Source organism: Psittacula echo (genome assembly GCF_963264785.1).
Source record: "Psittacula echo genome assembly, chromosome: Z".
NCBI lineage: Eukaryota > Metazoa > Chordata > Aves > Psittaciformes > Psittacidae > Psittacula > Psittacula echo.
The window spans coordinates 13,298,848-13,528,458 of record NC_137742.1 but is presented as its reverse complement, the minus strand read 5'-3'; the positions used below and the strand labels follow the sequence as shown (position 1 = coordinate 13,528,458).

General features: G+C 41.2%; 3 protein-coding genes across 3 annotated transcripts; 1 reads left to right on the top strand and 2 right to left on the bottom strand.

The window, feature by feature from the left end:
* Positions 1 to 13,166: 13,166 nt before the first annotated feature.
* Positions 13,167 to 14,513, bottom strand: RXFP3 (relaxin family peptide receptor 3; the record flags this gene model as incomplete). The annotated part of the gene is made up of 1 exon (XM_080636797.1): positions 13,167 to 14,513. The coding sequence occupies one exon, from the start codon at positions 14,511 to 14,513 to the stop codon at positions 13,167 to 13,169; it is 1,347 nt and encodes a 448-aa protein (XP_080492923.1).
* A 9,734-nt stretch (positions 14,514 to 24,247) lies between these two features.
* ADAMTS12 (ADAM metallopeptidase with thrombospondin type 1 motif 12) lies at positions 24,248 to 187,192 on the top strand (the record flags this gene model as incomplete). Its single annotated transcript, XM_080638717.1, has 24 exons — positions 24,248 to 24,626; positions 29,390 to 29,751; positions 82,897 to 83,071; positions 109,434 to 109,630; positions 113,712 to 113,795; positions 115,467 to 115,591; positions 116,902 to 117,051; positions 119,786 to 119,929; positions 120,610 to 120,754; positions 124,768 to 124,860; positions 125,050 to 125,195; positions 125,997 to 126,166; positions 134,017 to 134,150; positions 143,376 to 143,496; positions 149,245 to 149,489; positions 150,945 to 151,086; positions 157,013 to 157,139; positions 164,565 to 164,775; positions 168,312 to 169,460; positions 177,690 to 177,842; positions 180,474 to 180,647; positions 182,298 to 182,444; positions 184,730 to 184,883; positions 186,960 to 187,192. Exons 1-24 carry the CDS (start codon positions 24,500 to 24,502, stop codon positions 187,190 to 187,192), a joined length of 4,908 nt encoding a protein of 1,635 aa, XP_080494843.1. The 5' UTR covers positions 24,248 to 24,499.
* Positions 187,193 to 208,423: 21,231 nt separating this feature from the next.
* Positions 208,424 to 225,443, bottom strand: TARS1 (threonyl-tRNA synthetase 1). The gene is made up of 19 exons (XM_080637932.1): positions 225,409 to 225,443; positions 224,943 to 225,023; positions 223,850 to 224,040; positions 222,524 to 222,647; positions 221,279 to 221,400; positions 220,962 to 221,079; positions 219,573 to 219,637; positions 219,416 to 219,494; positions 218,727 to 218,873; positions 217,656 to 217,754; positions 216,750 to 216,916; positions 216,049 to 216,211; positions 215,822 to 215,959; positions 214,996 to 215,073; positions 213,035 to 213,135; positions 212,811 to 212,915; positions 212,160 to 212,232; positions 211,327 to 211,441; positions 208,424 to 209,654 (listed from the first exon to the last, which is right to left on the bottom strand). Exons 1-19 carry the CDS (start codon positions 225,427 to 225,429, stop codon positions 209,506 to 209,508), a joined length of 2,136 nt encoding a protein of 711 aa, XP_080494058.1. The 5' UTR covers positions 225,430 to 225,443; the 3' UTR covers positions 208,424 to 209,505.
* Positions 225,444 to 229,611: the final 4,168 nt, after the last annotated feature.

Sequence of the window (229,611 nt, the reverse complement as noted above, 5' to 3'; positions counted from 1 at the left end):
ATACTGTGATATCTAAATACTGTAATTTGCCTTAAAGTAGCCTCTCTCTTTTTTCTATTTTCCTTCACACATCTAGCTTTGAGTGAAATGGCATTTGCTCTTTACAGAATATTGTAAATAAATTCAGTTCTGCAAAGCATTATCAGAAATTATTGTACAGTGGATACTTAAGTCCAGTTATTTGTATTTAATTGCATATGAAGCTTCATTCTTAGTTTTATAGTCTTGCCAGAGTTTTGAGAATCCTGTGTTCCTGAAGATGATACGCTGTATTTATCCTGTGCTCCCTTCATCCTCAAAACTGTCATATCCATTTGCTATGTTATATGCTAAGCCACATGAAGTCATCTGCTAATGCAATATTGCTAATGAACGGTGATGCAGAGAGACTGTTGCCAGGTACGATGTTTGTTTGGGTTTTTCAAATGTTGCACATGTATAATCAACACTGTTCAGTCAAATGCAGTGTTGAGCTGATCAGCTCTTAGAAGCCCTGCATGATACAGACTGACAACACCACAAATAAATGGTTAGGTTTGAGCATGAAATGGCTCTGCAGAGAGGCACCAACTTTGTCCTTTTTCTGTGTTTTTAAGAGTAGAGCGAGTCATTTATTCTAAGGAAAAAAAATCTCTCCTAGATAAACTCTTATTAATTATAACAAGCTTATGGAAGCTCCAGCTACCTTTTCCTGATGATGATTGTGTCTCCACTGTCAGTGCAGGCAAACCTTATGATTCTTCACAGCTCCTTTAACCTGCCTTTAATTTTCTTTAATTATTTTCTTTAATTTTAATTTTAATAATTTTCTTTAATTTTATGGCCCTTCCTGAACCCATTTAGTGTCACACTCATGGAAGAGAAAAGCTTGGAAGAGAATGAGCCTCTGCACTGTGCTTGAAACACTTTGTAGGTGCTGATATGACTGGAGCACAACCATGACAAACACAAGAAGGTCAGAAAAATCTTCTCAATTCACTTTATGCCATTATTAACTCACTAACCTCCACTAACTCAGTATCTCCTGGGAGAAGGAATTTTTAAGGGAAGAGAGAGGCTTTTGTGGAGCCATAAAAATAGGGAAAGGAGGAGGTGATCTTGTTTTATAGGACTGCAGGACTCAAAGCACCTACATTTAAATAAAATTTGTTTAATTTCAGTTTATGCCTATTCCCTCTTGTCCATTCCCTGGACAACACTGAGAAGGTCCTGGTTCCCTCTTCTTTAACCCCCACGCCCGTCAGCTATTTACACACATCGATAAGATCCTCCTGAGCCTTCTTATCTGCATGCTGAACAAACCCAGCACTGTCAGTCTATCCTTGCACAGCACATGATCCAAGCCCTCCACTGTGTAAATGCATGCTACATGTGCTGAGGTCGTAAAGCTCCAATTGTAGCGTGAGGCTGGCAAAGGAACTTTGCAATGTTTACCTATGTCTTTGTCAATATTTTCTTTGAGGTTTAACACCATCAGAACATTAATATTTGAATGGTCAGTGATATCTCTGCTTTCTCTGCTATCTTACACAGAGAAAGCTGGCATTTATTCAGGCCCACTGAGTGACTGAAGATCTGTAGCAGCATAACAAGAATTGTGAACCTGCAGAGAAAAAAGAGATGTGACCATCATATGTATCAATACTTTTATTTACAAATTTATTCAGAGAGAAATGTCTCAGGAACTCACATTATCATCTTTCTCATGATGTCTCCTTTTAAAATTCACTGCATGCTACAGAACACAGAACAGAACAGAAGTCAGTTTCGCTTTGGAAATGTCTCCATAAAAACATCCTGTACTTGTTTCTAAGACTTCAAAAGAGTATCTTTCTTAATTGGTCTTAGTCAAAAATAGCAAGCAGACAAAAAACTAGGTACAATTTAAAAAACAGTGTTTAAACCAGAAAAAATATGGTGGCGTTCATTCTGAAGTCTAAAATGTATTTCAGGTGGTCCTGAAAAAAAATCTAAAATGTTACTGATTCATGAGAAGGGATAAAGTATTTCTTTCAACAATAGAAATGTTAAAAATATTAAAGGCATTGAAGAACTGTACTATATTGCTACTAATTTAAGAAGTTCAACCTTTTCTGTCCTTTTACACTAGTTCAGGACTTATGCTATCAATATGATCAGTTATTGTGCTTAATACCAGCTTTTATTGCAGTGAGTTTTGAAGTTAAAATTAACCTGGGTCTTACCTTTCTTACCTGTTTTTTTCCAAATACATCAAGTAAATGAAGATCTTCTGTATATCATAGTTATGCAAATAATACATTGAGATGAAGACAAAACACCTTGAAATAACCAGTCCCTCCTCCCTCCACTTTAACAGAACTAGTCGTGGCTGAATGAAACAAGGCAGGAAACAAGTCTGCCACCTTATCTTAACACTTCCCTTTTTATTTCTCCTATGAATGCCTGCCACTTGTTCCCGTTTACCAAGCAGGTATATCATGCAAGCAAACCCTTCAAGAAGTTTCAGTTCTCTTGTTTAAAGGACTTGCAGTATCAGTAACATTACAATTGAGAGGAGGGTTGTAGCTTGTTCGGGGTTTTTTCAGTGTTCATTCTGTCTTTCACAGATCTCATTAAATTTCTTTGACTTCACTGAAAACAAGCAACTCATGTGGTTTGTGGGGGACACTTTTCTTCCAGGTACACTACACAAGTCAGGACGAATCACAGGTGTCTTTGCCTTGGCAGAACTCTCAGCTTTAGCACTGGTACCCATGAATCAGTACCAGCCCCTGCAGCATGACAGAAGATAGGGAGAATGGTGTAAAAGGAGAATGGTGTAAGTGGGAGATATACAGTGATGACATTTGATGTTTCTCAAGTGTAGAGGGATTGCTTCATGGAGGAAAAGGGTGGAAGTACCTGCTGTAAAATGTCTTCAAATTATTTTTGGCATGATAAAGCTATAAAAAATTATCTATAAACCAAAACTTTCCCCTCTAAGTTTCCAGCATTCATTTCTCATTCCCTAGCTGCTCCTTCTTTGTTTATTTAAACAGCAAATGTTCAGGGCCACTTGACCAAGACTAAACTGTGAAAAGCGATTTGTAATTCTGCTGTCTTCTATGGTGTATTCAGTTTCATGCATTGTTCCTTTAGGTATGTGAGGCGTGTTAGGCATTTGCATCTCCCAAAGTTTCTTCTTGGGAATTCACTTCTTACCTTCCCATATACTAGTATTTTAGCTGTGTATTAAAGATAATGACTTCACATCATGCAGAGACACCAAACCAGAGGGTATTGCCTCGTGTTGCTCCAGGTTAAGTACTCGCAGTAGTGGGAAAACAAAATTCAGCGCTTTCCACTCGGGGTTGCACTGTACACTGAGATAAGCAGGCCCTGCCTGCTATTTTCAAGGAGAGAGATCTGTGACCTTTTCTAAAAAAAGAACCTCTTTTTGAAAGGGTAATTGTCAAAGGCTATGTCTGCTCCAAGGGGGAGAGGGAATGGGGCTGCCGTCGTTCTAAAGATCAAGTACTTTTCTCCCCGCAGTCTGGGTGTTTGGTTGCCCCCCAGTGTTCAATGACATTATAGCATTTCTCCAGGGCGTAGGACCTGCCTCCCCTTGCAAGGCTTTCTAACCTCCGTCTCTCTGTTTCATCTTACTCTGAAGTTTCCTTGCAGTGATGCACATCTGCAGTTCATTTCTCCTTTTTGTGCGTAAACAATAAAGGAAATTTGCTTCTTATTGGCTGTAACCCAGCTGCGTAATGCCAGTGAAGACACTGACGTGGACACATAAGTGCTCACGGAAGACACGATTAGCACCAAACTCATGGTGGAATCCGACCTTTGAAAACTTCAGTGCTAATGCCAAGCATCAATCCTGTAGTGCTGCCATCCTCAAATTGTTTAGCAGATGAATTTTTGTTGTATTGGTTCCTAATAGATAAGGTGCACTGGGAGGCAGGGACAGTGGTAACAGCTGAGAGGACAATAGGCAGCATCAGGGTCTTTGACACCTCTGTTTTCAGGGACCCCTTGCTCATTAGGTGTTGAGGTGAGGAGGACAGGGAAAAATAGCAGAACTGTGTGGTCTAAGGAATGACATGAGGTAAAGAAAAATGTTCTGGCAAAGATGTCTTCTGTTAAAGGCTGGGAGCACCACCCTGGAGTTGTATGGCTAGCAGATCCCAATATAAGTGCAACTGTATCTGGTTTCTGGGGTGTTATAACATATTAAATATATATATATATATATATATATATAAATATATGCCATCTTGCAATACGATTTGTGAGTTATCAGTTTACAGTGATTTTCACGGCTGAAGCACTTGTTCCTGTAATACATGCTGAAATTCCAACATAGTACTCAATCCCAAAAAGAAATTTTAAGAAATATATCTCAAATATTTTTAATTGCCATAATATTGCAAAGTATGGCAATGTTAGAGCACTGGCTGCCTCTGAGAGAGATGGCACCTTATCAAAGGCTATTGGTATTTTCTGAACAGGAATTTGGGGGTTTGGAATATTTTATTCAGAACCACTTTATACCAAGTGTGTTCAAAATTCAAGTTATCAAATCTGTGTATCTGAAAATGTAATCCCAACTGTAAAATTCAAATAAGATTCTTCTTTTTGTTATTTATGATCAGCTGTATAGACTGAGCAGTTATCTAATAGACTGTTCTAGGACCCCTGTTACCTTCAGATCAGGAGCTCATGAGTAGCTCTCTATCTCTATATGCATCATTGGATTTGCCTATGAGTGAAGGACTGGAATTCAGCAGGAAATATCTTCTGATGGGCAAAAGGAAGAGTGCATTTCCTCTGAGCCCCCTCAGCTCTTTCAGTAGAAACAAGAAGCAGTCAAAACATTTTTTTTAAATCTGTTTATGACAATAAATATACAAGAAATTATTTGAAATATACAGTAGGATATGATTTGAGGGCATAAAATATTTAGAGGTTATTTTCAGAATAAATGACAAACAAGAGAGATGTGCTAATTCTACTACATGAAAACCAGTGACGTGGTTGGTGACAGCCAGCATGGCTTCACTAAGGGGAAATCCTGCCTGACCAATTTGGTGGCCTTCTATGATGGGGCTACAGAACTGATGGACAGGGGCAGAGCAGTTGATGTCATCTACCTGGACTTGTGCACAGCGTTTGACACTGTCCCGCATGACATCCTTGTCTCTAAATTGGAGAGACATCAGTTTGATGGGTGGACCACTTGGTGGATAAAGAACTGGCTGGATGGCTGCAAGCAAAGATTGTGGTCAATGGCCCAATGTCCAGCTGGAGACCAGTAACGAGTGGTGTCCCTCAGGGATCAGTGTTGGGACCGGTCTTGTTCAACATCTTTGTCAGTGACATGGACAGTGGGATTGAGTGCACCCTCAGCAAGTTTGCCGATGATACCGAGCTGTGTGGTTCGGTTGATACGCCGGAGGGAAGGGATGCCATCCAGAGGGACCTCAACACGCTTGTGAGGTGGGCTGATGCCAACCTTATGAAGTTTAACCATTCCAAGTGCAAGGTCCTACACCTGGGTTGGAGCAATCCCAGGCACAGCTACAGGTTGGGCAGAGAAGAGATTCAGAGCAGCCCTGCGGAGAAGGACTTGGGGGTGTTGGTCAATGAGAAAATGAACATGAGCCGGCTTCAGTGTGCGCTGGCAGCCCAGAAAGCCAACCGTATCCTGGGCTGCATCAAGAGGAGCGTGACCAGCAGGTTGAAGGAGGTGATCCTGCCCCTCTACTCTGCTCTCATGAGACCTCACTTGGAGTATTGTGTGCAGTTCTGGTGTCCTCAACATAAAAAGGACATGGAACTGTTGGAACAAGTCCAGAGGAGGCCGCAAGGATGATAAGGCAGCTGGAGCACCTCCCACATGAAGATGGGCTGAGAAAGTTGGGGCTGTTCAGCCTGGAGAAGAGAAGGCTGCGTGGAGACCTCAGAGCAGCCTTCCAGTATCTGAAAGGGGGCTATAGGGATGCTGGAGAGGGACTCTTCATTAGGGACTGTAGTGATAGGACAAGGGGTAATGGGTTAAAACTTAAACAAGGGAAGTTTAGATTGGATATAAGGAGGAAGTTCTTTACTGTTAAGGGTGGTGAGGCACTGGAATGGGTTGCCCGAGGAAGCTGTGAATGCTCCATCCCTGACGGTGTTCAAGGCCAGGTTGGACAGAGCCTTGGGTGGCATGGTTTAGTGTGAGATCCCTCCCCGTGGCAGAGGGGCTGGAACTAGGTGATCTTAAGGTCCTTTCCAACCCTGACTGTTCTATGATTCTATGATTCTACTGTACTGGAAACCAAAGAGGTATTCATAGCTATTTATTTGCTATCACAGAATCACACAGAAGGACAGAATACGCCTTTGGAAACGATGTAGTCCAAGCCCCTGCTGAGCACAGTCACTAACGCAGGCTGGTCAGGCTGTCTTGAGCCAGAAGCTGAGTGTCTCCAAAGATGGAGTCTGTACAACCTCTCTGGGCAAGCTGGTCCATAGAATCATAGAATTGTTATGGTTGTAAAGGACCTTAAGATCATCTGGTTCCAGTCCCCTGCCATGGGCAGGGACATCTCCTCCTTATATCTAATAAAAATTCTAAAACTTCCTCCTTATATCTAATCTAAACTTCCCCTGTTTAAGTTTGAACCCGTTACCCCTTGTCCTGTCACTACAGTCGCTAATGAAGAGTCCCTCCCCAGCATCCCTATAGCCCCCCTTCAGATACTGGAAGGCTGCTATGAGGTCTCCATGCAGCCTTCTTTTCTCCAGGCTGAACAGCCCCAACTTTCCCAGCCTATCTTCATACAGGAGGTGCTCCAGCCCCTGATCATCCTCGTGGCCCTCCTCTGGACTTGTTTCAAGAAGTGCTTGACCACACTGGCCATAAAAAAAAAAAAAAAAAAAAAAAGATTTTTTGTCTTACATTTAAATAATTGACAAGATCCCCCTGAGCCTTCTCAGCTGCAAGCTGAACAAACCCAGCTCTGTCAGCCTCTTCTCACACAGCAGATGCTCCAAGCCTTCCACCATACTGGAGCTTCTAAAGTGAGTTAACCTCCCTCTTGTACTGGGGAACCCAGAACTGGACACAGCATCCCAAGTGTGGTCTCACCAGGCTGAGCAGAGGGGAAGGATCACTTGATCTGCTGGCAATGCTCTGCTTAACGTGGCCAGGATGCTGCTGGCCTTTGCTCCAAGGGCACATTGGTGGCTCATGTTAAACCTGTCCACCAGGATCACCAGGTCCCTTTCTGCAAAGCTGGTGAGCAGTCGACTGAGCCACTTAGCCTGTAGTGGTGCTGGGGATTATCCACCCTCAGGTGCAGGAATTCACATTTCTCTTTGTTCAACTGCCTGGAGTTCCTGTCGGCCCATTTCCAGCCCATCAATGACCCTCTGAATAGTGGCACAACCCTCTGCTGTATCAGCCACTCCTCCTTCTTTTGCAGACGTGCTGAGGATGCACTCTGTCCCCTCAGCCAGTTCCCTAATGAAGATGTTGAACAGGACAGGCCACACTATTGATCTCTGGGACACACTGCTGGTCACTGCCCTTTAGCTGGACTTTGTGCTGCTAATCGTGACTCTTTAATCCTGATGGTTGTCAGTTTCAGTCCAGCTCACCTTCCACTTACCTAGTCCATACTTAATCAGTTTGTCTAAGGGGATGTCAAGGGAGAGAGCATCAAAAGCCATATTTAAATCAAAATAAACAACATTCACTGTTTTTCCCTCATCTACCAAGCCAGATATCTAGTCACAAAAGGTTATCAGCTTGGTCAGATGTGATTTCCCCATCATCTGAACTCTGAGCTAATTGCTGGTAGCTATGAATTGATAAGGACTTTATTACCTCAGCTTTAGTTTTTGGTCTGAAAAGAAAATTGAAGGTATTTGTTTTTCAGCTTTCTTGTCTAAACTTTAAGAGACTCTCCACTAGACTCCAGTTTTATCAAGCATGAGGTTAGATGTGATTCCAAACAAAAGTGGAAAGGTTCATTGAACAATGATGCTAGAAGTCAGTGTTTGATAGTTTATTTGATCATTGTTCAATAAGCATACTCATTCAGTTGGTCTGTGTAGGGAAATACACAGGCCCTTGGAGAAACAGAATCTCATCCCAGGGAACGCATAAGTGAGGGAGAGTTGATATCTGAGTGAGCTACCTTTATTTTTTTTATTCTCCGCATTGAACAGTCTGCAGCCCTCCCCAGGCAGGAAGGTCAAGGTTTCAAAAGACTTGCACAACTAAATACAGTTTCTGTCTCCAGCTCTTCCTTTGGGTTTGTTTTTTTTCTCACCCAATTTGCTTAGCCACCCTGTGAGTCTGTATTTTACATTTAAGATTTTGGGAAGGACTCTGAGGCTCTGCACAAACAGGCTGAGAAACTTGCATGTATTTGCAAATTCATATGGATTTGAAAGAGACAGTTCTACGGAGAACAACTCCCTGCAACTAAAGAACACATCTAAGACATGTTCCCAGCTACACTTCAGCAAAGGAACAAGTTAACTGGCTGCCCAGCCTTTTCTTAGAGGCTGTCTCAACTGCTGCTGCCCTTACTGATGCTGAGAATGTACCCAGAGGATTTTCTTGTAACTGCTTAATCATGATAAAAAGATATTTTTAATAGTACCCCCGAACCAATTAATCAGAATTCTCTTTTGGAGCAGGAGAGAAATAACTTTTATTAAACTGGAGAACCAAGATTTCATTTGATGTCCTGGAGCTGCATTGCACCCATAACTATGCCTGCACAGGCTCAGGGATGCTTGATTACCTCAGAGCTTCTGTGCTGGCACTCAAGTGAATAATCATGTTTTAAAGCAGACAGTAGTGAACAGGAATGAAAGGGACTGGATGAGGTTTTTTTTACTGCTAAAGCGAGTGCCAGAATAACTTAAAGAGAAAACGAAGCAATATTTCTACTCAAGAGGCATTTCAAGAGGAAACCTGGAAATGCAATTGGAGGTTGTTATTACATTAAGAGCTTGGTTAGTTATTTGAGGAGAGAGGTATTTTAAAAGTCCTCAGGCAATCAAAGCCAGCGCCAAATGAGGGCTTTAAAGGTTCTTTCAGTTTGTCACTAGATGTCAGCCTGCACCTTCGGGTCCCTATCATTCCGTCTCACCATGCACCTCTCCCCCAGCACACCACCAGGAATATGTAACAGGAGACCAGTCACAAACAAAAAAAAATCTCTTAAAGAACTCAGAGACCATTGTTTCATATGCTTCAGCAATGTTTATTTTAGTCCACGGAAAGGTGATTGTTACAAATGAAGACATGAAAAACTGGAGGAAACAGAACTGGTTTTGAAGCATGCTGCACAGGTTATTTAGGAAATGCCTGATTTCCTAAACTGTTGCTGATGTCTAGTCTCAAAGAAAGACCCTTTGTTCAGGCCCCACACCTGATGCTATGTGCACACTCAGAGCAACTGCTCTTTTCTTGCAATGCCCCAGCTGGTGCCCCTGCCCATGCAACACAGAGCCCAGATTTCATGCACTGATAGCTGGGACTCAAAATTCCCTCTGCTCATGCACAGCTAAAGCAGTGCTCTTTGGCCACATTGGTCACACACTGACTGCACAGCCAGAGATGCTGCTCTGGCCTAAACCAACTGTTGGCCAAATGTGGGTGGGTTGTGCCTCTTCAAACAGCCCATTCACAACCTACACCTGATGGACCAGTGGCTTAAGAGAGACCTGCCATCTAGAAACCCAAGGTATTTCCAATTGGGTGATTTGCAAAACGTAAAGACTTTATCTCTTTAGTGATCAGATACCTGGGCCTTCCTCCGAGCATGGTATCTTGCTAGTATTCTGGGCTAACTATGAGTGTTACTGAACATAGTCTGTTTCACTGTGTTGTTTTGCTGGCACAAAATTATGTCTACATTAACATCCACAAGAGCATATAGGCTTTGTCATGCTGAGCACCACAGAGGATGTCTTTTAGGCAGTTTACTATCTACTGAAATTCATAGTTACACTTCAGACACCTAGATAACTTTCTGTATAGTGCACGAGGACATTTAAGCATCAGGATAAGGATTAAAATTCCAGCAAGCCAAGCAAGAAACTATGCTGTTCAAAAGCAAATACAAAGAAGAGAGTCTGGCTTTGAGATTCAGCCCCTATTCTTAAATTAGATACTTTCTCCTCACCTATAAAACCATTGATAGATCTCTCTGAGCTCTGGAGTTAGGTGTTCATGGTATTCTTTTCTCACACAAGAGTGTAGCCTTCTTCATTTGCTAGCACAGGCATTAGGGCTTCCTCACAGAATATAAGAGACCCAAATGCATTCCCTGCAAATCTTTTGACACATTAGGCCACTAGACTTAGAGGTCTAGAAAGCTCTTAGGCTCCTGCATAGCATATGGAAACTTTAATGGAACCAGGACCTAGGAGAAAGTTAATTGTTGTTCTTGGAAAGGGGAGACCTAAAATCCAGACCTGGATCCACTCTTCTGCATTTATAAGGAAAAAAAATCTTGGCACTTCCTCTGTGAGGCTCACACCCTAACCACTATGCTGTAGAGTATTCAAGGGTTGGCTTTGCCTTTGTGATCCAGCAATGGTGAGCAGCTCATGCAACAGGGAACTGTTTCAAGCCAGAGGATTCAGGAACATTCATGCAGTAACCCTGATATTCAGCCATTCCCCAGGGATGTAGAATGGGAAAGCTGAGTCTCATAGCTGGTGGGCAAAAGCTCTGCCCACTTATTTAGTGTTTCAAAAGGGAAGAGGAAGGAGCACAATTTACACATGCACTGAAGGTGGGACAGGAGAAGCATATCCAGGCACAGAAGCAAAGGGATGGGGGGAATGAGTTAAGGTTACAGCTGCTTCTAACTTAGTGTGGCCTGACACAGGGTGTTCCATGTTGGCATGCAGAGATGCCTCCCTCACTTAAACACCATGGCCAGTCCCAACAGAGATCCCCATGAAGCAGAGTGAGAAATGCTACAGACTTAAGCAGATTTAGGCATGCTCAAGGACAGACTTCTAGGCACAAAATATTTTACTAGAAAGAACTTCAAATACCTACAGACTTCAACTGGCAGGACTACTTCAACAAGTCAGGACTTAGGAACTTGGTAATTGTACAGTCTTACAAGCTCAAGTTCTTCTGTTGATATATCAGATTTCTTCAGTCTTCGCATCTGTGTAAGTATGTCCATCAGCTGCCAGCTCACTTCTGCTGTTCTCCAGACACCTTGCAAATCACTATCTTCGCAGTTAGCGAAGCATCCAAGTCTCTAGTAGAAGTCTCTTCTGCCTTGAAAAAAACAGAACAACAGCTTCTCCTTTCAAATAGCAGAACCAGCTGCTTTGAGACCAAACCCAAATTTCACAACAGGACTTACTGACATGTACAGTAACAAAATCTGCAAAGCATAGTTGCCACTAATGGCACTGCAATTTTCTCTGGACAGAAACAGCAACTTTGCTCCACATCAGTACTTAGAGGTGACAAAAAACCCTCTGCAAAAGGTTTTTGCCTCCTCTGTAGAAATGCTTTTTTAGCTGGGTCAGGCAGATGTTGGCATTAAGCTGCAGGGAAATAGGCTAGAAACAGAGAGGGGTTTGAATATTGTATTTGTATATTCATCCTATATGCAGTATTGGGGATTAAGAAACTTGTATTTTGACAAATGCTGCATTTTCCTGTATTTTAAAATAAATATTTTAACCTTTCTATTTTTCTCATAATTTAAAATTTTTTAAAAAGTAAATCTATAACCTTATTATTAAAACTTTCACAGCTTAAAATTACACTTTTTTCATGCCCTTATGAAGTCCATTTCAGATCAACCTCGAATTATTTCCTAGATCTTTCTCTGGAACACAGGCTGGGACAGGCATTATCCCTGCCCTTCTACAGGGTGTGAGAGCACTGAATGGCAGGCTCCAGGGCTGCTCATACCAGAGTAATTGAAATGGAGTTAATTGAAACACTGGCAAGTATCAGTGCAGACCCTTAACAACCACTTTTGCAGAGCAAAAAGCTTTGTGCTTGCTTTAGCTGACCCAGAATTATCCCCAAGCAAGCAGCTTGAAATAGCTACAGTTTGTACCTTCTTCCTTTTTGTTTTATGCACAGTTGTGTTGATCTCCTGGAGCGGGATGCTGTGCTTCAGACTGTTTGTAAGAACAAATCCTGCAGCCTCAGTACCCTATGAGAGGTGCCTGCCTTGCTGCACGTGGTTTGGGGATGCAAGTTTGCCCCTCAGCAGCCTGGAGAGAGCTGGGCAACAGGATGTCAGGGGGCTCCCATGCTCCCCTCCAAACCCAGCCAAGCAACACCTCTCCATGAAGCTGCAAGTCCTGTCCTTGGGTTTCTCCTTGTTTTTCTGGGTTGCTCAACACTCTGGTAGCAGCAGAGGGGACGGAGGGAGCTGGAAAAGCAAATCTGACACAGCTCTAGGGGGAGCACAGTGCTCCTTGTCCCCTCTCTTTTCTAGGTCCCTAAAAGAGGTGAAAAGGTCAAGCCTAATCAATCAAGCAGGAGCTTTGTACCCACGTATCCTGACTGTTCCCTAAAAGAGGGGAAAAGGCCAAGCCTAATCAAGCAGGAGTCTTGTACCCACTTGTCCTGACTGTTCCCACCAGGGCAGGTGTTAAACAGGATGTAGACTGCCTGATCTCTGTGCCCGCACTGGAGCCCCAAGAGCTACAAGCTGGCATCATTTACAATGCCACACAGCAGTGAGAAAGCAATCCAACCCTCCCCCCTCAAACAGACACACACAGGGGCAGGAGGGCTGCTGTTCCCCTGATGCTTGCCCCTCCAGCTTGGGGGGACACAGTCAAAGCCACCCAGCCCCTCTCCTCCCTTACATGTCCTCATCCTCCCTGGATGGAGCCCTGCCACCCTCCCCAGTGCCTGTTCCCCAGAACAGGTACAAGCACTAAAAAGCTCCTAGAGACACCCCAACCCACCCTGCCTCCTTCTACTCCTGTTCCCTGCTCTGGGAAACTTTTTCAAGAAAATAATTTTCATCAAAAAGCTTCCAAGAGCAGAGACAACCTCAAAAGAGCATCTCTCAGACAGAAACCCTCCCTTACCCAACTCTCCTCCCCTTGACCCTACCACACATTCAATATCCCAGGGTCACGTCTTACACAAACCCCACAGTCCCACCCCCAAAGGCCCCCTGCCCATTTCAGCAGTGCTGCTCCACGGAGCTAGCGGGCAGCAGGTCGTGGCGGCTGCTGTACATCACCACCCCCGGTGGGTAGTAGACTACCTCCTGCTGGATGGTTGCGTGAAGGCAAGAAGCAGCGACGGGCTGGACAGGCTGGTCAGGCACCAGGGCATGCAGGACCTGCTCCTCCTGCTCAGGCTTGGTGGTGTTGGTGAAAGGGCGCATGGTGGTGAGGGAAGGTGAGGTGATTCTCCAGAGGAGGCTCTTCAGTGAGCTGCGAAACTCCCTGCGCATGAGGCAGTAGAGGATGGGATTGAGGCAGCTGTTGGAGTGTGCCAGGCACACGCTGATGGGGAAGAGGTACACTTGGGAGAGGAAATACTCAGTACTGAAGTTCACCACGTTGAGTTTGATGAGGATGCCCCATGTTGTGAGCGCTTGATTAGGCAGCCAGCACAAGAAGAAAGCCAGCACAACGATGGACACTGACCTAGTCACTTTGGCACGGCGCTTGGAACCAGGGCCACTGCACTTGCTGCCAACATGTTTCTCATTGATGAAGCGTACCAGGAGCAAGTAGCAGAGGCTGATGATTATCAGTGGCACTACAAAGCCCAGCAGCACCTTCTGGATGTGATACATACCCAGCCAGAACTGGGCATTGCTGCCTCGGCCTTCAGGGAACTTGACAAGACAGAGCACATCATCAAAGACAGTGGCAGTGGTGGAAAAAATGGCATGGGGCAGGGAAGCCAGGATAGCCAACACCCAGATGAGTACACAAAGCCACTTGGCAGAGCAGCAGCCACCCAGTGGGTCACCTCTCTGGTGATTCTTCAAGGCTGTAGACACAGAGTGGTATCGAGCTATACTCATGGCAGTGAGAAAAAACACACTGGCATACATATTCATGGCTGTCACATAGGAGACAATCTTACACATTGCCTTACCAAAGAGCCAGTTGAAATCCAGTGCATTCTCCACCGCCCAGAATGGCAATGTCAGCACGAACTGGAAGTCGGTTACTGCCAAGCTGGTCACAAAGAGGTTAATGGGAGACTTTCTCCAGCCTTGCTTGATTTTCATCAGGTAGAGGACAAGCAGGTTGCCCACCAGCCCCAGGGCACATACCACAGAGTACACCAGTGAGATGACAATCCGCACCACATCGGAGCTGTCCCCCTGCACCCCATCAGCTCGCTCCAGGTTGGTGTTCTTGAAGAACTGCAGCAAGGACACATTGCTCCCGTTGCTCATCTGGGAATCCTCCAGGAAATCCAGCGGCACGTTCCAGGACTCCCAATCTGCTACGTCCTTTACACCAACAGCTGGCGAGCAGTCACGGCTCTCACAAGGTTCTCCCATCCCATACCAGGGAGGGTGGTGGGTCCGTGGAAGGTTTTCTTCAGACCCCCGAGCTAGCAGCAGGAGGCAGTCTCTGGGGGAAGCAGCCTCTCCGGGAGGTAGCCTCTGCGGGGACACCAACTGGATCTCTTCGGCCCGGCAGACCGGCACCGATCCTGCTGCTTGCCGCGTTTATATAGGCGCCGGCGGGGCGGGGCATGCGCGGTGGCCGGGAGCTCTCCCGGGTGCTGAGCGCGGGCGGCCGTGACCCCGCCCACCTGCCCCCGAGGGACCCGTATCGGGTCCGTGCCCATTGCTCACCGCCGCCCCTTCCGCGCGTCCGCCTCCTCGGGACCAGCACCGGGGCCGCCCCCGTTGCCCGCTGCCGCCCCGTTCTGCCCGTCCGGCCCCTGGGGACCAGCACAGGGCCCGTCCCCGCCGCTCACCACCGCCCGTTCCGCCCTCCCAGAGTTCGTCCCCGTTCCCCACTGCCGCCACATTCCGCCCCCACCGAGTTCGTCCCCGTTGCCCGCCGCCGCTCCGTTCCGCCTGTCCGGCCCCGCGGAACGCGCACCAGGTGCATCACCGCTGCTCACCGCTGTCCCGTTCCGCCCGTCCAGCCCCGTGGGACCATCATCGTTTCCGTTCCCGCTGCTCACCGTCGCTCCGTTCCGCCCTCCCGGCCCAGTGAGACCCGCATTGGGTCCGTTCCTGCTGCTCACTGCCGCCCCGTCCTGTCCGTTCGGCCCCGCGGGACCCTGACCGGGTCCGTCCCCGCTGCTCCCCGCCGCCCTGGCCCTCCCACCGGGAACCGTGCATGCTAACGGAGTAAGGGGCGCGGTTCCGCGGGCACGGTCTGGCTGGTGCCCTGTCGCAGAAAGCCCGCCCGTCGAAAGAAGATCCCCTGCCATTCCCGGGCAGTGTTGGGAACATCGCGCCCAAAACACCCCTGCCTAAGAAACATCGGCACCAACCCTAGGCGTGCTTGTTTGTCCCCAAATAACCACATTCCAGACAGGGACCAACACCTTTCATTCTTTCGGGACATCGGGAGGCGGTGGCTATTCCTAATTTTAAAATGAACTGCAAGGACAACAAAGCTGTAAAGTTTTGCGAGGCGGGCAACACCGACGACGGGCAGAAGCCTCTTCCCCGGGATGCAGAAGGGCAGGCGGGAGTCCCGGCCGCCCCACGCCCGCCCGCAGAGGGCCCCGGAGCGCCAGCGAGCGGCCGGCATCTTCCTGGGGAGCTCGGCAGCGACAGCCCGCCGCGTCCCTGTCCTGCACGGCTCCCGAAACTCGCTTTCAGGCCGAGCTTGCGGCAGGCACAGAAACAGGTGGGAATAGAAACTGAGGCTTTCCTTCATCCATTCTGCTTTTAAACAAATCGACACAAGCGTGCAGTTTGAAAACTAAGTATATTCTAAATACACTTAAATCATGCACTGTGAATCAGCCATCCGGAGCAGATTGTCCACTCTGAGGGTGGTAAGACACTGGTACAGGTTGCCAAGAGAAAGCTGGGGCTGCCCCATGCCCGGCAGTGTTCAAGGCCAGGTTGGATGGGGCTTGGAGCAACCTGTTCTAGTGGAAGGTGTCCCTGCCCATGACAGGCAGTTGGAAGCAGATGACATGTAAGGTCCCTTCCAACCCAGCCAGTCTGTGATTCTATGATCCAGATTTAACAAATAAATTATTTCTCCATAGTCTTTAAACTGATTAATCTTACTGAAATTCATCCAAAGGCAACATCATGTGTGCTGTTTCTTGCCAGCAGCCTGGTCATTGCTTCAGTTTATACCTACAGAGACCCTGTGAAAGTATCACCTATATTTTGGGACAGCTAAAAGGAACAAGAGTAATTAGGAAGTTTTGTATATCATTCATATTGCATACAATGAGGGTATAACTTAACTGGAATTAGCAGTACAGTGCTCTGAGAATGCTTAGCCTCCAAATTACTTACTACACTAAATACACCGGTACTAGAACAAAACAAACCAAACAAAAAAAAAAAAAGAAATATGTGCCTTCAAAAGACTATTGCAGGACTTGATAAATGGACTCCTGGCATTTCTTCCCCACTCCCTCCAAATTACAGTTTTTTTCTAGCTTCTATATCTCTTAATCACTGACTATGGTTGCATTCAGGTGGTGTTTTCAATAGCAGGGCTTTAAGTTGCATCTGTTAGCCTGCTGGATGGCAACAGTTTCTCAAATTCGCTTGTCCAAAGTAGAACATCCTTGCAGTGAACCCTGACAACCCTATCAGCCGCATCAGTGTTTCACAGTCCCATGTGAAACAGTACATGCAGGAGAGAAAGCCAAGGATCCTTCAACACCAGTAGTGCAACAACCACATACACAAGCAAAGGGAAAATACCAAGTTTTAATCAGAGCCACACCACTGCCAAGGTTCTGCAGACGGTACAGGAGGTGAAGTGTCTCCCGGCCCTCAGCAGTGCCAGGGGCCTTAGCAGTAGTGTCAACACTTATCCAAAACTAAAGTTAGTAAAATATTTGAAATAGACAAGTTCTTGTTCAGTTTTCCTCCCTCTACTTAGTCCTTCCACTATCAGCTCACAAGAAAAAATCATCAGTAATTGAGCCTTGCAGAGACTCACTTGGTAATACTCACTTGGTAAATCATTAGCAGGATGGACACTGCAGAAGCAGAATTCTTCCAGATTGAATTCTACCCTATTCTGATCACACTGTTGCCTACATGCCCAATTTTTAGTATCTCACCTGAAAAATTGCAGAAACTCTGTCTTGCACAAAATAATTTCTTCTACCATTTGAATATTCCCCTTCTCAAGAGAACATCTTGTTGATGTACTGCAGAGGCTGAACAGTAATAAAGAATCAGAAAGGGGAGGGGGATGGAAATCATGTCTGAAGATATGTTGCTTTTTTTGGTTTGCCACTTGCAGAAAGCAATAGAGTGTGAACTGAGGTACCTCACAGGAACACTGGCAGTGGCTTCTGAGCTTGGGCTGCAAGTGTGAAACACTGGTCCAAGTTTTTTGCTCATATTCTGACTATCAGACAAATTCCTTTTCAGTCTTGGGTTTGTCTTTTTTTTTTTTTTTTCATCATTCTTCATCTCAGAGAAGACATTTTAGAGGAAGGTAAGGGCACCTTCTACACCTAGATGAATAATAAAATGAATACTTACAGAATAATTTATTCATTACACCATCAGAACTCTCCAGTAGCCAGAAAAAATGTCAAAAAAAGTAACCAGCTATTTTCAAAAAGTATTGCAAGATTCATCAGGTAACCTAAGGGTTATTATTCTGGAAAATACTGTCTTCTGTCTTTTCCTTACTTATTCCACCAATCCTACCAAAGACTTGTTGCTTTTGCCTTTTTGGAGTCTTCTATTTATCAAAGTGTCAGTGAAATTTTTGTTACTGACTCAATCTTTTTGAAAACTGAAATAGTTTGCCTTGATGGCATAGGCTTTTGGGATGTGTTCTCGTGGTAATGGGGAAATAATGACTGATTTGTTTACTTTGGAAATCTCAAATTGATCCTGTAGAGTTCCGTAATAGGCTTTTTGGGGTTTATATAGTACTATACTAAAATAATCCATGGGGCTAAGGCTGCTAGTTTGCCTTCAGATAGCATCAATCTGCACAGTAAACTTGAAAAGCTTGCATCAGTTCAGACCACCAACAGAAACTGCCCATTGATTTCAACTATACTGTACCAGAGATAAAAGTGTCCCTCCAGGTATTTCTCAGACAGCCTTTAAAGTGTTTCAGATAAATATGGCAAATAAACATTTGCTGAAAATGATAATTTTCCTAGAATTTACCCTGAAGGATTTCTTATGGTTTTTCACTTCCTTTATGGACCTCGTACACAGATGAAAGATTGATTATGATTACAACAGTGACTGAACCAGCTATATGCTGTTCTGAAATGTTTTGGCAAGCAAAACGTTCTGTTTTCAATATGAAAGTAGTTTTTGCAGCTCAGAGCAGGTTTTGGAAATACTGACTATCACTATTTTAATTACCGAAACATGGGACTATTTCTCAGGCCATTTTTGTAGCAGCAAAGTATATTTTAATCTTTTTCTATCCAATGTACTGAAACAATGAGTAGTAACAGTAAAGCTCTTGAACAGATTTCATTAAAAAGAGTTATTAACATGTGTTACTTAAATGGGCTTTATATTATTCTTAAATGTTGCATTCTTGCTCTAGAATTCTGTTTCATGAATAATTCTTTTGATGGCATTTTCTTCTCATTAAGCAGAATTCTGGAAAAGGAGAAGGAAACAGAAATAGAAAAAAAGGGTCATTGCATATTCATTTATTTCCTCACTTGTAATTTTTGGAACCTCTATGGTGTTCCTTTTGGGGTTTTATGGGCTCAGGGCTACAACCTCACGCTTTTGACTAAATTTGGACGACAACTGTTAACAGTTACATTTTGAACTGGATTTTACAAATGTATTTTCTCCATCCTGTGAGTGAAGGTTAGGTGTGACTTGGTATTCATCCAGCATGGGAAGATTTTCAAGCAATTCTTTTCTTAAAAGTGTAGAAGGAAATGTATACAAGTTTTCATATAAACTCTCAGTTAGATACCACAATCAACATAATCAGATAACGCAATGATCATACCATGATAGGTACTTAATGGACCACAAATATATTCTCCAGAAAGCATTATTTAAACACAGACAAAAATCTTTATTAAAAAAAGGAAAAAAAATACTACTTTAATCATGTTCACATCCTCTTCTCATTTGCTTTCTAGGTAGATCACTGAGAATATATTTTCCTGGAACTGATTCTTACAAGAAGTTAATTTCAAAGTGACCTGTTGCTCTAGAAATGTGCTTCAAAACAGTTAATATGGATAGTTAAGACCAAATGACTTTTCAAATTCACACAGTCCAAGCATGAAATTATAATCTGATGAATTAGCTCACCAACTACAAAAACCAATCCCTCCTTGAGGACTGATCAGGAATCTGAGCATCCCAAAAATTTTCACATAATAGAATCATTGACTACTTCAGAGTTTGTTTCTTTCTGTTACTTGAATCTACCCACAATCATACCTTAAGTGGAATGTCAGCAAATACTTTTTTTGCATGAGTAACTTAGGAGATTCCAAAATCTTCAAAGACTATAACAAAATTGAAATTGAGAGATCCAACAGTGTCTCCAATTCAGTTACCAATAGTTAGCTGTGTTAGAAGGCTGCATCTCTACCAGAAAGAGGAAAAGAAGATTTTAAAAAACATACTCATAAGCTTCCATCTAAATCTCTATAAGAAGAAAAAAAAAAAAAATCAACAAATGCACAGTAATTAACCAGCAAACTCCACAGAGTCTCTGGGATTCATCTTTCAGTTCATCTCTCTGCTGATACTTGGTACCTTTACCACAGCTCACCACATCGTATGGGATTCATCTGCTCAACATTTCTTGTTCAAGCAACTTGTTAAACTGCTTGTATAGTTAATAGATAATCAGGTCTGGACAGACTTTTACCTCATATGACAGAAAGAGATGTATTATCCTACAGAGGTTATCTTCTCTCCCTACTGACTGCAGGAACAGACAAGTAGGCATATATTAGATGCATATTAGATATTTAAACTTTGGGCAAGAGAATCTCATTCCTAGTAAAGCAAAATTTCCTGACTGCCTTCATCTGGGCTTCATTTTGTAGCAACTTCTCAATGTCAAATCAAACGATTTATGTTGCAGTTACTCACTGCTCATAACCTCTGCTTTTCTGTCCCTTTGTACATATTTATACATTCATCCAAATTCCTATACACACATTTCTTTCAATGCTGTCCTGGAAGTCTACTTAAATTTAACAGAATCTAGATATTGATTGTACCTGGATTGTCAGCCCAGGCTGGACCGTGCCTTTTGATCATGTATCTTAGTTTTTTCCACCTTCTTTCATTAAATGTACAGGCTTTTCTGTGTTGAGCTGCAGGCACTGAACTGCAATACGTTTGTGGCCAAAAGAACACAGCTGATGTGGTGGTGTATTCTTTTTATAATTGAGGTTATTAAAAAAAAAATAAAATGCTCTTATGTTCACAAAAGGCTCCGAATTCTCAGGTTATGCCTCTCTGGAACAGGAAACTACTAATTCATTCCTTATAATTAGATTTTTCCAATTTATTGTGAATGACTGAATAGCTTTTCAGGTAGGTACCTTATATTAATTCCCACAAATGCTCTACTACATCAGGCCTGTACTGGGAAGACACAGTGACATTCACTTAAATAGCTGGCCTCAGTATGTCCTCACAGCAGGAAAGTGCTTTCTGCTTGTGTCATTGCTTCCCAATTAAACTCTATGTGGCTCTGTCAGCTATAGCCACGGCATCCCTTAGGCAGGAACCCTACTGTCCCCCAGGGTATCTTCTGACACTGTGCCCACAGAATCATTTCTTCTGTGTATGTGCATGCTGGCACAAAGCCCAGGAAGTTATAGATGTTTCTGATCAGATTCCCACACTTCTCCTTCCCCATTCTGTATGACTTCCATCTACAGTTTTTGGCCATTAAAAAAAAAAAAAAAATCAAATCAAAACAAAGCAAAACACCCACATTCCCACAAACCCTCTTGAGTTCCTCAAGTTTTTATTTCTTCATCATTTCCTGATTTTTTTTTTCTTTCTTTCACATGATGTTGTCTGGAGAAGGGATAACAGGGAAGAAGAAGGCAGGAGTAACAGGTTGAAAGAGTCCAGAATGAGAAACTCTGTAATCTGAGGAAACGGCAGAAAGAAAAACATCTCATGCTTGGAAAGAATTCTAAGTAATAGGAATGAATTTTTCCTGCTGAGGATAAAACCAAGATAGAATTTTGCATGAAATACTATTTGCCTCACATCAGACATGGTGAACACCCACCCAAAAAGATTACTGGAAATTCAAGCAAATAGTTAAAAGCTTCTCACAGAAGGGCTGTTTTTCTAATTGCCTTCCAGAAGTTTGTTAAACCAATACTTTGTAAACATACACCTATACCTTGAACTTTCACCCCTTCTTTCCAACGCTCCTAACCTGTTCTGTTCATTTTACAATCCTCTTTTTTTATTCCATTTACTTTAGATACTTTCTTACTCTCCAATTTGATTATTTTAAAATATTCACTGCAAATTGTGTTGATTGTTCTATGCAACAATTGTCAAGCATTTTTAAAATGTCAGGTATTGCAGACATTACATCACTTTCAGGACACACTTAGCTTTAAATTGATTTCAGGGAAGTACTGATAAATTGCTAAGCACGCTACAGTATCTAATGTCATAAAACAGTCTAATGCTTGCTATGTGACTAGACTATTCAAAGAATCCTAACGGCAAGCACACCAGGGAACTTCTCACTGTAACAGGCAAGATAACACAATTCATATGCTTAATATATGTCAGCTATATTAAAATAAATAACTTGCAATCTTCTCTTGGCAAGTGTTGTTGGATATTGAGTATTACACAAAATCATCCTTTTTTGCATGGTCTGTGTCCTTCCATTAGCTAAAAGAGAGAACATTATGACTCATAAATCAAATATCACTCTTTTATAAATATATTCTGTTTCCAGAGTTATCATGTCTTGAGCCTGGGAGAAGCCACATTTCGATGTGATTTAGAAATCCTTGGAGTTTTAACTCTTTCTTGCACTTGTGTTCTCTGGAGTTTGAAGCTCACAGTTCTCACGCTTACAGCAGACATTCACCCTTGGGAAAGTTTGAGCAGAAGAATTAGCGTAATTAAGCGCAGATTGCCATGAAACTATCCAAGAAACCCGTGGTAGAGTCAATTTTAAGTAGAGGGCTATTGAAGTTTACAAGGAATGCACCCCACGTCTCAAGGACAGGACAGCATCAAGGCAGTGCCCTGGGTACCTGCCTGTGGTACCTGGGGAGCTGCAGCCAGGGCAACCTTAGCAGAGGCCACATGAGAATATCCTTGGTGAAAAGTACACAGCACACACTTAAAAATGCAGGTGCAGGGCTATGAGAAACCTTCCCTACAAAGGGGGGACATTCAGATGTAACCCCAATGTGGCAACACGCTGCTAAAGCACAGGAATGGCCTCTGTGCCCTGGGGAGACAATCTGGAAGCTGGGCACTGGCTGTGCAGGGACCTGAGGCCCTGTCTGGGCACTGAGGGATCCTGGTTGCCTCAGGTGGAGTGAGCTCCCACAGCCCCTTGCCATTGCAATGGGCTGCATGTTGAACACCCTCGTGCTTCAAGCACCTTCTCCTCAAGCTTGGTGCAGATGACACCAAGCTGGGTGGGAGTGCTGATCTGCTGAAGGATAGAAAGACTCTGCAGAGGGATCTGGACAGGCTGGATCCATGGGCTGTGGCCAATGGTATGAAGTTCAACAAGGCAAAGTGCCGAATCCTGCACTTGGGCCACAACAACCCCATGCAATGCTCCAGGCTTGGGGAAGAGTGGCTGGAAAGATGGTTAAGGGAGTGGAACATCTCCCTTATGAGGAGAGGCTGAGGGAGCTGGGTCTGTTGAGCTTGGAGGAGACTGAGGGGTGACCTCATCAATGTTTACAAATATGTAAAGGGTGAGTGTCAGGATGATGGAGCTAGGGTTTTTTCAGTGATTTCCAGTGATAGGACAAGGGGTAATGGGTGTAAACTGGAGCATAGGAGGTTCCATGTGAACATCAGGAAAAACTTCTTTACTGTGAGAGTGACAGAGCACTGGAACAGGTTGCCCAGGGGGGTTGTGGAGTCTCTTACATTGGAGATATTCAAGGCCTGGCTGGACAAGTTCCTGTGTGATGTACTCTAGATTACCGTGCTCTTGCAGGGGGGTTGGACTAGATGATTTTTGAGGTCCCTTCCAACCCTTGGGATTCTGGGATTCTGTGAAAGGTGCTCGTGGAAAACAGCCTGGGGGTGCTGATTGAGGGAGCTGAACATGAGCAGTTTGTGCCCAGGCAGCCAAGGTGGCCAACGGCATCCTGGCCTGTACCAGCAACAGTGTGGCAGCAGGGCCAGGGCAGTGATCATCCCCTGCACTGGGCACTGGTGAGGGTGCACCTCAAATCCTGTGTTCAGCTCTGGGCCCCTCACTACAAGAGAGACATTGAGGTGCCGGAGTGGGTCCAGAGAAAGGCAACGGAGCTGGTGCAGGGCCTGGAGCACAAATGTGATGGGGAATGGCTGAGGGAATTGGGGGGTTTAGTCTGGAGAAGGCTCAGGAGGGACTTTACTGGTCTCTACAACTGTCTGAAAGGAGGATGGAGCAAAGAGGTGGCTGGTCTCTTCTGACTAAGAAATGATAGGCCGAGGAGTAATGGCCTCAAGCTGCACATGGGGAGGTTTACATTGGATATTGGGAATTTTTTTTCACTGAAAGAGTGATCAGGCATTGGAGCAGGCTGCCCAGGGCAGTGGAGGAATCACCATTCCTGGAAGTGATAAAAACCCATGTAGATTAGGCCCTCAGTGACATGGTTTAGTGGTGGCCTTGGCAGTGCTGGGGTAGAGATTTGACTCGATGATCTTGAAGGTCTTTTCCAACCGGGTTGGTTCTGTGACTCAGCAGGAGGGAAAATCTGCCCTGATGGGTGCGGGACTGCGAGGCCCAGCTACGACCTGCTGTGTGGAGCCGGAGCAGGAAGGCTGCCTTGTGCGGCTGCCCTCTCCGGGGCTGCCGGGGCTAACGCCCCACCTTTGAGCCGTGGAGGGCGGAGTGGGGGTGCGGCAGTCCCCGCTGGCGGCCTCTCGTCCCCTCCCCTCCCACTGGCCCGGCCCGGTTCGCTCCACCGCCTTAACCCCGGCGGCTCCGAGGCGGGGGTTCCCGGAGCGGCTCCCTCCCCACAACCCTCCTTCCTCCCCGGCAGAAACCAGACACCGGGACGGCCCCGTGCAGTCCTTGTGGGGAGCGGCTCTGGGAGGCCGCTGCGCCGCTGCCCCGCCGCCTGGCTATGCCGCGGCCCGGCTAGGCGCGGCCCCGCTCGGAGCTCCCCGCCCGCACCATGCCATGTGTCCCGCGGAGCCGGGGGGCACACGTCTCCCTCTGGATCCTTGTCCTTCACGTCCAAGCGCCCTGCCTGAGCAGGACCCCGCCGGCCGGCAGCTCGCTCTTCCCCGACGAGAGGCAAGGTCAGTAGTTGGGTGCGGGGAGTTCCCCGGCACGGTGTGAGGGAGAGCGGGCTCGGCCCGGGTGTGCATCCCGCGGGTCGGGTCGTGGCTCCTTGGCACTGCTCGGGCAGGAGAGGAGAGGGGACGAGCCTCGCTCGCTGCTGCTGCGGCTCGGGATGAGCGGTGCTGGCCGGGCTGTTGCGTGTGCGAGCCCGCAGCGTACCCTCGAGCAGCTCTGGGGACCGGCTGGTCCAGCCTTTAAAGTTTTGAAGTGAGAACACAACTCTGCCTGTGCCCACCTGTTGCTGTTTGGAGATCGCCGCGTTGCACCGTGTAGATAAAGGTATTGCTAAATGCTGCTTTTTGCTCGTCTTCCTCGTTAAAAAGCATCTCTCTAAATACCAGAATAGTTTCCTACTAAGCTGAAAAAGTGTACTGCCCTGTTGTTTTGTTTTTGTTTTGTTGAGGGCTTTTTTGTTTGGGTTTTTTTTTTGTGTGTGTGGGTTTGTTTTTTTAAACAAAGAAAAATTGGGGTTATCAGGGTATATGACACACTGTGATTTATCCGTTATTTAGTGAGGATGATAAATTAAAAGTGAGGCTTTATCTGTGGGATGAATCTCTTGAGGCTGCTGCCCAGGTGGATTAATTCATTCCCTCGACTGGAACTGGCTGCACACCTCCCTGGGGGAGTGTAAGTCAGGAATTTTATCCTGTTGTCTGTTTAAAGAAAATCAGAGGCAGCTCCCAAGAGAGAAAAATTATGATTAGTTGGAAGACTCTGCCTGGCGGTAGAAGACTCGAAAGTGCGGGAGGAAATTTTGCTTCCTGAAAACCTTCCTGATGCAATCAACAGCTGTGGTGCTGTCAGTGGGAGAGCTTGAACACAGAGGAGAAAATCTGCTGTGCATCTCAGAGATCATGGACATAAAAAGTGGTTAAGCAAGCTGCTGAACAGTGAACAATTACCCTGAAGTTAGTTCTTGCTGGATGTATTTAAACTGAATGCAAACAGTCACTGCATTCCTGTGTCTCTCTAGATGGGACAGAACAGGGATGCTGTGTTAGCACATAATAGTTGTTTAACTGTCCGGCATTTGAAAGTGAATGTAGAATTAATTTAACTTTCTACGCATGAAAAACCTAGGCTTTCTTAGGTGTTTTCAAATAGTTTTGTGTAAAGGGACAGTTAAAATTTGGCTGGGTTTTTTTTTGCGATGGAAGATTGAATGCAGCACTAAGTGTAAAGAACTTAAATTTGTATCTTGCGTAGCTGAAGCGACTGTTGTGCTCCCTCCACATGCACAACAAGTGTAGCAGTCGGAACAGTTAAGGATTCTCTCACTGAATGTTGAAGGGCTGATCCTTGCTATGGGACTTTGGAGCTTGGGGTGTTCCCTGGATACAGAGCCTTTCTTTGGCTTGGGAAGATGCCTCCTCTAGAGAAGAGCAGCTCTATTTCCTATTGCAAGGAATCGTTTGAAAAGAAGCCAGAGGGTCTGAGGGGCAGATGTAGATGAACTGCAAACATGGAGATGAAACAATGTCAAATGATGATGTGTCACATTTTAAAGGAATTTTGTCAGAAAACATCTTACCTGTCTGAAAAAAATTCTGCTTTTCCTGATACATGTGACAGACTGTGTATGTTTTTCTCTGTGTCCTAGTTTATTCACTTGTGTACAGCCATCTTTATGGACAGTTCTCTGCTGTGTTTTGAATCCACAGAGGAGCAGAACAGGCAGCATTGGTTTGGAATATTATCAGATGTTTTCAGTGATGCAGAATTAGGAGGGTCTGCTGGGGAACTTTAACTACTTAAACAATTCTTAGACTTGTCAAACAAACATGAATGGCCTGTGCAAACGGTGATGCAAGTCTAAGTACTGACTTGAATGTTTGGTTCTGCTCGTGGCACTGATGCAAGCCGGCATGCCCAGGCTGCAGTTTTGGAAGGATATAGTGATCCCTGGAGCCACACAAGATGTCCAGGGAAGTCTTCCCATTCCTGGACTATGAATCCTGAGCAGTGCCACTTGGCAGGCAGAGCTTCCATTGAGTGGAGAGTGTTAGAGGTGGCTAAGGAGCATGCCATGGCATGTGAGCCCTGAGCCTTGTTAGTGGCACTGGGATAGTTTCCCTCTGTTTAGTGTTTGCTGGCACTAAGGGAACCTGTGGTGTTTTAATAAGAAAAATTACTGCTTTAGGAAAATTGGGGCAGCCAGTGTTGAAGAATTCAACCCTTATTCTTGTGCAGTCTGGGTTGCACGCATTAAGTTATTCCATTTGTTGCCTCTGCCTTCTAGTTGGGTGTTACTCTTTCCTAGAAGGGCAGAAAGGTAAAAACAAAATTGTACCTCCTATTTTTGTTTTACACTCCAACAAGAAAGATCGAGTGGTATGTTAGGCTTAATGTGGAGTTCAGTTAGTTGTTATTGGTAGGATTGCCCTTGCAAACCTCTACCCAATGGTCTAGACAAAACTGGTAATGATTATTTGCAGAGATACCCTTAGCCTCATCTTGCTAAACTTTGTTGTGTTGTAATCTTGATCCCTCTGGTCGTTTGAAAACTGCTTAATAATTCAATTCCATGATTATATTACAGTATACTGTTATTGCAGCATAATTTGCTCTCCAATGACTAGCATTCAGAAATGAGTATTTAAGGAGGGGTGGAGGAAGATAGACTTCTCTGCCTTGATAATTCTGTTGCCATCAGATGCTTAGGCATTATTTTCCCTTTTACCGATGATGATGTCTAAACTGCCTTAACCTCTAATCACTGTAATGAAATAAAAAACTTCCTTGAATAGTTTGAGGTCCAAAACCACAAGTCTTTGGTCTTGCATGGAGCTGAACAGTTAAGCCACAACAAATTAATCTCAAGATATCAAGCCAAGGCAAATCGCACAGTGACAGCAAATGAGTAAGTTTTCCTTCAGGCATTTAATTTGATTATTTAAGTGAGTTGTGCTGAAAACCATAGAAATGGGGCCTGATCTTGCTTGATCTTGCAGTGTTCTCTGTTAGCCTGCCTTTGCTAGCACAATATGGGATGTGGGTCTTCTCAGAAGTCTAATAATGAAACTTCTGCAGGTAAGCCATGTTTTTGGGAGTTTTACCTCTCTTGTCCTGCTCATTTTTTGCTTCACTCTGGAGTGTGAGGAAGGAGTGACCTATTTTCAGCTGCTAAATTGTTCAGCTGGCACCTTATGTGCTATATAGAGGCTGTGTAAACTGCAGGCGTGAAGGTGTGGATTGAATTTCCCGTGCCTCAGCCCTTTCTGTACTTATGTGGGCAGGGGCAGGAGATGTCTCAGAACTTGTGGTAGTTGTTAGTCTCTGAGGTGTCAAGACCTGCTGCTGTGGACATTTAAAAGCCCACTGCTGTGGCTTGTCCTGCAAAGGCAAAAAGTCATGATAGGCTGGTGGGAAGACTTGTGTACCAAGAATTCTGTTGTGTATGAGAATAAGTTTGCTTCTGAAATAAAGGTGCTACTGAAACAAGGCAAAATTTCTTACATAGTTTTGTATATGTGCTTTTTTTTTGTTTTGTTTTTTTGTTTTTTTTCCTGATGGCCTGATGAAAGACAAGCATCCATGTCTCATACTGCAGCTAATGAGGACAAAGAAGATACACTCCTTTCCATAGGGGATGAACCTGGACAGCTATCTGTCTCAACGTGGTTTATCCTGTGTGGCTTTGAAGATACAGGCAGTGGAGAGAATTGTCTCTAGAAGGATTGTCTTATCAGTCCTAAGGAGGAGTAAAGTGCTCTGGAAGTACCTGGAGCAGACTAATTGCTTTGTTAACCAGCTTAATTAATGAATAAGGTTTAAGTGCTTCAAGTACAAGTGGCTGGGACTTCAGGAGTGAAGAGCAAACAGCCGTAGGGAAGGAGGAACTGGAATGACATGTATCCTCACAATTTCTTTTTGATGAAATATGTTCAGACTGATTTCTTGGGCTGAAGTCAAGTGTGCTAGCAGATCTGGCACTAAGAGTGTGAGTTTGTAGGGACTGTGTTTTATGTGTATTTATGTTATTTGTTTGGGACTTTTGAGTTTTACACTAATTTAAAGAAAAATGAAATTGGAAACAGGTCATATTCTGTGTCACAGCAGGAGACGAGTGCCAGGAGCACTTTCTTCCCTTGTTAGATTCTGATAAGTGCTAATACATCCGATCTTACTCTGGTTGGAACCTCTTATAGAAAATGACACAGTTACTTCATTCCCCTTCAAACCCTTTTGTAAAATTCCATCCTGTGCTGCAACTGCTAAAGCTGATGCTACTGAGGTGCTACTGTTGTGGCCTGTCAAGCCAATTAGTGGTGCTCCCTTCACCCACGTGTCTTTTTAAGGCTCTGTCTCCTGCTTCAGGTGGTCAGCTTTTTGGATGTGTGGGGATGATCTTGATCAGAGCATTGTGTGCTGGGGACCTAGAACAGAGAGGTTTCTCAGCTCTTGTGGGGTTGGAAAGAGATGTGTGTGTGACAGTCAATCCTTCACATGAATGGTGACAAAATGTTTGAAAAGAAGAATTTTTAACTTCTAAGTTGAGTGTTATAATGGAGAGTAGAAAGCCTGGATAGGGACTGTAGTGCATGGTGGTCTGTACGCTACCTGCCTTTATGTCAGTAGGATGGTGTAGTGAATTGCAGTATTTTTTGAGTTTCCCCATTAAATCATGTGAGATTTGAACAGGCTAGGACTCACTCTAGGTTTACTTCTTTTGTTTTCTTTTTTCTTTTTTTTTTTTTCTTTTTCCCCTTCCTCTCAGAGCAATTTATCAAGACATTGCCAGAATACCATGTGGTTGATCCAGCAAGAGTAGATGCAAGCGGGCATTTTCTTTCTTTTAATTTACACCATCACATCTCAAACACGAGGAAGAAGAGAGACCTCAGCAAAAACGATGATGTGGTATACTACAAAATCAACCATGAGGATAAGGATCTGTTTTTTAACCTGACTGCCCATATGCGATTTCTTTCCCGTAACTACGTAGTAGAACGGAGACGTGGCAACCACACTGGTGCGAAGATTGCAACTCACTTGGGAGCTCCTTGCCACTTCATTGGCACAGTGTTGCAGCCAGGTGCTGGGAGCGGGACAGCAGCGATCAGCACTTGCGATGGCCTGGTAAGTGACATGTCCTTTAATGAATGTGGTTCTGGCTAATTTTTGTATTATTAGAACCAAGCTACAACAGTGGTGTATGAATATGTTTCACTGGTAAGAGACTGGATGAGCCAGTCTTACATAACACTCTGACATAATCTTACTGACATAATGCTCTGGAAGAATCGGTTTAATACTATGGATGTCATTTGAATTTTGTGGAAGAGAGAATCAGGTCGAAAGTTGATGCTAAGGCCCACCTGGGGTTTACTTTAGCCCTAGATTATTTTTTTTTTCTGGTGGTGGACTGAACATCTCTGTCATACCTGTGGCTTGAAGCCATTCAAATATCCAGTCACTACGTTGATCCCATTAGTAGTTGGAGCAACTTTGCTATGCATCTGGATATGAGCTCCTGTTTTAGTTTCCTCTAAAAGGAATGTAGGTCAGGTGCAACAAAACTGCCGTTCTTGTCAAACCTACTGATGGTAGGCTGGGAAGACTGAGAGATTTGCTTCAGAACTGCACTGCAACTTCAGAAATAAATGTTAGGGTCGATGCAACCTTAGCCAGAGCTTTACATTCACATCTGAACTACTTCTAAGCATCCCTAATTCAGAAGAGTACTTCTGAGGCTGGAGCTTGAAGTCTTAGTAGACTGTGGCAAAGACAAGGAGGTAGAAACCTTATGTTTGTTTTTACCACTACCATAGGTTAGGTTTCTGTTTCTAGAGGATAATGCTTGAACCCATGTTGTCTGGGAGGGGAAGACCACACAGACAGCTGGAATGTGAAGGGGATGCTACAGGGAGCTGTGTAAAATGTCACACATAATTGCTGAGAAGCAAACGCAAATGATATGTGAACTGTGCAGACAAAGGTGATGAAATGTGTACAGGGTGTGTGTGCTGTAGTGCCTTGACCACTGAGTGGCAAATTATAGTTTTTGAAAGTGCATAGAGCAGTGCACTGATGCCTTGCTGACAACACATCTCAATCTGGCACAGGCTAGGGACTGATGCTTCGTTTTTGGGCATGAGCTCCACGCCAAAGCGTGTATCTGTAAAGTACGTTCTTTCCCTGACAACCTGTCAGGGTCTAAGTGTGTTCCTTGCTATTGAGAAGTATGAAGCTTTCTGAAGCTTTGGAAAATCAGTGGGTTACAAAAGTGTCCTGGCAATTTATGAAAAGTAACATGAAGACAGCTCTGGGGTAGATGAAATGAGAAACTTTGGAGTCTTACACAGTGCTGATGACACTTCTGGCATGTTGCCTGAAGAAACAGACTGTTGCTTAAAGTCAGAAGCTTCAGTCCCACAGGCAGGAAGATCAGGGATTTTCTTAGTAACTCTTCCAGTATGGACCAACTTATCAAAACTTCCCTGAAACATGTTATGGTCATACAGTAAGGAAAAGGAGATAGAATGAAAAAAAGTGGTTCCTTTGGTTGTTTTGTCTTGTGCTTTACCAGAATTCTTTGTTAGTTTTCATTAGAATGAGAACTTGAAATTGAGTTCTAGGTCTTCATTATACCTTCTGAAGTCTGCAACAAGGATTTAACCCTCAAATTACATTTTAAATTCAGCTTGGTAATATCCTGTGAAGTGATCCTTTAATTTGGGCTACAAACTTTTTGAGGTTTACTTTGATTTGGAGGGTTTTTGAAACAATGTTCGCTAGAATACAGGCTTGGAGATTGTTTCTTTTTGACAGAACACTTGCATCAGAAAAATACTGTAATGGCTTGGGTTTTCCCACTACCCCAAAATGAAACCTTGAAAATATACAATCATAAATTAATTCAGGTTGAAAGTGGCTTTCAGAGAAAACCACGATGGTTTTGATGCAATGATTTTTGAAGTCCAGGAGTCACTGCTCTTAAGAGGTTTCAGTAAGAGTTGGGTCTGAATCTCTTAACTCCTCTGACTGCCACAGCTGGGGAAAGGTGGTTTAGCTTGCGTTTCACCTGGAAGTTTTCCAAAAGATCCAGTGTCATATGGAAACACTGATTAATGAGTAATTTCGCCAGTGCTGAGAAGCGCAGTCTGGTTTTCAGAATGAAACCATGTTGTTTCTGAAACTGTATGTGATAGTCTGCTGCTTCCTGAGCTAATGGTAAATTATTTCCATCCTGGAGATCCACAGTTTTTTGCTGTTCTGTACCATGTCTTTTTCTGCCTTTTTTTTTTTTTTTTCTGAGATGTATTGTGTTTCTTAATTGAAAAGAATTTTTTCTGTCTATTCTTATCAGGGATGAAAGGAGAATTGAGAATAGGTAAAACACATGGAATTAGAGCAACTTATTTGAGATACTAAAAACCTATCCCATGAGGAGAAATTGTAAGCTTATTTACTATAGGATATTAATTCTAAACTACTTGATAAAAAGAGTTATATGAACAACGAACTGCACAAGGCGAGTTGGTAAGGCTCTGTGGGGCTGAGATGGGAAGAAGAGGAAGATAACAAAACAGTGTGGTTAAAAGATGCCAGATTCCCAGAACAGGCTTTGGCAGCAGTGACTGCTGCATAGGTCTCTGTGCAGAATCAGGACCATGCTCTTGAGTGTGTGCTTTGGCAAGTAGGTCCTGATTCTGCACACCACTGCAAGCTGACAGAGAGCTGATGTGCTCCAGCCTCATAACCTGGGAGCTGGTAAGAACCAGTACCTTAGCCTTCAGATCTGGGGAATGGGAGTGTTATTGATGTTCCTTTCCTCTACACTATTTTGTCTTGACAGTTCAGCTGTGTTGTAAAGTGATAAACATACTTTGCTTTTTTTGTTGAGATGATCTTAAATAAGCTAAATGAGGTACTGATTTATGATAGTAGTGAGTGATGTAGAGAGATATTCCTTGGCGGTGTTCAAGGCCAGGTTGGATGAGGCCTTGGGTGGCACGGTTTAGTGTGAGGTGTCCCTGCCCATGGCAGGGGGGTTGGAACTAGATGATCTTAAGGTCCTTTCCAACCCTAACTATTCTATGATTCTATGACAGCAAAGTGTGTCATACCTAAACTGCTATTTTTTCTTCATGATAGGGGCTGGTAAAAAATTTATAATACTGAAAAATACTGATTTAAGTAAATAAATGTGTTTTACGGGAATATTCCATTTGTTGGCTTTTAGTGGGAAGAGGTTGAAATGTTATCTTGTAATTTTACCCAGTGAATTGCTTAAGGATATTGTCATCTTTTGCAACACCACCCACCCCCCTGCGAAAAAGATGAACAAAAATTAGAATTGGCCTGAAGTGGGGCACAATAAATTCCTAAAGATGACTGTTGGAGTGGAATCCTAGTTTTATTCTTCTTTCTGGAATGAATTCCTCTTATGGGAAGTCTACTTGGTTCATATTTGGAAGTTCCTGAATTTACAGGACAAAAGCAGTGTATAAGAACAAAACAGACGTGTGGTTTAGATTTGTATTCTGTCATAAGGGCCACTTGCATAGAGCACTGAAAGTATGGTAAACCTAGAAATGGATTTTCATCTCCCTTGAGTTTTTACTTTGAAATAAATTCCTGCTTCCGTTAGCATTTCATGGACATTGCGCACATAGCAAAGATATAACTTACTATTAATTTTTATTCATGGCACTCTTTAGAATCAGATTTCTTCTGCATAAATCAATTGGATGATGCTGAGAAGATGCGGTTTTCAAAGGGGTATCTGTTTGACTAAATCAGAATGACAAATGATTGAAAAAGAGAAGTGACACTTTCAAAATGTGGGAAACAACTTTTTGCCATCAGCAGTTCTCCAGGTTGACAGCCTGTTGCATTTCAAATAGAATGTCATCAGTCTTAGGAGTTGCAGCATTTCCTTAGTTGTTTTGAAAACAGTACGCTGATGTATTATAAATTTCATTTTCCTATGTATTTATATATTCCCCAAATGCCCTGTAAGAGGAATAATAAAGTGACAGGTTTGAGATATAAGAACGGAGAAGACAGTCATTGTATGACATTGTTCTTTTTTAAAAATGTAAATATGTCTCTGGGCAGAATGGGACAAGAGGATTAAGAGGACAAACTAGCAGAGATCTGGAGGAATTTAGCTGTAATTTCAAAATCTTCTTCTTTTTTTTTTTTTATTAACTCCTTGTGATATCCTTGTTTCCCTTTCATGCTGAATAGGTCAGGACCTTTTTAACAGGTTGAAGAACATGGTTCTGCAAGCTCTGTCTCTCCTGGATCAGTTGTCCTATAGCCCAGAGAAATGACCATGTTTTTCTATTCCTGTGTGGTATACCTGCAACCAACATTTTTTTTCTTCCAGTAAAAGTGGGGTTTTTTTTTGGCTATGTACGTGGCAGTGCAGGAATACGCTTAAAGAAGGGGAAGATGTAACCTTTTCTTCTGTTGCACTTACGATCATCTGAAACTGGATTTAGCACTCATCTCTTACATGGAATTGCACCCAAAACATATTTAAACACACGTGCTGTTTTGGTGGCTGTTATTTTAAGAGATAAATTGAAATGTATTTCTGTAATGTTAATAAAGGTACTGGGAAACAAATATGCAAGTTCTTTTTCAGGGTCTCTTTCCTTCATGCATCTTTCTTTGCTTCTTCTGAGAGAGTCTCTGACTTTGTACAGTCTCTCACTGTACAGTACTTGGTGAGTTCTGCTTGTGGTTGGAAGTATGGCAGATGGCCCTATCTGCCAGTCATGTCTTTTTATTTGTATGTCAGTGACATCTCCACAGCAGCCTCTTTTGGTTTGTCCAGCTGGTGATGATCTGCTGGAACTAAAATGTAGGAATAAGGTGTTTGGAGAATATCAGGTATGAAAGCAAGCAGCCAGCCTTTTTCTTGCGGGTGGGAATTGCTCTATGGTTGGATATAATGGAGCTTCCAAAGTCTAAATCTTCTGATTTGGCTTGTTGTGGCATGTGTAAAGAAGGAAAGACCTGCTAAGTAACTTGGTTGTGTATTTGCTGAATGTTTCTTTTTAGGCTGTAGTATGAAAAATACTGTAAGTAGAAAAATTTACACTGAAACTAAACACAGTGTTCTGTGTCATGCTTGGATGGCCTGTTCTATCTGTATAGTAATAAATACCTGGATATTCTCCTCATGTGACTAGTGTTGTTTGGTTTTTTTTTATTGTTGTTGGTTTGTTTGTTTGAAGATGATCCAGAGATAGGGGGTATTTTCTGTTTGTTTTATCGTTCAGTTTATTTTGCCCCCAACAGATTCATCATTCAAACTTTGACTAGTATTTGCTGCAGTACTTTAACATCCATCCTTTCTCTTCATCTTTGAACTTAAACTATTCATCTGCCAGCTCCCTTCCCCCAGTCTTTTGTTTGCAAAAAGACTCTAATTGACAGGTCAAATGAATCTCAGCAGTGATCTCAATACATGAGAATCTGGCTGTGCATGTGGCTTCTGGTCTTGGCCTTGTCACCTTTAGCCAATATGAAGTTGTTAGCCCATAAGGTGTGTATGGCTGGAGTTCTTATAACATAGTTGTTACTTCTCAGTGGAACAGTCATTGATGGTGTAGGTGAAAATTAGATTAGTCAGTATGAACTGATTTAAGTGGAATATCCAGGATTAGAATGCTTTAAAGTAACTGTTTTTGAGAAAAGGAAAGACAGACTGTTGTATAGTTTTCAGAAATCTAATTCTCTTTTTTAAATCTGTATGTACTGATTTCCTAATCACTTAGGAATATTGTTAGTGTACAGAGCTGTCAATCATAGTTCCAGTCTCTGGGAGTCTTTTTAATGAATCTTCTATGCATGTGTGTACTTTTTCTCCCCTTTTTTCCTGAAAGTCTTCATTCATCATTTAGTGTGTGGTGTTTTTTATAAAAAGTGTCTTGTTTACTGAGGGAAAACTGCAGAATTGTGACTTCAGTCTAACGGTTTAGAATCCAGAAATAAAAAATATCCATAACATCTCTTTTGCCTTGATTCCCAGTAATGTGAAGTTTGCAGGATGGTCTGTTTTTAGATTCTTCTAGTATGGCCTAATCTAGGCCATTGAGGCCTTATTCAGACTAATCTGAAAGAGAAACTGAGCTATCAGAGCCATTAAGTTCTCATGAGTTTTACAGGTAAAGAAGGGAACTTTTGATCAGTGGAATGATGGATGAACACATGCAGATTGACTGGTGGCTCAACACGACTCTAAGTTGGGTGCGACCCTAAGCAGGGTGCAGTGCTACCCATGGCTCAGCTGATAGTGAGGAGTGCTGGAGAATTCAGGAGACACTGACGAAAATTACTTTAAGTGAGGAGATGGAGTATGTGTGAGAAGTAGATCTGTGTGGAAACAAGGTTTTGATAGTTCTGCTGTTCAGAGAATTTTTTGTTCTTTAATCCATTTTTGTGATGGCTGAAAGGAAGGATCCAGCATGGAAGTAAATAGAATTGTTTGCACATTTTTGCCATCTCAACAAAGTGCTGTACTTGCTGCCCATCACATGGGCCCATGCTTTGTATGTAATAATTAATAATGAGCAGAGGAGAGGGGAAGAACCAAAGCTTTCCTACGTATTCTGGTAGTGATGCATGTAATGTGACATTAATAGGGACAAATCTTGCCAATTGCATGCCTTATTTTATATCTATTCAAAAAGAGAAAATTACCAAGAGGAGCCTGCCTGTTCTTAGCAGACAGACACTGGCAGGATGTTAGATTGTGAACAGCAATGGGTGATGTAAACAACAGACCCAAATAGTGTGTGTATCCTGCTTGTACTTAGAGGATAGATGGGCTAGTGGTACTTTTACAGTAGCTGTGTGAGCCTGGCTTCTGGCACCAGCTGAAAAACAGCAGCCTGAAGGTCAGGTCCTGCCTCTTCAATGCTCTTTGTCTGCCAGAGAGGAGCAGCTGCAGTCCCTGAGCAGGGTCAGCATCAGGGCATGGTTATATATACACATGTATCAAGCACACACACATATGCAAAACTACATGCATGTATCTGGTTTTGTCATTGCAGAACAGTTACACTGCAGCTAAAGCTCTCTGTTTAAGATCCATGCCGTGTGAAGCATGTGAAGGCTTCTGCACTGTTGAATGCGTTAGGTATTACCAAGCTATTTTGCTTTTTTTCCAGAAATTGGTGCTTAACAGTTGAGTTCCCCAATGCATTTTTAAGTTGCAACAGAATGTAAGTATTTAGTAATTTAGGCTGGGATATGTATGTGCCCACACTGCCTCCGGGGTGTGCTTTGGAGAAAGATTAATCTGAAATTGCAAGCTCTAAAAATAAATAAGTAAATAAATAGTGATAAAAAACCTGGTTGTCTTGGCTAAGCAGTACCTATGTATCCGTTGTGGATTCCAATACTCATGGCAAACAGCAGGTTCTTAATAAACTGCATAGGCTTGTGCATGCATGGAAATCCGAAGAATAGATCTAAATGCGTTGTGGTTGTAACTCACAGTAAAGGCTGATGCAGATACTATTTATGAGTTGAAGTTTTCTTTTGTTCAAAGTCCACTCTTCTGACTTTTAAGTATATGTATTTAAAAGAAAGATGATTCTAAATGCTCAGTCCAAACTTTAGTAGCTGTTTATTTGGATGCTGTGTTAACTCTGTTTCCTTGTCTAGAACAGTCATAGACCAAATCTGGCCAAAATTGTAAGAATGGAGACTGTGGTAGAGTGAATGTGTTTGTTTCATCCAGCATCCTCTGTTCAACGTTGATGAAGTAAATATCTAGTAAAGAATAAAAATCAGGGCAGTAGGACATTGCTACTTCATCCTTTCGTCTGTTTTCGACTCAGATCTAATTTCTTGATGTGTCTGTTTTCTTTCTTGAGAACCTTCTGATGCAATAATCATTTGCATACTTTCTTGGCCTCCTGAGTCACTAGGTGCTAGAAACATGAATCTTCAGTATGAATTTCAACACTTTACGTGGATTTAGATGTATCTTCTTTTGTTTTTCACTAGCATTTTATCAGCTTCATTTGATGCTTTCTGAAGCTGTTGCCTTGGAGGAGACAATGAAGTGTCAACATGCTGTGAAGAAAAAATTCTTTATGTTCTTTTGCAACATTGTTAATGTGGCCATAGATTTAGAGCTTAATGGAACTTAAGTTCAAGCAAATATTATTTCCTTTATTTTTTTATTCCTTCATATTTACACAAAGTTCGAGTTCATTACATAGGCAAATCAAGATCTAGTCAGGTCCACTGTCTTTGTGATTAGATCAGACCAAGCAAATAGTGGATTAGGTATTGGGGGACAAAGCATGTTGTTTTTTGGGAAAACCCCATTTGCTACATAATTTATTTACCGTTTGCAGAAACTCTTCTCTTAAGAATTAACATGCTTCTGTGTTAGCAAGAGAAATGCAAATAATTTGTATTACTTTAAATCACCTTGGTGGATATTTAGGGAGCTAGAATGACATTGTAGGTAGTATTTCATCCTTATTGAAGTCCATCACACTTCAATTCATGTGTATCACTTCAGAAAAATGTCTCTACTAGAAAGTATATTATGAATAATTATTTCAAGTAACTGCAGACCAACTACATTTAATTGGGTGAATTTTATCACTGGATGAAACATTCCCTCACCCTCCTGTTCCCAAAATTTTCACGTAGTATAATCTCAGCTGGAAGTTTAGTTGGATCCAAAGCTGTATTTTTGTTCAGGATTTTGCCTCTCCTCTCAATATGTAATTTTGGTAACTTCCTAAACAGAAAGCTAGTAAACAGTTTTTGTTTTGGAATTACGGAATTTACTGGAAAAAAATTATCCCATTTTATTCATTAAATTGTTTCAGTTGATCTCAGTCTGCAAGTTTAAAGGGGGAGTGGGAACTGGTAGAAAAAATTCTCAGCTTTATATTTCTGAATGCCAGGTAGTTTAATAACAAACAGCAAACAACTCTTTCCATCTCAAAATTTTTGTTTAATTAGTGTCTGATTAGATCCCTTTGGAGGTGGGCATAGGGGCAGCTGAACCAGTAGAATTTTCTTTTGAGCTGTATTTCCATTAGTGTTGAATAACAGCCATGATGCGGTAGTGCACCCATGCAGATATTTCTAGTGTCTTTGATGTTTTGAATGTTTAATAATTACTGTTTGTGATTTGCACAGTGGTGGCAGTCTGCTCACTGCAAGTCACTTTTTTGCAGTTTACAATGTGCAAATTTGTATGTGCAAGATTGGCAGAGCAGTATTGTTATTTGGGAATGTTTAGTGAGAAACATCATCTTAGATTGAAAACAAACAAACAAGCTTGGCACATAATCTCCTAATTTTTTTCTCTTTCCTCAGGTCCTTTCAGTGAAAGAAAATTTTATCTGTACAGTTCTCTATAATTATTGCTTTCTGGTAGTAGCATATTTTAATAAGCCAGAAATCATCGATTTTCCCATGTCATGTATACCATGGTTTACCCTAGACAATCTGGTTTTAAAAAGCCACATTTTCAGTTTGCTGTCAGTACTCTCAGGGACTTCGAGTGGCTGTATCTTGAGATGTAAATAATAATTGCATGTCGGGAAGTTGCAGACTTGAGTGCATTTAGGTTAAAATTCTGTTTGGTGCTGTATGTCTCTAAAATAATCTGAGTACTACAATTGCTCTGACACCTCACAACTCTGTCCATTTGCAGACACTTATATGAAGAATGAGTGTGAATAAGAGTACTTTGTGAATGGAAGCTTTCCCTATCCTTTGCTGCTCCTCTGTGTATTACTTCATGGAATAGGAGCCTTCCTGCTCAGGGCATGAATATGCTACTGGGCTGCAAGTGCTGAAATTTATATGAAGGCCAGAGAGTTGAGGAAATGTCTGTAGACATCACACACCTGGTTCTTGGAGTGCACTGATGTATGAGAGGGCTGCATCAAGCAGCATCTGTATCTGTTTGGACAGCTATGGGGAGGGAGCAGCAAGGGACTGTAGCGCTCCCTCGGCCTCGCACTGGTGGTAGGTGCTGCTGTTGCTGCTCTCCACGTATGCGAAGCATCAGATAGGAGGCAGGTGAGTTTAGGCAGTGTGAAGGGGCTGGTACAATGGAATTGCATGCCAGGAGACATGGCATGTTTAAAATATGCCTCAGGCAGGAGAAGTGAGGAGGCCAAAACATGGGTCATCCTGTGGTACCCACCTCTGTCTGAAGGGTCTGAAGGTAAGGTAATATGTGCCCCTTGCTCTGGACTGTATTGGAGACTTACAGTTCAGGTGTTGTATTTTATACTGGTGTGAATAAAAAAAAATAATTTGTTGTGAATAGGGCTGGAATGATTCTTTTTTTCATATGCTGTATTTTTTAATATACTTTTCTTCAGCACAGTTTCCATATAAGCATTATAAGCATATAGGCATGTAAGTTGCCATAAGAAGCACTTCAAATGCAGTGCAGTGTGCTGGCAGGTGACTGACAAGCTAGCTGAGGTGTGGTATAATGCAAAACAGTATGTCTGTCAGATGAAGCCAATGGACCCCAGCAACTGCCTCACAGAGCGTATATGAGTTAAAAAACATTTGGAGATCTCTCTGGTGAATATGTTTCCAATCTGCTGTTCCTTCAGGAAAGGGAAAATTTAATGTCTTGGAAGAAAGGAATTCCAAACTTGATTCATGAATCACGTCATAGTTAATCACGCTCACAGATGCCTGGAGTTGATAGCTTATGTGTAGCCTGTGTGTTACCTTGGCCATTAAAGTTGGCATAATAGCTTCACTTCTTTAGTGGCTGTGTACTCAAGCATCTTAAATGAAGCATGGAATCACGAATGGAATAAAACTGCTCTTCACAGCATCATTGATGTGTTGATCTTTTGGATTTGTTTTGTTTTTTGCCCTTTGCCTGCTGTGCAGCGTGGCATAATATACCAGTTGCCAAAGTAGAACTACCCTTGAGATAGCTGTATTCATATGTACTTTCTCCAGCTAAGTTTCATCAGTCAACTCTGCTATTATTGCAGTAGTTGTTAGTGAGTACGTCTTTAATCTGTGGTCCTATTCTAAAAAGGAAGATTATTTATATCTTTAAATGTTTGTACAAACAGGGATTAAGTATGTAGTATTTGCCTTCCACAGCCTTTCTGCTGTGTCAAGGTACACAAAACAGACTAAGAGGAAATTGTGCTTGTCTTGATGCGTTGTATTTAATTATTTAGAAAAAAAAAAAAGGAAAAAGCATTGTGTTACTCAGTCTTTATTATCACATCTTTTTTACACTGGGACTCTTGGGTCCTTCTGTTATGGTGAAAAAGATCTTCATGTTGTGTCATTGCTGTGCCGAATATAATATGGTACTGGATCTAAGACTAGGACTCTAAGATCTGATGCAATTACAAGCAGTATTTTGTAACCGTTAACTTGTGCTGGAGCTTCCAGCTGTAATTTCTATTTACATTGATGTAGTGTGTGTCCTCTGTGGGCGTGCTTAACTTGTAAAAGGTAAACTGCTTAAAAATGATAAAGGGTTAAAAAGAAGCAGCTGGTGGGGTAAAATACTTAAGTTGTATGGGACTTGTTTAATTATACCTTCTTGGAAGATCAAGAAAGTGATAATTCATTATTATTGTCTTAATTCTTTAAAAAAAAAAAAGACCATAAAAAGCTGGTGGAAATAAACAGTAAGAAGTTAAAGCAAGTAAGAAGAAAACCAAAATTTTTTTCTTGCAAATGCAATAATTATATTCAGGTGGGGGAAAATGAAAATTAACATACAAGCTGCTAAGATAACTGAAAAAGCTTGGTTCCTAAGCAGAAAGTTTCTTCAAGAAAAGCTTGTTAAAGGTGCAAAAATTAGGAGCTTTAATAAACACTTCAGAATCAGGAAGGCTCCCAAAGATTCTGTTAGCAAGTGTATGATTCAGAATAAACGAAGTGGCTGAAGGAGACAAGGCCATAGCAGAGAAGCTGCATTATTTAATAATTTTTTTTTTTATTTAATAAAAATATATATATATATATAACCAAGAGAAGGTGCTTTTCAAAAGGAATTAATACAAAATTGTTGAATTACTGTGACACATGATCTGTCATTTAAATTGACCTTAGAAGGTGGGTAAATATGTGGGCAGTTAGATATCTTGGATGGCACAGTAATAAATGGCTCAAATGAGCAACTGATGAAAGGAAAGCTCCAGCAAAGTATTGAGAAAGCAGCCTTTAACTCTAGAAGTCCCCAACTGAAAGATTGACAGAACATCTGGAGGCCAGTGCTTGTGTCCTTCCGTCCTCGTACTGTTCTTACTGCATTTTCATAAGAACCTACTCTTGTCTGCTGCCAGATGAAAGCTACTGGATTGAAGAGATCTTTTATTTTAATCCACATGGGTTTTCACCATCCAGGAGTATTTGTATTTTTGCTTTATCTATTTGTTGATATAGATACCCTTCTCTTGAAAGTTGTGCATGGTAAAACAATTGGCTGCTGTTGCTGCCTTGAGATGTAAGGATTTGTTTTGACAATAAGTTCTTTCTGACTTTGATTTCCATCTGGAATCTGGATGTCCTTTGTTGCTCTTTGTCCTCAAAGGGTCTCACAAGATCTTAGTCTGCATTAAACAGTCTTTGCCATGACTATAGATGACACCAAAGTGTTTGAACTGCATTGATTACACGTTCAGAGCAACTGTTGTCTTTTTCGTAATAATTCATGACCAAAGGGAGAAGCTGGATTTCTTCCCTGAACAGATTTTTACATCATGTCAGTTCACAGTGGCTTAGTACTTGCTGACAGTTTTTGATGTATCTTTATATAATCTAGTTAAATTACAGCCTGGTAGCAGACACTTGTCAAAAATGGCAGATGCATATAACCTTTTTTGCATCAAAATGCACAGAAATGCTATTTCTTCAAAGTAGGACCTCAGTCCCAACAGCCAGAAAAAAGGGTAAGTAAGGAAAGAATAGGTTTCTCTTTACATAGGGAAATGCATGTGTCTTATTTTATTGCTAGCTAAGCTACAGGGACAAAATACCACTTGTTTATCCAGTTAAGTGTTCTCTTTCAAACGAGGAAATGGATTTCACTTGGCTTTGGAGAAAAGTTCAAAAGTGTGAGAGTAGTAGCAACTCAGGAGAGAGATGCCAAAGAGAGTTATAAAGCTAAACGACCACTACTGCTCCCACTGGAGGCAATCCAAACCTAAGGAGGGAATGAAAATGGAGAGCGTAAATTAGCTATGACTAACCAAGCTCCTGCTTGCGGTACTAATCACTGTCTTCCAGGAAAAGGGATAACTGTGTATTAAAAGAGTGCAATATCAAATACTAACAGTATATTAATATTACATAATAAACATTATATTAGTTAAATATGTAATGCAAGATCATCAGCTACACTGATTAACCGAGATAAGGTTTTAGGCTGTCAGATTTGTTTTGTAGCAGTGCTCTGAATTGCTCTGATCGTTAGAAGAGAATGTGTCTCCTGCTCAGTTGTGTTACCTTTTTGGCTATTTTCTGTAAGTAGGACATGTCTTCTACTGGCAGGATAGCAGAGTAGGTTTGGCACAGTCTCTTCACATTACAGCTGTGAATGTTGCTTTATATGGTACTTTTTCTAGTTAAGTTGATTATTATAGCACTTCTAAAGAAATGTTTTATAAGGAGCTTGAGTGACAGATACTTTAAAATATAAACCAGCCAAGTTTGTTTACGTCAAGCTTCTTTATGGAGACTGGCCCTAGCCAAACCAAGTTGTGTTTTTCATCCTTTGACAAATGTTCTGTGTTTCCCCATTACTAAGAATTTATGTTCTTTTGAACTATAAAGTGCCATCTAACACTTGCGTGGGAAGTCATTATTCATCCAAAAACCTCAGTGTGAAGACACAAGATGTAGAACACAGAGATGCAGTGCTCTACTAAGCCTGTAAATGGATGTGTTGGGAGAGTTAAAAGTCTAAATCAGAAGAACACATGAAGCATTATAGCTCAGGCTCTGAGACTGGATGGATTTCTGTGAAGCGTAGGAATTTGTGAGTTGTCAGTATGACATTGGCATTTCTGACTCTTAGCCCTCATATAGGCTGTTTTTGTCACTGAGCGAATCACTTGGGTCCTGTTTCTGACCAAGACAAGAGAGCAGATTGATCTGATTTAGAAACAAAACGGAACTAAAAAGTCTGAACAGAAATCCTCTACAACCTCAAAAGAACATCCTAAACCCCAGGCATTGTGCTCAGGGCCTCTCTTTTTTAAACTTGGGTACAGGATGAGGTCTCTAGGTGTTTAACCTGATCATGGCAGTAGATTGAGCTGTTACATTAGATCTGTAGCAAGCCACAGAGAATCGAATACTGTTTTTTACTTTCATTTGTGCACTGTAGAAGTAAATCAGGACACTAATTTTTATACTTGAATGGGACCTCTACCACTGGTGAAGCACCACTGTGCTACTGACTGAGAGTTGTGTTAGCCATTTGGGAGCTGCCTTTCATCCTTTCTGCCCACCCAGTTGCATCCAGCTAAGTGAGCTAATTATGTTTATGTGGCAAGATGAGTATGTGTTCATATGTGTGTAGCGCTCGCTCTCCAGTATGTGGCACAGATCAAGTGTAATGATAGCCCTGTGTTTTAGAACACTGTGTTACTTGTGGTTGCAGGTCAGTGGTACCTGACTTTCTTTGATCTGGTGTTAAAGTTCTGCGGTAGGCTCTGCAATGCTTTTTATCCATTGACTAAGAAGGAACCTGAGCTTGGCTGACTGAGGTTGTCAAAATTGCTCATTACTGTCCTGGATGTAATATCTGACTGCTGAAATGTTGTCAGATTTGTCTAATTTGGCAGTGGTAGAGAAGAACTGGGATGCAACCCCTAGGAACAAGGGGGTAGTAATTGGGGATTGAAGAGGTTTTCTGGTTGTGGCAGCATGTGTAACAGACCCCAGCATAGAACAGATAGCAGAAACCTCCTAGTGTGCTAGAAACCTGCTTGCAGGGCTAGTGGCAGTGTTGTGAGACAGATGTACCACAGGTCCTGGACAAGAGCAACTGCTTTAATTCTGGAGAACTAGAAAAAGAAGCCTATAAAACTGTGAATGCCTCAGCAAAGATTTCAAGTCAGTCTGCTGAATTTCATGGCTTCCTAAATTGAGAGAATGCAAAGTGAGGGGAAATAAAATATCTGTTCTAGGACTACTTTTATTTAAAATTTTCATTGATACTCATGGGACAAGAAAAATCAACACGTGATCAACTTTGCTCAAGATGAAGAGCTGGGAAGTGTTGGTATAGAGAAGGACTGGGATGCAGTCTCACTAAAAGAGATAATGTTAGACTCAAGTTGTAGGAAGGAAAATTCAACTGTAGTAGTCTGGACTGTGAAGTCATAAATTTAGCAAATAATGGCAGTTTTTGCTTTTAAGAGCTCATCGGTGGAATCATAAGAGCAAGACTTTAATATCCTCTCTTTGTAGTTTGTTTTGTAGTTTATTAGTAGCAGGATGTTACCTTGGGAGGAAAAAAAAAAAAAAAGAAAGAAAGAAAGGAAATAAGATCCTGGGACTGAGCAGAGATTAGAAAAAGATGGGAAAATGTGGCTAAAGGTTCACTTAGGCAGGCATTTCTTATCACTCAGTTTTAAAAAATGTAGGGAAAGAACTAGTGGGAAGTATTACTTTACTGTTCTCCAGCTGTCTGCATTTGGCAGTTCTGGGAAATAGGATGGGGGGTAACAGATGTTGGTCTGAGCCAGTCCTGCTTTTCTCATGTGAGATTTAGTTTATGGAATGGAGAACTGGCAACTGGCTCTGTTGATGTAGGGTTTCCCTTCATGTCCTGTTTTTAGCTGCCTGAGTACTGTTTTGGATGCTCAGACCAGAATGGTTTGTGAGGATTAACAGATGTTCTTGGAACAAGCATGCTAACTTTCTCAGGAAGACCTGGAAAAAGGAAAAGTAAATAAGCTTTGAAATTGGAGCATAAGAGATCAGGTAACTGTGAGAGATGATTTAGGCATACTTGGAGACCTATATGAGACTAGGATTTCAAGTAACAAGACATGCCCTTTTAGCAGTACTCTGAAATCGGATTGATAAACATCTTATTTCCTTCACAATGGGCTTTCATTTATTTCAACCTTACCTTTCTTCCAGGGGTATAAAGGCTAAAGCAAAAGTAATTTTCTAGGGCACTGTGTGCCTGTGTTTGGTATGAGTCCAGGTAATACAATTTCTATAAATGGCTTTGTAATTCATGGCTTGCTCTGGCTTTTGTTATGCTCTCTGAATCCTGCTTTCAGGTGGGGCTGGCTGCTTACATAACCTCTTCAGTCCAAAAATGAGGAGGGTGATGGATTTGGTGGAAGGCTGGGCACTCCCTTCCGTCCCCTCCCCACAGGCAGTAGCATCCTTTTTTCTTTTTCAGCAAAGTGCTGAATGTGTTATCAGAAATGTTTGGTTATAGGAGAAGGCTGATTGAGAGCAGAGGTCTCATACACTGAGGGAATGAAAGGATGATCTAGGGGGACAAGTTTCTCTGCATACAGCCTCTGACTTTTATAATTAGATAGGCTTCAACTGCTGCCTGCTATCTTTTGTTTGTGTTTCCCAGGGCCATATCCTTGCTTGTTGGCAAGAGCGGAGTAACCTGGGAATGACTGTAGGTGCTGCCCAGAGCCTCCTAAAGCTCACTAACTCTTTGTCTAGAAGGCTTAATAGTACTACAGTTTCTAGTACTATCACGTGTCTTTTTGGTATTGGTTTCATGAAAGATTCAAATTCACTGCTTTCTGTTGCTAAGATAATGTGTCTTACACTGGCTTGTTACCATGATCGCAGTGCAACTGGAGTTGGGCATCCTGTACTTACACACTAAATTCTGCAACGTAACAGCCAGATTAACTCTTTAGAGGATTATTTTCCTACGGGTTTGCCAAGACTGGCAAGGCTTTTGGGGTCACCTTTCTCTTTAAGAAGTTACTGGGCAAGTGTGTGAGGCAGCAAACTATTTGTTTTGTGGCTTGGATTCTTGTGGCTGTGTTTTCTTGGCTACCGCTGTGGGCAGAAGCCAGTGGTGTCTTGTCAGTATCTGGCAGGTTTCCTGGCTCCCACGAACTGGCCAGATGGCTCTTCTGCCCAGTCACTGCCTGTCCAATCTGGCTGTAAAACACAAATTAAAGGCAGGGTTTAAATGCAGAGCATTTGTTTTTGCACATGGATTTACTCTGTACAAGAGCTATCTAAGCATTAGTTAAGTGGCAGTTTGGCACAGTATCTCCGGGGGTTTTTGGACTATGAGAAGAGCAGGGATTTTTGTCATAAGAAAACCAACATTTTTTGAGCCATAAAAGGTCATAAGAATATTTGCAAAAGTCAGTCACAGTTAAGGGGCAAATTCTGCTTTTGTTGCACAGCCAATAAAAGGGTAAACAGCAAAGTGTAAACACCAGAGTGTGATGCTGAATGTTTTCATATGCTCAGAGTAACTTTAGATCTTTGGCTGTATGTTGATACAGATTCCTTGCGTATAATGAAGCAAGAACATAGAGCTTTTAAATAATTGTCCCATTTTTGTAGGATTACTAGACAACATAGCTGTCACAGAAGGGCAGAATTCACAATCTGACTTCTGCTGAAGAGTGTAACATCAGAATTTTCAAAATAGCTCAGGTTAGTTGTGTGGTCTTGTAAAGAACTGTATCTAGAACTGATATCTAGTTGGCCCTATTAAATATAATTCAGTACTATTTGGAACTGGAGTTGATGCTTAGCAGAAAATTTTAAGTGAACTACTTGTCTGTGTAACTACTATTGATAGAAATAAGGGTAGAGAAGTTTTCAAGCCTGTGAGAGAAGTCAGGTGTAATAAGCTCTGTAAAGAACTAGAAGAGACAGGCAGGAGAAGGTAGGCATGGGATTAAGCAGAAAGTGGGACATTTGGGAATAGTATCGTAATGCTGTAAGCAGTAGTAGGGGGTGGAGATTACCAGCGAAGGTGGTACCTGTGAGTGCTGAACGTCTGCTCGCTGTAGTTCAGGCTGTTCTGTGTGTGCAGCTGTGGAAACTGGATGTCTGACATGAGAATGTAAGACCAGGACACTCCCCACTTCTGTTATCAGAGCAGACAGTTTGCTGTTTTAATTAATTACTGCATCCTATCCAGAACAGGGAGTTCTCATCCACAGTGTTCCTGTGTGTGTCATTCCATTTAAGGTGGAAAACAGCATCTCTTTGAATACAGAAAATGATAGCAGGCCACAGCTGATACTTATTGGAATAAGCCCATACGAAAGGCATCAGGCAATTGGGAAGAATCCTCTGGGAATCTAATCAAAGTTAATTTTCAAGCAGCTTTTTTTTTCCTTTTTTTTTTTTTCTTTAATCTGTTGTGTCTGCTTGTGTGGTGGATGCATTTGAGTTTACTGAGCAAAATAGCAAGTTCATGTCCTTAGGATTAGACTGACCTCAGCCTGATTTGAAACTCGTAGGATACTCTCGTGAGCTGCTACACGTGCCTTCCTCTTACTCTGCCCACTGTACTCTGTCCTAAAAATACTACATGCATGTCACTTCAGAAACATATGTCAATGAATAGTAATTGAAGGGCTGATAATGGGAGAGGTTTAAATAGTTTGGATCATTGATTTTTGGGAGCTGGTGTGTGCGTTTACAAAGAAAGGTAAATGCTACATTGGATTTGCCAAATTGCAAAGATTGGAGAGAAGGATGAAGCAATGGCAGTTGTTGCGCCACGGAGAAAGATGTATTTTTCTTTGGTTCTGAGGAAACATAAGCTAGACTGCTGTTTTGAGCTGACAGATGGAAGAATAACAAGGTTACAATTAAGTGTAGCTTGTATAAGTTAAGGTCTAACTGTACAGGCAGCTGAAGACAAAAAGACCATGGAGAGAAATACGAAATGTTATGCTATGATGGTAGGTAGCAACATGTAATTTTGAAGTGCATGCTTGTTATTTGGTGTGGCAGCTCTGAAAAAAGAAAGCAATAACAGCCTGGTACCTGCTTTCTAGCAAAGATTCTCTGTGCCAAGAGAAGCCTGGATATTGGTGAAAGTAAAGTAAGTGCATCACTCACATAAAGCAGAGTTGGCAGACATTTAAGCAGGCCCCTGCAGCCATAGATGGCAGCGCCAAGAGATGTTCCCATATCCTGTTGTGTATCTCCCAGGATTGTGTTTGACTGCAGAGATTTGTTAAGAGCTAGTGTTCAGCCACACTAAGGGGACACAGACTACACTCATGTTTCCCGAGGCTCAGTTTCTCTGTTGTGTGATTTTTTTTTTTTGTTTTGTTTGAACATATAGAAATATGTGCTGTTTCCTGCATCTCAGATTGGCTCTGGCTGTGTGTATGTCACCAGTTCCTCCTGATAAAGATGCATTCCCTCAATCCTTGTATTCTCTACAGAGAGCATCAGTAATGTTTTCATGTCATTCCTCAAATCTTTGTAAGAATATTCAGTGTGAGAGAGGCGAATTTGGTACCTCTGGAAGGTTTTTGTGGAAATGTACTTGCTTGATAATGACTCCTTGTTTATAATTATATCTTAAGCTCTCTCAGTTAGGCAGGTTTTGAATCAGTGGACTGTGTATAGCATAGGGTTTTTTTAAATCATTCTTCATAAAAATGTGCCAAGATAAATGCCTTATAAAGGCTATGTGTCATAAGCATACTGTATCTTTCACTGGTCAAACTTGTAATATCATTAGGAAATGTGATTAGAAAATGTAAAAATTGTAATCTTATTAGATAGGATCTGTTGTTTGTAAAGTTGGCCTTAGTCATATTTCCTGCTGTTAATTCTTTACTAGTGTGGTTAATATCAGCTGTCCTTCCTTCTTTCCCTTCCTGCCCACCCTGAATCATATCAAGCTGACATGCCTGTGATGACCTATGTTGTGCTCAGTAGATACTATGCCAGCATTGACTTTTGTCAGTTCTTGGGAAAATTTCTCTTGTTCCAAAATACATTGAACAATACCATGAAGTTCCTGCACAGTCCTGACCTTCACTTTTACAGTTCTTCGATACAAACAAAGCCTGCTGACCCTAAAAATTACTACATTGCATGACTTTGCTTTCATATACAAAGCAAGAACACTTTGACAATTCTGGGGTGGGTTGGTTTGTTTGTTTTTTCTTTTCTTTTGTGGATGTCTTTGATGTGTCAACAGTTCAGTCATCTCCATTTAGTAAGAGACCAGAAGTTATGTTTGTATTTTAATTTCCCATACCTATGTTGTAATTGTGTTTCACTGGCTTTGTGATCATGGTCTGAGGGGTAGAAGAGATGTAGGCAAGGTAGATGTCTTCCTCAACTGAATCCTTTAATTCTTCCTCTCTCCTGACCTGGGCATCTGTTCATTTTGCTAGAGGATACTCCTTGAGGAAACTTGTAAATTGCAGTCCTTGCTTTTGAGTCAGGTAGCATGACTGGCTCATGAATGTAAAGGGACACATGGTAGGTACAGTTCATTAGGATGAGATTGCAAGGGCAGCATGAGTTAAAATGGCATAGCTGTATGTGAGCAGCTTTTCAGTCAGAAAAGCCGTTGTGCTTGAACTCAGTTTGGACATGAGAGAAGCCAGGTCCTAATGGACAGAAGCAGGACCTCATCTTAGGTTTACCAGATTTACCAGCTTTTGATTGCAGTTTGAACAGCATTAAAAAGAAATAGACAAAAATCCTTTCACAAGTTATTCAGACTGTGCCATCTACATACGGTTGATCCGTTAAAAAAGCTTACAAGGAAGCTGAAGAAATTAAGACCTGCACATCTATCTCCCTGCAGGCTTTACTATATCAATTTTTCCTTTTCAAATATATAAATATATATATATAAAAAAAAATAAGTGCATCACTGTATCATGTTTTAGGATGACGTTGTTTGTTTTGGGATTTCACTTTTATTTTTAAAAACTAGTTAAGATAAAAGCACAGATGAACTATATGAACTATATGAACTATATGAACCGATGACCTATATGGATACCAAACAATACTAAGAATTTTGTTTTTCATGAAGGCCAGAAACACTCTAGTAGCGGCATTATGGCTCACGTGTCAAATTTACCCCAGTTGAGGATAGCTTATGTTCACTCTCTTGGGTCCTTTATACGTTTTGCTTCATTGTGCAGGCTTGTAAATCCCAATTATACTAATGGGTGTCATGCTTTCACATTATGTGAAAAAAGTGCTAAATACAGCCCACAGTGGGATGCCCTCATCTAGCAAGTAGCTCTTACACTATGGAGCCTTTCTCTTAGCTATCAAAAACATTTAACACTGGGGAAAAGAACATACAAATACAGCATGTATTTGAGTCCAAGGACAATGATCCGGAAAGCTGTTTGCAGTTGTGTTCTGCTAGGCTGTTGTATATTGGAAAAAGAGATAAAGCATTTCTCATATGAAAGAAAATAAGTAGCATTTGCAGTTGATGGTCAGTTAATTATTACTGAAAAATACATAGCAACTTGCTCCTATAGGTTTCAGAAATGTTATTTGATATGTTACCCTCATTTACTGAAATGTTTCATAAAATAATTCTTTGCTATGAATTAGAAAGTCAAACATTTGTGCTCCTCTGTTTCTGAGAAACTGGTTCTCAGAGGGACAGTACACATAGGTTTGCACCACCATATGGCATTTTGATGAGGGCCGATGTCCTGTCTCTGTTGTGAAAGAAATCAAGTCACAGATGTTAACTAGGCTTACCTGTGGACTGTTAAGTAGTATGAGTAACTGTCTGATGGTTTTATATTGCTGATCTGGTTGACAGCATTTTAAAGAGTGTCTGAATGAAAACAGGTAAATTTAAAGGGATGTATGGACACCAGTTTTGGTTTTATTCATGCTTCAAACTAGCGCTCTTAGAGCTGGATTCACATGGGTTTATTTTAGACACCCAAAATAAAGATCTTGAGGTGGGAACATAGTTGCTGGGGATGATCGTTCAGTCTGCTAAAGGTCAGTCTGCTAAATGTCAGAGTCATTCTGCTGAAGATCTCTAAAAGGGCCGTTTAGCTACTGGGCTCTTAACTGTGGTTGTGGTTATGGGTGCTTGGTATCTTTGTAAAGGCCTTATCTAGCAGGAGTCATGTTTGCCTTTCACTTAACAACTCCAATGAGTATTTCGAGTGCCTAAAATTGGGTGGAGGGAAACTATGGTGTCACGTCTGCATAAGCAGGGGTTAAGTGTGCACATCCAGAAAGGAAGGAAGTTACTGCAGCCAGGGTATTTCCATCTGCTAATCTGCTCTTACTTCAGGTTTATGTCATACCCAGAGGCTTTTAAAAGGGTAGTCTGAATCCTTACCCATTGACTGGCTAATGAGACATTTTATCTAGGCTACAGCTCCATAATTTAACATCTTTGGACAAAATAGTGGCTTTTTGCCTCTTTCATAATCCTGCCTGGTTTACTTTATCTCCGTCCCAGCCAAAGCGAATTATCTTGACAAATACTTGATTTCATTGAGTACACGTGAGCCATGACAGAGTTGATGGTTTTTTTTCAACTCTGTGCTCTTGGTCAATAGACAGGTCGACACGGGAGGGACTAGTGTCCCAATTCTTAGCATTTCTTGAAAGTCTCTGCTGCAAGTGATGCAGCAGTTAGGTTTTCTTTGAATTTAAAAACATGTGCAAGCAAGAGAGTAGTAATACTTATTATGTGAAGTAATGATTTAATATGAGGAAAGCTTATAACTCAGAGGGAAAACCATCTGGTTAAGAATATATGCATTTTTGTCATTTCAAGTATAACCGCAGGGCTGTTTTTTCTCATTTTATTTTTGACTGCTTTTCATTTGGTCTTAGAACTTGTTAATGATCTGTGGCAAAGTCAGCAATAGCTAACAGTGAAAATGGAAATTAATTTCGGAAAGCTGTTGTCCCTTGCTTTCCTCTGTTCTCCTATAAAATGTTATGTGAACCTGTTGTACTTCTCTGAAATTATTAAAAGTAGGCATTTTGTGGTTTTGATCTTTCCAGCAATGTCTCCTACCAGGTAGTTTAATTTGTATGGTGAGGAGATACCTGTAGACTGAAGAAATGTGTATCAAGTGTCTAGAAATACAACCATCTGCTCTTCCTGTTTATAAATGCTTTTATTTTTTAGGTGCTATTTTTATTCCTGCTTTTATGTTATAATATTGCTCTTTTTTTTTTTCTTTTCTTTTTTTTTTTTTTAACTTTTCTGAGTAACAAGTGAACTGCAACTAAATATGTAGTAGAAGATACTGATTTCATCATGGAGACCCAATTCTTGCTCTCAATATAATAGGTCTAAGTCTGCTTTGTTCAAGGATTATTTCGTATGCTTCAGTTGTAATGAAGGGAACAGACTCTGCAACGATATTTTGAGAATGAAGAGTTGAACAGGGACAGCAGGCAGAAGGGTTTAGGTGCTGCTCAGATGGACAAGAGGGCTGAGCGGCCTTCTGTTAAGTATGGGATAGTTGAAGGAGAGTACCTAAGAGGTCGTATAGCAGCTTGGCTGTCTCCAAGCTTGCCTGGGTATCCGCCTGTCTGTGCTTACATCTGCACTTTGTAATGTGGTGAAACCTGGAGGTGCATGAGCAAGGATTACACAGGCTCAGGTACTAGATAGATCAAGCTTCAGCTGGATATGTCCTGAACAAGATGAATACAGCACTGACTGTAGTGTTTTACCTGATACCTATCTCATGCAGTGCTGTAACTAAATACTGGTCTCATTACATGTCTTAAATGACAGGGAGCTTCTTGAAATGTACGAGTATATTAATTACCAAGTATCAAAAGTTATTCTTGTAACCAACAGCTGCTAAGTTATTGTCTGATGACTCTGGTTGCTTAAGTGCTACCACTTACCTGAATTTTAAAGGTGGTGTGAACCATTAGCTCTGCACAAGCCTGACTTGAATAAGCATTTCTGTTTAAAAGCTTAAGTAAAGTCAGATACAGAGCTCTCCCTCTGTGTTGTTTGCCTGTTTGGCAGCTCTGGTGTATGAAAGTAATAAATGAAATTAATTGGCCTTTCAGTGCAGCTCTCAGCTATAGGTTTTTCACACCTGGCAGTAATAGGAATGTGTTTGAAATCCTTACTCTTTTTAAAGAAAGTGGAGGGATGTGCATGGCTGACACAGGTGGCCTTCTGCGTATCATCTTCAAAGAAGCTCTTTTTTTTGTTGGGTTTTTTTTTTTTTATGATAAAAGAAAAAATAAGAATTAATCTGGTGAAACACTAATCTTTCAAGTTTTTTTATAGATTATATCTCACATTTTGGTTTCCCCCCAAGTCACAGTTGTCTTGTTTTGTGTACTGAGCTTAAGAAAAGTAGTAAATGTTCTTTCGCTTGCATGGAGAGAGTATGTATAAGAAGAGTGGATTTTCCAGCTGGAACATATTTGAAATTAATTGATTCTTTTTTTTCCTTTTTTTTTTTAATACTGTCAGATGTGAGCTTTCAAGTATCTTCTTACAGAATTGGCTTTCAGGAGTACAGACTGCCCCTGCAGTTATTAGCAATTTAATTTCCCTTTCTTTGGTATGGCAGCTCCAAACCAGCCTCTTCTCTTTTCTCCTGTGAAATTAAGTATCTAAAAAATACATATGTTTGGTGGTGCATGGTCACCCTGTCTTTGATACACTCTTATTCTGTACAGTGCCTATTGCTGGTGTATGATGTACTGAGACTGGTGACTAATGCAGAGTTCTGGACAATCCTTTTCTGCACTGATAGTGCTGCATTAGTGACAGAAGTAATTAATTTTATTTCAGAGATGTCTGTAAAATGAAATGGTTATTAGTAGTTTGCCAGGTCCAAGACAATATCTATGTTTCAAAGTGGTGACTGCTTAAAAACCCATTGTGTTCTAGCAGAAGTTATTATAATGGGTATTTCCACTCAACTGTGCTGAAGGTATAAGAAGAAGACCAGATATCTGAAGATAAGCTCCTGTCTGAATACTATTTAATTGATGAGATGGGTATGTAGACTCCTACCACAGTCCCACAAAAGGATTCAGTCTGCTTGCTTTCTGGATCTGTCTAACCCTGACAGATCCTACGTGCTAGCATCTCACCTGCAGCTCAGCTGCAGACCTAGATTTTAGAGAAGGCGATGCAAAGTTAACTGTGGTCATGGCAGTGATGTAGGGAAATAACATTCATCTTTTGTGTTATAGCCTACTTGTGGGAATATTTTGCTCAGTGAGTGACCCATTTTAAGGCTCAACTAAAGAGATTTTCATTTCTCCGTGGCACATCCAGGAAAAGCAGAGCTTACTTTAGCCTTGGATCTCTACCTTCTAGAATTAAATGCTTAAATCTGTGGTGTATCTGCATAAATAGGTGACCAAACTGGCAGTGTGATTCCATGTGAAGTATTCAAAGCTGCGGAGTTGAGAGAAGGACTTCCATTGTACAGCCGTTCCCTGGGTTAGACCACATGGGTCTTAAACTTAATCCTTTGTTTGTATTCTTCATTTTTCAAAGAAAGAAGTCCAAGCTTTCTGAATGTAAATGTGTTATTAACATTCCAGAGGTAAAGAACTTGATTTTTCAGCCTTCAGCTCCAGTTTTTTTTCTGAACCCTCAAAATCAGGAGGTGTACAAATGTAATCAAATTGGGATTAGGAAAAGAGACTGTTTCTCTAGTACTAACTCTAGGTTCCTTAGCTGGAAGTGGTGTCTGACCCTTAAAATACGCAGGGAACCAGAGCAGGGGAAAAACATGAAGGTTTTGCTCTTTCTTTTATCTGCACTCATTGTAGACAGTACCTGCTGTTTTTGGGGCAAAGTACCCTTTCCCTCTATGAATATGAAGACTGACTCATAGCCATTTAAGAGCTACTACAGCCACAACCTCCCCCCAAAAACCAACCCAAAATAACCCAGCAACCAAAACCCCAAACAAAACATCCCTGACCAAAGGTAGCTGTTGCTGTCATGCTGAGGAAAAGCAGTGTGAGACAGTACAGTAATAAAATCAAGATGAATGATGTGCAACTTCTTGTGTTTTTTTCATCTTAATGCAATTAAGTTCCTAGTGTGCTAGACCTTAGAAGGATTTTTGACATGCATGAATGGCAGCAAGAGATCAAAATCCAGTTTGAAAACAAACACTTTACAATCCTAGCTGGTGTTCCTGTCACTGAAAATCTGTCCAGGCTGTTCTGGGGACTTAATGTCACTTAATGCCATGCTGGTGAGTCTGGTATAGAATAGAGTTACATATTTGCCTTTTCTGGTATAGACAAAAGTGCTTTTGTACTATACAATTTTGAGTTAATGGAGACTTTGAATCAAAGTCCTACTTTTTTATCACTTTCATAAAGATGATATTGTTGGTGTTGGTATCATACTTAGTAATTTATGTGTATGATTAAAATGAATGTTATTTGTGGGGTTTTTTTTCCCTATCTGAAGCTTTTTAAGCAAACAGGCATAGATGCTAGCTTCATGTTTCATTTAAATTCCAGCTGTGCTATGTTTGAGTTGTGGATTGGATTGTTAGGCAAGTTACATTGGAGCAGTGCTTTTAAATGAATCCTAAAGTTTAAGCCTGGTAAGCAGATGCACTTGACTGTTTTTCGGAGTTCTTTTGTTAATTTGAGTGAGTTATTCCTTTGTTTACAGGAAAATATATTATACCTTGTTAAGTACATGACTGTGTAATTTATTGGATTTGCAAGCATGCATGTATACAGCTTGTACTGTCATGAAAACAGAGTAGTTCCTAGTGTGTCTGTGGTAAGGCAGCCTGTTTAAGCATGAAAAATTAAACTGAAGAGCTCAAAAATCCTAGATAGATCAATCCAACCTACTACTTCAGGTTTAGTAATTTCAGAATTACAGTATTAAATCCACCTATGCAACATGATGTGAATTTATTGAAATGATAGTAAAACTGCAGTGGTAGGGAGAGACTTTTTTCCAGCTAAAAGTAATACTAATCATGCCAATTCATATGCCTTAAAAAGATAATACAACATAAGTTGTCTTATCTGTTTGAGATATCAAACTCTCACCTTAAATTCTCAGGGCAACTAAGATGATTAAGGGAGTGGAGCATCTCCCTTATGAGGAAAGGCTGAGGGAGCTGGGTCTCTATAGTTTGCAGAAGAGGAGACTGAGGGGTGACCTTATTAGTGTATATAAATATATGAAGGGGGAGTGTCACGAGGATGGAGCCAGGCTCTTCTCAGTGGCAAACAATGATAGGACAAGGGGTAATGGGTACAAACTGGAACACAAGAGGTTCCACTTAAACTTGAGAAGAAACTTCTTCTCAGTGAGGGTGACGGAACACTGGAACAGGCTGCCCAGGGAGGTTGTGGAGTCTCCTTCTCTGGAGACATTCAAAACCCGCCTGGACACATTCCTGTGTAACCTCATCTAGGTGTTCCTGCTCTGGCAGGGGGATTGGACTAGATGATCTTTTGAGGTCCCTTCCAATCTCTTAACATACTGTGATACTGTGTAATTCTACTCATTCTTGTTTTGGCACTGTTTTAACATTAGGGAACTAACTTCAGTATGCTTCTAATGAAGAAGGGAGAATAAGGGCACCTTAAATGCCTGAAGTCCCGTAAGTGGCAAGAAGTTGGTGTATCCAGAGGATTCTGCTAACTAAGTTGTGCTGTGTTGCAAAAGATGGTGCTGGTTCCTTTCTGGTAGTTCCTGACAGTTTGATGTGAGGAAAATCTATCCTAATCTCACAGTTGGGGATTAGTTTAATCTTGCAGTTTACTGCAAATGTTTACTGGCACATACTACATTCATGTTCTTCATTCTTTCTTCACAGCTGTGTTATTTCTATATAGATACTCAGATTACAATCCCAAATATGTGCACGCTGTGCTTTATAAACAGACCTAGGATGGTGTTGGTCATGCAGCGGGATAGACCAAAAGATATGTCATTTCCCTGGCAAATCTGAGATTTCTCTGTGTGTGTGGTAGCTCGTTATGATACACTGAATGACTGCGCTGCTGACTGAAACTTATTCTTTCCTTTTCCCTGGTTAGGATTAGGAAGAAGTCTCCACTGATGCAAAATGTAACAATGTCTTCTTTAGAAAGACCATTAAAAATGAGTAATGTTTCTTATTTTCAATGAGCTTTGCAACTCTCTTGTTGCTATAGGTGCAAGGTGGCAGTTCTGTGCAGGTGTTTCTGCTGCTGCTTCTTCAGTGCTTGAGTGATCCAGATAGTTTTTATCCTTCTGAACTTCTGTTTTCATTGGCAAATATTCACAGGCTAATTTTCCTTGAAAGTAGTTTCTCTAGGCTTTTTCCACAACTACGAATTTGTTTAGGCTGTTGCTGAATGGTTTAACAGAAGCCTTTTTTCCAGTCCTTAAACCAGGATTCATTTGCATCTGACTCATCCTCAATGTCAGCAGTCAGTTAGTGGAAGCTGGTTTGAGTTTAGAATTGCATCTTGAAATTTGAAGATACTCTGTTTCACTAAGGATTCTTTATCCATCTCTGCTGTTTATTCCTCTTAATTCTCCTTTGGTGTGAGGTTGAGAAGTGCTGTCTTTCTTACAGGTTGTAAGTTTGTACAGAAGTGGCTTGCCTGAGCCTCACAGCTGGTTATTAGCATTACTAGGAGAGGCAAAAGCTGTCTTGGACCAAGACTTGCATGCTGTGTATGGTTAGATGGTAGAATACATAGTCTGAGTGCTGGAAAGGTGCTCACAAAGTGTGGAGAATGACATTATCTGGAAAAATACAACAGTTCATAAGTCTGTTTCTTCTAGATCAGTTTTTCTTGGCTTGAAACTATGATTTAGGACCCTCCTGGTTCTGAATATTTCAAAGTAAACTAAAATAAAGAACTCTACTTGAATATGAAGGGTACAAGAGAACTGCTTCATGTTTCTTCTTCAGTAGGGGTTTTACTGGAAACTATTAATTGCTTTCAAAAAAACTTAAAAACCTCTTCTCATGCTCCAGGATCAGATTGCTGATTACATGCAAAATAAATCAAGGGAAGAACAGGTACAATATAGCAACAAAAATACTTTTTCTCCCAAAGGATTATTGTATCTGGAAGTTTGCTGGAGACCATGTATGCTCAGTTCTGTTTGAGTGTTCATTCAAAGTAAGGCTCAGTCGCTATGAAACAGACTGAGACTCCTGCATCCTTTTTAGCTTTTGAAAAGAAGATCTTGCTGGTTTTGTGTGTTTGTAGCAGGTACTGGGAAGCACTATGTACTGCCTCAGTTCCCTGCAATCCTGCAATTGTATTACTGAGGATTAGAAACAGTTGCATTAAGGCAGTGTTGCTAGTAGGTCGTGTGTGTGGGGAGGGTTGTTTGCTTTTTGAACAGTTGCCACTCCACGCCACCTGGTACCATACATGCATGCTGCTGCATGCTTTTTATTATTGATGGCCGTGCTGTGGGAAGATACTTTGGAGCAGAAAACATAGCGTACTTATCCAGTATATCACACCTGCAAAAGGCAGCGATGTGTGGGAAGAACCCACGGCAAATTGAATCGTTACCTGTTTTTCATTATGTTCAGCTCCTGCCAGCTTTCACTGCAGGTTAGAGATAAAAAAAAAAATTAAAAAAGTAATGTTATCAGGGGTTGCTTAAGAGGTTTTATGTTAGTGATGTGCCCAACATCAAATAAGAATGCTACAACAGATGCAGTGGTAGAATTAAATTATTGAAGATTGCTTTAGCGTTAGGTCCTTTATTCTTTTCCAGCATATGCTTGCAGGTATAACCAAATGGTGGTCTAATCACGCAACCTTTTCCTGTCCCTTTGTCTAAAATGTGGTGAGCTGCTCTAAAAAGGTAGAGCAGCAGAAGTGGCCAGGAGAATCTGTCTTTACATGTTGTCCTGTAGCTGCACCACTAGATAAAAGCAGGGGAATCAGACAGCAGTTGTTTCTATTTAGGAGAGCCCACTTTGGAAGAGCCACGTCAAAAATCTGGCTCTTGCCAAGCCCTTAACAGGTAGGTCATTTGTTACCTTTGAATTGCATATTGATGTTTTAAAATAATGTCAGTAAAATACTTGCACAGTGCTTGAGAAACTGTTGATTGCATTGGGGAAAGCCACAGTTATTGCATAAGCTGAAGTGGAATGTGCCACTGCTCTTTTCTGTTGGTTTTATAACTTGGCCGAGGAGACCGATTTTATTCAGAAATAGCCCATAGCATAGTCCATTGGTCCAAAATCTGGAACTCAATGCCATATTAGGTATAGCTGCAATCAGTTGCAACTTTTTAAAATTATTACACATGGGGACTGGAATTTGGAATATTAACATGGTTATTAGCACATAAATGCTATTCTGATGGTTAGCTAGCATTTAATTGTTTAGACAAACTTCATTTTAGCAGAGTTTCCAACACTCTTCTAGTATCTTGCAGTACCAGCCTGTGAAAGTTTTCACACTGTCTGAGCATAATTAACATAGTTTGGATTGAAACTAATGATATTCTCAGATGAAAGGTCACTGCTAATAGAGCTAGTGAAATTAAGGGGAAGAACATAGGTAGTATCGTAAGAAGTCTGTCATGCATCACTAGCGCTGAAGCCCTTGTTGCTCTGTGTACGGTTTTACTGATACTGCTGTTTTAGAGCAAAGTAAGCGTTCCTAAATAGCCAGCTAAGGTCCCATTTGTCTAATCAGCACCTCTGCGCCAGGAGCAGCTTGAAATTCAAGGCAAACACAGGAGTATGTGAAGCACTAGGGTAATCCCAGTTTAGCTGCTGCTTGCTAACTCTAGTTTGTAATTACTGAAAACCAGGTATGGAGTATTAGCAGGAGGTCAGGGAAAGGGCTGTAATAAACAACTGCTGCAACCTTCTGTCTAGGAAGGGCTTGTGCAGGACTATATGGACCTGCAAGCAAGACTTCTGGGAAATAGTGCTGAGCTCCAAATATCTTTTTATAGCACTGCGGAAGCCACTACATCAGAGTGGAGTGATTTTCATCTGCCACGCAGTATGGAACAGCATTATTGGCAGTGTACTTTGGGGGAAGAATGTGCTTGTTTTTTCCACTCATGTGAAACTAAGGGTTTGCCTCTCTTAATGCAATTGTCCTGGGCCCAGTTGACAAGGACTGTACTCTTCTTGTACAGTTCTTGTACAGGCTCTGAGCAAAGGCTATTCTTGCTTTGGAAAGCACTGGCAGAGCTCTTCATGACTGAATTCAGGAAGAAGAGAGATTCAGTTACATAAATTAATGAGAATATTTAGGCATGTGCTTCTCAGTGAAACACTATATTTTAAAACCATAAAGCACTGGAAACAAGTGTTTTATTAGTTGGACAGGTGAGGACTTACTGCAAATGATCATAGTTCAGCAATTAGAAATATTCCAGAATATCTATCCTTTCTTTATGAGGTGATTAGAAATATCTCCATGCAGTACAGAATATCCTCAGTACTACTTGTTGGGCCACAATGTTATTTTACAGTCTGAATTTTACATGAGTTAGATGAAGATGTTAGAACGCAGGTGTCTGAACCTCAAACAGCAATACAGACTTCTCAGCAGTCAGTTCTTTGCAGCTGAGTATAGCTATTTGGTGTTCCCTAGTGTGGCAGAGAGAAAACCATTAAGTGGAGCACTGAATAGCATCCCAGATAGCTGTAAATGAGATGTATCTGACCAAATATGAACGTCTCATGTATAGGTGTCCACTTTTTAGCTCATCCAGACCTTGTAGAAGGCCAGTGAAGAGGATAATTCTAGGACACTTTCTCAGGTGCAGTTTAACTGATTCCGGGATTGATTGTTCAGATCAGATGAACTTGCCTATTCGTCACTGATTATGAAAGAGATTCTGAGGGCATAAATTTAGAGGTATATATTTACATTTGGTTCAGATGAATGCCACATCTGGAGTTTGACTTTTGCATTGAAAAATACTACATTATGGGTGGAGCACATTGAGTCCAATTTGCCCAGAGCACTGGGAGCGTAATTTTTTTTGTTTGTTTGCTTCAGCTTGCAAGAATAAGTTTAACGTCTGGGATTAATTTTTACCAGCTTTGCTAGACCCACAATGCCAGAGAGAAGACACTGGGGGACAGGCAGGGAATCTAAAGGGATAAAAGCAACAGTGAAAAGTCTCCCTAAAAAGTAAGTCAATATGTGGCATGTCCCCTATTGCAGGACTGAAGTAAGTATTGGTTTACGTGATTAAAGCAGCAGTTTCATTGATAGCTGGTCTGTAAACAATTAATATGCAGCCACAAAATCCGTGGATGCTCATCGACTTTGCTAAATAGGATCTTCTGGGTTACTTCAGAGACTCTTCTGAAGACTCTGCAGTCATTTTGCTGCCATACTGTGGGGTGATGCAGCATGAGTTCCTTTCCTTTCACAACCAGTAATCTGGTTTCTCTCTTGCTTTTTAAACTTGTGCTGGTGACTTGTGTTTCAGCTTGGGATCACTGACCCTATGAGTCTTGTCAGGAGCTTTCTCAATCTCTGTTTCATTCACCACAGTCCAGTTTCCACTATGTGATTTTTTTGTACTTGTTTAGATTTACATTGAACTCCTAGGAAGCATAGTTTAGACAAGAATCAGTGCATAAGCAAGATAATTATTGCGCAGTAATTGCATAAGAGTGTTCGGTCAGAATTTCAACTGGTGGTCAGCTGGAATTTGGAAATATACTTGCTTATCCTGCTGTAGTGCTACTTATAGTGATTCTTCATGCTGTTCATGGTTTGTTGAATTCCCTTCTGTTTCAGATCATTGGTGGAAGCTTGAGAATACAGCATATGAGCAGTCAACTTCATTTTAACTCTCTGCTGTTATCCATTACTGCATGTATTGCATCAAAATGCAAGTCAGCCTGACTTATATAAATCAGAATAAAAAAAATCACTTCCAGTATTGCATTCTGTATGTTGCCAAATAAAGGAGAATAATGTTTTTCACTCAGAGAGAGAGCAGATGCTTCTGATTGAGATGGTAATAAATGATTTACCAGTGAAGAATAGGGATGGGGAAACATGGCTAATCAATGCCAGGAGATTACAGATCTTTAATTAAGCCGCGCACAGGCAGGTTGGCCTCGCTGCCATTGTCAGGGGACGAAAGCTGATCCTTTCTAGTTCAGGCAGACTTTTCTCAAACCTTCATGATTTAGTATTCTACATAGGTGCAAGTGGCTGGTGCATCGAGCTACCATGGAAGGGTTTGAAACTGTTTTTCTTCCTGGAAGTCCAGCTGTTTGGGGATTTATTTTTTTTTTAAGTATTCTGATAATTTTTTCTAGCAAGCTGAATTGGTTTTGTGTCTTGAGTTGTCACTGGATCTCAGTGTGTCAGGAAAATCATGCTTTCAAATTGAGAAGGCTTGAGGAAGTTAGAGACTCAATGTTTTCTCAAAAGATCAGAGAAAAACCTTTGACCTTTACTGTGAGATCCTGCATGCTTAAATCCCCTGCTTATGTTACCAGTTGTGCTCCTCCAAATTCACGGGGGACTGCAGGCCAGCAGTGCTACGTTGGACTTGGTTATTCAATCCCATTGGCCTTGCTGAAAGACTTCAGCTCAAGCTAGTTGAAAATACAGAATAAATTAGGCAGTGATAACATTTCAGTGTCAGTTTTAATTTTTGCTGTTACCTGTGTTACCTGTTCCTTTTACTCCTCAATGTTACCCTGAATACCTTGCTTTAGAGTCTTTGCGCATCATTAACAGAGACGTTAAATTAGACACCTCCTTAATCTGTGGTCCTTTTGTAGCCCATGGTTTCAGTCATCCCCTAGAGATGCCTGTTTCCACAGACAAAGTTATAAAAGACAGCACAGCTCAGAGTTGTTTGTGTGATGATTTAGTAGTAGTCCTTTCTGTTCCGTAGCCCTCTGTGGGGGCTTGACCATTCCTATCCCTTTAAATCTCTGAATCTTTAAAGACACTTTGGTGTATCAGTGGTGAAAGGGCTGTATTCTACTAAAGCAGCTATATCAGTCACTGAAGTTCACTTTTAGAAGGAGCAAGTGGAACGTGAAAGGAGAGTTCAAGGATATTTCTTGCACTAACATGGCTTAAGCATCAACCTTTCAAAAAGCTTCTGGCTCCTGTCTAGCTCTACTCCACTTCTTCCACCCCATGGCAATTCAGCTCCCCCAAACAGCATTCACTCCAGAAGCATTTGGGGAGTTCATCTGAGACGTAAGGATGTCCAGAATATCTGCCTAAACAGCACAGTAGAGTGCAGAGAAGTCTGTCGCACCAGAGAGTCCACATCCACCCATATCAGACCTGCCTGAACATCTGAGATCACAGTGTTGCCTACATCCATTCTTCTATAAAGGCTTTCACATTTCCACCACTTCAGGCTGTCAGCCCTCAGAATCAGTCCATGTCCTTCCAAATATTTTTCCCTTGAGAAACTTCTAATCAAAAAGTTTTAGGGTTCATTCATGGGTTACAGACTGAGAAGCAGAATTCTGTTACAGTGACAGATGCAAAATAAAACAATATAAATGAAAAAGTTTACACCAGACCTTATTACAGTTTAAAAGAAGACTAATGCATTGCTATTCTTGGATGACCAGAAGTGGCCTGGGTCAGTGTGTCTGTAGAAGAACAAACGGACAAACTTCAGACAGTTGGCCCTGTTACAGGTTGGCTTTCTGTTATGCTTCTGATTCCTCATATTTAGTGTATGTTTACGAGATTCTGGAGTCTGTCAGGCATTAAAATATAAAAGAATCACTTAATTGGTGACTAGTCATAGAGATGCATAGGAAGCATGTTTTTGTGATGAACAGTGTCTTGGCTACCACTCAAATAGTTTGCTGGGTACCTCAAGAGATAAAGCAGAATCCATGACATCTTGCAGCTTTGGCTGTAACTTGAATGTTTTGTGTTTCTGTGACTGAAAGGTCTGTAGACACACACATGCATCCCCATTGTGGCAAGTGGGTGTATATGGTGTTATTTGTCAGATGATTTTTCAAAGCATATCTCTGTAGGGAGCCCAAGCAATGATTTTACTTGTATTGAGTATTACTCCTTATTACTGTCACCAAGAGTAATAATTCACATGGTAGCAGTGCTGTGTGTCTGAGTCACAGGCACTGTACTAGGTTCTGTATAAAGATCACGAAAAATTTATTCATTGCTCTGACTTGAGTGTAGAACAGAAGGCAGCAGACTGGAAAGCAATGTTTTCTCTTGGGAAGTGGTACATTTGACATACATTTTGGTGTGCTAACTTTTCTTTCAAGATACGGAATGGAGTTTTCTGTTTGATCATGTTTTTTTATGGGGCCTTTAGGTTCTGAAACCCAACTGAAAAATTTCAGCAATTCTGTGAGTGCAGATGGTGTGTGTCACCAGCAAGGCAGTGTTTGCCTACATATAATTCAGAGTCATGACTTATAAGGTATTGACCAAAAATCCTTGTGGATCCCTTATGTATGAAGGATACATGGAAGGTGATCAACAGAATGGACTCCTATGCTCTCAACTTCTCTCTTTGGTCTCTCTGTCTCATCTACAGGAACATATAGAATAATAGAATAGTTAGGGTTGGAAAGGACCTTAATATCATCTAGTTCCAACCCCCCTGCCATGGGCAGGGACACCTCACACTAAATCATGTAACCCAAGGCCTCATCCAACCTGGCCCTGAACACCACCAGGGATGGAGCATTCACAACTTCCCTGGGCAACCCATTCCAGTGCCTCACCACCCTCACAGTAAAGAATTTCTTCCTTATATCCAATCTAAACTTCCCTTGTTTAAGTTTTAACCCGTTACCCCTTGTCCTGTCACTACAGTCCCTGATGAAGACTCCATCCCCAGCATCCCTATAGCCCCCTTTCAGATACCGGAAGGCTGCTCTGAGGTCTCCACGCAGCCTTCTCTTCTCCAGGCTGAACAGCCCCAACTTTCTCAGCCTGTCTTCATATGGGAGGTGCTCCAGCCCCTGATCATCCTCGTGGCCTCCTCTGGACTTGTTCCAACAGTTCCATGTCCTTTTTATGTTGAGGACACCAGAACTGCACACAATACTCCAAGTGAGGTCTCATGAGAGCAGAGTAGAGGGGCAGGATCACCTCCTTCGACCTGCTGGTCACGCTCCTCTTGATGCAGCCCAGGATACAGTTGGCTTTCTGGGCTGCGAGCGCACACTGAAGTCGGCTCATGTTCATTTTCTCATCGACTGACACCACAAGTCCTTCTCTGCAGGGCTGCTCTGAATCTCTTCTCTACCCAACCTGTAGCTGTGCCTGGGATTGCTCCGACCCAGGTGTAGGACCTTGCACTTGGAATGGTTAAACTTCATAAAGTTGGCATCAGCCCACCTCACAAGCGTGTCAAGGTCCCTCTGGATGGCATCCCTTCCCTCCAGCGTAACTGAACACACAGCTTGGTGTCATCAGCGAACTTGCTGAGGGTGCACTCAATCCCACTGTCCATGTCACCAACAAAGATGTTGAACAAGACCGGTCCCAACACTGATCCCTGAGGGACACCACTTGTTACCGGTCTCCAGCTGGACATTGAGCCATTGACCACAACTCTTTGCGTGCGGCCATTCAGCCAGTTCTTTATCCACCGAGTGATCCATCTATCAAATTGATGTCTCTTCAATTTAGAGACAAGGATGTCGTGTGGGACAGTGTCAAACGCTTTACACAAGTCCAGGTAGATGACATCAACTGCTCTGCCCCTGTCCATCAGTTCTGTAGCCCCATCATAGAAGGCCACCAAATTGGTCAGGCAGGATTTCCCCTTAGTGCAGCCACGCTGGCTGTCACCAAGCACCTTGTTGTTTTTCATGTGCCTTAGCATGCCTTCCAGGAGAACCTGCTCCCAAGATGTTTTCCAGGCACAGAGGTGGGACTGACTTGCAAGCTGGAATATAATATTTATGATATTTATGGCTGTAGATGAAAGTTATTTATCTACAGTTTGAAAAGGGCTAGCATATATATATCTATCTATATATATAAAATGTCCCACCTGAAGTACTGCAAATTTAAACTGATCTATTTTTGTTTAGGCATTGCCAATAGAATGAGACAAAAGCTCTTTTGTTGCAAGGCAAAGATTAATTAAAAATTCCTGTGCTAAGATTATTATTCTCAGTTGTAATCTAGCTGTAGTACACAACTGCTCAAACCTTATTATCTACAGCTTCAGGGATTCAGCTGAGGTATTTCTGTTTCTTGTGCTTAATGGGTGCTTGATTTTACTATGTGTATGTGTGTGTAACTGCATCTTTTACTTACCCTTCATTTGCTTGCTTTTGGCAATTTGCTGTGGCTGAGAGCTTGACATGATCCTGAATGACAGAGCTAGAGTTAATCTTTCATTTCTGCAGCTGTGTTACAGTCTTCCTGAATTAGTAGAATTATTGTTTAAAGACATCAGGCAAGCATCATGCAGGTTGGGCAAAGAAAAGATTCAGAGCAGCCCTGCAGAGAAGCACTTGTGGTGTCAGTCGATGAGAAAATGAACATGAGCCGGCTTCAGTGTGCGCTCGCAGCCCAGAAAGCCAACTGTATCCTGGGCTGCATCAAGAGGAGCGTGACCAGCAGGTCAAAGGAGGTGATCCTGCCCCTCTACTCTGCTCTCATGAGACCTCACTTGGAGTATTGTGTGCAGTTCTGGTGTCCTCAACATAAAAAGGACATGGAACTGTTGGAACAAGTCCAGAGGAGGGCCACGAGGATGATCAGGGGACTGGAGCACCTCCCATATGAAGATAGGCTGAGAAAGTTGGGGCTGTTCAGCCTGGAGAAGAGAAGGCTTCATGGAGACCTCAGAGCAGCCTTCCAGTATCTGAAAGGGGGCTATAGGGATGCTGGGGATGGAGTCTTCATCAGGGACTGTAGTGACAGGACAAGGGGTAACGGGTTAAAACTTAAACAAGGGAAGTTTAGATTGGATATAAGGAAGAAATTCTTTACTGTGAGGGTAGTGAGGCACTGGAATGGGTTGCCCAGGGAAGTTGTGAATGCTCCATCCCTGGTGGTGTTCAGGGCCAGGTTGGATGAGGCCTTGGGTTACATGATTTAGTGTGAGGTGTCCCTGCCCATGGCAGGGGGGTTGGAACTAGATGATATTAAGGTCCTTTCCAACCCTAACTATTCTATGATTCTAAGCACATCCCAACAGCTTCCCCGGAGCCTCATAAAATAATTGCTGAGACTTGAATTCTGGATAGAAAAACTCTTTGAAAAGACTATCTGAAAACTAAGAAGACTGAAGATAAAACCAGAGCTTCTTCAGTTACTGTGCACTGCTCTTGTTGTTAAATATTCTCAAGTGCTTCTCAAGGAAAAGTAATCAAAGGCTCTGCCATATTAATCAGGTCGGATTATGAAGGGAAACTAAACATGGGAGTTTGAACAATTTGGGCAGGAGCTTCGTATGGAAGTCTAGAGCTTGGGTGGAGGGTCAAAGTAGAAGGGCAGCTGTTTTCCTTTCAGCAGCACTGGACAGACCTGTTGAAGCTGTAACAGGGCATGTGCCAGTCTTCATGTTTTGAAGAAAATTGGGCAGAATCCAGACATGTGCTGCCAAACAACAGCCATTTTCTAGGGGATGAGCCAGGCTGTGGACCGAAACGAGAAAGTGCATCTTGGACTAGGAGTAGGTGGTGTGGCTCTGGAAGAACAGCAAGCAGCACTGGGGAAAGCCTGCTGAGAGTAATTTTTAACAGCCAGTTCCGCTAAACCACCTCTGTGTTTCAAGATCAGCTTTGGCAGAACCTGCCTTGGTTCTTCTCTTTTCAAGTGTGAATTGGAGATCTCTAAGTGCCACCATGTGTTGAGTACTGAGCATGGAGTAAGGTCAAGCATCTTGCGAAGTGGCAGAAGAAGGGATACGAACAATGCATGTGTTTTGCATCTGAGCCTAGAGCAGGATTATTCATTGCCTTTGGAATCTGCACATAGTTTGTTGTGATGTAGGCTGTCAGATCCATTCCTGCTGCAAATAAATCAATGAGGTTAAGCCAGGGATGTGCTTGACTCAGTGTTTGTTTTCTGGTTTTCATTGTTGGAGGGAAGAAGGAAAAAAGATGTAGCGCTAACAAAGAAACACATTGGGGAAATCTTGGCTGAATTGTTTTGGGGAGGAATAAAAAATAGCTGTTGCTTGGCTAGTGCAAAAACATTGTTTTTCAATGGTAGCATTTCCATTACTGATGCTTCAGTGCCTTTGTCATGATCTGGCATAATCCTGTACAAAAATCCTGGTTCTAAAAATGTCTCTCTCAAAAAGTTACAGTCTCATTTCTCAGTAGTAAAGATTTTTGCAGTAAAATTATGGCATTTAGCTCTCCAACTCTGACTAATAGCGAAAGCAGAATGAATAGCTCATTGTATGTACTATTTTTGTAAGTTCATCTTTGTGAGGGATGAGTTATGAATTATTGATGATTCAGTTTGAATTTGTTCCTAGATTTGTTTCTAAACAATCCTCTGACCACACAAAAACATATTATAGATATATGAGTTGAATATATCTCTCTTTCAAAGAACTCTTAAGTCCACTGGGATTCTGTCAGGACTGTATATGATCTAGTCTTTATTATTTTCTATTTCTTTTCATTCTTATCAAGTTTTTCAATTTTCAGTATTCATAGACTAGCAAGAAGCATGCTGAGTAAGGCCTGAGGATACTTAGCCTCTTTCAGGTTTGAGTAAATTTACTTTTTCAGTAAAACATTTTTTCTACATAACTTCGTGAGCATATATTCAAGAAGGTGTTTCATCTGCAGACATTTGTCTGATCTGTAATAAAGTGTTTTCTTATTCTTTTGCATATTTTCCTACATATCACTGTACTGGTTTTGCATAAAAAGTATTATACATCCTAAAGAAACAAGCTGCTGAATTATTAGAAGTGCTGAACATCTGTGCGTTTTCTTAAGTTGGAAGGGATTTTTGTAATTTATGAATTCCTGAAAGGTACATTATGAGGATTTCAAAACATGCCAGTTTTAAAAACAAAACTTTAGCATCCTGTGAGCAAAAGAAGATGTGACAGCAGAGCTTTAACAGAAAGAAAAAGAGTCCTTTACTATAGCAAAATACTTTTCCTCACCTGCCTGGTTCAAAAAATGCATTAGTGCTATTTTTTTTTTTCCCCAGATTAATAGCCCACTTCTTCTCTATACTGTCTTTCTTTTTCTGTTATCAGATACCACATTTAAACCTAAAAGGCTGACTGCTGTTTTTAAGCAAGACAAAATGAAATGCTTTTATTCCAAATAGTGTTGTATTTCCAAAACAGAAAAAGGAATCTCTTTGCAGTCAAAGAACTGTTTTGATGGAAAGTCCTAATTCTTGTCAGTTTAAAATAAAACCAGCTTTTTCAACAGACAAAAGCTATTTTTTTACAGAAATATTCTACAAAAGAAACAAACACATGCATACTGAAGCAGTTAAAAGTCAAAATCCTAAATTAATAATTTTTAGACTGAAATTTATCCCTTTGATCCCCACAGGTGACCTGTATGACTGAAACATTTTTTCACAAGCATATGAAAGTGTATCCCCACGAACACTTTGGAAAAGGGACACATTTTAGTGGAAGTTGTTGCTGCTTGCATGAGGATTTATGACCTATGGGTGTGCAAAGTCAGGCCCCTGCTGTGAAGTCCCAGAAGGGCATCTCTGGCTGATGTTATGGCTAAAAGGAAATAGAACCTGGAGTGTGAAAGGCACAATAGGACCAGGCTCCTAAGACCGCAAAGCAACCAACAAGGCTAAACACCCAAGCAAGAAAGCCTTTTTTTCTACTAGGAAAGCTCCTACATGGGCAGCCCCTGAGCAGTGGATTGGAGTTTCCATGTTAGTGGAACTAACTAATTTGCCAGACCCTTGGCTTTGTTGAGTATGTTGCTGATTTTCAAAAGGAAGTAATAGTTAACAGCGGATTCCTGGGGAGAGGAATATGGGGACATCTCCTTGACATGCTGTCTGTTTCTGAGCTGTGGGTGATATTTTTCTATTTAAAAATGTGGGACTAATCTTCCCTACATGGATTTATCCAGCCACTTCTGGTACCCCTCTAAAACATTTCCAATTTGCAGTTTTATGTGGCACATGCTCCTTCAGCATAAATATGTCTTGGATGAAAAAAATCTTCTGTTGCTTGCCAGTGTCTTTTGAAGCTCCCTATCTCCTGTGCTAGAGCAGACAGCAATCAGTCATAATCTCCACTTCCACTGTGCCACTTGCTGCTCCCCCATGCTGCCTCTTTTACAGCCTTTTCAGCTGCTCGTTATACAGGCCATTGCATTGAACTTGCCGATGTCCTGGATATCCTGTCAGCTTAAGGAGGACCTTCAAGTACTCAGCACCTTAGGTTGTTGGATTTCATCAGATCAAGGTCCTACTAGAGGGGGCCCTTGGCATTGGCAGAGATTTGACGCTAGTTTTAGCATAAGTAGTTTACTTAGTTACTGGTTTTGTAGCAAATATATATACATCCTGCCAAGTTTTGAGCTGAAACTTGACTGTGAGTAGATTGAGTATTTGTCTTTTTTTCTTTCTGTGTGTTTTTTGGTTTTGTTTCCGTTATCACAACTTGAAGTATGGGTCATCTCTCTGTACCTCTGGGAGAGTTGCTAATTTTCTGCCCACAAGGTATAGCATCTGAAATGTGCAGGCAATTTTGATGATACATCACTGCATGCACGATACCTCTCATATCAACAGGAATGGCTTTCAGTCAGAATTCAAGCTTCAAGGGGGAGAGTTAAATCAAGTTCAGAGCTAATTTTTTATGCTTTTAAACTGACATGGAACCCAATGCTGAATCTGATCATCCTTCAGCTTTGGCATGCCTGGGAGCTGAGAATTGTACTAGATTTGTAAAAACATTTATGGTGATATGCCGGATGCAGTCATGAAATCACTTTGTTCTCCTTTCTCAGGCGGACTGAAATAACAGGGAAAGTCAAGTGAGTGGCATGTGATTTGCCTCAGGCCAGTAGAAGTTCAACACTTCTGCTGTGATTGCCAGTTACCATCATGCTGGTTCCCAGATTGCCATGTGCTAAGCATCAGCTGTGCTAGAGACTGGACTTCGTTCTCCAAGTTCTGGGACTCAGCTGAACTTAGTTCTCATAGTTTCATTTAGTTTCTTCTCTCCTTCCACATCCCATTTATTACTCTCAATCCATTTTCAAGGCACTGATTGTGATGGAAAATAACCTTTCCTGTGTAGTGCATCTCTTGACACTGAAACCCTAATATGCCACGGCTGCCCTCAACTGGGGCCTGAATTTTCCTATTTTATAAGGTACTTGATTTTGACAAGTGTCCTCCCCTTTCACTCCTCCCCTGTGATCTCACAGCAGGCTTCCACTCGAGCATGGCTCACAGCCTGCTGCAGGGCTGTGCAGAGCAAAGAGAGCAGCTGTGTTCTCATAGCACCTGAGGAAACAAGGACAGTGTATTTCAGGCTACAGTTCTGGAGCAGAAGCCATGATTCCTCCTGTAGGCACTGAACTAAAGCTCCATGTCACAGTGCTGCTCAAAGATAATCCTTTGGTATGTGGAAATTACCTTTTAAAAAGGCTTTGGAAGCATAAATGGTAAGTGAAGAGACTGAAGGTGTCAGTATGGGCTGCCTTCTAGGTCACCTTGATGTGACACTTTCATAAGTGGTGAATGACCCTTCCTAGGCATGCTGAAATTCATTTATAAGTTCCATCTGTGCTGCGCAGACAGAGGCTTCATGAGTGTGGAGAAAAGCGAGGCAGAAGCCTTCCTCCCCAACACACCTATGATCACAATTGTAGACTTAAACTGTGCTGTTTGCTTTTGACATCTCTGCCTGCTTTTGGGCTGCATGGAATGAAACTGGGAGAATAGCATCAGCAAGGTGGGATGTAGTCCAGTGTGATGTTGCTTCTCCTCACAGACTTATGTGTTTTCAAGCAAAATAATTTCTGTGGACTGGAAGCAGTTGGGCTGTCACCTTCTCTTGCTTTGCTCCTGAGGAAAGTAAAGCTCTTGCCAAGCTTCCATCTACTGGAAAATGGGATAATTGTGCTTTTTTACATCTATATGCACATGTTGTGTCAGCTGTCATCATTTGTATCTCTGCTTTTCTGGCTATTGATTAGGGTTCCTGTGGGTCACAGTAATACAGACTATAGTTGTCAATAGAAACAGTGCCACTTGTCATGGGAGCTAATATTTGCATTTAGTTATTCTCTAATAAAATTTGAACTCTGCAGTATTAACATTGTCATGCTTACTAGCTTGTAATTAGTTTTAGAGTATAAGTGAGCAGGAAGCCAAAGCAGCCATGCAGCTTTCTGTCTCCAGGAATAGAGATCATGTCTGTTTTGTGAATCCTCCTGCTGGGGTTTATATTGTTAATAGAAAGCACAGTTTAGGTAAGGAACCTCTTACCAACCTGGTGTTTAAATCTTTACTCTTCAGCATTACACAGGCTTTAAATCATCAAATTTGATCTGCTTTGCAAACTATAAAAGTTTACAGGCTTCCAAATCAAAGGTTCAGAATATCTCATCCTGCCATTGAAAGTCTCAGAGGGGATTTCAAATTCTGAGTAGTACAAACCATTTTTAAAGTGTTTATTTTCATTTTCATGAGAGGCTGTTCTGATATTAATGAGATGAAAAAAAACCCTATTTGTACAATGTGAGCACCTTGAATACAGTGATTTCTGGCCAAGTTTAATTAGAAAAATATGACTTAAATGTTCCAAGAGTATTTTCCAGGAATAAAACAGCTGTTGCTTTTTCCTACTCTCCCAACCTAAAGGTCATTTTTTGAGGAACTGGTCAAACTTTTTGTCTTGTCTTAGAACAGAGACCGTTGCCAAGTCATTTTTGGATGCCAAATGAAGTCAAAACATACTAGTCTCGCCCTCCTGTGAGTCAAAGTAAACCTCTTGCACCTGGAGAAACAGCTTTTTCTCTGGAGAAATCATGGATAAGAGGAAGAGTCAAAGACTCTGAAAAATCCTGTGTTTTTACCAAAGAGTGTCCTTCAGGCTTGATAGCAAAGCTTATTGATTTTTAATTTATCTTTAACCTGCTGTTAGATTCACCCTGAGGTAAAGCTTGGGCTATGTTGTCTTCTTTTCATACTGCTTGCTTGATGGAGAACCCCGTGTGACCTAGCTGACTTTTGAAGTGGGAAAATCTTCTGGGTGTACTTTATGTCCAGGAGTGATGTACCTTGCTGTGTGGATGGTACAACAGACTTGTTGGCCATTGAGTGACAAGGAAATATGACAAGAGGAGCCCCAGGTATCTCTCAGGAGTGCTCTGGGCTTCTGAGCTGTTGGTAGTCTGTCTCTCAATTGCAGCGTGGAAATCGCACTGGTAAGTAGAATAAGGGTTCAAACTGTGTTTGAGTTAATGAATAAAGAGTTAGTTGTGCCATGCAATCTCCCTGCTGGATGCTTAGCCTTTGGCAAGCAGAGGCATGTTTCAGCTTAATTTGACCAGCACTGGAAGTTGTAAAAGATTTATTAAATGCCATCTTTGCTGTATGTTAAGGCTATAAAAATGGCTAGTTACTAAATCTCCTTTAATGGCAGTATATTTTTACCTTGCTGGAATTTCATGTGTCTGAGCTTTAGGTGCAGCAGAGGAGGACAGTTCTGGCTTGAGCAGATCAAATGGGACATAATTCAAAAAGTAGAAACTAAGAATGCGGAAGGACACTCAACAGCTCTTTGGGAATTGAACAAGATGAAGTGACTGCTGCAGGGCACTGTGATACAGTTAGACATGTTCCTCATGAACTGCTGGATATTTCAAGGCAGAAGTCTGTACAGAGACTAATGAGGCTTTGAGCAGCTTCATGGCCACACAGTTACCGTCTTTCATTTGTGGATCTTCTATCATAAGAAAAGTAGTAATATGGCATATTTCTACCATGCATATATAGCCCCAGCCAACAGGGTACGTAAAGGGAATGTAAGAATAAGATACTTGGAATATATCCTCTAAGGATAGTCAGAAAATAGTTGGAAGAAGTCATAAATGTTTACGATGGAAAGTTAAGACTGATAATGGAGGACACCAGGACCTGAAGTACTAACAAAGATGTCTTTTAAGATAACATTTCAAGTTGTACTTTTTCTTGTGAGTATGCTCAAATCCCCGCAGAAGAATAATTTCACAGATAATTTCCTCAAGCATAAATGAACTGAGACAGGGTGCTTCAGCTCTGTAAGAGACGCAAAGCTCACAGTGAGTTGGAGGTCCATAGAAATTATTCCTGGCTATCAGTATTGCTTGATGAACTCTTTCTGTGGCACAGCAGAGGAGCAAATACACACAGGGTTTGGACTGTTTGCTTCTCTTACCCATTTTTATGGGTGGGTTTTTAATGCCTTAGCGTCTTAAAATATGTCTTAAATACCCTTTATCCAAGTCCCTATCTCCACTAAACTGTGGGAAGGAGAATGAGTCTGTCCTGCTCAAGTGCAGTGAAAAGAAGAAATGAAGTTGAGTGTGGTCACCAGCAAGCTGATGCCATAACCCAGACTAATGATTCTGTGTGAAGTGTTTCAGCTGACTGATCACGTACTGTAACTAACTGAATGGTAACTGATCGACATGACCATAGAAACTTGACTTTTCTCCTTTGCTGAGGGTATGTCCCCAGCCAGAGTATCCTGGAGTGATGTCTGACTGTTAGGAACTGGAGGATGTCAGGCACTTCTTTCTCCTTTGATACCTTATTTTCTTCTACAAAAGTCCACCTTGTTGTGAATTTAGCTTTGCATTGATATTTTTTTCCTCTTTCCTTTGTGTCTGAACTTTGAGTTCGCAGTGTGGAGGGCTTAACTGCACATTTTTGACACTTCAGGTCATTTTTTTGGCAGCTTCTAAAATATATGAGGTTGCAAGCGTGACAAAAGAATATAAAATCTCTTAATATGATAGTATTATATTCTTCTTACTTATCTTGTAATCTTAAAAATAAGCTAGTTTAATTTTGGACCAAAGGTGTGTCAAACTAGAAGGCTGTGTTCCAGTCTTAAGCATCTTTTTCACCAAAAAGCCTTTTTTTTTTTTTTTTTTTTCTGTAGAACTTTATTAAGAGCTAAAGTGTTGTCCTTTTATGTGGGTGATGTTCATGAAAGTCTTCTGTCAAATTTCTCAGTACCTAAAAAATCAACCTCCTCTTTCTGCCTGAGCAATAGTATGGCACGTCTATTTTTTGTACCTGTAGGTGAGGACGTAGGTGAAGATCTCATCTGGATGCTCATGTCACTGGGTTTGTGTTGTGGCTGAGATACAAACAGATGGTAACTTGAAGAGAAAGATTCTCAGGGAAAAAAATGACATAATTAAGTCATAAGCTGAAAAAAGAAAATAAACTTAGCATGTGTAATGTTTACAGATAATTTACTTCAGTTTTGATTGTTTGCAGCTGAAGGTCTCGATGCGTGTTTCCTACAGCACAATTTTTTCTCTAATTAGAGAATTCTTTTATTCCTACTGAATTTCTGTTACCTACATTACAGTTGTAATAAGCAGCTGGAACAAATTACTTTAAGGTAAAACCAGCATCATGTCTTCTTATTTTTGTTTCATATCACTTTGAAAAACTCACTGTGTTTCCAGAGTCCCATCACTGCCCTATTGTCAGATATACTGCTTTCAGTAAGTTACACACTGTTCTCACTGCAGATGTTGTTTTTTGGCATTATTGTCAACATACTCAGTTATATAGCTTTAGACTGCAAATTGTTGGGTTTTTTCCCATCCCTTTTTCTCCTGATATACACCCACTAATTCCAGCCCCTCCTGTCTGGGATAACATTGCAATTGCAAAACCTTAGTCAAGGCTAAAGATGCTCTTTTGCCTTCCCACAGGATTCAGCGTCAGCTTCGCACATGGAATTGATTGGAAAAATTCTGCCAGAAAATATATTTTGACAAAACCTCTGAACTTTTGACTGAAAGAAATATGTGGAAAAAATATCTGCTTTCCACTGGAAAATGCAGATTTCTACTGAAAATTAAAAAAGTTGGTAGAAAACTTTGAGTCAGAAGTGCCCCAGGATCCCCATGTCCTTCTGGCAAGTGACATGCAAGTGTGGGAGATGCAACATGTCCAAGGCTCTTTGTGTCAACATAATGAGGCGCTTGAACTAAAAATCCTATTAAGTAATGTAGCAGCACTTCCAAATACAGCCTTGCAAACATTATCAGCCAAAATATTTCAGAATTTTGGGGTGAAAAGGAAAAACTGAAGGAGGGGACAGCAATAATTTAGAAAAAAAAAAATATCTGTGGTAGATTTTTAGATTTTCTCCTATAGGCACCAAGGGAAATAAACAGAGACACCCCACCCCAAATCACACACACTTCCACCTCACCCTCTATTTTCTGGCCATTTCTATTACTATTTTATATGGTAGCTTTTCATAAAGAAGTTTAAATGAGGACAACTTGGCTGCAGTCATTTTTTTCTGTGGTGGAAACTAAACTGTAATGAGTGTAAATAAGGCTGGCTTATTTCTGATGAGGCTTTCATAAGGGTGCTCCTTTGTGTATTCTGAGCCCGTGTGAATGCACTCAAAAGTAGATGATGCTACGAACTGCTAAAAAAGACCAAAAGGCTATATTGTATGTATACATACATAGCATGAAATCTGATGGACTTTAAATGAAGAATTCTTGCTATGATATATATGAGTCATGAAAGAACAGATACAAAGAGCAAAACCAAAGAAGTACTTAATCAGAAGAGGGAATTTGGCTGGTTCTGAGTGCTTTGAAGTAAGTTTAACATGAAGGTTGGTGGTCATTTGTTCTCAGCATTTCATTCTTGATGTATAGCCTGTGCAGGATGAAAGTGCAAGTGGAAAGCATTTGTTCAATAAGTGCTGGGAGTCTCTGGAAACTGGTGGAAAGTACATCTGTGTGCTGGAAGCAGACTTTTACAGTCATTTAATCCCAAGCAGCACTGGTGTGCACAGTGCTCTGATGTCCTTACTGACTTTACTTACAAATTTACACTGGTATCTCTATAACACTTTACAAGAGCAGCAAATTGAATTAATAAAAACATATTATTTCTTCCAGTAGTTTAGGGTTTTAAATATAAAATACTTCTTTTTTTACAGTAATGGATTATTTCTGAGAGAACCATGTTTTTCATGGTTAAAATCATGATAATTTTGTGCATTATTGGTAATGTACAGGGTGTTTATACTTCCAACTGATAGACTATGTAATTGATGGATTATTAGATTTTTTAAAATTATTTAGAACTTAATTGTGTGTGCTCTTCTTGATGATTCTGAACAGGAATGAAAATCGTGGTATCTACCTGACAGCCAATCAATCAAAAATAAAATAATTTCAGGATAAACAAAGCTTTTGGATTTTGATTAGGATTTTGATTTAGAAGACATACAAATGCCTAACTTAACCTTCCAGTTACTTCTGGGAATAGCCATGAGAAGAAATTTTCTCTTGGAGGGTATTAGCTCCTCTTCTTGTTGCAGTGCAAAAGTGGAACTGCCAAATGTTTTTAGACAATCAGAGCCATGGTACTATATTTAGGGAAAAGTTTTGAGGCAGGTTCCAGAGCTGATCTTTTAAATGATCTACTGTTGTGTTTTCTTCTCATCTCTAAGTTTAGGCACAAAGTGAAGCCACTAGCAGGTAATGTGGAGCATGTATGTTTTACAGATTTTCGGAGGATATGGAGTAATACACATTTTTAGTATCATTCTCCAGTTACCTTTTCATTCACAAACATAATATGTGTATGCAGAAAGGTCTGCTGAAATGTTTACAGTTCCTGAGCCTCCCTAAATTGATTTGGCTTATGTTAATTCAGATAACACAGGACATGAAACATTTCTGTACCACACTGACAGAGCTGTATTTCAGATGCTGGTCTCAAGAACTCTAATCTCCTCTCAGACTGGTGGCTGGGAGCAGCAATATAGACCATAGAATCTGTTCAGATCATTGTAATTTTTCTGTTTTCATCTTCTCTTCCAGCTCGCTTTCTCTGCGTGCTGTAGCACTATAAGAACTACAGTTCCAAGACACATGAGAAGGCGTGTTTTGATTTCAGGCTAGCAACATGGATAGAGAATAGCCGTATGTTGAAACAGTCAGGGAAGAGGGAGTAGTCTGTTGCTTTGGTAACACACTGACTGACCCTTCAGAAAGAGAAAATCTGGCCTGTTTACAATAATCCTGTCTCTGTCAGGTAGCAGGGAAGACATCAAGGCAGCTCTCTTTACTGGGAAGAGTGCAGATAGCACTTAAATGCTGTATAGGATATAATGGCATTTTTCTTATTTTTTTATTGATGATTGTTTCATCCAAACGTCAAACTCTTTCAGAAATTCCTAGAGCACAAAGTTCAAGTGAAAAGAAAGATTACTTATAAATATCTTGCTTTATTGGGGAATTTGTTACAAAGTAGGAAGTTTGATTTAAGTAAATTCTGTCAGTACTAGAATTTAGGATCCATGACAACTGTGGAGCAATTTCTTTTTGTTATGAATTGCAATCTGTCGCCATACCTAGAAGCATAGTACTTCGAAACTATGTTCTGCTGTATCTTTCAAATAAGAACAGTAGCGCACCAGCCTTTTCTTTGCAGGCTTTGTAGATACTGCAAGTAGAGCTGGGCTTTATTCTGTAGAGTGACTGAAAACAGGAGAAAGTTTAGTACAACAGTGATGCTTTATGAGTTGGTTTTTCAGTGAGGATTACCAAATGCTAAATGTCTGTTCCGTCTCATAGTGAGTGACAGCTCTGTTGCATAAGTCAAGATGTCTGGATCATGTTATCATGAGCTTAGAGGGAATATGGGCTCAATGTACTCTTGCTCCTTTTTCCTCCCTCCTCAGACCGCGCTGTGGAGGGACTCATGGCCATAATTTCATGACAGGAATAAGTAGGTGGGGACAGGAAAGAGGCAAGGATACCTTGTTCCCAAATATGTTGTTGCGTTAAGCCAAGAATTTGATGCAAATCACCGGCCTGCCAACTTTTAGCCTTGAAACCATGATACTGATATTTGCAAGAAGCAACAGGAGTAAAAGAAAGAACCTTCCTGTCCAATAAACCACTTTTTAGGCTGTAGTTAAAACTGTTTTTCATCGCTCATTGTAAGGTGAGAGCTAAAAACAGAGAAACTGCAACAAACTGTGCCTGTACTTCAGAGATGCTCAGTCAGTGGGCTGTTTGGTACAGTTGACCTCTCTTTCAGTGCCATCCCATCAGCTGGTTGTGGGGACATACTGTTGTTGAAAATATACCTAGGGTTCTTCCTGTTTTATTCTGTGCTGGCAGAAGTTCTGCTTCTAGCTTAGTTTTGCTACTCTGTGGATTTAGTTGCTTTTCAATAAGCAGAGATTCTCTGATACTCCCAAGGTGTCAGGAGCTGTTGTGGCAAGTTGAACTCTGAATCGATCGTGTTCTGCAAAACCTGAAGTGTCTCCATGGTAAAATAGACTCTCATATTTCTTCATGCTCTACAGTGACTTCAGTCTGTATGTCAAGTCTGGGAGCAGCCTTTAACTTCCCAAGATTAAGAAGTCTATAGCCAACAAGTATCAAAGTTCTGGCTCTTATCAACCACTTTTAAAGAACAAATGTTAAAGCTATCATACTGAAGTTACACATGCCCAAGGCAGCTTTCTTCAGGGGAGATGTGACCCACAGACATGGCCTTTTCCAGAAATTAAGGGACATGAAAAATGTCCACTTCTTCTGCATGAAGTACAGGAGGACTTTGCTTCATGTAATGAAGAGAAGACAAGCAGGAAGGTAGTAATTGCAACACAGAGAAGAACAGTGTTGCTAACTGTGTTTCTATGCCTGTTCAGTTATCTATCAAAATAAAGAAGCCTATGCAGGACAGCAGTAAATAGAAGGCTGCAGGGAGACCTTTTAACAGTCTTCAAATATCTAAAAAGGGGCCTACAAGAAATCTGAAGAGGGACTTTTAGAAGGGCATATAGGGATAGGACAAAGAGGGAATAGCTTTAAACTGACAAAGGGGAGATTTAGATTAGATACTAGGGAAAAAAATTCCATTGTGAGGATGGTGAGACTGGCACAGGGTGCTCAGAGAAGCTGTGGCTGCCCCATCCCTGACAGTTTTCAAGGCCAGATTGGACGGAGCTTGGAGCAACCTAGCCTAGTGGATGGAGAGCTGAATTTTAACATGCAGGCATTGCTGGGGAACTTGGGAAGTGAGATAACTGTTGATAGACTTAATGTTTTACATGAGCACCTGGCCTTTCTTTTCACAGATGCAACTTTGACACAATAGTCCAGTGACTAATCAGCCTGCCCTGTAAAATCTGGGTCTGCAGTGAAGAAAGATACTTCTTACTGGTTCCAACTGAGTTAAAAAACACAACAAAAAAAAAGAAGGTCAAATAACCAGACTTTCAGAATCATAGAATCATAGAATAGTTAGGGTTGGAAAGGACCTTAAGATCATCTAGTTCCAACCCCCCTGCCATGGGCAGGAACACCTGACACTAAACTATGTCACCCAAGGCTCTATCCAGCCTGTCCTTGAACATCGCCAGGGATGGAGCATTCACAACCTCCCTGGGCAACCCATTCCAGTGCCTCACCATCCTAACAATATAGAACTTCCTCCTTATATCCAATCTAAACTTCCCCTCTTTAAGTTTGAACCCGTTACCCCTTGTCCTATCACTACAGTCTCTTAATGAAAAGTCCCTCCCCAGCATGGGGAAAGCTACTGGAAGGCTGCTCTGAGGTCTCCACGCAGCCTTCTCTTCTCCAGGCTGAACAGCTCCAACTTTCTCAGCCTGTCTTCATATGAGAGGTGATCCAGTCCCCTGATCATCCTCGTGGCCCTCCTCTGGACTTGTTCCAACAGTTCCATGTCCTTTTTATGTTGAGGACACCAGAACTGCACACAATACTCCAAGTGAGATCTCACGAGAGCAGAGTAGAGGGGCAGGATCACCTCCTTCGACCTGCTGGTGACGCTCCTCTTGATGCAGCCCAGGATACAGTTGGCTTTCTGGGCTGCGAGCGCACACTGCCAGCCCATGTTCATTTCTCATCGACGAACACCCCCAAGTCCTTCTCTGCAGGGCTGCTCTGAATCTCTTCTCTGCCCAACCTGTAGCTGTGCCTGGGATTGCTCCGACCCAGGTGTAGGACTCTGTACTCGGCATGGTTAAACTTCATAAGGTTGGCATCAGCCCACCTCACAAGCGTGTCAAGGTCCCTCTGGATGGCATCCCTTCCCTCCAGCGTATCAACCGAACCACACAGCTTGGTGTCATTGGCAAACTTGCTGAGGGCGCACTCAATCCCCCTGTCCATGTTACCAACAAAGATGTTGAACAAGACCGGTCCCAACACCGATCCCTGAGGGACACCACTCGTTACCGGTCTCCAGCCGGACATCGACCCATTGACCACAACTCTTTGCGTGCAGCCGTCCAGCCAGTTCTTTATCCACCGAGTGGTCCACCCATCAAATTGATGTCTCTCCAATTTAGAGACAAGGATGTCGTGTGGGACAGTGTCAAACGCTTTGCACAAGTCCAGGTAGATGACATCAACTGCTCTGTCCCTGTCCATCAGTTCTGTAGCCTCATCATAGAAGGCCACCAAATTGGTCAGGCAGGATTTTCCCTTAGTCAAGCCATGCTGGCTGTCACCAAGCACCTTGTTGTTTTTCATGTGCCTTAGCATGCCTTCCAGGAGAATCTGCTTCAAGCATAATTCATGAAAAGCTAGTAATTTCTTCCCTGGTAGTCTGCCCAGAGGGATTTGTAGTCTGAGTCAAGAACGGACCACACAGTCCAGCCCATCTGACAGGTCGTATAATCTGACTGGAATTGCAGCTAGGAGAGGAATTACACTTTGCACTTATGAAACAGCTTCCTTTCAGGGCTTGTTCTCTGGGGAATGGATGCAAACCACCAGAAGAACAAGATGCAACTCTTTCTAATGTATCATGTTTGAGAAATTGACTTTTGACCTTTCAGTGGCTTTACACAAATCTGCCTCAGTATACAGGACCTGAGATTATTAGGAAGTAATATTTTTTTCTATTCCCCTTTGGACTGTTACGCCTTCGTAAGGTACAAAGCAACCTTGATGTATGCAGCAAAATAAATGCTGAAAACCTATTGGTTTTGTATTTCTGCAGTGTAATGACTGCCTTATGAGAAAAAGTCAGGGAAGGTGATATGAAATGAGTCTGTTTTATTTGTGATTTCCAGTCCTGAACAGTAGAGATTAACACTTTTGTGCTTATTTTCAGACTGGGTATTTCCATCTGCCCCACGGGGATTACTTCATTGAGCCCATTAAAAAGCATCCACAGAAGGAGGGGACACCTTATCCCCATGTTGTCTATGGTGCAAATATCCTTCAAAATGCTTTAAGGAGAAGACGGGCGATCCCGGTGGAAAAACAACAAGCATGTGGATTGAATGGTACAAATATTGCTGGATTTCTCCCTGTTTGCTTTCTGCATCTTTTAAATCAGCTTTTATTTTCCAGTGGTGTGTGCCTTTTCTTGTGCCAGGCTTTTTAAAATTCTGTAAAAAGAGATTATGTATAATGAGAGAATTTCAGTCAAAACAGATCAGGAGTGACTCATCTATGTTCTTTTCTGAAAACTTCAATCCCCTTTATGGCTGAGATACGTTTTTCACACATTGATCCTTTCTACCCCTGACTGTTTTTTCTGCAACCATAAAACTGTTTGATAAATTCGACTTGAATTCTTGACTATTTCTGGGATGACAAGAATTGCAGTCATTATTTTTTCACAAAACAATTCTCACTCCATGCAGATGCTGCATGGTGTCAACATAAAATACTCCTCCTCTAATCCGTGGTTTAAGTTTAGGATTTCTAAATTCTCTGTGATAGTTACCAGAATATTTAAAGACATTTATTTGATTGTTCTGAAAGTGGAGTGCAGGGCATAAACAACAAGGTTTTTTTTGTAGAAGTAAAAATAACCTAAATATTGGTGCAGTAATACTCAGCATTGTGTCTTTTGGGAAAATAAACTAATAAACTAACCTGGAAAGGCAGATTATATCTAGAGAGTAGCTGCCATCTTGAAATTACAGAGTTAGTAACTTTATTTATTAAAATATTTTCCTTAATTGACTTCATACCAAAAATTACAGGGCTTCCATTGGTTCTCTGATGTTGGAGGCCTTCAAGCTGAGTCTGCACCAGACTTAGAAAAGGTACAGTATTGGTAGGGGTGATGAATAATAACCTAAATGATGTAAGCCCCAAGTTATGAACAAATAGAGACGTAGAATATCTGGGGGTGTTTTTTTGTCTTTCAGAGGTTAATGGTTAGAGTAGCTGGTTCTTTTCGAGGGGCTGGAAAAAAAGGAGGAATGTAGGAATTTTTAATCCTCAGTCATGACTACTGCTGAAGTTTTACTGTGAAATATGTTTTATTGTGTAATATGAATTGATAAATTACAGAGGCAAACAACAAGTCAGCTCCACTAAGTTTCATGTGACAGGATATAATGATCATTGGTTTCTCTAAAGGCCTAACTTTTAATTTGTATGGTATGTTCTGTTATCTCACTTCTGTTGTAGCCAGCTCTTCAGCAAGGTTAGGAAAAAGAAAAACATCAGCCTCATCTCCTGTTTACTCTACATTGTCAGTGCAATTGCTCTTGTTAGAAGTGAAATGCAGAACAAAAAAGGAAAGTGAGACAATTCTTGCTTTCTGTGTTAAAAATATTCACTGCACAGGCCTTGGGGGATAGTTGGTGCATAAATAAATTTTAAAGCGGGCAAGTTGACTCTTTTCAAGACCTTTGCACTTCATGCCATAAAATTTGATACCAGAAGCCTAGTACACCCACACGATATCACAGATGTCCCAAAATAATGCCTTTTGGGATCACTTTAAAGCAAAATGACTTCAGTTTACAGTTCAGTTGTAGAAAGGAATTATGTTTTATGGATTAAATATCATGATCAGTTTGTATTCTCAGCCCTAACTTTGTCCTCACTGGGATGGGGTTTAACTGATGAAGAGTTGCCTGCCATATCTCTTGTAGGAACTGGTTTTCAGAATCAAGTATTTTAATTTATGGGCCAAGTTTGATCATATGGACTGTATACTTTTGTTTATTTGAGCTCTGATTCTGTTAGTTTTTTAACTAAGACAGTTGACTTAAGACAGTTAAGACTTTTAAGACTTATACTTGGGAAACCTTTTGTGTACCCAGGCAAAAAAAGTAGTGCTGAGTTTTGCTTGACTGCTTTCAAGTCAGCACACAAAGTTGGGTAGTGGTAATAGTAATCTTCTAGTCAGAACTAACTTGTCCGTCAGTCAAAGAATATAAAGAACAATTGTATGGGCAAAATCAAAACAGAGGAATTAGTGTGGGAGGGATAGGTAGAGTATGCTGACCTCCTGTGCCATCTTTTTTAAGGTGGTGTTTTTTTTTTTTGCCGTAAGGATCATGTCACCTCTTGGAAGAAGCCCTGTAGAGTGTGTTCATGACTTTTACTGTGGCAACAACCGTATGATCTCCAGACTCCAACCTGTCATCCATCTCATCTGCATACTTAGCATCAGTTGCATTCCTGTACTTCTGCAGTGATTATATTAATTTATAATTTGCAATATCTTTAGCAGTTTTAGATATCTGAAGACAAATCACTGTGATAAATGATGCAAATTGTAACTTAGGTTTGTGCTGTACAGTTCCACTGCTGCTTAGACAACTGCCAGATGACTCAGACATTAGCTGCATTCAAATCTGAGTGCTAAACTTGTAGGTAGCATTAAGATACTGTACATTGCATACTGTTGTCTATCATTTGAAATCTCTGTGAGAAATAGCAAAAATGCTAAATGAAAAATGGCCCAGAGCTTTATAAATAACTTCTCAAATCATTTATATCTGTTGGAGAGGAAACTAGGAGGATTTGTTTTGTTTTTCTGAACAGGTAATCTTAAAAACTTGACTGTGCCCCAAGTTATAATGCAAGAGAGAAGGAACTGTACTCCCTTCTACAGAATAAGAGAAGATCTCCTCCCATTTCTTTGATTTCATGCAGTCTTGTATTTGTGAGCTCCAAAATGGAGAAGTTTTGTGAAGTTTGTGAATGAAAATGCTGTTATGTAACAAAGCCTTTCCTCACTAAGGACAAATGGGACTGTTATGATAAAAATAGATGGGCATCTTTTTCTTGGACTGATGAGGTGGTCAGTTTGCTCTTTGCTCAGTAGAGGAGGGTAATTGAGTTTATTCAGACTGCAATTCAGTGATTGCTGCAGTAGGCTGTATAAATTGGCTTAGGGTATTAAGATAGATTTCTGAGAATACTTCATTGGAGCTTTCAGTGAACAGAAGTTGTCATGTACTTTACCCTCATTTTGGCATTGAAAAGATTTGATAGATGAATTCAGAAGTTAGGATTAGTTTAGGTTGTACATGGACCTTCAACTCGTTGTCTGCAGTTCTGAATCTTATAATATAAAATTTTGTATTGGGGTTTTGGAACTAGATGACCTTAAGCTTCTTTCCAACCCTAACTATTCTATGATTCTATGATTATAATTTTGCATTGGAGCTGTGATGGGCTAAGGCTGGGGTGGGAAGCAGGGGACAGAGGTCAGGTGTTGTGTGAAGTGAGCAGAGGGGTGAGGTGAGCTGCAGGAGCAGAGCAACATCATCTGTGCAAAACAGTTTTTTAAGTCTTTTGAATGATATCTGCGTGGCATAGTTAATTTAGCAGGTGATTAGAGCACTATTAAGCTATTTCAGACAATAGTTACCTGTTGTTCTTCTGAAGAGTTATGCCTGAGTTTAGGATTTCAGTCATGGTCCGAATGCCAGAGCATTCTCTTAATTTCTTCTGTCTGCAAGTGTACAGTATAAACTGTTAGTTTTGGCTTTTGACAGTGAAGTTCTTTGTTTAACCACTTGGAAGAGGGAGGAAAAAAGACCCCAGGACACTGTTTTATTCTCAAATGATTGCCCATCTTTTTTTGGAAGAACATTGTGGCCAATGGAAGCTGCCTTGCTTGCTGGCAGAAGCCCTGGTACATACTGTGTAACTTCCATATCTTTCAAAGAATGATGCTGACATTCTTCCAGTACTTGTTTATCCTGCATTTAACCACATCAGTTACTACTCAGTTTAATTTCCTTAGTTTCTCCAAAACATAGAGACAATTATTGCATAATTTCATACAACTCATGCATTGAATTGCAGTAACTGATATCAATTCAGTATACGCAAGGAAAAGCAACCTTCTCCTTGTATCCCTCTGCTTTCTACACAGAGGCTCTAGTAACCTGTTAAAAGATGTTTGCCATAAAAAAAAGAGTGAATAGAGACATTCAGTTAGAATGATGTCTGTTTTAAAGCAGGAACATAAACCAGACATCTTGCAGGGGTACATGGAGTATCTCTCATCTCTGAAACAGATGCAGTCTCTGCATTGGACTGAAAACATGAAAGCCTGTATGTGCAGACAGCAGATTTAGCATTTCAGGGGTGTGGTACCTGGGAAACAAAGACATGATGGCTGGTTTGTTCTAGCAATGGATGAATCAATTTCTGCTAGCTGGTGTGAAGAGATGTTCCCCCTCCCCACACCCCCAAACAAAACAAAAGCAGGAGATTCTAACTTTCTTTTCTTTTTTTTTCATTCTGTTTCTAGAAATCTCTGGATTCTGTGCTGGAGAGATAAGACTCCTTCAATGTTTTGTTTCTGATATCTGACACTGAATTTAAGAAGACTTCTGTGTTCATTTCAGGTTGCTGTCAAAAATTCTGTTACTTGTAAGAAATTAGTAGATGCAGGTAGTCTTGCTAGAAAATAGAAAAGAAGGTGGTGGGTAGATCCTGGCTGGAGGCCAGGTGCCCACCAGACTGCTCTATCACTCTTCCTTCTCAGCTGGATGGGAAGGGAAGATAATAATGAAAGGCTCGTGGGTCAAGATAATGACAGGGAGAGATCACTCAGCAGGGTGTAAGGAGGTGATCCTGCCCCTCTGCTCTGCTCTTGTGAGACCCCACTTGCAGTGTTGGAGTATTGTGTACAGTTCTGGTGTCCTCAACCTAAGAAGGACATGGAGCTGTTGGAACAAGTCCAGAGGAGGCCACGAGGATGATCAAGGGACTGGAGCACCTCCCGTATGAAGATAGGCTGAGAAAGTTGGGGCTGTTCAGCCTGGAGAAGAGAAGGCTGCGTGGAGACCTCAGAGCAGCCTTCCAGTATCTGAAGGGGGCCTACAAGGATGCTGGAGGGGGACCTTAATCAGGGACTGTAGTGACGGCACAAGGGGTAACGGGTTCAAACTTAAACAGGGGAAGTTTAGATTGGAAATAAGGAAGAAATTCTTTGCTGTAAGGGTGGTGAGGCACTGGAATGGGTTGCCCAGGGAAGCTGTGAGTGCTCCATCCCTGGTGGTGTTCAAGGCCAGGTTGGACGGAGTCTTGAGTGACATGGTTTAGTGTGAGGTGTCCCTGTCCATGGCAGGGGGGTTGGAACTAGATGATCTTAAGGTCCTTTCCAACCCTAACTATTCTATGATTCTATGATTCATGGGCAAATTTTAAAATGGGGTCACAGCTTCCTTTGAGCATCCCTGTGCTCCAGTGTGGGGTCTTCTCCATGCTGCAGGTGGATCTCTGCTCCACCATAGATCTCCATAGGCTGCAGGGCACAGCCTGCCTCACCATGGTCTGCACTACAGGTTGGGGGGAATCTCTGCTCTGGCTCCTGAAGCACCTCCTACCTTCCTGCACTGACTGACCTGAATATCTGCAGAGCTGTTTCTATCACATATTTCCACTCCTCTCTCCAGTTGCAGTTGTTTTTGCCCAGCGACTTTTCCCCCTTAAATGCGTTATCCCCAAGGTGGCACCACTGTCACTGATGGGCTCAGCTTTGGCCAGTTGCAGGTCTGTTTTGGAGCCAAATGGCACTTGCTCTGTTAGACATGGGGGAAGCTTCTTACAGAAGCCATCCCTGTAGGTCCTCCTGATATCAAAACCTTGCCAGTCAAACACAATACAAAGGATTCTAGGTTTCATTAGCATACAGATGTTTAATATATCTATGTATAATTATGTGAGTAGCCAAGCACTTAAATATTTGAGTTTAGGCTAGTTGTGCTAGAACCTGGGTCCTTCTGTAGATAGTGAAGAAGAACTGTCATTGTCAAAGGCTGATTCATCCTATTCTAATATGTTGTCTTTGGCTTTTGTTACGAACTGTCCTTGGCATCTGCCTAGGCTGTAGTTACATGCAGTGGAAATATTGTCAGAGGAAAAGGGAATAAAATGCTGTATTTTTTCCAATTCTTCCTCTCCAGTTTAGTGAGTACAGGATCAAAACCAGAACTTTCCTCATTCAATGATTGAATAGATTTCAAAATTCTATGACAGGCCGTCTTCCAAACAAATTGAGTCAAAACTATATGGAGCGAAAAATCTGCCTCACATTTTTTCAGCGGAATCTCTTTGTTCAGTCTTCATGCCACTGGAAAGAAACGGTGTTCGCTACACCATGCTTGCTTACTGCACTTGCGTTCCTATAGTTTAAAGGGTAGACTGTGGTCTGTACCATGTCTTCATTGAAACAGTTTGCTTAACCACTCTGCAGAGTGAGGACATTCAGTCTGGATCCAAACTGAATTTAGTTCGGCATGTCTAACAATGTACTGTCATAGAGGAATATATTCTGTTCTTGCTCTGTGTCTACAGCTTTCCTTATGAAACTGTGAGAGATGCTATTGGACTTTCTGAGTATTGGCATTGATTGGGTAAACATATGCTTTGGTAATGCAAATGTTAAATGGCTAGAGTATTGATTCAGAGAGCAATAGCAGGCTTTAAAATTAAAATGTTATGTGCCATCCCTTTCTCTTTTGTAGGATAACACTACCCTGAAACAATTGTAAACCTTATTTCCACAGCTGAAATAGAAAACACAGAAAGCTAAGCTGCATTAAAAAACATTTTTGTTCCAGGAGTTTGGAAATTTGCTTAGAACAACTGACCCATTAATGGAGTAGTATTGACAAACCTGTTCAGCCTTTGGTCTGGTTAGTACCAGATTTCTAAGTCATACTGAACTCTCTGTGAACTTTCTGAAAAGAAGCTAGTTACCTTATTATTTCTGGCCAGATCACAGGTTTGTAGTTCTTAGAAGTACTGGACTTGTGCTGTGGGGCTAATGCGCTGATATGGGCTCAGTGTTCACTATTAGTTTCTCTGAAGTCTGTGTGTGTCCCTGATGAACCTCTGGCAGCCTCTCCTCATACGTGACCCTCTTTAAGGGGGTGTCTGAGCACAGTTTTTCTGCATTGAAACACAGTGTCCTTGCAGCTTGTCCACTCCTGGCTTGGGACTTGTGTTCTTCATTCTTCATATCCCAGCAGCTGCTTGAATTTGGATGCTTTTTTTGTACTTGGGGAGACTCTTAAAAGGAGACGGTAATATTCCTCTCAGCATAGATTTTAGCTTTATGACTAGTTGGGAATGAGGGTAACTGCATATCTTAGAAGGTTATAAGATTTTTTTTCCAATCCAGCAGTACTTCAGTCACCTTGTAGAGAACTGTAAGCTCTCTTTTATGGAGAAGTGCGGCTGTGTCTAGACTTGGGCCACACCACTCACAATTATTCAATAGCATGTTCTGGTGTGCACAGATCTTATTCTGCACTCTTGATTATCTCCGTGGTGAAAGATGAAGTTCTTAGCTCCAGTGATGGGTGCTTATTGGGACCATTCTCGTAATGAATTTCTGGCAATATTGAGCTGCTTGAGACAGTGTTTAGTAGATGCAATTTCACTAGACAGCAGTTTGCAGAGCACATCTTTTGGAGTGAAGGATATTATTTTTAACACCGGTCTTCGTCTGAAGTGGTTTTTGCGTTTGGTTACTGCAAAAAGAGTTCTGCCTCAACATAGATTTAGTGACTTATTGGACTTGATAGCTAGATTTGGTTAGTTGTGAAAGACACCTAGTAGGGTGAGATCTGTCCTTGGTTTTGTGGTGTTTATGTAAAGATTACCTGTTGCAGGATATCTTTGCAAATAGCACCCCTTCACTGTGTGCTGTTTCTGAACTGTCCTGAAAAACTGTATGTAAATAACAGACTGGAGGGACACTATTCACTTAAAGATCACACAGAACTACACACAATTATTTTTCTTTCTAGGGAAAGGAATTGTCCAAAAGAAGGCGGCATCCACCTTTATGCAAAAAACAACCCAAAAAAATAAGCGGTCAGAAGATTGCTGTGCTAAAAGTATATAAAATGTTTTTATTTATGCTCTTCAGTGTTGCACTTTTTTGAAGACTTTGTGGAACTGTTGTTGCATGTCCAGGTTTCTATAAGAAAGAGCTTAAAAGACAGTATTGATTCTTTTATTTTTATTTTCTTTTTATTATTATTTTTTAATGCCTTTGTCCCTTCTTCACTTTCTACTTTTCTTCTCTTGCAAGTACTCAACTTTTATTTCAGCAAACAGCATGTAATCAGGCAGCTTCGCTGAAAAAACTGTATTTGTGTCCTCTGTAAATAACTAATGATGAAATCTTTTCACACGTAAATTAAACTGTTAAGTTAGGGAAAGTCTCTTTCAAATGGTTTTAATCAGCCTCAAGAAATACTGCCCCAAAATTAATGTTTGTGCAGAACAGGAACTCCAAAGCCTTGATGTCCTTTATTAATTTCTTCGAAAGAGAAGCTCTAGTTCTGTGCTGTCTCTGATTATACTAATTTTAAAACAGGTCTTGTCTTTTGTTCAGCTGCAAAACAGTGAGTTGAAGCTCTAGAGAGAGTTTAGATACTTTTAAAACACAGTTAAAACACAGCCTCACCCTGAGCCTTCCATTTTGCCAAAGACAGAATGAGCAGCAGGTTTCCTGCCTGCCTGAGCTCTAAAACAAGCTAAATCAAGTTCCTTCCTCTCTGATCTGCACTGTTGTCAGTTGAGCCCTCCAATCTGGATTCCCCTTGTCTCTGTGGAGGTTTGGATTTGGATCAAAGCCTTCTTTCAGGTGCTGCAGTTTTAACAACGGATCATTCCTGACATTTTCTGTATTTGCCTGACATTCTCCAGGTAAAATATTCTCTGAACCACTCTGCTTTATGGTATTTTCAGTGTCGCTATTGGATCCATTGCTCATCATGAGGTACTTGTCTCAGTCAGGTCTTCCTCAGAGGAGACAGAAGGAGAAGAGAAGGATGAGATTTCATCCGCTGGGGAGGCAGCGGGAAAGAATGGCAATGAAAGAAGGGAGTTTCCTGTAAAGCACAGACAGGTCACATTGGCAGGCAAGCTGAAAGTTGACCAAGTGGAGATAGCATTAACATTGGGTATGGATTACTGAACAGCCCCTTCCCCTGCTGATGGATGTAACCTAGTTTTACCCATCATTATCCAGTTTTGGGACATTTTGCTCTTCTTAATGTGTAATTAATCGTACTGTTTTATGGTGTGTATGAGCTGCATATTTCAGGCAAACCTGTCTGTGTATTGCTCTTCTGGTCTCAAGTGTCTACCTGGAGAGGAAAGGAGACAAGGATTTTCTGCAAATGAAAACTCAGATTGTCATTTAGAAAATAACAGAGGCTGAGTCTTTTAATAGGGCTTTGCTTGATTCTCTTTCTGCAGGAGCGCAAATTTCAAAGCTCAAACATCTTGGCATTTTAGTGTAGGAGCCCAAATCCATCTCTGAAGGATTCTGGCATAGTTTTCTGTAGACAGTGAACCACAGGGAGTCCAGTTAGTTATGGCTGGTGTTACTGGTAAACCTCTACCCTATACATGACAAAGATGGAAGCAAACCAATGGGATCGTGACATCCAACAGGTTATAATGCCCCTGACAACCAGTCTCTGATCAGAAACCAGAATCAAAGGAAAAAGTCACTCTCTAAATTCTGCCTAAATCTGCAAACATCGTTTAGCCCATGCAGTGGTACTCACATACAGTAGGTACCTACACAGTAGGTACTCACATGCAGTGGTACCTACACATGCCGCAGGTAGTCAGTGGCTGACATAGAAGCTATCTGCTGGCAGTTTTCAGAAAAATGATTCTGTGTTTTCCGTTAATAGAAGCAAGTTAAGATGTGCAAAAGAAGGAAAGTGTAATCTAGATTATTGTCTTAGTATTCTCCTGTCCTTTTGATTTATAAGTCAGGATTTCAAGGCAGCTAAGAGACAATTTTTAAACTATTGGTTATGAGACCAGGAAATTCTCATTGTCAGTGCTCAGTGAAATAATCCTATGTTTATGTTAATGAATACTTCATTAATATAGAACCATAGAATAGTTAGGGTTGAAAAGGACCTTAAGATCATCTAGTTCCAACCCCCTGCCATGGGCAGGAACACCTCACACTAAACCATGCCACCCAATGCCTCATCCAACTTGGCCTTGAACACCACCAGGGATGGAGCATTCACAACTTCCCTGGGCAACCCATTCCAGTGCCTCACCACCCTCACAGTAAAGAACTTCCTCCTTATATCCAATCTAAACTTCCCCTGTTTAAGTTTGAACCCGTTACCCCTTGTCCTGTCACTACAGTCCCTGATGAAGACTCCATCCCCAGCATCCTTGTAGGCCCTCTTCAGATACCGGAAGGCTGCTCTGAGGTCTCCACGCAGCCTTCTCTTCTCCAGGCTGAACAGCTCCAACTTTCTCAGCCTGTCTTCATATGGGAGGTGCTCCAGTCCCCTGATCATCCTCGTGGCCCTCCTCTGGACTTGTTCCAACAGTTCCATGTCCTTTTTATGTTGAGGACACCAGAACTGCACACAATACTCCAAGTGAGGTCTCAGGAGAGCAGAGTAGAGGGGCAGGATCACTTCCTTTGACCTGCTGGTCACGCTCCTCTTGATGCAGCCCAGGATACGGTTGGCTTTCTGGGCTGTGAGCGCACACTGAAGCCGGCTCATGTTCATTTTCTCATTGACCAACACCCCCAAGTCCTTCTCTGCAGGGCTGCTCTGAATCTCTTCTCTGCCCAACCTGTAGTTGTGCCTGGGATTGCTCCGACCCAGGTGTAGGACCTTGCACTTGGCATGGTTAAACTTCATAAAGTTGGCATCAGCCGACCTCACAAGCGTGTTGAGGTCCCTCTGGATGGCATCCCTTCCCTCCAGCGTATCAATCGAACCACACAGCTTGGTGTCATCGGCAAACTTGTTGAGGGCGCACTCAATCCCCCTGTCCATGTCACCAACAAAGATGTTGAACAAGACCGATCCCAACACTGATCCCTGAGGGACACCACTCGTTACCGGTCTCCAGCCAGACATTGAGCCATTGACCACAACTCTTTGCGTGCAGCCATCCAGCCAGTTCTTTATCCACCAAGTGGTCCACCCATCAAACTGATGTCTCTCCAATTTAGAGACAAGGATGTCATGTGGGACAGTGTCAAACGCTTTGCACAAGTCCAGGTAGATGACATCAACTGCTCTGTCCCTGTCCATCAGTTTCGTAGCCCCATCATAGAAGGCCACCAAATTGGTCAGGCAGGATTTTCCCTTAGTGAAGCCATGCTGGCTGTCACCAACCACCTCCTTGTTTTTCATGTGCCTTAGCATGCCTTCCAGGAGAATCTGCTCCAAGAGTTTGCCAGGCACAGAGGTGAGACTGACTGGTCTGTAGTTCCCTGGGTCAGCCGTTTTCCCCTTCTTGAAAATGGGGGTTATATTTCCCTTTTTGCAGTCATGGGAACTTCACCTGACTGCCGTGATTTTTCAAATATGATGGACAGTGGCTTAGCAACTTCATTTGCCAGCTCCTTCAGGACCCTCAGATGGATTTCGTCAGGTCCCATGGACTTGTACACGTTTAGGATCTTAAGATGGTCTGGAACCAGATCCTCTCCTGCAGTGGGCCTAGCGTCTTCATTCTCACAGTCCCTGCATCTGCCTTCCAAAACTTGGGTGGTGCAGTCAGAGCATTTGCCAGTTAAGACCAAGGCAAAGAAGTCATTAAGAACCTCAGCCTTCTCCAAATCCTGGGTAGCCAGTTCTCCCGATATCTTCTGGAGGGGGCCTACGTTGTCCCTAGTCTGTCTTTTATTTGCTACGTACCTATAGAATCCCTTCCTGTTACCTTTAACGTCCCTAGCCAAGTTTAATTGTAGCTGGGCCTTAGCCTTCCTCACCTGGTCCCTAGCTTCCCGGACAACATCCCTGTATTCTTCCCAGGCCGCCTGTCCCTGCTGCCGCCTTTTATAAGTGTATTTTTTTCCTTTGAATTTTCCTGAGCAGCTCCTTATCCATCCATGGAGGTCTCCTGGCCCTCCTGCTGCACTTCCTTCTAGTTGGGATGCAGCACTCCTGGGCTTTTAGCAGGTGATCCCTGAGTATCAACCAACAGTCTTGGTCCCCCCTGCCCTCTAGGGCTATATCCCATGGAGCGTTCCTAAGCAGGTTCCTGAAGAGGCCAAAGTCTGCTCTCTTGAAGTCCAGGGCAGTGAGCTTGCTGCACACTCTTCTCACTGTCCTGAGGATCTCGAATTTGACCATCTCGTGATGGCTGCATCCAAGGCTGCCCTGGAGCGTCACTTTTCCAACCAGCCCTTCCTTGTTGGTGAGCATGAGGTCAAGCATGGCACCTCTCCTTGTTCGGTCCTCTATTACTTGCAGGAGGAAGTTGTCTTCCACACAATCGAGGAACCTCCTGGATTGCTTGTGCCGGGCTGTACCGTCCCTCTAACAGATATCAGGGTGGTTGAAGTTCCCTATGAGGACAAGGGCCTGCGAGCGTGAGGCTGTTCCTATCTGTAGAGAGTGCTTCAGTCACAGATTCCTCTTGATCAGGCGGTCTGTAACAGATCCCCACAATAATGTCCCCCATCGCTGCTCTCCTTTTAACCCTGACCCACAAACTCTTTGTCAACTGCTCACCCGTCCTCAGACAGAGTTCCATACTCTCCAGCCTATCTCTAACATAAATAGCAACTCCGCCTCCCCGCCTGCCAGGCCTGTATTTTCTAAAGAGCCTGTAACCTTCCATTCCAACACTCCAGTCGTAGGAGCCATCCCACCATGCTTCTGTTATGCCTACTATATCATACCCCTGTAGACGTGCACACATCTCTTGTTTGTTCCTCATGCTACGGGCGTTTGTATAGAGCATCTGAGCCAATCTCCAAATGAAGCCGGCTCATTGGCTGGAGCGGCTGGAATATCTCTACATTGCTCCGAGCATTTATTATAGGTGCTGGCAACTGACTGGGTGTGTTGGGATGGAATGATGCCCCCCTACCCCAGCACATCTAGTTTAAAGCAACCTTGACCATATAGGTAAATATACATATATGTAAATGCATTCTCATACATTTTAACTTAGACACTTATGACTTCGGGTCATAAGTATCTTAACCAGTGAATTCTGCAAATACTAAGACAAAGATCTGTCTAGAACCCTTTTTTTTTTTTTTTTTCAGTCTTACCCAGTGTATATTTGTACGTGAAATCATCTCTTTCTGTCCAGAGCTTTATAATTGGACTGTCATGATATAGCTGGAGAGCTCAAATCCAGCCTTTATAAGATATTTTTAGCTGAATCCTTGACTTATTTTCACATCTGGAAGAGTTAAAATATTCAAATCTGTCTTCTTGAAATGTACCCAAGATTTTTGTGATGGCCAAAGACTAAGGGAGTGCCAACTGGTATGGTTTCAGCTAAGCTCCCCGGTTCCCATGCCTCTCTGTAGACACACAGAGACTTCCCTATGGACATGTTGAAAGAGATTGTTTGCCATATGTCACAGTTTAATTTGTACATTTTGAAAGCTGAACTAGAAACTATTATTTCTTGGAAATGTGAACAGAGTTTAGTAACTGGATGATAAAAATACCCTGAAAATACTAATCCAATGCCAGAACGCGTAGCAAAACCCTCGACATTGTAAATATACAGAATAGCCGCAAAGGCAAGCAGTTTATTTGATGACCATAAATAGCCATCCTTTTTAACAATTTTGGTTGAAAAGTTTTCTTCAAAAGATGCCAGTGGTATTCCCTATCCTGTATATTCTGTATTACTTTTTATCTGTGAGTGCTGAGCTGCCATTTACTCTCGTACTGTAACACTGTAGATACTCATGGCAACCACTGTTCCAGCAATAATGACACCATGTTTGTGCTAATAAATTAAATAGTCCAGAATTCTTTGGCAATGCTGCCAAGTGGCATAAAACAGCCTGTGAGCATCCATTAAATTTTCCCAGCCTCTTGAACAGAGTGGCCAGATCCTGACTACTTAGAGGGGTCTGTGTCCACTCCTGTGCCATGATCAGGAATTATTTGATAGCATGCTCATTGGCCCATACTGAGGCCATGCTGCAAACCATCCACTTTAATAGAGTAGGCAGGCAAGTTCTAAAACCTGAATATGTTTGTTCCCTGAATATATTTAACTTACTGGAGTAGGCAGAGCCTGATGGGGCAAATTCCTGTTGCATTTTTTTTGTTGAGACAGAGAGGACTTGTGCGTATGGAGTACCATTTTGCTCCATGACAATTCAGGAGTGGCATTATATATCTAAAGAGCACATCACCTGAAGAGGAACCTAGTTAGTGGAGGATGCTCTGTGTCCTGGTGGAGTATCTCTCTTGGGACAGTGAGGCTGCAGAGCTCTGACAGCAAGGATGGCTTAGAAACGTAAGGATGATATTTACAGAAAGCTAGAGGTGTCAGTGTTTTATAGCAGAAGGTCAAGCAGGAAAAAGCCAGTTGTATTACAGTAGTGGAGCCTCTCTTTACTCCAAAATAGAAAAGTCAAATAAAAGTGTATGAGAATTGCTTCTTCTCATGGAAATATGGAAGCAAGTTTTCAGGAGAGATTCCTGCTGGAAACTGCCGATGTATGACTAGAGGTGGTTTTTTTGTTCAAAAGATTTTGGTTCATTGGCCAAGCTGCAAAATGAGAGGGTTTTGATAAGAGAAAAATGACACATAGTTGAGGGTGCACTCTGAAACATGATTTTGTTGTGTCAAAAAACCAAAAAGAAAAACAAAAAGTTATTTCAGGTTTAAAACCATTCTGCTCCAACACAAATAAAGCATTTTTGTTTCCTGGGGTGAAATGAACCATTTTTTAACTTTCATTTTCTTCAGCCGGTTTTAAGTAAACAGAACTATTCAGGCTGAAAAGGTTGTGTAATTTTGAAAAAAGTTTCATTTTGGAAGTATTGAAGTGAAGCATCTTACTTTTACGGTGTTTAACAGTTGATTTTAGCGTATCAACATTAATTTGTGAATAGTTTCAGTTGACCTGAACTACGTGTTTGGTGACAAAAGTAGCAGACTTAAAATTTTGCTGTGTATCTGGACTATATTCATATGTCAGAACAGTACTTCCTCCATCACTTGAATGTACAGTTGTAGAGACAACCAGTTAAACATTGTAGTAATGTCAGAAATGAATGCTGTAATCATATTTTGATAAACACTCTCAATGCTAACTCACAGAAGTCAAGAATACTGGTCATTATGAACTGTTCTGGCAGAATAGTGTTTCTGAGCATTTTTTTAGTTGCAGGATGAAGTGGTTTGGGTAAGAAAATAAAAATAGTCAATTGTACAGTTTTCATTTGTGTCCAGATAAAAGCGGGCTAAAGTTTGAGTGATCCTTTGTGGCTTTTCTTTTGTTGGCTTGCTGGTATGTATAGAAATGATATTTTTTTTAAAATGTCTTGTAGATGCCTCATGGATCATCAGTGGTCAGGAAACACTGGTACAGACAGTCTGTGAATTAAGGCGGTCAACTTTTGTTATTTAACTAGCCTTAACTGCTAGTAACAAATAGGAGCTATACTGAATTCCACTGTGAAGTTTAACCTCTTGACACATTTTTCCCAATCTGTTACAATCAGTTATTGTTCTGTGTTGGAGAGTGAATGAAGGAAATACTGGAATTACAAAAAGAGGAGAGATGTAATGTCTTTTAAGGTGCTACCAAAAGTAATGCCTAAGTGTAGAAAACACTGAGATGAGTATCTGTAAGGTAGAGGCCTACTGTACAGGTAATACTGCTCAAGCGCAAAAGCTACAATTTAGTGCAAAACCCTACAACCTTACAACATTTGGAAATAATTGCTGAGATTTATAGAACTGCTGTTGATTTCCAGAAGTCAGTGGAAATAGTGAAGAGCAAATTTGATTAGTGCTTTTAAGCATACAGTATGGTTGGAAGCTAGAGACAGTTGATTATTATGGAATATTGTTAAGTTTCTGTTCCTTCATAGAGCGTATTTAGACTGTGAGCCCCCCTCCTAACAGAAAGCTTTATACAGGGAGCATGAAACTCCTTGGTTAATTACAAGACACTGCCCCAGAGCAGCTAGTCAATAGCTATTAGGTTTTGTAGAGACTCAATGCATGTAGTTAGTGTTCGTTCATGGTTCCCAGTAGGATGTCTGGAGAGGAGACACATGCTACAGGCAGGAGCAGGGTTGCAGCTTGCAGGGAGGCTGCATCCTGGTTTGGGACCACCCAACAGGCTTTGTAAACACTAGAGTGGTGGCATCTCATGGCTGCTGTATGCTGCTTGTGTGTGTTTGTCTTTGACTTGCTATTCCTCCATGAGAAGAGGCAGGAGCAGCTGGTCCCGGCTGGTTCTGTACTGATTGTTTGCAAGCACAGAATGACACATGTAGCTGGTATGGTGTATTAACTGAAGGGAAATGATGAGTCAGGGATGAGTTACTGCAGTGCACAGTTGGCTCTGGGAGACCTAGAGGAGGCTGTTAAACACAACCAACATTTCTGATTCTACATGCGGGAGCATAAGCAGGCAAAATAGTGCTGGGCATATTGTTTTTGTGATGACAGTGATAGTACAGGTTGAATCTTGTGAAGGGTATCTGTGTGGAGCGAATTCTTCCTCAGTTGCTGAAAGGCTGAAAAAGCTATTATGGGCATCTCGGGTGTATGGAGCAGCGGTCTATCCTCTCCAGGGAGGTGCAGGGTCATCTTCAGCTGCTTGCAGAAGGCTGAGAAAGACTGCAGGTGGGAAGAGAGGCCTCTTATTTTCCCTCAAGGGGAACCCCAAACCCTGCCCTTCTGCTCTGCAGCTGTTTATCCCTAGTCAAACCAGAGGAAACTTACACCCTGGCTGAAGGATGGATGAGTGATGGTTTAGTGCAAGGTGACCCTGCCCATGGCAGCGGATTGGAACTACATGATCTTAAGGTCCTTTCCAACCCAAAACATTCTGTGACTCTACAAGTGTGGAAGGAAGCACATGTTATGAACTGGAGGAGAACACTATGCTCACATAGCTGCCTCCTTTGCTGTACTTCAGCTTATGGTTGTATTGGGGAACAGAAGGAAATATTTCCTCTATATTTTAAAAATTTCTCCCATATTTTAAAAGTTTTTCCCGTATTTTAGGACTTTTATGGGTATCTGTACCATGGAGAATTCGGTGTCTGATAAAAGAGGAGCTGCACAACTTTCCCAAAGTGAAATGTTTGCACAAGGAAATGCACCACTTTGCTTACAATCCCTGAATCAAATGTGATTATTCTCAGTCATCCTTTCTCAAAGAGAGGACTGCTAATGTTCACCAGTTTTAGCTTCAGTGATTAGATTCAGTGATAGATTATGAATTTAAGTAAGTTGGTGTGGGTGCATCAGCTGCCTTAATGGCTTTTGCCCAAGGTTCCCCATGGTACAGCACCCAGTCTCATCACTTGTTACCTGGGAGAAGAGATTGACCCCCACCTCCCTTCATCCTCCTTTCAGGCAGTTGTAGAGAGTGATAAGGACCCCCTGAGCTTTCTCTTCTCCAGATTAAATACCTCCAGGTCCCTCAGCTGCTCCTCATCACGTTTGTGCTCCAGACCCATCACCAGCTCTATTGCCTTTCTCTGGACCCGCTCCAGCAACTCAGTGTCTTTCATGTAGTGAATAAGGTCCTTGTAGCCTTTTAGCCTTATTCTTATTCCTGATTTGTAGGTTGGTGACCTCTGATCACCAGCATATAACCAGTTTTGGTTTTCTTCATTATTACGTGAATGAAATTTATAGAACATTAATAGAAATTTTTGGAGTCTGATTCAAGAGCTGCTGGATACTATTCTGTTAACCTCACTGGAAAGCAGATCAACCCTGACAAAGCACAGACAGCTATTTCAAGATGCCACTTCCAGTTATTTGCATTAATTTTGCACAAATGAATTTTCATAAAGATGTGTAATAAGAAAAATTATTAATAAAGCCCATATGTTTCAATTCTCATTTACATCATAATGATTCTCCAAAATGGTATTTGACTGTCATTCTTAGGTCAACAGTTCTCAAATTATTTGGTAAGAGACATTAAGAAATAATTTACTGAGAATTTTTAATGTGCAAATTTGCTTTATAGTGAGATGTATTCTGTTTTAGAAGATCCTTCGTTTTCATCAGATTAAAATAGGATTGTGCTGCAAGTGGAATTGTTTTCAGATGCTGTTTTGCCAAGTGCTAGATTAATTAACAGAAAAGTCACCTTTTTCTTCTAATCCATCACTTTAATGTTTTCACCAAAATAAGAGGAACCAGCCACTGAAGTTATTCTGTGAATCTGTTTCCTAAATGAATGAGCATGGAAAGTTCAAACGAGATTTAGTAACATGCTCCTAGAAAACCAGCCTATGCAACTATAATTTTTTATTGTCCCTTATTGACTTGGGAATCCCTGGAAGAAACATTCAGGCAGAAGGAGAATTAAGTGCAAAATGCAGGCAGCTCCAGGCATAGCTGTTTCCCACAGTGTTGTTCGCTGTGTATCTCCTGATAACAGTGGCTCAGAACATTTATAATTCCGTCCTTCTAGCGTAAGTGGCAATGAGCAGCAGACACACTCAGCAGCAGTATCTAATTGAGTGCATTAGTCAACACAGGTCCAGTTTTAGCTTCACTCTGGATTAGACTGGTGTTTGATACTGTATGTTTCTGACAGCAGGAATGTTAAACAAGGCTTGCAGAGTTGTAACCTTTCTTTCTTTGTGCTTGTTTTGTTGAGACTTGGCAGTTACCAACATGGGAAAATACATATTAAATAGCTGTAATGGTTTCCTGCGTGAATACTGCTTCACACTCGTAAAGCATTTATGTAAAGCATTTAGCTTAGCCTGTTTCAGAAATGCTTATGAAAAGAGCTGGTTTGGTTACCTGTTCTGTTTTAAACTCACAGCATTTCTTTCCTGTTTTCCAACATTTTTTCCATATAGCATATGAGTCCTTACTCTAGCATTGTCAACATCCAGACTTAGTTTCTTTGTGGATATTTAAAACCAGGATTCTATGTATATAATACAATAAAATACATATAGTAAAGTAGTGTTATATGATACAATGTGTACAAAATTTTTGTGTATTTGGCTTCATTGAACTTTTCTATATAGCCGCCTTATTCCAGGACATAGCTAGAATAGGGGAAGGGTTTCACTTACTGTGTTTGAGTTTGTAAATAGTAAGTTCTTGCTGTAAATCTACTATTAGTGTTGATCTCCTCCTTAATGAGTGAAAGAGAAGGTTTCACCTTTATCCAGAAGGGTGGTGGCTAGAGCACTGTCCTGGGAAATCCCCAAAGCTGGTCAGAAAATAATCGCATTTCAGAAAACTGTTTATTTCTTCTGCCTTACTAGCCTTTTAATTCTTATTAGCTGAGTCACTCCTCAGCCTTTCCTGTATTTAGTCTGTGGCTGGAATTGTGTATGCTTTTTAGTGCTAGGTTAATGTCATTAGTGATAATTTCATATGTTTATTCATCTTCCCTTGCACAATGACTCTGTTCCGAAGAGTTTATTGACCTCTTGAAGAACTTACCCCAAAACTGTAGTATTTTTTTAAAATACTTAAATACACGTCTTAGAACAAAGTGAAGGCCATAAAAAAATCGTAACATGACAAATTCTGAACGGTGTGGGATTTATTAGTCTAGCATCATTCATACCTCATGTCTGGAGATGTAATATTTTGACTGTGAATAATACAGAGTGGTAAAAATGAAAGAGCTCTTGCACAAAGGGAAAGGAGATGAGGATAGAAAGTCGAGACATAAATTGGTTGTCTGACAGCCTTCATTCATAGCCTGCATTCTCCTCTCCTGGGAATTTCCAGACATTTTCACCTTGCTATTTCAAAGCCCTGTGTATCTCCAAAGATGCTAAAAGGTGGCTGTGTGCAGTTAGCACCTTGAAGGTCCCTTTGTGTTGCACTGTATGCTGCACTCTTCCTTAAGCACAACCTGAAGGAAACAAGGTAGGAAAAAAGCCTTTGATATGGAAATGTCACATAAAGCCGTATAGTGAGTTGAGTCGTATCAGTTTTTTATGGCAGTTTTGGGGGGAAAAAAACAAACTAACAAAAAACCCCTAATAAAGCAACATTTTGAGTGGATGAGTTGTTCAAAGAAGAGGAACTTGAATGTTTTTCATAGTGAGACTATTGATACTAGTTCTTAAAGCTTAGAAAGCTCTTTCTTAATAGGGATTAGCAAATTTTGATACATCTCTGTTGTCACCTAATAAAAAATTAAATTTGAGCCACAAAGGACAGCATACCTTTCCTGTGCTACATGGAAGCCGTACAGCTTTACCCTGTACTGGAGAAGTTTGTGCAATGTGGTTTTCCATATGTTGTTGAGATTTACAGTTAACTTAAAATCTTTCCTTGTAGCTCAGAGTTAAAGGGTCCTGTATGTTGTAGAATTTGTCAAGTAGGGTTTGTGGGGTAATTTCTGAGGAGTTCTTTATTTCTCACTAAAAACGGTCTGGATTTTGATGTTAAAGACCAGCCCTTTTGCTGAAACTCATTAGCCATTTGTATCTAGAACTGGACACACTGATGATAGAGTTCAAGATCCTCAGGACAGTGAGAAGAGCATGCAGCAAGCTCACTGCCCTGGACTTCAAGAGAGCAGACTTTGGCCTCTTCAGGAACCTGCTTAGGAAGGTTCTATGGGATATAGCTCTAGAGGGCAGGGGAGCTCAAGACTGTTGGTTGATACTCAGGGATCACCTGCTAAAAGCCCAGGAGTGCTGCATCCCAACTAGAAGGAAGTGCAGCAGGAGGGCCAGGAGACCTCCTTGGATGGATAAGGAGCTGCTCAGGAAAATTCAAAGGAAAAAAAGACGCTTATAAGAGGTGAAAGGGACAGGCGGCCTGGGAAGAATACAGGGATGTTGTCCGGGAAGCTAGGGACCAGGTTAGGAAAGCTAAGGCCCAGTTAGGGTTAAACTTGGCTAGGGATGTGAAAGATAACAGGAAGCGATTCTATAGGTACGTAGCAAATAAAAGACAGACTCGGGACAATGTGGGCCCTGTCTGGCATCTGTCAGGAGAACTGGCTACCCAGGATTTGGAGAAGGCTGAGGTTCTTAATGACTTCTTTGCCTTGGTCTTAACTGGCAAATGCTCTGACTGCACCACCCAAGTTTTGGAAGGCAGATGCAGGGACTGTGAGAATGAAGACGCTAGGCCCACTGCAGGAGAGGATCTGGTTCCAGACCATCTTAAGATCCTAAACGTGTACAAGTCCATGGGACCTGACGAAATCCATCTGAGGGTCCTGAAGGAGCTGGCAAATGAAGTTGCTAAGCCACTGTCCATCATATTTGAAAAATCACGGCAGTCAGGTGAAGTTCCCATGACTGCAAAAAGGGAAATATAACCCCCATTTTCAAGAAGGGGAAAACGGCTGACCCAGGGAACTACAGACCAGTCAGTCTCACCTCTGTGCCTGGCAAACTCTTGGAGCAGATTCTCCTGGAAGGCATGCTAAGGCACATAAAAAACAAGGAGGTGGTTGGTGACAGCCAGCATGGCTTCACTAAGGGAAAATCCTGCCTGACCAATTTGGTGGCCTTCTATGATGGGGCTACGGAACTGATGGACAGGGACAGAGCAGTTGACGTCATCTACCTGGACTCGTGCAAAGCATTTGACACTGTCCCACACGACATCCTTGTCTCTAAATTGGAGAGACATCAATTTGATGGGTGGACCACTCGGTGGATAAAGAACTGGCTGGATGGCCGCATGCAAAGAGTTGTGGTCATGTCAATGACCTCAATGTCAGCTCAATGTCCAGCTGGAGACCAGTAACGAGTGGTGTCCCTCAGGGATCAGTGTTGGGACTGATCTTGTTCAACATCTTTGTTGGTGACATGGACAGTGGGATTGAGTGCGCCCTCAGCAAGATTGCCAATGACACCAAGCTGTGTGGTTCAATTGATACGCTGGAGGGAAGGGATGCCATCCAGAGGGACCTCGACATGCTTGTGAGGTGGGCTGATGCCAACCTTATGAAGTTTAACCATGCCAAGTGCAAGGTCCTACACCTGGGTCAGAGCAATCCCAGGCACAGCTACAGGTTGGGCAGAAAAGAGATTCAGAGCATCCCTGCAGAGAAGGACTTGGGGGTGTTGGTCGATGAGAAACTGAACATGAGCCGGCTTCAGTGTGCACTCACAGCCCAGAAAGCCAACCGTATCCTGGGCTGCATCAAGAGAAGCATGGCCAGCAGGTCGAAGGAGGTGATCCTGCCCCTCTACTCTGCTCTTGTGAGACCTCACTTGGAGTATTGTGTGCAGTTCTGGTGTCCTCAACATAAAAAGGACATGGAACTGTTGGAACAAGTCCAGAGGAGGGCCACGAGGATGATCAGGGGACTGGAGCACCTCCCGTATGAAGACAGGCTGAGAAAGTTGGGGCTGTTCAGCCTGGAGAAGGGAAGGGTGCACGGAGACCTCATAGCAGCCTTCCAGTATCTGAAGAGGGCCTCTAAGGATGCTGGAGAGGGACTCTTCATTAAGGACTGTACTGATAGGACAAGGGGTAACGGGTTGAAACTTAAACAGGGGAAGTTTAGATTGGATATAAGGAGGAAGTTCTACATTGTTAGGATGGTGAGGCACTGGAATGGGTTGCCCAGGGAGGTTGTGAATGCTCCATCCCTGGTAGTGTTCATGGCCATGTTGGGCAGAGCCTTGGGTGGCATGGTTTAGTGTGAGGTGTCCCTGCCCATGTCAGGGGGGTTGGAACTAGATGATCTTAAGGTCCTTTCCAACCCTAACTCTTCTGTGATTCTATGAAAATGTCATCTGCACCATTTCTCTTGGTTTTGCAGTGATATGGCTGTATATCACGTATGACTCACGCAACATTGTATGTGACTTTTTTGGATGAATCAGGTTTTCTAATAAAAGCCTCTCGTCTGCAAAATTATCTCCCATGACAGATAGAAACTTCCTTTCTGAGTATTTTCATGCGATTTGGTAGCTGAAACTCTTAGCAACCTTCTTTTTATTAAGTCTTAGTCTATGCTGGGCATACTTTCAGCACTACCTTCATTTTTATTCCAAGGACTGGAGTTTGCTGTGCTCAGCATTTATGATGGAAGAGCATGGGGAGGCAGGCTTTTCTCAGACAGTGCTGTATGTTACTAGGTCTCAGACCAACCATCACTCCTTGGATATTCCTGAACTGGTGGGTTGCTAGTCAAGATTTCCATTCCTGGACAACAAGGTGCCTGGGATTTCTCACCAAATCTGCAATCCCTTGCAACACTTTTCTAATTTAAGGCAAAAGCAATATGAGGTTATTTTACCCCAGAATGAAAAGCTTAACAGAGACAATTATCAGTTGAAAAGGCAAAAGCATCAGAACCATACTGTATAGCTGCATGTGTGTTAGTGTAGTTCCTGGAAGTTCTCCCTCTCTGCTTCATCTAACTAAGAAAGCTGCCAGGAGACCATCAGGGCTCCAGTCCTTAGGTGACACCGTTCCAGGTTAGATCCCTTCACTGGAGGGGATCGGTCACTGAGCCCTGTAGGGTTTTGTCTGCAGAATCTCTTTGCTACCTGGCATTGATTTTCACAACTTGAATCTCTTCTGAGATTTTCCTGTAGTACATAGCCTCATGCTTAACCAGCACTCCAAACTTTTCCCTGAGAGTTGTTCACTGTATGGCTTTAAACATTTTTATCTCCAGTGCTATCACCTGTCTAGACAATAAACAAAACTCTTCGCTAGATGTGAATGCAAGGCCTGACAGCTTGCCTCATATTTTATTTGACTGTAAACAAATCACTTAACCACAGTCTGAACAGATTTTTTTGTTTAAATAGCTGTGGAGAAGGTTTTTCTCAGCACAAAACCCTTAAAAATGTAGATACTGAGAAATGTGCTTTATGAATAAATGAATACTGAAAACCATGTGTCCTGGTTTCAGCTGAATCCAGGTCACCATGCAAATGTAAAAGAGTGACTGATGAATGCAGCTCATAAATAGCCCCTCATAGAGGTGGCTATTGCAGTAACTGAACAAAGCTTGAGGTATACAGCAGGAGTGATGCTGTAGCCCTGCTTAGTGGGGTTAGGGTAGAGGTTGTAGCAGTGATAGTCCATCTCCCTTCACTTGAAACAAAACCTCTTTGACTCTAAACAAACAAAACCAAATAAACCACTCACTTTCTTTGTCTTTACTCACAAATTATAATCTTTCATGTAGGCAACAAGCTATTTTCCCATGCAGCTAGTTCTTCAATACTAAGATACAATAGTGAATGCCTTTCTTTGAATCCCTTAGCTTGGTGGGAAGGCAACTTTCTTTATTAACTTTTTTTGACTTACTGACATATCTACAGGCCAGAGTCTCTTTGTGTGGGTGCACAGGATTACACTGACAAGTGATTTTGGTTGGTAGTCACAAGGGAAACTGATATGCTTGGGTTCTTTTTTGCACAGTCTTTTTTATTACAGTTCATGAATAGTAAAAATTACAATATTTTATGTTTACTGAATTATATTTTTACATTTATTCAAACTTGTCTTACATTCCATTATTATTTCCCTTGCCAAGAAGGTCAAAAGTTTTATGGTTCTTTGTACTTCGCAAGTAGTACTTAAGCATCTTCTAAAATGCAGATGCCCGTTCTTGCAAAAAGAAGTCTGTGCACAGCTATATTTATTTATTTACTACATTCTAAATCAACAATATTGAATAGATGTTGTTCTTCATATTATATTATTTCAGCTTCATTACAGTGTCCTGATCCAGGGAGGTACTGGTTTCCAGTATTAGGACGAACCTGTCTGGGGTAATTTTGTAGGTTTTTGTGCTTCTTGGTGGCATGTGCCTGGTGCTGGTTGAAATCCTGAACTGGTGCTGCAATGCAGTGCTAACTGGTCAGAATATGTATCAACTAATGGAGCTGCTGTCTACTACACACTTGTGCACTGTGGTTCAGTTTTAAATGTGTGATGTGCCTGCCGTAGTTTTGACTATTAATGTGACATATTTCAATTTTACACGTAATATGTTATCAGTGCCAGCATTTCTTTCTCTAGGCACCTTTCAGATTGACCTCGGAGAACTCATTTCTAAAAATCTGGGCATCTTCCTTTAATATCTTGATTTATTGCATATGTGCAAACACCTCTTACGCTAAGAGATGTATTATATACATCATGAATAGTCCAGTGGTGCTACATTTTGTAGAAATGCAAGATGCCATGATAAATTCTGGCTGCATCTAAGTCTTTGAAAGGGCAAACAGTGCATTCATTACAAAGGTGTAACAGGTCTTCCGCTGGGGTGAACACAAGATTTGGGACCCAGCTGCCTGGTCATCCATTCTTTAAGGAAAGAGTGATCTGAGTACTAAGTGCAGAGCAACAGTTAGTGCTGAGAGGTGGAGGGGTGGAGGTAATGCTGGACATCCTTCCTCTGCCACAGCACTGGGGGTTATGCTGGACAGGCTGAAAGCACTTGGAGGTAGGTGCTGTCTTTCTGGTGTGCAGATGTGCCCCATCTGGAATAAAGACATCCTCTTTCATGTGTGAGAAGCAAAAGAACTACTGCAGTATCTGTAATAGCAACAAGGAAGGATACTCCTCATCAGTCCTGGGACTGGGGGAATCCCAGCACTGTAGAAGTATTTCTTTGGCTTCTGGGTTGGAAAAATGCCACCAGCTGCCATCAAACTGGCATCTCTTCATTTCTTTTTCAGGCCTAATGGTATTTACATCCCCGTTATTTCCCTGGTAATACAACTGGTGTTCAAAGCTAGAGTGAGTAGAGGGTAGTTATTCCTGCAGTGCAAGGTTGATAGCAACTCTACAGAGCAAAGACTTCTTCCTGAAAAGTGTTAGCTGCACAAATCCCAAACTTATAGTGGAAGCACTCTCTTTCCTGTTAATCAGACAGGATGGCAGCTCCTGAGAAGCCTATGGCTTGGCTGCCTGGTTAGTATTTAGATGACACCTACTGGTGAAGTATCCCTATTCTTGAGGCATGTTTTCCATGCACCGAACAAACTAATCTTGGATGTGCCACAGCACTGGCCTTAATGTGCCATTCTGCTGAGAATAAGAGCTGCTCATGGAGAAAGCATATCCTTTATCGTAAACTATGAATTGGTGTCATTGGAGAGCTTAAAGCCAGATCACAGAATAGAAATTCCTTCAAAATTACATCTGCAATTTAATATTTTCTTAGTTTGGTTCTGTCTTGTACCTTAATCCCTGGCATTTGAGCAGAGATAACTTCTGCATGTGTATTTAATCCATCTAGGGGTGTGTATTCAGAACATTGCTGGATAGGGCCCTTAGCAAGCTGCTGTCACTTTGGAGTTAGCTTTGCTGTGTGTCAGGTAGGTGGCAGCCGGAAGTCCCTTCCAACCTACATCAATCCTTCTGTGATTCTGTGATGCTACCATTCTGTCTGCAAGTGTTACAGCCATGCGCTTCAAATCAAGCTTGAAAATATTTTGAAGTCAGCGTTGCTTCTTATTCTTCCAGATACTCTCAGCTTTTTCAAACAGCAGCAGCATCAGAGGGAGAGATGGGAACAAAATCATATGGCTGCCAGAAAAGTTTCTCGGCGCTCTGTCAGCAAGGAGCGATGGGTGGAGACGCTTGTAGTTGCAGACAGTAAGATGGTTGAGTATCACGGAAGTGACCATGTGGAATCATACATCCTCACTATAATGAATATGGTATGTACAGTATTTCCTTTCTTTAGATAGATAAATGAAGCAAATTTTAAGTTACGTTACTGATCTCATTGAAACAAGTCTGTAACATCATTCATTGTAAGAAATGTAGTATCATTCATATATGTTCATTGAAACTTTGAATTTTAAAGCATTTTTTACTTTGTATCTTGCCTAGGCATAATTTTCCTTTGGAGTTTGAGAGAAATTTCATAGCTATAAATGCTAGCAGTAAATTTGTTTCCATTGAAGTTCTCTGTCTGCCCTGATCCCTGCTCATTGATGATCTTGGGTTGGTAGCTAGAGCAACAGAGAGAAATTCTTTCCCATGTCTGTGGATGAGAAAGGCATGCAGCAGCCAATCGGAAATCTTACTAACTTAGCAAAAGCTAAAATATCAGTGTGCTGCTGTTTTGGTCACGAATCCAAACAACACAAGCTATTATGAAGAAAGTTAACTCTATCCCTGTTAAAACCAGTGCAACTGTTTTTCCAGGTGAGTGTCTGCCTATAATACAAAGCCCACATAGGAAAAAAAAAAAAGAGAAAGTTTAACTTTCAGTGTTTTCCTTTGTGGCAAGTTTCAAAATAATTAATGAGGAAAAGCAATGGCATTTCGTAGGACTGCCTACCGATACATCTTCTGTTAATATCTATATCATATTGGATATTGACCATGAAGAGTCTATTGAGGACGCCTTATGTGTCACTATCATAGTATGTGTGTAATATATATAGCAAATTAATCACAGTGTAATTCTAGCCATGGTAACCTGTCTGTCCTTACTTTATGCAGTATGTTTCCTGATTCCCACAGGGGAAATGCGTGGAATAAACCCCTGTCATGATCAGATTCAAGAACAAACAGGCCTTACTATCTTCTCTGCAGTTTGTACCTGAGATACTAGGATTAACTCACAATGATTCAATTTTCAGTTTAGCACCTTCAAAAAGACCCATATCCAAATCAGACTTTTGGAAATTTCCAGTTGATTTTGGTAATTTTTCCGTTGTGACTCAAACACAATCAGTTTTGTCCATACATATTTCTTGTGATAGCTCGCATAGAGATAGATTATTACTATTTTCTGTTCTGAATCCTTTTCCTCCTGCCTAATTCAACATTGTGATGATGTTTATGGCATTTGAATCAGATTTTTTTTAGTTCATTTCTTGCTCTTTTTTAATGTGGACTTTTTTTAATGGATTCATTATCTTTGCTTTTGTTCTTACCAGCCTCTTCTGTGCTGTGAAAACAGAAGAGTATCCATAATTGACTGATTTCTCTTTGCCTAGTACTGAATATTTTTTGCTTTTTTATGGCAGAAGCTGATTCTTATTAAATCATAGGATCATAGAATGGTTTGGATTGGAAAGGACCTTAAGATCATCTAGTTCCAACCCCCCTGCCCTGGGCAGGGATGCCTCACAATAGACCATGTCACCCAGGGCTCTGTCCAAACTGGCCTTGAACACTACCAGGGATGGAGCATGTACCACTGCTTTGGGCAGCCTGTTCCAGTGCCTCACTACCCTCACAGTAAAGAACTTCTTCCTGTATCCTATATCCTAACTATATCAGGTTAGATATAACTAACCTGAACTTCCCCTGTTTGAGTTTACACCTGTTACTGCTTGTCCTGTCACTACATTCCCTAGTGAAGAGTCCCTCTCCAGCATCCTTAGAGGCCCCCTTCAAATACTGGAAGGCTACTATAAGGTCTCCACACAGCCTTCTCTTCTCCAGGCTGAGCAGCCCCAACTTTCTCAGCCTGTCTTCATACGGGAGGTGCTCCAGTCCTCTGATCATCCTCGTGGCCCTCCTCTGGACTTGTTCCAACAGTTCCATGTCCTTTTTATGTTGAGGACACGAGGACTTCTCCAAGTGGGATCTCACAAGAGCAGAGTAGAGGGGCAGGATCACCTCCTTTGACCTGCTGGTCACGCTCCTGTGGATGCAGCCCAGGATGCGGTTGGCTTTCTCGGCTGCGAGCACACACTGAAGCTGGCTCATGTTCATTTTCTCATTGACCAACACCCCCAAGTCCTTCTCCGCAAGGCTGCTCTGAATCTCTTCTCTGCCCAACCTGTAGCTGTGCCTGGGATTGCTCCGACCCAGGTGTAGGACCTTGCACTTGGCATAGTTAAACTTCATAAGGTTGGCATCAGCCCACCTCACAAGCGTGTTGGGGTCTCTCTGGATGGCATCCCTTCCCTCTAGCGTATCAATCGAACCACACAGCTTGGTGTCACTGGCAAACTTGCTGAGGGCGCACTCAATCCCACTGTCCATGTCACCAACAAAGATGTTGAACAAGACCGGTCCCAACACTGATCCCTGAGGGACACCACTCATTGCTGTTCTCCAGCTGGACCACGAACCATTGACCACAACTCTTTGTGTGCAGCCATCCAGCCAGTTCTTTATCCACCAAGCGATCCATCTATCAAATTGATGTCCCTCCAATTTAGAGACAAGGATGTCGTGTGGGACAGTGTCAAATGCTTTGCACGAGTCCAAGTAGATGACATCAGCTGCTCTTCCCGTGTCCATCAGTTCCGTAGCCCCATCATTGAAGGCCACCAAATTGGTCAGGCAGGATTTCCTCTTAGTGAAGCCATGCTGGCTGTCACCAAGCACCTTGTTTTTCATGTGCCTTAGCATGCCTTCCAGGAGAATCTGCTCCAAGAGTTTGCCAGGCACAGAGGTGGGACTGACTGGTCTGTAGTTCCCTGGGTCAGCCGTTTTCCCCTTCTTGAAAATGGGGGTTATATTTCCCTTTTTGCAGTCATGGGAACTTCACCTGACTGCCATGATTTTTCAAATATGACGGACAGTGGCTTAGCAACTTCATTTGCCAGCTCCTTCAGGACCCTCAGATGGATTTCGTCAGGTCCCATGGACTTGTACACGTTTAGGATCTTAAGATGGTCTGGAACCAGATCCTCTCCTGCAGTGGGCCTAACGTCTTCATTCTCACAGTCCCTGCATCTGCCTTCCAAAACTTGGGTGGTGCAGTCAGAGCATTTGCCAGTTAAGACCAAGGCAAAGAAGTCATTAAGAACCTCAGCCTTCTCCAAATCCCGGGTAGCCATGGTATCATGTCCCTATAGACATGCACACATCTCTAATTCCTCTTGTTTTTTCCTCATGCTATGGGCATTTGTATAAAGGCATCTGAGCCAATTTCCAAATGAAGCCAGCTCATTGGCTGGAGCGGCTGGAATATCTCTACATTGTTCCAAGCATTTATTATAGGTGCTGGCAACTGACTGGGTGTGTTGGGATGGAATGATGCCCCCCTCCCCCAGCACATCTTGTTTAAAGCTTCCTTGACCAGTCTGGCAAGCCTCCTACCAAAACTGCTCTTCCCCTCCATTGTCAGAGCAGCTCCACCAGCCTCCAGTAGACCTGGGCTCCCAAATTGAGTCCCATGTTCTAAATACCCAAGCTCCTGACTATGGCACCACTGTTCTAACCATTTATTAACCTGCCAAATCCACCTAGCCTTTTTGAGGTCCTCCCCTTTATCCTGAGTTATTGATGAAAAGATTGTCTGAGCTCCAGAGCCCCTAACCACATCTCCCAGGGCTCTGTAGTCCTTCTTAATGTTCTCCAGGCTACTGCTGTCTTTATCACTAGCACTGTCCATGTCTCTGACAAAAAAAATCAAAACAGAATAATTTGATACGCTGATTTGTTTGCACCCAGAGTGAACCTCTCTCCATCAGTGTTATGTGACTCTACATGTTGCGTTCTTTTCTGCAGGTTTTTTTTGAGAACTCTGAAGTTCTTGGAAGGGAAATGGACATAAATAATCTTGCATGTGCTTTTGGTCTTCAGCTTAATAACTTTTGCCAAATCCTGTATCATAGCTCATTTGGCAGAGCTGCCCTTTGCAGTAGTTCCAACATTTACTGCATTTCAGTAAACAATCAGTGAAGTGTATTGAGAATTTAAAAACCAAAACAACACCTCCGCATCAAGACAAACAGTGTGCTTGAAGTAAATGTATTTTCTCTCTGAAGTCCTGTTCTACTATAGAGGAATCAGTTAATTTAATACCTCCTGGCTCTGGCACAGGTCACAGGGTTGTTCCACGATCCAAGCATTGGCAATGCAATTCACATTGTGCTGGTTCGGCTCATTCTCTTTGAGGAGGAGGAGGTAAGGTTTTCATTTTCCTCAAAATGTCACGTATTGTCAGACTTGGGACTTCGATGCGTTGAGCTACAGTTGTAAAGACGAGAGTTTGCTTAAAATAATGTGTTAATTTTACTGTTCTATAATCTTTGGCAGAACAAATTCTAAAACCAGACTTTCCTGGATAGCAAAGTATTTAGTTAATGACTTCAGGTATTTCTGCATAAAATCACCAAGGAAAATGTAAATAAAACAAGCAAATTAGGAGTGGGAAAATGGAATCTCCCCAGTTTCAAAAGAACATGGGATACCAAAGAAGGCCAAATGAGAAACAGCAATTATGCATCATCACTCAGAATCTAATTACGTAGCATTACCTGAAATATATTGTATGCTAGAGTATTTGTAGGTCTCTGAAGAAGTGAATTTATCATTGTGCAGCTCAAACATACATATTCCTTTTTAGATCTTTCAAAAAAAAAAAAAAAAGAAAACTGAATAGGTGCTAGTTGCTGTAAACTAATTATATGTTGATAGTTTCCAATGTCTCTCATTCACAAATATGTTGTTACATGCTTAAGTAAATGCTGATTGTCATAATTTTATATATTAAAAAAAACCCAACTCTGTGCATGACGTAAGTAGCTCTGACTGCAGGAACACATTAAGGGAATTTTTCTCCATGGCTTATGTTTTATAAGCACAAGCCAGATGCTCCTGAAGGCAGTGAATGAAGCCATGGGGCCAGGCAGTCTCTTCCGAAATAAATTATTAGTATAGAGGCTATCCTTGTATCTATCATTGTAAGAGTATGTGGGTCAAAACCTGTAGTTCACACCTTAAGAGGACAGTTAGAACCTGAAGTCCATAGTGACGTCCAGTTAAGTTTACTTGCAAAATTTCTGTGGCTGTTTTGATAATAAACCATGGATTGAGCAGGACAGTGTTGGAAGCAGCAGGGTTGCATATCTTTCAAAATTTAGTTTTATGTTGCACACAAATTACTATCTAGTAACAATGTTATTGAGATACTTTGTAAAAATTTTATTTAAATAGACTAAACTGAGACAAGATTCAGTGAATGCCTATGACCAGAAATGAGAAAAATGCGTGTTTGAATGAATTTATTTTGCATACTTTGTACTTCGGAAGCAATTTCAGTAACTTGCATGTATACTATATAATGATAAGATGAGGAAGAAACATCTATGACTGCATTGGAAATGACTCTTGGGAATTGAAAAACATTGTGAATGAAATAGACCCTGGGAAGCGTAATTGTTCCCTGAGCATAACATTTTTCACATAACACTGAGACAAACTAGAGCATGAAGTCCAATACTAAACAGTCTTTACCTTCTCTATAGATGGAAACTTGCTTTCAAGAGAATATTAAACGTTTGTTTGACAGTTTCAGTTCAGTGCTGGATCTTACGAAGGTCACTTACCAATAAGTATGTACATTTCTGCATTTAGTTTTTCCTTTAGCTGCACCAACTATAAATACATCAACATTTTAACTTAATATTCAATATGTTAGATAAATAGATTTTATTGCTCCTAATGATGGCTCCATCTTCAGGCAAAAGCATAAGGGCATTTCAGAGATTACCCAACTTCACAGCTAATATCACTGACATGTTACTGCAATGCAGCATGGTGTTTACAATAATGTTTTCCTTCATTTCCTGTTAGCAAGGCTTGAAGATAGTTCACCATGCTGATAAGACACTAGCTAGTTTCTGCAAATGGCAGAAGAGCGTCAATCCTAAAAGTGACATCAACCCTACACACCATGACGTGGCTGTCCTTCTAACCAGGTATGACAGCAGTTTGGCGCCTGTGACTGTGTATTGTTTAGTTGCATTTTTATGGTGATGATATTTTTTGAATAGGCTCATAGGCTGCATAGAACCCAGTAAAGTGGTCTAATGAAGACATGCTGTTTCAAAAATACAGTGGTAATGCAAAAAATAACCTAGTGTGAGCGTGCCTGATACAGGCAGAGAATGAGAGTTATAAAAACATGTGATTAAAGTTAGACCTGCTGTACTTCTTAAAGGGATTGTTTTTAATTTATTTTCAAAGTACATATAACACTTTGTGTGTACACATGGGTGTTTTATTGGTGATGCATTTTAGTCAGGAAATTGAGATTTGTATGTCCCAAGAGATTAGCAATTTGCAGACCTCAGGTAATATTCCCCACTTGCTCATATCTCATTTTGTGCTTAGTCACTTCTCTGTTCTTGTTTGACGCAATACACCAAAACGACATAGCATGTAGATGAAGAACTCCATAACGACACATCCTAAAGTTATATACAGGTGCAGCTCAGAATTGAAGATTATCTTGCAAACACACTGCCATTATTTTTAAGCAATAAAGTGTATGATTTTTAAATATTATCTCTGTATTTAAGAAGACACTTTTTTTTTCCATATGAACAAGGGAGGAACAGCACTCTTGAAGTTTATGTTTGAGATTACACAGGGAGTTTGTGCAAGAGCATGAAACAGAACTACAGATCGTAGAAATGGATGCAATCTGCACACAACTGAGAGAAAAGACTGAGAAGGATGAGAGAAAAGACTGAGTTTAAGGCTTGCAAATAAAAAAAGCCCTAAATTAAAGTCTGTCAGGCAAAAAAACCAACCCATCACAAAAATAAAATCCCTCAAGTGGTGCAGTAAAGAAAAGAGTCAACAAATCTTAAAATGAGAATGCGAAAAAGAAGTCTCATGATGATGCATGGTTTACTTCTACAAATAAACAGGCTTCAAGCAGTTCATATGAATGAAGCTGAGAGGTATGGTGAGTTTAATAAACCATGCCTGAAAACACTGAAGGCTTTAAAACTTTTTCTTATGTGAGTTGACAGTAAATATATGTATTTAGGCACTGCAGCAACATAATAGTGGCTGCACAGTATAGCAATATACTCTGATAGTAGCAGAAAAACTGCATATTTTTGTTGCATATATTTGCAAATACGTTAACATTGTACTTTACTTAAAATGCCGGTTAGCACTAATACATTATGAGATAGAGACTTAACCACCCAATGTAGCTGACACTCTCCAGTTGATTTTAAGCTCTTCTAATGACATGTCTCTTTTGTGATTCTAGAAAGGACATTTGTGCTGGCATGAATCGTCCATGTGAAACCTTAGGTTTATCTCATCTGTCAGGCATGTGTCAACCTCATAGAAGCTGTAACATTAATGAAGATTCTGGCCTTCCTTTGGCTTTTACTATTGCTCATGAACTTGGACACAGGTATAGTTGAAATTGAAGGGGGGATGGCTAGCTGAGTTTAATTTATTATAGGTTTGTTAATAGTCAAATTATCAGACAGAAACAAAAGAACGAGTAAGTTAATGTCTCTGTTACTAAAATCAAAACTGTGTTTGCTTTCTCTAGGCAAAGGAATAAGAAAGAGATTTTCTCAAGCCGCTGATCTTTGTATCTACAACTATCCAGTCTGCCCCTTTTAACAGAGTCTGCTAGGGCAGTACATCAGGATGAAATATTTAAGCTACAAAGAAGCATGACTTAATCATGCTAATTTTTCCAAACATATACTGAATTACTATGCAATTACTTTAGATGATCTCTAAATCAATCCAAGTAATTTAAAACATACCTGTTTCCTTAAATCAGGGTACTTCAGCATTGCAGATTAGCTAGAAACCATTTTCAATTCAAGCAGTCAAATCTCACAGAAATATCAACTATCTTTGTTCTCCTTTCTGACCTACAAATAAAGTCACTTTTGGGCATTTCTTAATAACTGGTATCTTGTGTATATTAATGTTGCAGTTGTGGATACACTTGGGTCAAGTGAACTGAAGTTCCAGGGCATTTAGTTTCAAACACAGCTAAGCTCTTTATTATTGGGTATTTGCTTGAACTAGGTTTCTCAGTATTTCAGATTTCCAGGGTGTTTTTGATGGTGAGTTGGTTTATTAACGTCACCTGAAAATAATCTGATTTTTGAATCTCTTTTGACACTGAGGTGTTTTCCGCAGGGCAGAGCATTATTTTATGGATACTCTGGCTAGAGTTCTTTTCAGCTGGACCATGTTGCTTGGCTAGGTAACAAGTTCATTGCTGTATCTACAATCACATTACTTGTGTTGTGCATTCAACCACCAATCAGGATGAAATCTGTATGTGTTAATGATATCTTACAATAATAATCATCATCATCTCATTATCATTGTCATCTGATACAAAGATTACTCAAGTATTGATCCTATCAGCCATTAATTGGCCTTTTTTTATTCAACTTTTTTATCACCAGAAAGGAAGTAGTGTAAGTACATAACATTGAAATTGTTACAGTTGGATCTGGATGCTATGGGCTTAGTTACTTGGTCCACAACCCTCTTGTTGACAGAAAGATTTTCTCATTAACAGTAGTAGTCAGAAGACACTTCTTCCCATAGAGCTATGTGCAATCCTCTCCTAGTCTAGCCTGGGTGGCTGACAACTCGCAGCTGTGGATGCTGTGAGATAGAGTATTACTGTACTCACCTTTGTGGGAGTGGAGCAGGGCCTTGCCTGAAAGAGTTGTCTCCGCAAAGAAAACTGAATACTGTAGGGTTTGTTACTAACATGGGACCATTCTTGCCACAGGCTAGATTAAAAAGTTCAGGTATGGACAATAAAAGTCAGTAAGAACAGATGAATAAAAAATCAGAAAAAAAGCCATGTATCCATTCCTTAGATGAATGTCAACTCTTGCCCATACTGTCCCTCTAGACTTCTGCAGCCTCCTGTGTCAACAGATCCGTTTGCTCTTACACCTCAGACCCATTACTGGAGTTGATTCTGTCTGAAATCATGCCCTGCTTTTGGAACATGTGGATAATTTTATAATTACATTTTCCAGAAACATAGTCTTAAGTGGTTTGAACTCTGGTCCATGACTGAATCAAATCCTGCATCAGTTTTCACTGCAGTTTCACACAAGGGCTTACACGCCTTCAGATGTTAACAATGTAGGAGTCAACCTCCTCATATATCAGTATCTTTGCATATTATTATTTCAGATAATTTCCTTCACAATGAAGTGATGTGAAGGCATGTTTGTTTAGTAAGTTGAATCCCACCCAAAGTTTTAGGTGTTTATGATTTTTACAAGCTGTAGAATAGCAAGATTTCTTAATAAGTCAGGAGAACCTGGAGAGAACCTGCTATGGAGATCAGTTTGTAAGGCACAGGTTGAGAAAGCTAAGTAGGAAGGAGCAGAGGTTTGAGGCAAACTCATTTGAATGTTCAGCAATTTTGAAAACAATAGAATCATAGAATAGTTTGGGTTGGAGGGGACCTTCAAAGGTCATCTAGTGCAACCCCGCTGCAGTGAGCAGGGATATCTTCTTTGTCTACATCAGGTGAACAAGAACCACATCTATCCTGGCCTTAAATGTCTCCAGGGATGGCATATCTACCACATCCTTTTCCAGTGTTTTACATGTATTCATTGTAATTCATTGTGAAGAATTTTATCCTCACATCCAGCCAATAGCTCTATGAAAGAGATATAAAAAACCCAAGCAATAGAGGCATGATTATAAGACGCTGTAAGACAGAATGTAACGGAGCCTGGTCTTAGTTAAAGTGGTACAAGTCTGAAATAATTGAGATCCAAAAGCTAGGAAGCACTTTCAGCTTTAGCAGCTTTAATAGAACTTTGAGGTTTAAGCTGTGATTCTCAGCCCAACTGTTCAAGAGTTTTTTGTATTCCTTAAAAATACCCTTCAGTATAGTCTTTGACAGTCTGTTCTTTATTTTGTGTAGGACAGTATTGCTGTACATAACATATATTTGAAGGCTTTGTTGGAGGGAGTGTAGATTTTTTTGGTAGATTTTTAGCAAACAGGTATCTACAGCTCACCACAGTAGAAAACAACTCCAGTGTATTTTTAAGCACAATGTGGAACCCATAGGTAGGTGTTGTGGTACAACCAATCAGCTGGAATTACTAAATGTTGTATTTTATCTCCAGCTTTGGTATCCAGCACGATGGAAAAGAGAATGACTGTGAGCCTGTTGGAAAGCGCCCATATATTATGTCCCGACAGCTGCAGTATGATCCTACTCCACTCACCTGGTCGCAGTGCAGCAAGGAATACATCACACGTTTCCTAGAGTGAGTGATCAGGTTGTAGAATTTGCCTGAAATGAATACAGCTGTGTATGAGATGTTTATGTGGAGTTTAAAGTAAATCCTCTATTTTTACACTACTAAATTTATCTTTTTGCAGTGTGCTTGAGTTAATTCATATGCAACAAATGCCCCAAGCTTATTGTTCACTTAGCATTTGGGAAAAGCTCCATTATATTCTTGGTTTTTGGAAGGAACTTGAGTCTTGTCATATTGGCTCAGGTTTGGTGCAACCTGCTTTCTCCAGCTGTCAGGAAGGAAGAAGCCTTTCTGTCAAGGACTCTGATGGAAAATCACAGACCTTGTGTTTGCCACAATGAGATGTGTTGACTTCCGTGACCTGTTCAAATTCATTATGTTTTTCTTTGAAAGAGCAGCAGTATGATATAACTTAACCAGAATTTTGGAGTACTCTGAAGCTACTCTGCAAACTATAATGACCTCGTGATACTTCCCCTTTGACAAGCTATATTTTGCCTTTGTAAACCCTCCCTTACTAGATGTTTGTTAGCAGCATTTCAACATAACTTGGCTGGAATTTGGAAGTATTATTTCCAAAGGCCATATGTAAAATTACCATTAAGAATTAGAAGTTGAAAGTCTGTAATGAAATGTCTAAAAGCTGTGGTTGCAGGGTTCTTTAAATATGCAATTTTGTCTTTTAGTCGCGGGTGGGGATTCTGTCTAGATGATATCCCCCAAAAAGAAGTTTTAAAGTCCCCAGTCATTGCTCCTGGAGTGATTTATGATGTGCATCACCAGTGCCAGCTTCAGTATGGTTCTAATGCTACTTTCTGTGAAGATGTAGATGTAAGTGCTCTATGTTTTTTTTCATTCTCCTAAGAAGAACTTATACTTCTTGAGCAGCATGGAAGTGCAGTTAGTTAGCGAACTTCAATTGCTAGCTACAAATGTGCATGTTCAGAGTCTCAGAGGCTAGGTGTGTAGTGCAGGCGTTGCCTAACACTGTTTTTCAGAGTCTGGAAGTGAGTTGTTGTACTGTTTGCCTTGTCTTTTGCAAGACCTTTACTGGATCTTGCCCTGTATCTATTGTTAAATGCCTGTCCTTTAGCACTGGAGTAGTTTTGGTTTTAAACCTGTAATACTGATCTTGAGTAAATTTTCAATGCAGCTTAAGTCCCATTTTAAAAGGTGCTTCAAACTTGTAGCTTACAGCTGATCGAATGATTCTGGAAACAAATCTTCAGTTCCAGCAAACATTTTCTGAAGAAATCAGGGTTGTGCTGTCTCCCCATATGTCCTGTTTTTGCAGACTCTTGGTGATCTAACTAGTTAAAGGGAATTTCAGTCCACATACATCGAAGAATCTTTATATTCCAATCAAACATCAGATTTTTTATGTGGAAATGTGTCATTTACAAGATACCCTAGGGTTTGTTTCACAGCACAGCAAAACAGTGTTGTGTGGAGTTGCAAAGGGGCAGTAAAGTCAGAGTAGCACAACTCCCTACAGGAGCTAGGAGCCACTGTGGAGTAACAGGTTATAGTCACTAGTGTACCTAGCATGTTCAGAGACATTTGGCTCCATACAACATTTTTCTACTTAGAACAGAAGAAGCTGTGGTTTCAAGTGCTAGTCTAGCTAAGTGATCACTAATTTTCAGTGTTTTGGGCAGTAGTGTGCAGCAAACATTGCAGATAGCATCTGACTTGCTCACTCTGTTAAACACGGCTGTGGCAGAAGTGGCATTATGGCTAGTGGCAGTGCTGGAGTGGTTTTTAGGCAAGGTATTGTGCTCATCTGTGGATTGGAAACTGCTGACAGTGACTGTTTATTTCATTCAGATAATTATTCATATCCTCGTCTACCCTTCTATTAGGGAGATTATCGCTGATTAATCTTCTCAGCCTTAATAGATAACATGATTACCAGTGTTGAACTGCATCTACTGATTCTGAAGCAGGTATTGAAATATTGCTTTCATTACCTGCTGTTCCAGTTTACTCAGTTACTATAATTCATCTGTTAGTACAGATAGAAAATAAAAGTGTAATTTTGCTGTATTGGTTCATTCTGTTTCTCCTTGGGTTTGAACCTAGTAGGCCTTTGCCTTCAACACCCCCTGGATAACTAATTTTACAGCTAGACATATGTCAGAAAATTAATTGGTATAATCTTATTTTGCGTTTCACTGGAATGACTGTTTCGCAGGTAGCTGCACTGGCAAGGAAGGAGTTGTGAATAGTATAGTCTCCCTGGCATGTTGAGTGAACAATCTAGTCATTTTGTCTAAGAGGTCTGACTGTCCTTTACCTTTCGACTGTTACTTAACACTTGCTCACTGACCAAGCTATGTTTGTTCTGTAACTTCTAATGTCTGACATTAGAATTTGATCCGCAGATTCTTTTTGAGAGAAGAATCTGCATTTAGCTGAACATGCCCCAGGTTCAGTGACTCCACTTAGCAAAGGCTAAGATTTATGATTCAGATAGTGGTTTCCATGAGCCATTTAGATAGTAAGTCCTCTAAGCACTTAAAGACTGTCCCTCAAATAAGGAAAAGAAAAGCAGAATACAGATTCAGGGGAGGAATTTTCCGAGTGGTAGGTATATCCATAATTTCCTATCAAACAGGCTGTAGGCGCTCAAAATCCTTATGTAATTGCCCTCTCTTTATCTCCAAAATTTCCACTGACTTCAGTGAAGCTGTTTGGGGTTTTCTTGACTCTACTTTCTTTTAGTCACAGACCCTGATCTCATAGATTGGGTGGAAAGTGTATGCAGTATTGCTGATAATAAAAATCACTTGCCTTGCAGTAAGTCATGAATTTCTGGCTGTTACCTCCAAGAGCAGTAAGCAGTACTTTTTCTTGCACTGTTGTTATTCCAGTATTGTGGAAAAAAGCTCTGGTGCATGGAGATCAATATGGAAAATTCTTGGAAAGCTAAAAATTTCCTCCGTGAACCCATGAGAGGGGTTTGGAAGGGAGGGAGTGAGGGAATGGCTGCGTGGTTTCTGGGTTGCCAGCTGGGGTTAAACCACGACAACACTAAAACCACAAAACATAACAAAAAGGCACTCTACATACAAGAGTAAATAAAGAATTAATTTCATAATGAAAGAAAATTAATTAGGCAGAACACTTGGTTAGCCTTAAGAACCTGATGATAATGGCTTCACAAAGAGTTGTAAGTCATACTACTCTCGAACTGTAAATAGGGAACTGCAAAACAACCTTTGACCAATACGTTGTCCAAAAGCAGCTAAATGAGCCAAGATTCAGTGCCCCAGATGTTGTATTCCAACTGGAGTTTTGGAGTGCTTTGAGATGTTCTTTGTATCAAGTTTTTGCCAGTGTTCTAGATGAAAACCAGGGCTAACACAGAATGCAGAAAGTTAATAAAAGGCATCTCACTCAAAACAGACTGCTTAAGCTTATCTATTTTAAATAGAAATGGGTCATTTTTCTATTTTTAAACAGAAGCAGTCATTCAGGTTTCACATTTCACATTTAGACAGATGTTACTGCTAGCTCATTGGGGCTGGATTTTTTGCAAGTGCACAGTTTCTATGTTGGCTCCCACACCTAGCATGTTGCTTGCTGTGAGAATACCAGTGGAAACTGCTAGTGGGATCTGCTAGTGGGATCCTTCTTACCAGATCCTTTCTCGGATGACATGTACAGCTCCCTCTGCTTCACAGACAGAAGCTGCCAGCTCTGTTCTCTCTCCAGTGCTGAGCTCTGCAGTTCAAACAGCCTCAGCCAAGACCTTGCCCAGAGCTCCTTGGCTTTTGCTTCCATTATTTCCAATGGGAGTGCAGTCTCTCTGACACCCATGATTTCTCCAGCTTTTCACACAAAGCTCATTCAGCAGTTCCCAAGCATGCAGGGCTGCTGTGTGCCAATCGAAAGAGAAGCTGGTATATGTGTGAACTGAGTAGAGGGGACTAGCCCTTGATGTCTGCCCTCGTTCTGTAGAGAATTGTTTTAATTGAATGAAGAAGACTTGCTACAAGGTAGCTGTAATGTTTATTTGCCCTTCTAGATCTTTTGACTTTCAGGAGTTTCTGTCCCTTCAGTGGAGTTGACCACTGCACCTGCAGCAGCAGCTGAAATGCTGTGCTTTACTGCATTAAACTGGCACCAGTGTCTGAGTAACTTAATATGCAATCATTCACTAACCAGAGCCTTTACTCCACCCAGCCCACTAGGCTTTTTTCTCTGCCAGGTAGCCTGAACTGCTTCTTTTAGATCATTCCTTTGCCATCTGTTTGGCTGATGGTTTAAGAGACCTGTGTTTTGATTTATTTTCCCTCATTTAGTTTTGGGACCTCCATGAATATTAACCTAACTTGCACTTGGAGATATGACTTTGTGTTTATTTTCCTGGCTAGCTACTCTAAACTTCTTTGATTTCACTCTATGATTTCAGGTAGACAGCAATGCAAATTTGGACATTGTACTGATTAGTACTCATCAAATGCAAAATCATAAACTCTGTTCATCTTTGCTATAAACAGTAGTGCCCAAACTTTGCAAAGCCATTTTTGCTGTGTGCAGCTGGGACCTGAGCAGCCAACGGGAAAAATACTTGAACTCACGTAGTTCAAGTAAAACGTAATTCACTTGGTAGAAAGTATTCACCATTTTGTATTTGTTATGTAGTTTCTCCTTGTACACTAACAAGGAGTAGCTAAATCTGGTCCTAACTTGTGGAAAACCCTGAACATTTGCTTTTGAAATTACATTCTTTACAAGGCTTTCTGAATGGATGTATAAAACTATGGAAGGCTTTTGAAAATCTTGGCCATAGCGGTTCAGCTTTGCTTCAGACTGCTGCAGTTTTCTTTCTTTTCCAGAACCTTTGCCAGACACTGTGGTGCTCAGTAAAAGGCTCCTGCCGCTCCAAACTGGATGCAGCTGCAGATGGAACTCGGTGTGGAGAGAACAAGGTGACAGTTCTGCTGCCTACAAAAGGGTGGTGGAGGATCCATCAGTAGCTCTGCCATTGTTCAGTGTGAAAGAGGAGCATCATGTGACATCTCACTTAAATTTTCAACCCTGAAAGAACAAATCATTCACAATAACATTTTCCTGCAATAATGGTCTTAAGCTGTTTGTCCTTCCTCTTCTCTCTTCAGTGGTGCTTTTCTGGTGAGTGCATTACAGTAGGCAAGACTCCCGAAGCAATCCATGGCGGATGGGGTGTTTGGTCATCCTGGTCCCATTGCACAAGGACATGTGGGGCAGGAGTTCAGAGTGCAGAGAGACCCTGCGATAACCCAGAGTAAGTTGAGTGCACAACCTTTTCTTACTTTTCATTCAAGATCTTTGAGACACTTGTGACATTGGAAGCTCTTGTATGAGATGGTTATCAGCAGGTAACACAGCAAGACAGACCCAGAACACCTCTCCTTCCCAGTTAAACATACCTGTGTGAAACTCATTACCTCATCTTATATTCTTTAATCCTTACCCTCCATGGAGCTTATTTCTACACAAAATTAAAAAATCTCCAGAACTGTTACTGAATATTCAGGCTTTCCAGAAATAATAGAAATGTTGCTTTAATAATACCACTGTGAATAAATAAATGGCCTGAAACAGTGGGTGAGAACAATAGCTAGTGATCTGTTCTGAGGGAAATCAAGGAGTCAACTGTTCATGTTCTGTTTTAGTCATCAGCTTTGTTTGACCTTCAGGCAGAAGTTGATAGGTACTGAACATGAAAGGCAGAATTTTCTAATACATATGTAAGTTCATGAACACCCTACATGTAATTTTCAGAAATCACTAAAGAGGGTGCCTAACAGCAAAAATAACTTGGCTTTTCTAGAGCTATCAAACATTCTTGAAAATACAGTGGGTTTTTTTCTTTAGGCTCAGCACTTCTTTGTTATACAGGTTTTTTCTAGATCTCTGTGCTCCATACTGATGTGTTTGGGTGCTTGAACATGTGAGTGGTATCTCTATCCTGCCAAGGTTTCAGATTCACCTTGTTATCCCACTGGAACCTGAAAGACATTGCTCTTTTAAAACTATTTTTAACCCAGAATCTCATGTCGCAATCTGAATGTTCCTTTTCTAGACCACAATTTGGAGGAGACTACTGCACTGGAGAAAGGAAACGCTATCGTATGTGTAACATCAGCCCCTGCCGCAAAGACTTGCCAACCTTTCGTCAGATGCAGTGCAGTGAATTCGATACAGTTCCCTACCAGAATGAATTCTACCACTGGGTTCCCATTTATAACACAGGTATGAAGCTACAAATCTTCTAATATCTTGCATAAAAAGTCAGATTTACAGACCTATGAGAAACCCCTACAGGGGCAAGAAGTCACTGAACTACAAGTCTTTTAATTGATCAGAGAGAAAAATCTGGTGTGCCTCCATATGCAGTGTATACACAAAGGCAGGGATTCTCCACACACAGCTGTTTTAGCAAAGCTGTGGTAATAATGGCTGTGATTGTAACTAGCCTAGTTCCTGGAAGGATATTGCACTAAGAAAAACTATTGGAAGTTACATTTATACTAATGGTTCAGGAAGTACAGTAGTATAGTGTAAAGCTGCATGTTTGGGCCTGCAGCATCACTGCACCCAATAAGCAGAACTGTTCCACTGCACAAATGGAGCTTTACTACTTCCAGACTCAGATCTGTATGGTAAGTGTACCTGGCACGACACCAAGAAAGTAATACCTCAACAGGTTCAGTATTGTATTGCCCTGTATTGTAGGGACAGAATGATGTCTCTGCCGTTTAACTTGCTTTGTAACAGCTAGCTACTAAATCCAGGGGTAATAGTTGCTACCATGCAGCTTGATTCTTGATGTATGCATAATGTAAGGTGTAGATTATCCAGTAGAAGCTAGCAATATGAGTATTTTTTTTAATAAACCAGCTAGGGAAGTGAAGCTCAAGATTCAGCCAATGGTATTGTATGGCATGTTTATTGCATTTTCACAGTTATTGCCAGTTCTGAATAGGTTTCCTGAAGTTCAGCTACTGTTTCAATTTCATCTAACAAGCACACCATTGAAGATGAACCTGGAGCAGACAGACTTCCAGGAAAATAGCTGATAAAAGAAAATACGGTTGATAGAAAGATTTGTTCAGAAGAGCTTCAAGTAAAACAAACCATGATGAATACTAACAGCGTAAGACTTAGTCAAAAGCCAAACCTGTAAAATGCTTTCTGCAGACTCATAAGCTGTTTTCTGCACTCTCCTGTCCCTAAGGACTGGAATTCCAGTCCTCGCTGTTAGTGTATTGCTGCAGGGTACAGCCTTAGTTCTGTTCATGTCCTCTCTAGGGCAGTGCTATGGAACTGGTAGTTCTGCATATGTATTTGTTGCAGGTCTGCTACTAAAAGGCATTAAGAATCATGAATAAAATGCTTCCTGCACACTGGAAGGCATGTCTATTATGGTGAGTCCATGCCGTATTTCAGAAAGAGCCAATTTGAGCTTTACAGGCAAACCATTTATCTTTAAAATGCTGCATTGTTGAGCCTAATTTCATCTGGAACATCCTAGGTTTCAGTGACCTTTTGCAAAAATCTGTCAAATACCAAGGAAATATATTTTTCTCTGCCTTAAAAAGCTTTTTGACTGTTTTTATTCGTTTTCTTGACAGCCAGAATTCCAGTCTAGAGTTACACATCTCCCTCATGATCTGTGAGATCTTTAATGTTTGCAACTTCATTCTTACATTCCATTAACAATGTTTGAAGTGTTTTCTTGCTGCTAAACTCTTAACTTTCAAAAATCCTGGCTTCCTCAGGTAGGCAGGTTTTTCTGGGAACTCTCATCTAAGCCAAATCGTGTGCTGATCCTTCACCTGGTGTCGTCATTGTATGATTGAGGGTGGGTGGGCGCACTGCTTCCAGCCGTGTTGAGCCAGTGTTAACTACTGCACTGAAATACACCTGAGAGTTTTTCATCCCATTTCAGTTTCAGATTTTCTTTCATCTTCCTTTGGTTGCTAAAAGGCTTCTGGGCAAAAAACTGCAGAAGTAAGGTCTTTCTGCAGGTCTTTCAGCACTCTTTCTGTGAGATGGAGCAGTTTGAGCCTTTCTTGTGTTTGTCTTGTATTGCCCCCTCCCCCCAAAAAAAAAGAGATGGTGTTTCAGGGCTCTGGAAGACTTATCACCATGTCTAGCAAATGTACACCAACCTTTCTCACAAGCTTCCCTTACTTTTCATTTTACCTGGTGCAATCCTATTTCAAAGACTTTTCACATCACTTGCACTTTTCACTCCACCCGTTCCTTTTTCCTAGGATCAACTTCGCTCCTAATTTCTCTGCCTTCTCCCCCTGAGTGGTGCAGGGGGCTATGGAATGGAGATTGTGGTCAGTTCATCACACATTGTTTCTGCTGCTCCTTCCTCCTCAGGGGAGAATTCCTCACACTCTTCCCCTGCTCCAGTGTGGGGTCCCTCCCATGGGATATGGTCACCTGTGAACTTTTCCAATGTGAGTCCTTCCCATAGGCTGCAGTTCTTCACAAACTGCTCCAGCCTGGCTCCCTCCGTGGAGTACATCCTTCAGGAACAGACTGCTCCAGCATGGGTCCCTTCCATGGGATGCAGTCCTTCAGGAACAGACTGTGGGGAAGCATCTAGCTGAGGAGGTGAAACCCATAGCTAAGCATTTTGTGACATTTTAGACATTCTATGTTGCTTCATCCTGCTGGAAAAACAGTAAATTATCTAGATGGTCACAATTCTTTCTCCTGGCTTTAATTTCTTAGCTTACATAAGTCAGTTCTAATGAGTGTCACGTAGTTAAATGCTGTAATAATGTCCTTTTCCCGTTGGGTACGTTGTACCTTCACTAGAGGACAAAGACTTTTTTTTTTAAATAGCTTATGATTTAGTATGAGGCAAGATACAACAGGCAGCTTTAACAAACAACCTAGAAGAAAAGCAGTGAATGACATCTTGCTGTTACGAAGGCTAACTATATTTAAGGTTCCAATTGAGATTTTTCCCTTCTGTTTTCAATGAATTTGGACCTGTTGGGGAATTTCATAGTCTTATCGTGAATTAGCTGTGGAGCACAGAAAGCCATGTGCTCCAACTGGAGCACCTGATTATCCCAAGGAGTCTTCAGGTGAAGGGGACTTCCAAGCAAAGGTGGCTAAAACATCTAGCACCTCTGACCAGGATATTTTCTGAATTGTGACCCCACACTTATGTATTTCATGCCATTTGACAAATCACACTCAGTTGAATCTGATAGCTTGTTAGTGCTTAACTTCCATGTACTAAGTATGAGTCCTACACTGAATCATGTATCTTTCTTTTCTCAGTCAGTGTCAGGATCATCTCATATACTGACAGATAGGAGTTATGTTGTGTTTTGTACTTAATATTTCTTCCAATATATGTCTGTATGTCAAATAAGATTGTACTGATACAGTCACAGGGGCTGAGCTAACAGCATGAGATAAGTTTTACTGTCAACTGGTTTGAAAGTAAACTTTCTTTTGGAGTTCCAAGCTTGATTAAAGTGATAAAGTAGCTTTGACTCAGCTATTTTTTCCCCTGTTTTGTATGTGTTTGGTAGTTTTATTTTCTAATATTCTTTGGTTTGGATTTCCTCAGCCAATTTTGCATTCTCAAGAGGTGCGAATTTGAAGAGAAGAGCCCCACTTCTTTTCTTCCTTGTGAATTAGGAAAAAAATATTGAATCCTTATCTTCTGCTGGCAGGCACATTAATCACATCCTTCTCAGTCAGGTTAAGCTGGATCCTTTCTGCAGGTGAACTCATGGGAGTCAACTGTGAGGGATAGAAATTCAAATTGGGCAGTGAATATGTTCCTTTCTGTTTATCTTCATGTTGCTCTGTTTACACTTGGTGGATCTGAACTCTGTTGTAATGTACAGGGGGAAAAAAGCCCACATGCCTGAATTCTAGGATTTGTACTCAGCTTTGTTGGTTTGCTTCCTCAGTCCCATTCTGATTACAGTGACTTACCTAGTCACTGGGCACTTACAGGAGTTCTGTGTCTTGGGATTCCATGACATCTGGGTTTCTTCTACCTATTAGAGGATTGATCTTGAATCTGTTCAAATCTGCAACATAATCTTAGTGCAGGATATGGGCACTACAGATGAAAAACAGGATGTAATTTTTTTAACCTACTGAGTGTTGGTGGCACCTCAGCTAAAATCTTATGTCCAGCTAGGAGCAACACACTGCTGGAAGAGTATGGAGTTCTGTGCCCTGGTTAACTGACTTTGAAAATCAGTACCCCATGGTCTTACATCACCTCAATTTGAATGTAGCTCTTCTGCTTTCAAACTTGGATTTGACATCAAGTTCTCTGTCACTTCATACCACAATTTTCCGTTCTCTCTGCTTAAGCCGTACAAGAGTCCTCAGAGAGAGATGGATCTAGCAGTACTTAATATCATGAAAGGTAGAACAAGCAGAAGCAGTCAAAGCAGCACGAGGGAACTTTAGGTTACACAGTAAGAAATCTTAATTGCTTTGTGGATGGTTAAACATTACAGCAGGTTACCTACAGGGTTTGAGGAATTACTGCTATCACTGCATATATAAATACAGTCTATGCAGGAGAACTGTAAGTGTCCTTGATCCTACTTTGGTGTGGAAGGATAGATAAAATCCTGTAGGCTTTACTCAGGCAGAAATCATCTCTGTTTAAATGGGGATTCAGTGTGCTTTTCCTGGTCCAGAATTGTGCAAACACATTTATTCCTCAGTGTTTGCAGATTAGATGTAGTGGTTCAGGCATGTGCTGGATTGCAAGAATTCCTGTATATTTTGGCCTAGAAGTTACTAAGTTGACAGCCTTTTTGTTAAAGTCTCATCATGAATTAATCAAATTTGCTGAAGTAATTGAAACTAAGCCAGCTGCTTTGATGAGTTCCTTCTGAGCAACTCTATTGCTCATATTTATCTCAATTTAGTCTTTTTAGATTTTTTGGGACTGAAATAAGTTTTAGAAAATCTGAATCCAATGCCAGTCTTTGCTTTCAAGTTCTTCCATTGTTTTGGGAAATGTGTTTATTTTCCTTGTGTGTTAGTTCACCTTCTGAAAACAGGAGACGAAAGTACTTTGTCCACCTATATAGTTTCATGTTTAAAATCTTAGACTTTTTAAGGACAGTGGCTGATTCTAGTACAGCTAGTTTACAGTCCTGGAATAATGGAGCCCTGATCTTTTGTCAGATTCCTTCACTTGCTGTAAAAGAATGATAGATAATCAAATAATTTTAGAAAACTAATAGCTGATACAGTGCTAGGGTATTGTGCCCTGACCGGCCTTCTATGCACATGAAATACCAAAATAAATTAAAGAATGATGGCAGGAGTATAAATATTGGATAGAATTGAGTTTGCTGGGAGGGAGCAGTGTCCTCTCACTTGCAGTGGTGTTCAGCAGAAAACTGATAGGAAGAAAAGCAATACAAAATTTGTGGGTACAGGTAGGATCTGATTTTAGGTCGGTTACTAGAGTTAGGAATATCAGGAAAGCTTTCATGTCTAGAAAACTCTTCTTTGAATCACAAATCTTTGTAAGTCTGCAAGTTTCCTTGTTACATATTTTTACTTTTTATTTTGGCTTATCAAGGGAGTTATCTTTACAAACTTTTTCTGAGTTATATTGTTAGAGCATCATAGTTATGAGTTAATGTCAACAAACAGAACTGCCTGCTTTTTCTTGCTCAGTGATTTCTCAAATGAAATTGAATACCATCTTGCTACGTCTACACACACAACTAGGGACGAGGTACAGATATCAAACTGTTGCTCTACGTATATTTCATTACGAACAATGTAAAAGCTGAAATGGGTTTCTGCAAAGTCTGTCAGTTAGGATTGATTCTCTGCAGGTAACAGACTAGATGGAGATCTGGAATGCTCCTTTCCGTAAGAGTATTGTGCCTTGTGTTTAAAAAGGTGCATTAAGAAGGTAAGCAAGGTGGATCAAAATTTAGAGCACTAAAATAATCAAACTAGCTACATGGCCAGAAAATAATATCTACAGATAGAAGTAAAATTACTTGTATTACTTATCATGACAGCTCTTATCAGCACAAATGATGGATGTTATGGCTGGCAGTTTTCACAGAGTGACTGAGGGCTCTTAAGGATTACAAGTTTTATGTTCTTGACTGAGACTCTTACCTAGCTCCATCTCTATTGATATTCTTGAACATAACTCACGTCACCTTGAATTCCACTAGTTTTATAACGTTGGTCCATGTGTGTTCTCTGCCTCTAATCACTCTTGCCCTTTATGAAGGCAACTTTGAGAAGCCACAAGCACAGCATTATTGTCAGTGCTGAGATTCCATTTTAGCTTCACTGACAAGAGGGAAAACACAGAAGTCCTCATTAAGGTTTTGGATTTCCTTTAGTTCCCCTTTTTTTTTTTTGGATGCCACTTCTCTAGAGATCCTGTTTACGTCAATGATTTTCATAGTTTTAAAGCTCAAGCTGTGTAGGATTCAGTCTCCAAGTCACAAGTATTTTGGGGGCAGGAGCTGCAGTCACTTTTGTGCACTGCATGGTGTTGTGTAAGTGTTGGTGCTCTATAAAGCAGACCAAGGAGAGCGAATTTTCCCCTTCAAAGGCATAAATCTGCTTGTAGGAAATTGTGTAGGTTTTTTGCATTACCAAAAATTTGAAATTCTCTCATTAGTAGAAATTCCTTCGATTTTAAACACAGTTCTTTGTGTGAAACAAGACAAGTCAACAAAAAAGGAAGAGGGAGAAAGAAATTCATTAGCTGGGATGCAGAAGATATATAGTTATGCTTCATCCTTCTGAGATGAAGGGAGCAACTTCTGTTGGACCTGTCATGCACACGATGAAATTGCCTCTCAGCAGAGGCACCTCTGCAGCACACAGGGAGATTGTATTGAAATGGCTCAAGAATGGTGCCTTGAGGTCCATATAAACTGGCAGTTTTAAGGCCCACTGGTTTGCTCAGCAAAGCATTTCAGCTTGCTGAGCATGAACAAAGTGCTGTGGAGCATGGCTAGACTGGGGTCTTGGAATAGAACGAAACAAGAAGACAGGTCCTCTGTTGCTGTCCCTCACTGATATAACAGTGGATGACTTTTTTCCAGTTGGATAGCTCTGGACCTGCTGAATGGTTTCCACAGAGTGCTGTACGGGCATGGATTATAAATCTGTCTTTCCTTTGACACTGGATTCAGTTCTAACTCATCTTCTGTGTGCACAACTTAGTAATCAAACTTGTGTCCTTTGACTGTCCGAAGCCGTGGTTTCAAAATTTCTCATTCCAGACAACCAGAGTTTATGAGGCAGATCAGTGTGTGTTTGGCTGTTCTTACTCCATGGATTGAATAGACTAAGGCAGGTCAATTATAGGAAATCTTGCTTCAGAAACCCACAGATTACTTTTGCTGCAGCTTTTCTCTCCCGTTGCTTCCTTGCACATCTATCCGAGAGCAGCCTGCGTCTTGTCAAACTCACCAATATTATCCCCATTTCATAAGTTGCCAAGCAGGAAAAAAGTCCAGTGTTTGAAATAATTTATTAAGTACCAGCATATAGCTGAAAATAAGCACTGATGTGACACTACTGACATGCAGAATATCAGAAGCAACCACTTGACTGCTCTCTGAGGGAGACTGGCAGCAGTGGTGAAAAGCTGTAAATTACCTCTGAAATCAGTCATCAGCTGATGGAAAACTGTTGTTCTTCAATATCTTTGGCAATCTCACCCCACATTCCTCCTTTCCCCTTTCCTTGGTTTTACTGGTTTTCTGTCCTTTTCTCCATCACAGCGAGGGGCCTCATTACTGCTTGACTCAGACAGCTGCCTGTAAACATACCAGTGACTGAGAGCATGGAATCATGAAGGCACCAGCCTCCAGCAGCTTCTAGAAGTCCACAAGTGACATTTGTCAGGCCTTGTCACTGTCTTTAGCAATACAACTGTCTCTCTGCTAACTTCTTCTAATTACGCCATTTCTGTCAAATGCCAGGGAAAATGAGTGGATGATGGAGTAAAAACATAATGTCATTCCTTATGCATTGCAGTTCAGTGTCTCACTTAAGTCTTTTCTGAGAAAGCATCTTCGTTTTCTTCTCAGCAAACCCCTGTGAGCTCCACTGTCGCCCAGTAGATGGCCATTTTTCAGAAAAGATGCTTGATGCAGTCACTGATGGTACTCCTTGCTTTGAAGGAAGGCACAGCCGAGATATCTGTATTAATGGCATGTGTAAGGTATTGGGTATGTTTGCATGTTTCTTTCTCTACAATTTTATTTTATAAAGTTTTGGGAAAACTTTTTATGGGCAAATTAAGAAATTTTTTTTGAGGATTGGGGCCAAGTACTCCATTTGACCACGTTCTCAATGATCATGGAAACAAGTTCGTAGAAACAGCTTTTCCAAGTAGACATAAGGGTTGTTTCCATCCTTTTAAATCAATCCACTAAACCTGAGTGCTCATTACTTGTGGTACATTTTAATGCCTCCTTCCATTATTCTAAAACATCAATGTAAGAAAATCTGTTTGTTTCTGTTTAATATTGCACATTATGTAGGAGATCTGAACTGACTTGTTATAGTAAAAATTATTTTAGTTTACAATAATGAATTAAATAATGCCATACAATGAAATAACAGGCAAACACAGAGTATGTAGTTCAGAAGTGAAGAATTAACATTCTGTGCATATTCTGCATCTTGATAGTAGATGTTTAGGATGATGTTTGTTTGTAGCATTTGAAGGTGTGTTCTTGTAAATTCTATAATACCCGCAGTCCTATTTTAGTGAATTAGGTTTTAGTGAATTTCTCATAAATAAAATGAGCACTTTGCTTGTAGGAGATGTATTTACAACAGTTTATTTATTCAAACTGGGGATTTGTATGCTGTACCCCTTGAAACCTGATAGCTTTTTTGCTTTTAACATCTTTGGAAACAAAAGCAGGACTTGGTGTCTTGTGGAAACTATATTAGCTTACTGTAGGGAGCTTCAGATTGTATGTCTTAAGTCACTGTATCGTATAAAAATGCAACTAGATGGGACTTCAAGAAGTCATGTTGCATCTCTTTAGAGAATCATGTTCCTTTCATGACATTTTTTACATTCTTTTCTTGAAGTCTTCTAGTGATGGAAACTCTGCATTTTTAATAGGTCATTGGTATACCCTCTTTGAAGACTTTCTATTTTGGTAGAATGCCTGTGCCTTAAGAAAGCAGCAATAAGAAATTTGTTTTAAGCTTTCCTAGCAGGACATGCATTTGTGAAAGGGAGTTACCAAGACCCTGCTCAAATTCACAGTGAAGAGATTCTGCTTGACTTTGCTAAGACAGGATGGGCCTGTTAACTATCATAGTGAAAGACCTGACCTGGACTTGAACAGTTCAAGACAGGTGGAAACACATTGTTAGCAGACTGAAATGTGTAGTAAATGCTGCATACCATATCTGTGCTTTTGACCTTGGAAGAGGCCAAGTGGTACACTCAAGAGGCTGTCTTTATGATGTTCCACTTCTATTTTCTGATTTTCAGCCCAAGTGGACTGGGATCACTATGGTAATTTTTGTTTCCATATGCTTTCTGTATTGAACCTTGCCTGTGACAGTCAAATTTATACCTGTTAGAGATAGCAAAACTTAATTAATCAGAGGAGATAAATCAGAGGTGAAAGGAAAGCCAATTCTAATTGTGTTTTGTAGATATTAGATATACTTTAGCGTCAATAGTTTTGGGGACTCAAAGCCTTTCTGAAAAAATCATCCAAGGTGCTGATGCTATCATAAATACAGTTTTGACATCATTTCACATGTTGATTGCTGCTTCACATCTTAGGACACAGATTTAACTGGAGCAGAATCATTAAGTGAACAGTATAATCATGGGGCTGCCACAAATGAGACCAAATTATGAATATAACCCAAATATCTCACATTTCTAAAAGACAGTGTGCTTTTATCTGAAATAGGTACCCAATATAACACTTGAGGAGAAGCATTTTCAAGTATCTCCATATAATTCACTAGCACTTTAGTCCAGCTAGTTAAACACAATACATACATTGCAAGTCATGGTGAATAAATCTGGAAATGCATTTAATATGATTAGTCTGGTATGTCATTCTTGTACTCCAATAGCAACATGTTGTTAGTGGTGTGAAAAAGTTGCTCACAAACATTAGTGGCAATGTCTGTTAAAGTGCTGTTCTGGCTTTCAGTACTGTAGCTCACAAAATCACTTCACATTTCTTCATAGAGCTAAAATAATACTTCACTTAGGTCTGAAATTGAGCAAAAGATTAAAATGGGGACAGGTTTTACATTAGATCCACTGTCCATATAGCTTACATGTGTTTGGTGTGCAAAGTAGCTATTTTTTAACAGCTGAGTTCAGAGTTTTCTTAGTGGATATGTCAAAACAAGATAGATTCAATCAAGAATTTAATCTCCTAAATTCAGCTGATTTCAATCTGATTTTGTAGTTTGCCATGGTTCTGTTCAAAGGAATCAGAAAAAATTGTCTTATCTTGATGGCTAAATGTGGATTGAGATGCCTCGTTTTAGCTACCTGAGGTGTACTGGATGCTTTCCTAGCCAACTTGGCAAAACCATAATGTGCATCTTCAAGTGGGAAATAAGTACAGACAGACACTAGTGCTGATCCACTTGGTCCTTACAATTTGTTCAATGTTTGGGTCCTAATCTTTTGGAAGTTCTGCCTATACCTCAGTACAGAAGGAAGCCTTACCAGTCAGGTGTTGTTGGTATGGTATTCCTGTAGAACTTGCCTTGTAAATTCAAAGCCACGCTAGAAATATGAACTCATTGAAAGTCTGGCGTATACAATAGCTGGGTCTTCTCTCAGCTTTGTCGTTACACAGAAGAGGATTTGCAATGCTGTTAAAGCAGTCAGTGCTGGAGCCAGTGGCTGCAAAGCGGCATCTCAAATCTACATGCCTTCACTTACAAACATGTTTTGTTCCAAGTGGAGCAGTTAATAAGGAGATGAGAGATGAAGTCCTCTTAATCTTTTTATTGTATTTGAACCTAGTCTGGCCTTTCTTCAGGTGTCTGCTTAGACCCCATGCTGTCATGATGTCTGACTTACAAACAGCCTTGAGTGAAGAGAGTCAACAAGATCTAATTTAATCTAAAATCATCAAGATATACCATGAGTAATTTGCTACTTAATCGTACTCCTCTATACTTGTCGTTTGACTGTCACTTTTTCCCTTTATTTAGAAGATCTTTAAGGCACATATCCTATCTTCCTGTACATCACAAGTGCACTTTAATTCTTACAAGAGCGGTCTGTTGCTTCCCCAGTGTTAATAAGCAAAGTTACTGCACTGCCATCAGAGTATGTTGCTTGAGCACTGATGTATACATGACTGAGGAGTTTGGTTAAATTAAAGCCATAGCATCATCTAAAAGTGGAGACCTACATGGTGTATGCTCTGAGAATGGGCAGACACTATGGGTGGAGGACCTGGCATCTCTGCTGTTTCTAGCAAGCATTCATTTTCCAAACAGAATTTTAATAGGCTTTGATGACCTTCAGTCATGCAAATCTGTGAGCTGTTCTCTCTGGTAATTCACAATTGTTATGTTGAGAGACTAACATTGTATTGAAGAACTACACAGCTGTGTAGTACTGGAGAAGAAAATGTGTTGCTATTCTTTTTTCTTTTGCTGAAAGGCAGATTGCACATCTCACATTTTTTGTAGTACCTTTACTACCTGTCACTATGATCTGTCTCTCCTTACCCCACTGCTAGCCCAACAGGACATTGATTCAGACCCATGTAGGCAAACTGTAAGAGAAGTAGGGACATCAGGACACGTTTCTCCCCATTTAAGGCAATGCTTTGGCCAACATGAAATGAACATGATTTCTTTTTTTGAAGACAAGTGGAGGAAACAGACAGAAGGAAGAGCTTAAAAGCTCAATGTAGCATCCATATAACTTTGGTAATTCAGGCAGTGCACCCCAGCCGTACCGTTCAGCAACAGCAAGGACTTTTTGTATCTGCCCCCTGCTACGAATCTGACACAAAACTCTCTCCATCTGGAAGTGGCAAAAGGGTAATATCTCTGACTGTTTTTCCCTTTAGACACTGAGCAGCAGGAAGGAAGTTGTTTCTCCTTCCTGTAATGCAGCAAGGCAATTTGAGTCATTATTTCTGCCTCCACACTGTGTTCTGGGCCCAAAAATAAACCCAGTGTCAAGTCCAAAAGGCTCTTGGCGAATGGGTCAGTGGCAGAGGGCTGCATGGAAGGGTGCTGATTTGCACTGCGCCTGCTGTGGCACACAGTGGTTGCAGTAGCGCAGCATGCTTCACTGGCAGAGGGTGCACAAGGAAATATGTGCACCCTATATACAAATAGATGAGAAACATGTGCACAAATATACAAAAGATTTAGAGCCTAATTGCTGCTATTTTTTGGCTTGTTTTATAACCTGCGTTTAGTCTTCACATCGCTTTTAACAGGCAATTCGGCATGAAAGTTGAAGCACATGGTTATTTAAAGCAATTTTAGAAAATATGGCTACTGCATATACAGAAGAATCAGAAGAATGAGGAAAGCAAGTAAAATGGAGGAGGAAGTATTTAGAAATGAATGAATGACAGAAATAATATGATACTCACTGAAGCGGGAAAGTAAAACTGCTCCAGTGGAAATTTAAGTTCATGTAAATGTATTTAGAATGAATGACTGCTGTTTAGTCTGACACATCAGAATATACACTTTGTGATGTTTATTAATGGCCTTGTGAGATGAAGCTCTGTTGCTAGCTCTGAAGGTCATTGCACTATCAGTAGCACCCCAGAGCTATGGAATAAAATGAAGGCTTTATTTATTCTAACACAGTAAATTGCCTGCCTTGCCACAGTTGTCTGCAGTGCCACCATGCGTAGGTAAGACTGAACTCTGATCAGATACAAACTGTTTCAAATGTCAGAGGGAAAACAAAATACAAGCTTCCATGGTTAAAATGGGAAGGGACAAAGGATTCCCTTCATGTCACAGCACTGCCATATTTTGATGCCTTGAATCCAGAGAAAACTTGGGCTGATTCTGACTGAGATGATATGGCCTGTGTATAGCACATGAAGAGATGTTAATTAGCACCCCAAAGACAGGAAAGTTAAGATACTGTGGACCTGCCACCCCACTCATTTGCTTGCGCCAGTGCAGTAGTTTGGGACTAATTGATTCAGCGTTTGGGGATTTTTATGCTATGTGACACCCACAAGGGAAATACATTCAGTGATGTTTCTTTCAAAATGTCTGATTGACAGTGGGAACCAGATAAATTATTTCTGGATGCAGCCACTTAAACAAGCATGAACAGTAAATAAAGATGAACAGAAACCTTTTCAAGAGCACTGATTTTCTACCAGAAAATGCTAAATTGGTAAAATATGTATAATTTGAATGTCATTTTTTTGAAAGAAGTTCAAAAGAGTATTTCCAAAACACTCATTAATAATATTTTGTAATAGCAAAACATGAAGTGCAAGGGTTCCATTTCCACATTTTCCCCAACTTTCTGTTTAATAGTGAATATGAGGATAGAATGGAACATAAACTTGAACTTTCAGGACTCTCCAGAGGGGCTGGTTACTCCCCTGGTCTAATAACAAACCCGATAATAATGACTTTACTGTTTGTAGATGATTAACAAATGTACTGGTAGTAAATACACTGCAGAATGCATCTCTTTAAGAAAATAGCTGCACACTTCTTTAAATTCTTAGGAAGTGTTGAACTGCGGTGCATCTGTAGATAGCAGGTGAAGAGTCAGACCTGAACTCTTGGCAAGATAAAGAAACATCCTGCACTTATCGCAGTGGTGTCTGTGTACTTTGAATACTTCATTAAATCCATCCTCGGTTGAATAGCTACATGTTTGGAGTCAAAAATGTAGCTACCTTCTTAATATGTGGTTATCTCTGTAACATTCTGTACTGCTCATAAAAGTGGTCCTTGGTGCTGAGATGTATCTGTGTGAAAAACATTACAAAACTTCCCCATTTATGGAAGTAGTCTTCTCTGAAAGGAGAGAGAAGCTGAGGCTGATGCAGAACCTTTCGGCATGGCCATTGTTTTTCAGAGCGGGTGTTACAGGTGCTGGCTATTTGAATCCTTTGTGAAAATGCAGTTGACATGGTTTAACTCCATTTGTAATTTGAGGCCTCTACGTGCTTCTGGTTTTGCAGGTTCTTTAGCTGCTCATTAAATCACTGACACATAGAGGAAAAGTTCAGGTGTTTCTCAAGCTGCAAATGACAGAAAAATATTAAAAGAATTGCAGCAGCCTTTATACCTAGATTAGTCTAATGGGTGGTGTCCTGGGTTCAGCAGCAGCAGTCAGTTTTTCTCCTTCTTAGTAGCTGGTGCAGTGCTGTGGTTTTGACTTTCAGCCTGGGAATAATACTGATAAAACCAATGTTTTCAGTTGTGGGTCAGAATGTTTACCCTGACCAAGGACTTTGTGAGTCTCATGCTCTGCCAGGGAGGAGGAGAAGCCGGGAGGAAGCAGGGACAGGACACCTGCCCCAAACTAGCCAAAGAGGTATTCCATACCACAGCATGTCATGCCCGGGGATGTAACTGAGATTTCCCTGGAAGGGCACGTCCTCTTCTCTGTCGTGCTCATTTCCGGCGGGTGGTATCGTATTCTCTTCCCTTGTTATTTCTCTTATCATTATTGGTGGTAGCAGTAGTGATTTGTGTTATACCTTAGTTACTGGACTGTTTTTATCTCAACCCGTGGGAGTTACATTCTTTCGATTCTCCTCCCCATCCCTCTGGGCGGGGCGGGGAGTAGAAACTGCATGGCTGACTTGCCGACTGGCTTAAACCACAACAGGTGGATTTTCCTGTTAGAAGCTTACAGAAGATTACAGTAGCTGAGGTACTGAAGGTAAAATAAGATCCAAATCAAAAGAGGGGATACCCAGATTTTCATGCATCATGAGGGTGTTAGACAAGTTGGCAGGTATTGCAACTGAAAGCTTATTCTGAGAAAAATCAGCTGAGAAAACCTTTACATATATCAGACTTACAGCTATTCATCTAAATCACAAGATGGGTGATTTAGGCCTCCAGATATCTTAGATACTATTAACAACCATTAAGTGTTGGATATTAGGTTGTGTTCTGCAGTCTTGCTAGATTTTAAAGAGAAGCAAAAAAAACACCCCAAAAACAAATCAAGATGTGGTTGAGGTTTAAAAACATTAGTGCACATAATTTTTTATTTGGGCAAGGAAGAAGTTTTGTCCTGACTCATTATGAATAAATTTTTCTCTGCTTTCTCCCTGTAGCAAGCATGTACTGGAAAATCAGTCTTTTTCAGAACTTTACCTTGACCCATTTTCCCATGCTGGCAAGCTGGAGATAATAGCATTGCTGTGCTTGGAGCTGGAGTAGCTGCGCTGTCTGCTGCTTTGCCCTCAGATCCGGGGACATTTTTTTCCTTTTGAAGATGCTGGATAGTGTTGAACAAGGCCCTGTATGCATAGGCCAAGCCCCAGCACATTGCCATGATTTGTCCGTCTCTGGTATGGCCAGAATGACAACACACCTCATTTAAGTGTTTTACTAATTTTTCTGGATTTTAAACTTGTTCGGTGGTGAAATTCCAAAGCACTGGAGTGGCCCACTGACCTAGATACTTGCCCATACTGTCCCACACACCCTGCCACTCATGGCTGTCCAACCTCGGGGAAAATCTCTTGGTCCTCCTATATCGTCGTCTATCCCCAGATAAGACCCAAACCTGACTCTGCTTAACTTTTGAAATCAGACGAAATGGCCGTGGGCAAAACACACTCTATATGCGTGCCAACATGGTGATCCCCATCACAATCAGCAAACAGGTCTCAAAGGTATTTAAAGGCCATTCAAAACCTTCAAAACTCTCAAACGATGCTGTAAACGGTCTGTGGGGGGGACTGGGAGGGTAAGAAAATGTCTCCTTCACAGGTTGACCACCTGAGAAGGAGCAAAAGATGTGTAATTGCTAAGTACTTCTGTTATATACCTCCCAAAGTGTAAAGGTGGTGACCACACTGGGAAGCCAGACCAGTTTCATGATCAATGATTCTATTGTATTACAAGTCATTATCATAAAGTACAATAAGACAAGAACCTTAGCCCAGGCCCCCCACTTAATAAACACTAACACAGCAAATACCAGCTGTAAGTAAGGTACAATATGCTGAAACTGTGAGATCAAGAGAAATAACTTTGAAAGCCAATAAATCAGCATTGTGACGATTGACTATTAATCCAAAACAATGAATGCTTATCACAAATACGATTAGACACACTCTGATCAGATTTGTCGTTATCTCAACCCTTCATGCCCCACGTTGGGCACCAAAAATAACTGCCATGGTTTAAGCCCAGGCCTAAATCAGAACCACCCAGTCTACTCCCCCCTGCCCTTTCTTCCCCCCCCCCCTCCCACTCCCGGAGGGATGGGAAGGAGAATGGAAAGAATGCAACTCCCACGGGTTGAGATAAGAACAGTCCAGTAACCAAGGTATAACACACAACCGCTACTGCTACCACCAATAATGATAACGATAAGGGAAATAACAAGGGAAGAGAATACAATACCACTCATTGAAACCCAACCCGACCGAGCAGTGAACCAGCCCGCCCGGGTAACTCTCAGTTACATCCTGGGCATGACGTGCTGTGGTATGGAATACCCCTTTGGCTAGTTTGGGTCGGGTGTTCTGTCTCTGCTTCCTCTCGGCTTCCCCTCCTCCCTGGCAAAGCATGAGACTCACAAAGTCCTTGGTCAGACTAAACATTTGAGCAGTAACTAAAAACATCGGTGTTATCAGCGCTGTTCCCAGGCGGAAAGTCAGAACCACAGTGCTGCACCAGCTACTAAGAAGGAGAAAAAAAATGACTGCTACTGCTGAACCCAGGACAAGCTGTCATGGGTATAAACATTCATGCCTGCTGAAGAGTTTCTCTTTGGCAGATGGTTTGACTGCAGTAGAGGTTCTGCACTGTCTGACAGCCACAAAAGGCTGGGCAATGATTTCAGTTCTTTTTACTGCGTTGTATTCCTGGGAATTCATGGATGCTTCTATGATGCAAGGAAGCAGACACAAATCCTAGATGTATTGGCTGGTCCTAGACATTGAGGCCGTTTAGGTAACACATTTTCATCTCAAGTGACTGGTCACTACTGTATGTTTCATGACATGGTGGTGGGTTGTTGCTTGTTTGATTTTCACTTTCATATAATACACGAGTTTGACCTAGATATAGTGTTCTCTATTAGTAGTTTCTGTATATAGGATATATGCTTTTCTATAAAATGGGTTCTCTTCCTTCTTAGAGGAGTAGTGTAACCGAAGGCAGTGATACCTGAGCTTTGAATATTTCATGGTGGAGGCCACATTTATTCTGAAACTGCTTTTCCTCCTAGGCTGTTGGCTGCGATTATGAGATAAATTCCAATGCAACTGAAGACCAGTGTGGAGTTTGCCTGGGAGACGGCTCTGCTTGTCATACAGTGAAGATGATGTTTAATCAAACTGAAGGATTTGGTAAAATGGGCTCTTTTAAACTCTTCAGTTGGTGAAGTCATTTTTCTATATAAAAAGGATTAAGTACTTCCCACAGCAAACTGAGTGATCAATTTGCATGGGAGATTGTAAATGGATGTTTGACAGTGAATGATACTTCTGCCAGAAAAGATCTGTGGTCTGTGCTTTTTAAGTTCACCTTGTATAATTAAAATTATATGCACTTTACACAGATAATAATAAAACCAAAAATAGCACGTGTATTTACAAAATCAATGTAATTTACCACTTGGAAAATCTGGACCAAATCTCTGGGCAGTGTAAAGCACCAAGAAAATGCTGTGGTGAGTGGTCTGGGGATTCATTTCTAAGTGTCATAAATCTGATACCATTTGCTATAGTGACCATGCACCATCTCTTCCTCATGCAGAACTTTGCACTTCTGGTTGCTCTGAATTTTTCTGTGGGATGCCTCTGGCTTGAAAAGTAGCTCCGTGCAGGGTTAAGATGGTCTGAATCAGTACTTGGAGGACTGAGCCTTTCTTTGTTGACAGTAGTGAGACATTCAGGCTTTCAATTACCTTGTAAGATAACATGTGGATGAGTAGGAGGTGAAGGATCAAGAGAGTGGGAGACTAAAACCGAATGAGAACCATGGCGGTGAGCTGAAGAGACAGCAGGATAAGCAGCTTTGCACGCAAAATGAGGACAGGAGGGGGAGAAGTGAGAAGACAGAGCACCAGAGAGTGTGTTTAGAGCAAGGTTTCTGGCTGAAGAAAGAGTCTGGTGCAGAGATGGGAAGTGTCAAGAGCACTAGTTGGTATCATGCTAGCAAAGAGGGAGAAACATGAGTGAGGGTTTGACTTTGAATTTCCATTGTTTGTTTGGTTTTTTTTAATAAAATAATTCTGATTTGCACAAATATTATCTGTGCTAATAATTTAGAGCTGATAAGATTTGATAAGGTTTTCCAAAGACTGGGGAAAAGCACTTAAAATATTTCAGGAGTTTTTCTGTACTGCGTACTTGGATTTGCTCTCCTATGCTTCGTATCCCGCAGGTGAACTGTGAAAATGGCCTGCAACCATGCTGCAGCACAGGTTGTGTATATGTGTGAGACTTACAAAGGAAAATAGAGCTCCCTCTCCTTATTACTACAGAAATCCTCCAATCTCTGACCTTTTGCTCCTGCTACTCTACATTTCACTGTGCCTTTGGCGGCGTGTGGGTTTACCAAGGCTGCAGATGATGTGAAGTTTATTTTCGAATAACAATTTTACTAAAAAGTAACACATGGAAGGATAAGTGCCTCTAACTTTATTTAAATTCATTTTGTATTATATCTTCACTTAGTTTTTACTTGCCCCAGGATTCAATAAGCCTCGCTGACACATACTGCTGAGGGATACTGAATGTTAAATAAAATTATTTCATTGCTTTTTTTAGAGTCAGTAAAAAATGGATTGATTTTGCAGATTCTTTACCCTTCTGCAGACATTAACTCCATTGCTGATGAAATAAGGAAAAGTGTCAAGAAAGGCAGAGATTGGTGGGTTTTTTGGCTTATAAGATAACATGTGGATCTTATTGATGTTCACAGGTGTTAAATCAAGAAAAGGAAGTGGTTTTGTTCACAATGTCTGGCTTCTTTTTGTGTCTGTTAGGTACTGTGCTGTTCTGCCTTGCAGTACAGATTTATGACAGAGTGGCTACTGAACAGTTCATGTAAATGTGAAGACTTCAGGCTCATAAATTCAGTATAGGTAACAAAACTGGACCAAAGAATGCTTCCAGTCACTGATGAGGAAAATTTGAAGAGTTTTGCTGTGTTTAGTGGCACAGAAAGATAAAAAAATCAAAGCTAGTGTATTTTGACAGAAAGCTTTATTCAAAACCTAAGTTCAGCAGGGTCCTTCTTGGATCTGGTGCTGCAGCAGTATGTATTCTGTCTGCAAGCAAAGTTGCCAGGTCAGACTAATAATAAGCTAGAAAGGAGTTTTAATAATTCAGCCTTCCACTGCAGGGCAGGGTGATCACTTTTACCTGAAGTCTTACTGCCTTGTGCTCAGAAAGAAAGGTTTAAAAATATTTTTGTATTTTATTATTACTTGTATTTTTTAAAAAAGCATGTCTTTCCCATGGGTGCAAAATGGGAATAGCAGTCAAGGGGCTCCCAAAACAGCCAAAGGAATGGCAGCTTCATCTGTGTAATAGATTCCATTACAGTTTCATGATAGAAAACAAATCAGAGGTCTGATGTGCGCAAACGGTCTCGGCTGTTGGCACTAATATTAGCAAGTACCTGGGTTGCAGCTCATTTTCAGAAATTTTGTTTGAAATCTTTTAAGCTGCTGCATCTGAACTCTTACAGCAGAAAGGTTGCAATATGAACAGGCCATCGAAAAGCAAGGTGTAGGCCTGGTCAAAGAAGTCACAAGCTCTTCTGTTGTTAATGTAGAAGTCATCTAGCTTTTATTTTGAGATAGAGTATTATAATAAATACTAGTCCTAATGAACTAAATAAACTAAACCGTTGTTCTTACCAGTATTGTAATAACTGTGAAGGAGTAGTTCAGCTGAACTGACTACAGCAGAATGTGTATACAGGTACTGTGTACAGCAGAATGTTTGCAAAGTGTAGAAACTCGTTCGGAAGGAGAATAAATTGTGTTGCTGGATGAGAAGTGTTGGAGTAGGAAAAGGACACAAGGGACACAGGTGTAGAATAATGTGGCAAGTGCAGAGATTGTGTATTAAATGGATAACAAAAAGGGGAAATGAGGATGTGAGGATCAGACAAAGGGATCTGCCTGGGAAGGAGGAGAAGCTAGTTAACAAGTGGTGGTCAGAAGGATGGGTAATTGTCCTGTCTTCACCTTTTTGTTTGTGAGGGGTGAAATTCTAGCAGTGATGGGCAAACAAGAAAACTGTGGCTGTACTCACCGTAACCTTGGAGGTTTATCTTGTCCCATTATCTCCTCACCAGCCTGGCTAGCACTGGATCAACATCTGCCATGATCTCCCTGCTACATATTTCCTTTTCATGGAACCAGAGTGCGCCCATAGATTTGGCACATGCCTGAACCTAACCGCAAGATGTAGTCTGAACATAGCCATGATGCAAATGTTGATCTCAAGAGACTGAAAGGTCTCCTGGATTCTCACTTAGGATACTGTCTCTAGACTATAATTTTTTTTCCCATTACCATCACACACCGCAGCGCTCCCTCTGGAAGCTGTATGCAACCATACCTTGATTTGCGAACCCAGTATGCCACCGGGAAGCCTGTGCTACTTTCCATGTGATGTTCTTATGGTAGTGCCTAGAGCCTGGCTTAGAGAAAAATCATGCCTCAGGAACATGTATTTTTAAGACAGAGAAGCTTGCAGAAACAATAAACTGGAGAGCAGGATGGGAGTTGTGATAAGGAGAAATAGCCAGATCTGATTATCATCTGGTCTGCAATACTGTGCCAACAACTGGAGTGAAATGACTCCTCTTTCGCAGTAATGGGAAAAGAGAAACAAGTTCTTCAGTGCTGATAGAGCTGTGCCTACAACAAGAGTTGCGTGAATTTATTCATGTTGCACTCTTGTCCATGTTAGGAGCATATAAATTTGATTTTAATTAAAAAGAGAAAGATCAATAGCATCTGAGAGTTGCCATGTCACACGTGTGTGATAGCACCCACCATATGGATGCTCCAGCATTTAATGAGCACAGCAGGTAGGTTAGCTGACATTTTGACTGTTATTGAACCTCAGATCTCTAGATCCTTATCAGATGAAACCGTATAACCATGAATAATTATATAAACATCATCCATGTAATTTTAAACAAAAATTTATTGTGTTGAGTGACAAACTCAAAAGCTTGCTGCTGATTAGGTTTGCTTTCAAAAGCTGCTGATTAGGTTTGCTTTCAAAAGCAGGGAATTAGTCTGAGGTTCTGGGGAATCAGGAGGTAATTTAGGTAGTCAAAAAAGCAAGAGCCAGGGAAAAGTGAGTGTGATACACTGAGCAGATATAATATCTATGACCAGACATTGCAATACATTTAAAATCAGATTTACGAGCAACAGCAGGTGACTCAGACAAACATAATTATGCAGAAACTTCCGAGGATACAGATTTTATGCTACAACAGAAATAAAAATATATTTTGTTGTTTTTATACTTTGTGATTTGCACAAATGTTATTCTAATTATATATTAAAAAAAAAAAAAAAAAAAAAGCCAAAAAAACCCAACCAAAAACTCTCCTGGAAAAGAACACCAGCATTGCAAAGCTAAACTGTGAGGATGTGACACAATTGAGATATTCCATGCTGTGTTAATTTGGCTGACTTGTGCGTATGCCTTCTAATCAAGTCTTTAGTTACATGGTCACACAGTGTATTTATAACTCATCTAAATGAATACAACATTTGGGAGAATCATCGTACCTTGGATATTTGCAAAGACCTAGACTACTGGTTTCCTAGAATAGAAGTTATTATAATAGAAGTTATCCTGCAGATATTGTTACTCCCTTCACTTATGAAATACTGAAAAGTTGGATTTCTACAGTCAGTCTTGGAAACTTGCAGAAGGTGACATCCTGAGAACTCTCCCTCTTGAACCTTAATTGCCAGGAGAGAGGAGGAGGTAGAATTATATATTATTAATATAATGAAGAAGGGTCTGAGATAGATCCTTTTGTTGTACAATAAACAACATATTAGATATTAGAACCAATACTGATCAGCCCACGAAAGAGCTGCAAGGAAATTCAGAAGGTAAAGACTTATTTATGACAGTAGGCTGTTGTGAGTATGTACAGCATATATTCCAATCCTGAAGTAAACCAGCACAAACTGCAACTCACACTCCCAGGGCACCTGCTTATAGAGCTGTCATGCATCCAGTTCTTAAAGCCCAGCCAAGAGCGATACCAAGAAAGCTATCAGAGTTTCTGTTCAGATTGCTATGTGAACTTCCTATTTTTACAATTCAGTAGCAATAGCAGTAGCAGTTCCCTGTAAGATGAGAAGAACAGAGCCTGATGTCATATATTGCCTGTGGTACAAACAAAATTCTGTAAGGTGCACTGGGCTTGTTCGTGATGCACATACTAAAAATCTGTTTTTATAGACAATTTTATACATGAAGAGCTGTTAAACTTCCTTATGAATATCAATAGTTTATAAAAATGTGTTCAACTGATCATAGCAATTGGAGGTGTTTGAATAGCATTGAGGTTTTTTTGTAGCAAGGCTATCTATGGGAAACAGTCATGGAGAAATTAAATGACTGAAGAGAAGGTACATGTGTACACCTGTACATACCAGGGCACTGGTGACAGACGAAAACACTCCTTGCAAATTGGAAAAGCCTTTCACACAACAGACTGTAACTTGCTGGGACTCCCTGGCATTTCTCCATATGACTCACACTGTGGTATGCCAGAGCCCTTGGGTGTGGTCGTGGAGATGCTGATGCTCAGCTGTGGAGTAGATTTCCCCTGGTGCAGCTCAGAAAATCATTCACTTCCATATCCCTTCTAAATGCCACTGTCATTGCCTAAACAGAACGCATATTTGTGCTCCTCAGCTGAAACTAGAAAACCTGACTTGGAAAGTCACACTATTAACTGGCTGAAATGCAAGCTCTGTGATAGCAGATTTGTATATATTTTTAAGCAAAGTTCTAATTTTAATAATCTTCTACATAAGTAAAATGCAATGGTATTTTTGTTATTCATCTCCGTGAATCTTTCTTGTATCTTAGGATATGTTGATATTGGGCTAATTCCAAAAGGTGCGAGGGGAATCAAAGTCATGGAAGTTGCAGAAGCAGGAAACTTCCTTGCTGTGCGAAGCAAAGACCCAGAAAAATATTACCTGAATGGAGGTTTTATCATCCAGTGGAATGGGGAATACAAAGTGGCAGGCACGATATTTCAGTATGACAGAACAGGGGATCTAGAAAATCTGACTGCTCCAGGACCCACCAATGAATCAATATGGATTCAGGTAAATAGGGGATCACCACAGAACTTGCTGGTTTTGGGTGGCAGCAGAATGTGCTGAGGCTCTGAAACTGAGGCTGGGAAAATATGTATATTTTTCTGTAAACCAGTCTAATAGCATACTGTCTTGCAAAAATCAATTGAGCTGTTTCAGAGAGTAATAAACACCTTGCTTGAGAGGGTTGTTCATCCTGCCTGTAAATAGATGTCCAGTGCCACAGTCTGATGACTATTGAAAGCTGGCATAATCCAGTACTGCCACTAGGATAGCGATCCTGCCACCTGTACTTTGTCAGTCGTTTGCCAAAACTTCCTTGTCTCTTGTGCCAGGTTAGACCAACACGTGGCTGTGATGTGAACCAAACTCAGGAACTGTTTATCACAAAAAGGGAGCTGCTGTCAGGCTGTGAACAGTAAGAACTAGGGAAGGCTGAGAGCAGCTTGCACTGACCAAGAAAATGCAGCATTACATAGATGTAATTTATTAGATTTATTTTATTATTATTATTTATTTATTATTATTATTAATTATGAAGATGGACATTTATGTTTGGTGAAATAGATCCATTTAGCGTCCACTGAGACTGCTCCATTTTGTTTCTTTTATGTTGCTTTAGAGATTCTAACTTAAACATAATTCTAACTTAATTCTGTAAAAATTTACCGTTTGTTCCTGGCTTGTTTACCTGTGTATCCATGATGCAGTTAGAAGTATTAGGGGTGTGATGGTAACTACTTTCACACTTTCAATGTCTGATGACAAGATCAGATCTTCACTGTCAGTAACACTGTCAAGGAAACAATTAAAATGAAGAGTAGAAGTTCATTGCTGAAGACTTCTTTTCCCCTGGTGCTCATAGAATAATAGAATCAACTAGCTTGGAAAAGACTTTTAAGATCATCAAGTCCAACCAGTGTTTTTCTTTTCTCCCTCTCATCAACCAAATGATGAATTTTTAGTGTGGCTCTTCTTAACTGGAATTTTCCTTCTTAATCCAGAAATAGTAAAATTAATATTCAGGAAGTGTCTGAGTAAAGTCTGAAATTTACTGACCTAGTGGTTGTTTTGTAACAGCTATGTCAGAAGGGTAGGGAAATTATAATTTACAACAATGATAGGCAATGTCTTTAAATCAGCAGCACATCTAGGCGGTGCCCTGGATGGTCTTTGCCTTATCTTTTCTTACAGTTAAGAGGATACCAATTATGCTGACCCACTTACTCCCACTTACTGCTCACAAAAGTGCATGAGAAATAACTGTGTCTTAGAAAGATACACGTATGCCAATGTCAGCATACAAATGCAATTTTTGCCAAGTCTGCTTTTCTGAACTCATAGTAGGCTCCAAAATGGGCTGCTTTAAACCTTGCTGATTCTTCTGGTTTGATGCTTCGAAAGCTTGGGGCCAGTAGCTTATTAATATCATGAGTAATTAAATAAACCATACTCATTTTCCAGCTACTTTTTCAAGAAACTAATCCTGGAATCAAGTATGAATATACTGTACGTAAAGAAAAAAGTCATGAGAATGAGATTGGAGAGCCAGAGTATTTTTGGCAATATGGAGACTGGACAGCCTGCAGTGTTACCTGTGGAAGAGGTAATTCTTCACTTCCTTTTTCTATTACTGTCTGTCTTCATAACTGGCAGATCTTATCTTTAAGTTATCCAGACAGCATCCTCAAAGAGGTAAGGTTCTTTAATCTGCATTTGGTGGGAAATCCAATCACATGGCCACAATAATGTATTTTGACTTTAAAATAAAATGTTATTAAATCATTTAAAGCAAATAGGTTTCTGTAACACCTGTTGTGAAATTCTCAACCTCTGTCAACCAAAATGAAAGACTACAGTTTTCTTTATAATTTGTTGTCAATATTGTTCACGGTAACCGTGTTTCCCACCACTTACTAATCTATGACCTACCCTAGTTTCCTTACTGAGTTTCTCCAATATGTCAACTACAAAAAATGTTCTTCATTTCTGTCCTGCCTTGATAAGCAGCAATGTTTTTTGAGCATATCTCAAGAAGTATTTTCTTTAAATCAGCCTTCAGCACTTGCATGTCTTTGCCACTCTCAGTACAGTGGCTTTGGAACAGCTGCAGTTATATGTAGTTCTGTGCAGCATGTTAAACCAGAAAAGCAGAGTGATGACCATGAAGTAGGATCTGGGAACAGGTCCAGAAGTTTGCCTTTGGTAATAGACAGAAAATGCTAGCAGGAATCTTTATTTGAAGTAGTTAACAGACTAGTGAGATGAAGCTAATGCTTGTGGTAGATCAATAATGATAAAAAGATTGAAGGTTTCTTTACAAAAGTTAAAGGTTTTTATCCATCCTTTGCAGGAATGATATTTAAAAGATGAGAAAAATGTGTATGAAAGGAAGTCTGTATTTGGGGAGAAAAGATTGAAGCCTTCCATCTGAATTAGTTCTTAAGTTTCACCAAACAGAAGAAGAGTCTTGGGGATAGGATGTGAACCTTGTTCTTTTACTGTCTGTGTGAAAACTGTAGAGAACAGTAGAAGATTAATGTTACAGTCATTGGACATACAACACAAAATAAGCCTTTTCTCTTTCTAATGATAGGGTATTGCGAGTGTTTTTTGATAATTATTGCTTTCATTAACTACTTTCCAGAAGGAAATAAAAAGACAAACAAATGTGACAAATCTCAGTGGGAGTCTAGAAGCAGTGTTGATTACAGGAATAACAATTTTTTAATCTTTCCTGTAAGGGAAGACACTATAATAATGCAATTTCAGTAGTTTGAATAAAGGGCATTATATGCCCTTAATCTTAGACTAGAAGAAGAATTTTAGAATAACAGTGTAAATTACCCCATTCCAATAACATTATTATAAATGTATATATGTAAAAGGCATATTACAAAGATGTTTGTACATCCATATATATACATGTTTGTGCAGATATTTGTGGGGGTTTTGTGGGTTTTTGTTTGTGAGTGGTTTTTGGTGTTTATTGTTTGGTTGTTTGAGAAGAGTCTGTCACAAAACAACATGTGCTTTCTGTTTAGCAGAAAAAAGCAACATTTTATTTAAATAGGTAACTAAAACAAGTGTTTTCCTTAATTGCATGTTTATTGCATGTTTCAGTTCTGATACCCAGTTGTGAATAGTATTTAATGTAACAATTGGCATGAGAACATAAGTGGGGGAGGGAGGGAATCTTACTAGGCTGTTTATTATGTTGTTCTGGTGGGGGTTTTTGGTTTTGGGTTGATTATTTGTTTGGTTTTGTTTGGTTTTTTTGTGGGGTTTTGTTTGGTTTTTTGTTTTTTTACATCAGCTGCACTTTTTCCAGAACTGTTTCTCACTAAGTAAATGATATTCCCAGGTACTACCTTCTTGCTAAAGAGCTGTGTGACTTGGCTTTGATTTCTAGCTGCCACATGCATTTTTTAAATAAACCACATGTGTTTCAGTTTTTATTTAATAAATGACTTCCCCTGTTTGCTGTCTTTGGGTTCTTAATAAATGTTTATTGAGCACAGTGGCTTTTGCTTTGCATGAGCAAAAATGATAGGTTTCAGGCAAGATTGTGGACTTACCGACATGAGATGGCAGGGGAGCCAAGAGGTGCATCGTAGTTCAAAAACGGCATAGAAACCTTCCCAGTTCTCTGCATCCTGCATGTACAGGCGAAAATAATTAATAGACTCTCCGCTGTCTTCATCTGAGATACAGACATTTCTAAAATTAACTGAACAAGTCTAAAGGACGATGAAATCTGCTAATATATGATGCAGTTAGGGTTTTGTCACTTACTTCCTGTCCAGAAAAAAGGGAAACCCTAGCACAGAGCTTCAGTGCATGACCTGAACCAGAGGAGCTCTGATATTACGATCTGTCTGCAGAAGGTACCCAGTGCTTAATCTGGTGTACTCTAGGATGACTGAATGTGGACCAGCAGTATTGTTGTCATATTAGGTTGGCACTGAATCTGAGCTAGGTGGCCCTCCTAAGCACCACACTGGTGCAGGAATATAGAAAGTTTATGCCCGAATGGTCAGAGCAAAACTACCTGGAGCAGCATGGAAGGTGCATTTGGAAAATATTACTTCATCATTATGGAAATTTGGAAACTCTAAAGTCTTGCTACTTTTAGCAGGGAATATGGGCATGGTAATAATTTTTGACCTAGAACCAGAAAATTTCACATAGTTATGTGTTATTGTGTTCAGTTCAGTTTAGGCCCCAGGAGACAGAATAAGGGCAGAATAGAATATTCCCAGTGTTGCTGGATTAAGCAACACTTTTCTCTGACTTCCACAGAATTTCCTTCTGACTTCGAATGATGAGATTGATTTTATCCGAACATACACTCTGTTCAGATTCAGAATTTATTGCCACTGGCAGTAACAGACCCGTTGTGCCCCATCTCAGGCATTTGAAGAGTTTTGAAAGGTTTGTGAGATAAAAGTACACTGAAGTAGACAAGATCATCTTCTATGGGTGTGCTGCATGACAACTCTACTGAGAAGCCTCCAGTGCGGATCAAGGAGATAGAAAAAGTTGCATATATTTAGGCTAAAGTAAAATAACCTTCAAAGAATTTTGCCATTATCATTTAGTAAATAATAAACCAATTGTTTTTCAGGGTAAAAGGGAGGGCCAAGAAAAATGAAACCTGGACCTACCTAAAGGTTCAGCATAGGGGCTCTCATCACAAGCTGTCAGTGTGGCAGCAGTAAATCCAAGGGCACTTTGGCCTGTTGTAGCCACAGAGATCAGGAAAACACAAACAAATGCTTTCCGGAGCCAACAGAGTGAAGCTAAGGGTGATGAATGGGGCTACGGACATAGAAATGATCTTATACAGGAAAGCCTCATCTCTCTTAAGATAAAAAATACTGTTTTAGCCCTGTGATACAGTTCCTTATTCAAGGGAAGTGTACCTGGAAAAAGTCCCAGTGATGAATAATGTCTTTATAGGGTGAAGCTGTCCCTTCTTAGAATTAACTCAGGACAGCTCCCTAAAGATATTTTCCTAAAGATACTTGGTCTCTTGCCCTCACCTATATTCTTCCTGAACAGAAAAGGTACGAATGTGCTCATGTTTTGCTTTGTTTCTTTCATCTGCCCCTGTCTTTTGTAGTCTTAAAGACTGGCTCTGGCCAATCTACAATAACACCATTTAACAGGGAAGAAATATTGTCTGAAAAATCGATGTTTTCTAATGCTGAATGCAGGGAAAGAGGACGCATTGCAATACCTGATATCCATTCGTAATGTAGAAGGTAGTTTAGTAATTACATTGCAACCTATTTCATGGCAAACAAACGCTGAAGAGGATAGGTTATATTAAAAATCATGAGCCTTGCTGTGTCCTCACTGTAGGGCACTTTGACTCTCTGCCTGCTGTTTGCTTTATGCAAACGGCAATTACTTTGCAGTCAGTATTCAAGTACACCAGACAGTGTCTTGCAGACTGCCGCACCTTCTGGCCAGGAGCCTGTCCCTTCAGAGCCTACTGTCAAGACAGCAGTGTAAAGCCCTTAAGCTGTTTTTATAGGAAGGTTAATATATATGTTTCACTGAGGTTTTTTCTGGACCAGCTACCTGTTGTTTTTTATTTAAATAATGGTCCATTAGAAATTATAAGTCCTTCGTCCTTGTGTAAAGGCTTTAATCATGTTTCTTAGAACTAGCTTTGAGTGGTATTTAACGTAACAAGAAGCAAAGCAGAGCACAGCTGCAACTATGGGAGATCATATTGGGCATTCTGAAGAATTTACTTTTCCACAGATAACGTCAATAATTGGCAAATTCTCAAAGCTCTGCAAAATAACTGTAAGATTGTTTAGGGGTTAATTGTTACGTGCCCTCTAAATCCTTTACAACTGTTATCAAGGCTACTTTGCAAATTACCTCCAGGTATTTCTGAACTGAAATGTAGTACCAAACTTGTAGCATTGATTTTTTTAGGAAACAAAGGTCACTATCTTTTCCTTCACTATTATAGGTCTGTTTTGTAACACCAAGAATGTTAAGGGGGCTATAGGGATGCTGGGGAGGGACTATTCATTAGGGACTGTAATGATAGGACAAGGGGTAACGAGTTAAAACTTAAACAGGGTAAGTTTAGATTGGGTATAAGGAAGAAGTTCTTCACTCTAAGGGTGGTGAGGCACTGGAATAGATTGCCCAAGGAAGCTGTGAATGCTCCATCCCTGGTGGTGTTCAAGGCCAGGTTGGACAGAGCCTTGGGTGACATGGTTTAGTGTGAGGTGTCCCTGCCCATGGCAAGGGGGTTGGAACTAGATGATCTTAAGGTCCTTTCCAACCCCAACTATTCTACGATTCTATGCAACTACTTCCACATAATCTACCCTGGAGCTTGAAAGCTTCAGATAAGGGTATTAATGGAGCACAGGTCTGATGTCCCTTAATTCTCTCTTGTAGGTGAAACTAATCCTTGTTTTAGTTAATCGACCTTCATGTATGATTAGAGGAGTCTCAGTCATCAACCACTGTGCTGTTGTCCGTAGTTGTCTTACGTGTCTCAGTCACAAGTGTGAAAGTACTGTAAAAGCTGTAACATTTCCTTACATACCTGATGTCCTAAGGTGCTAAAAAAAGGGATACAGGTTTCTGTTCATTTCTGCGGAATGACCCAAATATGAATTAAAGTTTCCTTCTTTGTTGTTGAGGACTTTTTCAGTAATATCTGACTTCAACCTTCCACTTCACACATGCAGTCCATGCTCAGTTCTCTCACCACAAGTTACCTCTGTTGCTAGCTTTGGATTTCCTAGTATTAGAGTTTGTATTCTGGTTTTTCTGTATTTATTTTTGTAAGTAGATTGTTAAATTTTTGAGAGCAAAGAAAAATTGAATGCTGTAAAATTACTTAAAGCAAGATAGCCATTATGCTAGCATGGAATTTTAGGAAATACATTTTAATTGCCATATATGGTGTCCTGGCTTCATCTGGGTTAGGGTTAATTTTCTGCCACAGCCAAAGCCTGAACATATGGGGACATTGCTGTATAGAGGAACATGAGTATATGTTCATATTCCCCAAGTATTATCTATGGATTACTGTTCTTAGTTTTGCTCATATAGTCCAGTTTGTATTCTGCTTTAACAGTCTTCCCAGAAGTACAGAAACACCAGCAAAAATACACTTACTGTAAATAGCTTGATGCTGCTGTGTTGCCTATTACCTGTGGGTAGTCCAAAAACCGTTCATAGCTCTTTCAAACTGCTTCAGGGCCTGCAGAAGCCCTTTTTGAGGCTGACAGCTAAACTGAGATTAAGGAAGATGCTCTCTATGAGGTATCTGATCCAGAATAACTCTGTCTAACTTCTTTTCAGCTTTATAAAGGGATGTTCGTACTTGCCTTAGTTCAGACATTCAGCTCAACTGACTTTGACAGCTGTTACTGTATTCTGGGATGTGGAGTATGACTGATGTGTACTCCCCATCCTTGAGGATTTCTGCAGCAAGTACCCAGCCTACAGAGATTACTCTTCCATTTTTTTGTGTCTTTCTGTTGCAGGGGTGCAGCGCCAAATTGCCCACTGCATGCAGAAGGGAAGCGGAGCCATCAAAAACTCCTTCTGTGACCCAGCAACACAGCCAAATGGACGACAAAAGAAGTGCTATGAGAAAGACTGTCCACCCAGGTGACAGATGCTGGGAGGGCTCTGGTAGTTTTAAATAGCAGCCTTATTCAAAAGAAAATGTTGTTTGTAGTACCAGGTTAGTGTGGTATCTATGGGTGAGAGCTCCCAACCATTTCAGACCAAGGCGGCAGCAACCCAGTAATGGACAAATGAGGAGTGAGCTGCTCTAAGAGGTTTCTCATGTAAGTTACTGAGCTGTCTGTGCTGAAAATGGCAGAGATTGCTCTCTCATCTGTATAGATAGTATTTTTGTTCAGTTTAAGTGCAGGTGTTCCTGAAAACTATATAAATTTTTTCTTATTTTAAAAATTGTATTCCTGTCTATGCTAAACTGATAAGGTATTTCTGTGTGTACCAAAAACTAACTTGCAGAGAGGGGGTTTTTTAAGCCTTTTGATGCTGTCTTTCAGTGGTTTTTAATACTCATTTGTCTGTTTTGTGAGGGAGGATGCTTGGAAATGTCCACTTCTGTAACTAAATATTATATGTTCTTTATTATTATTTGGCATCTTTTTATCATGTCCATCCTCATTTTTTCCTTTTAGCAAAGTGCAGCTTTCTTCATTCTTTGATCACACTGGAATCATGTTTCTATTCCTGTAAAATTATTTTAATTTGTTTTCATACCTGTTTTTTCTGTTCTACCATTTCAGCAAGTAGAGTGAGGAAGACTGACCACAGCAAACATTCCAGGTGATAGCAGAACTGTGGGCTTGTAAAATAGGCACAAGTTTATGGAATGAATCAATATTGGGTTTACTTTCATGCTTTAGGTACCAGAACATAGAATCATAGAATCATAGAATAGTTAGGGTTGGAAAGGACCTTAAGATCATCTAGTTCCAACCCCTCTGCCATGGGCAGGGACACCTCACAGTAAACCATGCCACCCAAGGCCTCATCCAACCTGGCCTTGAACACCGCCAAGGATGGAGCATTCACAACCTCCCTGGGCAACCCATTCCAGTGCCTCACCACCCTCACAGTAAAGAATTTCTTCCTTATATCCAATCTAAACTTCCCCTGTTTAAGTTTGAACCCATTACCCCTTGTCCTGTCACTACAATCCCTGATGAATAGTCCATCCCCAGCATCCTTGTAGGCCCCCTTCAGATACTGGAAGGCTGCAAAGAGGAACATCTTACTTAGTTCTTCCGTTGTCTTCAGAAATTGTTTATATGCTGTTTGCAATGGTATACAAGTCTTTCCCAAGTAATTCTAGTTAAATCAGTATCAAATAAAAGTCATTACAATGATTCCCTTACAGTGTGTTGTGTTACGTTTGCCAGCAATAAATTTCATGAAGCTTAAATGTAAAGAATTCTGCATGGATGTTGGTTTAATTAGTTGTTTCCAAGTCTTTTCTTAACAGAATATGATGCCTGCTCTTGGAATTGCATCTTTGCACTTGCAGCATCTATAAATGACTGTTAAAAGCATAAACTACCATCATTTCAGAATTCTTTGTAGATTGCTAGGAAATCAATTGATAGTAGATAAAATTATTAACTAGTTGACTAGCAAAGAGCTGAGGCTACCCACATACATGGGGGTGGTTTTTATTTATAGCAAGTATAAACTGTGCTGGTTATTCCAAAGTTCCAAATGAGCTCAATTTGTCCCATTTGTTCTAAGTGACTGCATTATTTAGAAAGTGCTCTTGTGAAGCTGCCGAAGACCAAGCGTTCTGTACAGAGGTGGCTAAATTCTGTGCTAGAGTTCAGGACAGTACTATTAAACACAACAATGGAGGGGACCCTTAGTTACTGCTGCAGCCACAGAACTCAAACTGTTAGATGATCTCGCACATCCCAGCGGTGAACCAGGTTCTTTGCGGAAGGATCTTATATAAAACAAGAAGGAAGTTCTCTTGCATAACCCTCCCTCCTATGATCTGCTAAATCCCACTGATGGAAAACACGCTGTAATGAGTATAGCTCATTAGTGAATATAGCCACTAAATCATAATTAGAATATTTATCAAACAGTAGCTACAGCCAAAGAATAGCATTACTATAATGTTTACGACTCTCACAAACCAGATCTTATCTCATTAATCCATTTCAGGAAGTTAATTGCAAACTCTTCAAGTGACAAATTTCTGAGAAGTTAAGTCTTAACATGCTTCTTTGTTAGCTGGTCTGCATTTATTTTTCACTCACTTTCTGCTAAAAGAAGATGGTGCGAAACAAATAAAATACTTAAAATGTCACAAAACACGCACATCACATGTTGTCTTGGAGCAAAACGAAGATGGCTGAACAGCTTAGAATTAAAATATCATACAACTGCTCAAGTAAAACTTAAGTGATATTGCTTAGCTAGAGTGCAATGAGATAGTAGTGTAAATGTATGCTTTTTTCATGTTATACTATGGAATATGGTTTCCAGTTACGTGTTTCTTTGGTAGGCAGGTTTTCAGCACCATGGGTATTAATAATAAAAATTAATAGATACTACTTAAAGAAAAAGAGTGAGATTCTAACTACTTATAGTGTTCTGAATAAAAGGTTTGCTCTCCCCTTAAAGAAAATTGTCTAGAGCATTTTTAAGCTGACTACCCACTTGAACAGAGTTACCATAAATAGATAATTTTACAAGTACTTGGGATCTTCTGGTTTTTATCTGCTGTTACTGTAATGTCCTGCTTCCAATAAACTCCAACAGCATAATGAGAATAGGAAATCTTGGTTCTATAATAATACACAGAGTGCAAATCAGTGCTGAGTTGGTATCTGCTGTGCCATAGTGAAGGCAAGCTTCCTTTAGGTGTGACACAATGCAGTGGGAGAGAGGGAACATTCAACCCAGTAGGCATGAATATAGCAAATTTGCTTCCAAAATCCCATGCTACTTTTTCAAAAGTTTCCACGCCTCATTCAGCACACATCATCTAGGTATAGAAGAGAACTGTATGGACAAGGATGTTGGGTCTTGGCTTAATTGTTACAGACCTTGGAAACTCAGCATGTGAAGAAAAGAGATAGGGATCATTTAAGGCAGCTGAATACCACCTGAAGAATCAGATTTTCTCCCTACCTTAGTTCCAAGCTGGACTGCAGAATAGCTGAGAACTCACAGCTGCAGCTGAAAACTAACTGAGGTTATTTTTAACATGTGCTTACACTTATTAATTACTCAAATCAAGCATTTTGCTCGCTTGTCTTTCCACTGTCTTTCCATGCTGTGGCTGCTTGTGGAGATAAGACAGTCCTGCCACTTTGCAGGGATCAGGTGATGAATTAATATGTAAGAAGCACTCAGTTGCAATGGTGGTAAATGCCATCAGAAACCAGGGTAGGAACAAGTGCAGGATGGCAGCTCTCACCAGGCTTTAGTTTCCACCAACTGTCACAGTCTCACCAAAATCAGCACAGCAATGCACTAGTTTTCTTCCCCATATCCTTTTCTTTGCCAAGTATTCCTCTATATGACTGGTCTAAAGAAAGCCTTGCTTATAACCTCCCCAAAGCTAAGTCTGTCCGGCAGTGGCCTCCTCTCTTTAGCTTACAGCTGGGAAATCATTTCAATTTAGAGCTTCCATGTTTGGATCTCAAATTGCCATGTCAATTCTGGAAGTGTGCTCAGCAGTGACCTCCACTTTTGGTTATGCCTTACATTGCAAGGGTATAGTAGAACCTCCAAGATAAATAGGATTAGCAAAGCAGGTGCTGCTCCCTTCTGTGTGGTCCAGGACCTGCTTTGGAGCATTGTGTATCAGGACAGACAAATGGATGGTAGATGTTCTACCAGCCATGCTTTGCCTTTTTTTGCCTTTGGTTGGGATGCTGCAGTTTGGAAATCCTCAGTGCAGGGGACCATGGAGAGACAAGAGTGCGTGTGCTTCCATGTTGAGTTTCTCGTGTTTGAGTGTTTAAGGCACATATATGTACCCTAGAATGGAAATGAGAAAATGCATCATCAAAAACTCCCATTAGTGATAACAATAAACTGTCAGTCAGAGCAAGTTTTTTGAAGTATGTATGGTAAACATGGTGTTGGACAATTAACTACTTGGCTCCACCAGTAGCATCTGTTACCTGCACTGAATGAGGAAGAACTCTATAGAAAAAGCCACATGACTAAATGTAATTTAAGACTAACCACTATAAAGGTGCAATAGGATAAAATCTTAACTCTGGGATTTCCTAACTTTGGAGCACCTTGCTTTCTTCAGTGACTTTAAAAATTGTTTTGTGTGTAATAGTTTATCAAGCACCATTACTGCTGATCAAGATAGGTTCTGTGGTGAGCTCTGATAATTTACTGTTAGGAGTTCTGTATTTAAACCTTAAATTATAAATAAACTCGAACCCTCACTTATAGCCATTTGAAAATGGTGAAGGAGAGGGTGTCAGCTTAGCATGTCTATAGACTGAAATACGTGATCTGGTTCCATTAAAATTAATAGGGCAATATCACATACTTCAAGTTGCATTTGTGCTGAAGTGTCAGTGATTTACGAGATACTAGAGTTTATGGAATTGGAAAGAAGATGCAAGAGATGAAAACAACCCTGAAATTACTTTATCCAGCTTGTGATAATACAGAATCATATAATCACAGAATAGTTAGGGTTGGAAAGGACCTTAAGATCATCTAGTTCCAAGCTCCCTGCCATGGGCAGGAACACCTCACATTAAACCATGCCACCAAAGGCTCTGCCCAACCTGGCCATGAACACTACCAGGGATGGAGCATTCACAACCTCACTGGGCAACCCATTCCAGTGCCTCACCACCCTCACAGTAAAGAATTTCTTCCTTATATCCAATCTAAACTTCCCCTGTTTAGTTTGAACCCATTACCCCTTGTCCTGTCACTACAGTCCCTGATGGATAGTCCCTCCCCAGCATCCTTATAGGCCCCCTTCAGATACTGGAAGGCTGCTCTGAGGTCTCCATGCACCCTCCTCTTCTCCAGGCTGAACAGCCCCAACTTTCTCAGCCTGTCTCCATACGGGAGGTGCTCCAGCTGCCTTATTATCCTCGTGGCCTCCTCTAGACTTGTTCCAACAGTTCCATGTCCTTTTTATGTTGAGGACACCAGAACTGCACACAATACTCCAAGTGAGGTCTCACAAGAGCAGAGTAGAGGGGCAGGATCACCTCCTTCGACCTGCTGGTCACGCTGCTCTTGATGCAGCCCAGGATACGGTTGCTTTCTGGGCTGCGAGCGCACACTGAAGCCGGCTCATGTTCATTTTCTCATCGACCAACACCCCCAAGTCCTTCTCTGCAGGGCTGCTCTGAATCTCTTCTCTGCCCAACCTGTAGCTGTGCCTGGGATTGCTCCAACCCAGGTGTAGGACCTTGCACTTGGCATGGTTAAACTTCATAAGGTTGGCATCAGCCCACCTCACAAGCGTGTTGAGGTCCCTCTGGATGGCATCCCTTCCCTCCAGTGTATCAACCGAACCACACAGCTTGGTGTCATCGGCAAACTTGCTGAGGGCGCACTGAATCCCACTATCCATGTCACCGACAAAGATGTTGAACAAGACTGGTCCCAGCACCCATCCCTGAGGGACACCACTCGTTACTGGTTTCCAACTGGATGTAATATGTATTATAATATATATTTCTCCTTTTTTATTGCTGTGTTTTGCTGAGGTGTGCTCACTTTTTAATGGCTTGTTAGTTTTCCTCTGTTGTTTAAAGAAGACTGGAAGATCAAGAAACAACTCAGAGAAAGGCAGAAGGAGAAAAATAATTTGTTCTTTTATTACAGCAATGTCCAGAGGCCTCAGCCAGGGTAGTGGTGGCAATGGGCTGCATTCTAGAGCATGTAGCAAAACAGTCTGTGCCCCAAAGGGCTTCTCGAGTAATTTAAAAGGAAATGTGGTACGTATACATAACTAAAGGGAAGGTTGGTAGGTGTAGGTACCTGGGAGAAGACCAGATGGTTGCACAAATGAGCTGTTTGCACAGCTTGATTTCTCTGAGGATTTTTTTTTAATGATTAGGAATAGATATCAGTGCCTTCCGCATTCATGACAGCTCATTTACAACTGAAGAATAAATCAATCAGGAAACAGAGAAGAAACATGGCAACTACAGAGGAAAGGGGAGAGGGATTGTCATCAAAGTGAAGAAAACAAAAACTGTTGTAAGACTGGATGCCAGACTTCATATTTATCAGAATGGGATTAATTTGCTCTAAGTTCATTGACTTTAAAAGGAAAAAAATACAATAGAATGGTTTTGGTTGTAAGCCAAAATCAATTTTTTCCGCCTTTCTGTCTAGAAAGGTGTTTTCTAAATATGTCCCTTTTTTTTGGTTTTTAGCATAAGGCTTCATCACGACCTGCTTAAAAACTCAAGAAAAAGTAATAATGTCTCAGAGCTTTTGTGGCTTAAAGTTACAGCTGGGCCAGGTTTTTTTATGGAGCAGCTGGAAGCTATGTTCATGCCTAGGACACTCTGAACTAGAAGGAAAAAGATTATTCTTGTTTGGTTTTGTTGTTTTTTATTCAAAGTATAAATCTTTATGCAAATGTCACAGTTATTGCCAGTTCTTCTCAAATAATATAAACCCATAAATTTTTGCTCTACTTTATTATCATGGAAGGATAGTTGATCCACTCTGGATCAGCATGAGAAGAAACAAGTGTATGAAGCTGTGAAAAGGTGAAGCTAAACTGAACATAAAGGGGATGACTCTTGTCAATAAGGTGTTTGGCAATGGAAAATACTGCAGTAGAGGAAACATCATTCATCTAGTGATAAATGTTAGACATAGCATGCTACAGAAGACCATCTTTAATCAGGAGAGAGGCTCATTTTTACTTCATGAAGGAGCAAAGTACAGAAAAGTACATCCTAATGCAGACCCGGAGGCTAAGCCCAGAGTGCAGCACTGCAGGGCACTGATCCCATGTGCGTGCACACAGCGTAGCTCTGACTAGCTTGCTTTTTGGGGTTGTGTGCCTTGCTGCTTCTCTTTCTGGAAGTAACACAGGACCAGTTTGAGCACTTGTGCAATACTGGCTGCATAGATATGTGTGAGGGGGCCACCTTCTTCCCCTCTGTGCTACCATTAAAGACCCTCCAGTGATTCTCATTTGTTAACTCTTTCTGTACTGAGGTAGCAATAATAAGCAGATAAACAATAGGATAGAGTAAACAGATTACTAAACTTGCTAGCAGTTCCTCAAATTTGGATTTGAAAGACCATCTACTCAGTGAATTCTTACACACTGTAAAAACATTATACTTGGTGCCTGCTTCTGTCTGAGAATCATCATCTTGCAGTGATTGGCTGGGACAAGTCAGATGGGAAAGCTCGCATGATCTGGACTTAATAGGAAAAGTTTACATCTGAACACAGAATATAAATTGCAGTTTGTTCTTGCAGTCTCTGACCTTTTCTATACTGTGCTTATGATGGATTGTTTTCTGGTGTTTCTTATCCCCTGTTTTTCAGATGGTGGGCAGGAGAATGGCAGAAATGTTCAACCACGTGTGGCCCAACCGGCCAGAAAAAGCGAACTGTTCTTTGCATCCAGACCGTGGGATCTGATGAGCAGGCACTGGCTGTCACAGAGTGCCAGCATCTGCTTAAACCAAAGACCCATCTGTCATGCAACAGAGATATCTTGTGCCCATCTGACTGGACAGTGAGCAACTGGACTGAGGTAAATTCATGTCAACTCTAACATTGAACATTTTTTGGTTTTTTGAGGGGTTTCTTTCAAAATTACTTATAGTCAGCAAAGAGGACCCAATGACCTGATCTCTGAGGCCCTTAGCAAGTGTGGCATGTTAACTGTTTCTAGGAATTTGGATTGCTGAGCTTTTCGGACTGTAGAACAGAACATGCTTGCACACTAAAAAGTCTGTGTACTACTCATTACTTCTGTGGACTAGATGGGGGGATTCTCTGTGTCATGTCTGTAGGCCTACAAAGAAGCATTTTTACATTCTTTACATTCATAACTCTTACATCCATAACTCTGCTGGTTTTGCCATAGCATGCAAGCTTTTTGATTCTAGTATTAATCTTAAGCCCTAATAATCATTAGAATGCCCATGTATCCTCAAGAGTTAATTAAATATTGTACAGTTATGTCACTAGAAACTGATGAAGTGCAGAATATGAGGCCATCAGAATGATGACTGTAATATACTACATTCATTTAAATATACTGCAACATATTTTGCAATGTCTATTAGTATTAGTGGGGAACACTTATTTGATGTGCTTTGTCACAGGTTTCAATTTGTGGAAGGGCCTCATGCTGGTATCTGCAGGGGTTTTATATGTTCACTTTCTGCTGAAGGCCAGGAGAGTTCAGGATCGCCAACATGTGGAGCAGGCTATGTCCCCATGAAAAATAAAAATGCACCAGGATATTTCTTCTGAAATGGGAACGAGTAGGGTTTGAGCCATGTGATATTTGGAATTATTTTATTCCGATTATGTATTGTAGTACAATGTGCTCATGGTTCACCTCACAAATAGGCAGTTTAGCTGTTAGTGTAGCTGACAGTCACAATAACAAATGCACAACAAATATTTTCCATTTCAGGTGTCAATAAAAATGAAGCTTACTGAGTTCTTCAAAACTTCCAAGACCAGTGATCTGGATGCAGGAGTCAAACCCACCATTAGCAAGTTTGACAAAAATACCCTATGTGGGGGGTTCTTTTGACTCTCTTGAGGGACGAGATGCCTTGCAGAAGGATCTAGATAGATCAGAGTATTGTGCAGTGATGAATGGGATGAAATTTAAGAAGTCCAAATGCTGCTTGCACCTAGGATGGAATAGTGCCAGGCATAAGCATAGATTAGGAGAGGAGTGTATGGAGAGCAGCCCTGCAGAAAGAGATCTGGGTGTGCCGGTCGGCAGCAGGCACTGTGTGAGTCAGGAGCGTGTCCCAAGAGGGTAAACCCCATCGGGGGTGCATGAGACACAGCATCACCAGCCGGTCAGCAGAGGTGATTCTCTCGCTGTATTCAGCATTGGTGCAGCCTCTCCTGGAGCACTGTGGGCAGTGCTGGGGCCCACCGTTAAAAAGGATGTGAAGGTCCTTGAATGTGTCCAGAGGAGGCAACAGAGAACAGGAAGAGGGAGGCACTGAGTTCTGCTGCCTGGTACCCAGTGACAGGACAGATGGGAATGGTTCAAAGCTGCGCCAGGAGAGGTTCAAACTGGACACTGGGAAGCATTTTTTTACCAAGAGGGTGGTCAAACACTGGAACAGGTTTCCTAGAGAGATGGACGATGCCCCAATCCTGTCAGTGTTTAAGGGGCATTTGGACAATGCCCTTAACAACAGGCTTTAACTTTTGGTCAGCCCTGAAGTGGTCAGGCACTCAGACTATATGATCATTGTAGGTCAGTTCCAACTGAAAATATTCAATTTCCTTTTTGAAAAATCCTCTCCCTTCTTTCTGCCAGCTCTGTTTTTGTTTTTGGGTTTGGTTTGTTTGGGGTTTTTTACCAAACTCACTGTTTTTGAAAGCAGGTTCAAATAATGAACTAGTAGAGATTTGTAATTAATTCAGTATTAATTCAGTTTATGCTGCTCACAAACCATCATCACTGAATGTTGATTGTTTTGTAAACTGAGTGGACACCATGTTTTAACTGCCTGTGAAAAAATAGACTTGGGATTACATGGCTAGCAGTACAATTATATAGAAGTGACACGCTATTACAGAATAGTGCCAGTGCTCCTGTGTCATTGGATTGTATTTGCAAGTTACTGACAAAAATGAATTTCTATTCCTATAGAAATTGGAGAGAGACTATAAGACAGACTATTTCACCTGCAGAAATTAAAGTATTGTCAGGAGACTTGTGACTGCAGAATGTTCTTCCTTGGTGAATGTACAGGGGAGATTTTATACAGGCATTACTTCCCTCTGCATTTATCTGGCGGCTAGAAAGTCTGTATTTTGTAAGCCGAATGTACTTGATTAGGCAGAAAATGAGGATAGAGTGTTGTAGCTATTCTGAAATACCTTTTTAGTACTTGGCCATAATCTAAAGCAGAGATTTTCAAAGCTAATTCTGGAAGGCAGTCATTACCCCAAAAAGTTAATGAGGTTGGATGTTCCTTTTAACTCACACAAATGCTAATCTAAGTCAACCAAGTGCCAAAGTCTGACAAGTGTGTTGTATTTCTGTGCAAGCAGCAACATAGTCAAATGCAGCTTATGTAAACTTGCATAGCTCTGAGTACTTTAATGTGCTATGCAGCTGAATGTGCAAGGCAGACAGAATAGGTAATGAACTTACCTACTCTAAGGTTACTTTGCTTTCTTCCCCACTCCTTTTGCTGCAGAGCTGATGTTATTTTACAAGTGTTAACAGCAGTGTCTCAATAAAACAAGGTCATTGGTGTTTCTACTGCCGTGTGACCTAGACTAGCTCTAGAAAGGGTTAGATATCCCAGGGGCTTTAAAATGCTGGCAGTAGGAGTATTCATCACTTCATCACTTAAGCACCTGGTTTAAGATAGCTGAATTAGGTGGTCAGGCTCCTTCACATCCTAGGAAGACTTCCTCCAGCCTGTTGCATATAACATCTCCAGTCAGCCAGCCTTAATACCTCAAACCAGAGAAGTATTCCCATTTAAATAGAAGCCAGATAGGGTAATTACTCTCAGTAGTCTATAATTTAGGAGAGATGTACTAGGAGCCCTGGCATCACGTGGTAGTTGCATTAAGACTGAATGAAAAATCCATTTCATAAAGTCAACAAAGATCTGTGAGTTGCCTGGATAGTCACAGCGGGTTTGTGGCACTTTTTGTAGCCAGCATTGAGCCAGTCAGGTATGGTTGGTATGATGGTATCATCAGGTATGATGGCAAGTTTTTAGTCTGTGTTTTATAACCCTGGTGGACAAGGTACTGGCTAAACAACTTTTGTGATTCACTGAAGGAATAAAATTCTAGCATATTACTTTCTTATTTTGTCCTTATTGTGTAGTCTTTTTTCACTGCTGTTTCCCCAAGGCAATGTTTACTGTTCTAAGTGTTTGGAAAGAGCTCCATGATAGAACATTACTAGAATAAAGGGCTTGTTCCTCAGGAAAAGCTTTGTTATTGATTATTCATAATGATGATTCTTAATTATAAACAGATGCCAACAGATACTTACTTTTATTGTTATGTGCAGAAGAATGAAGAGGGAAGATAGCAATAATTCTGTTTTGTTTGCAGTGCACAGTTACTTGTGGTGGTGGAATAAGGACTCGTAATGTCACTTGTGCCAAAAATAACAAAGAGCCTTGTGATACTTCCAAGAGACCAAACTCTAAAGCCTTGTGTGGTCTCCAGCAATGTCCTTCTGCTGGAAGATTTCTGATACCCCCACTGGCACCCAGAAGAGGAAAGATTACAATCAGGAAAACAACTGCTAAACCCAAAGAGACTCCTCCTCACAGAATACCCATACCAAGCCTGAGGTCCCATACAACAACAAAGGTACCCAGGCCTGAAAGTGTAACTCCCTGTTTGCCTACATCCTCTGGTTTAGGTAATGTCTCAGAAGAAGAAGGAACAGCCAACAGAACATTACAAAATAATTTTGCTGGACCAAGTGATGTTTACTATTATCCGGTTGTTTCTACTGGAAATAGTTCATACCAAAATACTACTTCATGGCCTTCTCATAAGAACTTAAGTACTGAAATTATAAAACATGTTCAGAATACTTCGGAAAGTGAGCCATTTTCTACTGTAGAGAGTGAGGTGCAAAGAAGTGAGGACACTCCCATCTCCTCTTTTACCAGTAATCCAGAAATAACTTCCAGTTATGATTATTTAACTGAAGAATCTGATGACATGGATGGGTCACCTGGAGGCAGTGAAAAACCAATTGATCTCCTTTACAGCACAGAACTCAATCCTGAAATCAGAACCGAGAGCACAACCCTGCATACTGTGTCTCCTGTCCTTCAAAATGAGAGTATGACTTCCCAGCCCCTGCCAGCATCTGCTCACCAAGACCCTTCTACTCTCCTTCCTGTTAGCAGAGCAGCACAAGGGTTGGCATTTCCAGCAACAGCAGATTATATCGGACTGCAAGTTGATGTGCCTGTTGTAGAAGTAATTAATCCACAAGCATCGGTTACAGTAACACCTACAGTGTTTGGTCACCTACCAAGAGATCAGACTGACAGCAGAGGAAAAACGAAGCTACCTGAAACTGTAACCACCAGCACACAGTCATCAGCTCTAGAGCCTGCTCTCAGGAACCAAAGTGCAACATCTGGGGGTATTTTAACCAATGTCAAAGGGAACAGTCACCTGATAACATCCAACAGTTTGCCTGGTGATGCCTACTGGGTGGTAGGCAACTGGAGTGAGGTAAGTTATTTTTAACTCATCAGAAGTGGAGGGTGTGAACTGCTGTCTGAACCACTGATGAGTAAATAAAGCTTCTTAGTTTGTTACAAGTATTTGAAAGGAGCATCATGCATTTTGATGCAATGCTTGTCATGAGATAAAAAAAAGAATGAAAGAATGGTCACTTGGATTATCTAATATTAGATTGCTTACACAGAATATGTCTGTGTTTATAGATTCTGCAAAACTATGCATAACTGGACACTGACATTTTCTCAGCTGAATGTTCCCAAGTCCATGGGGCCTGATGGACTTCATCCCAGAGTGCTGGAGGAGTTAGTGAATGTTATGGCAGGATCCCTCTTGACCATCTACCAAAGTTCTTGAGAGTCGGGAGAGGTTCCTGCTGACTGGAAGCTATCCAGTGTTACTCCAGTGTACAAAATCATACCTTTATCAGCAGTCCTGGTCTAGTGGGCAGGTCCCAGGGGATTGGAGGTTGGTCAATGTGATGCTTCTCTACAAAAAGGGCAGAAAGGAGGAGGCCTGACAGCCTGAGCTCAGTGCCAGGGAAGATCATGGACCAGATGATCCTAAGTGAGATCATAAAGCACATGGGGGAAAATGGGGGGATCAGGCCCAGTCAGCATAGGTTCACGAAGGGTGGGTCCTGCTTGACCAACCTGATCTCGTTCTACAACAAGGTGATCCACCTGGTTGAGGCAGAAAGGCTGTGGACTATTTGGACTTAAGTAAAGCATCTGACACTGTTTCCCACAGTATTCTCCTGGAGAAACTGGCTGCTCATGGCCTGGGTAGGAGGATTCCTTGCTGGGTTGGAAACTGTCTGAATGGCAGAGCCCAAAGAGTGATGGTGAATGGTGTCACATCTAGTTGGCAATCTGTCACTAGTGGTGTCCCTTAGGGCCTGGTGTTAGGGCCAGTATTGTTTAATATCTTCATTGATGATCCAGATGAGGGGATTGAGTGCACCCTCAGTAAACTTGCAGATGACACCAAGCTGGGTTGGAGTGTTGATCTGCTGGAGGGTAGGAAGATCTGCAGAAACCTCTGGACAGGCTGGATCCGTGGGCTGTGGCCAATGGGATGAGGTTCAACAAGTCAAAGTGCCAGGTCCTGCACTTGGGCCACAACAACCCCATGCAACGCTCCAGGCTTGGGGAAGAGTGGCTGGAAAACTGCTTGGTGGAAGAGGGCCTGGGCGTGCTGATTGATGGAGCTGAACATGAGCAGCTTCTGCCCAGGCAGCCAAGAAGGCCAAACGGCATCCTGGCCTGTACCAGCAATAACGTGGCTTCCTAGAGAGGTGGTCAATGCTCCAAGCCTGTCTGTGTTTCAGAGTCGTTTTGACAATGCCCTTAATAATGGGCTTTAACTTTCAGTCAGCCCTAAAGTGGTCAGGCAGTTGGACTATAGGATTGTTGTAGATCTCTTCTAACTGAAAGAAAAACCTCTATTCTGTTCACAGTATCACAGTATCACAGTATGTTAGAGATTGGAAGGGACCTCAAAAGATCATCTAGTCCAATCCCCCTGCCGGAGCAGGAATACCTAGATAAGGTTACACAGGAATGTGTCCAGGCGGGTTTTGAATGTCTCCAGAGAAGGAGACTCCACAACCCCCCTGGGCAGCCTGTTCCAGTGTTCCGTCACCCTCACTGAGAAGAAGTTTCTTCTCAAGTTTAAGTGGAACCTCTTGTGTTCCAGTTTATACCCATTACCCCTTGTCCTATCATTGTTTGCCATTGAGAAGAGCCTGGCTCTATCCTCGTGACACTCCCCCTTTATATATTTATATACACTAATAAGGTCCCCCCGCAGTCTCCTCTTCTCCAAACTATAGAGACCCAGCTCCCTCAGCCTTTCCTCATAAGGGAGATGCTCCACTCCCTTAATCATCTTAGTTGCCCTGCGCTGGACTCTCTCCAGCAGGTCCCTGTCCTTCTTGAACTGAGGGGCCCAGAACTGGACACAATATTCCAGATGCGGTCTCACCAGGGCAGAGTAGAGGGGAAGGAGGACCTCTCTCGACCTACTGACCACCCCCCTTCTAATACACCCCAGGATGCCATTGGCCTTCTTGGCCACAAGGGCACAGTGTTGGCTCATGGTCATCCTGCCATCCACTAGGACCCCCAGGTCCCTCTCCCCTACACTACTCTCTAACAGGTCATTCCCCAACCTATATTGGAACCTGGGGTTGTTCCTGCCCAGATGCAGGACTCTACACTTTCCCTTGTTATATTTCATCAAGTTATTCCCTGCCCAACTCTCCAGCCTGTCCAGGTCCCGCTGGATGGCAGCACAGCCTTCTGGCGTGTAAGCCACTCCTCCCAGCTTAGTGTCATCAGCAAACTTGCTGATAGTACACTCAATTCCCTCATCTAAATCATTGATGAATATATTAAATAATACTGGTCCCAGTACTGACCCTTGAGGCACTCCACTAGATACAGGCCTCCAACTAGACTCCGCCCCATAGACTACAACTCTCTGGCTTCTGTCCTTCAGCCAGTTTGCAGTCCACCTCACTACCTGATCATCCAGACCACACTTCCTCCGTTTAGCTATGAGGATGCTGTGGGAGACTGTGTCAAATGCTTTGCTGAAGTCAAGGTAGACCACATCCACCGCTCTGCCATCATCCATCCACCGTGTTATTTCCTCATAAAAGGCTATGAGGTTGGTCAAGCAGGACTTCCCCTTGGTAAAGCCATGTTGACTGCCCCTCATAACCCTCTTATCCTTGACATGCCTTAAGATGGCATCAAGGATAAGGTGTTCCATCAGTTTCCCAGGGATGGAGGTGAGGCTGACTGGTCTATAGTTACCCGGGTCCTCCTTCTTGCCCTTTTTGAAGACTGGAGTGACATTTGCTTTCCTCCAGTCCTCAGGCACCTCTCCCGTTTCCCAAGACTTGGTAAAGATGATGGAGAGTGGTCTAGCAATGACTTCCGCCAGTTCCCTCAGCACCCGGGGGTGCATCCCATCTGGACCCATGGATTTATGGATGCTCAGATTGCTCAACTGGTCCCTAACCCATTACTCATTGACTAAGGCAAACTGCTCCAGTGACCTGACTTCATCTGAGGTCTCAGGAGTACAGGGCTCTTCAGGACTGCCTCCAGCAGAGTAGACAGAGACAAAGAAGGCATTCAGTAACTCTGCCATCTCTGTATCTTCTGTCACCAGGGCACCCATCCCGTTCACCAGTGGGCCAAGCTTGCCTCTGGTGTTAGTTTTATCAGCCATGTATTTGAAAAAGCTCTTTCTGCAGTCCTTGACCCCTCTTGCCAGATTTAATTCTAAGGAGGCCTTAGCCATCCTAGCTGCCTTCCTACATCCTCTAGCAGCAGCCTTATATTCCTCCCAAGTGGCCACCCCCTCCTTCCATGACCTGTAAACTCTCCTCTTCCACTTGAGCATACCCAGCAGTTCCTTATTTAGCCACGCAGGTCTCCTGGCCCTCTTCCTTGACTTCCTACGTGTCGGGATGCTCTGCTCTTGAGCTCGGAATAAGCAATTCTTGAATGTCAACCAACTATCTTGGGCCCCTTTACCTTCAAGCAGCCTTGGCCATGGGATTTCCCCTAGCAATTGCTTGAAAAGGCCAAAGTTTGCCCTGCTAAAGTCCAGGGTTGCAATTCTACTTGCTATTGTACTGGTCCTACCACTCAAGATCCTGAATTCCACCATCTCGTGGTCGCTGCAACCAAGGCAGCCCTCAACCTTTACTGCTTCGACCAGCCCCTCCTTGTTAGTGAGGATGAGATCCAGCAGCGCTCCTCTCCTGGTTGGCTGATCCACCATTTGCATGAGGAAGTTATCATCCATACACTGGAGGAACCTCCTGGACTGTGGCTGGGTTGCTGAGTAGTCCTTCCAGCAAACATCAGGGAAATTAAAATCCCCCACGACGACCACGTCCTGTGACTGTGAGGCTGCTCTCAGCTGCTTGTAGAAGGCCTCGTCAACTTCCTCACCCTGATCTGGTGGCCTGTAACAGACACCCACAACAGTATCGCCCCTGCCAGCCTGCCCCTTAATTCTCACCCACAGACTCTCAACTCGCTCATCCCCTGTCCCTGGACAGAGCTCAGTACATTGCAGCTGCTCTCGCACATAAAGAGCAACCCCACCACCCCGCCTGGCTTGCCTGTCTTTCCTGAAAACGACATAGCCCTCCATGAGTATATTCCAGTCATAGTCATGGAGAGCTATGTCCTTTTCTCAATGTCCTATGTTTCTCTATGTCCTGTTCTCAAGCTTTCCAGAGACATGACGTTCAGGTTTGTCTATAACCAGAAATACCTCAAGGGTTTCGTTTTAGAGCACAGCAAAATATTAAGCAATTAGATGAATCCTGGAGACACTAAATGAATATGTGTGTATTTCCAAATAAGTATATAACACGAGTCAGCTGTAGACGTGCTTTTATGTTGTAGCCTTCAGTTACATACAATTTCCGTCTAAATTATGTCTGTTTTCAAACTTACTATGTGACCAGGGTCATGTAGATAAGTTAGCTATATTACTGTGTAACACACATCAATACCATGGATACTTACACATATTTTCAGTTGTCTATTAACAGATTATTGTGGTGCATTTCTGTCACATCCCACTGTCACTGTTTGTATCCATGGTTAGCAAATGCCTTTCTAAACTCAGAGCAGTATTCAGCCTCATAAAACCAGTTTGAATCTACAAAGCAAATATAAGAGTATTAGTCCAAAGTTAAACCAGTATATCCAGGGTTCGTAATTTGTCCAGCAGATGTACATGGGAGACATTGTAATGTGGAGTTCTACAGCTTTGTTTGAAGTTTAGGTGATTGCATATTGGAGCTGTTTTGTAGTAGTGGCAACATAAAATTAGAAGTGTATAATTCAGAAATGCTATAGTCTGTCCTAGTGATATTTTATCTCCATTAAAAATACATTCCTTACATATAACCAACATCCTTTGTACTCTAAATGAAGATTCTATTTTTTACGTGCAGGTCACAGACGATGTCTTCCTAATAACTGTGTTGGGGACTGATTTCTAAACAAAACAATCTGATACTTTTTAGATTTTTCTATACATTCCTAAGTATTTCCAGTATTTTCTAAATATCTGGTGGTTTTGTTGTTCTCTTATGGACTTGCTTCAGTTTCATCATATATTTCTTCGTAAATGATGTTCATCATGGCCCCAGCTGGTATCTGGCAAATAAAATGGAATAATTTATATCATTTTATTTATGACCCTCTTTGTGAATGATGGGATCAGATTTGTCTTGTTTTGTAACTGTCATACTTTTGATTTATTCAATTTGTGGTCCATTGTAAACCCTGTGTTCCGTAATGCAATATTTCTAGATCAGCAGATGTTCTGAGATTTGTTTGGGATGTGTGTAAACGTGTGCCTCTGTGTGTGTGTGTGTGTGTATGTATGTATAAAAGGTTCTCACTACATGGAGTATTTTGCACATGTTTTTGAACTTCAGGTTAGTGTTTTCTTACAATTTTTAACTTCAGATTGTGTCCTCCAACATTCCTGCCAACTCTTCCAGCTTGGCATCATCTGCAAATGTTTTAAGTGCATGCTGTCTTTCATTAAACTAGTGAGTGTCAACACTGAAGAGAGCTTGGCTCTGAACAGAGCCCTGCAGGACCTTTTCAGTTTTACACTGAATCACCAAAGACCACTTCATTACAGTTTTTCAGTTGTCTGCGCTCCAATTTAGAAATTATTTCACCTAGACCATATTTCCAACATTTGCTAAAGAATGCTGTATGTGATCCTGTCAAAATGCGTCACATCATCTGTCTCTCCATTTTCATTAAGCCAGGTACCCCTGTCAGAGAATGATATTGAATTGAATATTTTGTGCTACATAGGTACATGTGGGCTGTTTTACTGCTTTATCTTCTTTGTTAGTATTTACTATTTTGATCTCTTCCATATCCTCTTGTGAAGTAAAGTTAGATAAAGTGTTGCATTAGGCCATAGATCTGACTTTTTCTCTTCCTAAAGAGAACTTGACAAGTATCCTAAAGATAACTTGAAATATGTTCTTCTCTAATCCTCTGGGACTTTTCCAAACTATTTTAAAAAATAATTCTGAACAGTTCAAAGATTATTCAAGAACACTTGTGAATAATGAGGTAACATCAATACATTCGGTTTCACAGAACTGATTAAATCAATTTGAGGATCCTTAATGGATCTAACCTGACTCATCTTTAATGTTTTGGTAATCTTTTGCTATTCTCATTCAAGCTATTCTTTTTTTGTTTCCTTAAAATTAACTTTGTGTGAAGCCTGGCACATTTAACTTTTTTTTTTTCTTTTTTTTTTCTTTCCCCCAACTTTGAAGAAGAAAAGGTGGTGAAAAGGAGAATTTGTGGAAGCTCTGTCTTTGGAGATACCGTGAAACCATCTGGACATTGTCCTGAGTAGGGCAAAAGAGTGCCAATGACACTAGTGCTTCTGTGTGTAACTCTTAACTTCCTTCCTACTACTTTCCCAAGTCATTCTGGGCTGTTACTTTTCCATTTCTAAGAGTTATCTGGGTATCAAATATACCCCATGACCACCATATCTGCTCATTCTGCACCTCTCTTACTAGTCATAGAAAGTCCCCTGCACTTCCTCCTTCCATAATAGGCATCTACTGTGACAAGAAGTAGTCTTGATTCCTGAATGACAAAGGGAAAAGCAGAAAGTCTTCCTGAACTTCAGAGTGATTGGTCTTTATGTGACATGAAACAATGGTCAAGAAAGCTAAAGCTTTCTCCCAGTACTATTTGCAACATCGTGTCTTTCTGTCTTGGCTCTGAATCTTCTCACAGCAATTTTTGAAAGAACCCTGCTGTATTTCGCCTCCCTCAGACTAGAACATAAATCTTTGTAAACAGGATCTGCCCAACATCATCCCTGAACCTATCTTTGTTCTTCTCAGGAACGCTCAGAATGGGGCTTTGGTCAAAGACTAAGCAGCCCTTCAATAAAGAACGTGGTGTTTTCAGACTCATACAGCGCGACTGGGGGGAGCCAGCAAACAGTCAGCAACCAAGACAAGGACAGTCAATCCTCCTGAACAAACAAGTTGTCTTGGATAGATATGTGACTATGCAAATCTGAACAGTGGTACACAGTCCACTTCAACAGGATCTTTGTGGCCTCTTGGACAGATATCCCAGGAGTCTCAGAAGCTGGAGATGGCATGCTGCAGAGACCTTGCAGATTCACTCTCTTCATAATGTGCAATTTTCCCAAAGTTCCTTGTTGTGACCATTAGCGTTTTTTCATTTCTTTGATTGAATCTGGTAACAGTTCCACATCTTCAGCGTTTCAGTTGTCTGGTCTTTTTTTCTCTGCCTTAACTTTAGCTTAGCTTTCGTTATCTTTCCAAGACCACTTACTCAGTTTGCCTATTTAACTCTCCCACGAATGCGTAGGGACTTCAAACCACACAATAGCAGTTGCTGTCTTTATCATTTTGCTGACTTAAACCAAGATTATTTATGCTGTTTCTCATGCCAGCTACAGGCTGCTTGGTGCATGTTGGATTTGACTGTGTGTGTATAGCTCACTGCCCCTCCCTTTTAAAGGTAAATGGGTATTTCCAGCCACTTTTCACCCCTTCCTGCTTCAGAATAAAATGATAGTGACTTTTTTTGTGAACTCTTGGGATCCGGATTGGCATGATCAATGTTCTCTTACCTCAGCCACTAAAACCCTCCCAAATGTTGGAAACACCCGCTCTTGGAACTCATTTCAAAAATCCTTTTCCTGCACAGTTTTTGCAAAAGCCTCATACAATTTATTTCAGATTTTCAGCATCCTGCACTCCATTTGCTGGATGTCTCATCAGCAGTACTGGGGGTAGAGAGGTAACAGTGCTGAAGGTTGGATGCAATGACATTTTATACTGGATCCCCAAAGTCAGCAGAAGGAAACAATGGAACAGCTGGTATGGATTTAGAGGGTCTCAGTCAGCATGAGTTTGCCAAAGAAGAGCAGTGTATGGTATAAATTAGAATTTGTATTGTCTTAACAAAGCAACAGAACCTGAAGTAAGACTTAGGAGAATTTGAAATCTTCCTTTGAGTATCTCAGATAAGCTAGGCCATCTAAAATTGCTCTAAATACTTATATTGATTGATTAATCCTGGTTGTTTCCATAATGATTCACTAATGCTGCGTTTGCCCCTGGGCTTTCCTCTCACCTGTGTGCAGTGCTCTACCACGTGTGGAATGGGGGCTTTCTGGAGACACGTGGAGTGTAGCAGCAGGAACACATCTCACTGTCGGCACACGAAAAAGCCTGATCCTGCAAGGAAATGTTATCTCCGCCCATGCGCTAGCTGGAAGACAGGAAATTGGAGCAAGGTAACTTCATTCAGAGCTGTGTGTGAACAGTAAGATTGCTAATTCAAAGAGTAGCGAGTTCAAAATACTTCATTTTAAAAATAATTATTTACTCAGTGAATGCATGCGTGATTCCCAGATGACCATTCAGCACTAATTTGCTAATTTCCTGAATAAGCTATTTATGGAAACGCATCTCCTGTGACTTATGTTCTTCCTGTGTAGGGGTCAGGCTCATTAACTCTTTCATCTAGAGCTGAAGCAGGGCTCACTGTCCATGTTCTGTGGAGATCCTAGGTCAAAGCTGTAGATGTTTGCATATGGCATCTTTTTGATCTCTGCCTCAAGAGGCATGTCCTAATTTTAAGAAGCAAGTGGAAATTTGGGAGAGGGTGTTAATATGTTCCTGTTCACCCTTGCCACCATGTATTATCTCTTATGCAACATGATCTTTTCCCCATTCATGTAACTTCCAAGTTTTATGTTGCAAAACCTAAAGAAAAATGTACTGAGGAGAATGCCTGCCATGACTAGGGTCTTACTTGGTCCTTGTTATGTAGACAGGCGAGGTCAAGAGAGAAAATAGTGTCAAGGTAGTAAGTGGAACCCAAGGAGTTGCATTTGAGTTCTTTTTTCGTATTATGAGATGTGCGATGAGCATCTGGAAGGGCTTCAGTGACTTCTTGAAGCTTGTTACATTTTTGTCTTCATGCTGTCTAAAGCTGGAGCTTCAAACATTGAGTTATTTTTCAAGACTCAGAAGAGAAAAACTATTAAAATTTGATTTGCAGTAACATTGATTTAATAAAATAAAAAATAGATCTCTCAGACTTCGTCAATATGTATGATTTTGCAGATAGCATTGTTTCCATTGGGCTACAGGGCAGATTCATACAAAGAAAAGGTTACAGTTACAGAACTTGTGTTGTATAATTGAGCTGTTTGACATAGAATTGATTTGTATGTGAAACACATGCCATTTTAGAAAGTCCATGAAAGGCCAAGGCATTGTGTAACCACTTCAAGCATTTGAAACTCATTTAAAATGATACGTAGACATCTGCAGTTCCAGTTGCAATAGGTCACTTTTTCTTTATAAATGTTACTGCTCTTTCAACAAGTGGATGCTAGTTACGTCACAGAAAGTAGCAAGAAATCAGGTTTAATGATAAAATACTACAGGAAACAAATGTTCTAAAGTGTCAATCCGATCGTGAGGCCAGTTTGAGACAAAAGGCTTTTCTTTGCAGATTTCTATTGCGTTAGCCACCCCTATTTCCCAGCAATTGAATTATACAAACCTAATCACAATTTCATATATAAAAACTGCTATTTTTTTTTTTTTTTGCTTTTGCATGTGGCAATTATTTTTCTTGTAACTTGTTTCAAACATTTTTAAGGCACCTTATCACAAGAAGATGGCTGTATTCCCCTACTAGTGTAGTTGAGTCTTCTTCGTTCCTTTACTCTCATCTAATTCTTTCCCTCCCCTAAAAGAAAGGTGTTCGAGACTAGGTCTTAATGTCTGAATTTAACACCAAATGTATTTTGCACATTTTGGGGCTATGTGCTCAGTTTCTTGCACAGTTACTTCTGTTTCTATCCAGAGAAACAGAAACTTGTGTGAACAACAGTCTGAACTCCCCTTTCAAGCATCCTTTAGGTTCCAGGAAAGTATTATGTTCAATTTCCTTGTTCAACTGAAGAATGCTTATTTATGTAGAAGACAACAGCATCAATTGTTGTATTGCATGGCAATAAAGATGAAAACTGAAAGTGTTATAGGCAGAATTTGCTTTAATTCTGAATGAAAACAAGAATAATATGTATTAATCCCCATCTTTGGGGCAGCAAATTCAGTTCTTTCTCAGTATCAGGGCAGGTTCTGTGCTTTGATATCTGGGGACAGAACCTGGTGCTGCTGCATGAGGCTTTGGGGTAAGCTCTGAGGAGAAATAGGAGGCTGGTAGGGCTCTCTTGGCCCGTCTTCAAGTTGAGAAGCGATTTCACAGGCTGTGAGTGGGGCTCAGGGTGTCTCTCTCTTCTCACCCAGGCTGCACTTGGATTATGGATACTCCGTGTAACAGCAAGGAAGGTGAGGGTGGGAACCCCAGCTGTGGGATGAGTCCATTGCTTTTAGTGGTATCAGCAGCAGCTCAAGTCTGTGGGCTAAGACAAGTAGTTTTGCCAGCCTGAGTTACCTGATGCCATGGACACCTATGTCTTCCATTGGCTGTATGAGAATCAACTCAGGCAACTGTGCCTCTTCCCTCATTCTCTCCATCCCTGAGAAACAGCTAAACTGACAATTTCTGTGCATACAGGATTCATTTTTTGTATTTACTGTATTATGACTCTTCCACAATGACATATTTTGAAATAGCTGGCAAGATTTCCTAATTAAATATGCCTTTATGTCATTAATGGATATTCCATCGAAGAAAGGGAAGTATTTATATAGTGTGTTCTGATTTGTGATGATGAAAACCACAGTGTTTATACCCAGCAGCAGATTGTTGTTAACGGTAAACTGGAAATTCCCTCTGAGTCAAGATGTTCAAAGCTCAGGCTGTCTTCCTGTGTGACTGGGGAAGGGACAGCCCCTCAGTGGAGCATCACTTAGATACGTGCCTCTTTCTGTTTTGTGTACAGTGCTCTGCTAACTGCAACGGTGGTTTCAAGACCCGTGACGTTCACTGCATTGATATTCGTGAGAAGCGACTTCTCAGGCCTTTTCATTGCCAGTTACTTGGATATAAACCACAAATCAACATTAGTTGTAACATGGAGCCTTGCTTGCAGTGGCATGTGGAGCCCTGGAATGAGGTATTGTTGTTTGAAAGAAGCTTTAGGAAAGAGCAAGTATGTGTCGGTTAACTGTCTGATAGACATGCTGGACATGCTGTTAGGTCAGCTTAGGCTCAAAGGTAGACACACAGCTCATACCACTCAAATGCTTTGCAGTCTTTGTGTAGAGTGTTATCATGGATGTTTGTAACGCTTTCCAGAATCATTCTTAGGATTGCATATGATACACACCTAGAGCTGTAAATTGCCACACCCTGAAAGAGAGAAGAAGATGGCCTGGAAGAAGATTTATTTTAGCTATCGTACTGGATCAGTAAATGTGATTCATTCAGACTTATTCCTTTTGCTGCCATTTTAATGTTACTTTCTCATTATGATTAATTTAGAATTTTCATTTCACTTTTGGGCTGGAATTCTATGGGGCCAGAGTATGAAGTCAGACTTAAGATAAATCTCACTTTTGTAATATAAATCTGTGGCAACAAACTCATGGGCAGCCAGGCACATATTTGTGTCAGCTAAGGCACATGATCTGATTACATTTTGGTGTTTGCACCCACTAAAAGCAGCTTTGGAGACAGCACCACAGTGTTTGAGACACTGTGGACCTGATGCTTTTGGATTCCAAAGGAGGTGATCACATTGCTTCCTTATAGGCCTCTGACAAATCTCAGCTGCAATAAGAAGACCAGGATGGGGGTTTCCTTTCAGCCCAGTGAGCAAGGGTTCTAAAAATAAAACGTAGCCAAATGATTGTACTCATTTGCCACTTACTTGCAATATTTCATAACAAACATTTGTCCAGCCCTGGCAGTTGTCCTCATGCTAAGAATACTGAATAGAATTGGATTGAAAAGCTTCATTTATCAGATGTCAGCTCTAGACCTCTGTCCATAGGGATGCAGTTCCTTATAGGACAGGAACAATGCATTATTCAAAGTGTAACTGGAACCTTATTTCATGTCAATGTACAAAATCTTCTGTGCATTTTAAGCAGGCTCTACTGTAGACCTAGTGAGTACTAGTAAAAATTATTTAGTCATATTGGTCTGTGTGCAATATGTCATACTAGGATGTGGGCAAAAAAATGTTTAAAAATAACCTGGGTCATTGTCTTTGTATGCTTTTATGGACAAATACTTAATTCATTGTATAGATTGTGTGAATTTTAAAGTAGTCCTCGACTGCCTCATAAAAATGAGATGCTGCATCTCGTGAATTTGTACCATCTTACACATTAATCCTGCAGACATGTGACTTCCGATCTCATTCTTGTTAGAGAGATTACTGTTCCCAGTGGTGCTAGTGAGCAGTTCTGTGTTGCCTGTTCTATGTTGCCACTTCTGTTTTCCTATATTCCATGCATTAATATGTGCCAGGACCAGCTTTTCCCAAGTATTTTGGCCAATAAAGGCTTCTTCTCTCTTTCCAAGCATATGAAGACATAAATGTTTCAGTGTAGAGCTTTTATTCATATCTGGACTGTAAGGCTTGATATTGCAGGCTAGAATGCATCTTTCTAAATCACATGGGTCAGTGACATGCCTCTTGTTACCTGTGGTTCCACATTTCTAAATGAAGAACATTTTCTACTGTCATCATGGTCTGTTTCTGGGTTCTCATCCATTCCTACTTCTCACCTTCATGGTGAGTGCACCTCTTTTGTAGTGTTCGAGAACATGTGGTGGTGGACAGCAAAAGCGACATATCTACTGCCCAGAAGAAGGCCACTGTGACTGGACAAAAAGACCTAATGCCATTGCACCATGTAACAGGCAACCTTGTACGCAGTGGACTAACCAGGCATGGGGCCCGGTAAGATTCAGTTCTTCTTGTTCTATGTGTCGCCATGAGTTGAACATATTTGGTCACATTACCCACTTGTCTATGAACCTCTGTGCCTATGGCACGTATAGTTTCTTATGCAGAGCTACAATGGAAGATCTGAAAATATGACTAAATATTTCAGAGACAGCCCATCTCTGTCCCTTCAGGTCATAAACTTTGCAGCTTTTCCTTCTTGTTGCTGCAATAGGTGTTGTTGGATGGTTGGTTGTTTGGGTTTTTTTGCCTTTTCTAATCATAGAACAGTTTGGGTTGGAAGGGGAGGGAGCTGGGTCTCTATAGTTTGGAGAAGAGGAGACTGCGGGGGGACCTTATTAGTGTATATAAATATATAAAGGGGGAGTGTCACGAGGATGGAGCCAGGCTCTTCTCAGTGGCAAACAATGATAGGACAAGGGGTAATGGGTATAAACTGGAACACAAGAGGTTCCACTTAAACTTGAGAAGAAACTTCTTCTCAGTGAGGGTGACGGAACACTGGAACAGGCTGCCCAGGGGGGTTGTGGAGTCTCCTTCTCTGGAGACATTCAAAACCCGCCTGGACACATTCCTATGTAACCTTATCTAGGTATTCCTGCTCCGGCAGGGGGATTGGACTAGATGATCTTTTGAGGTCCCTTCCAATCTCTAACATACTGTGATACTGTGATACTGTGAGTTCCAACCCCCTGCCATGGGCAGGGACACCTTCCACTAGAGCAGGTTGCTCCAAGTGCCATCCAGCCTGGTCTTGAGCACTGCCAGGGATGGGGCAGCCACAACTTCTCTGGGCAGCTTGTTAGAGTGAAAATAAAAAAGAAGATACCATTGACATTCTTCCATTACTCATTCAAAATTTTCAGCTCTTTGAAACTACTGAGGGCCAGGATGGCCCTTAAAGCAACTCTGTGGAATATTGGACTTGCTCACAGAAACAGAAACTCTGAATTTTGACCAATACCCGTCTACTTTGGTTTCTGAAAATCTACTTGACAAATATAAGGTGTATCTTTGGGAAACCTTCCAGTACCTGCAATACATTTTTAATTATAAAGAAACTGGTATATCAAATGAAGCTCTCCCTCCAGTTTCCTTAATAAACCTATTCATACATTACAAATACTCCTCACAGCAGCAGAGAACATTGAAAGAACACCAAAGCCAGGAGACACAAATAAAGAAACAATGGAGAGTCATTTAACACAGAAAATTTAATGAGCTGTTTATGACACAAGGCCATTAGATGGGATATGAGTATAATATAATACACAGTGAAACTAACAATTTAAGGTGGAAGTGAAAATGTTGGGATATGCATAAGATAAGCAACTGAATGCCAAAATGTATAACAACTATTTTGCTGATTAATCCCATTTACTTCACTTTATAAAATATCTTTTTTAAACATCAATCTAAAGTTGCCACAAGAGTACCTAAGATCTTTTAAATGTACTTCACACCAGCAATATTGTGTCTTATGCACAGAAACATTCAAGAGAAGATAATTTGCATAAAAAATAAAGAGGTACCAGTCCCATCTTCACCTCTTGCTCTTCATTAGCTGGCGTTCTCTATCTGTTGAAGTATTTATGTTGCTGGCCATTATATATGTGATAAGAAAAAGAATTCAATATTAACTGGAATCCTGAGATACTCTAGGATATTGGAAGAATTAAGTGCATTTATACAATAGTACAGGAACATGTTTTGAAAATGTTCTTTTTTTGTGGCCATCTGTGTGCAGCCAGAACAAGCAGCTGGCAGTTGTTTTGTGGTTGTAAAGAATGGGTAACCAGAGTGTAAATGCCACCAAAGATAAAACATCTAACTGAGCTTTTTTTTAATCTTCAGCTCAGTCATTCCTAGACCTAACATTGCAATTGATTGTTCATGTTTAATTTAAATGGTGAGAAAACACAGGAAACAAAAAAATGTCAGTGTACAGTACTAATTTGGATTACTACCCACTTACGTTGTAAATTGGCATTTCAGATCATCCTCACCCTCCTCTTGTTGAAACAGTCTTCTCACCCTGGTTACACATTTCAAGATGCTGTATTTATACTATTTACCCTCTGCTACACCCTGCCGGATCTGGCCATTATGCTCAGTGGATGTGTCTGGGTGAAGAATACAGTACACGAAGTACTTCAGTATCAGTGATTCTGGATTATGGGGCATTTTTAGCTTCCTGTCACATTACAGTTCAAATATTGGCATATTACACAATTTCCATGTAGAAGGCTTTTATGTGTGTTAAAATTACTCTATTTCAGTGCACCGTTTCTTGTGGAGGGGGCATTCAGCAAAGAACTGTGGAGTGCATGAACACAGAAACTAATGAAACTGAAAATGACAGTATGTGTGTGGATAAACTCAAGCCCACAGAGTATCAGAAATGCAGTCTGCAAGAGTGCAGGAAAAGTTCAGGTATGACAACACAACTGCATCAGACAGTTTCCAAAAAGTTCTCCATTTGTGCTGAGATTCTGAAAAATCTGGGAGCTGACCCAATTTAGCAGCTCGTTTTGATTACAAGGGGCTCAGTAATTACATGTCAGCTAAACCTGCTGCTGCTCAGCCACCCTGTTGGCAGGATTGCGTTATCCTGTTCTCCAGCCCTTCTGGCCTTGTGTTCTCATGCTGGGGAATGCAGTTCTCTGAGCATGCATCCCTAATTCATAATGCCACAACTGTATAAATAGGTCTGTTTATATTGACCTGTTTTAAGTAACTCACAAGCTACTCTGAGGGCTTGGAGGGACATGCTGTGAGTCTAAACAGATGCCATTTCTTAAGATACATACCCCTATGGGAAGTGCAGATTCTGAACTGAGAGTGCAAGGAAGCAAAGTGAGACACTGTAAGAAAAATCTCTGGCAATGAACCCAGGTACAGGCTTGGCACTATAAATTCAGTCCCCAAAATGAAGTTGGAGAGACGTCCTTTTGTTACTCAGGGTATCTCTCTCCCTCAAAAGGCCAGGAGCCCTGTAGATGATTAATAGCCCAGAAGAGAAGTGGCAGGGGAAGGAGGAAGCTTACAGAAAGGTATCTTTATCTGTAGCCTCTGTAGTGCATTATCCAGCAGGTACCCTCAGCTAAGAGCAGCAACAGCTCAGAGTCCTTCTGGAAAAGCCTTCAAAAGCCTTTTGGAGAATATTTTTACCCCTTAGGGAGTCAGCAGTAAGGGTCCAATCTGGCAGTGAGACAAGAGGTTGACTCCTGAGGGCAGTACATATGTGTCATACACTTGAGAGAGATGCATCACTCCTGCTGCTGTTCAAAGATCTTCAGCACATGTTTAGCCCTAGGGTTGAATTGGACTGCTTATCTCCTGTCCCTCTCATGTTGAGAAAGAAAGACTTGGATAAATACTACCTACATAGACTAGTAATATTATTTCTGTGAATAAAAGCTCAAGGGACCAGTAAAAGTAAGAAATGCCCTAGTGGGTAGACCAGTGGTCCGTGAAGCCCGACGCTGTGTCTCCAGTAGTGACATTAGAAGATGCTATTTGGGAAGAATATAGGAGTTTAGTCCTTTCCTGTGATTCATTTCTATGGTATTACTCCAGCATTCCCAACTGACATATTAGGACTATTAAAGGCACCCTTTTTGGTGCCTTTAAATTTATGGAACTTTTTCTGTGAATATGTTGCATCCCTTTTTGACCCTGCCATGCTGTCTGCTTTCACTCTCTCCTGTGGCAGCATGTTCCAGAGGTTCACAGCCTGCTGTGAAAAGAAGTGCTTTTATCTGTTTTAAACTACCTTTACACTAATTTTACTGAGTTTCCTTAGTTGTAATGTTAGGGGATTTGCTGAATAGCCTTGCATTTGACTAATCCACCGTCTTCCTACTTTTGCAAACCTTGACTGTCCCCCTAGCCATCTATTTTCACAACTAAGGACCCCTAAATTTGACACATCTCGGTTTATTAACGCTACAACAGGTGTATCAGTACCATAATCCATACAATACCAATCCCTGGCTTATTCTTGTACTGGAGAAGCTGAAGCATGGTCAAGCTGAACGTGTAGTTGCACATGTCCTGTCTATGATCTTCTGCCTGCCCTGCATGGCTCTGCAGCACACTGGCAGCCCATTGTGCTTGTCTTAAATGCACTGTTACAAGAAGCAAAAGTGCCAGATTCACAAATCATTGTTGATGGACTTTCTTTGGCAGTTCTTTAAAGCAGAAACATTGAAGTGGAAAACTTTGATCAGCTATGTCTGCTGCAAAAGTAAAGCCTCACTGAACCGTAGCAAAGGAGGGCTGTATTTTCACAGAAGGTTGTACGAAGTTTAATAGGACCTCTTCACTTAAAAGTCCTAAAATTTCAGTGTAATCAAGCTGATCTGTAATACAAAGGAAGAGAAAGCCATCATAAGGAAAAGCCTTAACACGCACATGACTGCCTGTCATAAAGCAGATTAAAATTCTAGAAATATAGATCATGCATCTGCAAAATATAGCTAATTCTTCTCATCTTCTCCACCATAGGGCCACTCTGCAGCAAAGACCAGCTCTCAGTTCAGTTCTGCCAGAGGCTGAAAGGCATTGGCAAGTGCTTGTTGCCATCCATACAGACTCAGTGCTGCTTCACGTGTAGTCAGCCTCGAATTCATAACAAAGCAAGATATGGGGATCAGCAAGGCCTCAGACAACAGAATTACATTAAATCAAGAAGAAAATCACCTCAAAATCAAGAAAACAACCAAGCTGCTCGGCACTAGTTGGTTTTTATCTAATTGCTTTGAGTAGGGCTTCTGTTTACAGGTTTTACGTTTCTTCTTCTTTCTCTTAACCATCCAACATAAATGAAAATCTGTGATCAAAACTGGGAAAACACATCCCTTAGGGTTATTGGTCCTAATTTACTGCTACAGTTTTTTCTCTGTAATAGTCCAAATTCTGTAACATAATTTGCAGCATACCAGCAGCTAGTACTTTTAGGAATGCATAGAGGCTAGAAACAAGCTTGCAAGAATGGGGGTTTTTTGTTTGGTTTTTTTTAAATGAATGTTTAACTTGTTCTTTCTTCCACTTCTCTTTCAAAACCCACTTGAAACAGCAGCGCTGCTTACTTGAGTGCTGAGTGAAGGTGGCCGATGGGGCATGAGGCACAGACAGGCACTGTGGGCCAGATCTCCTTGTGCTCGCTTGCTTTTCTGTATTTAGGAATCAAAGTGAAGTGGCAGTGTTTCTTGAAATTGTTTGCACATTTCATGTGTTTAAGAGCAGAGTTTTTTCTAATAATTGATTATGATGTGCAGGCCAAATTGAAACATGGGGTTTTTCAAAAGAAAAAAATGTTCATTTAGTACTTGACTGAACCTCTAAAGGATACCTCAACCGTAACCTGTCCTGGCCAGTTTTCTTCTGCTACATGTGTCTTGCTGTAACCTGAAAACCCCACCAAATATGGGATGTTAAGTTCCAAATACCCTTACTCTGTACCATGAAAAGCAAAGCTGGTTGGATCTACAACCTTAATAGATAGTCACTTGCACCATTATTCAGAGCTATGATTTAATCAAGTATCTCCTAGTAGAGTGATTAAAATCAAAAATTAAAACCACATTCACAAGAGTACTTTATCACCTCCCTCACAGTAAACTTTTCCTCATTGCAAATCCTTGATCACAGTGAGGGTGAGGGCACATGGGACAGGAGCCTGAGACCCAGAGTATCTGTGTAGCTCTGAGCCTCAGGCATTGGGAGAGCACCAGCCAAATAGTGTATCTGTTTTGCTATTGAAGAAAATGGCAGAACAAACTTTTGGGAGAACAGACTGGATCCTTTGAGGCAAAACTGAGCATTTTCAAAAGAGCTGGACAGAGCCTGACATTTGGATTCCTTTAAAATTCAGACAGATTTGAACACCTTGGTTCTTTTCGCTGTTTTGAAAATCTCGGATTTACTCCCTAGCTACCTGACAACTTGAGATCATAATACAGGAAAATGTCACATTTATGCAGTGTAAAGTGAGGCACATGGCCATGAATCCAGGTGTCACTATGGTTACAGAGCTATGACTATCAGTAGTCATATTTTTAGACAAAACTTTAGGAATGTTATTAGAAATATTTGGCCACAAATCTGATTGATTGTCCTTTTTCATAGATTTGTGACCTTTGGTTAAGGGCTTACTTCTTCTCTTGAAGTCTCTGGGAGTTCAGGATATGCAGCATGATAAGGTTAGATTTATTAACCTCTGTGATGGCAATATAACCCCAATTATAGGTGCTCATAAAACTTAAAATACACTCTTAAAAATATGGTGCTAATATAACAGTTGTGGGGGATGACTTACAATGGTGCATGTGCATGCATGTGTGACACAGCATGCATGCACATACCCTTAAAATAATACATGTCTATGGTGTTGCTGGCCAATACCAGGCATAGTGCTTTTTAAGTTTCACAGCGTGTGTATGTCCTTCTGAGGTCCTGAATGGCTGCTGACCCTTTGAGCAATGGAAATCCTGACAGTTCTTATTCAACTGGGCATAAATACTGAATTGTATGAAGAAGTGGAGGTGTTCCATCTGATTCAGGAAGTATTTGGGCAGGGGTTGTCATCAGGCTGCACTGTGTAGAGCAGAGACTGTACTGCTACATCCAATGCAGTTCTCTCATGGCCAGACAACCCAGACTGGTGTTCCTGGAAGCATCCTCTAGGATTTGGGAGGACAAAGTTAGATTCACTTCAGAGTCAGACTGTTCTATGCTCAGAGGTACCTGCAATATTTTATCCACAGAGATCAGCAGAAGTGGCCATCAGGTATGTGAGCTAATGACAAAGAAGCTGACTTACGGTGCAGGTGGAAACGTGCCTGGGAGGGTTGTCCATTACAGTGCTCCTTTTAGCTAGTGTAGAGTAAAACCATTTCTGGCTTCATTGTTGGGTTTGGGTTTTTTTCCATTTCTTTTGAAATATATAAAAGTGAATAAATAATTTATGAACATTAATCAAAATAATCATTCTACCCAGGGAAGCATAGTCATCACTGTTGCTCAGCTTAAAATTTTAAGGAAAAGACTGTGACAACGACATGAACTGTTTTAATAAAGCAGTATTCTGCTCTGTTTTACGTAGGATCTTACGTCACACTCATCAGGCTAATAATCTCCTCTATGCTAACAATATGTGCAGTCATCTTTCCCATCCATTTAGCCAGATTCCTTTCTTATGACATAACTAGTTTAAGTAAATGTGAATTTATGATCCTAACCCAGATGGTCACTATTCTCAAAACTGAACAGAGTATTAAATGCAAAGGTGTAATATCATTATATTATCATATTATCTTGAGACACATCAGCTTCAACAGATTGCTCAGGAAAACATGGCACATTCATTGCTTGTTCTAACATTTCAAGGTTTAAAAAGCAAACTATGATGACATACTTGTTTCAAGCTTCAATAAATGGCATTGCTTATATCTGATGTCTCTGATATTTTATGTTTTCAGTGCAAGAAGATTCATAAGATGGAAATCCAAGAGGGGAAAAAAAAAGTTAGGAAGTATCTTTTCTACTCCAGGGAATCATCATCATTGAGGTATTTTGGTGCTTGATATTCCAACAAAAAAGAGATCATTAAAAATGGTGAAGGAAAAAGTAGCAGAATAAGGTATAGTGCTAAGAAAAAATACACATTGATAGGCTTTCCTGTTTCCTATGAAATAGGTGATATTTTACCACTCATAGTCCAAGCAGAGGTGCCTTAGCTCCTTGCAGCAGCTGTGTGCATTCCTGTTGTGTCTACTGTGGGATGTATTTGTTTTCCTGTGGGATGTATTTGTTTTCCTGAAGAGTTCTATACAATATGATCATGCCCACTCCAACACACACACTACACCACCCCCTCCTGCAGAATCTTTTCAGTACTCAAGTTTTGCAATTACCGATGATGATGATGGCTAGAAACTTAATCACACTACTCCTGCTCCTTGACATGCCATAAAGGGGCACAGGGATCGCAGTTATGCATATATGCTTGGGTACAAAGCACCATCAGTTGCACTCAGTTACCAAACTCCCATCTATGAGTTCAGCTTTGTAACACCCTACAGAACTTCCAGGAAGTTGCTCCATCTTATTTCACAAGGTAAGTGTGGATCTCCAGCCCACAGGGGCAGCATCCTGCACAGGTGCTCTAGGGGAGAGGTATAAATTGATTTGAGGAATGAGTTGAAGCTCCCTCCATTTTGCAAAGGCTCATTAGGCATTCATTGCATAACCTGTTACACAGCACACAGCACAGTTTCTGCTGTCTGCTGTACTGTGTGGCTGCACTTCTTTGGCCTGGCCAGGCAGGTAGCACTCACCAAAGGAACTGCCTTTTGGCTGCCTAGCATCAGCTCAAAATGAAATGGGTGTGCAGCAAAAATACTGTGCTTGTGGCTATAGTGATTCCCTCCATTATTAGTAGAAATAGTATCCCTGCAGGTGGTAGATTATGGGAGTTTACAAAGACACTGCTTATTTCTGTGATTGATTGATCCCAACCTCCTAATTTCTCTTAATGAACAAATGCAGGTATCTCCAGCACACCCACAGGAATAAAACCTGGGAATTCTTAGCCAAGGAGTGTAAGTCTGTCGTACAGATGTGATAGTGGCTACAATAAGAACCAGGAGGATGTGCAATAACTACAGCACCTTCAGAGCGGCTAACCATCTTCTGTAAGCTGAAGTGCCTGGGTTTAGGAAGGAATCTGTGGTAAACACATAAAAACTAGGAGATCGTTGAATATCTGGGCTGCTGTCAGATGGCTGCTTGAAAGACACAATCAAAACAAAAAGAAAATGTATCAAGGGTCTTAAAGGCATCTGCTAATTCTCTGTTACCATTGTAATTCATCAGGTGTCACTTTTACTAGATTAAGGTTAAGATCTGGAACAAAGGAAAATAATTTCTTGGGCGGACTGGGTGCTTAGAAGAGGGCTAAACCTCTTCCAGTGAGAAGATGCTTCTTGGCAACCATCTGTGTTTTGCATGATTCAGTGTTTCCATGGCTTTGGCAGTGGACTGAGACATGATGTATGCTTTCTGCTTATATTGACTGTGGAGAACAGTACTTTCAGGCCTCGTGAATGCTAATGAATCAGAGGCCTGCCCCAAAGCCTGGTCTGTAAGGCTGCAGTCTGAGTTCCCTTCAAATCTGAAAGGAGCCCAGCTTCCTAATCAATAGGCCAGGTGCCCAAGGCACAAAGCAAAAGACACAGTGTAAGAGGCAGTTTTTACTGTGACATAGAGGCAGAACAGAAACCCTGAATTCCTCATTTAACATGAAGTTTCAATAAATGGAATAAGGGATGAACCTTGGATTTTAAACCCTTGAAGGTTGTCTTGGATTTCAGTAAATACTACCCTAGCAGAAAGAGAATATGGTCTATGTACAGAGGCTGGGGAAGCTGGAAGCAAGAAAAGGCTGCTTGTGGGGTCAAGCCAGTTCCTTGCAAATGAGAAGGGGAGTCTCAGGCAGGTAAAGGTCACTGTACCTGTGAGTGTTTGAATGCAGCACAGGGCTTTATTGCAGGCGTAATCCTTGGGATGTGAACAGACGCCCAATGCTGCCCTCTCAGAGCACCGCATCTGTGGTCCTGTTTGCTGGACTGCCTGGCCAAAGGGTACTGCTGTTTACTCTAGTGCTGGAGTTACAGGAAATACCCACTGGGAACACTGACATGCTGGAGAGATGGCAAACGTGGCATTGATGGGAAACTGCTATAAGTGTGAGGGAAGCTGATTAATGAACTAGCGGAGGGAATGCTTTATTGCAAACCCTTGAGGACACTCTGTGAACAGGAGCGGAATGGATTTTCAAGCTCTTCACATGCTTATTTACACAGATGGAAGGCATGGAGACGCTGTGTTTTCTCTCTGTTCTCCTACATCTGTTATCTGTTTTATACAATAGCTGAACTAATGAAGCTTCAGATTAAATTACCTCTTAACCACTTCGTTTGCTTGGAAGTATATTATTGGTTGCTTGGCTCTGGAAGTTAAAATATATGGTTTGGGTTGGAAGGCAGCTTAAAGCTCATCCAGTTCCAACCCTCTGCCATGGACAGGGACATCTTCTACTAAACTAGGTTCTTCCAAGCCCTGTCCAACCTGGCCTTGAACAATGCCAGGGATGGGGCAGCCACAGCTTCTCTGGGCACCCTGTGCCAGGGCCTCAGCACCCTCACAGGGAAGAACTTCTGCCTAGTGTCTAATCTAAATCTCCCCTCAGTTAGTTTAAAGCCATTCCCCCTGTTCTGTCACTACATTCCTTTGTAGAAAGTCTGTCTCCAGATTTCTTGTAGGCACTGGAGCTGCTCTAAGGTCTCCGCTTAAGGAACCTTCTTTTCTCCAGGCTGAACCAGCCCAGCTCTCTCAGCCTAGCTCCAGAGCAGAGCTGCTCCAGCTCTCAGAACATCTCTGTGGCCTCCTCTGGACTCGCTCCAACAGCTCCACATCCCTTTTGTGTTGGAGGCCCCAGAACTGCACACAATACTCCAAGTGAGGTCTCACAAGAGCAGAGTAGAGGGGCAGGATCATCTCCCTCGACCTGCTGGACACGCTCCTTTTGATGCAGCGCCACACACAGTTTCTGGGTTGCCAGTGCACATTGCTGGGTCATGTTGAGCTTCTCACCAACCAAAATCCCCAAGTCCTCCTCGGGGCTGCTCTCAATCCAGTCTCCACACAGCCAGTGTTTGTGTTCGGTGTTGCCTCAATCCTTGTGCAGGATCTTGCACTTGGTCTTGTTGAACTTCACAAGATTTTCACTGGCCCACCTCTTCAGCATCTCAAAGTCCCTCTGGATGGCATGTTGTATTGTCTTGTTATTATATATGAGAGCCTGAGGCAGACTCATAACAAATACTGCTGGCTTATAAAATTACTGTCCTTTGCTGCAACGCCTGCTCTCTGAAAGCTAATTGAATGCTGCTTTTCTCCACAGGAGAACTGCAAATACTGGAAATACTGCATCCAGGCTAAGGGGAGGCCATGAGCATCCTCAGGCTTCAGCACGAAGCAGGAATTTGCTTGCAGCAGATGTCCCTCCTGTTAGCAAGTGCTCCCTGCATGTGACTTGGAAGCTGACACTTCCCTGTTTTTCCCAGATCACTTCGTTTCTGTTCATGCCTGTCTTCCAAGTGTATGTTTCAGCAAGGAAGCAGATGTTGCAGCAGCTAGATCTTGCTGGACTAAGTGGGAGCAGAAATAGGTCTTGGTAATTATTGTGGTTACACATTCAGCTAACTTGATTTTGGCTGAAGATTCCTGCTGGCTCCCACTGCCCTCCCACAAGGGACACATGGTCTGACTGACTGCCCTCATCTATATGGGGACCTTGTTGTGAGCAGGCAGCACTCATAAATCCTGTGCAAGGATGCTGGGGCTTTTGATCTGCTCTGCTGCTTCTTTGCTGCTTCAACACCCACTCGGCTCAGATGCAGTCTGTTTGACCTGCATTCACCTTCCACATGGGAAGTGTGTCTTTCATGCCATGTTTGACTCACAGTATCCAAAACTGTAGTGAGATGGGGAACACAAAAACATCTCTGCCTAGCTCAACAAATCCTTTGAGCACCTCATGTCTCTGGGTCCGGTGTGTGCTGTTGTTACAAACATGAGGAGGTAAAAAGTGTCCACTAATATAAAAGAAGCTTTGTTCAGAGAGCTTTTATCCTGCTGCTGTGACTGCAATGGCCATGACTCTTACTGGATCTGAAACTGCAGAAAGGTAATCAAGGCTGGAGTGGTAACTTTACATCCGCTATAGCCAGTCACCCTTGTCCTAGGTGCAGAATGGGTTTGTGTAAATATGAAGTTCTTATTAATCAGCAATGGTGATAAAGTATGGTAGAAAGTTTAGTTGGTGAAAAGTGGAGTATTGAAATGCTTGAAACCTTTTGCACATTAAGTCAGGTTCCATGAGGAATCATGAATGATGCAAAAACTTATAATTTTGATATTTTTGCAGTGAAGTGTTCCTGTGGGGAATGTAGGTGGGTGCTGATCACAGGACAGAAACTGTATTGGGTTGTTTGTCCATCAGCTGCCACTTGCTTGGAGGTTGCATTTGGATCAGATACCTATCTGCAACTTGGTGTGAATGCCTCAAGTACAGGTTTGTGCAGGACGCCAGTGGTGCCTTTTCAGTCTTTCCTTTTGACAAAGGTTTCCACTGTACAGTGGTAATTAAGGCAGCACAGACAGTTTAATATGATATTGAGGGCTGTGTCAGCTGAGAACAAGGAGCAGTCCCCTGTCCAGCACACAAGGGAACAACTCAGTTTCATCTTGACCTTAGATGATCTTGTTTTTTAATAAATCATCAGTCAGCTGAGGAGGAAACAGTTACTCAGAAAAGCTGTTTATTTTCTGGTGTCCAGACACATTGTGCTGGTTTTATACAGGAAATCCCTGAGCACAAAGCTGAAAGTTGTTGGTTTCACTGGGTGTGTTTTACTAGCTGATGGCCAAGGAAGTTGATGCTGAATTGGCCAAGTAAGCAATAACCAAAAGTCCCCAAACAGATTTATAGGGTTTGTCTGACTGACTCCCATTGTTTCTGCATATACAGGGATGTCATGTGCTTGACCCTGAAGACCTTTTATAGGAGAAACAATAAAATAAGTATCTGAGGAAAGAACATTGTGTATCCTCTGCAATAGCCCATGCCATCTCAGATGGGAGTTGCCTGCTTGGAGGAAAATATGCCGTAGATGGAGTGCAAAATCCACTGTAGATTAGAGCTATATGGGCAATGGGGGTTTTTATCCTCTTTCATCATCTTTATTCATTGGTTTCCTTTGCATTTGGTGGACGACTGTAAATACTTTGCCCTAGATTAGTGAATCAAGGATGCTAGTAATATGACTGTTGCATCCTTAACAGTACTTGTTCTGTTCAAAGGAAAAGTATGTTCTTAATTTGAGTTACAAGGAGGTTGTGTCCCAGTGAAACCAGGACATCTTGTTTGCTCAAGAGTTGGGCTGCTGGAGTGACTGAAACTCCTGATTTAGCCTCATGTTTCCTCACCACACATTTTCAAGCTTTTTGCCTTTTGGTAACTGTAATATTTTTACCTACTGTGAAGCAGGTAATTATGAGGTTGTAACAACCTTGGGACTGTGCTCTTTCTTTCAGTGCCAGGAATAGCTGCAGCCTCTATTAAAAATCTATTCCATAGAGAGGTCCTTGCAAACTTTGGTCAAACCACCTCCGTGTCTTCCCTTAAGTGAAATGAATATAAGTTTCTTCAGTTACTTCAAGGTGTATTTCTTGCACTTTAATTTTTTTCTGCTCTGTTTCTGAACCCTTAAAAAATATAACTTTGAAGTGCAGACACATAAACATGGTGTGATATTGCAAATCTGGTCTTGTCACTGTACACAGCATTAGTATCCTATTACTTTTTCAGGGCCGAATTTTGCTTATTATAACTCTAGGATGAGGTTATAAACTCAATTTGTATTTTGCCATTATTACACTGGTAGTTTGCAATGTCATGAACTTCAGCAAACAACCTCCTCTTACGTAGGACCTCTGCTTTTAGCTTTCTTCATTTATGAAAGCAGACCTTTAAATTCCACTCAATTCAGCAAGTGACCCAGTTTACCCTATCTAATCAATCTCCCTCATTTACTGTCTTGCCAATTTTCGTGTCATCTGCAAATATTCTCAGCACTTCTGATTTCTGTTTTCTTCCATATCACAAAGTTTAATGACAGGATAATCTCTCTGCATGAATGAAAGTGTTTTTCTGATGTTTCCCTTCTATATTATTTTCATGGTGAATTCTGAATGTGCTTGTGTTTAGCATAGTGGTATTTTGTACAATCAAAATATTGCAAAACAAAACTTTTCACAGATACCTTCTGTTCACTTCAACTGAGGTTGTCTGTTGGAGGGAAGCTATGTTAGGGCTGTGGCTTTTATGGGGTTGATTTGAGAAGAACCAAGCTAACCTTTGCCTTACTGGAGTTTCAGCCTCAAGGCGCACTCAAAACATGCTCAGCAACAGCTGTGAAATATCTTTGATCTCAGGTTTCTGTCAGTATAGCCATTGAGATATCTCTGGGTTGGCTGGCAGGTTGCCACCTTAAACATCCAAAATAGGAAGAAAGCAAAACAAGGGACTTGCAGAGGAGATCTATTGCTTGACATGTTTCTCTGTTGGCTTTTGACACTTCTAATTATGCATTTCAAATCATAGGAATTTTGAACACTTAAGCAGCTGCTGTTCCAACCAGCTGCAGAGCAGCACATGGGAACAGCGAGACTCTGGGAATTTGTTACAGCAGAGAAAGAACTTCACATGGATTCTCTTCATGATCACTGTAAAGCTTCTTACACATGTTCTTGGGGCATCCCATAAGCTGTCTGCCAGGAACTTGCAGGCCCAGTGTTTATAGCTGCATGAAGCCCAGCTGAAAGCACCTGAACCTTACAGTGAGGATGGTACTGGTGTGTCCCCAGAGGATACCTTGTGCTGAGACACAGCAGCAAAAAACCTATTGGTGGCAGCAAGAGACCACCAGGGAGTTGTGTGTGCTTGCAGCAACCTTTTAGCACATCTGAGGGGGTTATGTTGTGGGAGATCCTGATTTTGGAAGTCTTACTGGGCCAATATTTCCATGTGATAGCAGGGGAGCCTCCAATGGAAGATGCTGTGCTCCAGGCTCATGTTGGAGAAGGTGCACCCCATCTCCACCTCAGTGCGCGCAGGTACATCCAGAGCCTTCCTGCTCTTCCCCAGGGGCCATTAGCTGGCCATGGCTGCTATAGGGTAAAACTAAACTGAGGAAGGGAAGCTGGTGAGGGAGCTGGCTGTCCTTATCTCTGCCTCAACTGGGCAAGTAATCTTAAAGATCTATAGCTGAAGCCAGGAACAGAGCTGCTTCTAGTTTAGCACACTAGTCCAGCTCAGTAAGAGCTTAGAAGGGAGAATACATTGTTTTCTAAGCAGATCCAGCTACTGTCAGTCTAGAGAGGAACAAAGAAGGCAACTTGGGTTCTGGAAATTTGTGAGAGGGGATAGGTCACAGTGGCCTTGTTACAAATCCAGGTGCTCTTTGGATCTGCTTGTGTGTAGTGATGACCTGTGATCCCTCCAAATGGATCCCATAGGCCTGTGGTCAGGCACAACTTCAAAGCAGTGGTACTTACTGATGACTGATAAAATGAAGTGAAAATGTGTGCATTCCTCATAAGAGAAGGAATTTCAGTGTCTCAGTGAAGGACTTGCCACTTTCCCCTTTTGCCACCACTGTATAAGCTGCGAACAAGGAGTAAGTTGCCCCTGAACTGACAATTTTGAGAATGCTTATCTTTGATGATCTAAGCTCACTCTGGAGCCATATAAAAAGAGACTTAACTGAAGATATTCTGATCAACTGTGGGAAGCTCAGAATTCATTTTTTTTTAATTACATATTTAAGAATAAATGACATCTTATTAGACAAAGTTATTTTTTACCAATGGAATATTGCCATAGCTAACATTTTCCTTTCAAAGTAAAGTCTTGGCAAAGTTGTAGTTCTTAACGGAAGGCTGACAAACATCAGAACCTTGACCTTTGTGTATTCATTTAACCCTGTGTGCAGTCCTAGCAACTACTATGAAATAACACTTCACATGTTACTGAAATTGTGGTGTTAACTCCCATGTCCTGTCTAATTTCCTTTCTGTGCCTCCATTTCCCCCTCAGTGAAGCTTGGAGCAGTACTGCGCGGTAACTGATGAGCTGTTGTTACTGCTCCCTCTTAAATAGCCATTATATGGTACATGTTATATGGTACTGGATGTTATTTGTTAACAATGCAACTTCAGGTCATGATTCATATGAAATTTCTATCTTTGGGATCTGAAGAGAGTCCTAAAATGATGCACTCACCAAGATTTCTACCTCAAATACAAGGTCATACAATTTTGAAGAGGCAGCTGAGTAAAAAAAACAGATTTTCATCAGCAGAAGCTTGCCCTTTCCCCATACTTTAAGTGAGGGGGAAGGAAAAATAAAAGAAAATAATAAAAAAAAGGAATTAACTGCTTTACAGTGCATTTTTTCATTAAATTCAATCCACATTCACAAGAAAAGCTTTGCAAAGCTTTGGACAATTTTGAACGAAGCTTCAGGTGTTCAGTTATGTATTGCTTGGATGACATTTAGCTTGACTGTAAGTTCACAATTTGACAGCTATTTTGATAACAGTGCAGGGTAATTTTCTGAGAAACATCTGTGTGTGCATCTTTTTACAATATCCTTTTCAGTCTCCAGCTTGACTCCACTAGCCTCTGCTGCTGGTTCTTTTTCCAGCACATCTGAAGCAATGTGTGTGATTTCTCCCTAACAGACATCCTTCAGCATCTTTGTGCCCCTGCACGGGACTCCCTCTAGTATGTCCATATCTCTTCTATTGGGGAACCCAGCCCTGGATGCAGCACTCCGGATGTGTCTCACCAGGCTAAGCAGAGGGGAAGGATTGCCTTGATCTGCTGACAATGCTCTGCCTAATGCAGCCCAGGATGCTGCTGGCTGCCTTTGCTGCAAGGGCACATTGCTGGCTCATGTTCACCTTGTCCACTAGGATTCCTGCACTGCTGTCCAGTTGATCAGCCCCCAGCCTGTATTGGTGCTGGGGGTTGCAACTAGATGATCTTTCAGGTCTCTTCCAATCCAAACCATTCTATGATTCTACAGAAGCCCTGCAGACCTTATCTGGATTAAAAATGTGCTCACAAAAACATGCTGACTGCCCACAGTTGCAACCTGAGGCAAAAGCACCATCAAAAGCAAGTACAGAGTAGAAATGTTCAGCAAGCTCAGCCCTTTGCAGAGTGTAGGTAACTGAAACAAATATTGTCTTGCCTTTCCTTAGGTCATTCACTCCTTGATCTGCAGCTCTTTAATGAGATTTGTTTTTATTAAACTCTCCTGTCCAGCTATTATCGCAGATAATCCTTGCCAAGGGTTGTGATGCTCCCCTTCCTGCCCAGCACCTCTCCCCACCAGCTCTTCCTGTTTCTTGAGCAGCAATGGTTCTCATCAAATATAAATACCTTTTTTATGATGCTGTAGAAATCCAACAATAATGAAGAGCTATGGAGAGAAAAATCTCTCCACCTCCACAATGAAGACTGATAACTATTTGAGGAAGGGAAAAAGTAAATTTGCTACAAGGCTGTTGGTGCTTTTGCCTTTTCAAATGGATAATAGAGATCTTCCTGCACACTCGGCAGCTGTGTAGCAGCATCTTCATTGTTCACCCAATTTCTGAAGTTGCTTTTGGGGAACAGAACAGAAAAGGGAAAAAGAGTTGCTGATAAATTGCAGGGGAGACATCAAGCCTTTGTGAGTGGCTCAGAGAGATCCTCCAGCCACCAAAGCTGATGCCTAAACAATATGAGGAAAACTGCCTGCTTGGTGGATGTACTTGGTTCCTGCTCACAAACTGTGGAGTGGAAGTAAACAGGGTGAGATTTTTTTCCCAGACTTTGTTATCCATGCTAACTTAAGAAGACTGTTGTATTCTGAAGAATTGGAGGCCTTTTATTGATGATAGCCATTTAAAGGCACTGGGGATACTTTCAGCAGTGAATAAAATACTGTAAGCCAAGTTAGCCCAAGGAGGACTGATTGATTGATTTTTCCTTTTGCAGCTTTCTATGCAGCATCTCTGGGCTCCCAAGCCTCTTCTTGCTATGTGGGCAGCATGGCCTTTGCGAGAATGCTCCTTCCTGCAGATCGTGAAACCACAGAATGATTTGGGTTGGAAGGGACCTTTTATCATCCAACACCCTGCCATGGGCAGGGACACCTTCCACTAGAGCAGGTTGCTTCAAGCCCTGTCCAACCTGGCCTTGAACACTGTCAGGGATGGGGCAGCCACAGCTTCTCTGGGCAACCTGTGCCAACGCCTCAGCACCCTCACAGGGAAGGATCTGTTCCCAATATCTGATCTCAATCTCCCCTCAGTCAGGTTAAAGCCATTCCCCCTGTTCTGTCACTACACTTTGTAGAAAGCCCCTCTCCAGGTTTCCTGTAGCCCCTTTAGGCACTGGAGCTGCTCTAAGGTCTCCGCTTAAGGAACCTTCTTTTCTCCAGGCTGAACCAGCCCAGCTCTCTCAGCCTGGCTCCAGAGCAGAGCTGCTTCAGCCCTCAGAGCATCTCTGTGGCCTCCTCTGGACTCGCTCCAACAGCTCCACGTCCCTTTTGTGTTGGGGACCCCAGAACTGGACACAGGACTGCAGGGGGGGTTCACGACAGCAGAGTAGAGGGGCAGGATCACTTCCCTCAACTCGCTGGTCACACTCCTTTTGATGCAGCCCAGGGTACAGTTGGTCCCTGGGCTGTGAGTGCACGCTGCCAGCTCAGGCTCATCCTGAGACACAGCTAATACAGCTGAAAGGAACAGGTTGTGCAGAGCTGTACACACTGTGTGGCACAGATGGGACTGGGTAGCAAACGCCTGGTCAGCAAGAGTCTGGAAGAGGCAAAGGCTTGATCCTGCTGTCAGCATTAGCAGAGGTAACACCATCCCTCTGCAGAGCCCTAGAGCTTTGCTGAATTGGGCCTCAAAGGTATTGTGAATATATACAAACATTGGGCCGCTGCTGGGCTGAAAGAGAACTTCAAGCCTGGGGGAAAAGGGTGCTAAAGATCTGAGGTGATGGTGGTTCCACTGAGAACAGGGAGACACTGTCTCAATCCTCAAACAGCACAGAAAACTGCTGCACTGACTCAGAGCAGGGCTGTTTATGGCAGTATCAACAGCAGAGATCCTCCATCCTTTTCAAGGTAAAAAGGTTTTGATGTTTTTGTGGCTGATTGTGTGGTTCACTTGTTGCTCTGGTGCAGAAGACTAGGTCAGTGAGTACTGGGAGCCGCTGAACATGAGTGGTGTAAAAAGCAGCAATCGTTTTATGTCACGCCTGTTTGCAGTGGTGCAGACAGATTGCACACATACAAATACACACGTAGGGTGGTCCCTTCGTTCATTGAACTGAATCATAGAATCATAGAAGAGTTTGGGTTGGAAGGGACCTAGAAGGTAACCTGATACAATCCCCCTGCAATGAGCAGGGATGTCTTAATCTAGATCGCGTTGCTCAGAACCACATCCAGCCTGGCCGTGAATGTCTGCAAGGATACATTGTCATCATAAAGAAACTTCCCTCACATCCAGTCTGAATCTCCACTCTTTTAGTTTAAAACCAACTTGTCCTGTTGCAACAGGCCCTGCTAAAAAGTCTCTCCCCATCTTTCTTATAGGAACTGAAAGGCCACAATAAGGTCTCTGCAGAGCCTTCTGTTCTCCAGGCTGAACAACCCCAACTCTCTCAGCCTGTCCTTACAGGAGAGGTGCTCCAGCCAGATCATTGCTGTAGTTTGTTCTTCTAACAGATGCAATCTAATCAGCAATGCCACTTGACAAAGCAAACAGAAGAGGCAGTGCGATGTGGGGAGTAGACCCCTGGTTTCCAAGCCTGAATGTCCAATTCTGTCAGGGCTCTGCAGAATGACACTGGCTAAGTCAGCGGAGAGCTCTGCACTCCTGGTGCCCCCTGTAATTAAATCGCAGGCTCCTCAGAGCAGAAGCTGCCTGTGTACGGATTTGAACAATGAGGTTTTGATCTTGTTTGAGGTCCCTTGGCACTGCATCAATACTATTATATTAATCATATTACATGATTTACTGCCACATCACCAGACAGTTTTTGAGAGTGACCCCGTGATGAAGGGACAGAGCTGAGGATGGGCAGTTCAAACTTCTAGTCTGGATTTCTGTTATAATTTTGAGCTGAGTGGGTATTCCTTCAACTGGCATAGCCCTGGCTTTCACAGCTTAGCCAAGAGTCCACAATTCATAGAAATCCACTTCAGATTGCTCCGTTGCTGCTGTTTATTTTGCCTCTGACTGTGATACAGATAATCCATTCAAGCTCGTGATATCATGTTCAGAAAGAGGACACATAACAAAGGCAGCATAAATTACCATTCATAAGCAGATGGTATTCTGGCAGGAATATGAAGCTGAGAATGAGCACACTGCCCAGCCGTGGTGGAAAGAGAAGGGAGAGAGGACCCATTTGGCAGCTCTTGATACCTATGGGAACAGAGGTATCTCTGTCCCTGTTTTTGATTGACACGTGCAGCTGAACTTAATATTGTCACTTCCTTTGTCATCTATGACTGGATCTGTGCTAGGAGAGCAGGAAGAGCAAATACCCACCACCCCATGAACCCTGACACAGGCACCTGTGTTTCCTAGCACCTCCTAGTGTAGCAAGCCCAGAAATGGTTGTCTGAGCAAGCATGACCGATTAGCTGCGTATGAGTGGTAATTAGACCATGGGTCATCCTCACATGGGCCTTGGTTGCTTCAGGTGTAATTGGTGCAGCAGTCTGACAAAGCCCACTTACGGAGGTGGGAGCAAAGGGGTGAGCAAACCATGCAAATAAATGGCTTCTGAGAAGTCAGCCTGGCTTTCTGCACATAGCTCATGCCTTGTGCCGACAGCAAAATGGCACTCGAATGTCAATGTGCATGTGACAGCTCTCCTTCCCCATTCCAGGCCTGGGTCCTAAAGCACTCTCTCATTTGCTGCACCCTGCTGTCTTCTCCATTCCTTTACTTCTCTTAGACAATTCCTGCAGCCTTTTCCTTTTCTTGCCTCATGGCTAAAGCCATGTTTCAGATACTGCCTGATTGCCTCTTGTTTGCTGTTGAGGAAAACAAAGCTAAAATGTGCTTTGTTGCAGTCTTTCAGCAGTGGCAGCACTTTATCCTGGTTACGGCAGGGTAGGATGAAAGGAGCATCAGTGTTTTGACCTTCAGCAGGTCCTTCATCTACTGTGATGAGACTAATGCTGCATATGAGATACATCCTGATACTTCTCTCCTCCTTAATTTTTAATGGGTAGTGCAAGGCATGTATTTCCAAGCACTGCAATTCTTGCTTTTTCTGACTGACGTGGAGGGAAAACTGCATTATTTGCTGTACCTCAGTTGATGTGCAGATGGATGTCACAAGCTGTAGTCGCTACTTTCTTGCATTCACTCAGAAACACTGCTAGAAAAAGAGTGACAGCTTGCCGTAATCACCCTGTACTATCTTCCATACATAGGGATGACGGAAATTACTTTATCAGTGGTTTATGATACATGTTCTGGTTAGTTTGGTAATTGGAAGATAACAAATTACCATGTAAACAAAGTATTGCTTAGCAAAGTGGTTTTTTGTCTAGAACACAAAGCCATACAGTGTATCATTGTACCTAGTGCTCCACTGGCTAGTCATGGAGCATCTTGAAAACTCAGGAGTTAATTGCTGGGAATTCAAGATTTATCAAACCAGAAATAGTAAAGGAAGATTCTAACTTTATGTGCTGGTGGTGAGAAGTGAGTAGCTTCTTGCGATAAAGAAGAAATGTGTTTGAAACACGCAATAAGAGTCCCAGATCAATGGGGCAGCACACAGGCCTTGTCTTCTGTATTCCCTTACTCTCTTCCCTTTTCTTGTGTTTTTTTCTATAAAGGAGAGACCCCAGCCTCACAGTCTGCTCTCCTTTGGATGTTGGGAATTTGGATTTGAATCCCCTCAGGCAGAGGATGGAACCAAATTGGGGATTCTATATCTGGGACAGGGACTCCATGCATGACAAGGGGTGAGCTTTAAGAAGAGTAGGACTCCACAGTTTAGGTACATTGAGGCCAGGCATCGTCTGGTTGCTGTTACGAACTGAGCTCTAGTTTCCGCTGAAGTCCCACTCTGGACACTGAGATCTTTCTTGAATTCAGTTGCGAGAGCTGATTTGTTTTTAAACACCTATTTTTTTTAGCGAGTTGTCCTTCCCAAGCCAGCCAGGCTGAATGCAGGTTCCACATGAAATCTGAAAGAATTATTGAGCTTTAGTTTGAGGGAGCTGAGCCCTGAAAAACCAGCTCTGAATTTCCTTACAATAATGTGCTCTTTTTTCCTCTTTAAGTCTAAACCTGCAAATCCAAAATGATACAAGTTCATATATTATACAATGAAACGGAGATTTGTTGCGTGATGATCATTTCTAATCAGATCTTGAAAGCCTTATTCTGTGGAAAATGTTTCTTTCTGAAAAAAAAATCCCCCCAAAAAACCCCAAACCCAACCCTGTAATTGGAAAGTAAACCCCAAACATTCTGAAGTTATTATTTCCACCCTGTGAAGAATCTCATAAGAATATCTGGCAATAAAAGATACTAACAGCTCAGCCTCCTGCTGCTGAGGAGTGTAGTGATATCTGCCTTGCAGTGAGAGAAAGGAAAGCCTTGGCAGTAAAGTGGATGTACAGCCTGTCCAGGGGTGATCTGCTCAGAGACTTACAGTGGTTTAAAAATCCTGAAGAACCCCTGTGTCATATTAGTATGATCTGAAGGTATTTGGACTCCACCTGATCCCTCTGCTGACACTACCTGCCTTGATGTGCGGGCCAGAACTCAGAGTATGTATATGTGATTCGATTTCCCATAGCTAAATGGAGTAAATATGAATTAATGTCATTGTGTGATTACTAATTCTAAGCTGGCTATGGTTTCTTGGGAAGGTCCACTTAGTAATCATCCCCATTTTGACATTTCAATGTCTGCGCCAACAGAAGGTGCCTTTCAATATTCATAGCTAAGAAGTCCATTGCTCAGTTCATTCAAAGCTGTTCCAGTGTGCAGCCTGACATCCTTGCAGATACGCAGGGTTAGGGATTTTACATCCTTATGGCCCTTTATCCCATTAAACAAAGATACAGGGAAATTTTCTTGTTATTGCTAATATGATGTAGACCGGTTAGAGTTTGTCCCTGAAGTGTGGAACTGAGAAACCACATATTAAACATGATTAGATTAATGTCATTGTGCATTTAAGCTCTTTCAGAATATCAAGTTAACTTGTGTTGATGTTGCCATACACATTCAATGTACAAGTGTTAGTTTTGAGTATTCCCAAAACAGTCATATTTCAGAAATGTAATGAATCAATAAATGTCTCGTTTATAAAACTCTTTCATCTTGTGATGGGTAGCAAAAGGTGTTTTAAGTGTCACCCCCAAACTGGCATGCAGTGAACATATTCTCCTCTGATCTAGTGAGATAAACCCTTATGAGGGTGGGATGCTTCAAAATCCAAGAAGCTTAACTGTACTTTGCACCTGGATGTCAGCAAGGAGAGTATCTCATTGTTCCACGCTTTCTCACCTAACCTCTGCTTCCCTCTGCCAAAGCTCTTGACCCTGTTTCTCCTTCTATCTCTGGGGATCCCAGAGAGGTAATTGCAAAGACTCTGGGGAAGACAGTGCTGTCTCATGGTTGCAGCATGGATTCAGATGTTGTGCCTCTACTCAAGTGGTCCCTACTACCTTATCTTTTAATACAGATAGATACACACAGTTGCTTTGTGGAAGCCCTGTCATGTTTAACTGGCACAAACTCTTTTTCTGGACACTTTGGGTGTTGTTTGTGGGGTTTTTTTAATTTTTCACAGCTGCCCTCTGTGCATCTCAAGAGTTTTCCTGTTTGCAGAAGAGTTTTGTGATACAACTGAAGGCTATCAGAAGGATTCAGATATCTTATGTATGGAAACTAAATGTGTAACCCAGATGATTTACCTTTAACATTTGAGAACACTACGAAACATTCCTGGCTGCCCCAGTTTATCTGAGCACATGTTCCTTGTAGTGATTTATTGGAAGATGTTAATGCATGCCTTGCTTCAGAGGCTCTCTTAATGTGAAAAAACTTCGCTTTGATACAAGTCCAAATGCCGCTCATTCTGTACGAGTATACTCAACCACAGAGGCTAACAAGGCATCAACTGCAGCCAGACAACTGTGAAAGAATATTCCTGTTCAAGGCAAATGGAAAACACTGGTGTGCAGAAAGGCTGAGTGGTTTTGGAAGTACTCTCCAAGCACCAAGCAGGATATGCTTTTTTTAATAACCTCTTGCAATACTTAACAGTCATAGCATCAGTTTAGCACTATCACATTTGAAGAACAATTGCTTAGACCTTTGCCAGCATTGACAGTGCCATTAAGATTGTGGAGAAGGTGAAAGCAGTCAAGAAATTACACACAGCATGAACCAAAGGTCTGAAATGAGTTTTCAAAAACCCCTTAATTTTGGCCTGTTTTTAGCAAGGGAAGAGTCAGAACTGGCAAACTCACTTTCTTTTACCAAAGGACTGAATCTTGAAACTGTGTCACATTGTCCCAATGGTGTAATTGAGGAACTAGCATTAGCCACTCTGGGAATTCCATCCCAAGATGTGACAGGAAGAGTCTTAGCGAACTACCCTTGGTTGTGGCAACATCCAGCGTGGCCAGGGGAAACTCTTTGAGGAGAGTTTGCAGAACTGAGGATTTCCATAGAAAATTGAGGGCTGCTGCAGTGATTCCTGCCAGACCCTATATGTATATACTTGTCTATACAAATCTATTGGGTTAGGCGTCTTCCTTCCCTGTCATTCAATGTGCCTCCTTCAGTGATTTGCTCTAAAATCTGCTTTAAGGTATGAGCAAACAACACTTGCTGTGAAGTAAAGCAGACTTGGAGCTGTACCTTACCAGCTACCCCACCTGAAATGCCCATGAAGACCTCCTGGGGGACATACAGACTGAAAACCAAACTGCAAATGTTTTCTCTTGCCTAATGCTGGCAATCAGAGCACATTGTTCAGAACTGGAGAAGTGGCTTTCAGAGAAGAACGATCCCAAGGCTTTTCTTCTGCTTGACAAGCAGTCCCACCATTAAGCTGTGACCTCAGAGTTACAGCCCCCTACATTAGAAGACATGTGCAGTACTAAGAAGCCTAGTCCTAGCAAAGGCTAAAGTCCTCTTTAGAGGACATCTGCTTGAACCAAGAGAGGATATGCTGCTTGGGCCAGGTCAGTGCTGCTTCTGTGCACATCCACACCTCCTGGAAGCTGGAGAACTTAAAGCAGCAGAGAGTGAGTTGAGATGGCAATTGAGCACAGCATTGCACTTATCACCATTTGGATGTAGACACCTCAGTCCACAACCTGCTGGAGGTACGTGAGCTGTACGCTTAGGTTCTATTTCCAGTAAAGTATTAATGTACGTGCATATAGATCATAATGTAGGTATTTAAAACATGCTCTAATTAAATGAGGTTTCTGTAGAGTAACTTGCCCAAGACTGACACCTACTGAGGCATATGCAGCACTGGCTAGCATTTTTTGCATTATCAGTATCTCATTACACAACTCTAGCAGCTTAATGCTAATGTGCTCAGGGATCCCTGTAAAACTAAAGGCTCTGTCTACAAATACACAAGCCTAGTGGAAAGGTGGTATGAGGCACAATTCCTGGGGACACAGAGCTATTAGCTCATTTTCCCTGGAGGACTGGTATCTACTCTAGTTTTCCTTCAACATATGATGAAGTCCTTCTTCCCCAGGGATAGCTGACATCGGATTTTGCACGAGCACCAGTCACTTCAAAGCAAACTAAAACAGGCACAAAATGCAGAAAGTAACAGCCCACTTAACCCTCACTGAAATAGTTTTGAAAGCAGCAAGGCAGTGGAAGTTTCTCCGTTTCTTGTTCCACAGTCAGTGAATATTTAGACGGAATGAACCAGAGGAGGAAATAAAATTTGCTAAAAGTTGCCGGGGTTTGAGACCTGGTGAGACTGAATCCACAATAATTTAATGTTACCACCATCCCCTAAGGAAGGTCAGTGAGGAGAAGACAGATTAAATGCTTCTGCCCAGATAACACAGGAAATAGGGAGACCTGGAGGTTTTCAAGAGACAGGATGCTTCAAACCTTTCCTCATTATTTGTATGCTCTTTGCTAAGGCTGTAGCAATAGTTTTCTTTTTAAAGGAACAGTTATCAACTACCTTTGGAAGCTGTTCATGTCAGTTAAGATTAATAAATAAAACACCCACAACAACCCTAAAACCCTCAGACCATGATTTTATTTTTTGTCAGTAACAGACATTTGTCAGCCAGATGTACAAAAATCCCCACCAAACCCAAAACACATTTATGAGATCCCCTAACTGCAAGATAGGAGGGGCTGCTAATTTGAGTATGTGATGCCCAGCACAAAAGGCTTAGGAAGGAAGTGTTCCACGGAAGGGGACTGTACCTATTGAACTGAAACACAGCATTTATCCAGAAAAGAAAAAATAGTAATTATCCCTTTTAGTTAAGTACATTCTTGTTTCTGCTGTGATGTCTACAGCTTTACTGAAAGGACACCTCAGGGACATGAACAGAAACACCCACTGTTCCCTGGTTTCATTAGCTGTTTCTTTGGCCCTACCTCTTCCAGACAATCTTATCCCCATGCTACAGCTGCAACGGCATTACCCGCAGAGCCAGCATATTTCAGATACTGCCTTGGAAGAGGGTACAGTTGGCTTCGGTTAGCAGCTCAGTACTGTGTGGCAGGCAGCCCCATGTGAGGAATGTCACACAGTGAGAGCAAAGACCTTCCCAGAGGCACCAACCACTACGGAAGGAGAAGAAAGGAGAAGACTCCTGTTTACTTCCCTGCTCCTAAGACCAGGAACTGTTCAGTCAACATTTAATTGGTGTAAGACCAGCAGACAGGATTGCGAAAGGAGATACTCCAAAGGCTGATGCAGTGCATGGTTATTATGTGGTTTCTTAAGCCTAAGGCTTTTAAACTTTCACGAAAAACATTTGCTATCTAAATGCATTTTATTCTTAACAGGGTAGTTAGAATGCTATGGGTATCCCTGATTAACATTCCCATTTGCCCTTGCAGGTACAAGAAGTCATTTCATATTGCCTCATCTGACACTGATCAGAGGCCAGGAAATTTTACTTCAAGGTTTGTGAAAATTTGATTTTTACAAAACCAGATGTTTCTGAGTAAAGAAACATCTCTGCTAAAATGAGTAGAAAGTCCAATGAGAAACATATTTCAAATCTGGTTCAGCATAAAAACTGCATGGCTAACTGAATTAGGAAAACTAGATCATTTTTTTATGCCAGGTAGAGCAGGTAGTGTTAAAATTCCTCCTCAGCTTGTCTGGAGCGAGAGCGTTTCAGATCCAGCAGTCTCTCCACAGTGTCTGCAATTGTACGCTCACCGTGCACCTTGTTATCTCGGGTGCGGATGTTAACTGTTCCACTCGCCTTCTCCTTTTCACCAACAACTAGAAACAATACAGATGCAAAGGAATGAATTTAACATTTAGCAAGCCCTTTTTTTTTTGTCCTATTCCTTTAAATCTTAGATGTACTAAACAAAAATTCTAAAAAGCTTACAAACTAACACATCAATTCCTTCTCTGCCCTCCTCCCAGCTGCCCCAGCTTAGATCTGTAACAGCCAATAGCCTTATTTAATCTTGTATTAATTTAACAGGCTTTAGCATGTTATAAACAGCACCTTAGCAAAGTATGGGTAAAGATAGAAGTAAACTTTGAAAGTCCAGCTTGACTAACTTATTATTAGAGACAAAGTCAAAATGAGAAATAAACACAGAATCATACAATCAACCAGGTTGGAAAAGACCTTTAAGATCATGAAGTCCAACTATTACCCAGAACTGCCAAGTTCACCACTAAACAGTATCACCAAGGGCCTCATTTACACAGTTTCTGAACACTTCCAGGACAGAGATTCTACCACTTCCATGGGCAGCCTGTTCCAATATCTGATCATCCTCTCAGTGAAGAAATTTTTACTAATATCCAATCTAAACCTCCCCTGGTGCAGCTTGAGGACGTTTTCTCTTGTCCTGTCACTTGGTACTTGGGAGAAAAGTAACCCTACCTCACTACACCCTCCCTTCAGGTAGTTGCAGAGAGCCTTCTCTTCTCCAGACTTAACAACCCTATAGTTCCCTCAGCTGTTCCTCATCAGGCTTGTGCTCTGGATATGGATTACTCCATTAGCAAAGATTAGAAAGACAACATGACTGTAAATAACCAATAGCTATCTTTTTTCTTTACAGAGACAGAAAGACAGTTTATTGGAAAATCCCAAAGCTATTTTAGATACAGATACCAAGATAACATGTATGTCTCATTACTAATATAACGTTATGTTTCTGCGGTACCCAATCTACATTCAGTTGGGACAACTCTTTGAAACAACCTCTGAACATAAATTGGGTGAGATTTTTTCTCTGATAGACTGATCATTTCTTTTAGGTCTTGAAGATAAAATGTGGTTGTGTAGTAGCTGTACCATATGCTTAAAGTTTTAAAGAAGAGAACTTCATTCATGATTCTGTCAAATATTTTCCTTCTACTGTAATGGAACCCAGATAGTTTTAGGGTCAATGCTAAAGCCTCAATTTACATGACATGACTAACATGCTGCTTCAACTCACATACTTCAGGATCAGTTTCTAAGTCTCCCTGCACCATCCTTTTATGGAAGTCTTCTCCTGCACGTGCATGTATAGCTCCAGAGTGGACCACAGCTGAAGGCACTGAAAATATGGCAATTTTTTTGCTACACTTCAAACAAAGAGTATAATTTATTGGGGGGAGTGGAAAATCACTTAATCTGACTGATAAAAGACAAGAGATTTCATAGATGTCTCTATATTGCCGGCCAGAAGAAAGCAAAGGTCTTTTTCTAAAGCAGCAGGAATGCCTTGGGCCACAGTGATCTCCTTTCAGCGACAGCTATCCAAGCCAGAAATGCCCATCATGTAGGCAGGAGAGGCTCTCCAGAACGAAGACTCTTAGGAACAAAGTGACCTAAAACACTGCATAGCTCTCTGCATTGCTCACAGAAGATCAAATACTATAACCTATGCGAGGAAATCAGCCAAGACAAGATAACAAATGTATAAGATAACAAAAACATTACCCAGAATGAAGTTATACTGTGCTAGCTGAGCATTTCTGATTTTCTTATTCAGTGTGCACCCAGGATCTACATCAACATCTGCCATTAATCCAGCATCATGGAAGTGCTGCCTGACCTAGGAGAAAAAGTATTTAAACTGTCACTATAGGATATTCATGACAATGAACAATTCATGACTTGTAGACTTAAGCCAGCTAAGCTTATCTGACCCCTAAAACAAAGGCACTGTCATTAGCTCAGATGTTGGAGATGAGCCCAGTTCAAGAAATGAAAACAGGTCAGCTATCATGCAAATACATACACACTAAATACTTAAGCAGTTACATGAATATCTAGTGTTTTGGGCCAAACAGCAATTGGAGTTTCATACTATAAAAGGCAGCATGATGGTGGATTAGCTTTCTGATTAGAAGAGATTTTTTAAAATGTATCTTGCAGACTATTTATATATTGTGTGCTTGAAAAAAACACAGGTCTGCTGGATCTTCATTTTTCTTACTGCTCTGCAAGATGTGGGAAACTAAAATCTGAAGGGTAAGACAGCTTTTGAGCTAGTGAGAAGAAAAAAGTAAGTTTTCCAAAAATAAAAATCTTACAAGGATCAGTACTTGTTTAGATGTCCCAAATCTATCTCAGGTCCTCTTTAAGACAGATTTACAATTTCAGCAGCTAACTGTCATTGTAAGATAAGAATGGAACTATGCAATATGCAAAGACTTGTAATATTTATCTGAGATCAATACTATTAATAACCAAGTACATCAACTAAACACAATATACTGAGAAAAAAAAAGAACAAAAAAAAAAGAAAAAGCCCCCAAACACATACTCACCTTTTGAGCATATTCATCACATGCTGGTCCCACTGGTACCACCATGACCTGCTGTGGGGACAGCCAGAGTGGCCTTCAATAAACAAACAAAACACGTTTATAAAGCTTTCAGTATTTTTTCAAGACTGAAAAATCCAATTAACAGATAGGACTAAGATCTGTTTAAGAGATTCATAAAGCCAGCTACTTAGATTGGGTTCAGAGGCGACGACAGCCTCATACTCATTACAATTTACTTCCCCCAGAAAATGAGTGTCAAACAACTGCAGTACAGACAATTACTTTCTGACCTGAAGACTGAAGTTGTCTTTACGATAGGCAACAAATGATAATTGAGTTGTTGAGCTTATTAATAACTAATCATGGGAAAACATTTACTTTTAAATCTTGTTATAGTCAGATAAACACCTTGGGCAGATAGGACGCATGCGGCACCTGCACGAGTAGTATCATGCAGAGGCTACCATATCTAGACTTATTTATTATCTAAGGACAATGGTTCAGAAGGATTGCCCTGAGGTATACCTACAGCATGTCTCTACAGCAAGCAAGTACAACAGACTGTCTTGATTCTTCCATGCTTGAGGCTAATTTCTCTTCTACATAAAACATTTGCTCAAACTGAATAATAAATCTACTTTTCAACATTACCATTTGCCTCCATAGTTTTCAGTTAGAATGGCAATCATTCTCTCCACAGATCCCAAGATAGCCCGGTGAATGATAACTGGTCTTGTCTTGTCATTGCCATCATGGCTGTGAAAAAAGATCGGGGTTTTTAAATGTAAGGTTTTTTTCTGGATGTAAACTTATGCCTGTAAGTGACAGCAAAGTTGGATTACATAGCTATTAAAACCAACAGTCTCTGTGCTTACCTGACAAAGGTGAGGTTAAATCTGACTGGCAGCTGGAAATCAAGCTGGATTGTTGCACACTGGTGGTAGCGGCCAATGGCATCTTTAATCTCAATGTCAATCTTAAAACCAAAAAGACAGAAACTTTTACTACGGTTTAAGATGCAAGCATGTTCCTCTGAAAGCAAACTGATTGTTTTAAGATGGAAGGCTTCACTCAGTGCAGAGGAACTGTATGTGGTTTTACACAATATAGTTTTACTTCAGCACATATTAGGATTTAAATGATTTGCAGGTTGTGATACAAATCATGTTAGAGCTAAAACCAGGGTGAACATGTAGACAGACATAAACTCAGACTATTTTTTGTGAATTTCAGTCTGGGACTTTAATGGGCCTTCTCGCTGACAGAATTCAGCAACATACAAGCGCAAGTATACGATTAGAACTGAACATGTATCTCCAAAAACGTGACTTCTTCAAACTCAAACTGGCAAACTTACACTCCTGTTTCAAGTAGTATTTGAATACTCTGTAGCTAATGTTATATATTCAGGGCACGAACATGGGAGATCACTTACCAGGGGAGTTCATCTTAGTGACTGACACTTGTTCTATACTAAGAGTATCTACAGTCAAGCCTATTCTTTCATGTCTTACACTTCAATCCGGAATAGTTATGATACAAGTTAGACAAACAGATGGATAGAAAACAGTAGATTTATAATGCCCTGACCTTATTCATTTAGAACACTGCTCTCTTATTCATCACTTTACCAGTATCGCTGTATGCTGCAGTTGAGTGCCTTATTTTGATTTATATATCAAACAAACAGATCAGCATTCTACTAAGTGAAGTTCTAAATGTGTTCAAATTTTCCATTCAGAAAGCAGAGCTTATCATAGTTCAGCTAGTCACCAAAAATACTAAATTGCAACCTTTTTTAATTTCAAACCCCTCAGTTACAGAGTAGAAAAAAGTCCAATACAAGTAGTTTAAGCTTTCTAGATGTAGGGCTTAACTTAAAAATGGAGCTTTAACTACTTTCCATTAAAATCCATGCAAAATACTACATGTTTGCTCGCTTTACTTTGGCTAGGGTGTATTAGGAGCAAGTATAAGGTTAATTAAGGTTAAGAAGGGTTCCTGATATTTGCCGCCTTTCAAATCGAGGGAATTACTGAATGTAAAATGCAAACAAGATTATGACTGATTATGCTATAATACATTCCACTTACAACCCACAAAATGAAATTGATCCAATTACCATAAAAAGAGAGAAATCAGAACCAGCTGATTAGATGACTAAATGTAGACATAGATGTAGTGTAGGTTTATTAGGGAAAGATTTACACGTAATTTTGCAAGGCTGTGTGTCCCTATGCTCAAAAGGTATCAGGAATTTCTAGAAAGCCCTAGTTAACTGAGGAGACAAGCTTTACAAACCCCAACAAAACCAAAAAAACAATACAAGGGGCTTTTAAAAATACCAAAATCCACCAGCAACTCAATACAGCTACAAAACTATGCCAGTAAAAGCAATATTTTTCAAAATAACTGTTTAACCAGAAAGTTTTTGGTTTTCTTGTGACTTGCGATTAACTTACTATCCAATGGATTATTTCTCATGCAGCAATTGCTCTACTAACACAGCTCCTACAGTGCCACCTTCTGTTCATGTCTCCCGCTAAACTTACCAGCTCTGTTTAAGCAGCATACAAATGGTTTATACGTGTAAATTGGGTTTAAGTGAATGTTAAGGCTAAGTGAAAGCAAGGGTCAGAGAGGATTATTTCTCTCCAGAGTTTGTCAGAGTTTATGTATCTGGAAAACCACAAAACATCAGTCAGGCAGCATCTTAAAATGGTATTAGGTAACTACAAGGGAAAAAAAAAAAATCCCTTCTTATAAATCCCAGCTCTTTGACTCATCCAAACAGAATGAAAAGTATAACCTAGCTAAGGGTTAGTAACACACCAACCTTAGGTCCATAGAAAGCTCCATCACCAGGGTTTAACTCCCACTTCTCACCAAAGTCATTGAGGCTGTTTTCGAGTTGCTAGAGATAAAGAACAGATACACTCAGTGTTTCTCAATCATTTGCTGTCTTTCCATGTTACAGCATCATGTCAGCCTACTACCACAGATATGTGACGCTACCAAATTTTCAGCACTTCTCAGTTACTGCTGCAACTCATTTATTTTCTGAAAAATAAAAGTTTTGGAAGAACCCCAGCATAAAAAAAAAAAAAAAAAAAAAAAAAAAAGTCCATATTCAATGAATAAATAAACAAAAAAGAATTAATCCGTTCATTTTGGAAGAGGCCAAACAAGCAGTGTTAGCTAAGAGATGAGAAAGCTTTATGCTAGATTCAAAGTTTGTAGATAATATTGAGAGGGGATCAATCCCAATATACCCAGTATCTATTCCTGCTATATCTTCTTCCTAGCACTGCACCTGCAGGGGTTAACCCCATCTCTTTCATCATGAAAGCAACTGTGCTTTTGGAAAATGGCTCTATTACAGAGACTGCCAGAACTGGCTCTCCTCCTCCTTTGTTTTTTTATTATAAGAATATACAAGGAAAGAGAGAAAGAGAGAGAGCGGTAATTTGATTTTGACATTGGAGATTGCTTTTGTATGGAGGGTAAGCTATTTACAGCAGCCAGACTGAATTGAAGACTGTTATTAAAGTAATATTGCTGATGCCCAGCTGTCGCTATAGTTCCTAGAAGCCAGTATGTTCTTACAGGACTTTAAGCTGCAGCCTTTCTTTCATACAAAAAGTTGATAAAACTACTGTTACCTTTTCAGCTTGATTCCACACTTCAATATCTCCCAGGTACTTTTCAGGACGAGTGGAAAGATTCAGTTTAAAGGAAAATCCAAAGACATCATACACAGTACGCAAGAACTCCAGACAACTCTTAATCTCCTCTTCAATCTTTATGAAAACAGAAACAGAAGTCTCAAATATGGAAAAATCAGTTATTCTGTTTTTAATACCTGATTTCATTTAACAGCAGCCCATACCTGCTCCATAGCACAGAATATGTGAGCATCATCCTGCTGGAACCGGCGTACTCGAGTGAGTCCTGTGAGAGCTCCAGACAGTTCATTGCGGTGCAGAACACCAAAATCTGCCAAACGTAGTGGCAGCTCACGCCATGATCTTGGGCGATGATCAAACATAAGGCTGAAGGAAAAGTTTATTAGTTGAATCTCATCCAGAATCAATTTCTTCAAAGAACAGACAGTGAGAAGCAGCCAGTACCTAAGCAGATGCCCATAATGCCAATGATGTAATCTGAATACAGCCATTGTTCACATCTCCTTTTGTCAGGGAAATAAATGCAGATAATCCTTTCATAACCGGTATGCTTCCCTCACCAAACAGAAGATAAAACAGTTCCTAAAACTGAGCATTAAAACCTGGATGCCTGAATTGCAACAAAATTGACAATGACCCAGTACCTATTTTGGATATCCAGGTTTTGTCGTACTACGGTAAGCTTCAGCTCAAAACCATAGCCATTGTAATGATGGAAAAAATGGTATTTTTCAGTGTCTCAAAGAGAGCATGTAGTCAACAAGACTCATAATTACATCACTCCTGACAGCATGTCACATCTGGATACCAGAAGATCTCTTTACAATTAAGCAAGCAAAAGAAACAGGATTTGTGTGTTTAAATCAGCATCATCTTTGGTAAACTGGATTTGCCATGTACTTACCAGTGTCCTGGACAGTTCATTGGCTTCAGAGCAAAGATTTCTTTCTCGACTTCAAAGGAAAACATGTTGTCACTGTAATGCTGCCAGTGCCCCGAAGTCATCCAGAGTTTGCTGTTGAAAACATTTGGAGTAACAACCTCCTGGAATCCACGTTTTCGATACTCACTCTGAAACAAAAGACCCAGTACACAAAATAACTAAAAAGACAGAATTACTAAAGTAATGTTACTTAGCCTTCAATCTACAGCCATAAAAATATACAAATGCTGCCCTAAAAAAGCCCCTGACTTGAGGCCAGAAGAGGCAGAGGAAAGTAAAATTCAAGTTGGACATGCCAGGATACATCCCTTCCACCAGCACCACCCTTCCCCCAAACAATTCCTCTGTAGTAGGCAAGAAGAACAAGTTTCTTCCCTGCAAGCAAAGCAGCAGTCTGTAATTACTCAGTGACACTTGACAGTACCTTGCAGTGCTAATGTAGAGTAATAAGACAGACTTTAAATAGTACAAGATCAGGATTTTTTTTTATCCTTACACATAATTTCATAATAAACAGCTCTACAGAGTGAAATTTAGTAAGCTTTTAAAACAAATCAATATGCATCAGTGGGACAACTGTAGTGTAAGCTTATTGCTACTATTAGATGTTAAAGAATTCATACTATAAAGTATCATTATCATAGCTTTAACTGCAGGTGTAAAGCATTGATAAAAACATAACTTTGTAGAGACTGTGACAACACCAATTCAAAGAAACCAGGTTTCTTTAGTTCCATGGCTTACAGAATAAAAGATCCAACTAACTTGAAATGCAGGGCTGTTCCTACTGTTACACGTACCATGCTGTTACGTATTTTTCTAAAACTAAGCAATTTCTTCTGTAAGAAGCTTTCCAAAAGACCTTACCCGGATGAATTCAATTAACGTGTTATAAATGTAAGCTCCTTTTGGCAAGAAAAAACAGCTACCAGGGCTGAGCTCATGAAAGAAAAACAGTTCTTGGTCCTGCAGAAAACAGATTTGAGAAACTTGGTATCTGTACACCATCTTTTCATTAAACATTCATTATTTATATTCATATTTATATTCATATATTATTATATTAATATTTATAAATGAATTATTACTGACTTGGCGTCACTATTCAAAGTTTGGGTTTGTTTGGGTTTTTTTTGTTTAAAAAAAAGCAATGCCAATAGATGAGATGCATTTTCACTAGTATTTATATCCCCATCAATACTTACAGAGGAAGGAGATTGTTCAGTTTTCAGTTTCATTAATGATGCTCCTAAACTTTGCATTTATGTGTAACTGCTAACTGTGCCCGCAGAGCTCCCTTTGTACTTTGGCAAGTGATATTTAGTTCTGCTTCTGCAGCTATTTGTAATTATTTGCACATGAGCTCAATGTGTCACCTGTAGCTGGCTGTTGTGACAAACTATGCACATGCTTGTGGCCTGCACATATAGTGAATTTTTCTGTGTATTTCCCCAATGTACTAGGCAGGAGACCTTGTAATAGTGTTCAGGACTATCTATTAGCTGATAGGCATTTCCAGCTAAAAAACAAACCCAAAACCAAACCAAACGAAACCCCATAGAAATATATTATAAATTCTGAAATCACACAGAAAATAACTGTGAGTGAAATGGCTGCAGCAGTGTAGGAATGAGCACTGTTTGCAAACTGAAGAGCTCTTGTTTTGCAGACTGAAGTGTCCATGTTCTGTTCTGACTGATACGTGGAATAAAGATGTCAATGTGTTTAAAGCAGGAAAAGGTTTAAAGAGAAGTTATCTGCTTTAAGATTTTTTATGATCTTTGAGAGAAAATTACCCAACTTTGCAACTCGGATTAAAAATACAGCTGTGTCACGCCTTGATTGTGGCAGCATGTATACACTGTATTCAAGATCCTTCTTGTTAAGGGGCTTCAACCACACAGTGTTTGTGAAATACATTAGCAGAAAAACACTCACCCGCCCAATTTTTCTGTGATCTCTGTTTTTAGCCTCCTCCTGGAATTTCTCCCACTCCTTCAGCATTTTTGCATCTGGGAATGAAATTCCATAGATCCGCTGGAGGGATTCCATATCAGCCTTGCCTTCCCAATAGGTAGAAGAATTCTGCATGCAAAAAAATAAATGAAACCTTGAAGAGGAGCCTCCACATTTTACTACTACTGCATGCAATTACTAATAAATCAGTACATTTAATGTGAAACAACTAAAGCATAAGGAGAGTTTTAATCTTATGTTCATAGCACTGATCAAAAAAATCCAAAACGAGCAGGTGGTTTCAAGCTCTCTGTTGTTTTTTTAAACCTATTTGCTCTCTTTGTAGCCACCCTATTAAAACTATTTATTCAGATTCAGCTATAACCATCAGCTGAGCAAAAACTGTAAACGCTGATTGATACAGTTCAGCCAAGCCTTAAGCCACACTCACATTCCTAACTGCACCGGAGTGCAGGCCCGGGACACCTACATGGGCTTCACACCACCTGAGTATCATTCCAGAATGCAATTCCTTCCCAGTTTGTTGCAGTGAGGTTTTGGCCAGGCTACTCATTTCACAGTACATTCTTGGGTAAGACACCATCCTGTGGCTCAAAGGCAGCAATGCATTTTCGATGAAAACATTTGTCTAAGCAGTTTTCAGCACTTACCTTATGAATTTTTATGGTCTTAATCTTGCCAGTATGTCTAACATGAGGCCCTCTGCATAAATCTATCAAGGGACCACACCTAAGAGTAGGAAAACATTCATTTGGTATATTTCACCCCAGAAAGATGTATCCAGTAATATGATGCACGTGTAATTACCTGTATACCGTTGTAGTTGGAGTATTGACCTTCTCATTCAGGATACGACACTTGAATTTATTATACTGAGAAGAAAAGAAGCATACATATTTATTATCTCCTTGTTAACCAAAAGGATGGTCAGCACTTTGAATTACTTGCAAACCTGATGCTGTGCTGCACCAGAAGAGGATTATAAAAGACAGATAGAAGGACAGTCAAGTAGTGGAGCAAGCTGCCAGACAGCAGGTTGTACAGTCCTCATCCATACATGTTCTGAACACCCAACTGGACAAGCCTTTAGAAAACTGGTCTGATTTTAGTGCTGAACCCATGCCCTCTGCTTAAGATTAGACTAGAGACCTATGAAGGTACATTTCAACCTAAATGCCCTCTACTCTCAAGAGACCCCACCTGAAGCACTACATGCAGTTCTGGTGTCCTCAACAGGAAAAGGTCATGGAGCTCTTGGAGCAAGTCCAGAGGAGGTTGCATAGTAAGGGGGCTGAAGCACCTCCCGTATGAAGACAGGCTGAGAGAGTTGGGGCTGCTCAGCCTGGAGAAGAGAAGCCTGTGTGGAAACCTCAGAGCAGTCTTCCACTATCTGAAGGGGGCCTACAGGAATGCTGGAGAGGAACAGTTCAACAGGGACTGTAGCAATAAGACAAGGGGTAATGGGTTCAAACTTAAACAGGGGAAGTTCAGGTTGGATATAAGGAAGAAATTCTTTACTGTGAGTGTGGTGAGGTACTGGAAGAGATTGCCCAAAGAAGTGGTAAATGCTCCATCTCTGGCAGGCCAGGTTGGACAGAGCCTTGGGCAACATGGTTGAGGGTGAGGCGTCCCTGCCCACGGCAGGGGCTTGGAACTAAATGATCTTCAAGATCCTTTCCAACCCAAACCATTCTATGATTCGCCTGATCTCCTAACAGTGAAAACTGAGTAACATCTATCTCAGGAATGCCAGGTAATTATTTACAGCTAGGTCCAAAGAGAAAGGATCAGCTTTTAGTGTTCCCTGGACCTCTCAGAAGTCCTCATTCTAAAAAATGTTCTGTGAAGCCTTCTGAATGCATCAGCACATGCAACAGTATCACCACAGCACTTTACTAACAGCCAATATAATACAGACATACATCATAACTCCACATAATATATTCCTAATCTACATCTGTGGGAAATAAAGAACATGGCTTCAGAGATTTTGCCAAGGTCACCCAGGGGAAGAATGAGAATTCTGCAGAAAACCTACTGCACATTCCTGGTTTGTTTTGTTAAACACCACAAATCAGCTTGTAAAAACATACCACCTTAAAAAATTTAACCTTCCTCTACCACTAAGAGAAATGCGGCTAAAGTTACAAATAAGTAAGTGCATGATGCTAGAAACAACCTTCTGAAACAGCCTACCTTAAACATTTCAAGCAGTGTTTCCTTCTTAACTTCCAGTCTTTCAAAAGCTTGTTTTTCCTTCATTATCTTTTTGCATAAGGTTTCCAAAGCAGAGAAGTCATTACTTGATACACCCCTAAAATAAATACACACACACAACAGTGAATCATTCTTGCTTTCACTTCCAATTTCTTGATCCTGTTGCAATGAACCAGCTTGTGGATGGGATGCACTACAAGGAACAAAGCAACTTTGTTCTGGGAACAGGAAGGTAACAGAAATATTGCTGTGATTGCCACTGCCCCGCTCCTAATAAAGAAACACACAAAACCTACCCTTCCTCAAGGTACATGTCATAATAAAATCCATTTTCTATTGGTGGTCCATAGCACAAACAGCCACCATAGATTCGTTCCATAGCTTCGCCCATTATATGAGCACTTGAGTGCCAGTATACCTAACGGAAGCAAAAAAAGGGGATCAGTCGAACACACACAGTGCATTTCTGAGTATTTCATTTAAAACCTTTTCTGAAACTCAAAATCTGCACCAAGTACCCTGCTTTCCAGGGTACCTGATGCAGATCCCACATTGGAACAGTTTCCAGAGCAAAAGTGTCCAGGCCAGTCACACACTCATCCTAAGCACCGATATATGCAAAAGGTAGTATTTCCACTGGAAAACTCTTTACAGTAGCAAATAATTCTTATTTTCAACTATCACTGAAATGATTCAGTTATTCTCAAGAAATCAGGAAACTAACTCAGAAACCTTTTTTTTTTTTTTCCTATGAACTTCAATCAATCAGCTCTGCATAAAGACCAAAAGGTGCACTTTTAACATAAGGTTGCAGTCCTAATCTAAAGATTTTGCGCACAGGAAATGCTGCACTGAAGTACATTTCAGTTAAAAATTATACTCCGTCTTGTAGTTCACCTGAAGTTTTGACAAATTAAAACTGTATCCATAGGACTTAACATCTGCTTTCATTTGCACAGCCCAGAAAAAAATAAAATCTCACAGGAGCCATCATCTTGCCAATATGAAAACCCTAAGTCTGAATGCAAGACCTCTGTTATGGTTTGACTGACAGCTTCTTGTACCAAATGATTTTTTCTGAAAACAGTATTTACAAATTTACTGGATATTCACATTTATCTGAATAAGTAGCCAAAATAAAGTACGAACTTTTGCATGTACGAAGTAAAAAGAGCAGCCTACTCAGTGCTTTTATGATTGTATATACATTTGCACCCAGTATTGCATTCAAAGTCAGTGCTGAAGAGATCAGTTCAAAATACCTACATAAACATGAAGGTTGCAAATATAAAGTTTTAACAAGAACAGACTTGACATAAACTACAGCAACTGCTAGCAGATGTGGCTATAAATACACAGCAGAATGTGTATAATCTGCACTACTGCAATTCCTTTGTAAGGAACCAATAGAAAACACAGATGTACACAGCAAACCTGTTCCCTCATCATTATCTTCTGAACATGGTGAAGATACAAATAACTACTCTAGGCTAAGCTTAATGCAAATCCAAGGGCAATCAAATTTGGTGGAAGATACTCACTGCTTGAGCCTCTTCATCTTCAAACTTAAGCAGCTCCAGGGTACAATCCTCCTCCAAAGGACGGTCTAGATCCCAAACCATCTTGTTCACTTTAGCAATAACAGTGTTGTCAGCTAAACTCTGACTACAGAATAAATACACAGTATATCATATTTTGAAATCGACAAGTAGAAGTTTCCCAAATTCACCGTCCACGCTTAGTAAAGTTTTCAGGAGTGCTCAGAGTAGATACAGTGTCATAAATAAATGAGTAGTTTAGCATGTCTTTTAATAACATTCATGAAAATCCTACTTGTATCTCAGAGATGAAGGAAGAAAACTGCTGTATACTTGACATCATACATTCATTAACATATCTGGCTTAGAGACAGCCACATCAAAGTACTAACCTGACTTCAAAATCCTACAGCAATAAAAGAGCTTCTCTTTCAAAGATTATCAAATACCATTTCTGATGTTGTAACTTTATAGTTTTATTTCCAGTAAACAAAAACCCCTTTCCTTAATCCCAAAACATAAAAGCAAAAAAAGTTCCAATGACAAGGCACCTAACCATGAAAAGAAGAAAAAAAAAAAAAAAAAAAAAAGGCATTTCATCTCCAGGAATCACCCAGTTTTTGTAATTTTAACTGTCAGGGTGTCCAACTTCTATTGTTCAAATCTTGTCCACAGCAGTTTGAGTAACGTGGAGAAGTGCAATGCATGGGTAACCCCCATGCAAGGAAAAATGAAATTAAGTGAAAAATACTCCTACTGTTAACTCCCTCTGAAATCAACTGAAACATCACACAGCAGTCATCTTCCCTAGCTTGATGCAAACTGATTTGCATGTGCTAGTAAATTTAGTTAAAAATTAGTTCTTCACAGTGAGGGTGGTGAGGCACTGGAACAGACTGCCCAAAGAAGTGGTAAATGCTCCATCCCTGCCAGTGTTCAAGGCCGGGCTGGACCACGCTTGGGCAACATGGTCCAGTGTGAGGTGTCTCTGCCCATGGCAGGGGGTTGGAACTGGATGATCTTAAGGTCCTTTCCAAACCATTCTATGATTGTATGACAGTACTTATGGGAGAAAATATACAAGTAATTTGTGTCTAAAAATCCCAGTTATATTCTTACATAATTGTAGAAACTATCTTCAGAAGGCAAAAAAAATACACTCCAAAACTAAAAGCCTACTAGTTACCTCCTTCTTATTATATATAAGACACCTTGAGATGCCTTGAGATAAATTACTGAAATTACATATTACACATATCCTCTGAGCTACAACATGCAAACACAGAGCTGTCTGAAAATGATTGAGCATGTCACAGAATAGAATCATACCTAATTCCACAAGCAATTTGATAAGGAGTAGTCTTCCAAGATTCAGCATCAACTTGCTTGCCATCAGGTAATGTAACTTTAATGGGTTTACTGTCATTTGCAGCTCTTTCTGCAAGGAGCGCATCATGTTCAGCTTTAAGTTTATTGTACATCTCTAAACGCTCATTGATAAATGCAGGCCAGGGAGTCAGCTGTATATAATGAATAAAGACAAACGGAAAAAAATGAATAGATTATTAGAGTAATCTAGTATCACATTATGTCAGAAATGAAAACAGAATGGATGTACTTTTCACAAGCAGCTGTCACCTTATCTATACCATGTGCTATATCTAACAGCCATTATTATTACAGATTAATGATATAGTATTAATGATTTATTAATATAACTTCAGCTTAATAAAAATTACTTCTTCGAAAGGTACCACTGTACGCCTGTTAAATAAAGTACACATCTATTACTAAGCTACACAGTAGATTGAACACTTCTTCCATGAGCTACGCAAGGACAAAAATCAATTTGAAAAGACTGCAGAAGTTCAACATAAAAACAGATTTTTCGTATTAGGTCAAAAAACTGAGGGAACCTCTCTACTCTGAGCCACCTGGACAGGAACTGACACCAGCCCGCACAACACAAAATTACGTCATGTCTATCAGCCTGGGTACAACCAAAACTGTACAGCTGTGCAGTTGGCTCAGGATTAGTGCTGGCGAGAAGCTGTCTCTCTCTGTGCAGTCAGAGAGATCTGTATTTACCCACCATCAAGATGGAAAAGACGCAGCACCTTACACTGGGTTTCCCCATTCCAGATACTCACTACTTACCACAGCTTATCACTCAGTGCAAACAGGGGCACAGTGAAAAGCAACTAATGGAAATCTGAGCTGCTCCCCCACTGCACCAATTCCACTTGGTGTAGGTAAGCAACAAAGTCACTTCCTGGCAAACTTTGAGAAAAGGAGTTACTGTAACATCAGATAAAAATAGTTGACAGGGATGAAGTGCAGCAATGCCAGTAATGTGTAAGCCAGCAACTGGGAGACTGCATCTTTCAACCCCTCCACCCCCCGTGGCCCAAAGGCAGCTCACCTCCGTTCGCCTTCCATCGCCGGCCCCCTCATTCATCTTTTTCTTTCCGCTCTCTGCCTTCTTTTCTCCCCCAGCATTTACCTGAAGAAGGGGAGCATAATTTCCTCATTCTCCAGCAGCCGCTCATACTACAGCGCTTCAGCCCCCCCTTTGTCCCACACACCAAGGAAAAGCCCCGGCCTCTTCGCCCCGAGGAACCGCAGCGCACCTCCCTGCTCTTTATCTCCCGATAAACCCCATGCCTTCCTACCCTGCTCCGCCGCAGCTGGGGAAACCCCCGGCTAAGAGGGCAAGGGAAGAGAGGCCTAGCTTCCTTCTACTGTCAGCACCCGTCCTCCAGACAGGGCTGCACCCCCCCCCAGGCCTGACGCGGGAAGAACGGGACGCCCCGACTCGGGATAATGCCCAGTGAGGGGAGTGAGAGGCAGCCGGTGCCCCAGCGCGGCCCGCCGCGGAGCTGACCCACCTGGCTGTCAGCGCCCGCCATGACTGCAGGTGGAACCACCCAGCGTAGTCTGGAAGGGGCGGACGCGGCGCCGCGCAGGCGCCTCTCGACGGCCGCAGCTGATGCAATTGGGGGCAGCCGCACGACCGAGCCAGATCCTGCTCGAGCTGTGCCGAGCGGAGCCCAGCCCCTGCGGCCGAGCCAGTAGGGCCGGAGGGCAGGGCCGTGCCGCCAGGGGTGTGTGGCCGAAGACGCGGAGCGGCGGGAGCGCAGGCTTCCAGTGGGGCGCCTGAGCAGCTCAAGATGGCGGAGTCCGTGCCCGCCTCCCTGAGGGCAGGAAGCTGGGCCCGAGTCCTCGCAGTGCTGCTCGCCTCGCTCCTGAGAGGGGAACACAACCAGCCTTTCCCCGACAGCAGGGCTGTAGGGCCCCAACACGGTGGCAAGGGGCTGAGGAGCGGGGTGGCAGTGAGGGAGTCCACGCTGGTATTCCGCTGGGGCAGAGGTTCAGTCAAGGATGGATCAGCTAATAAGACAAAACTAGAACAAAAACCGGGTTGACCAATGGCTGATTTCCCAGGCGGAAAAGAAAGTGGAAGAGGTTCTGAGGGAATTCTGTCAGACCTGGACTGCAGGAGTGTGGCTGCTTTGCTTAACGCTGTCCCGTTGAGGGAAGATTCAGCATCTCTAAGAAAAGGATGTGATGTTCAGGCATGGCTTTTTGGTTTGTAACTCTCTTCCCCTTCACCCCCTGCTGTTTTGTTTTTATATAATAATAAATAGTTTTCATATAGAAAAGTTACTTTCAGCACATTTTTATGGTGTTATGGACTCCCAAAGCAGTTGGTCCCAAGGCCTGTGGTGTGTTAGTTTAGGAAAGGTGTTTATGACAAGATGCCATGTTCTGAAGAAATCACAGTATAGCTTCCTTACTTGGAAGGGTCTCTTTCAGAGTCTCTATCAGAGTTTCTATCTGGTTTGGGCCTCTGCTGTATGCAGAGCATCCCACACCGCTTCTGCCTCCAGTAATAGGTGCTTCGTCTTCATCTGCAGCAATGATCAGGGATTTTAGAGTTTCAGTGGCCTAAAAAGTGCTCAGGTGGGCATCAGAGCGCTTCATACTCCATGGATTTAGTGCTGCAAGAAAAAAGTTCAGGAAAAACCAGGCAGATTAGTATAGCTTTCAAATACTAGCTGTGTAGCTGGAAAGGACCATTGAGAGAACATCACTGCATTAATTAATCACAAATCGAGGAACTTAAAACGAACGCAAATATATATTTTTAAATTAATGCAAATATGTGTTTAAATATTAACATATTTTATTAATATAGTAATAAATGTATTCCTATACATTATACATTAATACATATTTTTTAATATATGTATTAAAATGGGAAGGTGTAGGAAATACGAACTTAAAGACAGTATCAGGCCTAAATCTGCATAATTTATTTGCTGTCTAAATGTAAAATATGACAGCATAAGTGCTGGCAAAAATATTTCTTAAACAACATTTAATAATATATGTAAGTTACTGTGTAGTAATACAGTGTTTAGTGATATAAAGAATATTTTTAATATGTTTTTAAATAATAATTTTTAGATTTGAAATGCCTTCTAAAATCTTTTTGAGTGGAAGAATTACAACTAAAAGCACAACGAAGAGCTTATAGTTAAATTATCTAAGCCAAAATGAATGGACACCTGATGGAAAGATGATTTAAGAATTTCAAAAGCAATTGTCCCTTACGCCAGGCGGTGGCAGCAGCGAACCACGCTGTGCTGGTGAGAAACATTCTCGAGGATGCTCACAGCTTTAGGTAACAGGATTTATGGAATAAAATATGAAACTAATGGACTGTTTTAGTAGCTTCGCTCTGAAGGAGCGTTATTAAAGATGTGTGACTGAACTCAACCGGCCGCTAAGCCAGTGTAAATTGGTTTCAGCGTGCTTTAATGATTATCGCCAAGTGAATGAATGGGTGTTTCTGCTTCATTTAGAGTTTGTTGAATAAAATGTGGTTGGAAAGTTTGATGGGAGTTGCAATGTCATTTGGCTTATATTTCACTTAGGAAAATTAAAAATCTAAACGAAATGAAAATTCAAATAAAAATTTAGAAAGTTAATCAAAAGAAAAAATATATATAAAAGTAATCAGGGTTATTAAAAGGAGAAGAGAGTCAAAAAGAGTGAAAAGCAAAAGGTAAATGAACATACAAGGAACAGAGGAAGGGGAAAAAAGGATATTTTAAGAAAAAGTTTTCTTCAGGGGAATATTTAAGAAAAATATTTCACAACCTGTAACACATTTACAGTAACTGAAGTGCTACCAGCTCCCATTACAAAATCGTGCAAATACGGAAACCTCAGCTTTGAGAATTGAAGTTTTTGTGCAGTTTTTTTCTGTTTTAATTTCACCTAGACTGATGCAGCAAAGCAATAGACTTCTTACAAGTCCAGTACAGCAAACTTAGAAAGGTACATTCAGAAATTTAACCACTCATGAAGTGAAATAAAAAAATAAAGTTGACATTAAATTAAAATACCTGTGAAAATAACTGAAGTCCTGACTCAAAGTGGAATGTGCCATGAAAACTGGACCTGAGCCTTGGCCTTTGATACTGTTGCAACTTCTGTGGCCTTATTATTGAAAGAAAATAGTTCTCTTTTTAGGAGGGTAAGAAAATAACTTATACTTCATACAAAGAAAGAGACCAGTTTAATTTGTTTCTATTTACATGAAGGGTTCGTGTATAGTCACTACAGCATGTAGTCTTTGAGGTGCCAAGAGGTTTTCTATACCTACCAGGCATTATTCTGCTTCTTAGAGGAGAGATGCATGGTTATGCTTGATAGGGAGAAAATCCTTACTAACAGCAGAAATCCCACTGCCCTTTTGTAAACTGGAAGCACACCACGGAGTGACGGACTTGTCTCACCTGTGTCCCAGGGTGCAGGTCCTTGTCAACTGCCTGTCTTCCCATCACCTCATACCTGCAGCTGTGGAGACAATACGTTCACATTATTCAGGCTCAGTTTGTTCTCTACTACCTAGCAGGGTTTTTCAGTAGAATACAATAACGTTATATTTGGTCAAATGTAGGAGACATAAAATAAACCACTGTTTGCTTTTCATTTAAAGTCAGTTTTGGATACTAGTCTCAGGAGAAGCTGTGCTGTCTGCAGTTGTGTGGATCTGTGACTGCCACTCTGGTCTCTGCTGTCAGTCTTGTGACTGGGCTGTGAGATGGGGATTCAGAGCCCCTGTTTTCCATTTCTTATTCTTTGGTTAAAACAGCAAGGCAGCAGAAACTTAAAAAGAGAAATAAAATGCAAGCAATTTCATGAACTGAGGAAGAGGGGTGATAAACTGGAAAAAAAAATAAAATTAAAATCACATGTCCTTAACTGTCCTTAATCACAACTTAAACTGTTACAATGAACTAAAGTTAAAAACCATGTTGATACAACATTTTTGCCAAACTTCTGGCTCTTGGACACACCCTTGGGTTTTGTACCTAAATATAAACTAGCTTTTTTACTATAACTGAGCATCATCAAGCTATTCTACTACATAAAACGTTTTTGCCCATACAAGGAATTTTCCAGAATACAAAATACTTTTCTGGTAACCTTCTTTCCCTTTAAAAAAAAAAAAAAAAAAAAAAAAAAATTATGATTCATTTTGCTGTATTTCAGAATTTAAAGTCTGAGAGTGTGGTTTATTTCAGATATTTTTGTAATAGTAAAATTCCAGTTTCTGAAGAGCTTTTTTTCTCTATGGATATCACTGATATTTTTTCCTCTGTGAATAGTCTTTTCTATGCATGTAACACCAGATATATTTACATAATATCTATACTATGAAAAGTTGAATTTCATAATCTATGAAATTAAACCCCCCAAAGAATTAGCCTAATCAGGCATCATTCCTGATACTCTTAGCAGAAAAAGCAGTGACTGCACATTATGGAGACCAAACTGTTCCTCCCTCTTCTCTGTGAGCAGAATCCTCTGTGCCATGGTATGATGTGGCACATGGAGGAATTTCCTTCATAATGCGATTAGAAGCAAGAAATGCATTTCTGAGTCCAGTCCATAACCATCAGTTTTCCATATTCAGTTTCTTACTCCAAGCAGTCTCCATCATACTCTATAGATGTATTTCTAAATGATTTCCAAATACCAAAGGACAAACCATTCTCACATTAGCTTCCTCTGCA

Coding starts and splice junctions, on each gene's coding strand:
- TARS1 (XM_080637932.1), bottom strand. CDS start 225,429: ATGGCGGGCGCTGACAGCCAG. Junction 222,648..223,849: donor CAAATTGCTTGTGGAATTAG/GTATGATTCTAT, acceptor TTTATTCTGTAG/TCAGAGTTTAGCTGACAACA. Junction 219,638..220,961: donor CACTGCTTGAAATGTTTAAG/GTAGGCTGTTTC, acceptor TTTTCTTCTCAG/TATAATAAATTCAAGTGTCG.